Source organism: Coffea arabica, chromosome 8e, assembly GCF_036785885.1.
Source record: "Coffea arabica cultivar ET-39 chromosome 8e, Coffea Arabica ET-39 HiFi, whole genome shotgun sequence".
Classification (NCBI taxonomy): domain Eukaryota; kingdom Viridiplantae; phylum Streptophyta; class Magnoliopsida; order Gentianales; family Rubiaceae; genus Coffea; species Coffea arabica.
Genome location: NC_092324.1, coordinates 52,748,378 through 53,028,793, shown reverse-complemented (window position 1 = coordinate 53,028,793; position 280,416 = coordinate 52,748,378). Strand labels below are relative to the sequence as shown.

The following is a 280,416-nucleotide window of genomic DNA, read 5'->3' as shown; positions in this document are numbered from 1 at the left end:
TTGGCCATTATTAGTATCAATGATTGTCTAGAATTGTAAAAGAAGCACCCGTATATTGGATTTGTATAACACAACGTAATTTGATTGATTGAAATGACTATGTTGCAGCAGACCTCAGACTCTTTTAGAAAGTTTTGGCCTTGCAATCCAAACCACATCTTAATGCAATCCAAACCATTGTTGCGATAGGTTAATATTATAAATGACGCCTTATATTAGTATCCTTTCGGCATAAGTTTTTTTGCAACATTTTTGTTTTGGTTGCATTCCTTCCAGGCATTAACATAGCCTCTGATCTATGCTGCATCTATTTCAATCACGGTCACACCGTTTGATGTCTTCGAGTCCCCATAAATTAAAAGGTGAATTACTTACGTTTGCCTTGTATTCATGGGTCTATACTAATTTTGTCGAAACGTATATATGTCATATTTGGGTTGCATTTAGACGTACTACACCTTATTTTGCCTAACATTAGCCATATCGATTAGGAAACTCCCCTACGCCGTGTTCTAGTACCAGCAACTGTTGTCAATCAGAGAGTGGCTCAAACGACCTTGAGGTGTGCTTGAAGTATTACCATAATCGTACTTCAGCGCAGGTTTTTCAAAGACTGCCCTATTTGTTGTGTGATTTTTAATGTCTTGAAATAGTACCGTTAATGGTCGACTGATAATACTTTTTTTGTTGGACCTCTTAGATGGCTCGAGGCAAGACTAACGACTGTGAGGGTTCTAGTGTCATAGCCAAGTGAAAATACGAAATAAAGTGCTATTATGTTCAGCTGTTGCAGGGACACAATAAAGTGGGCAACTTGTCAAAAAATAACATTAATGCTTGTGTGTTTGAGGATGTGTGGAATAGGCTCAACATGAGGTTTAGCCATAAGTCATACGATTATGATCAAGTCAAAATGAAGTACTACAGTTTCATAAGGGTTGCCCGCCTGTTTAAGAAAATTGGGGGCCAAATAGACGTAGGATGGAATGAAACATTAAAGTGTTTTGCTGCACTAGATTATGTTTGGAGATACTACGGTCAGGTTAGGGATTTCCTTTTTATGAATCCAATTATCTAATACTCCTTAGGATTTTATTTTTGATATAATGTTTTTAACTATCAATTCTGCCGTTGCCTATTTCGTGTAGGACAAAGACATAAGTATTATTAAGAACCGGCCCAGCGACCATTACCGGAATTTGATTGAACTTTTTGAAGATATTAGCCCCTAGAAACTTACGGCTAGTCTTCTAATGACCCACCTCTAACTGGGGAAGAGGCCCGATCAAGGCAAATGAAATTTGGTAGAAATGGGGGTAATTGTACAATAGGTACAGAGGGGTCTGCGCTAGTACAGAAAATGGCAGTTGATGTAGATGCTGAGAACTGTGAAGTTGTCTCTGATGAGGAGCCACAAGTTCGTGGTGCCCAGAAAGGGAAGCGTAAAAATAGTCGAGCTAGCTCTTCTTTACAAAAAGGTTCAAGGTCTTTGTCTGAGAAGAAAAAACGTGATGAAATATATGATCGTACTTATGAGGAGTTCGGCTTTGCAGCTAAGACAAAGCGTGAATACTACTTCAATAAGTCTGGATCATATAATTCACCTGACCCCAATTCTCAGTACTCCGCCACCAACTGTCTATAAGAAGTGGACAAATTGGAGACATTCCTCCTTCCCGGTCAAGCCAATAAGGCATACGCTTTTTCTAAGGAAAATGTTTGGAGGCAGATGTTTATAATAATGTCCACAGCCCAGAGGATTTCATGGATTAATAGCCTGTAACTTAATAGGTTGTTGATGTATTGTCATGTTATTTTCCTTAGGCCCGTTAAACTTGTATTGGAGAGCACTTGATTTTTTTTCTTCACTGTTGTACCTTTTCAATTCAACATTTTCAGTTATATCAGGGATTAGTTCGTACTTAGCTGTTGTCCCAACTTGTACTTCATAGTTTATTGCATCAAAACGCGACTTGGGTATATTTTCAATCCAATATTATGAACACCTGATTGTATTTCATTGATTAAGCCGTGAGATATGAACTTGATTTTCATTTGCTCCTTCTCATTAACCAAAATATATCTTCTGTCTCTCTCTCGGTTGTATGTCTTTCAATTCTTGAAACTTGTAACTTGCTGCTACGGTATTTTTTTATCTGTAATTGGAAACCATATCGTTTTATTTGTAGTGGACATAATGCATAATGTAAGTGAAGGAAAAAATTCAGCTTCATTGTTCGATGATGATGAATTTGAGTTTTTAGATTTATTTGGTGTGAAATCCACGCTACACATTAACTGGTGTGATTGGCCAAAAGCAGCGTTGTCATGACTCTAAACAAATTGGGACATCATGATAGAATGCTGCAGAACATGCGGATGGATGTTCCTTCTTTCTTAAAGTTCTGTGAAATCTTACAAATAGGCAATTACATTAAACAAAATTATCGCAAAAGGGTTCAAACTGAAGAGGCTATAGACATGGCTTTACATTGTGTTGGCCATGATGAACGGCACCGAAATCTTGCCGAGAGATTTCAGCACTCCACTGAAACGATTCACAGGAATATTATGAAGGCATTGCAAGCTATTGTGCGGTTAGCCCCAATTGTCATAAGACCGATGAACGAGACTACTGTGCTTCCCAAAATATACAATAGCAACAAACTTCGATCCATGGTTTAAGGTATACTCTTCTATTTGTTCCAGCATTCCAACCTCTTGTCATGTCTGCAATTTCTGTAGAAAGAGATGCGATTGGTGTTTGATATCTAGCTTTTAGTACTAACATATACTTAAAACTGCCTACATAATAGGACTGTGTTGGTGTCCTAGATGGCACTCTGATTTCAGCTTCTGCGCCACTGAAACAACAACGTGTTTTTCGTAGTAGAAAGGGTGAAATTTCACAGAATATACTAGTTGCTTGTGACCACGACATGTGTTTCACTTATATTTATACTGGGATTGAAGGTAGTGCACATGACGCTAGAGTTTTTCAACATGCTGTCCTGTCCCTTGATTCTTCATTTTCAATGCCGCATGCAGGTTAAGTTAGCCTTCACCAATATGTTTATATTACCTTTCTCAAATTTGGATGATTCTACTCTATCATATCGTGCTATTAATTAACATTGTATGCTTTGATCTGTGTTAATTTCTAGATAAATACTATCTTGTCGACTCGACGTATAAGAATATGCCTGATTTTTTGGCCCCACATAAGGGCCACAGATACCAAAGATATCAGTTTGATGGCGGAGCAGGAGGACCAAGAGGTAAGTATGAGCTATTCAATCATCGGCACTTCGCAATGTCATTGAGCGGAGCTTCGGAGTGCTAAAGGCGATATTCCCGATCTTGAAAGAGCCAATGCCAAACTATATGATGAATAAACAAGTAGAATTGGTAATTACCTGTTGTGCATTACATAACTTCATTAGAGATGAGCATCCATAGGATGATTTGTTTGCAAGGGAGTCAGGCGAATATAAAAACATAAATATGGATCCCGATGCACAACCTCAACAAATAGACTTATCTACTACGGCACAACGGGATTAAAATGCTTCAGGATCGCCATAACTGATCATATGTACGACCACTGGAATGGGAGACTATAGTTAGGACTCAACATTTGAATGGTGGTGTGCCTACAATGTAGTCCCACTTTGTTATTTTTGTTGTTATATATAACAAATTTTGGCCATTTTTATGTGTTTAACGGGGAATAGATCTCCTGCTTTTCTGCTAGAATATGCCTAGTCCTTTTTTGGACAGAAATTACGATGTAAATTTGGTTCAAAAAATACTGTTGATGTATGAAAGTTTCTGATACATCATGTTTTTGCAAGATATATATGTATTGTACTCTAATGCTCGAACGGTGTGAATAGTTAAACGATCTTTGTTGTGTTGGCCATTTTGCTCGACCAGTGCTCAATTGCTGATATATATGTATCATGTTGGTCGTAACTGATTTGTTTAAAAAAGTCACAGATGTTTGTGTATAGAACATTATCGTAGCCAACTATTCAAATTAGCTTGTACCAACCCCGACACCAGTAATGGCGGGTGGATTTGCGCCGGTCTTTTTCTAGTTCGTAAAGGCTACCAACTATATAGAAGAACACCGGCGCCGATTTTGAACAACTTGCTTTACGCCGGTGTTCGTCTGCTGAGTAAAGACTGACAGTACTGGAATACGAGCCCCGGCGCCGATTTTGGGAGTGGTCATATGTTGATGAACTGTTATCCGCAAGTTCTCGGTACTTACCCCACACCTGTTTGTCACCACGACAGTAGTTGAGACGCTAAACTAATTTATGATGAATAAAGGCCCACAATTGTAACGTCTAATCCATGTTAATTTTTCATTTACCATTGCAATAAAAAAAATTAACAATAAAAAATTATTAAAAATTGTTATATTAGTTGCACCACATTTTTAGATACAAGCGTTAGGGACCGCCAAGGGTAGCTACAATTATGAAACAACCATGGATGAATAGCCAATTGTGAAAGTAAAAAAATCTTTTAATGCTAGAATCAACATTTCAAATCGAAAAGAGTCCAATATTTTAAAATTGTTGAGAATAGAAAAATTGAGAACTGTACTAGGGGGATAAAGAGCTGGTATTATATAGGGCCACTGCAGATCAAAAAACTGTGTTGCGTTGCTACTTCACCAATATTTTGCAACAGAGGGACATCGGTGATAACATCGACTTTAAAATTGGCGCCGGAGATTGACTGAAACCGGATATATGCATTTTTCACCATTTTATACCTCGACTCCCATTTGAAACTAGGCCGGCGTCTCTGCCACTACTCTATACTGCAGAACTCCATCGCTTAAGTACCACTTCACCATTCAATTCTTACCTCAACTGCATGGTCAAAATATAGCGTATCTTGATTGACAGAAAAGTTGTGATCAATTGATAGAGTGCCAATACTGCAGAACTGCGTACCTACCGAGCCCTAAGATTGCATTCCTTCGAACCAGACTGAATAAATTGGCGAGGCGATTTAGGAGAATTCGACGCTGACCAAGCAAACCCTAAACCCTAAACCCTAAACCCTAAACCCTAAACCCTAAACCCTAAACCCTAAACCCTAAACCCTAAACCCTAAACCCTAAACCCTAAACCCTAAACCCTAAACCCTAAACCCTAAACCCTAAACCCTAAACCCTAAACCCTAAACCCTAAACCCTAAACCCTAAACCCTAAACCCTAAACCCTAAACCCTAAACCCTAAACCCTAAACCCTAAACCCTAAACCCTAAACCCTAAACCCTAAACCCTAAACCCTAAACCCTAAACCCTAAACCCTAAACCCTAAACCCTAAACCCTAAACCCTAAACCCTAAACCCTAAACCCTAAACCCTAAACCCTAAACCCTAAACCCTAAACCCTAAACCCTAAACCCTAAACCCTAAACCCTAAACCCTAAACCCTAAACCCTAAACCCTAAACCCTAAACCCTAAACCCTAAACCCTAAACCCTAAACCCTAAACCCTAAACCCTAAACCCTAAACCCTAAACCCTAAACCCTAAACCCTAAACCCTAAACCCTAAACCCTAAACCCTAAACCCTAAACCCTAAACCCTAAACCCTAAACCCTAAACCCTAAACCCTAAACCCTAAACCCTAAACCCTAAACCCTAAACCCTAAACCCTAAACCCTAAACCCTAAACCCTAAACCCTAAACCCTAAACCCTAAACCCTAAACCCTAAACCCTAAACCCTAAACCCTAAACCCTAAACCCTAAACCCTAAACCCTAAACCCTAAACCCTAAACCCTAAACCCTAAACCCTAAACCCTAAACCCTAAACCCTAAACCCTAAACCCTAAACCCTAAACCCTAAACCCTAAACCCTAAACCCTAAACCCTAAACCCTAAACCCTAAACCCTAAACCCTAAACCCTAAACCCTAAACCCTAAACCCTAAACCCTAAACCCTAAACCCTAAACCCTAAACCCTAAACCCTAAACCCTAAACCCTAAACCCTAAACCCTAAACCCTAAACCCTAAACCCTAAACCCTAAACCCTAAACCCTAAACCCTAAACCCTAAACCCTAAACCCTAAACCCTAAACCCTAAACCCTAAACCCTAAACCCTAAACCCTAAACCCTAAACCCTAAACCCTAAACCCTAAACCCTAAACCCTAAACCCTAAACCCTAAACCCTAAACCCTAAACCCTAAACCCTAAACCCTAAACCCTAAACCCTAAACCCTAAACCCTAAACCCTAAACCCTAAACCCTAAACCCTAAACCCTAAACCCTAAACCCTAAACCCTAAACCCTAAACCCTAAACCCTAAACCCTAAACCCTAAACCCTAAACCCTAAACCCTAAACCCTAAACCCTAAACCCTAAACCCTAAACCCTAAACCCTAAACCCTAAACCCTAAACCCTAAACCCTAAACCCTAAACCCTAAACCCTAAACCCTAAACCCTAAACCCTAAACCCTAAACCCTAAACCCTAAACCCTAAACCCTAAACCCTAAACCCTAAACCCTAAACCCTAAACCCTAAACCCTAAACCCTAAACCCTAAACCCTAAACCCTAAACCCTAAACCCTAAACCCTAAACCCTAAACCCTAAACCCTAAACCCTAAACCCTAAACCCTAAACCCTAAACCCTAAACCCTAAACCCTAAACCCTAAACCCTAAACCCTAAACCCTAAACCCTAAACCCTAAACCCTAAACCCTAAACCCTAAACCCTAAACCCTAAACCCTAAACCCTAAACCCTAAACCCTAAACCCTAAACCCTAAACCCTAAACCCTAAACCCTAAACCCTAAACCCTAAACCCTAAACCCTAAACCCTAAACCCTAAACCCTAAACCCTAAACCCTAAACCCTAAACCCTAAACCCTAAACCCTAAACCCTAAACCCTAAACCCTAAACCCTAAACCCTAAACCCTAAACCCTAAACCCTAAACCCTAAACCCTAAACCCTAAACCCTAAACCCTAAACCCTAAACCCTAAACCCTAAACCCTAAACCCTAAACCCTAAACCCTAAACCCTAAACCCTAAACCCTAAACCCTAAACCCTAAACCCTAAACCCTAAACCCTAAACCCTAAACCCTAAACCCTAAACCCTAAACCCTAAACCCTAAACCCTAAACCCTAAACCCTAAACCCTAAACCCTAAACCCTAAACCCTAAACCCTAAACCCTAAACCCTAAACCCTAAACCCTAAACCCTAAACCCTAAACCCTAAACCCTAAACCCTAAACCCTAAACCCTAAACCCTAAACCCTAAACCCTAAACCCTAAACCCTAAACCCTAAACCCTAAACCCTAAACCCTAAACCCTAAACCCTAAACCCTAAACCCTAAACCCTAAACCCTAAACCCTAAACCCTAAACCCTAAACCCTAAACCCTAAACCCTAAACCCTAAACCCTAAACCCTAAACCCTAAACCCTAAACCCTAAACCCTAAACCCTAAACCCTAAACCCTAAACCCTAAACCCTAAACCCTAAACCCTAAACCCTAAACCCTAAACCCTAAACCCTAAACCCTAAACCCTAAACCCTAAACCCTAAACCCTAAACCCTAAACCCTAAACCCTAAACCCTAAACCCTAAACCCTAAACCCTAAACCCTAAACCCTAAACCCTAAACCCTAAACCCTAAACCCTAAACCCTAAACCCTAAACCCTAAACCCTAAACCCTAAACCCTAAACCCTAAACCCTAAACCCTAAACCCTAAACCCTAAACCCTAAACCCTAAACCCTAAACCCTAAACCCTAAACCCTAAACCCTAAACCCTAAACCCTAAACCCTAAACCCTAAACCCTAAACCCTAAACCCTAAACCCTAAACCCTAAACCCTAAACCCTAAACCCTAAACCCTAAACCCTAAACCCTAAACCCTAAACCCTAAACCCTAAACCCTAAACCCTAAACCCTAAACCCTAAACCCTAAACCCTAAACCCTAAACCCTAAACCCTAAACCCTAAACCCTAAACCCTAAACCCTAAACCCTAAACCCTAAACCCTAAACCCTAAACCCTAAACCCTAAACCCTAAACCCTAAACCCTAAACCCTAAACCCTAAACCCTAAACCCTAAACCCTAAACCCTAAACCCTAAACCCTAAACCCTAAACCCTAAACCCTAAACCCTAAACCCTAAACCCTAAACCCTAAACCCTAAACCCTAAACCCTAAACCCTAAACCCTAAACCCTAAACCCTAAACCCTAAACCCTAAACCCTAAACCCTAAACCCTAAACCCTAAACCCTAAACCCTAAACCCTAAACCCTAAACCCTAAACCCTAAACCCTAAACCCTAAACCCTAAACCCTAAACCCTAAACCCTAAACCCTAAACCCTAAACCCTAAACCCTAAACCCTAAACCCTAAACCCTAAACCCTAAACCCTAAACCCTAAACCCTAAACCCTAAACCCTAAACCCTAAACCCTAAACCCTAAACCCTAAACCCTAAACCCTAAACCCTAAACCCTAAACCCTAAACCCTAAACCCTAAACCCTAAACCCTAAACCCTAAACCCTAAACCCTAAACCCTAAACCCTAAACCCTAAACCCTAAACCCTAAACCCTAAACCCTAAACCCTAAACCCTAAACCCTAAACCCTAAACCCTAAACCCTAAACCCTAAACCCTAAACCCTAAACCCTAAACCCTAAACCCTAAACCCTAAACCCTAAACCCTAAACCCTAAACCCTAAACCCTAAACCCTAAACCCTAAACCCTAAACCCTAAACCCTAAACCCTAAACCCTAAACCCTAAACCCTAAACCCTAAACCCTAAACCCTAAACCCTAAACCCTAAACCCTAAACCCTAAACCCTAAACCCTAAACCCTAAACCCTAAACCCTAAACCCTAAACCCTAAACCCTAAACCCTAAACCCTAAACCCTAAACCCTAAACCCTAAACCCTAAACCCTAAACCCTAAACCCTAAACCCTAAACCCTAAACCCTAAACCCTAAACCCTAAACCCTAAACCCTAAACCCTAAACCCTAAACCCTAAACCCTAAACCCTAAACCCTAAACCCTAAACCCTAAACCCTAAACCCTAAACCCTAAACCCTAAACCCTAAACCCTAAACCCTAAACCCTAAACCCTAAACCCTAAACCCTAAACCCTAAACCCTAAACCCTAAACCCTAAACCCTAAACCCTAAACCCTAAACCCTAAACCCTAAACCCTAAACCCTAAACCCTAAACCCTAAACCCTAAACCCTAAACCCTAAACCCTAAACCCTAAACCCTAAACCCTAAACCCTAAACCCTAAACCCTAAACCCTAAACCCTAAACCCTAAACCCTAAACCCTAAACCCTAAACCCTAAACCCTAAACCCTAAACCCTAAACCCTAAACCCTAAACCCTAAACCCTAAACCCTAAACCCTAAACCCTAAACCCTAAACCCTAAACCCTAAACCCTAAACCCTAAACCCTAAACCCTAAACCCTAAACCCTAAACCCTAAACCCTAAACCCTAAACCCTAAACCCTAAACCCTAAACCCTAAACCCTAAACCCTAAACCCTAAACCCTAAACCCTAACCCCTAAACCCTAACCCCTAACCCCTAACCCCTAAACCCTAAACCCCTAAATTTTCATAAATTTTATTTAACCCCAATATTTTCATAAAATTATACTTTGACCCTTATACTTTAACAAAATTATAAATCAACCCCAAAATGTTTTGAAATTATATAGTTTTCCCTAAACGTTTTCTAAATTATAAATTGACCCATTTACTTTTTAAAAAATTCTATTTTACCCCAATATTTTTTGAATTTCTAAATTAACCCATAAACTTGTATGAATTTACAATTTAACTCCTATTCTTTGCTAACTCAATAATTTTGATATTTCATTACATCTTGTCTATATATCATAGCACACGAAGCTTATAGTTATTTTTTTGTATGGCATTCTTTGTAATATTTTTTTCTCCTTCATAATATTAATCGAAATGTTAGATTATTTGAAATGAATACCTTCAACATAATGTTAGTTCTAATAGAAATGTTAATTTTACCATATTGTTAGTTTCATCAAAAATGTTGCTCAAACTATCTCATATCACTAACTTGATTGACTTTATGTTGTGCAAAGTTGCTCAAATCATTCAATAACACCATGTATCGACCATCTCCCTTCAGCTGTTAGAAATATGGCGGAATATACAAGATTAATAGATAGTCTGAGACTGTGGTACCTAATCATCAGTGAGTATGTTGAAATCTTACTCAGAATATCTCCTATCATTAACTTGATGGCCTTGACATTGTGCAAAGTTGCTCAAATCATTCAATTATACAATGTATTCACTATCTCCCTTCAATTGTGGGAAATATGACGAAACAACATACAAATATTGATAAGCATTTTGAGTCTGTGGTAGTTAATGTTGAGGATTGTGTCAAGGAAGGATACAAGATTGATAGACTAGTATATCAAACTAAACAGATAGTTTGAAACAATGGTAGTTAATCATAGGTAGATTGAAGATTGTATCAAGATTGATGGACAGTCTGAAACTGTGGTAGTTAATCATCGGTGGGTTGATGATTGTATCAAGATTGACAGAAGTATGTATTACTAGTAATTTGATTATTTAAAAAAATATTAACAAACTAGAACTTTAAAATACTTAATATACAAAGGTATATCCTAAAAAATAAAATAACTAGTATTTTTATTTACTTTTCATATGTACAATTGATTAATCATTATGTTATTTTGTTTTGAATTTGTTACTGTTGTTATTAAAAATTAATATATTCTAAATTCTAGACGCATTGATAAAAGTAATATATGAAATAATAGGTGTGCATAGATAAATTATACTTTGTTATAGCATAAGCTTTATGATAATTATTACTTTCAATAACAAAAAAGTTGAAAGAAAGAATGAAGTAAGGAATAAGTTTAAGAAGATTTAAATTAATATATGGGTAATAAAAGCAAAGAGAAGAAAAGTAATTAATCACATGGGAGAAGGAACAAAAATTTTTAAAAATAAAAATAAGGGTAAAAAAAACACAATAGTAATTAATTTCAATCCCAAAGCAAGTTATTTCTTCTCTTTTCACAAAAGTAAAGACCCAACAAAAAAAAAAAACAAAGATAAGGTAAACAACAATTCCACTTCATTAAGAAAGAATCAGCCAAGAATGAAGCCAGAATCTTGCAATCGTTAAAGTGGAACAAGTGTTTGTGCCCATAAGTTGGAGTATTGTATTACAAATAAATGTGTACAAGTTAAATTTGTATGGAAAAAAACCGAACTCAAGAGTCCTACCTACAGACTACAGTAAGCACCAACCTTGCCCAACCCAGCGGAAGGCAACACTGACGCACAAATATTGAGAAGTCATGGAATGTATGCAGTAGCATAGTTCCTTTCCTGTTTTCCCCTCTTCTGTGCGCTTGTGTCTTTGTTTAAAGAAAGTTTTGCACTGGACTTCCAGTCACCGAAATAAGGTTGCTTGATCCAAATTTCATGTGAGCATCAATCCCCAAATCACCTCAAACGACTTTCAGCAACCTGACACTAAAGCTGTTAGTCTTTCCCCTTCACTCTTTAGCTTCAGCTGTCCAATAGTTTTTTACAGCAACAAGAATTTTCTGGGGGTTAAAGGGTCCACTCTCGTGATCCAAGATGCGACTCTCCCACCTCATTCCATCACTTATACTTTTGATTTTCACCAGGACTTCCACAGCATCCCTGAATATGACAGTCCCTTCTGGCCTTAGGATTCTGTCCATCTCAAGGAGAATGTCGGTAATGTCACACCTATAAAGACATTCCCAAAAAAATACACACTTATATCAGCTACACTCAAAAATCAACAAAATCACTTCCCTGAAAACACTGCAAAAGGATTACGAGGTTACCGGTCCTGATATATGCTGAAAACACCGTCAGCATGAATGAGGTCATATGTTCGTGGATAGGTTGAGAATGCTTCACACCAGTCATGATATGTGCCAATGAATCCTCGTTCATATATGATTCCCAGAGTATCAGGATCTAATTTGGCAGGGACAACATTCATCACCCATACTGGATACTTTGCCAATGCTGCTGCAAAACCTCCCAGGAAAGCATTCATGTCCATTACGTTTCGGTATTGCCCTTGGCCCAAGGGAGCAACAACTTGTCTGTAGTTTGCCACCCGCACCTTCCACACTTCATTATCTTCTCTGAATTTCTCCGAGGTGATTCCTGGAACTGAGCCAACACTGATTCTAGGGGGAGTAGCAAACGCACGCTCTGGCCACTTTTCCAAGGCACCACCTGCGACTTCGTCTTTGTTGCTTACCTCTGGTAACGGGCTGATGCAAGCTTCCATGTCTTTGTACCTTAAACAGATGAACATAACGGTCATAAAAAGATGCAAATTACTTAGGGTGTTTTGAGTGATATTTTAGTCCACAGTTTTCATAAGAAATTGAGAAGATACCAAGCAGCCTCAGCATTGTCAGATTTGCACATGGGGGGTGTATGGTAAATCGCCCTGCTCTTGATGCACTCAACGTGGTTGATAGGCTTTTGCCACACAGCAAGATCTTCCTTCTCGATCACTTTCTTCCAGCATAGGTGCTTTGCAACATCCTCGATGGAATCCTGCTCCTGCTTCAAATCCTCTTGGGATCTTTCCCAACCCCTCCAGTACTTCTTCCAGCGAATAGGAGGGCCAGAGAGTATCCAATAACCGCCAGGCCTCAGAACTCTGTCAACTTCAATTAGATAGAGTCCGCCTACAAACAATTATAGAAAGGATCAGGGGGTTAAATGTTGCTCAAAAAAGGCATATTATTACGCGTTCAAGACCTATAAGCCTCCCGTTCAATAGAAAGAATCTCTACTTACAATGCTCAAATACATTTTGGGAGCGTGTGCAGAGACCTTACCATAGTCGTACCAAGGGATCAGACAACGCGAGCAATGTGCCATATCAAATGCCCTTGCAGGATAGGGTAGTCGTTGTGAACCCATGACACCGATCATAGCTGGAACACCACGCTCCAGTGCAAACCATACCTGTGCTTCATGTGTATCTCTTGGAGCAAAAGACATTGCAATGATGTTCCTTTTCAATAGGTAAGCACCCCAACTCGCAACCTTTTTTTAAAGACACAACTAAAGTCAGCCATATATATATATACACACACACACACGAAGAGGGCTAGGAAAAAAGTGAAAAGTTGTTATTTTTTTTTTTCTTCTGGCCATTCATACCTAAAAGAAATGCAGGAAGGTGCAAATAGCCATTAAGAAAGAGGATTAATCGAACTAACATACAGTTCCAATTATAAGCATTAAGCAAGGAAGAGGTATGAGTTCATGATGAGCCCACTCTACGTACCCCACAGCCTGTATCAAGTGCAGTCCGGATGTCGCCGTTACTGAGAGGGATGAGCTCATTGATGTCGTCTATATAAGCGTCAGCCCCGTTCGGAAACATGGTGCCCCCTCCGGGAAATTTAAAGCGATCACCTTCAAGCTGGATCCAGTTTTGATTTGCCTTCTCAACACTCAAATGTTTGTGGGGGATGTTGGCATACCAAGCATAATCTCTGCTTTGAGGCCATTTGAAAGGTGTCTTGTAGTTTGGGGGAGCAGGAATGAGGCAGCGAAGGAGCTCTTCCTTGTCAGGGCAGTGCCTCTCTCTGTACTTCAAAAACTTGCGGTCAAATTTCCTTCCCCTGCTGGGGTCCTGGCAAGGAGTGTATTCGGTGTAGGACTTATCGCAGGGCGGAAATGTTTGCGACTCCTCAGAACTATTAACCTCCAGTTGGTGGTGGCTCTCAAAGTCCAGTGGGGTACTGGACATTACTGAAGACGTAGCTGATGAGGGTGAGGATGAGGAGAGGTCGGGATTTTCCTCCTCTTTCCGATGATCATGATCAGGAGATCCATCCTGACAGCCAACTCTTTCCCAGACCCCCGATTGGGTGGATGGGGCGGAATTTGTACTTTGCCAAGCACCTAGAACATAAAACAAAATGCAGAGACCACTCACAGCCAGGATCCAAATGAGACGTTTTCGTTTCGTTTCCAAATGGTGAGGTTTAGGGGATCCATTGTAGTCTTTAGCCATTTAAACCTGAGAAACTTTCCTCCTCCTTCTGGTGTCTTGTCTGGCTGAGGGAGGATATATCTATCTATCATGTACTAGTACTAGTAGTAGTAGTATATATAATTACACTACGCTTGTACGCAAGATTACTCCCAACGAGGAAGGGTAGTGTTGCACTGGACACATTAAAGATTTTGAATGCTTCACCAATGAGGCAATACGAGGTAGTAGTATAAACTGCACGTGAGATGAGATGAGATGAAGGGAAGAAAGTTAGAAAAGGTAATTCAGGAGCGAGTAATTATTGCTTATTAGAGAGGACGACACAACAGTAATACCTAAAGGCGTTCCCTTCGTCTGTCTTGCTCCATTGAAGAAATTATTGTGGATGAAGATCCCAATCCCACCATTACTCGAAATAAATAAACAAATGGGCCGGGCAGCTGAGATGGGAAAAAAAGGGATAAAGAAAAGATGAGAAAAGCCAACCAAAGCGCAGAAAAAGGAAAGGCTAGCAAAAGATTCTTTTCTTTTTGATTCTGACTATATATCTCAATACCGAAGAGAAAAAAAAAATGAAGAAAGTGATGGGTAAAATATTACTTCTAGTACTAGTAGTATCTGTGTTAGTGGTAAGAAAAAGTCATCGACAGCAAATTAAGCAGGAACAAAACAAAGCCGCTCGAGTAAATGGTGCGCTGTCTTACACCACCACTACTGCTACTATTCGATCTTATTATCTTTTGTGTTTTGACTTTCATAACACTGGAAAACCACTCAAAAGCAAAGGAAAAAACTGTCCCGCTATACTGGTAGTACCTTTAATTTTTTATCCCGGACATTTAAAAAAAAAAAAAAGAAAAAAAAGAAAGTAGTAGCTGCTTTAATCTTTTGTGACACTAATAGCCGCAAACGGAGGAGAAAATTTGGGAAAGCAAGTTGGCCATAATGCGTCCTCAATTTTGAGCCATCGAGGAGGAGAGACTGTTTCCATCCACAGACTTTTGTTTAGCAACCCCCCCCCCCTCCCTCAACAACCCATCCCCGACAGGCCAGCCTCTGTTGCCTCCCTGCCTCTTACCGTTCTCCCTCTCTCTCGTTCAACGCTCATTTTATGCGTAAACAACCATTAACGTAGTGTCGCAGTTAGGGGGATCCCGGGGGCACTTTTGGTTGCTTGCTAGTCCAAATCAATCAATATTCCTGGCTTTACATGAAGTTTAGGTGTCAACTTTAAATTGTACGACTAGAGCTGGTTTTAAACTCTGCAAACTGGAATCCTTCAGGGGAATCGGATGATGGGATAATTTCATAAACCTCCCCTCAGCTTTCTACTAGTTTCACTGTCATCCCCTGAGGTTTTAAAACCTAACACTTAAACCCAATTCAACCAAAAAAAAATTTTGATTTTAGGTGTGAGAAGATCATTCGATTTCAAAAGTGCCCCTCACCTATAAGAATAGTTAATTTAACTATTCGGTCTAACTTACTATTATTTAACTTATGCAGTCATTATTACACATGATTAATAAAGAAATTTTTCATCATTTACGACCAAAAAGTAACAATTTTCAAAATTTAGCAAAACAAAATTTTTTTTCTTACCTTAACATTCTTATTATCACCACAGTAATAAGATGAAACAACGGAATCAAAGTCTCCTCACATCCAACTTCTTGTAATTGTCAAGTACATGAAAAAAGCTAGCCTAGTACTGGAGTATTTTTCAATTATTTTTTCATGCTTGAATCTTTTTGTTTATCAGGTACATCATGTATAACTCTTCTTATCTGTCGAGCACATTAATAGAAAAAGTACACCTAGTATCAGTTCCCTTTTTATGTAGCAAATTAGTTGTTTTTTAAATTCCATATTATGGTTAATTTAATTAGTAAATGTTTTCATTGTTTCTCTCCACAAATATGTATAAAATGTCTTAAAGTTGTAAGGGTAGTAGAGCCATTTCGCCACTAATGATGTGAGCATTGGGCCTCAAATTGATGTTAGGGAAAGTAAGTGATATGTTCAAAAGAGGCAATGAAATTAACAGAAGCCTCTCTTGAGGTTTATCGCTAGGAAGATCAACTCGTGTTGATTGTTGAAATATTTGACTTTAGTAGAAACAAAAATTTAGAGGAAGTGACTTTTGAAAAAGTCAGAGTTCAAACTTGGATTTTAAAAATTCAAGGGAAAATGACCAATTTCATCTCTAATTTTTTTTTTATTAGTGTCAATTTAGTTCCTAACTTTTATTTCTAACCAATTTGATACTTGAACATATTTTGTAGTTCTAATTAAGGACATTCGAGGTGGAACCACTACCTAAAACCAATATGACTCCCAATTGATTAACTAAATAGGGGTATTATGGACACATCACTCATGGACTGTAATAAAACAAATAAATCTGATAAAAATTTATCAAATAAAACTTTTAAATCGTATAAAACATCACTAGATGAAACTATTTAAAAGTTTAATCTTGTGATTTTTTTTTACATGATTTACTTGATTTATTACAATGTCATGAACGACGTTTCCAAAATATCCCTATCTAGTTGGCCAATTAAGAGCCAAATCATCTTTAGGTGGTGGAGCTATCACGGAAGTTTTTAATTGGACCTGCAAAAAATAAATTCACATATCAAATTGGCTAGAAATAAAAAATAGATACTAAATTGACACTAATAAAAAAATTTTGCAATGAAATTGACCATTTTCCCAAAATTCAGCTCAAATCTGATTATTTGAAGGATCTCTTCAAGCCGGGCAAAATGGGCTTGTCAGTGAGTGGAACACTTAAGTGGCCACTCTGTGCTGAAAACAAGGCTTGGGCTCCCTGGAGTTTGGATTGTGAGTTTTTCAAGAAAAATTTTGAAATATCTCTTTAACATATTCTAAATACCTTTTTACTTCACACGCAAGAAATGGTGGAGATGGCCCAATCTCCACCGAGAAAAAGGCTTAGCATGTGAGGATTGAAAGAGAGGGTACGGGCGGTTGGCTATGTAGTAGTTAACGGAAAGGAATTGACAAGTGGGGTTGCCTCGCCATACAGGAAAAAAAGAAGAAAGAAGAGGTTTTGGAAGAGGAATGGATGAGGAAGACGCGAGCCGTGAGCCAAAAGCATGGTATGAGGTAGACAAAAAATATTTAATTAAATCTCCTCCGGAATTAAACATAAAATTCACAAAACCACCCAATTTGATTAGGATTGGAGTTACACAAATTTTAAGAAATCGTTCCCAGATTTTAAACCCCATACCTATCATCCAAACATGAAGAATGGACCTTCCGAATCTTCAATCTAATACCCTTGAACCAAACCAAATGTCCCCTATTATGCGCAAGGCATGAGTTTGACGTCAAAATTTTTTGGCATCTTGTCTTATTTCAATTTTACTCTTACACTAAGGAAAACTACTAAAGTTAAATCATTTCCAATAATTTCCACTATTTTAAATTCAAATAACGACTCTATTTTTTTACAAAAAAGAAAAAAATCACGTTCTTTTTTTTTTTTTGCTTGCAATCCCAAAAAAAGTTTTAATAACTTCCATGAGTTTTAATAATAAAAAAAAACTTAATTTTTTTCTGGATTTACACACCGATAGGGTGTGCTTTTCCCGCTAATAAGAATTATCAGGCAATCCTACTAAAAAGTGATTAATCATAAAACCCACAGGGTGGCCCTCCTATTCCCATTAACGTACTCTGCTTATGCATGACTATCATTGAATTTGAAACCCGCTCATCAGAAACCCCTTAGCACTCCCAGTTCTTGTTCCTTGCCTATGTATTATCTTCAGGTAAAGCCTTCCCGCGGAAGGACAACTTCCAGTATCTACAGCAGAGCCAAATCAAATACAGCTGCCAAATTAGCATACTCCCTCCTGGACTGCTTAAATCTTGAACGATGGGGACAAATATGGGAAAGTACATGGCGATTGGTAGGAAGGCTAAGATGCACTGCATCCTCATTAACAGCTGATGAAATCTTCCTGGAGTTGCATTATGGAGGAGGTAATTGGAAAGACGTGCTTCCTTGTTAGCAAGGGAAACAATTATCGAAAATACATGGCGATTTGTGAGAAGGATAACATTCACTGCATCCTTATTAAGAGCTGGTGAAACCTTCCAGCAAGTGCATGATGTTTACCAACTTCGAAAACCTTGACTAATGACCGAAGAGCTCTGAGTATTACATCTTTCTTTCCCTTGACATGTGCATCACGTTCACTCTGAAGCACAATACTTCCTTCATCCAGAGATGAGCAGAGTGCTCTAAGCCACTCCTCCAGAAAAAGTGTTTTCTAACCAGAAACAAATGAATAATGAACCTTGTGTTGAGGTAATATCCAATAAAATACGCTTCAAATGAAAGACATCCAAGTGAGATGACGGAATGAGTGCATGGTACCCAATAAGAATGAAAACTAAGATCAAAACAAGCAGCTGTCAAGTATCGGAGGGAGGTATAAAAATGAAAAATAGAAGCATGCAACTATATTCCACCAGTAGCGAAAAAGATAACGAGAGAGAGAGAGAGAGAGAGAATTCAATTAGTGCTTACTTTGACAAGGAACTCTTCAATAGGCCCGCAGTCAGTTCCTGAAGCAAGACCAATCACATGCAACATAGTTGAAGTAAGCTGTAAGAAAGAATACTTTGGTTACCATGATTGTACTACGACAATCATAAACAGGATGGAGATAAGAAAGGTATATGAAGAAGGAAATCTGTAATTTCAGTTACATCGTAAAATGGTTGTCAGATTCCTGTTGAATCTACTAAACTCCACTTGAAATTCAGTAGGCCAAAAAGTTTAACGTCACACTTGGTTATGCACTCTCACTGTTTAGATAACTTCTTTGTCCATTTCACAATCAGAAAATATAGCAGAAAGAAAAACTACATGAGGAACGACTATGAAAATTGCACATCCTTGCTTTCGTATAGCACTAAGCTGGCAGAGTAAAATAGTACTGTGCAGCATCCATTTTCAGCACAAGACTTTGCTTGCAAATAGCATCTACCAGATCACTAAGCATCTAATCAATGTTGAAACTTCCATATTATTTGTTTCATAACCTCCTTATAGTTAATTAGCATACGAAGGAATCTGATATGCCAAACCTTTCAGATCATTTATTTCAAAACCCCCTTTCAGTATTACCTGATTAATCAGCATACAAAGGAATCTTACAGTATATATCAAAAGAACAAAGTATCCAACAAGCCCAAGCCATAAATAGTAACTCTTATCAGATCAAACTTTAAATTAATCAATTGATGGAGATCCAAAAACTGAAATTGTTTGGGTAGATTGACCTGATTTTCCAGTGCAACTTTATACTTAAAATTAGATGGTGATGATATTTTGTCGGAATTTAGATTCTCTGATACATTCACCACACCTTGAAGGACATCATAGAAGGATCTGCCATAATCTGCATCAAACAAATCACACATGAAAACAACACGGGAAGCAGAATGAACATAAGTACACTGAAAAAAAGAGAGAGGTCAAATCTCATGCTCTGAGACTACTTGAGATGTCGAACTATCAAAAAACATAAACTTTCTCCTTTTGGATAACAAAAGGACAAAATCATGACATCCAATATTTATTTCTCTGATAATGACAAGATGGAGATTTACAATAACAAGAAGATCCACTTAAAAAGAAGTACAAGTACATCCTGAAGCTTGATGCGATACCAATAACTTCAACAATGAAACCTTTGGAACAAATTTCCCAAACAATGCAACTGATGAATAACTAAATAAATAACAGAAAGGACTTGCTAAGAAGCAGTATAAAGCCTGAATTTAGGTCTGGAGAATACATGCACGGTACAGCTAGCAGAGGATGATATCAGCTTGAGAGTATGTTAAAACTTTGGTTCTCTTAAGATAATGAAAAACTGCATGCAGCAATCACACTTAAATACAACCAAGTTAATTGATACTGCCTCTTTCCCAATGGTTGTGGCCATGCTTTTTTACCAACAGTATAAAACTGATATTGAAATCTGTTTTGTTTTCCACTTTTGACCTGCTGACTAAGGTTTAAACAAATATGTTTCTACCAAGTCTTCTGCTTTGTCCATAAAAGAGTGCCCACAAAAGTATAGTGTGCCTTCACACACCGAGCTCCAACCTAATTGTCAAGCTAGTGCCCCTCAGTGTGCCCATTGTCTGTATGCATGTGAGGTGAGGAGTTGGTGGGTCAGAGTCAAATGGAGGGTGTGATTGGAGAAGATCAGTTGCCATTTCAGAAGGTAACATGTATTCTGCAACAGCCAAAGATAGAGTATGACAATATCAATGTATGCAGCTTAGTATTATTTACCATCTACTGTACTTGGAACAGCCAAAGCAGTGACAGCTTGTATCCTGATCTTAAAATTCGCAGAATCACGCACAAGCAGTAAAAGAATACTAAAAACAGCTGGAGCCCTGCAAAAATATTTGAAGGAGAGAGGAATTCAGGAAGCGCAAATATATGATGTACTTTCACTTGATGCATGAGGAAGAGCAAAAAAATACATTCTAGACAATTTCGCACAGAATTTTAGAGAGATAATTGCACAATCAGAGGGACTCTTGGGTGAAAACAGCTATGCTAAATTTCATAATTATTGCTTCTTTGGGATTACTAAATTAATGGTATCTTCAGTTTTTTGTCAATACTGGATTGCTTCAAATAACTTGTCTCTATAGGTTAATGCAGTCTGAACAGTACCACAATCATGATCCATTACCAGCTAAAAGAGCAAGGTTCATATTGAAAAGGGAAGAGAGAAAAAATACTGAAGCTGAAGTAGGAAAATTAGGTGTCGAAATAAAAGGATAACATGAAGGCTGAAAATTCAAAGAAAGACAAAACACAAGGCATACAACTAGGCTGAAATTTTCAATGAGTGAACTGCTGCACAAGACAACTTACTCAAAAGTCCATCCCATTTCCTATTGGCTTTCCAGCAAAATTGACACATTTCAGACAAATGGGCGAGACACATTACAAACTTCTGCTTACTAATAGCCATAGGTTTGTCCATGGATGCATAATGTTCCGTGTAACATCAGATGTTTGAGATGCAAATGGGCAGAAAGTCGTCTGACTTTTAATTAGCATAGAGTACATACTCAGATTCTGGGATAAATCAGGAATCACTAAGATATAAAACAAAGGCTACAGAGAAATACTCAACATGAGAAACATATGAACCTCCCAAATCTGAACTGAGAAATAATCAGTACGAGGTAGGGTGCAAATGAGTCGAGCTCAATCCAGCTACTCATGACCTTGCTCAGTCAAAGCTCAACCTCAAGCCTTCTTTGACCGAGTTTGAGCAGCCTGAACAGCTTGACGAGCTCAAGCCTAACATGTGAGGCTTGAAAGCTCATCGAGCTTAATTGTACCTTCAGGTTAATTGTATCTTCAGTTTTTGCGTCGATACTGGATTTTGTCTGTACAGGTAAAAGTTTTCGACATACTTCGAAAAACCACACCATCGAAACGGCCCCATAGGTGATATGAAGAACTCTAGTCTTAGAATAAAGCTAGATAGAGAGAAACAGGTAAACATGAAGACAAATAAGCCCAAGGGTTGAACATATAACCATTATCCTAAAACTTGTTCATCATTTGATTGCCATCCTCAATCTTCGCACGTGAAGTCAAGGCGCTGCAAGCAAACAAAGAACTAAGGAATCAAGGTCCTATAGTCAATGCATCCAAAGTCAGCCTGCAATCAAGTTCGAAAATAAAGTAATATATTTAGTCAGTATATTTACAACCTAGCTATCATTAGCTAACCTTACAATGTCCAGGGTCTAGCTACCTTCACGTTGCTTGATTTATAGGTCCAGAAGTTCATAAGCAACATAATACAGCAAAACTACTTCTATTTAACATAATTTATCAAAAAATGTAGCTTAGCACTTCACAAAGGGGGTACTTCAATACACCTTCGTCAAAAAAAAAGAGCACACTAGATCCGGCCAGGGTTTTCAATACTGCAAAAAATTTTCAAGGGTGATATGAAGTGTGAATTCACTCTCTAGTGACGCGAGTCTCTGTCTGACTTGATTAATAAAATACCATTTGGAATGCAGAACTGGTAGCAAACATAGCCATAGGAGGAATAATTGAATACAAAGATGACATAATAGAAGCATTATGCAGCCCTTCTTAAGCCTTCAGAAGAATCCCTAAATGAGCTCATTAAACCTACGCAATTGAGCCAAGAAGAACAGCTTGTGCTTTGACTAAAATGGCCAATACCAATTCCAGGTTAGAATAAGGCGATCAAATCTTGAATCTGCTTACTTTCTTGCAGATCACAATCCATCCCCTAGAATAGTTTTAACAGAACGCCTTACAATGGAAAAGTACTGTATTCCCATCTCCAAGGGGCAAAACGGTACCTAATTCATGTTCAGCTTTGGTTCCATACCTTTGGATTCACATAGTTTAGGTTTTTGAGAGCAAAAATTCAAATAAAAAGATGTTGCATTTTCAACACTGGCTACCCTGAACACTAAAAATGCTGGTTAGTGCATAGTACAGTATCCATCTCTACCTACAAACAAGCTCAGTGCAAAGATCTTTGATAAATTGACATTGATTGCTTCTCACTTTTGACACACCCAATGCAATAAGGTCCTTCAGCAAGTGAATTAGCAACCCTTTTCCCTAGAATGGGGGTTGCTGTGGCTGTTCAGAGACCTTCAAATCTGAAACTCTTTGCCAGATAGCAGCTGTAAACAGGAACTCTTGAGTCAACTTTGCGCCTCAACTAGATGGCGTTCAAAACCACCAATGGTGAAAAACTTGGACAAAAATAACGGCTGCAATTTCTTTGTTTATAATGGTGAAAAAAGAATTCATCCACCAAAGAGGGGTGATTTTGGAGCATATCCAGCACCTACCTGTCATATTCGGGGAATGCGACCACTCCAAGTTTTGCCATGACAAAAGAATAGAAACCCCACCCGAACCCCCAAAAAAAGGAGAAAGAAAAGGAAGTGGTAGGCAGTCGCATTTGAGGAATGCGACCCCGAACTAATAAAAAGATATAAAAAGCTTATAACATCCAGTTACGCTGAACTTCTAATCTAGTAAGTACTAGAAGTTTTATTGCTTTCACTTCTGCAAAACAAACCATAGATTCACTACAGGTGCAAATGTTTGTGTGTGTATCTACAATTACATGTAATTTTAGGGCTACTAATAAACAGGGAAAAAAAGAAAGCGCTCAATCTTTACCTAGATGGAGCTGGAATTGGCACTGGTGATCTCACCAGAGCAGTCGCTGTGGGTAGGTGGCTGGTCAGGGTGGAAGAGAAGAAGGGGGGCTGGGACAACTATGATATGGCGCTAAAGACTTCCCTCGTTTCTAAAAGGTTTTAGAAGCTGAAGTGCAACCGCCCTCAAACCACCAACCCCCCCCCCCCCCCTCCAAAACAAAAAGTGTAAACTCATTCCATCATTTTTGGTATATTAAATCAGTCCACAACGACCTTTTTTATATATACTTATAAAGTTGGCAGTCACATTTTTCGTTGTGAAATGTGACTACCCAACAAATTTTAGTATTTGCTTTTCTACACGGGAAAACTGGGTGGTTGCATTCTAGGAATGCGCCAGGGCAGTAGCATTTCTCAAATGCGACTTTCCCCTTTGGCCAATGATTTTTTTTTCCATTTCCAAAAAGAAAAAAAAATTGTCCATTAGAACAGAATAGCCAAGATGTTGCTGGCTTGATGCCAGCACACGTGCTATACAGATATAGGTTTCTAGCTGCATGGTAAATGAAAGAACAGAACAAGAAAAATTTGAAAGAAAAGCAAAAAGAAACAGACTTCAACTCGAGCACAATTACCAAATTAATTAGAAAAGTCATAAAACTACTGTGACTTGGGGATCTTTGTACCCAAATTGAACCCAAATCAGTTCAATTCCCACTTTTCAGAACAGTGCTAGGAGAGAACTTGATACAGAGCATGACCAAAATGGTGGGCTAACTTTTTAGAAGTAATTGTCTATTCTATTGCATGTGAACCAGTATCAAGTTGCAGTCATGGCTCCACTATCAAGAAAATAAGTAGATATCAACTACAACCAAAATTAAAATTTTAATACCATCATTCATTCAGTTTTAGAAATGACAATACCAGTGACCAAATAAGTAGATGATCACAGAGAGTCATCCTAGTCAACAAGCAAACAACATCAGGTAAATAAAACCAATCATGTAATTACTTACCAATCCTTGTCATGCAATTCCAATGTTTTATTGACAAACAAATTGCTCAATGCATGGCAAACGTTCCACTGAACCTGAAATGAAATGCCAGATTTCATCAATATAACTGAACAAATAAATTAGAACAAAGATAGAAAAGAAAAAAAATCCCTCCATTACGTGGACATCTTCATGCATTAGTCAATTACAAGTTGCTTGTTACTAGTTATCCTAAGCCCTAATGATAGTCCATCATCATTTAATATTCTTCTATGGTCTTGGTTAGATGTTATCTTCAAACATCTATGGTATCAGCTTGCTTACCAGTGGTGAACAAAGAAATCAACGACCAATTACAATTCAAGACCAATCAAACTTCAAAAATTCTGTAAATTGTACTCTAGCTAGTCTGAAAATAATAAAGTTTACCTTTCGGAAAAAAAAAAGTTTGGGAAGATGAGGTCAGTGTAAAGAGGGAAGATCAAATGTTACTTACCTTTCCGCTCATAACAATTATCTTACCTTTCATCTCTTTTTTTTACCGATAGGAAATTAGGAATTACCTTTACATTTCCAGTTGTAACACAAGAAACAAATGCTTGCACCATTTTTTCTAGCCAATCTGAAGATGTAGAAGTGCCTGGTTGGAATGACTTTGAATTCTGATAAAGATTCTCTCGCTTGGATAAATGCTTGACACTTGAATTGATTAGAGGTTTGGATTTAGGACCCAATCCCTCATTACAATTAACTAAATCACCAGAAAATGGGACAAATCCTGCAAGGTTCCCCAAAGCTCTGACAGCATTTGCTTTAATCTAAAAATGTAAAAACAGAATTAAAACCTAAGACAAGCCATAAAAGAGAACAATGGTCATGAGTAATTATTCAGCAGAAAGACCTTTACTTTGCATTGGCTTACCAATTGTATCTAGGAAGAAATAGTCGAGCACTTTGCCCTATGATCAATATATAAACGTGTTACAAGTAATTAAACTTACCTGCTTTTCTATGATAATTTTCATGGTCCTGCCAAAGACATGCTAAAGAGAGATAGAACAAAAATATGGAGAAGAGCAATCATAATCCAATTCTACCACATGTTGCAGCAGCATGGACTATCTGACACTAAATAAATCATTACTGAACAAAATAAAACCATGATCTTTCTATCTTCCATTCTTATAGATATAGAGTTTTGCTTTGCAATTGCTCCTACATGTTATATGTGCACGGTATGAATGGTTCAATAAATTATTTTGGAAGCTGGAGATGAATCATTGGCAACAACAGGATTAGTTGTTTTGATTGAACTACTTATGATAATACAATACTTATTGTATAAATAACTGGCTATTTTCAAATTCGGTAGCTGCCTCATACCACCAAGGTTTTGTTTTTGAATACCCAGTCCCTCCAACTATCACCAAGGTAGTTGATTCTAAACGTAACCCCTCCAATGCTCAAAAGTAGATGGTTGCCCTCCATGACCTCGGATCTTGGCACCGCCACTACTTGAAGGGATAGTATTGCAAATGATAATTTAATGAGCAATTGAATAAGAGAGGTTGAACTTAATCAGCATTGCTGCAGATACAAATTACAGCAACAAGACACAAATAGGGCAACTAAGACGCAGTCTAATACAACTTCAATCCCTTTATCTTACAATGATTACAATATCTGCAGTATACTCCAAAAGGTGGATACCAGTTGAAAGAAATAATTTATAGAATAAACTACAAAGTACAAAGACATGGCAAAGACGCTTCCAGAGCCTAGCACTGATTTCGCATGCCTCAAGTAATAGGGAGCTAGACAATTAATTTCCAAATAAATATTTCTTTAACCTTTTTGTGTTTTTATCATGAAGTTTATCTCAGTGATATGGTCACTTGCTAGCAGTAAATGTCCTGAAAGTGTCATTATAAATCAAGTTAGGATGTTAGAAGTTAGATCTAAAATCATTGTACATAGAGTGCAATAAAATCATAAAGTATTTTGCTAGAAAAGATGTTGAGGCAGTTGAAGCTGAAGGCAATAAGGCTATCAAAACAGGCTGCTAACCGGATGCGTGCAGACCAGGTATAAAGTGCTACATCAAGCATGTTAAACTCAACTTTTAGACGGTCAAACATTGCTCTTTCTAACCATAAACCACAGAAAACTTCCTCATTTTCTGTGTATTAATTTCCTTCAAATTCCATTCAATTGCAGCCTAATCCACAAGTGCAGAAAGTGACACAGGCCCATAGAGGTTCACTAGATGCCATTAACTGAATGTAGGGGAACAGGGCCAGAAAGATATATTCCAATTAAAGTTCAATCACAGTTGGCTTCTGATAGCATCCCTAAGAGTACTTTCTCCGAATTACTCCTTCGCAATGCTTTCAGGCTGAAGCTTACAGCCCAAAAAAAAAGGAAAGAGCTACTGTCTCTTAGTACCATGCCAGAGCATAAGACATGCAAGAGAAGAAGAAAGTTCACAAGAAGACTAAACGCAGTCATCCATGTTCACCTTGTCATTGTCTTTCGATAGATGCAAAGCACTATTAATAAGGATAGAAATCAATTCAGAGCTCCCCTTTGAATCTAACACATCAAAAAAAGATATGATTAGTAGTGAAGAAAATTCTCAAGATACAGATTTCAAGACCTCTAGATGGAGCCATTGACCACACCTCCTGAACCACTTGTAAAACTAGGCAAATCAACACAGTGGCGGAGAGAATCACATATGTTTGCTAAAGCCCATGAGGCTGTAATGCGCACCTGAAAATTATAAAACAAAAAAGCCTACTTAAAAACAAACCTATATCGTTAACTTGCAGGGATGAATTGAGCTATTTACGATTGAAATACTTACTGAGACAAGCGAATCATTCGTGTTATGCACCACAGCATAGACAAGCTTGTCAAGGATCTCTTCACTGTATAGAGGAAATTACTCAAAGCGTTCTCCACCAATTTATCTATTCATCAACAATTATCGAAAAAATACTACCTCTGGATTACTTGCGGAAAACAAGCAATAACACCAATAGCACGACAAGCAGCCGACCTTACTGAAGGAACCTCATCACTCAGGGCAGCATCTACCTGCAACAATTTCAGTAGCATATAATGTCTGATTGATGAAAACGTAAGTAAGACTTTTGATCAGGTATTAGTGAACCATTGAGGTTGTCCTGAACTTACAGAAGAACTAAGAATAAAGTCCTGTTCAGCTTGGTGAAGTGACATGAAAACAGGTGAAGTCAATCCAGCAAAACAAGTTACTGATGCAGCCCTTACCTTAAAAGAATCAGAAAATTGTTAAAATTAAAAAAAAAAAATGTAAAACAGAAACCGCAACGAATACTTTTTCATAGGCAAGTATGTGGGGGGTATTTATTTTTTACCAACATACACATACATACCTAAGTATCCATACAATAAAAATCTAGGAAAGATTACCAAATAAATCCACCACAAAAATACCAATACTGAAAAGTGTCAGAAATTGTTATTGCCATGAGTAGACAATGGTCACAGTAATGGAATAAATTCACTGATTGAACAACAAAAGCTAAGTATCAAGGAACTGCTGAAGCTATATAACAATTCAATTTGACAGAGGGAAACATGCAAACATCATTTTTTCATGGTTTGCAACCTTTAATATATAAAAATGCCCCTTTATCGAAAGTAGACATTATTTGGGAGGACAAGAAAAGGAAGACATTTAAATTGGGACTGCGAGTACAATGTGCAGGTGTGTCAGGATTACATTGAGGTACTTGTGCAAAAACTCGCCATGGTCAAGGTGGTAGTGATATTGATAGATAAATGAGAAAGTTGTTGCACAAATGTGGTGAAAAGTAAAGGTGGTAATAGGCAGCCGTAAGGCTATTGCGGGAATTGGATGAATAATGTTCCATAGAAGTAAACGGTCAATAGCTTCAAAGACCTCGGAAATTTTCACACAGTTGAGTTCAAAATGATGAAATATGACCAAAAAAATGGTACGTAGTAGGACCTAAAATTGACCAATGGAAAGCTAATGCTATGTAAGCAAGCAATTAGGAAAAATATGACAACTGTTAAAGAAAGGCCAACCAAAAGAGATACTGTGATGATATTCAGTGAGAGTAATTCTCATGGAAGTAACATAAAGAGTCAAGCACAGAGGTTACTCATCCGTAGAACTCGCGAGGACACAAAAATACATTAGCAATAAGATGAGTAAGAAGAATGTTCTTGCTTAACCAACCACAGCAGAAGAATGTCTAAGAATAAGAGGCATATGCTTGGCTATTGCTTCAGACCACTGCTCACACCCCCGAGGGAATAAATTAACTTCATAAGTAGGGGAAGCCGGGCTCTCAGATCCATAAAATGGAGCAGATGAAATTGTCTTTATTTTCATATAATCAGATGTAAATGGGTCATCAAGAAGTCTATCATCTGAAAGATCCTCAGTGCCTTTAAATCCAGAAATTGCACGAAGGCATTCATCAAAAACCTGTTAAAAAAGTCCATGTCAAAAGCCTTAGATGCCTATTATTAGACTTTAAACTAAGATAGATGGCTTTATCAAAACAAAAACCATGTCCGTCCAAACTCATAAATACTCATAAAATGAGCCAAAGAATGCAAAAGCCCTAATCTCTTGCATAGCATCCTGTCAACCAATATCTGACAAAGTGCCAGGTAAATTCTGAAGAAGAGAACAGATTCTAAAGAAGCAACACAAAGGAGAAACATGTTTATATGGAGCAAATGTCAAGCCCTCATCTCTTTTTCCATAGCAGCCCACCAACTGACATCAGACAAATCGTCAGGCGAACTCTCATTACGCATGCCAGCACAAACATAGAGAGAATATACAATAGAATATGTAGGGCAACCAAAATGTGGTAAAAGAGAAAAGATGTATCAAAATTGGACTCAGATACAACTTAGAAAAGTTAAAGGTACATGAAAATGAAATCAGAAATGTGAAGGGTTCTAGTCTTAGAAGAAAGCAGGATAGAGAAAAACAGGGGTACTACAGGGAAAAAAATCTTAAGAATTACATGTATAAGAACTTTCCTCTAAATTAGTCATCATTCAACCACTATCCTCAATCTTTGCATCTGAACTCAACATGCTAGCAGTAAACAGAGAACTAAAGAAATCGCTTTCCATAACAATTAAAAGAAGAAAACAGTTGTTGCCAGATCAAGTGCAAGTATTGTGCCATTTAGCTCATAAATCATGTTCCACTAGCTTCTCCAACATCACTACCATCCAAATTCCACATTTAATATTTAGCACAATGTACAACTCTTATCCACCAAATGCCACCTTGCAAACAGTGTTGATACTATTTCACCTGAAAGATAATTGCAAACATTCATAACTTTCCCATAATACCCATTTTCTTTCTGAAAGAAAGGAACACACTTTCTTGCTGCAGAAGCTAGTTCCTATAATTAAATTGTCCTTGATGTTTCTTTAGGTTCGTTGATAAGTAACTTGACATCTTAGAATATGTAAAGGTAGAGAGTCACTATGTGGTGTAAACACACAGTGTCACTTTCTAAAGCTCCTAATCTACCCTTAACAACAAGGGCAAATTCGTCCAAATCCATTCCAAACACCCCTCCCCCCAAAAAAAAAAATCAGCAGAAAATCCACACACATTAAGAACTTCCTCACACCAACTCCTACATATTCCTCTCAACTTCCATCATCTTTTCATACAATTATCTAGATTAGAAGGGAATCTGACCAATAGAAAACCTTTATAAAGCAAAATAATTTTGATAAATATATTTTTAGTTAACTGCACACACATTAGGGTGTCCCTTCAGCACTAGGAGCATACAGTATCAGTGCGCTTGTGACTCTTCAATAGCAAGGCAGCTATTATTCGTAAGGGATTATCAATTCAATCACAACACCTACATAATTCTCAAGCAAAAAGAAATCACATATGCACATATGCAATTAAATGTTGCCAAAGAAAAGAAACTGGAACAGGAAAAAATTAGACCAGAACACAACAAATAGATTAGGACAATCACACCTTGACTGCAGCTGTAATTACTTTCTCCCAGCTAGGCCCACCAGTGCATCCAGCATTAATCTTCTGCAATCTTGCTTGTACATCGGGGGTATATCTCAAAAATGCATACACAATAGAGGACACCTCTTTCCAACATGAAAACATTGCACTCGGATAATTATGTGCCACAGCTCTAAGGGCCTGGACAAAAATACATAGAGATTAAAATATGCATTTGGATACCAGTATTTACATGTGCATTTCATTCTTGTATACCCAAGAAAAGCTAGTGTTAGAGAGAAGTAGAGGGTTGTTAATTAGTGCAAATTCGCTTGGCTTTCATAGGGTTTTTCAATGAATTTGATTCCCACAAAACAGAATAATATGTCATTGTTTAGGGATAGGATCCACATCATATTTAAAACAAAAAAGTTTAATATGATGTAGTGAATCTCGACCATATCTAAATCGCCAAAAACCTCAACGGCCATTAAACTATTGTCTGTGTTGACTTTTGACCATGAAACTATTTTTCATCAAAAATCAGTCACTAACCTAACTAATCAATACAACCGTCGCCATTTAGTCAATTTTGGCTCTTAATCTACAAAATGATCAGTATAAGTGTCAAAAAGCAAGGGTATTTTGGTCCACCACTAACTCGACATCTCTCCCCATTATTTCTTTCCTCGACATCCTACACGCTCATACAGTACTAGTACCACTACTCCAATTCATCACTGGGGGATTCTGGATAGAAAAGCTGAAAAAGACGACAACCCGCGCTTTCACATCCATCCATCATTCATCTGTTTGGGGAAGAATCATCCACAACCCAATTTCAGCCATCATCTAAAAACCATAACCATGGATTTCTTCCAAAAGCTCCCCTTTTCTTTCTCTTAAAATAGATTTAGAAACTGTCTTTTGAGCTTTCACTAATGAAAATCCAAGAAAAACAGAGAAAAAAGAAGCAACAGCTGACGGGAAAGGAGCAGCAGCTGTCGCTGCCACTGCCTTTCACTGGAATCAACCATCACCACCACCATGAGTCTTCATCGGAAAAGAATTGTGAAGGTTCTCTCTTCCCTATTTATGTGTTAATATTTGTGAAAATGGTGATTTATTGTTTATTTAGTTTAGTTTCTACCTTTTGTGATTGGGTTCGAATTAGTTTAGCTTTCTGCAAAATTTTGGCCTGGTTATTTCTGATTTTCTTACAAAATATTCAATCTTTTTTATGCCGAAATCTGTTTGATGAAATGCATTTGTAAAATGTTGTGAAAAAGGAGTTTGGGTTCTTTTAATCTGTATGAGCAAAAGGGAGGAAATCCGGCCAGTCCAAAGCTGGTCAAAGCCCACGTGTTCACTGGTGAGCAGACCCAAGCCAGAAATCAAGAGATTTTTTAATCTAATTTTCGTTTTATTTTTGTTGTTTTCCTTCCCTTTTCTTGGTTGTTCCAACGAAATTTATTGTATGTACTATGTTTTGATGATTGGGAGAGAGGAGGCAATGGTCCAGTGTTGCCAGAAGCTGACAAGCTTTGCCGGAGAAGAAGAAGATAACGCAACAATTGTCCTCTGTTCCGTTGGAATGGAGAAGATGTTTCGGTTTTTTGGGAAATTTCTGCTTTAGCCAAGTGGATGGGGAGAGATGTCGAGTTAGTGGTGGACAAAAATATCCTTGTGTTTTGACACGTGTTCTAATTATTTTTCTAGATTAAGAGCCAAAATCTACGAAATGGCCACAGTTGTGCTGATTAGTTAGTTTAGTAGCTAATTTGTGATGAAAAATTGTTTGATGATCAAAAGTCGTTGTGGGCAATAGTTTAATGGCCGCTGAGGTTTTTTACCCTATCTAAAATATGTAGAACTCGGGCAAGAAAGCATAAAATCCACAGACAATACTACAGCACGCTATCCCCTATGTATTCTTAAATAGCACTTCCTATCTCAATCAATTGGATGCAGAAAGAAGCTATTACAACTGTAGATATACTTAGATATTGCACAATATGGATGCAATACCATATTGTGCACAAAAGCAGTCAAGGGGGGTATGACACATCATGATCTGGCATGTATAGACCATAGAAAAAAGAAAGACAATGTGACATTTGTAGTGCATAAAGCTTGAAATATTAAGCGCGTTAGCAGAAAACTTCATAACTTATAATGGAATATCCACAAAGTTATTGTTCTCCCTCATTTGCTTAAGCTTCATAAACTAAGATCATCACAGTGACACATTTGGAAGAAATGGTAGGCAACAAATTGCACACAAGATTCTAGGCGGTTTTCACTACTGCTACAAGTACCAGAAACATAATATCTTAATAGTTCTATCAAAACAAGAATATCAGAAATTAGGTGCCTATGCTGTCAAAGAAATTGGCAAAACTAAAACACAGAAAAATAATGCAACCAAAACAAAAAGGAGAATTTAACAACGAAAGAGGCAGGGAAGAAGAGGAGAGAAGAGGACTTTCAAGTTCACAACCATCTACGTACTCAAAGTGTCGCAGATCAGTTATCAATGCAGAAATAAACCAAGATTTGCAACCCCACGCTTAATATCAAAATTAGTTAAGCCAACCAGGTAAAATATTAATTATCATATATCATTCAAAAACCAGGGTGTGTATAGATGAATTTCTATTATCAGACAAAACATAGTTTCTCAATAACTGATCTAAGCGTTAGATTTAGAGGTGTGAATCCTTAAATGTTTGAACAGAATCATAATTCTCTTTAAAGACCATAGAACAAACCAAAGAATTCACACCATAAAACATCCAACATGTGCTACTCGTTCAATGATTGTAACATTATATGCATATCCATCTAAATCAGAAAAAATTCATCATGCACCTGGAACAGAATTATTATTTTCCCACAAAAGTAACTAAAATACAAAGATCAAAGAATTCCTCTGAGAATTATAAAATATTACCTGTAGTGATTCAAAGCTTATAGATGGGCTCCTGAATGGTTCAGAATACGAAAATAATGCATATAACAGTCCAGGCTTCTTTTGCACCTCAAGAAAACCTGAATAACCATTAGAGTAACTTTATCATCTCCAAAGTAAACAATATATGGAAACATATATAGAAATCGATTCAGGCTTCAGATGCGATTTAATAGGAAACTAGAACCATAGTAAAAATTCCTCCAAAGGAGTACAAATAACTTTTTGTCCATGACAAATTAAGTTTTACTTTTGATTTTCCTGATCCTCAAGATTTTATTAACTTGTTCCTTTTTCGATTTCTTGGAGTTTTCATTCAAAAGGTACCTTATCTCCATTATCTTGGTTGTTCCTTAACCACTGAAACAGGCTAAGATATCAACACATCTTTATCAACCAAAAGAAACCAAATAACCCATCAAAGCCTTAACCACAGACTCAGTGACTAAGTTCTTTGATAAGTTCATTCACGGTCACAAGGCACCCCTGAAGTTCTAATACAAGGACAAAAGGTGGCTCAGACTATCATACCAGAGCATAACAAGCCATATATCTCTGTAGTTTCCAGTTTTCTCAGCATAAATTCAATGAAAGTAGTGGATTTAAAGGGAAATAATGGGGTGCAATATGCATAAAAGGTTCTGGGTCTCAAAATTTCAAATAAAAAGGATTGAGGAGCTGTTCATGGGGCCGAAGAGCTTCAATGTGTACAGGCTTGAGGAGAAAGAGCTATGTAAGTTGCCCAGAGAAGCAATGGGGAGTGTTAAAATCACCCATCCGGTAACATAAGCATCACAACCAAGGTTAGAATTCTGTCCCAAATTTGACATAGACATAAATGCTTGAGAAATTCTCAATATCTCCAAGCTAAATAGACAAAAAAACAACTTAAGAACTTGAACAGACTTAAAAAACCTATATGCAGTAATTCAGAAGTTGTAAAAACACCATAAATAAAATAAATAAACAGCTGACTGAAACTGAAAAAAAAAAAAAAAAAAAAGCTGAAAAGCATGTAATTTATAGTAGGTCCAAAATATCTTATGCCAGCTCAGTAAGGGCTCACTTAAGTCCTACAGATCCAAATTAACACTTGATTTTCTAAGCTGATGTTCCCCATTCTCGCTCATTTCCCAGTTCCAATGGTTGCCATACTTAGAAAATATTCCACCAAAAACACTTAAAAGAGTATATACAACTTTAAGATCTGAAATTAAGATAAATTTTTATCATAAGATTGTTAAAATATCCTAAAAGGGAGATAGTACACCATGATTTGGATACTTGCTTATGTGTTTTACTTGTTTGTTTTTTCTTTTATCAAAATATGCTAAACTCAGATGAGGTGGAAGGGGGTTGAGACTTGAGGAAAATGGGCATGTTGCAAAGTAAAATTAGCGCTGCATGAATGCTCTGTCATGCTTACACAAATAACATAACCCTATAAAATCATTAACATAAAAAGCAAAGCAAGAACTTATTAAAGCAGCTTACCTCTTCCAACTTCCTCTAAAAGCATATGTTTGACTTGAACTGAGGGGGGTGAGACAGACAAAGCTACCGTTAAGCAATCAAAAGCTGCAGCCTACAAATGAAGAATGGCAGCGAGCATAATTTACCTTGTGTAATTTGGCATGTATGTCAATGTACAGGAGGAAGACGTGTAGGACAGAAGTTACAACTCATAAAGAATGTGTCTAGAAAACTATGCAAGCCCGATTATCTTCCTTAATCTATAGCAGTCAGCAAAAAGCAACATCTCTCCACTGCAAAATGCAACATGTCTCCTCTGTGAAAATCTCGACAGTATGGATACAATTGATAGTAGTTAATTCAACAATTAACTACTTGCCGAACATCTTTGTATTTTTTTTTAATCGTTTTTTGATAATTTAATGAAGGTTCTGTAACACCCCTACATTCCACACCAGTTAGATTGAGAGATTTGATTGATTAACGATATCCAAGGCAGTGGAATACTAATAACTTGGCTTAAGCATTTTCATCAAGTGATTTAGGTTCAAAAGTCATTGGTTCAGCCTCTTTCTCATGGGTACTATGGTTTCAAATTAAGGAAAATCAAAATTCGAATTAAAAAGATTAAATAAATATATTCTGTCCTTTCATCAAACATGATCCCTATAGATCTTGGAATGGAAAAGCTTGAAAACAAAATGTGCAGGTTTATTTGCTCAGATTAAAAACATAAGAAAAATGAGCTCTAGAACTTATCTTTGATGTAAGAGGCCATCATGCATTAATAAGTAATACTAACTAAACAAATATTTATGTAGCCTCCCAATGCCCCTGATGCTATCTCGCCTAGATTTTCATATAGTAGCATTGAGGAAGTAAAAGCAGTAACCCTAAGCATACGCTATATGCCAAATATACAGAATAACCTTCTATGCAGCTACTTGTACAAGCCTGTTGTAAAGATCTTGGAACCGGAAATGTTTTCTGATAGCCCAAAATCATTTACAGCTGCAGAGAAGACTAGGTAACAAACATCTCGAGAAGATATTCAAAATTAACACAAGCTAGTTACAGCCACTGCCACAAAAAAGGACTGGCATTACATGTTACGTAAAGTTCCAATATCTGACACGTGCCCTTAAATATCTACAACTTGAACAACTTGAAAAGCTAGAAAAGTAAGAAGTTATCAGCAAGTTGGACAAGGTCTTCCACCAAAAGACTTTGTCATGGAATGGCCAATAGCCTGTAGCCTAAGGTAATAAATTTACTTAAACCATCTAAAGTCCATCAATATTTTGTGCTGAATACATGTTGCACAAGACCAATAGATAGGTTAACATATTTTCAAGATAGTAGCTAGATTATTCAATTGGCAAACACGAGCCGACTCCCTTGCATCATATAAGTTAGTGGAAAAGCATCTCAATCACCATTAACCAAACTTTCAAATACGCATCCGTCTTGTAAGTGGCATGATATGGAGTTAGCAACTTCAACCCACACATCACACAAAAGCATGCCCTTCAGAATCCCCAGTCAGTAAGAGATATGATTGAAAACCTAACAAATCAAAATACTATAAGAACAAAAAAAATGGTTATAGGATTTTAATAAGCTTCTACCTCCCAGTAAGAGCAATTCAGGAAATCTATAACTGTTTTGATAATTATGTATGTGGCACTATAACACTCACCAGTAGGCTTGTCTGGTCAATTCGAACTAAGAAGCCATCTTCGATCCTTTCTCGAACCGAAGAGATAACTGTCAGCAGCAACCCTGGGGGCATTCTTGAATATCTGTAACATACAAATTAATTGACCATCTATAAATTAGTTGCTAAAAATCAAGTATTCATGCAAAAGAATCTTTTCTGTAGAGTGATCTAACCGGTACTAGATGTAAACAGAGATACACTTATAATTTGGAAGGCTGTATTCCATGTACAAATTCTGTTTACACAGTATTTGCAAAAAATATAGTTGCATCCCTCAATAGATACACTAGATTTGGTTATATGATTCTAGCTTCTAATTTTCACCATATATTCAACAATCAAATCTGAGTCAATCTGTGCATCAGATCTAAAATCACCTTAAAGAACCATAAACCAAATAAAAAACAAATACTCTGCTAAAAAAGAAAGAACACGGGGAACACAGACACACAGACCACAGATATTCCATGCAAGATGTATAAACTTGAGTGCAAAGTAAAGAAAATAAGAAATAATTAGCAGAACGGCTGGCACAAATCACACAGAAGACAGATAATTACACAATGAGAAACAAACAGCACTAGGCATGCAGAAAAAATCACCAGCAAGCACTTTGGACAGTCATTATTACTTGTACAAAAAATGACTGGAGACAGAACACATGTATATTCTACACATAGTGAAAACAGCCACATAAAGAAACATCGCACACAAATCATCAAACAAACAAGAACAGATACGCAGTTGGATGCTAGTTGGTGGTGAGTGGCTGTTTGGTAGGGAGATAGAGGGGGAAAGATATGGGCCTAGGTATGGTGGGCAGAGAAAAAGAAAGATGCAGTTGAATGGGTCTGCTTTGGAGTTGGAGCAAAGAAGAGAGGGAAGGACGAATTAGGAATAGGGTGATGAGATGCATGAGGGCATAGGGAAAATCTTTTTTTTTCTTCTTGGGGACGCGCCACCCAGGGGGGGGGGAGGGGGAGGAGGAAGTAGAAAGGATAGGAGTGGATGGCATTTGGTGGGTGAAGTACAGCTGCAGGCAGTAAGGAGAGTCTATAGGTAGTTTTCATTTTCCTCCCGAAGACTTGCTCAACACATTAGCTAAATTAGGTAATTTTCATCTTCCTTCCAACATAATCTTCAACAAATAGCTGACAAGGGTTCTAAATGTGGCTTTCCAAAGTTCAGGGGGTCTGCGGTAGTTCAGCTAAAGGACAAGGTAGCTGAAGTCAAAGAATAATTAAATTTTTCAAGTAGGCTCCTACATGATTCATTTTTCTTGCCACAACAACAATAAACCATCAAAGAAAGCATGCCAAGGGCATGTTATCAAGAATGACAATAAACAGCAGTTAAACCAAAATAAAGTAGTTGTAGAGCAATTTACAGCAATGACAAGAATCGACAAGAGCAAAGGACTCTTACGGAGTAGATGATATCAAAGGTGTCAGAATTTTGAACAGGGACGCCAGTAATCCCCCATGCTTTTCATGTTTCACTAAGTACAGAGTGCCTATCAATGGAAATCAAAGATTCAGAATTAACACAGCCTTCATGTAGGGTTCAGACAACAAAGCATTAACAATGGACAAAAAAGTGCCAAGGATATTTTAAGGGAACACGGTTGTCAGATAGCAAATCCAGCAACCAAAAATACATTACATATCCATTATCCTAACCTGAATGAAGCTGCATTAAGATCTGACCAAGGGAGCTGGAAAGCGCTGTAAATGATCCACGCTTTGTGGTATCTTTAAATTCTGCAACCTGTAGGAAAACCGATGCAGGTCCATCAAGCATCGCAGTAATAGTAGAGGCAGACGCAAGCCGTGCCTGGCCATCAAAGCATATTTCAGTCACAAAATTTTCCAATACAAGGGAGAGCATCTTATCTGCAATCACAGGGCAATCCTACTAGATTCATGCAAAATATATCAGAGGGAGCTATCAACCTTTATGTAAGGATCAAACAGCAGGCAACTGATCAAAGTTGCTTCATGCTTCCTATCAATGATCAATAAAACATAAACGGGCATAAGAGAATTTGAGAAACATAGACAAAAAGCATTAACTCATTAGCACAGTGGTCTAACCTTGGCTGTAGAACATCACTTTGGGGCAAAAGCATTGTCCATTGGGTAGCAAATGATTTAGGATCAGCTCTACAAAGATCCTTCCAATCAAATTCAGTAACAAACCGTGTCAGGACTAATATATTGTAAAATTGCTTAAATACTCATCTCAAAAACACTGCCCAAAATTCAACAGCTAACAAGCATGATATCTTCATAGTATAGCAGTCAATAATTGCCTGACAAGCAGGGAGGAGCCAAATTCAAGTGCCCCCTTCAACTTTAAAAGTTCCTAAAATTGGCATGACAATTTTTACAAATTTTCTGTCCTACATTTAGACCCTCTGAAATTTCTCAAATTTCCTTTCTTTCTTTATATTGCCTCCTAAGTTTGTAAAGTACTTACATTTAACACCTGCTTTGAGCATGAACACATTCAAAAGGAAAATTGATTATTGCCCGAATAAAAAAGAAGAATCTTAAAAAAATTTTGTACATAAAAATGAAGGAATGATGTTCACTTGAATTTTTGTTTAAAGAACTATAATTGCCACAACTGTCTCAATATTATTATTGTACTCAAAACTGTTTACAATTTTGAAATCATTGGCATAACCATTGTACACTAAAGCAGTTGCCACCCCCTAACCTTGGGGGTCCTGGCTCCACCACTGCTAACAAGTACTGGTTCATCAAGGCGAACATTTGCGTAGAGATTACGTGTTAGACAAGACTAATATTTAAAACACCATGACAGTTTAAGCTAAGACATGATATATGTGTATCCATAATAATCATGTCTATTTGACAACTTAAAAGGTGGAAAACATGCAGATTGGGAGCAATATGTATTTGAAGTGGTCACATGACAATTATGTGAATTTGGAAGCTTCATTTAGGCAATTCTCTTTTGCTCTTGGTTAGTACATAAGGGTAATATTAAGGAATTTCAAGAAACCTTCCTTTTCAAGGTCATTCCTTCAGACATCTCTATTTTAACTCGAGTCCAATGTATGTATCCACTTCAAAATTCTCAAGGGAGTTACATATTATCCGGATGATAACCTTATTCATCAGTAATGCAGAAGAGTAAACAAGATAAAGTTTGAAGAAAAAAAAGGATGAGGAATTAGACGAGGATAAATGACCTAGATTTAGAGATAAAACAGAGTTCTTGTGTTAACATTGGATGTGCTGGGGACTAGTGGGGGTTATACAATAGGGTTTTTTGATCCATTTTGTTTGTCTTTAGGAGGAAGGAGATAGATAGGCCTAAAGGGAATTAGAGATGAAAATTCTTTTTTATTCGTTCTTGAGTTAGTGAATGGATGTCTCTGTGAAAGTCCTCTACTCTAATGGCTTGTTCTCTTCCCCTGCAAATGGTGATACAACTTCAGCAAGCTTTAACTTTGATCCGATAATATGTTATTGGGTGAACCATACATCAGATATGTTATTGACCTACCATCTACTGAATCTTCAATTGCACTTGATTTCACACATCTTGTAGTAATTTACAGTTAATCCTGCTGAGATTCAAAATCAATTTTTAAGATTTGAAAACCATAGTTTTCCAACCAACGTGCAACAACTCCTGGAGCATGGGAGACAATTCAACTATGAGAGATGTAAAAAAGTGAATAGACCTGTAAGCAAATAATGGCAGCTAGTCTTGTCTTGTCACAACGAACAATGCTAAGATCCCGTGCTGATCCATCACCATCACTGTAATCTGAATCAGAGGATACATGATATCCTGTTGAAGATTCAAGTCCTGCAGAAGAAAGAGATTCCTCATCTTTCCGCTGCAAATTCTTCAATTCCCTCTTCCTCAAGTGTGGTGGTCTATAAGGGACAGAGCCTGATTTACTTAATTCTGCCATTTCTAGGTTTTTTGAGGAAGAAATAAGTTCCTTCCCTTGACCAGCCTCTGGTGATACAAAACGGTTTCTATTGGCAACACCATAGCTTAAAAACAACCTCAATGCTGCTACAAAACCAGCCACCTGCCAAAAGTTTTACCACCTACGAACTAAGCAATATAGCATGAGATGTACATAACATGTAGGAAGACATAAAAATTTTCACCTCATGAACTAAACCTAAATCATATCCTTACATGGGCTGACAGAGATCCTTTAGAATCTACAAGAACCATGTGTAAGCAATGCAGAGCTGAGTTGTAAAACCTGCAAAGTACAGGAACCAGTGTTTTACTGATTGCAGATTCATGAAGCAGTTATGGGAGGGGTAGAAATTCATACGTGGCCATCACACTGTCTTCTGCAAGAGGGCCATTAGAAGCTAAGAAATCCATCACGTGTCTAAGAACCTAAAAAGTACAGAAAAAGACTGCTTACACTTTAATGTAGCCATTGCATGTATCACTAATTTTAATCTAAGAATTTTCAAAACTGTAACTAGAACATGCACCTTAATTGTTGATTCCCAAATGTCAATATGTAATGACTTGCCAACCTTCAAGTATACTTCACCAATTATGGAGAAAGCAGTATTCTGGACTTCCCAAACACATTGATTTTTAGATACTTTCCTGTTGCCACTTGAGCAAGATGAGTAAAGTGACTCCATTTGAAAGCAAGCAATAACAACGTGAAGGAACTCTAGCAGTTCTTTATTTCCTGATGACAAGTTTGTTCTCTGACAAACACCAAAAAGTAACCTGAGAAAAATATGAAAGCCGTGCAAGCCTCAACATCTTGTAATAAGTGAACCTAGTTTTCGCATATTAGGTACAACAGAAAGATCTGTATAATGCCAAAGATGCTTAACCAGGAAAAAAAAAGTAATGATCAGAAACCGAATCAACATTAGCAGAGAACTTAAGAGTTCATGTACCTAGAAGACTGTAGACAGTGTTTTATTGCGCTGATGACAGAAGCATTTTCTATAAAAGCAGCATTCATTTTAGCTTTTCCAAGAAAAGCCTTCACTACTCTCCTGAAGCAGTCAAGTGATAAAACCCAAGATGCTGCATCCAATTTGAAAGAAACACGAGAGATGGTGCCATGTATCTGATAAACAGTGATATAGAAAATTAAGCAAACATCAGAAGATGACTATAAATGTGCTTATAGCATTTTGAGTAGAACTTTGTATGCAGTGAAATTAACCAACAGAACTAAAACATAATCAGAGGAGGTATACAAATCAATTAAACCTGTCTGAATTGCAGAAGCAAGGAGAGGGTAGTGAAGGACAAATCTAAATCCTTATACAAATGTTTAACTTACCACCTCTGACTTCCTTCACATATAATCTATTAAAAATTATAGAAGTTCTAGGAAACATAAATAATGCATCTTCCCACACTAAGGAACTGCCCATCCAGAGACATACAAGAGAAAAAGGAAACTCATTCCAGATTTAATTAACTCCACTCTATCACCTTTAACTACACAGATAATTAATATTAAGTCAAGCCAAGCTGAATTATCTGTAACATCCCTATAAAACTCAAGAACTTAAAATCTTTAGTAGGGAAAGTGTTTGGTACATACATCAAAGATAAATCTTTCAATTTTCTTGTACTCCTAATTCCCTCTGGATAACAAAAGAGAATAATTATCTGCTCTACAAACAAGTGTATGCAGGAACCAAGCTCAGATCGTCCGAAGTCTGGAGTATTTGCTAAGAGATGAAACTGAAAATTCATGACACAAGTTATCCTGACACAATGGTTCCAAGTTCAAATCCCTGCATATGCTGATAAAGGCAACCAATTGACAGGGAGGAATCATATGCTCAGCTTTAGACAGGATAGATCAGGCAAAAAGTTGACTCTTTTGCTCCTTCATATGAAAATAACCTTGATTCCTGAATTTTCCAAATTATTTTGCACATTTTCCATTGCACCTGGCATCAATGCAGTGTCCTGCTCCTATCTCCACTATTCATTTCTTCACCATCTTTCCTTAATAACTAAAAGCACATTTTGCAATTGAAAGAGCAAATTTCAGGCTTGTCAACGTGCTAAAGTGCATTGAAAATTGCAGCATATTCAAATTTTTTGCCAAGAAAGTAGGATTCTTCAACAGCAGATAATAAGTTGTGCTAAGGTAAAGAGTGGCAACGGTATCAAATATATACTGATTCTCATTTGGACTTACCAGCAAACCACTGGGGCCTCGAAAATGGATTTACAGGAATAAACTAACAAACTAAAAAAAAGGCGACCAAAGAATAAATTTTTTATAATACTCTATAAAATCAATTTTTCACATGTGCACTGCTTTTGAGAGAGAGAGAAAGAGAATAAACTGTTGTCCTCGATTCAATCCAGTTTGTTGCCTAATTCAACATCGTGTTGTTCTGCTTTACACTAAACATGTTTGCTTTTAAAACTTCAGATGCCAATGTGCAGACATGAAGGATAATTTTATTATAATCTGCTAAACTAGAGACTTTAAATGCAATATTCTTAATCTATTGCTGATCAAAGTGACATACAAAAAGGGGGAAATGCATTTATTTGTACTTGAGGAGGCAGCAGTCAAGTTATAATTAGCTTAACTATGCTTCTTTTCACATATGGACTTAGTAGTTGCATACTTTTATGCCCTCAGTCACAAGCTGCAGCTTTAGCTAAATTTATGCTATCCCCTAACATAGCATATGCGACATTCTCAATCATCCACCGACTTCAACTAATCTTTCTAGCAAATGTCTAACTGCAAAGTTACACTTGGGGGTTCACGTGAAACATTTGCAACAATATTTGCTTCTATTCCAGCAGATAGAAAAGTAGGAGTTGAACACCCTTAAGAAAGGCTGAAAAAGTTTTAGAAACTTCCCATCCTGGATATAATAAATCAAGAAGTAGCCTGAGATTTGTAATGGACATTAACTACAAGTGCATAATTACATGATTCTTGGAAAATGCAATGTTGTGTGCTGGAGTTAATTTGGATGCGCAATTATGACCATATAGTTAGATCAGACAAGTACACATCTGTCACCATTGGATTCCTCCCGATCCTTTTCCCAATCCATTACATGAAAAGCCCTAAAATATTTGCAAAAGATGTTATGAAAATACTTTTTCACTAAGTCTCACTATAAACACCAAAAGAAGCATGTTAAAGACCAAACTAACCACTGAAAAGGGCAAGGTTGAATCTTGAGAAATGAACGTTTTAAAATATCAGGAAGCCCAGTTTGCTTCACTTTATCCAATGTACGCCTATCCAATTGTATGTCAGAGTTCAACTGTTGTCAACTGATATACTAGAGACAGTTTACTGTTCTTTCAAATGATGGGTTCTTTAACTAATCGAGGTAGGTGAAATCTACAAGATGAATGGCAAAATGCATAGCAAAAAAGAAGAATAGCAAGAATGCTTTTGTACATCTGCACAGATGGTTGTGAATAAAGTCATCACCTTTCACACTCTTTCTTTCTTCTTTTTTTTTTTTTCCTTTTTTCAATTTTTGGGATTGGGCCTTGGGAAGCAAGATGGGCAGGGGTAAGTACATTAATCTCTTTTTAGTATGGACGTTCGTGTAATCACGTCAAATTTCAGATCGATATTTCCCTCCAATGTGAACACGCTAGCTGCCATGTATCTTCCTGTGTTCACTTAAAATGAAGCAAATAGACTAGGTTCGAGATATTTGAATTTGTAATTTCAGCAAGCACACGCATAAGATGCAACTTGACGTAAAAAGAAGTCCAAGTTCTCAAAATTATCAGGCTCTTTATAACGTGTTGTAATATTGCTACTACTCACAAAATTGGATAATTGAATGAAGGATTGAGTGACATCGTCAAAATCTGCAGCAGCATCATCAGAAATATTCCGAGCCAATTCCATCAAAAGCATAATATCCGCTCCAACCTAAAACCGACCACAACAAAATTGAATCTCTCGAGATTTGACGGAATCAAAACAAGAGCAAGAGAGAAGTATTATGGAAATTGAAGTAATGCGTTACCTCGTCAGGGGGCAGGAGGGAAGCAACATGAATTAAATTATCGGCTTGGGAGAAAATGAAACGGTTGAGGAGTTGAAGGATGGTTTGGATATGAGATTGTCGGAGGGAAGGTAGGGACTGGGTTTCGTCCCTCAGGGATAGAAATGCCGTTCTCCATGACCCAGTAATTGGTGAAGAAGAACAAGAAGCAGATAGAGAAGTTGCTGCTGCCAATTCCATGTAGGAGTACCCTCCCTCTTCTAATGTTGCATAATCACCTCATTCCGAGGATTGCACGCTGAGCAGTTATTCAAGTGAAGGGAAGGTTACAGGCGATTGAGCTGGCAGTTGAATTATTTTGAGCAATTAATTCCTGAAGTTTTTTTACACCAAAAAAAAAGGGGTCCTGAAGTTGATGGAAGCTTTTTTCTTTCATTTTCGGATTTAGGGTTTAGGCTTTAGGCTTTAGGATCCGTGGTTTTATAACTTGGAGCAAAAATGTTTTTTTGAATTGTAAAGCAGCAAAATTTAGAAAACAAAACTATAAGTGTCAAAATGGGTTATTTGAACGGGCTTTGATTGAGTAAAATGAGTAATTGGTAGAAGTGAGTCAACCCATTTATACTCAAAATGAATTGAGTAACCAAATTATTCATTTATTTTAAATTTTTGTAAATTTATTTAAATTTATTTTTGTAAACTAAGTAATCAATTATAGTTTTATACCATCCTTTGCACCCATCATTAATTTTAAATATTTATTTATAATACTCAATAATCTTAATTATCAATTTTTTTTCCATCTGTACTCTATGTCGCAAAATTACATACTATTTAATAATTAAACAATAAGAATATAAAAATTTGAACTAAATACTAATGTGGAAATTTAAAATTTCATTTTGAAAAAATAAGAAAAAAAGCTAAAACTTGTCATAAATTGGTAATGCTGAAAAATGAGCAAGTTAACAAATTAAGAAAAAATAAAATGATAAGATGAAACCAACAAATAATAATAATAACGAAACAAAAGTAGTTAACATTATGACAAAACGAAAAATTTGAAGAAAAAAAAAGGGTGAGGAAAGAGATGAGGTCTAGAGGAAGACAATTTTAAATGGGTTAATTGGATTTAATGGGTTACCCAATAATACTCATTTATTATTAAATGAGTATTATTGGATAACTCATTTATACCCATATGTAAAAATTTAAAATACTCATACTTATCTATTCATGGGTGGTTTAATCAACCTTCCAGGAATATATATGTATATATATATTAATTTACAAGGATGCGTTGCTCTTTTAATTTAACATCCTACTTTCTCTTTCTCTTTAATTCATTTCTCCTGCATTTACCATTTGATAAGTAAAACAACTTTACGAGTGCCAAAGCCAAAATACTTAAAAGCAATAAACAATAAACAATAATCAATTACCATTATGTCAATTACCATTAATCAATAAACATTTACCATTATGTCATCAATTGTCTTCTTCGTTTTGGGCTCAATAAACAATAATGTAACTAGTAATTGAACCCTATTTCTTTTTTCTTAATAATTTTATACGAAAAAAAAATTATTAAGAAAAAAGAAATAGGGTTCAATTACTACTTACATTATTGTTTATGACAATTGATGACACTGCTTTAAAGGATTTTGGTTTTGGCATGCTTAAGTTGTTTTGCTTATCAAGTAACCTATGTAAATACAGGAGAAATGAATTTAAAAAAAAAACAAAGAGAAAGTAGGACGTTAAATTAAAAAAGCAATACATCCTTGTAATTTAATATATATATATATATATATATATATATATATATATATATATCAAAACATCCTGCTAGATTGATTAAGCAAGGCAAGGTGTTAATTTTTTTTAAAAAAATCTGCTGTTATCATATTTACTCAGCACAATAGCATTATATAATTTAAAAAAATATTTTTGTCTATTGAATTAAGGGTGTGTTTGGTAAAACTAAAATTTAAAAATTGAAGTTTGAAATTTGAAATTTGAAATTTGAATCTATTGAATTGTCAAGTATTAACGATGCATTTGATAAAACTGAAGTCTGAAAATTAAAATCTGAACTTTGAAATTTGAAATTTGAATCCATTAAATTATTGAATTGTTAAGTACTAAATTTGATACATTTGAGTATATATATTACATTCAGTGATAAGTGAATAACTTATCGCTTAATTTTGGAGGCAAATTTTGCCTAGAAAATTTTATATTATTTAATTAATTCAAATGTTCTATTTTTTGTTATCAAATCTATCTGAACATATTAAAATTTAAATTCATTAAATTTAAGTTTAGAAAATTCAGTGCTTAGGTCTTATGACAATGTATATTGAGATATATTTAGTATTTAAAATTTGTTTGATTAATTTTTTTTACAAAAATTGAAAACCACCATACGCTGCCGTTGCCACCACCATTTCCCCCTTCCCTCCTCCTTTTTCTCTTTTCTTCTTCCTTCTCCTGCAACTACTTAATCATATAGAGTTACTCATTTACAGCATGCTTTCTATGGTTGCTGTTGAGACTTCTATCGAGCACCCTACTATGCATGAATTGTATTTTCTGCAACTAGTCGACTGAGAAGGTTTTATCAAACAGTTGGAGAATAATTCTTTTGTTTTTGGTGATTTAAAAAGTGCACGAGTGGATTTTATGTTAACTATGTCTGATAAGCATCATATATAGGCACATAATTCCATTTGTCATATTATTTCCCCTTATATCAGCCTCGATAAACCTCATAAATTGATAAGGAATCCTATCTGTTGCAGTATTTTTTTCTGATCAAATCCACTACTCTAGATTTCTTCTCTATCACAAACATTCAACTATGTCAAAACACATATAAGTGCTATCTTGAATTTCTGATTTCTATGTTTCACAACCCAACCACTCAAGTAGATGTTTGATTTCTTCTTGCTTCCATATCGTGGATCGTCTTTGGCTCTGATTTTGACTCAGGGAATCGTAAGAATAAAATACCAAAACTTTGGTTTTTCTAGGGACAAGTGGCAGAAAAACTTGATTGATGGTTAATTTTGCAACCTAATAGAATAGTAAGAATTCATGGTGCAAGGTCGCAATTTTTGTTTTTGTTAAACATTGAGCATGGATGACAATGTCATCAGTGGACAAAATATCTGTAAGTCCAGTTCTTGTATCATAATCCAATGAAATGTTTATATTCCTTGCAATTAAACAAACATTGAAATCCTTAATCAAGTAGGAAAGAAATTAATACAAATTAACACTAAAATGAGCAAACCACTTGGTGCCTTGAAAGGAAACTGCTGCCATGTACTTGTTTAAATAGTTATATTTTCTCTTTTTTCCTATCTGCATCATTAGGTTTGACTTTTCTACTAGTAACATGTTAAAAAGGACTTGATAACACCAAAACCCTGGTTTTATGATCGTTGCTGATTTCATAGACAGACCAGTTCTCTTATGCTATATCAAGAGTAATGGAGAACAAGGTCAGCAGTCTACTATACAAGTTGAGAGGGATCGTATACCTTTAGAACCGATTACAAGAGCTCGAATTAAGAAGTTTCGTGATCCACTTCAAGTGTTAGTTCGTACTATCCAAGATCAAGAGATTGTTCTAAGGGATATTGAAGACCTTGAGGGTAACACTTTATTATTTGTTCACCTAATTCAACTCATGAAAAGTTCAAATAGTTCAAGTGAAGCACGATTGGATTGATAAGCCTAGGTGGTTCGAATTGATGGTTCGATTTGTTTAGTGGTTAGATAGGTTAAGTTAGGCATCATTTGCCTATTAGTCGTTAGTAGTATTTAGTCTAACTAATTGATCAAGTTAAGACTAATGTGAGACCGATTAAGGCCTTGTTAGGAGTACGAGCAAGTGTCGTTAGTTGTTTCCAAGTATTGGTAGGACTTATGCGAGTTGTAAAAGCTATTTAAAAGCCTAACTCTTTTTACGTGTGATAATAAGAAATTTTCAAAAAAGTACGAGTGCCTAGGAGTGTACAAAATCAAAAAATTCTGATCTACCGACCGAATTCAAATCGGTCGAATTGAATTCGGAATTTCGAATTCGGTAATTCGGAGTGGAAATTGGAATATCCGATTTCGAATTAGACGAAATCGGGTCAAATTCGGTAATGAAAATTTTCAAATCGGAAATTCCGATTTCGATTTCAAATCCATTTTTCATATATATATATAATATTTATATATAATATATCATTTATATTATAATAATAATTTTTATATTTTTGAATTTGGTGATTCGGAATTCCTATTTTGATTTTAATTTCGTTTTCATATATATATATAATATTTTTTTATAAATATGTAATATAACATTTATATAATAATAATAATAATTTTTATATTCATGAATTCGGTGAAATTTGAATTTACTGAATTTCGAATTGAATTCGAAGCGAATTCGAATTCGGAGTTAGTGAATTCGAAATTGAAATCGGTCAAAAATTCTGATATCAAAATTCCAAAAAATTTCAATTTTAATATTCCGAATTACCGATTTCGATTCCGATTCACACCCCCTACGAGTGCCTCTTTTGGGTTTTACGAAAGCATTTTGAACAATTTAGAGAATTTCTTTGAGTGTTCACGACTTATCGATTGAAGAACACGTTCGATTGTGGCGTCTTCTACCATACCAAAGTTCTTTGACCATGTCATCAAGAGATTAAGGTCTTCCGCTCCAAACTTTGATACAAACTTCTAGATTCTTGGATTTATGTGTTGCGGGTTGCGTGTAAGACAGAACGCAGTTCGTCTCAAAGAAGTTTCTCAATTTAATTACAGGAATGGATTCAGAACTTGCTCTGTTTTGCAGGAACATCAAATTATGCCAATCTCTGCTTCTTTATAGTTTTTAGTCTCTATTCACATTAGTTCAGAGGATCAGTTGCATGTACAATTTGTTGTAGGTGTGTTGGGTGGTTGGGCTTCTTGTTTATTTATTTTTTCCACATATATGTTGGTGGAAAACGTATCATAAGAAGCTCAAGTCTGGTGAAAGTATTCTCCTGAGAGCTATAGTTGTAGGCTATGTACATATATACTCACGAAGAATAGGAAACATAAGGGTATTCCATTTGGATTAGTTATTTTTCATAGTACTTTTGGAATATTTTACTGTAGTATTATATATGAAAAACTTTACTGTAGATTTTGTTGGTGATGTTTTTGGAGAAATTTTTGAAATATATTTTGGCGTACCTTTCAAAATTAAAATATTTTTAAAATACTTTTTAAAAATTAATACTACCATTCACAACCATCACTAACACCACCCCACCCCACCCCCTCTCTCCTCCTTTCTCCTCCCCCTCTCTTTTCCTCCTCCTCCTTCTTTCTCTGCCTTTTCCCTCTCCTTCCTTTCCTTATCTTCCCTCTGCCTCTCGGCTTTTCCTTTCACCCTCGATCTAGTCGCGGCTAGGTCGTGACTAAAAAATTGTAACCTTCTAGTCACGATTTGATCGTGACTAGATCGTGGCCTTTGGTCATGACCAGAGGCCTCGAGACCAGATCGAGAGGGGGGAGGGGAGAGCCAGGGGGTGGTGGAAAAGAGGAGGGGAGGAGGAAGAAGGAAGGAGAAAGGGGGAAAAGGAAGGGAGTGGTAGCGGAGGTGGGTGGCAGTGATGGTGGTAGTGGTGATAAGTGGAAAAAATTGTAAAATTTATTTTTTTACTTTTTTGTGTATATTTGTAAATTGTTTTTGATATATTATATGGTTGAGATTTTTTAAATTTATTTTTATTTGTTTATTATTGTAATATTGTATTTAAAAATTTTATTTTTAAAAAATAGGCCAATCCAAATGGAGCTCCATGATTGAGTGATAAGAGATTAGACACAGTCTCTAGATTTTCTGCTTATGGAATCGGCTTTGACATTTGGTGGTAAACGGACTCATCAGCCCAAATGGCAAAACTGTAAGACTTGCCATTTGGTGTTATGACTAGAAAATATGTTAGTAAGACTCATCAAAACTTACCTCTAATTAGGTTTGACAATCGGGCCTAATGAGTCGGGTTTTGATAAATTCAAATTCAACTCATTTAATTTGAAATATTTTCGGGATTCAGGCTATGAGTTTCGGGTTCATAAATGTGAAATTCATACTCAACTCACATAATATTCGGGTTGTGAGCCTTAATCGGGTTTAACCCAAACTCACTTATTACTCCTTAATTTTCTTAGTATAATTACTAAAATTATTAAGTTGTAAGACTAATTTAACATTTGCAAGATTATAATATTAAAACTAAATATGAACAACTAATAGTTCTTAAAAAGTATATAAACCAAAAATTTTTCAACAATATTTATATTTAATTCGTTCAAAATGCATGAAAAATAGTAATAAAACATGCGGTCATAAGCCAAAATATCTTTAAAAGTTGAAACTTTTTTTATAATCTTGTGATTTAAATCCAAATATGCTTGATGATTTGTGTTTGTAGATCAAAAAGAAATCAACCAATATTATGCCAATACAAAAATTTACTCAACCAATAAAAAAAAGTTAGAAATTTAGTTATGCATTACTAATATTTGGTTCTCAAGAAAACTCATGGAAGAGTCTTTAGATGTATTTTTGTACTTTGTAATTTATATATATATTTAGTATTTAGTAATAATATATTTGGATATATAATTATACATAATATCAAAATATAAATATTATATATATAGGTAATTAAAGAGTTGGGCCTATATCAGATTTGAGCCTAATAAGACCCAAACTCGACTCATATTTAATTCAGATCTAATTTTTAGCCTCAAACTTAGATCGGCTCACTCAATAGTGGGGTTCATCGGACTTTTTGTTAGGTCGAACCAGCCGAGCTCGGGCTGGCCAAACTCTATTGACAGTCCTACCTCTAATGGGAGTGATCCCAGTCTTTCAGTATGCAATATATCTCCTCAAAACTGTAAGACTCATCAGCCCACGTTGGTGCTATGTACTAACTATGGACATATTTTCTATAGTTAGTTTTGGCTCGAGTGATCCCCGTCTTTCGTACATGTGCTTGCACTTTTAAATTTTTTATTCTATCTCTTCATCTATCATTTCACATAATAGCCCTTCTTTTTATGCAATAAAGATAAATTACAAGTGACAAGTGTACAATAATCTGAACCACTCATTGTATTCTCTCCCGTTGGTGCTATATACTAACTATGGACATATTTTCTAGGGTTAAATGCAGAAAACACCCACGAACTTTCATGGAAGTTGCACAAAACACCCAGAAATATGTTTATAGGCATTTTGCACCCTGAAAAAATGACCGTTCACACATTTCACGGTAAAACAAAACGCGTGGAAGCCACTTTCTGTCCGTTGAATTTGCTGACAGAATTGCCCTCTTTCCAGTGAATATAAATGAGAACAACCTCCCATCCCTTCTCATTTTCCCCACTTGTATTTCCTCTTCTTCACAGATACACAATTTCTACTCATATGGAACACAGTCCAAATAGTTGCAGCTCAAGCAATGCACACCATGTAACAAACTTCAACTCAAGATGCAGGTGTGGAAAAAAAGCACCCGTACGCACTTCATGGACCATTCAAAATCCAGGAAGAAAATTCATAGGATGTTCCAATTATTCGGTAAGTCTAAATCTCACATACAATTTCAGTGAACCAAAGTCAATAACAGCCACTTATTTTGGAATTTTGTTTTAAACAGAATAGTAATGCATGCGGGTATTTTAAATGGGTGGAACCTGAAACATGCAAAAAAGAAATGGAAATTGGGGAATATTTTCATGGCCGAATGGAAGAAATGCAAGCAAGGATTAACCATCTGCAGCAACAGAATGAGCAATTACAAAGAGCATCTGAAAGAGTGAATGATGCAAGAGTTGCTACTATGCTTCAAAATGACCAGCTAGTGACCAAATGTGAAGAATTCAAAACTATAATCCGGTCATTGCAAGAAAAAATGGCCAAGTATAAAGGGGCTCTTAAAGAAAGGAGGAGGACTGACTCCAAAGGGAGGAAGCTGATATATGTAATTGTAGTGGTGCTTGTTGTAGTAGTAATTGCTATAATTAAAGAAAAGAAAAAGGAACAAATGTATTTTCTGCCATGAACACCATGTAACATGAATCATTCAAGTTAGTATAAAATTATGGTTTGTCATATAAGCTGGTTATATGAGAGAGAAAAAAAAAAAGCAATGTGGAAAACATAATCAGCATAACAATGGAAACAGCAAAGGTAGTAACTTCATAAACTAGTCCATAGTTCATTGCATAAACTACCAGGAAGATCATCTTCCACTTTACTAATACAAAGTATGAAAATAGCATATCCTAGTGTTCAACCAAACAAAAAAAGACAATATCTGTTTTCTAAACCCTTCAAAAGCATGTTTCCATTACAAAAGAGGAACATATCCTTTACGGGCTATATTATCATCCTAACAGTTAGATGAACCTTCATTAGGTGGTATCTGAGAGTCTTGATGCACACGAGTCCTAGTGCTGGAAGATTGACTGGAGAACAATACATCACCAAATCTTGTTGAATGCCTTTGGATCTGGTACAAATAAAACAAGTTATTGGTGATGTATATTTACTTTATCTTGCCTATGAATTGTATATGAATTGCAGAACAATATATACCTGAGTAGTGGGTATACTACCCTCATTAGCATTGGTATTAGTGCTCAATTGTGAGCCTCCGGTCAGGGGGTCATTTGTCCACTAGTTACACATGACATTAGTTAGTTCAAATGCAGCTGAAATTAAGCAAATGTAAAAATACAGTTGAAATACTTACCATTTGAACTGTCCGGGTTTCAGAAGTGTTATGAGATTGCATGGCCATCCTTGCCACCTGTCATTAATGAGAAAGACATTAATACAAGTTAAAAATGAACCAGTTTGGAAATATATACATAATGCCTAAGATAATATTGAATCACCGTATCAGATGGGATGAAATTTCTGCCATCAGACATGCCAACACCATTCCAATTTCCAAATCCAGAAAGTGGTGGAGGACATCCTGAAAATTCACCTCTCCCTCTTTTCCCTCTTGCCCCACCTCTAATTGAGGATTCCACTCCCCTACCATTACCTCTGCCCCTTCTATTACCCCTTCCATTGCCACCAGTCATATTGACATTAACATTCTGTGTGTCCACATTAACCGTTCTCGGTCTTCCACCAACATTTTTTGGAGGGGCTGTACCTCCTCCCCTTCTTGTTTGAGTGGCACTTTCATCCTACAAAAGTAACTAAATTAATAAATAAACTAAGGAAGGAAATTATTAAACACAATTTAAGGCATCATACACAACCTGTCTTGGTTGCTTGCATGTCTTCTTATTATGACCAGGCATATTACAGTTGCTGCAGTGGGCTATAGTACCCTTTCTGGTTACCACATCATTATTCACAAGCTCATCTGCACTTTTTCTTCATAGCTTTCTTGGTCTACCAGGTCTTCTCCTTAGTTTTGGTGGTTGAATAGGCAAGCCACTTGTTTGAACCCATAGAGCCTCTTCTGGAATAGGAACTACCATACCCTTATAAGCTCTACAATAGTACTCTATACTATAATATGGATGGATAAGGTCTGCTGGTTCTTGATCAGAATCTATAATTGCTGCACATGCATGTACACAAGGAACACCAGTTATATCCCATTCTCTACAAGTACAAGTTCTTGCATTCAGATTAACAACTTTGTGCCCTGCATAGCCTGTGATCTCCCATATGCCTTGACCAGCTTGAACAGCTTCATATTCCATTGCTCGTGCCTTAATTTCCTCCACTTTATCATGGATTCTTGGACAAATTTTTCCTTTGACCTTAGATATGAACTCTCTCTTTTTTTGGTATCTACACATAATCAGTCTTCTAATTGCTTCAAACATAGATAAAATTGGCTCCTCCCTTGCCTCTTTAATATACTGGTTGAAGGATTCACTAACGTTGTTACTCAAAAGATCACATTTTGATCTTGGATTGAACATGCACCTTGACCAAAGATTAGCTGGAATAGCACTCAACCAGTCATAAGCTTCCCTATTAGCAACCTGGAGTTCTCTCATCTTTTGTGACCATCCATCTGTCTCATATGCTCGTGCAGCAGCCCATATGATATCCCTAAGTGCCTTGTCCTTAAACCTCAGTTTGAAATTGGCATACATATGCCTAACACAGAACCTATGTTCCACCCCAGGAAACAGCACATCAAATGTCTCAACCAGACCCTACAAAATAGCAACATCATCAATCAGATTTGGTTTAATTATAGCAGTAATAAACTCATATATGAATGTTGGAAAATTTTAATGGCAAGTTTACCTTTTGTCTGTCAGAAATGAACACCCAATTCATGTCAACTGGTGATCCAATATGAGTAGTCAGAAGTTCTAGAAACCAATGCCAGCTTTCCTTACATTCAGATTCCACGCATGCCATTGCTATAGGATACATCTGATTATTTCCATCCCTCCCAACAGCATGCATTAGATGTCCCCCAAGTCTTCCTTTGAGATGGCAAGCATCTAAACCTATAACTGGTCTGCAACCACTTATAAAACCATCCTTTTGTGCCCCAAACATAACAAACATTCTCTGAAATATGGGATTGACAGATGCTGGAACAACTTCTGTCATAACATAGGCTGCAGAACCAGGATTTTTCAGCATAATAGTTGCACAATAATCTCTTAGTCTGGCATATTGTTTCTTATGATCCCCAAACATTTCAGATTGTGCATGTTTCTTGGCCCTATACACCTTCCATCTAGAAACTCTTAATTTGAACTTTCTTTTAATTGTCTTTCGAAATCCCTTAAGTTTCCAGTCAGGATCATCAGCCAATTCCTTTTTGAAGTGTTCAGCCAACCATCTTGAATTTGCACTAACATTCTTATAAGACCAAGGACATCTATGAGGGGTACCTTTCAAGCTCTTCAACTGCATTGCTTTAGTTTTTCTATAATAACTCGCATATATTCTCCAACCACATTCTCTATTGCATATTGCAATGATTTTGTTACTATCATTCTTTTGGAACTTCAACTCAAAACCTTTAAGGATGGAATACATTCGAATTGCCTTTCTAAACACATGTGTGGTTGGGAAAATGAGGCCTACCACAATTTTAGGATCAACCATGTCTCTTTCCTCATTAAATTCAGGAAATTGTTCTCTATTTTCATCATCAGAGGACTGAATGGCAGTTTCAAGTACTTCAGCATCAACAATATTTTCATGCTCAACAAACTTACCCTCTTTCCTAGCCTCAACAAAGGCTCTATAATCACCACTAATTAATTCAGCATATTGTTGGTACTGTCCTAAGTTAATATTGCTATCCAGCCCACTAGTTACCTCAGTAGTATCATCACCAATATCACAGTTATCACTTAATGTGTCCCCATCTAAGAAATAATCAAAATCTGAGTCATATTCAGAAGATTGCTCACTTTCAGGTGTGTATGAGTCATCAGATTCTGTTTCTGATTCATTCACATCATGATCAACCTCTGGTTCAACATTATCATTCACCCCACCAACCCCTAAACCATCATTACCAGTCCCAACTCCCTGATTAGCATTTATATTGCTATTACCTACAGCTTCAACACCATCTTGCTGATTCCCATTATTATTTTCTACATCCCCATTATCATTTACCTCTCCAACATAGATATGAATGTATGGTTCATCCCTAAACATCCCAAACATATACATGACTGCTGCTTCACTATTAAGTAAGGCAAATTCATCATCCGGCATTTTAAAGCAAATTTGAGTGTTTATGGGCACGTTCAGTCCTTTTAGCAGCCCCCAGATCTCAAATCTTGACATATAATCTGGGTCAATATCATTGAAATGTTTTATATCCCCACCCACATATGTTAGTCCTGGATTTTTTACAAAATGGCCCCCATAATGGACTTCGAATGAGAACATACTTTCCAACGGTGATGACCACACTGGTACGCGACAAAAAAACAATAAATCTGAGTGAGGGACCACAAAACCACCTTTATTGAACTTAATTAACATACTGTAATTAGCAATAATAAACTTAAAAGACACTACCAACACCGACCCATGCTCAACAGACTAGAATCTTGTAAAGAAACCTATAAACAACACAATTATTGCATGAAAATGACAGATAAGAAAATTTGGTCGCAATCAGCCCGACATGGAACGAACATAACGACCACATGCAATATATATATTCCATCACAACCATACAAATACCCATTCTAAAACTAAAGCCCACTGCTTTGGGCATCCAGATCCATACAAAAAAGGGTAAAAAGTCCATTAAATACAGAAAAAATTAGGGCTTTGCATATTACCTGATTTGCTGAGATACTCTAAATATTCTACTTGTTTTTGGATTCTTCAGACCGTCTTTTGCTTTTGCCCACTTCTAGTTACCCTCTGTAGTCATTCGGCTTTGGTTCTTCCTCGATCGCAAGAAAAAGGCAAAAAATTTGGCAAACTCAAGATCAGCTTTGCCTTGTACTTTCTGCCCGACACAATGGGTTTGGAGGAGAAGAAGGGTGATTTTGTCCGTTCAGTTATTATTTGAGGATAAAGTTGTCATTTGAGTCCTAAAATAAACGGTGTGTAAATATCTGTCACTTTTCAGTGGACCTTGGGTGCATTCTGCCTATAAACATATTTAGGGGTGTATTGTGCAACTCATATGAGAGTTCAGGTGATTTTCTGCATTTAACCCTATTTTCTATAGTTAGTTTTGGCTCGAGTGATCCCCGTCTTTCGTACCTGTGCTTGCACTTTTAAATTTTTTATTCTATCTCTTCATCTATCATTTCACATAATAGCCCTTCTTTTTATGCAATAAAGATAAATTACAAGTGACAAGTGTACAATAATCTGAACCACTCATATTGTATTCTCTCCAGCTCATACTGTTTGATTCTGCAATTTCATTGTCCAGTGTGGTGTATTAAAGAATCCAAGATTCCCCAAAGCTAGTGAACAGTTGCTGGAGCCACTTGTGAAAGATCTTGTTTAGCAACAACAGTTGTCAATTTACCTTGGGTGCTTTTGTCTATCAGTCGGGGCATAGGTTTTTTTCTTATGTTTGGAATATTAGGCGAATGGGCAAAGTTTGAGATTTGCAATTGAGACCTGCTGTGAGAAGACGACTATAAAATAGCATGCTACTCAAGCAGATTGTGAGCTTCAACTCAAACCACGAGTTCTAGACCCTATTTGAGTTTGGTTACTCTACTCTACCTCTTGACTAGAACCAGAATAGGTGTGATACTACTTGCAATGTTATAGCTGTTATTTAGGCTTCCCTATATATACTTTTCAGATCTGTTGTAGGAAATAAGCACTTGCTGCAAATTTTTTGAAGTTATCGTTTCACCTAGCTGACTAATCTTGTCTAACAATTCCATCTCTAATTGAGCAGGACAAGGCTGCACTTCTTTTCCTCCTCTTTCCCTTAAGATTGCTTATTCTAAGATGATGGATATGGGATGGATGCTTGCCAGCATTTCCAGTTCAGCTCTAACAGGTATCTGCTGGCGTTGCATTTCATTCTGCATAGAGTTTTCAAGTTATGTGTTAATGTAATTTCATCATACGTTCCTCTAGTCCTGGATGCTGTTCTTATAAACAGGATTGGCTCTACGAGAGAATATCTTAAGGAAAAATGGAAGTGATATTCGTCAATGGTAAGTACTTTCCATTATTTTTCTTTTCCCTTCTCTCATTTCTAACTTTTGCACTATAAGATTGAATCTTACTTATTTTACGTGGAAGAAATTTTCTCATGGCTTTCACGCTTGAATGATCAAAATCTTGTTACTTCTACTGGAATCACTAGATCAAAGGTTGATTTATGGCTACAATTTGCCAATGAGCTATTTGATTGAAAGATCATATGCAAGTTTTTGCAACATACAGCTAGCCTGATAGGAAATAGAAGATTCAGAATACTTTTATGTGAGTTATCTTCCATTGCTAAGAGAAGAGAACTGCTTCTAGTTTGATTTTTTTTGAAAATTTACTTTCTTAACGTAACATGATTGAGATGGTTTAATAAAGAGATGGTTTAATGGTTCAGAGAATAACTTTGGAAATTCATAAATTTTGTGATCTTTGCTGTTGATTTATATGGAAGAATAGGTGCTAGGTTGGATCTTAAAACTTTAAAAGCACCCTTAGTGACATACTAACCATCTTATGTCCTCTTTACCGTTGCTGAATTCTGATTATGAAGGAAGGTAGAACTCATTAGCTTGGTGAAGTAAAACTTTTATGACCTAAACTTTGTGTATGTGAGCTACATGTTAGATGTTATTGCCATCCGCCATGTTCCCTTGTGTGTATGTGTGTGTTTTTTGTGCATGTCCTTGCATACGTTTGGGCATGTGCATGTCTATTTGTCAATTTAAGAAACATATCATACTCTGATTTCAGCAACTTGTCAACTTAAGAAACATATTTTACTTTCCTTTCAGCAACTAGTAATTTCTTGCACTGTTATTATCAAATCTTGATGCCTAGAATGGAGTTGGTTATGTATGACTATACTGTTGTCATGTCATTATCTTGACTCATTTAAGTAGTTTGACCTTGATCACAGTATATGTTAATGAAATATATATTTTCCTTTGCCTTTTGAAAATATCATCTTCTGCAACTGATTTTGAGTGGTACTAAATCTTCTTTCTTCCTTAGGAGACTTCTTCTTTTCTGAGATTTATGTCTCTCGTCTTATGGTAGCTGAAGTAAATCATGCTTTGGCCTACATCATCTTGACAAGTACAACATAAAAAAAGGACACTCTGTGGATCCTTCCCTCTGCTCTCATATCCTAGCTCTGCTGTTGGAGCTAGGACTACAACTGCTAATCAGAAACCGAATTTTTGCTTTTCAGAAACTGGTATTAGTTTACAAACATTTCCAAAGTTTGTAATTGGACAACAAACAGCAAACCTACTTCTACCTTTAGCAATTGTGAACATGTTATATTGAAGAAATCATAGTAAGATTCAAACCATACTGAGAACAATAAATAACTACATTATTAAGCAACAATGAAATCTTGAACTTATAGCATCATAATAATGGAGCGGAAACAAATAGAGGCATTTCAAAAGGTTATTCTTTTCTGGAGTTGATTCTTTCTTGAACTTCATTTTGATTGCATCATGATTATTTGAAAATTTATAGCAGATAAACCTGTTTTCATGATTTTAAGTATACTTTAAAAGGTGGATGTAACATCGTTACACAGCCATGGTTATAGCTCTTGTAAGTCTGGGAGATAAAATGGCACCCAAGCTGCAGTAAGAAGCAAGTATAGTTCATTTTTATGATATTTGCTTTTCCAAATAAGTCTCAATTGTTCAGTTCCTTTATATTTTTTCATTGTCCTAATGGAAGGGCAATTAATTAACTTTGAATCTTGAGATTGTTGGCATTGACTTTGAACTTTGAAATGTCCATATTTTCCCTGTTTCTGAAGCTATTGAATATATCGATGAGCTCGCCAACACTGGCTGTTTGGGTCACACAGAAACTATCTTTCTGTCACAACAGAGTCTTCCATGTCTAGCGAGAGGAGAACTTAGAGTAGATAGGTTAGGTTTTCCATTGATCCATAAATGAAAATCTTAAGCTTTTTGCTACGAATTTATCATGCATTGCGGAGGTAAGATTTATGTCCCCTCCTTGTATTATTTTATTTTATTAATAAAATAACAGGTCGGCATCCCACATGTTCGAAGTTTGCCAATAAAAAAAAGAATATATCAGGTATTATATGGAAGTATTCCTTTTAATAATCTTCAAGCAAGCTAGAGGTCCTCTTTTGAGCCAGAAGCATTTAACAAAGGTTTAAATTTTAAAAACTGTCATGTTTTTGTATAGTTTTGTTAACAGTTACTTATAAAAAAGTGATACAAAAAATGCACTTTAGAATATTGTAAGATTGTTTTAACCTAAAAGTTTTGAAAAATAAAGGTGCTTAGAAGAGCAGAGATGGGTGCACTTCTCAGAAACTACTTCAGTATTTTTGCCAAACTATGATAAGCCAAATGTAAAGGTAAAAAGCACAAGAAAATACTTAAAAATGGCTCAAAGTTTTAGGAAGTAAAAACATTAAAATGCGTTTTGATATTGCACAGGAATACCATGAAAAGGTGTTGAAGGATGGTTGAATAATAGGGAGACATGCCTACTAACAAAAGGGGGAGAACTTGACAGAAAAGAAGGAAATAATCCAGATTTTTTTTAGTCTCTTTAGCAATTCACTTCTATTTAAAGTGACTATCAGTTTATCTTAATTTCCTTCTTAAGGAAAATGTGCTTCACGTTGGGAAGGGGCCTAACTGGCTGAATCTCCAATTGAAGCAGAAAAGAAGGAAGAATGAATCAAACTTTAAGTCAATCTTCATCTGAAGCTCCAATAGCCTAAACCGTTCAAATCCAGCAGACTGGATATGGAACATTAAGCTCAAGCTCAAGATAAATAAATTCGCTTATGCTTAAATTAGCTTTTACAAGGAAATACACTATGCTAGCCTTTCACTGACAGCAACTGTTAAAAGTTTAGTTGAAAGAGTTATATAGAAATCATATTTTGAAGATTCTACAAGGTTCTGTCATTAAGAGGGATGTGCAGCTCTATGCCTACAAAGTAAAATATTATATCCATGTACTCGTAAATTAGGAGAGAGGGTATGGTTGTCTCATTGACATAAGCTTCATATGAGTCAATTAGCAAGATAGGTTGAGCTGAAACAGAGAAAGCCAAGCTGCATATATTAAGAACTCAATGTCCATACGGCACATTGTCCAAACATAAGGAGGTGCAAACAGAAATGTCTCTAGGATTATAGTTATCCATTTTGAATGCACACATGCCTTCTGATTGTCTTGTGTGTTCCCGCTGCTTTGAAAAAAATGAATAAGAGGGAATGGGGAGAAACAAAAGCAATGATGTAATATTTATCTTTTGCAGAGAGGGGTGCTACTTTTTTACAGTGGGCTATTATGCAAGGAGTTGCAATGATCTTGCAGAACAGATACCAACGGCAAAGACTCTATACTCGCATTGCTTTGGGAAAGGTGTCATTTCCTATCCAACCTTTCCTAATAGCTCTTCCATGCATGCTATTTCTCAACATCATTTTCCCCCTCTACCCTTGAAAGAGGAAAACTCATTTCTTCTATGTTCTCATATATCTTGGCATTTGATGTGCTTTTCAATTTTACCAGGCTAAAAGAATGGATGTTGTCTGGGGAGAAACAGCTGGTGTGGATGGACAGTTATGGCCTTTTTACCCAATACTTTTTGCTACGAAGGTGAATCAGGACCGACTCGACAAAGCAAATATGAACAAAGCTTCGTACTTAAAAGTAGAATTTAAATGTTGTTCTGTTTTGTACAATGACATTCCTATTTTGGTTCACATTATCCAAAAAACAAACTGGACCATTTTATATGCTAAGCAAATAACATAATTTTTTGCTGTTATCATTCATTCTAAAACAAAAGATACTAAAATATAGATGATGTGCCATGCATCTAACCGTGATAGTGTATATACTGTCAGTGTATATAAGATTAACTCATAAACTTGTACCGATACTGGACTTGAGATTCCATGGATCTTATTCTTGTTCTCTCTCTCTCTCTCTCTCTCTCTCTCTCTCTTTTGGTGTTATGGTGTCCCGTATGTTTGAGGCATATGTTGGAGTGTCACTTCTAAAAACTGCTATGCTTGGAGTTGTACCCACCTTGATATCTGTCATTGTTGTTTCTAGTTTCCATGGATTAGTTGCTGTAACTGTACCTGCATTGTTACACGTCTTTCTATTCAAGGAAACTTCTTTTGGCAGGTAGTATTTTGGTTCTCATTGAGATTTTTTTTTTTGGTTCTCATTGTTACAAAACTTTTTTTTTTTTGGGGTTCTCATTGAGATTTTAGTCTTCTTATCTATTGCATATCTCCACCTTGATGTCTGTCATTGTTGTTTCTAGTTTCCATGGATTAGTTGCTGTAACTGTACCTGCATTGTTACACGTCTTTCTATTCAAGGAGACTTATTTTGGCAGGTAGTATTTTGCCGGATCCTTTGGTTCTCATGGCGATTTGCAATTTCACAAACACCATCCACACTTTGATGGCAAAGTCACAGTTCAAAGCAACAATGAAAAGAAGTACAAGCCCGTGTTAGATCAGTGCATCCTGATAGCAAAGGAGAATGTCCTAGGTACATTGAAGTTCTATTCAAGACCTGCTTTTCAAAGTGATCTTGTTTCTTAGAGACCATCAATTTCTTAGCTCTGGCCCAAAATTCTCAATTCCGTTTAATGACTTCATTTTAGAGGCCCAAAATTCAGGTTTAATGACTTCCATTTCTGTCTATGCCTATTTATGGTTTTTACAGTTGTAATTGTAGTGTATTGTGACAATGTAAGCCTGAATGTTCTTGTTTCCTTGATGATGTCAAACTCGGTTTCAAGCCTGACCATAGAATAGGGATGGCAATGGGGTTGGGTTGGAAGGGGGCAGGTCAACGGGGCAGAGGAATATGTGGGGTGGAGGGAATCTTTATCCACCTCCCACTTCCCCCGGAACGCATTACATGGATATCTATACATCTTCACTGTACACTCGGATTAACGTGATTATTAGTTATTTACGTTGTTTCCCTAACTATTATACGGTAACGCATAAACTGGTTGCAGGTTCTCGTATCTGTGTTAGTTATGACAGAAGGGGTGGATTACTATCCTTTAGTTTGGGTCCAAAAAGTATTCAACTCTCCGCTGATCTGTCGTCTTCCTTTGTCAGAAGTAACGTCTCCGTCCTCCTCCTTGGTGTGAGCCATTCTGTCGGCCGTATTTTCCTGATTGTCCTTATTGAGCGGGATGGGCGCCATCCCCCTTGTGAATCGTTGACAAGCTTCTCGACATCCTTCATTGATAGACTTCTGTGGACGTGGTTTGTAATAATATGGCAATGCAGAAAAAAGTTGATAGAGCTGCCTCCACTGGAAAAGATTTCGAGTATTTGGAGGAAGAAAAGAGTTTCTTTTCTGGTGGAGTTTATCATAGTATGGATCCTGGATTATTTTCCACTCAACGTATCATATAAAGAAAGTTTTCTTTGCGATCATTGTGATGACTTTTTTTTTTTTTGGATACTTTTACTAACACTCCAAAAGAAACAACGGTGCTAATTCTCCGCGGGCTAAAGCAAAAGTATCACTAAAGTAACACTCCAAAAGAACCAATGGTGCTAATTCTCCGCGGGCTAAAGTAAAAGTATCACTAAAGTAACACAATATTAGCTCGCGGAGAATTAGCATCATTGGTTCTTTTGGAGTGTAGCTATTATGCGGCGGACAAGCAGAATATTTGGGAACAAACTTTTATGCGCGGACGCTATTCAATCGTTTTTTTTTTTTTTTTTTTCCATTTTAAGGGGCTGGGGAATGTCCTACTTTGTCAGTGTAGTGGTGACGGTAACGAATGTACCTAAAAGTTCATGAGATTCGTCCCGTCCAGTGAATTTAGTCCAATCCCAGGAAAATTTTGATGAGAGCCTAAACAGGGGCTAATAGCAGTGGTGAAGGCTATACTGCGATGGCTTAAAGAACGAATATAACATTGGGAATTTTTTTTTCCCGACAATGAAGTAATACATTTTTTTTTCCTTTTCTTGGAAAGTAAGAATAGAAGAACTTCTCAAGTTGAGAAATGTTTAGGATAAATTAGTTCAAATACATGCTGTATTTATTTTGATGATCTATTTATGTAAAGTTTCGAATTCACATCTCCTGTCCTCAACTAATCAACAAAGTGTTATAGAAAAGGGAACACCAATTTGTTGGTGGAATGATATATTTTTACTTTAGGGATTAATTCCACTTTACACCCTTTAATTATATCTGAATTTTTACTTTGGTCCTTAAACTTTAAAATAGGATACTTTAATTCCTAAAGGATAAAATATGTCCCGCTTTAATCCTTAAGATTATAATATCTATGTGACTTTAATCCTTAAAATATAAAATATTTCCTACTTTAATCCCTAAAATATAAAATTATGATAAAATTTGTTCGCCAATAATTTTACTTGGGTAAGATAAATTTTATACTTTAGAAACTAAATTATCCCATGTTAAAATTTAGGGACCAAAGTGAAAATCTATATATAGTTGAAAGGAGCAACATAAAATTAACAACCGTTCTTTAAGAAAATGATGAAAGCACTGCACGACTTTGTCTTTATCGTCATTCTCCATAAGTGCTGCAAAGAAGCAACCGCGAAGTCCGCTCAGACATGGCAATGGTAAAGAGCGAGCATTATTATTCCTCTTCCCTGTCGTGACCTAATCGTATAATTGCAATGGGGGTTCCAGTGCAGCAATATAAAATAAAACATCATACGGATGAGGGTCGGTATAGGACTTGGTTTCGGTTCTAAAACCAAAAACGTGATGATGCGTGGTCTTTAAAAATGGAATATATAATTAGGGAGACATGCTGTCGTAGTGGATGCACCAGTCTGATCTTGAAAGCAACGCCCTTACGACCAAGGATAAGGAAGAGTTGTTGCTTCATGCTTGTGGAACGTGCGAGATTAAAATTTGCAGTTGATCTTTCATCCTTAAATTCATCCCTCCTGTTTATCTCAAGGCCAGTGCAGATCATGTTGATTAAACTCTCCAATTTAGCTCTGCTTATTACTCCAACTTATTATTCCCAAGATACAGTAATAACCTAGCCACATTTATTGCCATCCTCATTAATCTGCACAGCTAAGATAAGATACTGAATTTTTCTTATCAAGTTATGAGATAGATTTATAGATAAAATAGGTTATCTTTCTTTTACTATTACTCGTCGCTCTCAAAGCATAAGTTGCAATAGCATTAGCAGCCTACTAGTCTTTTTATCTCAAGGTCCACACACATATAGGTGATAAAAGTTAAAAAAAAAAAAGTCAACAATGTAGGAATTATTAGCTATTCAAATTATATTTAAATTAGAATTGTACGTTACAAAAATTATTATAACTGAAAGTCTTAATTTCATATAATAATCATTTAGTCAAAGAATATCATTCGCACTCCAATAAATCCAAACAAAAGTTATAAAATTGTTCTCCTTGTAACATGCATATTTTTATTAAAATACTATGCCAACGGTCAAGGTAAACTCGACGCTATGCTGTTATGGCGTGCTTGCCACTGCTAAATGCTGAAAATCCCTTTTTAGTTAACCTTTCGGAAGAGTCAGAATCACAAGCAATGCTTGTGCGAAACTCCGAATTTGCAGCTACATGCTTCTCAGGGCCGATACCAATATTAATTAGCTAATAGGGCAAGCCCTCCAATACACAGAACATCAAGTTCTTCAGCAACAGCAGTGAAATAAATTCTGCGACTTTGTTGTTTGAAACATAATCTGCGCAAGATGCTTTATGGTACCTTATTTACGTATTTTTTCCTTCATAAATATACCTGTATACACTTCGATCTCAACTCCTTGCCTGATAAAGATCAGCTGTTGACTCCTTGCCATCAAGACCGAAATTTTTTGGACTCCAATTACTGACAATTTGATTTAGTTACTTGAAATTGAATATCATTCAAAGTCAATAACCCAAATCTAGCTAAATGTGAAAGAAGTGTCTTTTGTTGATGAATAAAAACTGGCAAGTGAAAAAAGTGACAGAAAGAAAAATGCTACAGCACATTCTGATGACCAATGAGTGATAACCCACGTGGAATTGGAGTTTCAACACAACAAAAAAAATTTGTAATTTTTGGATAGGCATTTATGGTACTACAAGAAATAAGGGTTCAGTTGTCACTAAAAGTAAAAAAAATTTGTCACTGTATGCTCTCAGTGACAAAAAAAAAGGCCTTGTCACTAAAAATATTGTATATTATTGCCTTTTTTAATGTTTTTCTAAGTTCAAAAGATGGGACTTAAAAGCCGAAAAGGAGCCGAAAGTAGAAAGGAGGCAGAGGGATTTGGACTCAAAACTTTTAACCATCAAACAAATTTTCCCAACAAATACGCTATTGTGATTAAACAAGATAAAGTTATCGCACAAAACCTTTATAGTGACGATTTTCAAGAGTTAAAAATAGTAATAATAACACAATTATCAGTCACTATAATAATCCATTCAATACCATTCGTGCTATTCTTAATTCTTTCAAAAATTCACTTCTGCTCAACATATTAAAATGAAATTGATTAACAAACTATCTAACCATACAACTCAATTTTAAATATATTATAAAAATACTGGCACTAATTAGGTTACAAAATAAATGCTTCATTACAAAGCATAAATGTTGCAATAGAGCCTCAGATGGTAAGCATGTCATCAATGTTATGTATAACAATTTACAAAGACAAAATCCCTACTTCAATAAGCAACAACCATATCACCAACGTATTCTCCTTGGAAACGCTTTGATAATTCCAAAAGCACTAGCCAAAAATCATCCTCTTGCTTATTCAACCAATTGAGCAAAAGAACTCCAGATCAAGACTACTATTGTAGGGCTCGCTAGCATTTACAAGAATTGAAGCAACTCATTTCTTAAGAGCTACAGGTCATAGTGGAGCTTTCTTTTAACATGGTTGCAATTTTTTTTTTGATTTGACATCACAGTCACAGCACTTATTAGATATAAAATTCAGAGCTTAAATGTGCATATGATGAGAACAATATTTATCAACTGTCAAGGAAAGACATTTTGAAGTAATATAAATAAACATAGTTAGCTAGGAGATTGTAGACTAAAGCCTTAACATCCAAAGCTTCAAACTTATCCACTCGCTTCAGGATTCAACTTTTGCAAGTACTATAGAAATGACTCTCCGATTGTGTCTGATAAGTGAAAAAATTGATTTACTCAAATAGATTTAGGTGCTTAGAAGTGATAAAGAGATTGATCATTCTAAACTGACTAATTGAAATGAAGTCAATAGTAGTAATTCGCACTGGATATATATTAAGTTTTTCCTTTTTTAGAAGTGATAAATAGATTGATCATTTTAAAAGATTGAAGAACAAACAAGTACCATATATTTGGATCCCGGGCTTCACATTTAATAAACAGAAACAACACTTTTATTTAGTTGCAATGCACTTGTACCTCTGAAAGGGCAACAAGGCCCTTCACCTCTTACTATGCTCTGTATGCAACGAAATCTACTTTTATACTGGATTGCCGATCCCTGTAGAGCAAGAAGATTAATGTACCATACCACTTAACGTAACAAAAGTGATAAATGCAGGAAATAAAAGTTAAAACCCGTATGCGAGAGTAAGATAAATAAAAAATGCGACCTAAAACTAGTGGGTTTGTTTGGATATCAAATTTTTTAAAATAATATTTTGCTTATATTATAAATACATTTTCCAACTCATCTTTTTGTATTTCTAACCACCTTCTTATCACACATTCATCATATCATAAAATGTACTACAGTAATTATTTCAAAAAATATTTTAAATAATAATAGTATTGTCAAATCTTGAAGCTGCTAAGAAGTGTAACCAATACTTATCTATGTAAAGTACCAAATCAAGGTTTAGCCATCTTCTAGATATAGAAAAACTTCATTAATCATCAGGAGGAGAGACACCTTACCAACAAAAGAAATAGAAAATCAAGGGCGGAGTACTATTTGAAAATTAGAGCAATATGACCCATAAGTGGCAAGAAGGAAAATTGCCACTAGGATGATACGTGTCAGCGACAAGCCCACGGGGAGTTGTCACTGATGCCAACTCACTATGATGACAAACACAGTGTTTTCACTATTTACATCGGTAAAGTGACAAAGTTCCCCTTGTCATAACAATCTTGTCACTAATCGGCTAGTTTCTTGTAGTGGATCCGTTTGGGAGAGGAATTTTCACAATTGTGATGAATTGATGGAGCACATATATTGAGGTTTAAGAATATTGCAGAATTAGCAAACGCCTTGTAGGTGGTTAACATGGTGGTGGTGGAGTGCAGAAATGTTGGTTATTTGCACATAGGTTGGGTAAAAAAGAAATGTACCTTTCGGTCATTTTAGTTAACAAATGGTAAACATCGGCATCCTTTTGAAATTGTACAGAAAGCTCAGTTAGAGTGGATGGAGTTCATAGAAACTCAAGTAAAGGACAAACGACTAAGCATTCAGGAAACAGTAACGGTGGAGGAGGAAGTTCAGAACAGCAATGAAGATGGGAATTGTATGAATATAAAAGTTGAGGTGAGTAATAAAAAAGAAGCAAGGCACTAGGAATTTGGTACAATAGCATCAAAGGCTAACAATACACATGTTGTCTGGGCTTCAAGGGAAAGAAGCAGAGAAGATATTATGTTAGACTATACCGAAGCTCTAAAACTGGCACTGAGTAAGAGGTGGGAGCAACATTGGCTGGAGGTGATAGTAGAAGTTTCATCATCTAATCTAACCTGCTACATCTTTTTAAGACAGAGAAAGTTAAAGACATCCAAAACTAAAGATTATTGTTTTTGAAATGCTAGTTTAATTTGTCTTCGCATGAAAATAGCAATAGAAGTAGAATGATTAGTGTTTATGTTGCTAGCTCAATATACGACGAGGAATGTTGGAATCCTCCGTGTCTTAGTACATTATTGTAAAGCTCAAAATGAGCATTTGCTCAAGAATTGTATAGTTTATTTTTTTTATTAATAATAATTCTAACGTTTTCATAAAAAAAAAATTGTAATAAACTTTTTCCGATTTACAAACGGTACAAAAGTTATGCGCATTTTATGAATTTCCTCAATTAATTTTCCCCAAAAAATATATAATTCATATTGTTTAGTTAAATTCTACTTGTGTTCTTGGATGAGAATGAGGTACGATGCCCTGAAATTATTATCACATAAAAGCAAATGAGTTTTTAAAGCTAAAATGTCTTTGAGAGTAGATCTTAGAACCAAAATAAATGCTTCTTAATCATGTTGGTAAACGAAGAATTAACATTCTTTTGAGAGTGAGAAATAAGAGAAACAAACGTAAAACGTGAAAAACTAAAGACTAAGGGTCTGTTTGATAACATAAAAAAGTGCTGAATCTGAACTTTTTCAGACATTCAGATGTTTTGAGTGTTTGATAAATAAAAATCTATTTTCTGAATTTGTTAAGTAGTGTTGAACTTGTGTGTATTTTTTTCAGCACAAGAATCCTAACTGAATGCTTAATTCTGATAAGAATCAATAGAATTACTTCAACTATCTTATCTTATCTACCAAATCTACCATTGTTTATTAATTATATTCAAAATTCTTATCTAATTAAACAATTTAATATTCTCTATCTAATAATTTTCTATTTCTCTTTTCTGCCTTTTTAATGACTTTCACATATTCTCCATACTCATCATATAATATATTTCATCTTTTATATTAATTTGATTTAAAAATAAATATTGTCATTTCATACCTAAAAATTTTAAGCTAATTAAATCCTAGGTTCTATTTCTTTTTTGGATGAAAAGATATAAGGGCAAAATTGTTAAATTTAACTTATTAAGTATTCAGTTATAAATGTTTATCAAACAGTATAAATAGGTTCAGTATTAAAATTCAGACATTCATATATTTCTTTTCAGTGTTTAAAATTCAATAAATTAATTATTTCAGTATTTAGATTTCAGAATTCAGACTTCAGAATTCAGATTCAACTTTATCAAACGGAACCTTAGATGCACGCTACTATTTTAACCATCCTCTCCCCGTCTAGTTGCCGTTCAATATTGTTGTAATTAACAAATTACAACGCATTAAAAGATGTCCATCGATGTAGTTGTATTATCGTCAGTGTATAAACTATTGGTTGTACACCGTCCAATGGCACTGCGTATGCAGGTACAGATCTCCACGGGGGAAGTGTACAATGTACTACATGTTAATGATGCTGAGAAAAGTTTTTTTGTTCCTTTGTTTGTTTAGTCAACAAACCCGTATGCTTTGTCTAAGTGCATTATTGGGAGGGAGCGAGGTGGAAGGAGCAGAAATATGGGAGAGTGAGGAGGCCGTTACAGGGCTGGGATTGGTTGCTGTATCAAAGTCCCATGTTTACAAAGTCGTCAACTGGTGGCAATTGAATGATTCCTGAATCCTGACGTTTGGATACCAATAATGTATTCAACTTAGTAGCAATTGGATCCGCGTCGTCGGTGGTGTTGGCTGCCATGATAGACAAATATAAATATTAGGCGTCTGTGACTTTAACAAACATGAATGGAAGCAGTAATTATGCGTTCCTTCAAAAAAAAAAAAAAAGCAATTACGCACGCAAGATGATTGGGGGCGGGTAACGTATAACATAAGCTTGGCTCAATTAATGGAGATTTGAGTCCAATCTAGTTAGGGTCATGCTTGGATTGCTTGTTTTGGTCGGAAAATATTGTCATTTTCCATGATCACATTTTTCTATCACATTTTTTCCTCGCATATATCAAATCGCTACAGTAATTTTTCCATGAAAAATGACGAAAAATGCAATCCAAACACAACCTAAATTTTTATTACAAAAAAAAAACGAGGGCTTGTGTTCTTACTCACCGTACGAGGACGTATGCAATTATGGCGTGTATTGGTGATCGGAAGCGAACCAGTTTAAATATTTTATTATAGAAAAAAAAAGAAAGAAAGAGAGCTTGTGCGATTTATGGCTGGTAGTGGTGATAGAAGTTAAATTTATCCAAATTTTTTACTAAAACAAAAAAAAAAGAATTGGGGAGTGGGGGGAGATGTTGAGAGTTGACTTTTAATTTCTTGCTCATTGGCTCATAGGCTAGACGGCCCCTCTCTTTTTAGTATTTATTTAACTTTATATGTATACCTTTAAATAGATGCATGTTTGCTGATTCCACCGTCAACTTGTTTCCAACCAATCCCTTCCTCAGTTCCTCCCCCAACCTTAATCAGTTGCAGTTCTTTCCTTTTTTTTTTTTTTTTTTTCATTTAGTCATTTTCATGTTTGCGTCTGCGGCATCCTGATCCGGGAGGTGGTAAATTAAAGCTCGAGGCTCAGACGAACCAACTGCTCCTCTAGTCTTCCATCTTCTTGTGTTCTTTTTTATCTCCGCCATCAAAATTCTCTCCCTGATCTTTTCGTAATCAAAAGCTGGATCTCCTCTCCAATTTCTCTTTTCCACTCCACCGTATTACATAATACATACAGTTTCTAGCTTGTAAACTGGACCACTTCATTCTTTATATTCCGTAGCCGCAAATTTATAAAAAGCTGCTAAGCATGTAATTCTGATCGACTCCGTCTTTTCCTCTTCCCCAAAAAAAAAAAAAAAATCAAAAAGATATATACCAGTACGTATATGTTTTTTCATTTGCGTACCTTGTTTGCCCAGTAATCATAGCGTTATAGAGCTGGCCCTAGCTCAGAAGCTCGTGTAGCAAGATCTTTATAAAAATCCACAAATCATGTAATATCAGTCTTTCAAGTTCTTTCTCTAGAACCAAATCTTTATAAAAAAAAAAAGAAAAAAAAAGAGGTTGTTCTAGCCGATTCAAGTTCTGAAGGCGGAAAATGGCAGAATCGGATGGTGGAACTCCACGAGCATCGGCGCCTCCAACGCCGGGGACTCCAACGCCATTGTTTTCGTCGGTTCGAGTTGATTCAATGTCCGGCGATCGGAAGTCAATGCCCCGGTGCAAGTGCTTGCCTGTGGAGGTGCCAACATGGGGTGCAGCTCACACGTGTCTCACCGACTTTCCCGCCCCAGATGTCTCCCTTACCCGCAAGGTACCCTACAACTTGGCCCCCTTTTTTTGATATTTTTCAAATCTTTCTGCCGCCGATTAACTCTCTCTGCCTTTGCATCACTTTTGCCTGTTTTTCTATGCTTCTCCTTGTAGGTGTCATGCGCTGTAACATATATTCTCATTCCATTGTACAAAGTTCAGCGGACACTATTATATTCTCGTATCATAGAGTTTGTTTTATAGACATCCCATATACTATGCTAGTTTGTCGACAAAATACAGAAACCATTGAGGAAGGCTCATCATTGTCCCTGGTTGATTTTCCCTTTTCCTTTTTCTATATATACACAATGAATTCACAATAGTTAGATCAATATTAACAAGTCACCGATCTTAAACTTACTATCAACTCATAACTTGTGGTATAAAAATTTACCACATAATAAGACTAAATTAAACAGTTAAAATCTCTATTTCCCACTGCCTTGACCTTGGTCATTTCATGACCGCCATTTATACATGAATCATAAATTTGTAACAGTCTTATAGTACTCAATTTAATTTTTTAGCCATTATACGAACGACCTCAAAATATAGGACTTTCAATGGGCTGGGCTAACTCGAGTTCGGCCCTTTTGGCCCAAAAAGGCTCATTGAGTTTTAAACTTTAATTGGGCAGGGCAGAATTTGGTTCTAAATATTATATTTAAATTAAATGTGAGCCAAGACTAAGTTTACATCTAATTAAAGTCCGACCCATATATGAGTATAAGTATATATGTAAAATATATATAGTAATGTATAATTTATGATTATACATATTATGACATAAAATATTAATAATTTATATATAAATTTGTATTAATTCATAATTATAAAATATATGACATATATAATTATGTATTTAATCATGAATTTGGTCAAGTTCAATTTCAGCCTAAAACTCATATAATAGTGTGGATTAAGTTTTGAACCTTTAATATGAGTTCGAAACTCGAAAACCGAAATCCAAAAATTCATGTAATTTGTGAACCAAGTTTAGGTTTACTGAAACTAAGGTCCTATTTGGCACTTGAGTTTTTTTTGAAGTTTGTTTGCTACAAGTTTTTTAAAAACTTCTGTTTGGATGGGAGTGTTTTTCAAATACAATAAAAATTTGTAAAAAGTATTCTAAAAGATAATCTAAAAATTAGTTTAAAATTTTTTAAAATTTTAAAAAATATCTCAAAATATATTCTAGAAATTCTTCTACTCTTAAATATCGCAAAATATTTTCTAAAAATATCTCAAAATATATTCGAAAAACTCTGCTACAGCAAAATTTTTCAAAAACACTCCCAAAAACAGTAAACTATACATTTCAAAATATTTAAAAATTTAGACACTTCAAAAATTTTTTAAAAAATTTCTACAGTAAGTTACAGTAAAATTTTAGACAAACACTCAAAAAACTCACTTGCCAAATGAGGCATAAGATTCAAAAATCCAATTGACACGGGTTTGTTTGAATTGTAAATTATTTGAGATATTTTTACTGTAGCACTTTTTGTAATGTGATGTATGTGAGATAAAAAGGTAATTGGGAAGATAAAAAGGTGTATTGAAAATTGTAATGATGATGTAAACAAATATATTTGATTAAATAATTTGCTGTCCAAACAAACCTATGGTACATATGGAGACAAAACTTACACTATTTAATTAATGTCATTGCACATGCTTCCCACGGATTGATGACGCGTCAACTGATATTTTAACCTCCTGCATGACTCAACGGGTTCCCTAGAGAAGTCCATTGTAATCGTTGGATGTACTCCCTCGGTCTCAATATTAAAGTTGTTTTTTTGATAATTCAAATTTTTATGATAGCGTAGTAATTATTATGTTAAATGATGTGACATTGGTAAATTTATGCATGTATCTTTTGAATTTAAAATATTTCATTTTGAAATGCGCACCAAAATTTTAAAATGATACCTTCTCAAGTGATAAGATTAGAAAGTATTTGTTAAATTTGGAACATCAATAACGTGAAAATATAATGTTAACAATGAGATGGAGGGGACGTGTAATATGTCAATTTTGGTTAAATTGCTCAAATCCATAGCCAGCACTGACGCCTATTGTGGAATTAAATAGCAGCATTTAGCGTGCAACAGATTCTATGTCCCACTTCTTGTGTTACTTTCTGTTTCACTTTTTATTATATTGTCATTTCTCCTTCGTAAACATCATATTTTAATTCTTTTTTATTTTATTGAGATTCCAATAACTAATAATTGAGTAATACATAAAATTTAACAAATTCAAAAAAATCAAAATGCATAAAAATGTGATTTTTTAATGAATTTTCTGCTGTATTTTTTAATTTTTTATTATATATTATTTTTTTGAAACTGTTGTATTTATTTTTTACTCAATTAATAGTTATTGAATATTAAGAAAATTAAAAAATTAAAATAAAATATTTATAAAAAAGGAATGACAATATAATAAAAAGTAAGATAGAAATGACACAAGAACTAGGAAGAAGATCCGATCTAGTAATGTATGCCGCCCACGTGCTATCGTACGGACCTTAGCTCACCCCTAATATTTGTATCCTGCCATAAAATAAAATAAGTCGTTGCAAAAGAAGCTTTCTTTTAGTGGACTCATGGTATCTAAAAATTGACCCTTTACCACCTCTGCTCTTGCTCACACAAAAAATTGAAAACAGTGACGGTACGTATGAACACTGATTAAAGCCTCCATTATGTTAATTGCGTTTGGAATTTTTTTTTTCCTCCCCCTTGACTTCAAGAAAAACTCGGCCTTAATTATTACTAGGAAAGGGGATAAATCTCACAATTCTCCTATCATTGTAGCTCTAGTCCCCTCTGGATCCTCCGAGGCCTCGCAAGTTTTATTTTACTCAAGTTTAGAGTAAAGTAGTTATTTTAACTTTTGTTACATCTTAATCTAATTAAGTCACTTCGCATCTAAATTTTTATTACACCTTTTTTTAACTTAATTATACTCTTAAGACAAATTTGTCTTAAATGGAACTTTTGAGGCCTTGTCCATTGCCCACTTTCCACCTTTCTTGGGTTTCGAATCTTCTGTCCCCAAATTAGTCTCTATCCTCTCTATCTCTTCTTTATACAGTTGCCACGTGTCTTTAACTTTTTGATAACCCAAACTCAAACAAATCGATAATAATCCATTGACAAATTTATTTAAAACCAAAACTTGCAATCTTCTTCTTTATGTAAACTAGAGTTGAAGAAATTCTGATTAGGGAACCACCGCTTGATTTATCCAAAGAAAAAAAATAGTTTTGAGTTATTGAAATTGCTTGATTTATCCAAAGGCCTAAAAGTTTTGAGTTATCTGTTTAATTGGTTTTGAGTAAACTTGTCAATGGATTATTATTGGTTTGTTTGACTTTGGATTATCAAAAAATTAGAGACACGTGACAGCTGTATAAAGAAAGGAGAGAGGAAATAGAGACTAATTTGGAGATCGAAGATTCGAAACCCCTTTCTTGTACCATCTCCGCTTCGCTTCGGAATACCCAAAAGGTTTTGGATACTCTTCTCTTATCCGACAATGGTTATTCCCTGATAAATTCACCATAAAAATCGTACTTAAAAGTTCATGGAATAGTAATTCTGCAACAGAAGTAAAACCTCGAGGAAGAAAATGGAGGGAACAAATCGTGATGAACTTGTTAATCTACTAAGACAGAAATATATATATATATATATATATATGTATGAATGATGTAAAAGATTAAAGAAGTGAAGTCATCAAGAATTGGCACCTTTTGTTTTTGTTTTTTTTTTTTGGGGGGTTTTAATAATGAATGAAATTTGAATTATACTGAACATAGCTGGGAGCAGAATTCGTGGGCACATTCATCCTGATATTTGGTGCCGCAGCTGGACCCATTGTAAACCAAAAGTACGACGGAGCAGAAACGCTGATAGGAAACGCAGCGTGTGCGGGGCTAGCAGTGATGATAGTGATATTGGCAACAGGGCATATATCGGGAGCTCATCTCAATCCCTCCCTCACCATTGCATTTGCGGCGCTCCGCCACTTCCCTTGGGTTCAGGTGCCGGCTTACATCGCAGCTCAAGTTTCGGGATCCATCTGTGCTTCTTTTGCTCTCAAAGGTGTTTTCCACCCCTTTATGTCAGGAGGCGTCACGATTCCATCTGTAGGCAACGGCCAAGCCTTCGCCCTCGAGTTCCTCATCACATTCGTTCTCCTATTTGTTGTTACTGCAGTTGCCACCGACACTCGAGCAGTAAGCACCAAGCACCATCACAATATAATTAATTAATTACTGCCCTTCCCACCTAGACTTCATCATTTCATTTCAATTAATTCACGTACGTGTGCCACTGCATTTTATAGGTTGGAGAATTGGCAGGTATAGCAGTCGGAGCTACAGTCATGCTCAACATTCTCGTCGCCGGGTGAGTTTCAATCAATATGCAGCATATATGATGACTGACGTCTGGCGAGTGCTAATATGTGCATACACATCATTTATTCGTGCTTCTTTCAAATTGAGTAAAGCATGCATGCATGCATGGCTCCGCGTCATATGAATATATCACCGCAATTTCCTAAATTATTGCTGGCTAATTGTACATGTTTAGGGTCCTGAGAAGAAACATTAATTATCACACCCCACCAGTTTGATTTTCTTGCTGTTTTCCTCCTCCATTTCTAAAATCTTGCTTTTTGACGTCTCTCACAAAATTGAAACGTACGTGCCAATATATATGATCGATCTTCTCAAACTCTAATCCCAATATTCCCCCCTCCTGCCTCCTCCTTACTATCTATCATCCAACCTATGACAAAATTATTAGGAACAAAGAAAAATCATTCCGCCAAGTGTGCCGTACATTTGGTTGATTTTTTGCCGCGAGAAAATTCTATTAGGAGGACATCTTTAATTTGTTGATTGACTCGCACGTACGCTACAAGAGAATGAAAATGTTTTAGCATGCATAAGCGCTTATGTTATTCTGAACACAAAGTAGAAAGTTGCATCCAGCGTATTGTGTCTACTTTTTGAACTTCTTATAGGTTTCGCTGTTTTGGTCAACAAGATTTTTTTCCAAAATCTTTAAAAAATGAGGATTTTTTGGGTTAAATCTCATTTGAGAAACTATGTTCGAAGTTTCACCCATATGCGCTAGAAAAAATGCTTTTGGTCTCCATGTAAAGTGCAAATCCACGTAAGTTATCTGAGCCAGTCTCCTTTATAGGGGCAAACTAATTTATCATCTCTATTTAAAAAGGGCTAGCTGCAATATTGTGACGTTCACTTGAGGATATAGATCGAGTAAGAAACAGGAGCAATTTGAATGCTTGAGATAATGAGAGGCTATGGCACGATTGGAAACAGGAGCATCTTTATAAGAACAGATAACCTTCATGATCCCCTTGTGTTTGCATATTTAAGAACAGATGAGGTTTTTAGTTAAAAATTAGTATATTACTAGCATGGGTCTTCAGGTCGAGTGCAAGCAATAACAGAATGACAAACACCGACAACATTGCCATTACCTTTGGCAGGCCATCCAGCGGTGGTTCAATGAATCCTGTCCGAACCCTGGGGCCAGCCGTTGCTGCTGGAAATTACAAGTCAATCTGGGTATACTTGCTGGCTCCCACGCTCGGGGCCCTGGCCGGAGCAGCTGTCTATACATTTGTCAAGCTCCAGGGAGACGAGACTGAGACTCCAAGGCCGGTCCGGAGTTTCCGTCGCTAAAACTTTTCTGAAAGAACCGACCGGCCTAGCCAGCTAGGCCTCCTAATTTCTACCATGTTGAATTATTATCATCGTATAAAGTATTCCTGTTGATGACATTAAAAGTCAACTGCTTTTACGTAAGAATAAAGGCGTAGGATAAGGAAGCTGTGGACTTCGACGACTCTTGCGCCCCTTGGTCTGTTGTGGTGTGTAAAATTGTAGACTTAAAATCTCTGTACTGTTATGCTTTGCTGGTTTGTCCTATATGTGATCGATGTGGTGGTTGAATTAGAGACGCGAGCTAATGCCTCTGCTTTTAAGCTTGCCGTCACTTCAACGAAACAATAATCTTGTTCTTCTTTTTTTTATTTTGTTTGTGAGATGATGAATAAAACTGTTGCGTTTTGTGCATATCTTATCCCCACTAGCCGCAGTAGAGCACTATTTAAGATAATTCCAGAAGTTCCTTGTTCGGTTGCATCGAATCCCCTCACTTGTTGTTGGTTAATTCCAAAGCCTTCTGGCCTAAAGGTAATTAAATCCCCTCTAGATTTTCCAATGATCCCTTTGAGTCTATCCCTTCCCCAGTGAATATAGAAGGAGTAAAAATTAATAAGAAATTGATTTGTGAGAGAAAAATACCCAATTAAAAAAAAAAAGTAAAACTCATGAGGCTCTTGTAAGGATATTAAGAATGAGGTATCCCTTTGTGATGCAAGACATTGTCTACCCCCGGCCTCCAAGTTTGCTGCTGTAAGACATCATCAGATAAACAGGACTCCGGGTAGTATTACTGATGGACTGGAAATCCAGCAAGGCTAATGTAGATATGCTGTTTGCTTCTGCGGATCAGCTGATGTAACTGCGGCCACCTTGGGACCACTGGCCGTTCCTAGCGAGTTTGTGCATTTTGCACATCGCGTAACTTTGTTTACATACGGCGTAACTTTGTTTGCACAACGTGTAACTTTAGAATAAATTTTTGTGGACCTCACACACGTTAAAAAACGAGGTACAAAAAGTGATCTGGATCGTACAATTTTTTTGGACCAAATCTTGGCCGTGAATAGCTCAAGAGCGGTCCTTCTGATGATCGCTCCTGCCCCTCGTCTGGGCACCTTGTCATCATTACAGCCCTTTCTGCTTTTGTATGGTTCTTCCACTTCCACTTCCACTTCAATAGAATCTAGAAAACTGTCTTTGCTTTTTCCCCGAAGTACCCAGCATAAGCCAATAAGGATTATAAGCATGGTCCAAAGACTCGGCCAAGTTATCACCGGAACGAAGCTCTTCGTTCTGATACCAAGATGAGATGACTCCGAGATACATGGATCGCCAAGATCTCGGTCGAGATGTCTCCGACACGAATAGAAACGACCGAGTCGCTTTGAGTCAACTCGAATCCAACCAAAAACCAACAAAAAAAAGCAAAAAAAAAAAAAAAGGTATGCCGAAACAAGTTATAGAGTATTAACTATTTCAAAATTTACATCTAACCGAAACCATGATTGAATACCGAAACCGATATGAAACGATCTGAGTAGCGACCACAACTTTGAACCATGATTATAAGTGCACCAATCAAGCTAGCTAGGCAGGAGAAACCATAAAATTAGTGCAGGAGATTTAAGGATTGACACAGAAAATAACTTTTTATTTGATAGATAATCATAGTAAAGCAGATGAAATTATAGTGCCACCTCCCGTGAAGCACATACTATAATAAGAGGTATAATTACTTGACAATTGAGAGCTTGATGATTTGTTTTGCAAGCCATGCACACTTCTGCTCGGCTAATCAAAATGTTGTATGTTCGGAAGAATAGAAACGGTTGATTCGCTCTGAGTCAACTCGAATCCAACCAAAAACCAACAGAAAAAAAGAAAAAAAAAAGAGTATGCCGAGACAAGTTATAGAATATTAAAGGGTTCCAGCGACACAAGCTATTGTACCCAACACCTTTGCTTTCCTACTAGCAGTTGAAAAGTTCACTCTCTCAATTCTGCAGAATGGCAACTAGACGGAGTAGGATCATTAATTTGCATATGTTTGTTTCATCACTTGACTGAACAACATCATACGATTACATAGCAGTACGCACGTACTTACTGGCTCTGGCTGGTAGTGATTTATCAACACTATTACTAGCTAGTAGTAATGTAATGTAATGTTACGGTATCTCATAAGCACAGAGATGACGAACGTCAAACCGGGGATGACATTACTCAAAGTACTGGCAACAGTTGGTGAAGTGTACCCCAAACTCACATAGTAAATGTCAAGATGGATGGTTGTTCCGATTGAAGAGAGCATGAACATCTTCATCACCGCCACAAAAGAGAGGGATGGTCTTGGTCGCTTTTTCCTGTCTTCCAGCAGCAGCTACAATTAATGTCGGGCTCTGTCGGTCATCTTACCAAATACACCAACATAATTACAAATACACATATATATCACCTGCCTTACCATTCTAGCATATAAGCAAAAGGTCCCAAAATAAGCATCGCAATTACATGCCGTCACACACAAAAAGCATGTTGGTTAAGCCCCTTGTCCACTCCGTCAGGAAAAAAAAAAAAAAAAAAAAAGCCCCTTGTCCAGGGCGATGTTCATCAAGATATTTAATCCACCATAAGCATGCTGAACAACTACCATGGCCACATAAGAGGCACTGGTTTTTGGAATAAATTCTTAAATTATTATGAAAAAAAAAGTGTTTCTACAAGAGAGGCTATTTGTGGAGTTGTTTCTAAAATCAGGTTGACTAAGCATTAGACAAATGCGAGCTTGAAACTTTTTTTCTTGAAAGTGTACCTCGCATTTGAGGTGCTTAGTCTTTCAGTCAAAAAGAAAAAACAGAGCTTGGTTAAGAAACAGAGCCGATTTATTCAGAAACCCTTAAGAAACCAGCAGAATTGGGCACTGCAAATTGAACCCAAATTCCATCCCAAATCCGTCATTCAAATCTATGGAGCAGCAGCATCCATCAAGAGGAGATACAAATTGGAGGGAAGGACTGCAATTTTGTTTCATCTTACACCCACGGAAGCTGTCGTCAGACAGCTAAGTCGCCGGAAAGCTGGCAAACAGAGCCGAGAGTGTTGAGCAAAAGCTGCAAAACAGAGGCCAAAAGCTACCGGCATCATTTGGCGAAAGAGGCAAGTTTTCATCATGGTTTTACAGCAAAAGAAACAGACATAATAGTCTTAGAATACTCCAAGATATGGATAAAATCAGAAGGGGACAGCTTTTGGGTTAATATATTAGCCAAAGTGAATAATGTGTGGGTAGTCCTTTTTTTAACACGTGAGCTCGCATTCATGACCTCGCATTTTCTGAATGCAAAGACCTGATCGGAATTCCATTCCAAATTCATCCCTTTTGCAGAATTTTTTTGAAATCCATCACAAAGTTAGAAATTTGTCTTAGTTTTTGGGGCCATGATATGCTCAATATCCTTCCTGACCATAATAACAATTGAGTATCCACATATAGAGTTCGATGGAGATTTTGGGTTTTATTTATGATTGTGTGTCTGAACTTTTAATTCCGTCCACTTGTTCCGTATATACAACTATACAAGTGGTTTTCTGGCTGAAACACTTCGCATAACTTTTTTTTTTTTTTTTTTGTCAACACAGGGGAATCGCATAACTTAATACTTGTATTTGGCTACTGGAACTGTTCGTCAGTGGAGCAATATGAATTTGTCCTTGTTGGAGCACATTATCAACCCGATCCTAAACCTGACCAATCTGATTCGATTCGATTTTTTTTAGCGGGGCAGATATTCGCAAAAAAGGATACGGATACGAATCAGGAAAATAAAAACTTGCGAGTATCCGACCGCAGGGTATATTAGATAAATATTAAAAAATTAGGAGTCATTTTATAATTTTCTAATTTTTAATCCTAAGTGTGATTGAAGTGGCTCACATACTCATATTCTAATTCCATATGATCTGCCTCTCCTCATCTTGTTTGAAGAAAACGAATATTCTTGATGAAACCTAAACCAAATGAACAAAGCAAAGCAAAATTTGTGAAACTCTATCATAAAAATTGGAGCGAATTGCGCGAAATGTCACTAAACTATTTCAAAGTGCCGGTTCTGGTCATTAAACTTTTTTATTAGCGCGAAATGTCACTGAACTAGTAAATCTATACCGTTTTGGTCACTCCGTGTATTTGTGCCGTTAGGAGAGACGGAAATCAACTTTTTGAGGGGTAATTTCGTCTACACAATAGTTAAAAAATTTATGCCCTCATTCTTCTTCACCTACAACCATAGTGCTATACCATATTTACATTCCCAGCCTTCCCGTACGCATCAATCATCACAGAATAGGTAACCTCATCCGGTTCACACCCAAAAGACGGCATTTTTTCGAACCACTGGACGGCTTTCTCAGGTAAAGAAGACAGCCTGGCGCAGCTAATTATGGTGGAAAAGGTGACATTATCGGGCTTAACTCCTCTCTCAATCATATCCGTAAACAATTTCTCGGCTCTGTCCAAGTCTCTACATTTTCTAAACACCTTGAAGGTAACATTATACAAAATCACTTCTTTCTTCAACTTAAGCCTTTCCAGAAAGTAACTCAGCACCAAAGGCGCAGTTTCAGAGTTGGACATGTTATTGAGCACAACGGCAGCATCTTGCTCTACAACTTTGCCACCCAAATTAGCCAAAATACTAATAACGTCAGCTTCTACAGGGTCACACGAGTCCAATTGTTGGGAAGCTTGGACTAAAGAAGCATACCTGAAATCGTAGGAATTGCGCCTGAGCTTTGATGCCCTGGAGCTGTTGGGGTTGACCCAGATATAGCTTTTTGAGGAAGAGGAGATGGTTTTAGCATCTGGGCGGTGAGGAATTTGGGAAATTGAGGGGGATTGTTGTTGGGAAGCCGGTATAGAGAGGGAAGGTTTTGGATGGGGCTTGAGAGGAGGAAAAGCGAGGGCGTTATAGGGGATGATTCTGAGTTGGTGGAGGTGAGTGGGATAAAGAGAGTTACAGAAGAGGTGTGGGTCGCGAGAGAGATGAGACGGCGAATAGGCGGCGGCCACCATTCTTCTCTCTACTCTCCTTCCTTCCTTCTCAGTCGTCACTCACTCAGCAGAGCAGTCAGCAGCATTTGAGTTTTCTTCTTTTTTACAACTATGAAAAATTTCGCCTGCATTTTTTGGTTGAAGTTTGATGGTGCCGCCATTCAGATCAGCCATCTCCTTTATGTCTTTGCCGGATACGGAACCATTGATTATGTAAAAGCTTCAAGGAAAAGGCTGTGCAGACAAATTTGCCCCTCAAAAAGTTGATTTCCGTCTCTCCTAACGGCACAAATACACGGAGTGACCAAAACGGTATAGATTTACTAGTTCAGTGACATTTCGCGCTAATAAAAAAGTTTAGTGACCAGAACCGGCACTTTGAAATAGTTTAGTGACATTTCGCGCAATTCGCTCTAAAAATTGTTTATCCCTTTCATTATTTTTATTTTTATTCTACCTCCATGGATCTTTCCTACAAATCTTTCATCAATTCAATCAAAGATTTGTGTTTGGATCTCAAATTTTCTATTAGCTAGATAATTAAAACATTTGTGTCTTTCATTTATTTATTTATTTGATTTATTTTATTGCAATTATGTCTCTTAAATTTGTCTCTTTTATTTTAGTAAAAGAAATTTATTTTTCTTTTTCATCACCTTTAATGCCATAAGGTCTATTCCAAAGATGTAAGAGAATTGGGGAAGATTTTTCAAGCTTATTTTGATTATACTTTCTCCAAAAATTATCAACTCTATTCAATTCTTTTCCGAACTTGATTCCACAGTCAACTCATTTGTGATGCAGTCTTGTACCATAATATCCTTAAGGAAGTTGGGAAAGTTGCCAAATACTTATTATCTTTATGTTTGTTATGTTGTAAAAGGATGAAATGTGTGAGAATGGTGATATACTCAAAATTATCATGAAATTTCATTTTGTCTATTAGATATTATAATTCTTATATGTACTAAATTTATGAAATCAGTTTGATTATTAGATGAAATGTGTGAGAATGGTGATGTATGCACTTTGACTATAATATCTCTACCAATATTAATTGGAAAACAGGTTTTTGTTATTGGAAAACACGTTGATATTAAGTGGAAAGTAATTTTTTTTAATTGAAAAATAGTTTTTTTTTTAGGGGTGGGTACCCTATGATCCGCCCCTTTTTTTTCGAGTACCCGAAGACATTAGGAGCGGATTAGGGTCGCAAAATGGCTGATCCGATATATTAGGGTCAGGTCAGTCAAATCATGTTAGGGACGAGTACTTGACCCGTGCCCACTCCTACGTTTCTATCCGTCTTGAAGACGTCTCAACCGAGATTTCGGCGATCTATTATCTTAGAATCATCTTGTCCCGATATCATATTGGATAACTCCGTTTCGGTGACGACTTGGCCGAGTTTTTGAACCATGGCTGATCTGGTTGCGAATCATATTGGATACTAAGAGGGACATTTGGGATCTACAAGCATATCCTTTTAGTGGCAGATAGATGTCATTGTAGCAGTTTCCCTCTTTATTTTTGTTTCCTTTTCTATTTAGTTGTTTTAAGAGTTTTTTTATTAGTCAAGTAGTTTTTTAATCTAATCATTTCCTATTCCTTATTATTTTCTTGTGTGCCTATAAATAGACTTAGTTAGGGCTATTGTAAATCAACCATTCTCTTGGACAAATAAATTAAATTAACTCTTTGAGTTGTTGGCTTTGCCATGTCTTTGGGGTGTAGTCTAAAATTTAGATTCTTGTTTAATCTTGCTTAGATTTTGATTTCAATCTTGTTATTTTGGAGGTTTGATCGAGTATCAATCCTTGGTTCTTTCTTATGAAATTAGTTTATGAAACATTGAAGCTGTTCCTTTTAAATTGCTTCCGCTACCGCGTCAATTGGTATTACCGCTGATACACATCACAATAGCTTTGATCACATGAATGCTACCTTAGATTGCATCGACATTCCTAGATCGCATCGATGTTCCCAACGATCATCAGCCGTTTTCCATAGCATGATATAGAAAGCTAAGATGATCTTGCAACACTTGGATTCGCTAAAAGTAGGTCCTGTGTTCAAGATACATATGCAGTGGCTAGACGCAGCTATAGACGACAAGTACGGGATATGTATGTGGTTAGGAAATTCGCTCCTGACAAGCCTATTGTTCGTGCCGTCCCTTGATGCTCTTATAGTATGAAAGTAGCATGCAAAACAACCAAAGTAGCCATCAAATCCGTGAGACTATAACACCAAGTGTTGTAGCAAAATCTGAGCCTTTCCTACGAAAATCAATAAAGTTGAATTTTGTATCACCCGGTGTGCATAGTTAAATTTGTTGTAACTATGTTGGATGGTGAAGTAGTTCAATTTGAGATTTTCCCAAGATCATATACAACTTCATGTGTTCGTAACTAGATGCGGAGGTTCATATGCAAGCATGGGCCCTATAAAATTCCAGGGAGGATTGTTCATGATCAAGTAAAAAGGCTCGTGCACAAGTATGACTCTTTAAATTTCGTGGAAGAATTATTGCCCTGTATAGTTGTTTGTGGTATGCAAATTTTCTTTCGAACTCAAGGTCAAGTTCTTTCAAAGTTGAGGGGATTGATGTGAGACAAGATTTTTACATCTCGTAGAAAATAATTCACGCACAGATCAAAATTGCCACACCCATAGATCTGGTCGCAAATCGGGTATTGAAAGGTACATTTTGGATCCGCTCCGTGGATCTACACAATTCCTCTTTATTTTCATTCCCTTTCTATTTAGATATTTTGAAAATTTCTTATTAGTTAAGTAGCTTTTCAGTCTAAGTATTTCTTGTTGCTTATGTATTTGTAGTAGTGCTTGTGTGCCTATAAATAGACGTAGTTAGAATTGTAAATCAATCAATCTCTTTTAACCAATAAATCAAAATAACTATTTGAGTTGTTGGATTTGCTATGTCCTTTGGGTGTGCCCTCGATTTTAGATTCTTGTAAAATCTTCCTTAGATTGAGATTTGAATCTTGTTATTTTAAATATTTGATTGCGCATCGACCCTTGAATTTTTCTTATGGAATTAGTTTCTGAAATTGTTCTTTTTAAATCGCTTCTTCTGTCGCGTTAAAACTATAGTGCATGAATGAAAGTTGTTTTTGCTTCCAGCAGCAATCACAAATGTATGGATAAATAATTGGAAGATGTCAAAATCATGTAAGGTTAGAAGAAATTTCCTATAAAATCCTGCTGGACAGAGTAGGAACATTGTTTTCTGCAGGAAACTCAACCATCAAGTTTCATGCAAACCAAAGATGAATATAGGAGATCAGTACTTTTCCTTTCCTTGCATACATGTTATTCAAAGACTTCATTGTCACCTTATTCAAACACCAGGCGACAATAGCTCTGATGCGCAGTCCAATGTAACGCTGCGGTTATCTTGAATGGGACATAAATGTCAACAGCTATGTGACGATCACTTCTCAATGAGTACGGAACTCATAACACGAACTGCAGCCGCACTTGCATTAAATGATGACCGTCTGCAAAGTTCCAATGGGAAGAAAAAGTCCAGTTGGGCAAGGAAAAAGGAATGAGATTTGTTTCATGCATGCAAAGAGAACGTAGAGCGCACAGCAGCATATTTCTAGAATTTAAAATGAATGAAAGTAAAATGGAAATAGAACATCCTTTCTTTCACAGGAAAAAGCTAGGCCCTCTAGAAAGATCACATTTAACCTGGAGTTGTTTCACCCTTTCATACTGTTCAAAACCAATAGACCAAAACAGGATATGAACCACTGTAGCCTGTAGGCCAAATCCCAGATTGTAAACATACCACATCCCCCAAGGAGGGAAAAACAACAAAAAGAGCCCACAACAACAAAGCGAGAGGGTAACGACAATCTGCAATGCAGCAGCAGTATATCTAATAAGGTGCCATAAAATTGGTATAAATTCCTATATACATGCACAAAAACCCCAAAAAAAAAAAAAAAATCTAAGACAGCATTACAATTACTCCCATTCATGTTTCATCCAGACTTCAGCATCTTGTAGAAAGATATGAAGACTCATCAACATCTTCCCTGAGGCTGTATCCACTGAAATGCTTGACTCTGAACTTCCATTCTCCTTTTACTGGGTCATAAGAAACAAATTCAGCACCTTGATCCTCTGCCTTCCTTTTAAGCATCTCCTTATACTTCTCAATTCTTGGACCCTCTGTATAATGCTGTCCAGTCTTCTTGTCAAAGCATTTTATATTCAGGAGTGTCACTTCTGCAGGCTTATTAAGACCTTGTCCAACAGGAGGTTTCTTGCTCTCATCCATGTATACTATCACCTCTCGGTTATTAAATTGGACCAAAGATTCTAGGTCAAGTCGGCGAACATCTGTCTCCCCAATGAACTTGATGCTGCCATAGCCGTGTCTTCCAACCACAAAATTCTCCACCCGCCGGCAGTATCCTGCTTCAACCCTTTCTTTGGCTGCCAGCTCCTGGATTTTGGGCTCTGTATAATAATCAGCATGACGAAGTTTTGGCATCAGCGCCTCAATTTCAGCACCGTACTCGTAAGCAACAGCTGCTTCACCAGCTCGGTGGCCAGTAAGAGTGATACTGTACAAATCTCCCTTTTGCGTCGAATGCTCATCAGAAACCCCATTAGGCTTCTGGTTCTGTTTGACAGGATGAACTTGATCCTTGAAGCCATTTTCAACTAAAAATTCTGCATTGTCCCACCCCCAAACCGGGGTTTTTGGGGGAGGGGGGGTGTTACAGTAAGACCACAGCAAGCAAATATTACACATGAAAGACTAAGATTGAAGTTTTACTTTCTTCCGGAAATAACATAAACGTCTAAATATCTATGGTGTCAACTCAACAGATTCAAACACTAATATTAGTACATATGCTAAATTATTTGGAGACTGAAGTCCAAAGTGATTTGCATTGATTCAATGAGTTGAGGCACTAACATAACTACAAAGTGATAAAACGGGCAATAATCCCTGTAAACACGCCAGTGAATTAAGATTAAAAGGACCATTCCTTGTTAACCTTCCAACAATAAAGTCCTCAAGAATGTTAAGTTGGTTGAGACTGTATTCAACCAAAGGTAACCCAGACATAAGCTGTGAAAAAAAGTTTAATTTATAAATGACACAATTAGAAATCTTTCAAATTTCGAAGGGGCAAAAACAAAAATTTCAGAGACTTGGGACCCCCTATTTCCGTCCTTTGCTAATTAGTATCTGCTATCTACTCAGAAAAACCAAACAGTTAAGCATGATATAATCTTGAAATCAGTAGTTTGATCTTTATTTTGGTTTAGTTTGCTCTACGTCTTGAACAAGAATATCTCTATAAAACTTTTTCTCAAGAAATAACCTACGAAGAAATACACATGCACCAAATGCAAAACTGATAAATATTCATATTCAGTAACACATACCAGAAAGTTTACAAATAACATTTTATTGTATAGAAGTAACAAAAGGTCATGCCAACAGTTAAAACATCAACTACTTACTATCTGTATCCTCAGCACTAAACCCATTTACAGGAGGAGCAGAACCAAATTCTGGAGGTTTACCTGGAGACATAAAACCGGACAAATTCAGTTACCAGAAAATGAACCCAAATCTGAAACATACGTGTGCATGTTGCAGAAAGGCCTGTTGCTTTAATCATAATCAAACAACACTTAGTTTAAATTTTCAAGACATCTAGTAGCTACAAGAAATCCAGATTCTATTTAGAACAGATATGGTTGGAAACAATATCCTAAATCACAATCAACAATCTAAACCAAAAAGAAAGGCTCTAAACTTTGTCATGGCATTGAATCAGATATACACTTGATCATGGCATTGAATCACATATATGTAACTTTTGGTAGTAAAAGATGGAAACCACTACTATCAAAACAATTAATGAAAGGATAAAACCAAATAAAACTTGATTAAGCAAGCCAAACTGAGAAAGGGAAATCATTTCTTCTGTATTTATTCTCTCTCATACCTAACCATACTTTAAGGTCATCATCTAATACTGGAATTTTTGGGGATAATCAAAATCTTTGTCATTACAAATATTCATAACAAATTCATTATATAGCAAACATAAATAGAATCTGAATTAATTCTAGAGCAAATTATTGTTATGTCAACCTATAAAGTCTTGAATAAGTTAGCAAGGATCGCATTACACTCACATCCCCAAAAAAAAATACAATTAGCCCCTAAATTTATAAACCTTGTGTTAGCTGCATCCATTGTACCGTCAATTGTATCAAATTCACCTTGAACTATTTGACTGGATCCAATAACTCGAGCCTTAAATTTATCATCTGGAATACAACAAAATCAGGTACACCAACCAAGAACACTTCCCCATATCCCGTTTATGCATTCATGTTTCTTTCAACAATCAAGTCTATGCATACAAGACTCAAAACACACATGAAAGGATGACTCCAGATACAACAATGTTAATTGGGAGGAAACAAGAGATGTACACGTGTGCTTTATATGGGGAAAAATTATGCCGAACAAACACAATTCAATAGGAATACAAATGCAATTAACAACCAAGTTTACCATTCTCATGAGTGGCACTAGATGTGTACTGGGTGTTTTTCTCAACACTCATCCTAGGTTGCCGCTGTTCCACTGGACGAATCACCAAAGCTCTAGGGTTTTCCCTGGGAATGAAAAGGGCATCTGCTTTTGGTGTACTGGGTGTTTCTTCATCATCATTGAAGAAAGGAACCTGTTTATAACAGCATAAGCAACAAAATACTCATTTTTGTTGTCAGGGATTTTGCCTCAAAATGAAAGGAGATCATACATAGGAAAACTAACAACACCAGTTAATGCAACAAAAATCTCCTCACTTTAGGACCATCAGGTTTCGGATGGTATTTCCTAGCAGGCAACCTGATCCGTCTTTGGGAAAGATGTCTAGAAGTCAAAATTGATGATATCCTGACAGGAGCAGGTTTGTCAACGACCTGTTCAAAAAGCACATCATTAACTCTGTTCATAGTTCTTGCAGATTGTTCTTTAGACACTCCCAACAGTAATAAGAGATCCTAATAAGCATATATACAAGTATATTATGCTAAAAAAAGGAAAAGAAACAAATCATTCAAAGAATAGCCTTAACAAAAGCATTTAAAGAATGAAAAGTTTGTAAAATATTCTTTACTTGGTTCGTACAGGACAAGCACACTTACAGGTAGGCTAGAAATCCCATACTGAATTGAAGGAGAAGTGCCAGTGCGACCAATTGACATCTGTGGCATTGCTGGTAAAGTTCCAAACGGATTTGTTGGAACAGATTGTCCAACCATAGAGCTCTGAATAGCTGACCTGTATGCATGCATCAGATGCATGGGTACTAGGGTAGGGCAGATTTCAAAAATGAAAAGACAGCGATCATTTTAATTAGAATGCCTACCCTACGCCTACACCCCAATTTTCTTTGGTTAAACCCTAACTGAAGTCAAGCTACCAACTTTTACATGTTACTGAATCTCAGAAAGTAGATCACCAACTAAAAGTTGGAGAAATTTCAGCAGAATAAATTTCAGCAAGTATTTCTGAAGGTGTAAATCGCCAGAACAGCTCATAGGATAAGGACTAGGAAATGAAGATTACATTAAAAAGTGCTTAATATCAACAATGGTAAGTATTCATAATAAGATTTTGAATGGGTGTATTTAACTTCTTGATCCCATCCATCATGTGGCTTATGCATACATAGCAATATTATCAGGCAACGAAAAACTAAGACTGGTTTTATACATACGATTGCCCAAAAGCAGTCTGACCAAATATGTTTGACGTGACACCCAAGGCACTTGTACCAGCTGTTACCCAAAAGGAAATGTATGTTAGGCAATAAAACTAGAAAAAGTTTTAAAAAAAAATTGATACTCGAGGAATCTGATGATGTTAGAAAGTCATAATAAGAAAAAATATATATATATATATGATATTCAACTAACCTGATGGTGTCTGACCAAAGTTTCCAAAGCCAAATGCACCAGTACTCTGAGCAGGCTGCACCACTTGAAATGGTGTAGAAATGGAAGGCTTCAAAGGAAAATCAGAAGTACAACTACAACCAATCAGTCCACTTATGCACATACATACACAGAGAAATAGATAAAATGAAAAATTCAATCAATTTAGACAAGGAACCTAGAGTTCATGAAATAATATGCTGAAGCAAATCAGACAAGTAGTTGGTAAGCTGCTTTCTCAAAAAGACAACTGGAAGTCTGCCATATCACTAAAGGATAAACAACCACCACCTATTCAATCATGAAAGTATACAATTTCCAGCTAATATTATCCTCAATTTTGCATCATAAACTTTACCAAATCGTATTCCAAGATTTTCTCACACATCAATCCAAAGACATGTGGTTGCTGGGTTCCAAGCACCAAATTTCAAAAAAATTTCAAAAAAGTAAGGAGAAAGTAGTGGATTGCAACCACAAGTCCAAACAACCACCATCTATTACTTTCAGCATGACTTGCACCAAATTTAAAAAAAAAAATTAAAAAAAGTAGTGGATTGCAACCACAAGTCTAAACAACCACCATCTATTACTTTCAACATGACTTGCAACAAATTTCAAAAAAAAAAGTAGGAAAAAAGGCTATAAAAGTAGAATATTCCACCAGTAATTCATCTCTAGTTCCAGAAGTACACTATATCATAGCAAGATGAAGTATGGTGGATTGCAACTTCGGTCTTCTAACTTATGGCATACATTCCGTATTTTTACCAAAAGACTTGAAAATGATATCCATTCATTCACACAATGATAATAAATAACTTTCAAAAGTCATCAATCCCAATGACACTATATTATAGCAAGATGAAGTATGACATATTGCAACTCCATCCTACTACCTTCTAGCATACAGTCTGTACTTCCACTAGAACAATGCTTCACTTGAAAATGATATCCCTTCATTCACATGATAATAGTAAATAACTTTCTAAAGTCACCAATCCAGATGGACTGATCCAGAGAGAGATAGAGCTACAGGGAAAACACTTTATGTTGACAAGACAAGTTGCTACTTTATCAAACTTGACAGAAACGGACAAGACATGTTGCTACTTTACCAAGCTTGACAGAAACGGCCTTCTAAAAACTACCTCTAACTCATATGAAATAAACTTTACCCAATATGCTTGAAGAAGAGAGAATACTCAATGAATAACTCTTCTCAACCAAATAGAAAAGGAGCAGCAGTTAATTGACTCACAGTGGTCTGACCAAACCCAATGGGATTGCTTGTAGTTAACAATGATGAAGTGCTTGAAAACAAGTTGCCACCAAAACCAGAAGATGGTGAAGTAAATATGCTTGATTGGCCAAAAGGTGGTGCACTTTGTCCAAAGGATGACGTGGCCTGTCCAAAAGGAGAACTGGTCTGTCCAAGTGAAGGCGTAGTTGATTGGAACAACGGGGATGACTGAGTGTTGCCAAAGCTTAAGCCAGAACCAAATGGAGGATTTGTTGCTTGTGCAGATGACGAACCAAAAATAGAAGTTGATGTTCCAAAAGAAGCAGCATTTGAAGAGCCAAAAAGTGAAGGGGAGGTACTGGCTCCAAAAGGGGGGTTTGAATTAAACAGGGTAGGGGTGGATGATGTTGTCGAGCCAAAGGGGTTCGATGGGGTTGCAGCTCCAAAAGGTGAAGAACCAAACGCAGAGGAAGATGAAGATCCAAAACCTGGACTAGTGAAAGATGAAGTTTTTGGTGCAAAAGGGTTGGAAGAAGTGGAAGATGAAAAGGGGCTAGCAGACGACTGGCCAAAAGCAGGGGTCGAAGAGGATCCGAATCCTGAAGCACCAAAACCACCAATTGCAGCAGTTGACTGCCCAGCAGGCGCAGGTCCTCCTGGTAGCACAAAAATATAATAGTTCAAGTAAGAAGGTGCTTCATGAGATATACAGACTAACATCCTATGGATTAGTACATTTACCTTTATCTCCAAGCTGATAGTCCTCCCATCGAAGTTCTTCATGGCTCTTATCCTTGTAAACAGGCATGGCTGATATTGATTCAAGTTTTCCAGCTGGTTGTGTACCAGTGTCTACCTCAGCTGTTGGCACATAAGGGGTGACCCTACTTCCCCCACGCTGGGTTCCAAAAGCAGATTGTCCAAAACCAGAGCTGCCAAATGTTGGAGTAGTAGCCTGAGCTCCTACATGAGAGTTGCAAGGAGATCAAAAACAGTAACAAAAGAAAATAGTCATGGTGATAAAACTGAGACCCCAGAAAGCTTACCAAATGGTGAACTCTGAGCTCCAAAAGGTGTTGTAGTAGTGCCAAATGGACTACTACCAAAAGTAGAAGCCGACTGGCCAAAAGCTGGAGAGGAACCAAAACTAAAAGAGGGACTACTTGCAGCACCAAAAGCAGGCGCACTTGCAGCACCAAATGCAGGCGCACTTGCAGCACCAAATGCTGGAACACTTGCAGCACCAAATGCACTGCCTGTAGCACCAAATGCCGGCGAGCTTGCAGCACCAAATGCCGGCGAGCTTGCAGCACCAAATGCTGGCGAGCTTGCAGCACCAAATGCCGGCGTGCTTGGAGCACCAAATGCAGGTTGTTGACTTGATGCGCCAAAAGGTGTCGAGGAACCAAATAGATTACTACCAAAAGCGGGCTGTGACTGTTGAAAAGAGCCTCCGAATGGACTAGTTTGGGTGGTACCAGCACCAAAGGCTCCAAAAGCAGGCTTCTGTCCAAAAACAGATGTACCTGTTCATTTGCAACAATTACAAATATCACCATAAGTTACATGTCTGAAGGTGAAATAACACACAAAGCAAAGACAAAACCTCGTACATCAAAGATCGAAACACTGAAATCACCAAAGGCTACAGGGAAAAAACTACAGGCAATACCCAGATTTAGAGTGTGAAATAAATTTAAAAAAAAAAAAAGCAAAACAAGGATGGAATATTATCCCTCTGGTATAAAAGAAAGAAATTACAATTTATTGTGAACCCCCATAAGAATTTAAGTCTACCATGGAACTAAGACTCTCCAAAGCAAATGTGTAGGAAGTTAGATAAATCAAGTTATATCTGAACTTGATAAGATAATTGCACAGCCACATACAAGGAAAACATATAGGTTTAGTCCTCTAGCTCCTTTTTGCTTGAGGCTCACTTTTCAAGTGAAGCAAGGCATACCATCAAGAATTCTCCTCAAAATACCTATTTGGTAGAATATCCTTATCCTCTATCAGTCCAAAGGTTCTGCTTTTAAAATTAAATATCCAGTAATTCAGGCCTTAACAAAATGGTAAAGTTGTTCCAATTTGACCTGCTGCAACAGAATTTTAACACAAGGATACATGCATTCTTTCCGAGGATAAGACTAACACACAACATACCCTATAAAACCTGCATAGAATAATCATTAAGACTTGATGTGAAAGATTTGCCTGTCCAATCAGGGGTCAGAAGATTTGACGGAGAGTATGTACAATAAATTAAGGGACTGCCCCATACTGTTATGTTTTTCTGCCAGGGATGTGGTTAACTAGAAAGATGTCCTACAACATGACTGTTCCACCAACATTAAGGCCACATAAAAAGAAAAACAGTTTCAACTGATTTACATTTTTGTTTTCTTCTTTTACTGGCACTATTAGGCAATCCTCTCAAAAGAAGGCACCAAACTGAATCTCATTAAAACCAATCAATTCATGAACAAAACCAATAACTCAAGCAACAACTTCAACGTAATCAGTTCAAAACACAGCAAAGAATCCCCAAAGTCAACAGTAGCAGCCCATTACTGACAACATAAGCCACAGAACACAACAAAACAACCATTTAAAGCAACAAACTTTTGTGACAAAAGCCCACCCGATTCACTGAAAACTCTATGGGTTCAAAACCTAGACATAAATCCCCCAAAAAGTTGCAGCATTTGTCTCCAAAACCAAAAAAAAAAAAAAAAAAACTCAGCCCTGACATATTGTTTCTGCACTTATCAATTTTCTTTTTGTCTTTTTCTGCTTGACAGGGGCAACTAAGGAAGTGGGATAAGAGAAGGTGGTACCACAAGAGTTAAAAAGAGAAGTTGAAGGGATGTGGAGGCAAACCGAGGAACAGGAGAGCTGGAAAGAGGGTTGACAAGGTGAAAAGGAGAAAAAAGCAAACTAAAACCCAAGAGTTAAAGGTAAAAGAAGCAAAAAAAGCCCACATCTTTGCAGAATATTCAAGCCATACTTCCACCAATTTCAGTAACATCTTGCAAGAATTGTCATCACATGAGTAGTGGCAAATGCAATGATAAATTGGAACACATTCTTTACCTTGTTCACTTCTAAAGCTATCCCACACAACTGAATCAATTATCCTCAGAAGCAACAAATGTGAAATTGAGTCATCTCAACATAAGATTGTGAAGTGACTTTTAGACCCAAAGAGGTACAATAATTAGAAACCCCATAACCAAGATTATCAAATCAATAATCAAGCTCACATCAAGCTTTGGCACACTCGAAGTGGAAAAGAAAAGGAGGAAACAAGAAGCATATAAGTTATAAAACTTTATGCACGTACTTCCAAATGATGACGAACTACCAAAGGCAGGAGCTGATGACACTCCAAAGGCAGGCGTTGAAGTTCCAAAAGCAGGAGATGATGAAGAACCAAAAACTGATGTGGAACCCAAAGGTGAAGAATTTTGGTTCCCAAACACACCAGTAGAAGTGCTGCCAAATAAAGAACTCCCGGTTTGAGCGCCAAAAGGAGTCGTACTCCCAAAGGCTTTGGGAGCAAAAGGATTGCTGGCTGCATTGGTGGTCGGCCCAAACACTGACTGTGACCCAAACGGGCTATTAGATGCCTGCCCAAAAGCTGATAAAGGAATAGCACAATTAGTGCACAATTAAAAGAATGGTATAACTGTTATCAGTGGATCTATGAATCAAAGGAATCTTTGTAGATAAAAAAGGGCAAAAGGCCATATGATATCAACAACAGTCCTTATTAACAATGCAAAATGCAAAGAAAAGTTCAAGGAGAAGGAAACAGAAATGAAAAGACTAAAGATGACCAGTAAGGGCCTTAAGATTCACAAATTCTAAGTCCGTACCACATTAAGTAGTATAGAGACACACTTACAACGTAAAACAAATAAGAAAACATAAATATAACTCCTAACAAAAAATGTACCTTCGGTAAGGGCCTTAAGATTCACAAATTCTAAGTCCGTACCACATTAAGTAGCATAGAGACACACTTACAACGTAAAACAAATAAGAAAACATAAATATAACTCCTAACAAAAAATGTACCTTCAGGCCCTCCCCTCCTAGGGAAAATTAGCAAATAGCGAGGAGCAAAAGGGGAAAAAAGGGGGAAAGAAAGGAGCAGTGGCAGATTGCCAGACAGGTAATGGAGAAATGTAAGAGGGAACACTTACGGCTTGAGCCAAACATCTTTCGTTCCAGAGACAAAGCCTGAATGCAACTCAATCAAGTTTAATCCAGCAAGGGAAAGACCGCAGCTCCTGAGAAAGCTGCAGAAACGCGAATGCAGCACAAAACATGAAATTGGTAAGGACTAATCAGAGAACATTGTCCAGCCTAATTGTATCGATTGTCTACATGCAACCAACTTGATGCTGGTAATTAAGAATGAAGACCAATAAGACTAGTTCAATTATACCAAGAAAATCAACTCAATTACCAGTAACTGCTCTCTCAAGTCAGTGAATTAAACCTAAGTAGATATCCACAAAATGAGTGAATGGACCACTTCAATTCCCAAAAATAAATAAATAAATAAATAAAACTAGCGGAAAAACCACGGCTAGGGGGCTGGTGGTACACTACATAAACAGAATACAAACAATAAAAAATGTAAAAAACGAAAAGAAAAACAATTTGAAAAAGGGCCGAAGCGAACGAAGTAGCTAGGGTTACGACTTACGATGGTACCTGAGATAGGAAGAAGAAAGATAATAAATACGCCGACGACCGTCGATCTGCCACCACTTGGACTTGACCATAAACGGTGGAGTAGAGGCACCCCCCCCCCAACCTTCCTACTCCGCTCAGCCTCAGCTGGTTGTGCAATCTAGACGCTCCGCAGATTACTTTGCTTTTTTTGCCTTTTTATTTCTGCACGTATTCATACATACATGTACATTTTTCCTTGTTTTCCGAACGTCTCTATGCCCTATTATGAGACTAGAAAGACGGAAGAGAGAGAAAGAGAGAGAAAAGGCTGTTTGCTGTAGGAAAAGAAAACCAAAAGATACCGACTTGTAAGTGGTACTTAGAAGACTTAGAGTATTTGTTATACTCCTGATTAGGGCTTTATGAGCAAAAGGCCGTGTTCATAATTCCCGAACCTTTTTTGGTTGGTTCAAGCCCGAACGCCACTATTGATATGTGTAGTGTATACGGCTCTTGATTCGGTGAAATGATTTTTCTTTTTTTTTATAATCGGTGAAATCATAATTACGACTTTGCCCATCGATCAATATATGATTGGGAAAAGAGTCCCAATGGCCCTCCAACTTTTTCTCAAGTAAAGTTTTAGCCCTCAAATAATTAATACTAAAGTTTTGGCCCTCGATCTAATAAAATAATATTTTCGTGGCCCTTCTGTCAAATCCAGCAATTAAGCATCATCTCGTGAGATGCACGACGAAATATCAAGGACATTATACTCTCTAAGAAAATAAATGATTTTTCCCTGCAACAATTTCCATCCCTTTTGCTCCAAAACCCTAGCACCAGCTAAAGAAACAGGACACAATGATAGCATCCCAGTTGAAGATGATGTAGATGAGCCTGGAGACTGCTGGGGTTGGGCCTGCTGCTGTTGATCAGGGCGCCTTCTCTGTACATAGTATCCTCCACTAGAAGCAGATGCAACTGAATTGGTACCAGCAGAAATTGGGGACTGAGACTGCATATAAGGATTTGAGAAAAAGAGTTGAGCTTGCTGCAAGTTCTTTGTTAGTGGTGAGGGCAGTAGGACTATAGCAGCACCTTTTTAAGTTTTAACATATCCCAACGAAGTAGGAAGGGCGGGAAATGCAGAGCACTCATGTAATGTAATGGTAAATCGTTGATATATAGGGTGGATTGATGGGTCAGTGAATTGAGAAATTGGCAGCAGCAATAAACTGCGACCCTACTGTTGTGTCCTTGTCTCTGTCAACTCTAATGCTGACTTCTCTATCGACGCCTTTTTCCGTTGAGTCCCCTTCACCGGATCCTCCCTTTTAATTCCCATTCCCATCCCCCCAATATTCCCTTTGTTATAAAAACCCTTTCGAGCAGAACACAGTGAGTAAAGGGTCAAACAACAATGGGATTGTCAAGCCCCCTCCCTCCTCCAAAATCCATTATCGTCAGACATCCATCCAGTAGAATCTCCTCCGAAAACCCAAGATTTTTCTTGGAAGCTGCAAAATTTGGTGATGAATATTTCGTGCTCTTGTCCATTATTCCCTAGAAATTGTTGGAGAAAAAATCAGATGAAAGTGTTTTTACTTTTTTTTTACTTAGAGACTATAATGCCCTTGATATTTGGTCGTGCGTCTCACGAGATGATGTTTCTCGTCAATTTTAATTGATGAATTTGACAGAAGGGCCACGAATATACTATTTTATTAGATCGAATGCCAAAACTTTAACATTAATTGTTGGAGGGCTAAAACTTTATTTGGGAAAGAGTTGAAGGGCCATTGGGACTCTTTTCCCTATATGATTTGTTTTCGCAAAGCCCCTTAAAACACAAGTTCATGATTCGTAACAAACACAGTCCTATAAAACAGCACACTTATTGCTGTTACACCCATGTTGATTTATTGGGTTTCAAATGCATGTCTATCAATTCTACTGAGCTTATGTTTTTCTTGAGTTTTTCATTTACTTAGATGCTTCCTCTGTGTTTCCTACTGTACTTGCTAGAGATAATGCTTTCCTTTTCTTCCTTGGGTGTCATTTTTTTTTTATGAGTTTTAGTTCTGTTGCAATAATTTCATTTCTTAAATTCATTTTTTTATGAGTTTCAGTTCTTAGCTTGCGATGGTCCGATTGTGATTGATTAATGAGTCTATTGATATGTTAGCTGTTTGAATCATCACTTAATAATATGTGAGTAAACTCTTACCAAAAATAATAATAATAATAATATGTAAGTAAACTGAACAGTGTTATGATTGGTTCATGTCGTGAAGGAAATTAAAGCAAATTATTTTAGTACTAGTTCCCTAATTCTTTTTGGTGTTTTGTTTGTCTAGTTTTCATATTAGACTAGAAAATTTCAAGTCAGTTTCTAAATAAGTTTTGATTTATAATTGTATTTGTTTTAAGAAACTTTACAGTTTATAAATACTACTAGTCTAGTACATTATTATTTGAAAAGTTGAGTTGAGTCTTGAAATTAGGTTTGAGAGAAAGTGTTATAATTGAGATTTGTGAATTGTAAAGACTACGACTTGATATTTGTTATTTGAGTTTTGGATTAATAAAATTATTGAGGATTTGTTGAGTATTTGTTCTGCTTCTCTTCCTACATATTTTTATGTGTTAAAAATTGTTGCAGCTGTGCATGCGCTATTTTTTGTGTGCTAACAAGTGATATCAGAATTTTAGATTTTGACCCTGGGGCTTGTTTGTAAAATTGGAGCACAAGATCAGAAGATTTATTTTTGACAATTTGGACACATAATTGGTCCTAATTGGGTGGAGATTAAATAATTAAAATACGGATCTGCATTATTTACAACATTGTCCTATTTTTATCTTTGATGATAAAAATAGTTTTGAGACTTGGAGATCGATGATGAAGAATTTTTTCAAAAAATTAGAATTTGGAATATTATTCAAAAGGGGTTCACAGAATCTATAGCAGATACAGAATTATCAAGTGATGCAGTTAAACAATTACGGAAGAACAGACAGTTGAATTGCAAGACATTCTACTATTTCAGTACCCAAATCCAATTACACGTAGTAAAAAAATTCATACATGTAAATACATTAAAGCAGACTTGAAATTTTTTAATTAATTTTCATGATCATGATGGAGAAAAAATTTGTGACGAAGAAGAAGAAATAAAATTTTTTGATGAGACAAAGAAATAAAAAATTGTAGAAGTTGTGGGTACACATGAAGATGAAAATTTTGTGATGCAAGAAAAACTTTCATATGTGGTCGAGAAAAAATGTGAAGTCATTGATGAAATTAAAAATGTACCTGAAGATCATAGCAGCGTAGAAATTGTTTATTTTGTCAAGATTGATGAAATTTTTAAAAAGAAAAATCAAATGATAGACTTAGTTGAAATCAATTATCAGGTGGACAAATTAATTGAAAGTTGTGGTACTGCTAAAGTTGATGCAGCTGTTAGTGTTAAAAAATTGAAAGAAAAATATGGCGATGTTGAAAATCTCATTGATAAAAATTATGATTTTCTGGTTTTTGAAAATTTTATTAGTGATATGGATGAATTAAATTATGGAGTATTGGATGAAGAATTGGTGGGTATATTTAAATTTTTTGACAAGAGTAATCAAACCAAGAAATTGTTCGAAAAATACAAGTTTCGTCCAATACTGTGAGTGAAAATGAAATTAGAAATCAATTATAAGTTAGAATTCCACATCATCTATACAGCGACGGAGTTTTTTTATGGAGATTCAAGTTTGTGATGGTATTGGAGATGACAGTATCAAAAGTTTGGTTTAAGGGAGGCAATAAAGAAAATTAAACTAAGTTATTTTAGTGTTAGTTTTCTAATTATTTTTGGTGTCTTGTTTGTCTAGTTTTCATATCAGTTTCTAAATAAGTTTTGGTTTATAATTTTATTTATTTTAGGAAACTTTGCAGTTTATAAATACTACTAGTCTAGTAGATTATTATTTGAATAGTTGAATAAAAGAATTGAGTTGAGTCAAGTCTTGAGATTAGGTTTGAGAGAAAGTTTCATAATTGATATTTGTAAGTTATCATGAGCGAAAGATTACGATTTAATATTTGTTATTTGAGTTTTGGATTAATAAAATTATTGAGAACTTGTTGAGTATTTATTATCTTTTTTCTTCCTATATATTTTTTATATATGTTAAAATTGCGTCCGCTCTGCTAAGATGTCAACAGGTTGGATTCGAGTCGAAATTAAAAATTTCGGACCTGGACCTGTTTTTATGTAGTAGATCTGAACCCGACCCGTATATTTGACGAGTCCTAATTTTAGAGTCTCGAAATTGGGCCCGGGTCTAAAAGGTCCAAATTTAAATATTTCAAAATTAAATTCAAAATCAATCACAAATTCAATTTTCAAACTCACACAAATCAAATTACAAAGTTAAATCACAAATAACTCACAGTAGTCAAACTAAAACTAACCACAAATCAATCTACAAAGTCATTACTAAATTAATAATTTAGTAAAAGACTATATTTAGAAATATTTATATTTTATAATAATTAATATATTATTTGGATCAGAGTCGAATACGGGACAGAATCCTATATTCCGTATCCGACTCGTTTTTGTTAGAGTAAAAGGGTTCGGATTCAGGTTCGAGTATTAGAATTATTTTTCAATCCAAATTCAAAAAAAAATTTAGCAAATTTGGGTTAGATCCAAACCCGTTGACACCTCTACGCTGTGTGTGCGCAATTTTTTGTGTGCTAGCATTAAGCTTTTCAAGTGAACTTTAATGTTCTATCTATTCGTGGCTACTTCACGTTGAACTTTACTTGTTTGTGGATTTTGCTCATACATTAACTCGGTAAAAGGGATTGGATTTTCTTCAGTGGATGACATCTTAATTCAATAATGACTTCTTTACCAATCATATAGGTAGAGACTTTGCTACAACCATTGTGTCACTTTATCAGCCGTCGTTTGCTACTACCATTGTGTCCGATTAAAAGGTACTAATACCTCAAGGGCTATTCAATGATATTGGAATGTTCTTCTGCAATGAATATATGATACCTTAGAATGTGTTGCATTTTGTTGCATAGCTACTGTCCAATGGATGTTTCATGCTATATCAGGTATTTTGTTTGGTTCCCTTTGCATATAGTTTAGATTGACCGAGGGAAATATATGAATGTAAAACCTCTACAGTGACGAGGCTTGCATGCGACCTAGGAGTGGGCACGGGTCGGGTACCCGCCCCTAACAAGATTTGGCTGACCCGACCCTAAAATATCGGGTCAGCCATTTTGTGACCCTAACCCGCCCCTAATATTTTCGGGTACCGAAAAAAAGGGGCGGGTCATAGGGTACCCGCCCCTAAAAAAAATTATTTTTTAATAAAAAAATATTTTTCACTTAATATCAACATATTTTTCAATAAAAAAAAGTATGCTTTCCAATTAACATTGGTAGAGATATTATAATCGAAATCCATACATCACCATTCTCACATATTTCATCCAATAATCAAACCTATTTCATAAATTTAGTACATATTTGAATTATAATATCTAATAGATAAAACGAAGTTTTATGATAATTTTGAGTACATCACCATTCTCACGCATTTCATCCTTCTACAATATAACAAACACAAGGATAATAAGTATATGGCAACTTTTTCAATTTCCTTAAGGATGTTATGGTACAAGATTGCATCTAAACTAAGTCGATTATGGAATCAAGTTCGAAAAAGAATTGAACATAGCTAATAATTTTTGAAGAAAGTATAACTAAAATAATCTTGAAAAATTTTCCCCAACTTTCTTACATCGTTGGAATAGACCTTGTTGCATTAAAGGTGATGAAAAAGAAAAATAAATTTCTTGCACTAAAATAAAAGGAGACAAATTTAAGAGACACAATTGCAATAAAATAAATAAATAAATGAAAGACACAATTGTTTTAATTATCTAGCTAACAAAAAATTGGAGCTCCAAACACAAATTTTTGATTGAATTGATGAAAAATTTGTAGGAAAGATCGATGGAAGTAGAATAAAAATAAAAAAGGATGAAAGGGACGAACAATTTTTATGATAGAGTTTCACAAATTTTTCTTTGTTTTATTCATTTGGTTCAGATTTCACCAAGAATATTCATTTTTTTTAGACAAAATGAGGAGATGCAGATCATACGAGATTAAAATATGAGGTTGTGAACCACTTTACTTACACTTAGGATTAAAAATTATAAAATTATATAATGAACCCTTATTTTTTTAATATTTAGATAATATATCCTGCGGGTCGGGTACCCGCGGGTTTTTATTTTGCTGATCCGTATCCGTATCCGTTTTTGCGGGTACCCGACCCGCGTCTGGCCCGCTAAGAAAAATAGGATCGGATATCCTATTTTTTGGATCGGATCGGATCGGGTTAGTCGGGTTTCGGATCGGACCGGGTTTTTTGCCCACCCCTAATGCGACCTACATTCACAATTTACACGAGTCCAATTGAAAACAACCAACGTACCTTGTATCGTAAGGAAGTAATTCAAGATTTTAATACAAGATCTTTTTGTAAGTAGGGAAATAATTCATCAATACCAATTGAACCAATTTGTATTAGCGTTTCCATGCTTGTGAAACTAAGTAAGATGCTCCCAATCCAATCCCAAGCAGTAGGCTATCAGTATTAGATGCTAACAATTGTGCTGATAAAGAAAGAAGAACCAAATCTTCTCACCAGTAATTAAGACAAAAGTAAAAAAGATGCCCATTTGCAAAACTCAGGTAGATCATTAAGAGACAAAAATAAAATAAAATAAAAAATTCGGCTTGACTTGCGTGATAATAAAAATAAATGGAATATAATTTCGGCTAAACGGAACCCCCTGACAAGAAGAACTCTATGCTACAAAAGATGCAATTGCTGTGTCAGAAGCATATACGCAAAACGAACTCTCCAATTGATATCAGAAGCATAAAAACCTTTCCAGTTAATTTCAATTTGGTGGTAGTGGTATTACTACTAATTGATTTGTGAGGAGAAAGAATAATTCAAAGAAAAGCAGAAAGTGGGGAATAACTAGTAACTTCATTCACGTGTATATGTATATTAGACCTGTGATGCATGTCCTATTAATACTTGGTCCTACTGTTTTCGCATGGCCATTATTATGTTCTTAACCTGTAAAGCCATCATAATAAAACGCAAAAACTGCTTCTAAGGATCGATCCTTTTTTTTTTTTTTCTTCGAAAAAAGCATCGATCCTTGTGGCAAGCAAGCAGTGCCTTCAAATAAAAATCGGGATGACAGAATAACAACCACCCACCCATAGCCATATAATAGCTCTTAGCCATTTAGCCATAGGAGACGATGATGCTGATGAAGATGAGCCGCGCAAAATCATATCCTTTTGTTGTAAAGACAGCCATTCACTATTAGTAATATACTTCTCGGGCAATTAGTTAGCGGTGCCATCGTGACTGTGACTCACCTCTTGCATCCAAAACAATATGGGCTGTCGACACCTATGGTTAGCAAGCTAAGCTCATCGTTATCGTCCCCAGCTAAAAGAAGAGAAGGATGGACCATTGGTTGTGTAGCCCTGTTTGTAGGAACAATGATGTGGTCTTCGCGGTTCTTCCTTCAATCAGATATTATTGGCTTTAAGTTGACCCAAATTTCAGAACTTTTGATTCATGTCACTTGGAGTTTCCAGTGTCTCGCATTAATCTTGCCCCTCATTCAGCTTAATCGGATCACTTTAAGTTGTTCCGAACCTACCAAGTATAGTATGCCGCACTAACCATTGAAAGAAACAAATCTGCTACCTATTTCCCGTCTAAACGATCCATTCCCTTAATTCTATAGCTGCTGCTGAACCTAAAATTTGGCCCTGTTGGGATGACTGAAGCACTTGCCTCACACGCTACTAATACGCTCACAAAATGAAGTCATTATTGTGCAAAGAGAAATATAGTTGAAATTATTATTTCAATACGAGGTTTTTTTTGTGGTTGTAAATGTTATAAAGTCATTTCTCATTCAAATAATACTTAGCTTTGCGTTTTAATAGCTTTAGAATAATTGTACTACAGGGAAACGTATAAAAAAAATTTGTTGTTTAGGTAGATCATCTGAAAGAGCATAAGACTTTCTAAATATCAAAGGAAAAACGTATTTTTTTTTTTTCAAAAATTGAGGAAGAAAATATTAAAAATAACTTAAGAATTAGTCTTAAATTCGACAAGGTTGAGCGCGGCACAGTGGGATGAGGGGATAGAGTTTTTTTGAATTGACTATATATTTGACATAAATTGCGTCTCTACCCTTACATATGGCTCACACACGGTATAGAATAGATGTTTGGATTGAAATAATTATTTTGGACAATTATTTTAGAATAATATTGTAACATGGCGTGATGCATTTGAGATAAGAAAAAAGATAGTTAAAAAAAGAAGGAAAAAGTGCTTATAATGTAATAAAAACATTTTCTCCCCGAAAATGAGTTGTTCAAACACACTAAGGGTCTTCTTTAAGGGTTATTTTTCCAAATGCCAACCAATAAAATTATTCCTATCCATAGCCCTTGTCCTTTTGCCATTGGTAAGACATTATCCATAAATTTTGGCTTAAGTGCAAAGACCAGCAATGAGATAAAATTATCGGGCAAGAATTTGTATAGTATTAAGCTGTTAAAGCGAAGGAAAAAAGAGTAATAAGAATGTCAATATCAATTGCCATTGCTTAGTTAAAGAAAAATGTTTTTGGGTGAATAAAAAAATAGTTTAAATTTAGTGGTAATAAAGTGGTACTATTACTTATTACTAGTAATAATATAGGATAGGGTACATTTTATATACATAATATATGTATGCATTGTTATCGTTAAATTTATAATATTTAATTATATATATATATAAATTAAATTTTAAATTTAAATTTTGCATGACCTGAAGTGTATATGATGCTGCAAATATTGATGCAAGTAAATGAAATAGGTCGACGGGCGAGGGTCGCGTGACTCGCGTCTCACTGTCTCGTCTTTCTTTAGTTTCTTGCTGGATTCAACTAACTCTCATCAAACCTTTTTGGTTGTTCGTTTTCTTTTCTTCCTTTAACCAAAGGGACCAAACCAGTCGGTTGGATCTATCTTGTTCCTCCTTGCCATTTTCATATTTGTTTTATTTATCGTAATCGCAAATTCGAAATCGTACTTAAGATTTTGTTGACTCCGATGTGTTTGCAGATGAGCTGCTGAACGTTAAATTTTGGAGGAAGAGATTAGTAGTAAGTAGTAACTGTTCTCTTCGTTGGTTGTTCAAGATTTAATTTTGTGTTTTGGGGTTTCTTCACCTCCCTCCTAAGTCTAAGTAGTACTTTACCACTCGTAAACTTTTACCTGTTTTTTTGTTTTCTTGGGTTTGTATTTGGTAACTTTTGTTTCTTCATAGAGTCGACAATTTGTTTTTGGGCCTTTTTTTTTTTTTGGGTTTCTTGGGAGGCGGGGTGGAGGAGTGGGGAGAGGGGATTGCAAAGGATTTGCTCACTGCCGATTGTAAAATTATAATCCTATTCCTAGTGACAGAGAGGAAACAACTTGAATGGTTTAATAATCCTTCATTACTGTATTCGATACCCCCGCGGAGAAGTGAAAATTAGCTGCTACAGTTGAGGGATAAATGAAAGAAAATGTTGTTCCAAACCCAGAGGCAGGATCACAAGAAACTAGTGTGGCCCTAGGAGCTGACGCTGCCGGTAATTCATGTCATGTTGAAAAGCAGAGCTTGGATGAAAAAAGAAACCATGCCTCATCGGAGCATTTAGCCGTCCCAGAAGAAACCCCGCTTACCATTTTGGTTTCTCATCATCCTGAGTCGTTGCATCAGCACGGTGATCGGATTGCAAATCCAGCCCCTGAGACTGAGCTCAACCAGAACGCCTATCTGGGTAAGGACTCTCCTAAGAAGCCTGACTTATCCAGGGATCCTAGTTCTCATGAACAATGCAGGTAAAAGTTGACTAAAAAATCAACTCAATCACCTATAAGTGCAATTGCCTGCACCTCAATGTATTCTTTTATTGCTGTTTCATAACTTATGCTTGAATCTTTTGATTTCATTGATATTGAAGTTTATATTGAATTGATATATGTAAAGAAGCCAATTATTCTATCAGCTTATTGTCAAAAGTCTCGAGACTGATGCTTCCAGCACAATGTTTCTATTGCTTCATCGCAGTCGATTCAGAATTGTTTGACCTTATGCATTTGCTTTTATACAAGTACAGCGTATACCTATTTGGTTGCCCTGTATTCTGGATTGAGTAGTGCATATAATTATGTGTATCTAGAGTGCATAGGTATATCGCATGCAAAAGCAGAAGAGACACATTAATTATATGCTTACAAGTTGTTTTTATGAGATCTACTGTCATGTCCTTGGTCCAAGCAATGGAAATATCAATTGCCAGATTATTGATACAAACTCCTCAAAAATGCTAGCTGAAGTGTGATTAGCCATTTGGTGACTTAATATTGCAAATGCTTTCAGTGGAGTGACTTCCATTGACTCTTTATTAATCTGGAAATCAGATTTGTTCTGAGAACACTATCTCCGTGTTCCAAGCAATGGAAGCAGTGGAAATATCGATTGCCCAATTATTCTCACAAACTCCTCAAAATTGAAGAGTAGTGATATGTTATCGTATATGCATCCAAAGAAAAAGACGTTCCGAGTAATCTGATTTTCAAATCAATAAAGAGTCAATGGTAGTGACTCCAGTGAAGGTAATTGCAACAATAAGTCACCAAATGGCTAATCACACTTCAGCAAGCACTTTTAAGGAGTTTGTGCAGATAATCTGACAGCCGATATTTCCATTGCTAGGAAGAACGATGTAGCGTACTCTGAACAGTAGATCTCATTATAACAGTACATCTCTGAACGATCTGGTTTCAAATTAATAAAGAGTCACTGGAAGTGACTCCACCAAGGTAATTGCAAACATTAAATCACCAAGTGGCTAATCACACTTGATATACTTGAAGCAAGCATGCATAGATAACTGTAACATCATGTCATACAGGCATCGTGATAAGACTCAGTTTTTTTTTTTTTTTTTTTTTTGGGGTAAGTGGGAGGTCTTCCACCCTGGACCTCCTACTTACAATCACTCCTAGTTAGTTTCTAGTTTTCCGAAGTAGCATTGAAATATATTTGTTCTTATTTCAGATAGCATTTAAGTGTGGTATAATTTTGATCCATTAAGGTATATTTCTGTTGGAGTTATGGTTAGTCAGTGAACATGCTCTAGCAGAAGTTGATCTCAAGCCCTGATATACATGCTTATTTGCTCTCAAACCCTGATATGCATGCGTAACTACTACTTTCAGGGCAATTTATTACCGCCTATATTAACATTCTGTTTTGGACATACTCAATGTCCCATCTGCTTTCTCGAGATGACTATTCTCTTCCCATATCCAGTGTGATATTCCAGGCATCTGGGTGATCATTTTAGATTAGTACCTTTGTCACAAAAATTTTCTGATTCTTCCCTCACCTGACAACATAACAGGACTTGAAGATACTCGCCAGTTGTGAAATTATGTTTAACCTAATGGAGACTCCTTTCATGTTTGTTTGTTTCATTTTGTGTTCCTCCTCGTCCACCTTATACTTAGCTTTGGGTTAAGGATGGTGTGGGAACTGCTGGTAACTCTGTTGGGTAGACATCAGATAATCTGCAATGTAGGTTGGTGGGAATAACTCACGTTAAATGAACTGTGCCTAATTGCATTACAAAAATGCTTTACTTCAAAAGATTTGGAAGGGAATCAATAGCATGGCTGGTAGCCTAGTGGTTGAGCTTTGAGGGTCCAGTTATGAAGTTGTCCACTATTTAAAAGTGTTTACTTCTGTCTATATCAGAATTATGCATGGCATAATTTCTAGAATTACCTGGGATGAATTTCTTTTCTATATAATTTGTAAGCTTTATGGAAGAATTATAGCAAGTATTAAAAAGGTATTTAAACTCTGGAACCTTGTTGACTTTTTGGCTATATGCAGAGTATGTCAGCAGGAGAAGGACGACACTTTGATAGACTTAGGATGCCACTGTCGAGGTGGACTTGCAAAAGCACATGAATCCTGCATAAACACCTGGTTTAGCAGTAGAGGATCAAACAGATGCGAGATTTGCCAGTAAGCTGTTGCATACAACTTCCATTCCGTAGCTTTTGATGTATATTAGCCTAATGTGTTCTGGCATTTTAATCTGTAGGCAAGTAGCTGGAAATGTTGCAGTTCCAGAATCCCAGGCAAGTGTAGGTGCCTTTTATATTTTATTAAAATGCAAAAAGCAGATTCCCTTTTGACTGTTTGTATACTTAATAACACGCTTCATTCTGGTCCTGTGATGTGGTTCTTCTCTATGAGTGTGTTGAGTAGTGCATTCAAGGAAACTGGGATTGAAAATGATTTGGTTATGGCCAGGCAGTTGTCGTATAAGACTGATGCCTTCTGCCTTTGAACTCAATGTCTTATAAATTATAAGTTATGGTGATTTGAATCAGACCATGCAGAGTGGGCATAGATTATGTAGGAGAGAAGAAATTGCTGTTCAACATTGTTGTGAGCTTTAACTTCTAGTCTCTTTAGGATGTCTAGGTTGTAAACCTTTGAGATGGAAAAAACAACTTAAATACCTTCCAGAGTCAATTTCTTGTAGCTCAAATCGTGTTTTACTTCCAAAAAATGTAGAGGATCCATCTTTCCCCAACCCCCCCCCCCCCCAACACACACCCCCCCTCCCCCCCAAAAAAAAAAAAAAACTTCAACTTCCAAAGTTCCCATCTTGGCTATTTTGCTCAACAATTTTGATTAAAGAAGGCAACAAAAAGAGAGGAAAATAATTGATAGAATAGATGTTCATTGAACCAACTTAAAAGACTCGTGAAAATTGAGATCTATGCAGCTGGAATGATTTCAATAGTTGCTGAAATATTTAAAGCAAGAGTTCCATACCTTGTTGGTTTTTTTTGAAAAGCTTAAAGAAACTGACAAATTGAAAGTGTTATTTAACTCAGCCTGCAGAGGTGCAAATGGTTTGCTGAACTTTTTTAACACCTCGACTGTCTCTCCATAGTCAGGAGAGCTGAAGGTGGATTATTGTAACTTGAATAAAGCATCACTGGCAAAAGTAATTGAAGAGTTTAAATATTTGAGGGAAAATGACACGTATTTGTGTTAGATTATTCTAACTTTTGTGGTTTATGTATTTAAAATTCTATTTCCGAACAGTTAACTACTATTGTAACAACTCAATAGTTGTCTTGAAAGGCTTTATATTAGTTAAATAGCTTGTGTTTGTGACAGGCAAGTTATTGGGTATGGAGAGTAGGCCCTGCTCATAGAGGAAGAAGTATTGGACAAGGACGTGAAAGGGTGAGGCTAAAGTAGACAAAATTTCTACAGAATGGAAGTCATCACATACACATGTTTAATGTTTTCGATGCCCTGGAATTGCTATATTTTAGGGTTGTTTTGGTCCTCTTTGGGTGGCTTTCTCAATTCTGATTGGCGGTCTTCTGTTGGATGTGCTTATATCAATCACCCTCGGTGTCTCAGCACTCCCTGTAAATATTATTATTGGTATGGTTCCTTTATAGATAATAATGGATTTTATGAATTTCTGCGAATAGGACTTGTACAATCATCACCTTGTAAACTGAACAAAAGCTTGAAAGCAAAATTTGCAGGAGTAATCGTTGTTTTGGGGCTAGGAACTGCTCTTCGGCTTGCATTCGAGTTCTGCAACGAATGGAGTTTAAGAAGAGTAGTGCACAGGGTGGAAGCAAATGCCAGTATGGGGTATCATCCTGCATTGTAGACTAACTTGTACATAAATAGATGCCAGCGGCAAATGTTTGCTGTCAGCAGAAGATATTCAAGAATTGGCACTCTGTTGGATCTCTCTTCCTGCTCTACATGGCCCGTTGAACCCTTTGGGAGAGAGATGGAGAGCATGTGGATTAGGTTCTAAGTTGCTCCTCTTCTTCTTCTTCTTCCTTCCTCTTTATTTTTTTTTTTTTTACCCTTTGCTTCATTTGATGGTACACTACATGTTGTCCTTGGACGGGTGAATTGAGCTGGATTTTGGGTAATGTTCAAGTTTTGCTTTAAACTTGGGATGTGCATTTCCCTTTCCTGTGTATGGGCTTTAAGTCGCAAATGGAATTCGATTACCTGCGTCATTATTGAATTATTAGTATAGTACTGGCGAAATTTTGTCAAATTTGTGATATAGCATGGAAGATGGGAGGAAGCCGTCACCCCTCACCTTGGGTGTCGATCGAGTAGTAGCCTTAATACCATTGGCTCCATTTGGATTGGTTATTTTTCAGGGTGTTTTTAAAAAATTTTGTTGTAGCATTTTTTCAAATACTGCTGCATAGGCATGACAGCCAATAATGGGGTGTAATCTTTTATCCTTTGCCTCTAACACGTGTGATATGGTACCAAAATTAGAACAAATGACATGGAACTAGAATTGGTAAATTTTTCTTTTTAGGGGATAAGTTTGAATTGGTAATTTTACTAGTAAATGAACCAAAAAAGTAATTGTCACAAGAAATAATGAAGAAAACGAGAAAAGAAAGACAAAGCTGGGCAAAGAATCCTAAGGATGGGATGAACTATGAAGGAAGGAGGAATGAGTTGAGTGGTACGAGTATGTCATGAGATGAAGAAGAGAAGGATGAATCGAGCGATTCGGTGCAGAAAGTGAGTGAAAGGTTCCTGTTAAAATCCTTGCACTTGCATTCAAAAATAAAACGGGGGATGAAGCGTGAAATTGTGAAGTTAACCAAAAAGAGAAAAGTTAAGGTTTGATAATTTCCGTCGGCAAAAATGCAATTGGCCCAAATAATGCTCGCCATAGAAGATGAAGTTTAAGAAGCTAGCGACGGTAATAGTGGCTTACTGCTCCTCAGTTGTTGCAAGTGTCTGGTGGGAGCAGCAGTCCACTCCCTAAAGAGCGTTTTCGGACTACGGACCAGTGAGGGAGCAGCTGAGCGAGTCCACAAACACCCAAACACAACACATAAAAAAGAGTAAAGTAGGGGAGAGGAGTAGATTGAATTGATAGATAATTTTCACATTAAGAGTGGTAAGTAGTAGGATTTTAGACCGGAATGAATGAAGAATGAAGGAGGACTCAAAAAAGCTATAGCTCAACAGCAATCCCAATTCCCCCACCCACTTCTCTTTGCCATTTCTAAATTCTTCTATTAAGTACTACATTATTAAGTATTATAGACTCCTTGTGCTTACTGGGTCCTTTTCTTACTTCTTCTTCTTCTTCTTCTTCTTCTTTTGGGGCGGGGAAGGGAGGGAATTGGCATTAATACAGGTAATCAGAGAGCGTTCGTTCGTTGTGTTTTCTGAATTATGGGTGTTGTGTCGACGGAATCTTTACCGCTTGGGTTTAGATTTAGACCCACCGACGAGGAGCTCATCAACCATTACCTGAGGCTCAAAATCAACGGCCGCCATGACGAGGTTCAGGTCATCCCCGAAGTTGACGTCTGCAAGTGGGAGCCCTGGGATTTGCCTCGTATGTCCTCCTAACTCAATAACTACTCCTACTTTCTTTCCCTCCTCCTCCTTTGATTCTATTACTACCCTAGCAGCTTTACCTTATCCTTCAATCTATATGTATATATACACTCATATCTTTCTCTGTTTGTTGGTTCGCTGCTCTCCCTTTCCTAGAAGATTTATGACTTTGATGATGTGCTTTTCTTTTTTTAAAGTACAAAAGTTCGATTCCTTGCTACTTCTCCTTCGTCCCCCTCTTTACCTCCTTTCTTTAACCCCAATTTCCCCATTTTTCATTATTGTCAGGGCATCTTCTTTCTTTGCTTTATGTTTTTCAACTTCCCCACCTCGAAAATTAACCCATACAACTACTACTTAATCCTACAAATATGCAGCCCCATCTTTATCCATCCATCTCTCGGGGGGTAGGGGAAATAAATTCCAAATTTATAGCTCCCGAATTTGTTCTATTATTCCTTCTTTTGTTCCTATTCCTCATGGAATTTGTCTTTCCACGCGTCGCTGGCTCTTTCTCATCGAGATGCATTTTTTCTCGATGCAACATCATATTCCCCACTCGTTGAATGATAATTAATACGAGCTCTATCTCAGTATGCTCTTCCCTTGTTTTAGGTTCTCACTAACCTTTCCATGCTCTGCTGTTTGTTGCTAGTTTCTTCTAAACCATACTAGTGCTATTATTCTGAGGGACTCTTCTCTCTTCCTCTTCCATGCTTGATTAATTAGTCGTCCCCTGTCTGGCTTTTACAACTTTTTCTCTGAAGGTTCATTTCTTCTCCTTTTTTTCCTTGTTATACTAGTTTGTGTCTTTCCTGGTTCGAGTCAACTCGTTCCTTTCCCATGTTGCTATGTTGAAAGACAGGATTGTGTATGGGTGCTCAGTTTCTGTTCACCAAACTTTTCTTCCATTTCTAAAATCATTTTACACGTCTGCATTTGATTACTTCCCGCGATCACTACCGACTAGCAAAATTTTGGCAATTTTTATGTACTACAAGAAATTTCATCCATTTGAATCATGTCTGTAGTGTCATTGTCTATTCATGTCCTTGCAAGTCAAAACGTTTTTTCTTTGTTACAGAGCTTTCAGTCATAAAGACAGATGATCCAGAATGGTTCTTCTTTTGTCCACGCGATAGGAAGTATCCAAATGGGCATCGCTCCAACAGGGCCACTGATGCTGGTTACTGGAAAGCAACTGGCAAGGACCGTACCATTAAGTCTCACAGATCGTCTCCCTCTAGTAACTCCAGCACCCACTTAATTGGCATGAAGAAGACTCTTGTTTTTCACAGGGGTCGTGCTCCTAAGGGTGAGCGTACCAATTGGATCATGCATGAATATCGTGCCACTGAACCGGATCTTGACGGAACTGCCTCTGGCCAGGTTTGAAGTTTCCTCTTTTTTCTTGCACACGCTCCTTCCTGTATCAGTGTATTTGTACAATTTTTTTTTTTTACTTAATTAGCTCAGAAAGTTTGGTTGTTACTATGTTGTCGTAATTGTTACTTATTTCTTTTGAGAATAAAAGTCTACTTGCTGAATAAAGCTACTATACCGTCATTCATCACCTTAGCTAATGCTAACTATTTTAACCTGTGGACCTTGTTAATGAAAGAGATACTCCATTGTGCTTCGGTTTGATGCACCAATCAGTAATCAATAGGAGTTAATACTTTTTCCTTTTTAACTTGCACCATTCACATTAATTTCTTTTTTCTATTTCTTTGAATATTGTTTTAAGTTTTTAATATGGAATGTCCAGAAGGTATAATGGGACTTCAAATGATATTTTCCTAAGGAGATATAGGATTACCGGGTCTATCTTTATTTATGCTAATTTTGCGTAGGGTTGTTGGGTCATTCTTCTTTGCATAGGGTCTATCATTATATTTATTCTAATTTTTAAAATTTTGTTTTAAGTTCTTCTTCATGCTGTTTTTATTATTCTTCTTTATTGTGCTAAGTTACCTTCCCAGTGCTTCAGTGACTTCCTTTTGAGATTTTATCTAAGCATGTTGTACACTGGGTGTTGTTCAGCAAAAGATTTTAATCATGATGAGATATTAATTTGAATGAGAGGATAGTTGAGGCATGGATGTGTGGTTTGTGTAGGAAGCACCATATAAGCTTAATTTTATATGGTGTAGAGACTGTTGGCAATTAAGGGTAGACAACTAAACCCTAGGTAGAAAATCAGAATTGGGAGCACACTACAAAGGACATGAAGGGGGAGTATCTTTCTTGGAAGAATAATGTACATTGACACCCAGCTACAGGTCCATGCCGTACTTTGAGTTCACTAACTGATCATTTGAACAAACTTTATGACAATAGTAACCCGGATGAATTCTGTAGCTGATTGGCAAAAGTGAGGACTTATATGGATGTTCACTCTCTTTACTAGATAAGCCAGCTGTGCTTGTGAGGTTTAGGTGTGCTTTTATAAGCATTTGCTTCTAGTTTTGAGCCGCAACAACCTAAATTTCCAGCTAAAGGATATTCTTCTTTGGGTTGGCTCTTAATGTTCCAAGAGTCATTATGTTGTGACCTTGGAGTGGTCCTCCATGAGAGGCATGTTAGGCAGCTGTACCATTTCTGTTTTCTGTATGAAGTTTCTCAGCTGCACTTTATTCTGAAGGATCTGATTGGAACATTCTGATCTAGACTGTTTTTTTGAAGTGCTGGGGTAATAGAGGACTTCTTTATCAGTTACATCCCATGCTTGGTTAAAGCAGTCGCATTGAGAGCTGTGCCCCTGTTCAGTAAATTTTAGTAGAGCAGCCAATTCATCTGAAAGCAACAATTCTTGGTGTCCATGATGTGGATCGTAGCAGTAATAGCTTTCTCTAGGGATTAGTAGTTATACGTCTGTCTGTTTATTGCTTTTGCATATTTGAGTGTCATGATCTGACCCCAAGGACAATTAGCTTTGCCATTTTCACTACCTTAAAAGTGCTTGGTTCTTCTATGTTATTCGAACATAATCCGATATACCTTTCAAGATAGAATATAGCCTTTTGAAATGTTTATGCCACTAATCATCATTCCCACCCTGCCACTATGAGTACCACTATTACCACCAAGTCCTTTTCCTTTTATGGATAGCACAATTGATGGTGGAGAAAAATTTAGGGCAATTGATAGCTGTGGCATAAATACTCTAATTCAGTGAAGCTTTATGTATGACGTTCTTTGACCTTTTAAGGTTAAATTGCACTTGTGGTCCTACTTGATTTGAGTATTAACTAACTAGGTTTTTAAGTTTAAGCAAATAGACCTTTTGTTCCTTAACTTCTCATTTTGGATCACTGAAGGACTACTCATCAAATATGCGTAATTACTATGAAAAGGAAACTTATACTAAGTTCTGCCCTTCCCCTCCTTCATCCTCCTTCCCCTCCTCCTCGTCATCACTGCAATTGACATCGAGAAATAAGAATTATGATGTTGACTGGAAAGTAGATGGTGTCTTCTGTTTATATCCATTAAACATTAGCAGTTGATGTCTATAGTACAATTCTCCTTCTAGCGATTCCCTTGCCATGTTGGCAACAGGATGAATGACATTCTGTGCAAAACTTTAGGGACCAAATATTAGAGACAATAGTGAATTTTACTCATCTTCTTTTCAATTAGATATCTTTGATGGAAAGCGTCCTCCCATGAAAGAATAGAGGGTAGAAAAACTAAACTAAGAAAATGCCTAGAAAAAAAGGTACAGCAAATGAATTTTCATATTTGTGTAGAAAAAAACATGCCTTTCTTTTTACGGAATTGACAAAGAAACAGAATTGACTTCTGTTTTTTGACCTGTGTCCCTTCTTTTATCCCCTTTTGTTGTTGGAGGGTTAATTTTGGATCTTTACTGATTTTGTATTGGTTTCTTAACCCTTTGGGCTGCTGTTATTGTGTCTCTCTTAGCTATTTGTTAGTCTGTATTGTTCATACATTTTTCCTTCATTAACATGATGCAGGCTGCCTATGTCCTCTGTCGGTTATTTCATAAGCCTGATGAGAAGGCTGACAGTTCTAAATATGATGAAGTTGAACCAAGTGGTTCTTCCCCAAACACAGTCAAGTCATCACCCGATGATGCATCATCAGATCTGTTTCAAGAACGATTAATCCTTGATATGCAGGTTCGCAAGCAACCAGCAGGTATTGAGAGGTGGCTGACAGATAAATCAGATGATGTGACCTCTAATAGTCTTCTGCATGTTGAAAGCTGCACGTCAGATGTTGAAGATCACTTAATAGAAGCAGCCATTACAGAGGTAAGGGAAACCTGTTTTATTAGCTGAAATCTCTTGAGAAAGTTTTCATCTGGATGTCCAAGAAACTTCAAGTCCGGGGGTTTTTTGTTCCTGCTGTTTACTTCAGGTATATCCAACTACTGGAGGACATCCAATGTGTCATGAATCCAGAGATGGTCTCGATTGCAAGGTCTTCTCCCCATTAGTGTCTCAGAATCACACAGAGATAGGATGTCCTGATTCACCTTTTGCTGATGACTTTGGCTGCAATCAGAAGGGGATGCACTTTCAGGATGGCACCTCGGAACAGGATGTTTCTCTGACAGAACTATTGGATGTCCTTCAGAATTATGATGCATATCCTTGTAAGGAGTCAACAAGTGAGAAGTTTCTATATGTTGGTAGCAGAAGCATGTTACCTGACCAGCTACATGAAGGGCCGGCTGGAAACTGCAATCCCAGGGATTGGGGTGCATTTGGGAAGGCAGGCGAAGATATGGTCATAGAACAGGTAAAACATAATCATCTTCTTTTTGGCGGATCCTTCAGTTGCTAATTTCAATTTTTGTTTTGGACCATGCTATTGGTTTGGGTAAGCTTGAGCATTTATTTTGGTTATGGACAACGAGAAGAGAGATTAGACACTGCTGATTATTTGATTGGGGTTGATGAACTTCAATGCAACTTTTGCTTGTCCCAGATTATGTTTTGATGATAACTACCTGTGTGGTTCTTATCATCCAATGCTTGAGTTTGTTTGTTGGCATATCTGTAGACTCGAACATGTCCAAGATCCTTCCAGTCTCAAGCACCAATTCGTGATGCAGACTCCAGACTGAGTAACGATGGTGCATCTCATGATCATTATGCCGGTAAGACAAGTTATCTGCCTGTTGTATTGTGGATGCTTTTGGTAATGTTGAACAATCTCATCAATCTCGTAACCATGCAGATCCTGTCAGTCTTGGTGGCGATCATCAGGAAGGAACTGGAATCAAGATTCATAGACGTCAGGCAAGCAATCGACCAGGTTGTGAAAACCTGGCCAAACAAGGCACAGCAGCAAGGAGATTCCGCCTACAGGTGGATTCTGCTCCAATCCCTATTCATGATGGGAAATACAGCAGGGCCAAGAGCTTTAGCAATGAAGAACAAGACGAACGCTCGGTTACAACTGAGGTGAGATTTAATTATTGATTCTGGAAGTATTAGTGATGAGTGAAACAGATCCTTATAATCAGCTGAATTTCTTGGAATAATTCTAGCACCCTTAAAACCATGCTGCTGCGAGGGTTGACTCCAGAGTGACCATTGACTAGGAAGACATTTGCTAATTAGTTAGTCTTCGTTTTACATTCAGGGAAAAGAACTTTGGCTATTTGCAAAATGTGTTGGGTTGGAGAAGGCATGGAAAGAGAGAATTTGTCTATTTATTGTTTCCATTTGTCTTTGCAGGATGACGAGTATTCCGAATCTTCATGCACATCTAATGAGCCAGAGGGGGGAAGCAGTAGCAGTGAGAGTGGAACAAGTGCGCGAAAATTCAAAGCTGGACTTGCGTTGACAAATAAAGAAGCTGATGAGAAAGACAAAGTGAAATGGAAGAAATTTCTTCTGAGGCCACCGGGTGATAGCAGCGGAACCGGTTCTTTGACAGTTTATGGCGTGAGCATGTATCTTGTGATGGTCCTGTTTATATTGTTTGTTTTCCTATGGAAATGCCCTAATTTCTTTGCATTGCACATCTGAAATTGTTCATGTACATCCAGTAGGCATTATGTTTTTTCCTTTTTAGAAATAATTTCTGGAGGCTGGTTGTTGAGCCATTTAGATTGGGTTGTAATTTGTAAGGTCTGCACCTTTATATAATTACTAGGAGGCATGGGCCGCGCTCTGCGCGGCAACAACTTATGGTGGATGCCCAGAAAAAAATATGAAGTAGATATATCCCTTGGAAAGTAAAAAGTTGAGGGTATTGGTTGTAATAAAGAACGTAATAAGAGACAATAAAAGAACCAACAACCAAAGTAAAAGCTAAACGTTATAACAGGAAGCGAAAATTTAAAATATACCGTTCTGGAGCCACACGTTCCAGCGGAAAAATTGCAAAGGAAGCTTTTACAGTTAAAGCAATAAATAAACTAAATGTGGAACCGATGATGCCACGGATACATGATTTCGAGTCCATTTGTTCCGAAGATCAAAACAGCTAGTGAAGTGCGTGACTGCGGCATGAAGAAAAGGATTTCTCCCTCTCGAAGGTCATGATCAATAACGAAAGTGTTCCAGTTTTGATGAAATCTATTTTGTGTCACTCCAATGTTGTAAATCTTGATTCCACTTGTCAAGACTATAGATGGTGTTCTGGATTCATGTAATCTGGAAGTTACATAGCGGGGAATCTTCTGTCAAAACAAATAAGCTATAAAAATTAATAACTTATAATTGTAACAAGTATGGAACAAATAGAAAGTGTATACTGAGAAACATTTGAGTAAATATGCATATATATACCATGGAGTACTTGAACTCGGAGGAAAAAATTTGATAGAAGGTATCTAACGCCATTAAATTGTGTGCAAAAAAGCGATTGATTGATGATGTGATTAATTTCAAATCTGATTGATTATTAGCAAAACCTGTAATAGAAAAAAGAGCATGTGAGAATGTATATTTTTCTGAAAGGAAAAGACGTATTAGGGGACTGAATAAGTTTCCTTCTGAAGTGGATAATTTAGAAGGGATCATTGGAAGGTGTAATGTCCAGCGGGTGTAAACAAGCCTCTGATCAAACCCAAAAGTAAATATGTCATATGTAAAACTCCCTCTATTTCTTAAAAATATCATATCATTCTCGGCAATATAGTTATCTGAGCAAAAAGTCATCCATTCTCCTTCAAAACAACGGTTTCTGATTTCTAAGTTCCACCGAGCCAAGCCATGCTGAACAACTATAGTCTGTCCATGTTGAAAACGGTTGGATTCAAACATATCATCGGGTATTTCCTGGAGAAAGCAAAAAAACATATTGGATAAACTGAAACATAAAAGAAAAGCAGTGAATAATTAAACAAGCTACCTGTTTTTCAATGTTTGTGCAAAATAGTACATAACACCATTGCTGTCCATTGGAAATTCTACAGCTCTTAGCTGGTTCTAGAAGCAAAATATAAAGATTAAGTATATTAGATTACGTAGGAGCGGATAAAGGGTCTAACAAAAATACCATTTCAAAGGGAAATCGTACCTGTTTTTACAAATGCTGATGAAGAGATGTGGGTGATAGTTTGTAACCACTGTTGAATCGATTCAACCGAATACAAATATGGTTCACCTAGCGCACGAAGAATCATAGGATAAGCTTCAAGGAAGGCATTTTTTGGATAGCATACCATGTTTCCCAAGCCTTTCTGTGCAGCAGTGGCTACATGAATCTTTCTGTGATCAAATGTTAAGAGGTAAAATCGTATTTTCGTCTTCAGCTGAACTGATTCCCATTTTTTGAAAGGATTTTTTGGTCGATTCATTTGTAGTGATGGAAAAAGATGATAGGTTGGAGCAAAGGAAAAAAGAAATGTTTTTCGGCAAGAGTATGAATGAAGAGTTGTTCCAGAGCACGTATAAAAAGACGGTGAAATATTAGGTAACCCAATTAAATGCAAAGGTAAGAGAGCCGCTGGGAACATTAAAGATGAAAGAGGTGAAATACAGGCTTCTTCGAAACACAGATATACATTAAGCAATAGAGTTGCTCTGCCTATAATAAATGGGCTGAAATTATATAGGTAGAGAAATAACTGTTAGCCATCATGGTATCATGCTGAGTTGTTACATATTTGCAACGGGAGACAAGAAAAAATAATAATTGGAAGGCGTGTAAATGTGTAAGAAATCCCCAAAGATTAAAATGTGGCCTCCTTTGCAGCAATTAAGAACGATTGCAGACTTATTAGTAAATATCGCATTCACTGCCTGACTCTGTTTCAAGGCTCACCTTCCTCTTTTTATATGGAAGTCTTCTGCTGAGCCGGAGAGGACTTGGCATTATATACAGAAGACAGTGCATATGGTTTAATAGAAAGAATAGTTAAGGGAAACAAAGCCAAGGGACTATAAATAAGAAAATAAAGGTTCAGAGATTTCTGGCAAGACGATGTTCTGCAATAAACAAAAGTACAGACGCTACTATTTCGCCATCTGAATGCACTGTCCCAAAACAAAAGAGTAGACATAGTTTACTCAGAACAAAAGCATGCATAAAGGCACATGACCAGCTAGGTGCATTGTTTTAGAAGAAAGAGTAAAATAGCATGATCAGACAAGTTTTGCTTTTTTTGCGTCGCGTGGCTTATCATGAGTTTCTTCAACTTGTGGTTCTTCAACCTGAGAGAATTTTGTATCAAGGCGAACTCTGACCTTTGATGTAGAACCAGGCTCATCTGAATGACAAATAACTCTAAACCATCAGTAAATGTATTTAATAAAGATCTCGTATGAGACAAGCCGTAACAATAATGAATAGACCTGGCGTCAAAGCTTGCACTGTTGAATTAGGCAGGGCTCCCACTTCTCCGGATTGTTGGAGGGGCAATGCGTTGCGATCACTTTCGAAACAGTAGACAATTGTATAGCGTTGGTGAGATGACCCATCTCTATTATTTACTGGCTTTAACTGGACAATGAACATCTTTGACTGAAGACTATCATGAACCTTTTCCAGCGGCAACTCTATATTCTATAGGAAAAGAAAACAGAATAATAATAAAGTATCTTGATTTCTTATAGCAGTGCATGAACCATTCAACTGATAAATTGTATGGTTGTTATCATCTCGATGCAAGCTAACGAAAGGTACGTGATAGTTTTTCATATATGTATGACCTTCCTCTGATGCTCCATAGCTTCAATTGCAGTGAATGTGAGCAAACTTTCAGCCAACTCGCCAAAGATCGACGCAGTCAGTGTATCTGTGTCGTCTGTGAGATCGACATCAAAGCGGCATCTACATTAGATAAGAATAAAAGCATCGTTAGTATGGTAATTCATATAGAGATTAAGGAATTTCTGAAAAAATAAATAGCTGAAAGGTAAGATTAGTTTCCTGGGTGAAGCTTTCTGCTTTTCATCACAGTGGTTGCAGGTGTAAGTAGTAGCAAAATTTGCCGATGTCATGCGATGGCATTTGGTACAAGCCATGTAATAGTACTTCTGGAAAATGTGTTGAAAGGATAACTTTGCTTTTACCCACGAGAGCTGAGATATTTTTTTTAAAAAATACATTCAAATTTTTGAAAGAGAATGGTTAATAAATAATCTGTATAATACACCAAACAATCAGAACAAAAGAGAGCTATAAAAAAAGATATAACCTTTTGAGTGGGAACAACATCAATAAGCGAAGTAATTTTTTGCTGCGACTGATAAAACATCTGAGGGCTACGATTCGAAGTCATTTTATCCTGAACAAGATCAGCTAAGTATTTTTCATGCCTAACAGCCCTACAAAAACTCAGAAAAAAGAGCATACGGGTGTTCAATATAGCAGTGATTAGTTATAAGATGTAAGAAAAAGAAGTTTAATAGTGAAGCTACCAGTGTTTGAGTTGGTTGGCATCTCTCACTGGTGGATTAACAAGAATGGCTGTGTCTTTTTTAGTTGACAAAGCGATCCCTATTTTGTTGATATTATCAAGTTAAAGAATAACATAGTTACAAAGTTCGAAAGAAAAGCTAATAAGCATACTTAGCAACAGTGCCACTAACCATCATATGTGACGACCTTAACCCTGCGACATACGACAACAGGAAACTTATCCTTCTGCTGAAGAATTGCCTTTCCTTCGTTTTCGATGAATTCGTTCCAGAGAGATAGTACAACAGGATTCATTCTATGCATAAGGAGAGTAAAAAAGATAACAGTTATTACTGCAGTAAAAGCTGATGCTGCAACAGGAACAGATATATAATTCATGACAAACAGATTCATTGAAGAAGCCAATGCTTAACTCTTCATTGACAAGCACAAATCTCTGCACCGACGAGTCACCAGAATCCTTATGGACTGGAATGATAGAGGATGCATTAACAACAACGCCAATGACATCTACATTAAGGGAAAGAATTTGTTAAACAGCGCCGCCAATGACATCTGCATTGAGGTATTTCGAGTTTTACATAAATATAATATAAAGAAAAATGAGCATTGCACTGACCAACAGTTTCATTCGTAGAGTCTGCATAATGGCCAAGATCTTTATATTCTGTAAAAGTGAATCGAAACGGCAACACACCAGAATCATCTTCATCAATTTCTTCAACAACTGTGTCTGTTCCTATAACCCATTGAAGTTTAAGATCATCAATTCGAAACTTTTCAGCAGTATGCCTAACATCTGCATTAGAGATGCGATATTTTTTGTATAGCCTCAGCTTTGGACCCATCTTTTCTATGGCATAATTAAAAAGTATCCCCTGAACTCTAGCTCCCTGCAAAAGAGAGATCAGTGTGAAGGATTTAACAAGAAAAAAAGAGGAAAGTAAATAAGGAAGAGTTAGGAAAAAAAAGCATAAAGTATATAATATATATTAAACACTGGAAAATTTCTATAGCAGCTGTCGTTAGTATAATAAGGTTACCTTTGAGTCAGCAAGTATGAACTTTTGGTACTTGGTTGGAGTAGAGAACGAAGACCCAATATTCATTTTTTCTTGCACCGTTACTATAGCTGTCCATGATTTCATTCCAGGCTTTATATCATCAATAAACAGAACATCACCCATACTGCATTAAAGATGAAGCAAATCTATATAAAGGTTAAGCCTAAACAAATAACAATAGAAAGTAAATAATAAACGCAGTGAGTGGAATGCAGGCAATATAAAGAATCTTTGTAGGTGAAGCTACAAGTGTGCAAATACCTCAATGCATGTAGTCATCTTTTAGCTAATTCTAGAATTTCCCGGTAAACAACGTTTCGGGTTTTAACCTCAACGACAGTATCATGAAAAGTTGGTGGCATTATCAAAACTTTAACAGCAGTTGCCATCTTAGCGCGAGATAAAGCAACGTATAGTTGGCCATGCGAAAAAACAGGCTCGCGGAGATAGATGCCTACACGATCCAATGTTTGACCTTGCGACTTATTGATGGTCATGGCAAAGCAAAGCTTTATTGGAAACTGAATACGTTTAAAAGGAATTCCAATCTTCTCAGCATCAGATGTTTGCAGTGGAATTCTAGGCAAAACAATTTGTTTGCCTCGATGCTCACCGACTGCAATCTCAGCACAGAGCACATGCTGTTTTAAGCTTCTGCAAATGAGCCTTGTCCCATTACATAATCCTTCTGTAGGATTTAAGTTCCTTAGAAGAATGATAGGACAGTTTTCTTTCAGGACTAATTTATGGGGAGGCAAACCTTTGGGATTTAAAGAATTCAGAAAGTCTTGGTAGTCCCCTTGATCTCTTTCATTTAGAGTTCTATCAGTGCTCATATAAACATAGGCCTGTCCAGGGAATCGATCAATCATCATCTCATTAATATCATCGACACAGGAGTTCTTTGGCGTAAGAACGCATCTGTTGATCATGCTGTATGGATCTAATGAATAAAGGCAGAGATCGGAGAATACAAAATCCACTAACCTGAGTAGGTAAGAATATGATTAGAAGCGTGTGAGTGTGTATATATATATATGTATACACAAAATGCACCTATAAGAGCAGTATGCCTTAAGGATAAATTTTTTTTCCTAACCTGTTCAGTGATTCATTCTTGTTATTGTACCGAATTAATAAATGCTCACATAAAGATATTTTCCCTTCAAGATCTTCAGGTTCACGGCCTTCACCAACTCTAAGAAGGAAATCTGAGTATGGAAGGTCTAAAAGGGCTCGCATATTTTCTGATAAAGAAAGCTTTGTCAGAGTATTCCATAAAAGAGAATTAACAAAGCTAGCTTCGATCTGCTGGTCCCTAGATGCATTTGGTATAACAGGTAGAGTCTGACGAAAATCACCACCAAAAACTACTATTTTACCACCAAAAGGCATATCAGAATCCATCACATCTTTCAGCAATAGATCAAATGCTTCCACAGTATCCTTTTTAGCCATCGAAGCCTCATCCCAGAGAATTAGTTTGGCTAGCGAAATCAGCTTAGCTATAGAGCTCTGCTTGCTGATTTGGCAGGTTCTGCTCGCTGACACATCCAACGGAATCTTGAATCTTGAATGAGCAGTCCTTCCTCCAGGAAGAATAGAAGCAGCAACGCCGGACGATGCAACTGCTATCGCAATATAGCCCTGAGATCTAAGCGTTGCAAGAAGTGAACGATATAAAAACGTTTTGCCAGTCCCCCCAGGACCATCAACAAAAAAGCTCTTACTCCCAGAAGAATAAACCTCAGTTAGAATAACATCGTAAGCATGTTTCTGGGCTTCGTTCAATTTCGAAGATAAGAGCAAGTCTTCTTCCGTGAATGGAATGTTTCTCTCACTCTCTATCTCCTTTGTGAGCCGATCATCACATACAAGAGAAAATCCTTCAGGAACAAGATGGTAGTCACTCACATTCCTTCCCATCTGTTCTAAGATTCTGTTTATCTCTTGGAGAGTACGCATTCTTATTTGATCAGAATCGCAATCAGTCAAATGAGAGTTCCTTTTTAAATCCTGGGAAAGCTCACCCTCGAATCTTTCCCAAAGAAGCCTTGGATTGCTGGGGGAGCAATAGACTAAGAGAACTGCAAACAGAGTTCTGAGCGAGAATGGCATTTGAAATGTTGCTGCATCCGTAAGAGCATCCTCTAAGTACGTATCAGATTGGAGCAAACCCATTTCGAAGGCAGCCTCTCTATATGATAGAGCAAGCTTACCATTGACAGTGAGTAGATCCTCAAATGACGTTGGAGCATGAACATGAGATAGAAGTAATCGAAGATAATAACGTTCTCCCTCAGTTGGGCTAACAGTTACCAATCTGCCAATGACCGACCTCCGCTTCCTGGGAGTCCAGTTTCTTGTTTTGGGAGTCCAGACAAAAAACTCAGGAAAGTCACGGTAAAGGCAATTGAGGTTTTGAGCTATTTTATCGGTCTTATTCATGTGAAAAAATTGTGTAAGCATTGTCTTGCTAAAATCAGCACGGTTCACAACATCAGCAAGGTCAGAATGTTTATGAAATGAAATCATCTGGTGGCCTGGAAGATGTACCTGAAGAGCGTAAACAGAAGGAGTCATTTCATTTAAAGAAAACCTATATATGCGCCAAAAGGCCTCTGCAGCTGCGACCCATCGTCCGGATTGGAAGTCATTGATTTCATCGATGTTTTCAGCAGCAGAACCAGTATTTATATGAAAGCTAATACGGTCGTGCCCCTTGTAGACGTATTTGTATAAATATTTGACTAACCTGACCGTTGAACAAATCTCAACATTCATATGGCAGTCAAATAATGCAAGAAGGTAAGGATTGTACGGAACAACCCAACGGTTGCCAAGTGTTTTATTCCGTACTCTTACAACTCGACCATTTCTCCTCCTTCTATAATGCGGATAGCTATCTTCTGTATGGATAGTGTATTCACTGAAATCCTTGGGATAATGATTTCTGCACGTTCCATTTTTCATGCAAACATTATCTTTGTTCAATTGTCCACAAGGACCATGCATCATGTGTTTGATGACAAGTGAATACAGGTATCTCTGCTTATCAGGATCCGGAATCTCAGCAGAAACAATTTGATCGTAAGCCTCAGGATTCAACGGCTTATATTCATGCTTAAGAATCAGGAGCAAGTGAGCATGAGGTAGACCTCTCTTCTGAAACTCAATAACATAAACAAGAGCCTGGACCTCTCCAAAGATCTTTTTCTTTAGTATCTCAGATTTAAGCATTTCGAATTTTGCTCTAAAAACTCTGGACACCAAATCAGGCCTATCCTGTGCATCTTCTCCATACTTTAGATTTTCCTGAATCTCCTTCCAGTTAGTATTACAAGTCATAGTAATAAAAATATCTGGTCTGCCATACTTTTGAACCAAAGCCATAGCGTCTATGTAACGCCGTCGCATGTCCCTTGGACCTCCAATAAACGAAGCTGGAAGGTACACTCTCCGACCAACCTGGCTTCCTTGCCGCTGACCCACAGATATACTATCTATAACACCCTGTAGAATTTCTGTCCTAACGTCATTCTGTTTTTTCCTATGGAAATCAAGCCTAGATGTTTCAATTTTTACATAGACATCAACAACAAACTGTTGTAAGAGCCTCCTTGCATGCAATAACATGGAACGATCGTTTTCTCTCATCTGGAGTAAGTAACAATAATACTCTCGGGCAGAAACAGTGCGGCGTTCTTTTCTGCCGTTTTCAGAAGCTACACAAAACACGAACATATAACATATATATATATTATCTATAGCTTTATAAAGAATTCACTAAAAGGACAAACCACAGGGCAAGCATATCAGATTAGATAAAACTACCTTCCTGTTCCATGCGAATCAAATCTGAGGCAGTCCGTATTGAAGAAGCATCAATTACATTGGCATCATCAGAAGCATCACGTTTTCGTTTACTTGAGTCACAATTTCTTAGTATCCCATGACGCCAACCACACTCACCGTGAGGAAATAGGAGAGGATACTGCAAAGGATCATAGCAGGAAAAATAGTGATGTATTCGATGGCTGGTGTTTGAGTGTGAATAAACCTGAATTTGTGGACCTTTTTCAAGCGACTCGCCCTCAGATTCTGTCCAGATTGCAGCAACTTGGGATGAGGTTGGTAGATTATAGACCCTTTGATCTAAGCTAGGATTGGAGTTAAGAACAATCTTGTGATTTTCCAGATCTGCCACATCCCGCAAGCTCTTAAAGAATCTAGTGTAAGGATTAGACTCAAGAATACGCATTAAGAGCTTCATAGTACTCTCACGAAGCCTAGGGGAATTACGAAGCCTCGTAGATAGCTCTTCCTCCTCATCAAAAAAATATAACTGTATGCCTGTAGGTTGCTTGCCGGAGGAGATTAAGCTATCTAACAAATGATAAACCTGACCTTGAACGCGAAAGGTATAAACTCCTTTGGTGTTCTTTGTAAGATCATGGTCATACTTTGCACCAAAAGTAGTGAAGGCGACATTATTGTTATAAGTACGGATGTGTTTGCGAAACTCAACACACTCTTCATCTGTACCAGAAAAAAGACGATAAAGACTATAAGGCATGACGGGCACAACAACAGAAACGTCACCACCCGCGCAACAGAATTTTGGAGGTTCCAAGTGAAATCTCTTTGCTCCACAATGTTGACAGTTTGGAGCATTTGGCAAAGCAATAGAATGTTCAGGGATCTTTTCCAAGCGAGAGTACGCGGTGCGCCTAGTTTTTCTTTTTCTCCCTAGCGTGACGGTTAAGCAAAGATTATTTAATAGAGGAGTAAGGAACGAGGTTCGATAGTAAAGACAGTCGCTATAAGCAGACAGAGCAATATTAAGGACGTTCACAAACCTTCTTTAAGAGCATGTGTACTAACAAGGATTTGTGCATTGTTTGCAACACCAGATGATTCCGCTCTACCTAAGTCAATAACACAGGTGCCTTCTTCTATAGGAGGAACAGAAAGAGCTGGCAGAAAAGGATGATGAATGCGATATTGTCACAAGGGTAAGGAAAAAGAGCTGAAAAGAGCAGCAGCCTCCAAAAGTAACGAGGATTGCACCTCGAAAGAGCAACAGAACCAAGCAAAAAGAATAAGCAAACATAGTGAATAAACAGGAACACTGTCAAAGGAATATACCTTGTGACAGTGAAGACACAGCCTGAAGAATCATAGAAGGAGATGGTTCAACAGACGATGATTGCGGGTTAAGCTTAGAAGCCAGTTTGTTTGCGGTAGCATCAAGCATGTCAGCTAACGCATCATCACTGTTGACAAGTACATGGTTATCAGGGGGGAGAGTTCCTGCGGCAGACGGGAAAGCACCTGATTCCTGCAAACCTTTTGAGGCACCGGGCATGCGTTTGCTTTGCCTACTTTTATATACCTTTTTTTGACGAACGGTAGGAGGAGTAGTATGAGAAGGTAGTCGGATATCTTGAGCAAAAGAATCAGAGACGGAAACAAATGAATCCACTTGTTGTGAAGTAGACAAAGGATCTTTTTTATAGTGCACACATTGCTCTAACTGAGATGCACCGAGAGCGTCAGTAGCAGAAGAATGGCCAGTACATTTTTTTTCCGCGTAGGCATCTCGCCTACGCTGCAACAAGGCATCCTTTTTCCCCTTGTCCATCTTAGCATAACGCATACGGCGAACAGAGTTGCGGTCCATGGAGTTAGGAATCAAGATCTAGCTTATAATAATGTAATAACACAGAACAAGTTTTAGATAAACAAATATAGAATTATCAGCATATAAGGGCGGTTTGCGCAATCATAAAGATCATAATAATCACTATACCTGAGATAAAGACACAAACTGAAAGTAAGGACAAGAGCCGGAAGCAGTCAAAAGAAGCTACACTGCAAAAGAGCAAAGAAGTGAGGAAAAAGGATCACCACAACCGCTAGCACTAAGTCAAAACAATGGTAAAAGAACGGGGGAAAAAGGAAAAAGGATGAATACACAGAGCAAAGCATAAGAGCAGTATACCCGAGGAAAGAGAATAGCAGGATTAAGAACAATGGATTCTGAATAGACAAAGGCTCAGCAACAAAGTAAACGGTGATATACCCTAGAGAAACATGTTATCGAAAGAAACAGAGCAGAGCAAGCGAGAGCTTTTGTATAAAGTCAAAAAGAAAGGCCGTGCTGGAAGAAAATTTACCAAATAGTAGATCGAAGAGTTTTTTTTCTCGTAGGCGGCTATCAATATTGCACGAAAACAGAAGCGAACTACAGCTTCTGCATACGTAGGAATGGGAAAAAAACCACAGGGCAAACGAGTCTCATGAACAAACTAAACGGTCATATACGCTGCAGGTACCCGGCAGCAAAAGAAACAGAGCACAGAAAACGAAAGTTTTTTGTATAAAGGTAAAAAAAGAAAGGTGAGCTGAGACAAAGCTAAAAAGGCAGCTGAGTGCTGAGTTTTTTTTTTTTTACCTTACACGGCTATCAATATTGCATGAAAACAGAAAGGAATTGACAGCGGATACAGTGAAAATGGTATAACAAGGCACAAGAGCTCAGCAATGTGGCGGGAAAAAAGGCTGGCCCGGTAGAACAGGAGAGTATACAAAAGCAAAGTCAACACAACAAAGAAATGATATTAACAAAGAAACGAGATCTTATAGGGATAGTCGTGTATCAATTCGGGACAACAGCTTTTTTTTTTTTCGAGGGGAAAAAAAAAATTAGGTCACTGCATGAATCGTCCAAGTAGCAAATTGCATGAATCGTCCAATAAACAACCCAGTTAACAACGGCATTATTGCATTTTGAAGGAAAGCACACTGCCCAAAGAGCAAGAAGGCGCCAGAATCAAGAGTCGCGAACAAAAGCGAAAGTAAGGGAAGCGCACAGGAAAGATCAAAAAAAATGAAGACCTGTTAAATCTTTCTTTCCTTACACACGTACCTACGTTGCATGAAAAGAGCAATGCGGTGCATGGAAAGAGCAATGCACGGACAGTGCATGGAGGGATATCAATCTAATAAGGTCCTAAGAGCTACGTTTGGAGAAAAGACAGCTGGTCAGATACAATTGCAAAGTAGTCCAAAGGGAAATTACCCAAAGCGATAATTTTTTTTGGGAAAAAAGATAAATCGGCGCAGAAAAGTTCTTTTCCTCCAACGCAAATAGGCAATTAGAATTCAAGCTTAATGCGCAAAGGATAATATGGTATTTTGAAGGGCAGGAAAACTTTCTTTAAAGACCAAAGTAAAGACCATTGAATACCGATCTTGGGCCACGAAATTCAAGACTAATGCGCAGAGGATAATATGCTATCTTGAAGGGCAGTACTATTTTTTTTAAAGGCAAAACAAAGACCATTGATTACCAATTAGCTTGATATAAAATGTTGCCTAGCATCCAAGGGGGAAAAATGCATTTACAAATATAACACTTCGTAAGGCCAAGAACAAGAGCAAGGCTTCCCATGTTCATAAAAAATAAAAAGAGGGAATGGTTAATACACGCGGCCCAATCGAATATAAACAAACAGAAACTTTCAATAGCCATACATATAGAGGAAAAGACAGATACAAAAAATAGAACAACATTTCCTGGCTAAGAACAAGATCAGAGGCAATTTCCTGTAGGAAGAACAATTTCCTGTTGGCCACATAGGTAGTTAATTACAAGAGGCAAGCATAACTAATTGAATAGTACATAAAACCTAAGAGCTATTACAAAATATGAGTTTATAGACGCTCGAGAGACAAAAAATAGCTCGACTAAGCTGGGTAGCAGGCAACAACAGTGTATCTAGTTGTGGTCTCTGTTCTGATCACATCAGTAGAACGCTTAATGTAGAGCAAGAGCTTTGAGCGTTTAATTTGCCGAGACACACGGCAGTACAACGCAAAATTCTGTAAGAAACTGAAAACCTCATCAATAACAATGGAAATGAACGACAAGCAACATAAAGGAGCGACCATCAAATTAAAGTATGCATACACAAGAAAAGAGCAGCACACTACCTCATCATCAGTAGACGCATACATGTAAACGGCACTAACACCAATTAGCCTCTCAGCTTCAGCGCCCAGCGCAATAACATTCACATACCCAGTATCATCATGAACAGTAAGCCTAATCCATGCTCTGCTCTTAAAAACAGCACCATGAAAAACCAAAACAAGGAAGACAGAAATCCTGTGATAACTAATGAAAAAACAGAACGCACCTAGGGAAAGCATATATTCCCAGGCCACAAGAAAGACATAGAGTTCCAAGGGTTGTAGCATAATCATAGAGTTCATAACAATGGGGACATGCCATATGCCAAGAGCGAGCACAAGGCCAAGCAACCTCAACATGGCCCTTAATCCACGCATTTCCCCAATCCTGACATCCAACGACTGAAAATGAAGGAAGGGAACAACAGGATAAAGAAAAGACACCAAAGCAACAAGAAACAATAAAAGCACTAACGAAGGGGTCACAGGACAGAACATCGGCAATGGTAGTAACAGTGAGATCACGAACAGGGGGGAGCAAGACAGTAGGGTCCAAGTAAGCGCGCTCGTCAAAAACCAAACGAACCAACTCAGAAATGTTATCAGTACACCTAAATGCAAAAACAAAACAAGAGGGTACACAGCTTAGGAAAAGACCCATCCTATACACCAGAGAAACAAACAAAAGAAGCAACACTTACCAAGCATCAAGCAACTTTGCCTCCAAAACATCAGGACAAACAAGAACAATAGATGAGGGATGAATCGACAAAGACAAACCTAAGGAAAAAAGAGACAAACCAAACCAGCAAACACCCAACAGTAAAGAACAGTAGATCCGCATAAAAGAGACCAAAAAAGATAAAAAGAAAACCAACAAAGAAAGGGAAAAGCATACATTTTTTTGTAGTCACCCTAACCCTGATAGCAATGATAATAGGCATAGCATGCATTAAATTTTCGATAGCTCGCCCCTCAATAGATTCATAGTCACCAAATAGGGTCAAGATGATGGGACGCTTCCTACATCAGCGACACAAATAAAAGAAGAAGATCATAAGAGCAACAAAACAAAGAGCAAGGAAAAAAAAAATGTAGACAGAGTAACATGATTACCCCTGGTCAACTATAATAATATCTCTCTCACGGCGAAGGATTCCTTCCACATAAACGTCCCGTGCAGGCAAAGAATTAACCACCACCCCCATGATATCTAGGTTCATGCAAGACAAAAAACAGAGTGAATGAAGCGAAAACAAACAACGAATAAAAAAAAAGCAAGAAAAGGGAAGAGAGAACCTACTTATGAGGTTATTAGTGTCAGCAACAAAGTGCAAAGAATCGTAAGAGCGCAGGCCAAAATAAAAAGGCAGAACAGGAAGCCCAACATCAGTAGCCTCTCTAATAGAAGTATCAGAATTAATCACCCAGTAAAAGGGATAAAAACAATCTGGGGGGAGCTCGGCAAGCCGGCGGATCTCAGCATTCGATATATAATACTTCCTAAATGGAAGAAGAAGCCCATCCACACAAGGAACGTTGTCATCATAAACAATGGCAGACACTTTAATACCCTAATTGGAAAATTATATTAGACAGCGAAGCAAGCACAAAAATGACAGCATCAAATAAGCATGCATCAAGAAACAAATCAAAGGCACCTGCGAATCGCCAAACCGAAATAAACGGAACGACTTCGAAATCGATCCATGGCTAGCAACCTTGACACGATCAGCCTCAACAACATGAACCAAGGTCATCCAACCACGTGTAGATTCAGAGACATTTGATATGCGAAGAAGCTTAGGCGCAGCAGCAACGGCTGAAGCAATAGCAGCAATAAGATAAATATATAGGACAAGCATACCCAAAGGCAACTAAGACAGAACCTATAAAACATAAAAACCTGAAGATGCGTCAAAAGGCTCACATGGAATGGCACCAAGCTCGGGTACAAAACTAACAGTGGAAGCAGCAGCAGTTGCCATTCCTGCAAAACAAAAAGGCACAGATAAGACCGTACGAAAAGACGATGACCAAAAAAAATAAGCGGGAAAAAACAGTACCTTTACGCAAAAAAATTACAAAATAACAAAATAACGCAAAAAAATTAAAAGACAAGAACAACAATCGTAAAATAGGCAAAGAGGGGAAAAATGGAAAAGGCACAGAAGAAAATTCCGACAAAAGATCAACCTTTGCAGGAACGCAAACAGCTAGAAGAGGAAGCCTAGAAAATAAAATTAAAAAAAAACACCTGTAAAACTTAGCATGCAAGCGAAAATACAACAAAAAAAGGAAAAAAGCACAGAAGAAATTTCCTACAAAAAAGTAAGGTTGAAGAACGCAAAAAGTTGGGAGAGGAACCCTAGAAAAATATCATAATCATTAAAAGGAAGAGCCAAAAAACTGAGATAGGAAGGAGAAAAAGGAATCGTACCTCCAATTGCTGGGTAGAAAAGAAAAAATCTCAGGTAAAGCACGTGGGAAAAACGAGGGTGCATTAATGAGATACCTCCAATTGCTGGGCAGAAGAGAAGAAATCCCAGGTAAAGGACGGAGGCCATAAATCCAAAGGATAAAATCCATCGTGTAATACGCCTTACTCCAATTAATAAGAAAAAGATTCTCAACACACTCATTCATAACCACAGCAGACGGAGAAGGAAAAAATGGAAAAGCATGCGGGTGTATCGATGAGGTGAGATGAAAAGAGGTGAAAGGGAAGAGCCAAAAAACTGAGATAGGAAGGAGAAAAAGGAATCGTACCTCCAATTGCTGGGTAGAAAAGAAAAAATCTCAGGTAAAGCACGTGGGAAAAACGAGGGTGCATTAATGAGATACCTCCAATTGCTGGGCAGAAGAGAAGAAATCCCAGGAAAAGGACATAAAATCCATCGTGTAATACGCCTTACTCCAATTAATAAGAAAAAGATTCTCAACACACTCATTCATAACCACAGCAGACGGAGATTCATAACCACAGCAGACGGAGAAGGAAAAAATGGAAAAGCATGCGGGTGTATCGATGAGGTGAGATGAAAAGAGGTGAAAGGGAAGATATTAAGAAAGAACCAGAGCAGTGCATTAATGAGATACCTCCAATTGCTGGGTAGAAGAGAAGAAATCTCAGGTAAAAGACGGAGGCCATAAATCCAAAGGATAAAATCCATCGTCTAATAAAAAAATGGAAAAGCATGCGAGTGCATCGATGAGATGAGATGAAAAGAGGTGAAAGGGAAGATATGAAAAGAGGTGAAAGGGAAGATATTAAGAAAAAGAACCAGAGGAGACGGAAAAGCAGGTGGGTGCATTAATGAGATGAGACGAGACGGAAAGGGAAGATAAAGAAAAAAAAAAAGAACCACGTGAGGACCTTCCTTCGGCACGTGAGGACGACGAAAAGCTTATGAACAGTAACCATCCTTCGGCTGTTAGTCTTATATGTTGATAAACATGTAGCTTCATTTTGTGTTGTACTTCTTGTCTGTGAAAAATTTGGCCTTGCTTGGATTGAAGGTTTTCGTCGGAAAATATTATCGTTTTCCGTGATCACATTTCCCTATCACCTTTTTCCCTCACATATATCAAATCGCTACAGTAATTTTTCCATGAAAAATGACGGAAAATGCAATCCAAACACAACCTTATATATCCCCTTTCCCCCCGCTTCAGAAAAAAAAAAAAAAAAACTCTCCTCCATTTGTACACTCATGGAGGGTGCTATTTAATATTTGTAATGGTGTGAATGCAAGTTAACCAAGTCGAACACTTTATAGGAGTTTTTTTTAAAAGAATGTATTGCAGTGATTTGATGTATGTAAAATAAAAAAGTAATTGAAAAATTATAATTCAAACATAGCCTCAGTGTTCAAGTTTGCTTGGTTAATTTAATGAGTTTGAAATTGTATTAAAGATTGGTTATTTATCTATCGAATCAAATGAGCTTTTATCGAGCTTAACTTGAATCAAACTATTCTAACAGGAAATTTTTATATATAAATTTTAATTTATACTAATCAAACTGAGCAGAGAGAGAGAGAGAGGCAAGAGGAAATGCTTGCATTAGATAGCTTCAATCCATGCAGATTTCACCAACTTCAATTGAAGTGAGATTACAATAACTGAAGTGAATTGAACAGAATTTCACTGGAGAGGGCGAGGGAGGGGGACGGGTGCAGCATTCATGGATGGACGTAGAATTTTTTGTGTTTTATACTCCGTATGCGATGGAAGTACTTGTTGTCAAGAGATAGGACGAACTACGAAGCACGTGGACTCCAACGAGAAGAAGGCCAAAAAAGAGGGATGAGTGAAAAAGGAAGTCAGAAATTTGGGGTCCGCTTCGCTTTCTTAGCGGATAGGGATTGATTACTACCGCTGAGTGCTGATTAGCAACTGCAGCCCGTTGGATAGGCATTGCATAATAAATGATGATAATTACTAATACAATATAGTCAGCAGTCACGGATGCACTACTAATTACGTAGTAATCTAATTATGATCCATTCATATTCTACCAATAATAAATAAATAAATTATACATTTTTCGCTGCCCCCACCCCCCGACCTAGAAAATTCCAGAGTGACTGCTGCTGCTTACTAGTTGCTCCAGCGGACAGATAGTTAGAAGCCCACCATCCCCAATTGAAAAAAAGAAGCAGGACATGGATTTGAATACCACCACCACCACCACTTCCATCTCCGGCTGCCCTGCCCAGCCCATGGATTTAGCCGTAGCTGCTACTGCTACACCATGGCACGTTTCCTGAATATATACTCCTACTGATATAAAATCCCAGGCAGGCTTTGGAAGTTGACTGAGATTTATACATTGTAATTTTCTTTTATATTTATTAGTATTAGCAGTCCCCCAATCCACACCCCAATATAGTACTAGTAGTAGTAGTTCGGTGGAGCCGCAGACGGAATTTCCCAGAACGGTCGCAATTCTCAATTGGAATTAAGCTGCTTCTACTTCCTACTTCTACATCCAACTCCACCTCATAATCCACACGACTCCTGTCCTCGGATCTTTGGCTAATTATATAATATTCTACTCTAGTTGTTTCGCAATTCGGTACACAAAACAACTGCTGATACTAGTATGATACTGGTGGCCATAGTGGCGGAGCTGTTGGAGGAGTACACGGTGTTGGTGGCTAGGGTGCTGGAGCATATGTTCAACCAGGCTCCCCTCCCCTTCCCTCCGCGGGTTCGTTTTCTCATTCTCCGTAATCTTCCCTTTGCTTCTTCTTCTCCTTCTCTTCCTCCGCCTCCGCCTCCCCCTCCTCCTCGTGCTTCTCGCGACATCACATGCCCTCTTCCTCAGTCCTGATCCATGCACACTTTTCGTACTAGAATCCATCCGTCAACTAATAAGATCCTGCAAGCCCAATGTTAGCCCCCGGCCTCCCTCGGTCGGACTGGATTCAACTTATCACTAAATACTTTGATAAAATTGAAATTTGAAAATTTAAAATTTAAAATTTAAATTTGTTAAGTAATTTAATTGTTAAAATATTAAATTTAATATATTTGAGCATAACTTTACAAAATTTTGAGATTAATGGTCCAAGTTGGCCCGAGCCAAGCTCGCCCAATCTGGGCCTTCTATCGCACTTTGCTGTTGCCGGTGAAACTGCAAAGACGCTGGATGCCGGATAGATGGTCATGTCCTGAATTGTTTTTCGATTGTTAACAAAAACCAATGGCTCTATTTGGATTATCATTTGTTTTTACAAACTATTTTTATGTGTAGAATCTACAATAATAAATTTTAAATATAATTCAAAAACACACATCTCAAGTATAACTTACAAAAAATACTAAAAAAATGCAAACATAGGGGAGCGGGTGGTGGGGAAGGGAGAGGAGGGTGGAGGAGGAGGAACAAGGGGAGGAGAGAAAGAAGAAGAGGGAGGAGGAAAGAGGAGGGTGACAGTGGAGGTGGAGGAGGGAGGAGAGAAGGGGTGATGGGTGGTGAATTTTTTTTAATTTTTTTAAAAATACTTCAATAAGATTTTACATTTCAAAAACACCTCAACAAATAACTATAATAAAAGTTTTTCATATATAATATTATAGTATAGTATCTCCAAAACACCTTTTTAAGTTTGGATATGGTTTAAGTTGAGATCATTAGTTCAACTCTCATATCCTCCCTATTCGGGGTGGATCTGATCCAAGTAGCTAGACTCGAGATCGGGAGCTACTCGATTAGCAGTTTGGCTCGAGCTTGCTCTGATCGAGCTCGAGGAGCAATAGAAATAGCGAGTCAAGCTCAAGTCTAGTTATGAGATACTCAAGAACTCGACGAACTTTATCGAGTATCTCATAAAAAAATAAAAAAAAATATATATATATAATATAGCTCTATCGAGTATCTCATAATAAAATAAAAAAAATTATATATAATATATAGAAAATTACTAATACAGATAAGCAACTTATTAAATTTACAATGAACCATTCTAACACCTTTATTTATTTGTTTGGACAAAGCAGGGATTTCATAAAATCATACTTCTTATTTCTTGTTTTTTAGAGAACTTAATTTGAAAACATTAAGAAGGAAAAGATCTAATTTAACAAAGGTTTTCAAGCTCATTTTTTGAGATTAAATCGAGTAATCGAGCTCAGATCTTATACGAGTACGAGCTCGAATTTGAGCTCGAGGTTTTTTCAACTACATCGAGTCGAGTTCGAGTTTGGAGTCAGGGGTTTATTCGAGCTCGAGTAGTTCCCATAACCTTCGAGCTCCAACTCAAGTATGGTACTACTCGAGTTTGGCTTGACTCGATAGCATTTCTACTTCCTATCTCTCATTTTGAAGTTTGGATTAAAAAAAAAAAAGAGCATTTCCAAAATATTAAATTGGTGAAAAGGTCCATAAGTTTTCTGGGTTCCTTTTTTTTTTTTTTTTGGTTTGTCGTTTTATTGTGTTGGTCGATAGAGAACTGAATTGAAGAAAGAGCGTATGGCTATTGGAAAAGGAAAAAGATTTGATTCATATTCAAACAAAGTGAAATAAGAAATCAGAAAACACGGAATTGAACTTTTGGTGATTAATCTACATGCGGAATGTAGATATTAGAGCCGAAATAGGAAACAAAGACAAAATGAAGACGTGAAATGATACCTCATCCCCATCCACAATGGGGTGCAATAGCTCCCATACTGAAAGTGTAACGGTCATGATTTGATAATTTTAGAAGCTTTAAATTTTACGGGACATGTATTGTGTGAATTATTAAAATAAATATATAATTTGATTGTGGATCCACGCTATTATACTCTACAGAGTGTAATGTATGGCAGAGATGGTGTAATGGAAGAGGGGATAACAAAGTGATGTTGTGACAATCCCGGATAATCAAAGATAGGAACAGTCTACAAAGCAGCAAGTACTTTTGCGTCACCAAATGACGAACCAGAACCTAATTCTCTTTGCTTCAATAATATAACTTTATTAAGACTAGGAACAAGTCTTGTTATCCACAGTTCTTCGGCAGACCGGATGTTCTTTTATCGTTCGTTGCCCACAGACCCGAACAATTGTTTGTATTTAATATAACTCGTTCGTGTCATGTGATGATACTCAGAGTCAGATTTGGAGCGAGTATATAGAACAATAATAATGGTAGGCATGAACCAAAAGCATCAGATCCTCTTAGCTCGTACAACGTACCACATCGATCGCAATTATCTGTCAAACCTAATATACTTTATACATAAGAAGAAGAATCCCATGTATGTCCAGATGTTTACACACTCAACCCTCCTAGTACGTAGTTAATGTCATACATTACATAACAAAAAAGACAGAGAGAAGGAAAGAAAGCGATCATAAATCGGCCGGGGAAAGACCAGTACACGGGCGATGAAGCGAGTACTGTTAAGGAATTTATTCGAATTCTCTGTTATTTCGTAAAGGGATCAACTATATGTATATATATACATACATCCGAGGCATGGCTCGGTTTACTTGTGCAAGATATTGAAGCAAAACAGAAAAAATACAAAGAAAAGAAGAGGAGATTTTGAAGAAATATTTGATTCCTTCGCATCAAAGCCCGTCTGTTACTTCCTTAAGCCCATCCATCTCCCACCAGGCTTGATATTCTTTTTCCAATGTCAGCAGCCATATTAGCTTTAGCTAACCCCACACAATTCCAGGCATTAAAAAAATAAAATAAAAAATTCCAGGTTTTGGATTCCACTCCCCCTGCTTTTTAGAACTGGCTTCGGTATTTAGAACAAAAGAATAAACCTGTCGATTCGATTGGAAGTATTCTGCATGCACTGAGTATGTACACAACGCTCACGTGCCTATTCATTCTCAAATATGCTTCGTAGGTCTGGCGACTAATAATCTGTTAATTAAACACTCACCATTCCCGTGGAGGCAAGAAACTGGTAACAAAAGGGAAAGTGGTACTGTCATATCATGATCAGCTTGATTACTTAGCTTTGTTGAATTGGAGAAGGGAATATGTTACCAAGAGGAAGAAGAAAAAAAAAAAAAAACTACTCCGTAAGAGAATATTAGGACTGAAGGAAGAGGCGCCTTAGGATTGGAGGAATATTTTTAATAGAGCATTTGCCAGCCTCATCAATGATGCCTTCTACTACTTATGGGTTCTTCCCTTTCCCATGCGTCTCTCCTTTCTTCTTTCCTAATTAATGTAACTCTACATAACGTTACTTACATAGTAGGTGTAGTATATATATCTAGAGAAGGAACCTGTTGGCAATGGTTAACCTACCGGAAAGGCTATTTGGCTTTGTCGTCTCAGCTCTTGCCTACTGTTTCTTTCAATATCATCGTCATCAAGACTCCAACCACTATCGCCCCAAAAGCTCCAACAACGACAATATCAGCTACAAAATGCCCAAGACCAAGGCTCGACCGCTTTCTTTGCAGGTTTCACTTCCATCCATCCATCCATCCTTCATGTTTTACATATACTCCATCTTATCCACATGCATACATACATACGTACTCAGGTTTATCCTTTAGAACCGGTTGTTGTTCGGAAATAAACTTTGTATCAAACTTCTATTATATATTTAGTTATTGTTATTATTATTTGGGACAATTTCAACCAACTCAACAGAAGAGATAAAAATAAAATAAAAACTCAATAGAAGAGGATGAGGGTCAGTATCCCTGACTCCGTATACCTAGTTCATCTTTGTTTGCTACTGGTGGTCGCTTGTATATTAAGGACTACATTAGATTTGTAACTAATACAGCTAAACTGAAATAAGTATGTCATGGCCCCAAATCTGACTTTTTCAGAGATTGAAATTTTACATCTTTTGTTGTCGTTTATTTATTTATGGAAGAAGAGAAAACGACTCTGTTGTTGTGGCGAGCAGATACCTCCCATGCATGCCCTCTTCAAAAAGACGAAAAAAGGGTAACAAAACCTAGGAAATACCAGCCCGTGTCGCTCAAAATCTGACATACAAACTTGGTGAAATCATCCTTGGTGAAATCTCCTTAATTATTATTGGCTGCTTCAGTTAATGAACAAAGCTAGCTTGCAAAAAAGAACGAAGGAAAGAGAAAAAAAAAAAGGGAAGAAAGAAGAAGAAGAAAGGTAGTCAGTCGTCCTACAAAAGCAGATGGGATCCCAGTTCCACATATTTTGGAAGGAAAATAAAACTTGAGTTAAACAACTGAAACCTAAAGGCCCTAAACCAAGTAGACAGAGACACAGGTTTAATTGACGAAAACGCTTTAGTAAGTAACCGCGATCAAAAGGAACAAATTAAGGTGTATATACTTTTGTGATCAAAAGAAAGAGCCCTGCATATATAGTTAATGCTTTTGTGGAAAGGGGAATCTGCGAAGCGCGTATCATTTAATCTGGGGAATATTAAAGAACCCGTACTAGTGTTGGTTGGATGAGTTTGCAGACAGTGGAGCTGAAAGTGAGGATGTGCTGCAGTGGCTGCGAGAGAGTTGTCAAGGACGCCATCCACAAACTCAGAGGTATAATTAGTTTCATTAATTTTAACAAACTCAGAGGTAGTTCATGAGTCACTGATTTAATTTTATTTTAACCACAGGAGTATTATACTAGCTACAATATACAAGCATCGAATTTAATTTCCACATATACTACTAATTCTTAGTATAGACGCACACAGTTGACTAATTAAGTGAGTAATCAATCTCTGGTCAGACACTACTACGTGCATGATCCCTCCCTCAAGTTCAACAACAGAAGAAATAGCAGTAGTAGCTAGGTAATCGGCTTTTTTTTTTTTTTGAGGTTGTGTACGTATGTGTATGTACAGGGGTGGATTCAGTCGACGTAGAGCTGGAGATGGATAAGGTGACAGTAATTGGGTACGTGGATCGAAACAAGGTGCTGACGGCGGTGAGAAGGGCGGGAAAGAGGGCAGAGTTTTGGCCCTATCCAAATCCCCCGCTCTACTTCACTTCCACCACCAACTACTTCAAGGACACCACCAGCGATTTCAAAGAGAGCTACAACTACTGGAGGCACGGCTACAATGCTGCCGACAGGCACGGCAGTCTTCCGGTCACTCAACGGGGAGACGACAAGGTCAGCAACATGTTTAACGACGATAATGTAAATGCCTGCTGTCTCATGTAATCTCTTATGTTGCCGCCAAAAATAAGAAATAAAAAATCAGGGAATGTGCGTTTTTTTTCCCCATCCCATCTGAAGCTAGTGCTAGTGAAGGCCCATTCAATTCTCGTTATAAGATAAGTTTAGTGCGGGATTGTGCGTCTCTCGTCCAGAGAATAGTAGTACTGCCTTTTATGAGGCCGTCTGTTGCCTTGCAACGTTGTATTTAGATGCCCCCAGGTAACAAACACAGTCAAGATAAATGGGCCGGGCCACTACCTTTAGGCGACCAGGCCGGCCTCACAGTAAGCTAGGAGGGTTGTCTCGATCCATAGCTAAACAACAATTGGCGACGTATTTGTTTTCTTTCAAATCAAATCGAGAATCGAAGAGAGTAGCAGCACATATTCATTGTTGCCTGGTCTCCCTCAAAAGTTTTGAATCGCAGAATGCTCAAAATCAAGTTGAGGTGCAGTCAGATTTATTAATTTATGTATGCTTCATCCAATCCAAAGGACACAAATTGGAAATTATATATCACCCTACCTACATCTACATGAGATCAATTACTATATGTTATGGTGATGGCTTAAAAAGATGCAAATACCCGTACAGTTGGCAGCCCATGATAGATTCAGGCATTCAATTACTACTACAGACACAAATTATCTGGGCAAGTCTTAAGCCGTGGGGACCCTTCCCGAAATGACTTTTTATTACGGCAATGAATTAAACCGGTCCCCCCATACCCATTCATTAGTATTATTCATTCATATAAATAAATGACGCAGCTAATTATTATTAATTCACGGTCCCATTGGTCGTCAATCATCATACATAAGGAATGAAATTTGCACTATTTTATTACGTTAATTACGTCGTCAATCATCTCCATTTGATCAATTTTTATTTACTTATATCATCAACCTAAGATTAAAGAAAATAAAATATAAGAGAAGAAAACGAATTTATATATTTATACGCACGTTCTTCACACCTCACCTCAAGTTTCCAATTTCCACTTACCTCCCTTATTTTGAACTAACTAATTGATGAGTAGTACATTTGCAAGGTGTACGTACGACGTAGTCTTAAATCCATGAAGATTACTCGAATGAATGAGTTAACTTGAGATTACTCGAATGAATGAACGAACTTTTGTGTATCCATTTGTTTCGTAGCTGAATAATTCTGCGGCCCGTGTCTACTCAAAACTCAAAAGCCAAGGAGGAAAATGTGCTGAACTATTTAATCACTCATCGTTGAAAAGGCTACACTGCTATAGCTAGCTTAACCAAAACTTCATCCTAGCTATATACTTGATTCAGATGCACGTACGTGTTAAAAAAAGGGAAAAAAAAAAATCATTCTTCATTACAAATTATGAATATGATAATAATGATATTGAAGCCAAAAGGTCAACAAAAAAAAAAAGAAAGAGCAGATACACAAAAGAGAGAGATTGGAAGAAATAATTAATAATGAGAAAGAGATTGGAGGAAGCTGAAGCAGAGAGGATGATGATGATGGTAGGGGTAGGTGAAGACAAAAGTAGGGCTAAGAAGGAGACGAAAAAGGAACGGGTGAGAGGAGTGGTGACGGTTAAGGATGGATGAGTAATGATCAGATCAGCGGGTGGCTGGCAACAGGAGAAAGTGCATGGAGGGTTCAGTTTGGGATACCTTAGCACAATCAATCATCAGGGGGTACTCGGCAATGAATGAGGGAGAGAAAGCTGTATCCTTTCGGACAGTGGGGAAAGGCATGGAGCGGGCGTGCATGTTGCCATGTTTGCTTTGCCAGACCCATCCATCCAGGTGGGGGTACCTGGATCGTTTTCGTTCTGGACGGGATGAGATGGGCCTGAAAGAAAAAGTTCTGCAGGTCTGTACAATTCATGAATCTTCCTCCTGGACACTTTTTCTTTTTTTCGCTTAAATTTTCTTTTTTTTTTCCTTTCCAGGCTTTCTTTTTTTTTTTTCCCCCCTTTTGGGGTTTTTTGGGTTGCTGTGTTTTGTGTTGTGCTGGGGGGGTGGTGAGGAAAGTGCATCATGCAAACTTTACGGCTGGTTATGGAAGCTTGTGCTGCTCAGCATGATCAGTTGCTGTCGCAGTTTACCGCGGCCTAGAATCTATACATACATGTCGTTATAATTGCGAAGTTGTTTTCTGGGATCTGCTGCCATCCTCTTTCCCACACCCCCCCCCCTCGGGGCCCCAAGCCCCACGCCCCCGCCCCCCAAAAAAAAAAAAAAAAATAAACTTGCTCTTTCTCTGTCAATGCCTGCACAGACGCTAGCTAGCCACACCTCCCCGGTTCCCTTCTGATCAATTCGTGATTTCTGGGCATTCAGGTTGGGTTGGATTTCTTGGGGGAAGAATGGGGGGTTTGTCCGGCGGCTCTCCCCTTTTGCTCCTGATCCCCTGCCATAAACACTCATTTGTTGTCTTTTTTTTTTTTTTATAACACAAATTTCAATTATTACACTACTTGCTGCTAAGATTGCACGAAACCGAGGATATTGGCCAGTGTTTACTTTTTTAGCATCACTTTTTGTTTCGCCAAGCCTGCATCTCCTTTTTCCCTTCCTTACCGGTTTCCAAAGACGTACGTTTATGTATCTAGTCCTCCTTTTCTCTCTCTCTCTCTCTCTTTATTTATGCATATGTCTGTGTGCTGCGTGTTTTTCAAGGGAAGAAGAAGATTTTTTTTTTTTTTTTTAAAAAAAAAAGAAGAAGAAGAAATCATGATCAGTACGACGTAGTCGGAGTAAAGGAGGGAACAGAGGAGTTAGCTGAGGAGGGACGAATTGGAGAAGCAAGTATACTTTGAAAAGTGGGTAGCAATGTGCTGATTCAGGAAAGAAAGGGGGGAGATCAGAGATGGCCAAAGAGAAGATGGACGGAAAGGAGAAAAAGAATCATCAATTCACGGGTCATCATCTGTTACTGTTGCATTGAAATACCAACGTGGTCCGTCCATACTCAAAAATTCACCATCTCACTTCACTGTAATTTGCACTTGCTCTTTCTGCAATAATTTGCACTTGCCAGTGTTGCCGTCTTCTCTCGAGTAGAATGCACGCTTCTGTGTTCCATCTGGGGTGATCGCCACGACCAACTTGTACTTTTAATTTTAAAAGCGCGCTCCACGTATTGCCCTTCTTTTCTTACTCGTTTTTTTTTTAAATAGCTTTTCTTTCTTTACTGTGGTCATTAATTGATGAAGCCTACGTCTCCTACGTCCTAGCTCATGCCCTCTATTCTACAGCTAGACCAACAGGCTAAACTACAATTATTTTTAGTATAAAGCCTACATTTATAGCCTACATATACGGGGAGGGACTAGGGAGGTGATTTCTTTACACGTCTAGGGAGGGGACTACTTCCTCTCTGGTTTCCAATTCCAATATTAGCATCAGTATTGTGGCATACTCCACTTATCGTCTCTGGTTTCTATTTTTATTTTTTGTGCAGGGGAGCCAGGCACACCAAAAGGACGAAGAGTGGTTGATAATGGACCAAGATTTCAAGATAGCCACGTACCCCCACAAACAAACCCAAAACAAAACAAAAAACAGAGTGATCCATCCATATAATCAATGAAGACTCACAAGAGAGTTTTTACATCATAATAATAATAATAATCAATTGTGAGACTGATCCATCCATATAATGAACAATGCAGGTAGCATCCTCAGTCTTTGTACATATTGCTTGTTCGACTTTTTTTTTTGGTGCATTCTGATCATGGTAGGTAACAAATTAAGAAACGGTTACATTGCATATCCAAATTTGCATTCAAATCCTTCTCATGATCTGTTATACAGATATCATTTAACAATTAAAAATAACAACCATGTTAAAACAAAATTACCAACATCTGCTAAGTTTGGCAGTAGGAATGCAATAAACTGGACCGAATAAATTGCAAAAAGAATGAATAGAGTCTAGTTGTTGGAATTGAAATTAATTAAAATGATGTTTAAAAGGATCATGTAAGACACAACTTAACGGTGAAATGTCAGCTGCCCAAAATTTGTATTCAAAAGTAAATAAAACGTTATTTAAATTAGAGGCAAATGGCCGAAGTAACTGCAAAACAAAATCCATGGACAAAAGAAATAGCAAATAAGCAATGCAAGGAAAGACAAACCAGAGGAAGAAACTTTCATTCAATTTTTTGCACTCATGAACCATATCATATGCACAACAAGTTTTGGGTAAATTATCTTTTACCCTCCTATCATTTAATTACCTATACATAACCCTTTCATGCTATGTTTTCAGACTCGGACCGGGTATCGACTCGGCCAAACTCAGGGGTCAGGGGTCAATGGATTTGATCCGGGTTGAACCGGATGATGTCATAAATAAAAATTATTCAAAAATTAAAATATTGTATATAAAATATCTAAAAGTATGTTAATATTAATAAAGGTATATTCATATATATTTGATGTTTCAAATATATTTAACAAGAAAATACAAAGAAACTAGAATAATCAAGTAGCAATTTAAATTATTTAATGAACATTAACAACTTTAGAATTAAAATTATGGATTTGATTGAAAAATAACATCAAATTTTAGGACAACATTTATAAAGTATGAAATATGTGAGATTTTTCATGTTTTTTCCCAGTTTTTCCGGTTTTTGACCGGGTTTTTAGTCTTCCGGTTTTGAAGAACAACTCGGACCGAACACTTGGCCGGTTCTCGGTTCGACCGGCCAGTCCGATCCGAGTTTAAAAACACAGCTTTCATGGTATGGGTTAAATTGTCACCATTAGTTTTGCCATTACAACTAACTGTTAATATCAAAAAGCCAAAGTCAAACTAGTAAATTGACAAATTTATCCTTTCACTGATTTGTTTTTCTTTTTTCCTTTTTTTTTGTTCCCTTTGGAAAGAGATTAGAGATGATTTTAGAAAACTATACTTTGGCCTAGTAAATTGTAACAAATATTAACTATCCATAAATACAACAAAGAATAGATAAATAAGATATACAAGATACTGTTAAAGATTTGCAGTCACTAAAGATTTGGTATAAATTAAAACCTATAATAATATTTGCAATCATTAGAGAAGAGGTATTGATCTAGTGACTAAAATTAAAATTTCAGGATTTAGAGGTCTTGTGTTCAAATCCCCCTACTCCCTCCCCACTTCTTAAATCCTACTCTTCCCCCCATTAGAAAAGAATAAATAAAAAAGATATTTCAATCATTAAAGATTTGGTATTTTCTATTTCTCACTTGTCCACTTGTTATTTTTTTTTATTTTTTGTATTTGGAGAAAAAAATAATGAAAGGGTGAATTTGTCAATCTACTAATTTGACTTTGACTTTTAATACTGACAGTCAATTTTAACAAAAAGATCTAGCGATGAAACTTTAGTTGAAACTATGAAAAGATTATGTATAGATTTTTAAACTATAGAGAATCATATGGTAAAGTATCAAACCACACAATGGTTAAAGGTAATTTACCCTATATTCTATCATAGATTGCATAAAGCTGACTAACCTATCAAATATATGCTCCAATCCGGTAATTGCGCAGGTTCAGCAGTTAAGTCTTTGATATTAAACTAGGGCTAGCAAAACAAAAAGGAAAAATATAAGCCAAGCTAGCAATTACATTGTCAATCATACGTAGTCATTATATTGTCCCGCTTCTGATAATGTTCAAGAATTTGAAAAGATAGAAAAAATTCTGTTAGTCAACAAAATTAAATGATCGGCATGTATTCTTTTCATTATAATATGACATAAACCCTCGAGACAAATTTTCCAAATTAATTTTTAAAAATTACAACTAAGCCAAACAAAATATTCAAGGGCATAGCTTAGATTATACATTTGCTTTCTTATACCAGTGAGATTAATGAATGAATTTTAAAAGAATTACTTTTATATTCATATATATATACTATCAGCATTGAATACATGACAACCAATCCAAACTTGTATTTAAAATCCAAATTTAGCTTATGAATCATTAATTTAATCATGATAGTGTATACACTGATAATACACATAAAATTTACTTATTTTAAAAACAAACAAATTTATTACTCAGATCAAAATTATATGCATCAAAGTGTTTGAATTATGCATGTGAGATCAATATCACAAATTATTTTAGCTGAACGCCTCATTCCATCCGTAGAGCAATTAGCAACTAATGATCATAAGTTTTTTTTTATCTTCTTTAAAATGCAATTACAATTTTCTTGGTAATGCATTGATTGGTAATCCAAAATAGGAAAAAAAAATGATAATAATCAGGGATTATTAACAAAATAGAAACTTAATTAATTCTTTCCAGTAAATATATACTTTTTAATTTCTTATATTATAATATGATGACTAAATATTTTACGCAAGTAATTAACAATATAACTTAAGGATGAAAAGAAGGAAGAAAGGACAGAGGAAAATTAAATGAAATATTTTACTGAATATGCTATCTCTCTCAATTGCTCTACACTGTTCCTTCTTATCCTCCTCCTCATTTTCCCGAAATTATGCACAACCCCATGCTTCCTCTCCTAGTTCTTTGTTTTCGTCCGTTGATGAATTTTTGTATATATAGTCATGAGATTGAAATGAAGGTAGTATTTTGGATGGGTTTTTGTTGGATATTTTTGCTTAAAAAAATTTGACAACATTGAACGTATTGTTTTATATGAAATGTACTACATTGATGTGTGCTATTTACCAAACCTATGTACATAAGTTACCACTAATTGGTATGTATCTAAATATTTTCTTATATTGTAGAATTTTTTTTTTTAAAAAAATGGTGGCATGCTATTTTAGTTATTTAACTACAACATATTAAGGAAAAAGTATGCTTTAAAAACAAATCTTTGAAAAGGTAGAGGAAAAAATAGTGTATACACAATATGTGCATATGTTTTTTAAAAAAAATTAAAATTGCATCACAATTTGGTAAAATAATCATTCCCTCGTCCAGAATTCACATAATATTTAGGTTTTAGGGGAAAAAAAGTTAAGGAAAAATAGACTTAAAGCGTCTCGTAGAAAAATTGTTAAATATAAAGCCTTTATTTAGAAAAAAAAAAAAAAAAAAGTGTTCTACCCATTGATAACGATGTCAAGGTTTTATACGGTATATTGACAACAGTTTGCGACCACAAATCGTCAGCTAAGGTTGATGCCTACACTGCTGGCTCAAGAACAAGAAGATGTCTTTGTTTTGAGGTGCAAAGTGTAGGCACAATACTGACGAATAAAAATGAAGGGATGTGGTAGTACTTCGGGCGGCATCAGATCAGAGTAAGTAGCGAAACACTACTGAAATGCGGAACCAGGTTAGAGCGCTAAGAGTACGTGGAAAAGCTCTGGTTCCGTTAGCTTTGTCCCCAGCGACAAATGCAGACAACTTACTATACTATATGGTACTATAGAAGAAGAGGAGAGTGTACAAGTACAACGCAGCGGGAATCAGAGCGGGCAGTGGCTGACTTTTTTGCAGAGACCTGGGTCTGGGTCTGGTTTGCTGCTGACTGCTTTGCTAGTTTGCTTTGCCAAAAGATGACCTACTACGTATACACAAGCTTTAGCCTTTAGCTAGCTACTGGCCTAAATAACTTTCCACGTCTTTCAAGATTCAGTACTGAATTAAATGTACAAGCATTTCATACATACATATATCACGCCTCCTCCTCATGTATATAGGCTAGGGTCCCCTACTACGTACCGGTACTGCCCCCAATTAAACTCCTTCAAAAAAGGAAAGAAGAAAAAAAAGCCCTCGTCTAATCTAAGGTCTACCACCGGACTATAGGATGATACACATGCAGAGAGTGGTGACTGGCGAGTAAGATGAGCAGTGGTACATCGAAATTAGCTAGAAAGTGGAAATGATGATGGGATATGGTTTGCACTTTCACTCAGCGGCCAGTTGAGCAACTAAGCATGGCATGCAATTATAGGCACGAGGAAACCCCTCCAGGCCTTCCGCACCCAGCTTTTAATTAAGCCTTTTCCGTACGTACTATTTTTGCTCCTATTAATTCAATTGTGGTGTGGTAGTAGTAACTAGTACAGAATATATACAACCTCTTTTCGACCCCAGCAGCATCTTCCGTCAACGATAACTGCAATGATATGTCACCTAGCTAATTCGCAGAGCAAGAAATACACATGTACTTGCATATGTGTAGTCATCTTTTATTTGGATAAAATGAAAGAAATCGAACAAGTTAACTATACCATAGTACTTATATATCCTCTCGATCTGGGCGGGTAATAGTAGAGTACTAGTAATAACTTAACAAGAATACGGTCGTATATATGAACTAATAAGGCTGCAGTGACTGTCGATCGATCTCACTGACCACCCTGGTGGTGGTGCAAGTTAATCCGAGCAAACGTCCCTCCTATTCAAAATCTAATAATAGGTGTGGAATGGAATCAACAGATGATGATTACAATCGGTTGTCATTTCATGGAGTGTCTTCGTTCAGCGTTTATGATACGTACAACACTACCTACAACACTGCGCGCCTTTCTTCTTCTTCTTCTTCTTCTTCTTTTTTGGGATCATATATATATGTATGTATGTATCCCCGGCCCCGCATGGCATCAGTCTGTGAAGAACATCAGCTAGCAGCACTGATATCGGGGTTCTGTTTCAGCATGTAAATGACATCGATCAGTGATCAACGCCAAAGGGCTACGTTTGCGATCAAATTAAAGGTCCTGCATCCACACAGCCTGCAGTTATCAATCAAGTTAATTAATTTGGCTTGTTAAACAAAATGACGATATATCTGGAGATACCCTCCTTGGCTGCCTACCTAATTAGAATTAGAGAAAGAATAATATCTCCAAGCCATTCGATTTAGTGCTCAGCAAGGAACCAGTGATTCACATCATCGATCTTCCCAAAAGTAACACAAATAAGCTGATGCTTAAACCTTCCAACAGCAACAACAATATTTATTTCGAAATAAAGTTCAAGTTATATAATAGCAAGGACTAAATTTGATAAGCTTTCACGCAAACGTGTAATATTCATCTTTACAGACAAAATTAAACCCCTAATATATACCTTTACTAACACAACAACACTGCCTGTCATCTATATAAACAAGAGTATTAACTGCCTCAGTTTAGACCACAGCAATAAACAAAAAGGCATGCATCCATTATTTATCTTTCTTTTCTTTTTTTTCCCTTTGCAATTTGAATGACTCTTTAAGCTTTAAACATATTATTTTGCATCAGTTTGACAATAGACTAATGGCGGAATATTTGGTTGCCAAACTAATATAATAATTAGCTAAAAAATGATGTCAAGGGTGAATGTGCAAAATCAGTTTTCCAAAATTAAACAACTTTAAAAAAAAAAAAATTTCCAAATTAAGTGTTCGTTCATGTTTCTTCGCAACAATTGTTATGAAGAATATATCTTAGACATGACTGTAGCTTGAGCATTGTTCTCCCTGATTCCACCCAACTCCCAAGAAATGGAAACTATTTCCTTAAAACTTCGAAAACAGAAGATAGCATTTCAATTATAGGATTGAAGACTTGCGCATCCAACCTAATAGAATCTGGAAAAAGAATCAACCAAAGCAGCAAAAACTCTTCCATTTTACCTATAAGTAGAAGCTAAAGATGATGGAGCTGATTTGATGAAAAGCACGACGCTCAGCTAACTATTGCATTTTTAAGAAACTAATTGAATATTTTTAAATAAATAAAAAAAAAACCTTTTAGCTAGCTAGGGTTGCTTTTATAACAACAGTGCTTTCTATGTTGCACTAACATATTTTTTCAGAACAATTATGATGATCCGAGCATGGTTTCACAGCTTGTTTTTCTCTAACTGTCTTTACAAAATAGTTGTTAATGTATGGGAAATGCTCAAGTTATCTTATTAGAGTAGTCTTGTATCATTCAGTAGTAAATAGAACACTGAACACATAATTGACCATGAGAAGCCAAAAAAAAAAAAAAAAAAAGGCTTCAAACAAATTATCATTGCTTAAAGAAAGATAAACTCTTGATTCTTTTGCTCCTCATCTCTAATCAAATAAATATGTGGACATGAATCCATCTACGGCCATGTAGCTAGGATCATATACCGAACCAATTCAACAAGGACAAGGAGGAAAGTAAAACTTCATTATTACTAAACTACAGTCAGAGAGATCTTTGCTGTGAATGCTTGTGCAGGTTGATTCTGTTAAGAAGAATTCATTTTCCTGGCAAGGGGGGTGTGGGCGACTAAGAAAACTGAAAGCTCATATACTACAATGCTTAGTGACATCGCACAAATGTAAGTTTAGAAGATTGGGAAACTCAAAACAACATGAAATATATATGCACTTACTGTCTGACTACATATTCTTCTGAATTTTACTAAATGGACTAAAGCGGCAACTTTGAAGTGGAAATAAAGACTCAAAGATGTGTGAGCTTTTAGCCCAGCAGCTCGTATCCTATGGTTAACTTTGTATGACGTTAAACTCTCATAAGTAACAAGGTCCTGTTTCTTCAGCAAATTAAGTTAATTTATTGACCTCCATTGCTTCTTGCAAAACCAAAAGAATGAAAGCACAAGAGTTACAGAAGAAAAGTTCAGGAGCTAAAAGGGTGTCTGGACGACATGAATGACTTCAATGAGAATAGAGGTGAAGGAACATAAGACTTTAGATTTTTGACACCATGGTTATGTAACATACAGTCTCACAGCAAGGCATTATGATATCTGGACCATTATATATAGTAATGAGATGGCTCGTTTTAGTTAGAAGAAATATTTAACAATCACGAAAGAGGTGTCCAACGGGTAAAGGCAAAAATCCAGCATATTGCAGAGCCAATATATATATATATATATATATATAGAGTAGGGTACACGAGAAATTAGGGTACACGACAGAACTAGGCTTAGTAGAAAAAGAAAAAGAGGAATAAAATGTTGGAAGTTGGTAAAGATATTTTAAAAGCCATGAATGGTGAAATTTAATAGACATTGTTCTGATTTCTGAGGTGACACCCCGAACACAGTTATCAAAACGAGCAACGACCTCCCCGGGGTTGACGTGAAAACCTTTTTTTCTACGGTTGGAATTTCTCAAAACGTTATCTGAACCGAAAATAATTAAAGACACGTTGCGGATGGATGAAAAGGATCGATTTGCAGCATTGATCAGTGCCATGAGAGTTAGAAAAGATGAGGATGAGGCAGGAGACAGAAGGAAACAATCGACCTAAAATTTTGGGGAAAAACCTGAATTTGAAGCAAAGCTACAATTCTAGAAATGGAGTAGCTAGCCAGCCTAGCAGGACTGAATGATGATGGACGTGTAAAAATTGAGATAGATAGATGGCGTACCTTTTCAAAGCTCTGGCAAATGATCTGCGCAGAAGGCGTGCCCAACGAAGCAGCGACAAGAATAACAAACCTACCAGAGCTAATTATTCAAATGAAACAAAACAAAACAAAACAAAAATTGCAAAAAGAAGCTTCAATTCCATCACATTGTACCCGGAGAACGCCTGGAGCAAGGATGTTAGCTTGACAAGAACAGCACTAAAGAGAAAGGTAATAATGTAGTAAAAGATTAACATAATAGTAAGTTGTCCCGAGGGAAAGAAACAGGCTGAAGAAGTGACATGAAAGATTTTCTGGAAGCAGTACTCCACGGGAAAAAAGCCTATATATAGCGACGATACACGTTGGGCAATCAAAGCCCTACAAAAGGAGGTGGCAGCGCATTCAAGGCAAAGATAAGAAATAAAAATTATGGTTAGTAGACAAAAGGCATGAAGGATCTGTAATGCAACCTATCCGTGTTGAATGAAATCTAATTTAAGTTGAAATTAACGGGAGTACTAGCAGCAGTAGTCCGTATGTAAGTATTGCAGATAACAATAAATTGAAAAAACTACTACTGTTTTAACAATACTAGTATTGAATTTTTTTCTTTTGTTTTCCACCTTTCAGAGGGCTTCTCATGATGATCACATCAGCCATAATTCCTTTTTCTTTTCTTCTTTGAGGACGTCTCCGCACAGCCAGCATGAATTTGGAGCAAATGAAAGAGCTCATCCTTCCTTCCCTCCTTTCTTGATCATATATAGCACTAGCATTTGTGGCTTTGGACGCAAGGCCGCATTCACGCAAGTCGTATATGTCCCAGCTTAGAAGATTTTTAGTCACTCCCGAGTCCCCGGTGCCACTCCATCTAACTATATATCCAAATCCAAGGACATAGATGCCTTGCCCTTGCTGTCGCTGCTACTGCTTTTGTTGTTGGAGGGCATTGTGTGGAGCGGTGGACGGCTGGCATAATTGTATGGCCTCAACTGCAGAGGACAAGTTGAAGAAGAAGAAGAAGAAGAAGAGGAAGAAGAAGAAGCAGGCGGAGGTGGAGGTGGAGATGAACACAAGTGGGGAAATTGTGATGGCATTGTAGGATGAGCGACTGCGGTGGAAGGTAATACAAGTATGTCACAATTATCATCCTCCTGATCCTCCGACGACGACTCCGAGATGGGGCAATCCATGTTAACTCCAAACAGCCGCAGCCGCTTTGCTGCGGCCTTCCCTTGGACCAGTGGCACCGACTCAAACACCATTGGCTCCTCCCCCTCCCCACCCTCCTCTACCATCACCTCCTCCGGGTTCAGCCCAACGCTGCCTCCTCCTCCTTTCTGCACCATTTGCACAGTTCCGATTCCCAAATTGACGGGATGTGGCCTTGCAGCCGCAGCGGATCTGAGATAAATGAATGGGCCGGAACAAGGGTTTCCCGTCATTACATTGCCGTAGGCGTAGTTGTTGCTTAGATGATGAGGATGAGATGGATTTGGATTGTTGTTAATACCGACACCAGTAGCAGCATTATTTAGTTGTAGCAACTGGTAATGGTCCCTGGGGTTTTGCTGCTGCTGATGATGCTGCAAGTAGAAAGGATGGTTCCAAGGATGGCGGAAAGAATATTGATGATGTGGAAGCAGCTGCGAAAAACTAGCAGTGGACATGGAAGGAGGCAACTGAGGGTGATCGGGAGCGTCGGGTCGGCGCCTCCAATCAATGAACAATCGATCCTTGCCCAGCTCACCCACTCCGCGCTGAAAGGAGACGATGTCCCCGGCATCGAGCTTCTTTTCCTTGACGAAGCGGCTCCAGCCTTTGGTCATCACGTAACTCTGGCTGCTGTTCCAGTAGGAGTACCTGAATCGCCACGGCTTCCCATTTCTGTCTTCGAAATTCAAGAGGAGTCCCTTCTCGTTGGTGGAGGAGTCGAGAGGGAAATACTTCTCCGCGTGCTGCTTGGGGATGACTAATCTGTTGAGCTTGCCGACGTCGCTCGGTGTCACCACTTTATCAAACATGTGCTCTCTCTCTATTATCAACGACGCACTGGTAGTGTTCCCTCCTCCCACGCGAGGCTCATCGGCATCCTCAACGATGTTGCTGCAGCTGCTGCCGTTTGTAGTAGGCGATGAAGAAGAATCCATCGCCATGAGATCAAGCTGGGAAGCTCCACCACAGCTGTAGCCTCGGAAAGAGACTCTCCTATCATCCCACGGTCCCCGTGGTTGGTGGTGGTTGTAGGATGGAGGGACAAGGAGGTCTCTCTGCTGCAGGTACTGATGATGATGATGTTGAGGAGTAGCAGCAGCAGCAGAAGACGGCTGAGAAAAAGGGCGGGTTGCTCTTGATGAATCTTCCTCGTAATATCCTCCTCCTCCTCCTGGTTGTCTAGGGGCCATGAAATTCATGATATTCAGTAATTATATATGGCGCCTGCAGATATTGCAGCCCCCCAAATCCTGCTGGCTTCTCTAATTATATCCGGGATGGATCAATCTATTCTTCATACGATCCCACAGAGAAAAGGTACCAATTAAAAAGCAAGATGAGAAACAAGGAGGATATGTTACTAGCAAAAACGTAAACCACCAAAGTATCTTCTTTTTTTTTTGGGGAGAAAAAAAAGAGGGGGGGGGGGGGGGGGATGATATTTGGTTTGGGTTAAAAATGAACACCGCAAGGCCTCAAAAGCTGCAAGACTGGACTAGAACTTCGAAATCTGGAAACTTTTCTTTTTCTTTTTTGGGTGCTGGGGTATACAAATACAAATTAAACCAGTGTATTTGGCTTTTGTTTCGTACTAATTTAGTTGGCGTGCTTTGGTCTCTCTCTCTCTCTTTTTTTTTTGTTTTGGAGGGGGGGGTGGGGGGGTGTTGGTTTACAATCACTCAGTCTATCAATTCTAGTGTTGAGAGGAAGGGATAAATTAGCTGAGAAATTCCTCAGTAGGAGGACCAATAAGTCGTCTCTTGACACAAAGCCAAAGCAGCTTTCAGTTTCACTAAAACGAGGGTCGGTTGCATTCTTATTTGACCAATGGACACCAAATTAAGACTCCTCCCACCAAATTAAAACCAAATGATAGTACTGTTACTCTTTAGTACACCTCCTAGTGGCGGTGGAGTGCAAAAAAAATGAAGAGCTTCTTCTTCTTCGGCACGATCGACTTACTTCTTCAGCTTCTTCTTCTTCAGTTCTTCTTCTTGTCGACTACTACTGCATCATTAGAGCACCTAGTTTGGAGAGGAAGAGCAGCCACACCATGAACTACGAGAAGAGCAATCCACGAAATGGATCAAAATATCACTCCTGTCGTCGCTAGTAATGCATCCCATCCCGTTCGCTGCCGCAAATGGGATATGTTCCTATCCTTTTCCCTTGGTCGCGAAGAGAGTGCCCTTTTACTGTGCGTGTTTGTGCGTGTGAGAGAGAGAGCAAATGAATCCCCAGTCCCACCCTGGAAGCTTCTTAAGTTAGGCGATTTTCCCTTTGTAATTTATTCTCTCATTCATTAAGAGTTTCACAGAGAAAGCTAGAGAGAAAGAGAGAGAGAGAGAGAAAGATGGCAGAGCAGAGAAGAAAGACTATACGCGGGGATAGAATGGGATGGGTAGGGGTGATGCTGGGCAATGGGCCCCCCACAGATCAAATAATAACAATCGACTATCTATCTGGTTGGCTTCGGCTCATGTGAGCTCGTCCTTGTCATCGGCCTGCCCGCCTGGCTGGTGTCTCAATCAATATTCGACTTTTATTTTTCAGTAAGGACTCTTCTTCTATTTCTCAAGTCTAGAGTCTAGACGTAGGGGTTCTCATTTTTTGCTAGTATTATTAGTATTGTAATTAACGGAATTCAGAGTTATAAGTGTTATAATAATAATAATTTTATTACTATTATTAGGTGGTCCAAAAAGAAAAAAAAAATGATCAGAACGCATCGGGCGGGGGTGGCTAAAACCAAGGAGTATCACTAATGTGATTCTAGCTAGCGTGGAGCTATATGACTTAGGTAAAAACCTCCCCCTTTGATTCGAGAGAGGGCAGCGTAGTTTCATATGTATTTTTTTTAAATTGGGAATGGTGTAATTATAGTTTACTTTATAATTGTGGAGGAAGATTATTTTATATAAGTTTTTTTTTATTTTTTATTGAAAAGATTTTTTTTTTTTTTTGTACAGCCAACTCTATTTGTCAGAACAGTTTCCGTTGAATCTCAATATCTATTTTTTTAAAAAATGTAATAGCTCTTGGAGTATTATAATGTATGGTAGATAAGGGGTAAAAACAAAAAAAAGAAAAGAAAAAGAATGGCCGTCAGCACATTTCTTCAAATAATAATAGGTTATTCAAATATTCCGAATTATTTATTATCTTGTAATTTAATTATCTGAAAGTACCAAAATAGGACCTCAAAGCTAAGGAATTTTTGCTGTCACCAAGACCTTTGTTCCCATAGCTAGTATGCACTAGTTTCAGCTTTTGTAGAAGTGATTAATTTGAATACTACTTAATACGCCATCCCACATGCCAATAATATACCTAAGCCAGTAGCCAGTAGCCAGTAGCCAGTAGCCACTGCACAAGGAAGATGTTGGATTCAATAAAACTACACGCGGTCGGTTACTCATATAAATTGACTTTGCTGTCGCAGTTAGTCAGTCGTACACTCACTCTCTTAAGTTTAATTTACAGGGAGGTATTAATTAGATTAGATTAGATTATGTAATAGTAGTATTAATTAGAGTACCCGAACATGAACATATTAAATGGTCTTCTTTCCATGATTTTCCCATCTGCACATGCTACTTGTGCTCCGACCCCGGCGCAATTTTTTTTTTTTTTTTTAAATATTTTTAACTCAAGAAGACTATTAATCTATTGGCTCCATTCCACCGGTCTGCTTTTAAGTTTTAACCAGAGAGAGAGCGAGAGATTTTTTTTTTTTTAAGTTGATGATTAAAATCATTAATTGACTTTGAAGAATACGAAAAGGATGCACAATATAATACTCCTCAAACTAGTGGCCATATCATAAGAAGCTATATATATATATTTATAGAACTCGTAAAAATTACTTACTCAAAATATGGAGACTTAGCTCATTTCATAATTACGCATTAACTTGAACGTAACAGCTATATTCAGATTCATCACTATCCGAAATGGATACATACATATTTCGGTTAGGAGGAAAGAAAAGAAATCTCGTTTTCGTACTCGCCAAGGAGTGGCCATCTCCTGGACATTTTTTGAAATAATTGTGAAAAAGTAAAGAGAAAATTATTATATATTCTGGTGGATATTTTTCAGTACTGCCCACTTCTAGCTAGAGTGGTTGAATTGAGGTGGATGGTCTATGAAATGGTAGTGATTCAGGACCACCTAGGCTGCTTAGAGCCAAAGGAGCCATGCCGGTGAGGGATGGACCATTTGGGATTGAAAATGGCTTCATGCACTATGCATTAGAGGTGGCAAAGTTCGTGTTTGACACCTCTTTGGATGCTGTTGGAAATTATGCTCCGAACGCCTTTTGCAGTCAATCTCTTTCCCACCTCATTTACTCGGCTTTAAACGGGTTAATTATAGGCACTAAAACCCCTTCCAGTTTTTGTGTTTTTTTAGTATAATTTCCAAAACCCAATCTTGCCACTTTAATTCCTCGTGCAGGTCAACTAAGCATTTTCAAAACCCAATCTTGCCCTGTTGGAATTTCTTTCCGACTGAAATATCTTTTTCCACTCAAGCAATTATTGTGCATCATCCCGTTTTCAATTCTATTTCTCATCAAATGCTCCAGATCTCATCTCTCTCCTCCTAATTTCAGCAATTATTGCGATTTTTGCTCTTTGTTTTTTCAATGAATAAAAAAATACACAAATCAACTGAAGCTAGATGTAACCAACTCCCTCTAGAGGATTTGGCCACCACATTAATTGTGGGATCGAAGATCAAGGGTTCAAACCTTACCTCCCATCAATATGCCTCTATATGAGACTTGTTCTAAATCCATACGGGTGCATAGTGCACCCGTTTGGTTAATGGTAGTTCAATCCTTATTAGGATTTCTCGACTCAGTTGGACCACCCCTTAGAGTAGATTAGGATAGATGTGTAGTTACGTAAAAAAAAATTAATCATGTGAGAGAGTGGCTATGACCTGAATTAATCATTTTTATTGAACCAAAATCCAATTGTATGTAGTTTTTTATTTTTATTTTTTACTTTTGTTTCGGGTCATGTGAGAGAGTGCACACATTTTTCCACCATTTTCTCTTCTTTTTTGACAAAATTCATACATCCATTCCTTGTTTATTTTTGTCTAATTAAGGATAATAGTTTGTTTGGATACACAAAATCATTTGAAAAAATTTCTAGAACAACGGGTTTGTTTGGATAGAGTATTATTTGGAATAATTACCGTAGCACTTTTTGTGATTTGATATATGTGAAATAAAAATATTGTTGGAAATATAAAAAGGTGAGTTGGAAAATGTGTTTATAATGCAAACGAAATATTATTTGAAATAATTTGCTATCCAAATATTGTGACACTTTTTTTTATATGAAATGTATAGACGCACGCATGTACACACGTATATATATATATATATATCATTACTATTAGAACCAACAGCCACTAGTGCTCATGGCCAGGGACTTGATGCCTGCCTAGCAAACCAGGGTTCAAACTTGACTATTGGGTTTCGGGGTAGGGAGGGATTAGGGGAGAGGGGGGGGGGACAGAATGTTGAAAGGAAAAAAAACTACCACCATTAGTCATTAGTTTAGGGACTAAGGTTATACAAAATAACATTAGGGACTATATCCCAAAAAACACTAATGGAAGAAACTAAACTGCAAAATACATCAGACTGACCAACAACATCGTAATTATTGTGAACGGATAGTTTCGAATGTTAGTCCAGGAACCAGAATGACACAAAAATAATGCTACTGTATCACTGAACACACTATATATTATTGTTTATTGCCTAGGGTTTAATGCATTTAATCCCATGTATAATTCCAGCCATTTGCGTACATCAAGTCGTGCCCATAATTGCGTGAGAGAAGCCTCCAAAGTTATCTTTGCATTCAATTACCAGCCCACACCCAACTTTCTAGTATTTCACTTTAATCGAACGTGTCATAGGTTGCATGTTAATTTGACCGATGCGTAAGCGAAGTAGGCCATAGGTAGAACTGTTAATCGAACCGGATCGCTAGTAAGTCAAGCTCGAGTCGGCTCATTAAGGGCTCGACTCGGTTTGTTTTTCTTAGTAAACAAGTTGAATTCAAGTTATATATGTACTCGTTTATGAATTGAGCCAAACCGAGCTTGGCTCCCAAACTATTAGACAGGCTCGAAATATAAGGGCATTAGTGTCATTTCATTACATGTCTGATAATTATATCTTAAATTCCAATTCCCAAACGAGGATTCCTGTGACTGCCCTAATTTTTCTTTCCTCTTCCCTTTTCCACAGCCCACGACCGCACCTTCCTTCATACCAAATCACCAATCCATCCATCACCCTACCGCCATCACTCGAGTTCATTAAGCTTGGCTCGATTTTCAAATTCAAGTTCGAGTTCGAAATCGAGTTTGACGAGTTGATATCAAACGGCTTTTGAATCTCAAACTACTAATCGAGCGAGGTCAAGTTAGCTCAATAAATGTTCCAGTCGAGTTCAATTATCAGGTGTTCGAGTTCGACACGACTCGATGAACAGCAATAGTTATAGGCTAACCAAACTTCTTTTGAAGTTCAGTTGAAATTAAATCCAGGAGTTAAATAAGTGCTATTTACAAGTATTTCGACCACGGCATTCATAGGCAAGTCTACGTAATTTTCCATTATGTGCTACATTTAACAATTATCTAATAATCTGTAAAGGGTCGGCCTACGAGCGATCTTTTAGTTTGAGAAGCAATTATATAGTAGATTTTTCGTCATCACATCGGTTCTTCCAAGAAAAACTGTTCGACCAATCCTCGAATTGGCGGGTGATTTGGAAGAAGAAAATACATGGGGCAATGAAATAATGAGTTCTCCCATGGCCAGCCATAAACCGTGTCCTCCAGTGTTGGATTGTTTGTAGGGCAAGAGAGATGCAGAATGTGACATGAATCGCTATATCCACAAGACGAGTGGTCTGCCGCGTAAAAAACAAAATAAAATTTTGTACGTATGAGGTTAAAAATGAAGATAACAAAAAAAAAAATTTTTCCTTTTTTTCTTTTTGGAGAGGGGAGGGGCCCAAAAAGAAAAAGAAAAAAAAAAAAAAAAGCGAGGCCACTGCTAAACATTCAATTTAGTAGCATTCCATTCAGAGGACACGTGTCACTAAATTCATTCATCTTTGATAAGTGAGCCTGCTCTGTAGATTCGGCTAACTAACTTCTGACCTAATCATTATCAATCTTGAAAATAATTAAGCATATTGTGGGAGAAGGTGATCAGCTGAATTTAGACCCTGAAGCTCACACCAGCCCGATCACATGGCATTTAACAATGGCTGGCTGTAAAAATATGGATGTTAAGGTAGTAAACTCCAACACTCTTCTTTGCCACCCCTTTTTACCTTTCCTTCTTAGTTGAGTCCCCAACTTAGAAACTGCAGTAATAAAAATACGCTGGTCGCCTCCTGAGTTTTTTCATCATTATAATTGCCTTGAGTTCTTTAAAACCAATTGACTTGCTCTCCATTTCCATGACATACCGCACACAACTCGCCATGTGTTTATAAACTTTCTTATGTTGATGCCATGAAAATTTTTATCAAAGGTTCCGTGGTTAGAGACTGGAGATTTAAACCAACATGCAAAAATTTTTCTCGGATAGTTCATAGGCAGCAAGCGTGATATTATTCTCCCAGGAAGATCTTGACCAGATTCCGTAGGTCATGGTATTTATATGGATCTCTACTGTGCTGCGATTGGCGTGTTCTTAATTGTACTCTTTTTTTTTTTTTTTTTGGGCGCTACTAGCAACTCTTATGATTTCTTACTAGTACATGAAAAGTGATGCACGAGGGGGTACGTCTATTGACCTTTCCTCAGTAAATTGCGCGCTCCTTTAATCAGCAGTGAAACTACTGGCAAAATAAACCAAACCTCAAAGTTTTTATTTGTTCATTTACTAACTTTATTGAAGGTAGGTTTTTAGTAGTTAGTGTTACTTAGAAGTATGTGTGTTTTCTTTGATATTATTGTTTTTTAAGAGCATGCAGAGTTCCATTGTTGGAGAATCGTATAAAAGATTCTCAATCACCTTAATAATTTTGATCATATCTCTTCTATATTTTGACAAAGTTTGGATATAAATCTAATCATGAGTCAAAATTTAGATTGACATGAGAGGTTGATTTAGAAAAAGATGTATTTATTGATGATAGAGAAATATATGAAATTTGTGATATATATGGATGAAAATTTTGATTTGCATATGTTATTTGGGATGATTGATGAAGAAAAATATGCCAGTAAAAGTTATGATTTGCATACCTTTTTGGAGAAATTGGGAGTGATGAGGAAAAATAATGTATTGATTTGGTTTAAAATTTTTTTTTTTGATTTGATAAATCAAGAAAAAGAATGAGTTTATCTATTTGGGTTCTACAGAAACTCAAATTCTATCTCCGTCAGACATTATTACTTTCCGGAAACTAACTATCATTAATTGAGCAGGGCTACCAAATTAACTGCACTTCTTGCAAGATGTAATAATACGTTACAAAGACCAGCTTTTTATTTTAGTATGGAAAGTTTTTAATTTCAGTCAAAATAGGTTAAGTGATATTATTCAATTTCAAAAAAAAAAAAAAAAAAGTTAAGCTTAGGAAACTATCAATGTCCGTAATCGTACACACACTTGTCCACGTAACCATTAACCAGTTTACATATAGAAAGAGTTTATCTATTCATTCCCAGAGAAGAGAAATTGACAGGTAAAATTCCACATAGGCTGGATGCGGTAAAATTCTCGATATGAATACAAAAAGAAGATAGAAATATTACAAATGAGATGAGATGCCGTAATTGTGAAAATTACAAATAACACTTATCCATTTTATCCTTATATTTTAGATACTTTCGGGCATCTTTTAAAAATCTCAATCGGTAATAAGTTTATAACATCCAAAGTCAGATTAATGTTTCGGCTGCATTAATTTTAAGGAGGTACCCTCATGCCTCTGCTTCTGCTTCTGCACACATATGTAAAATTGTAAATAAATAAATTTAAAAAAAAAAGCCATTATTTATAGAAATGTGATTTATCATTTATGAATTTCGAGCCCAAGTGTCCAATCATTTTCTCAGGCCGGAATGGAAACATGATGGAGGAATTGGACAGCTTTGGAGCACATCATTCGTAGGATAGCTGCTAGTGGAGAACGCAGCCTTCGGGATATATATCCACCCAATCCCTTGATGAAGCTTACCTACCCCGCCCCAGGTTGTGTAGATAGGGATACCTTTTACAAGATCCACATGTGGGAATATCCCACTTTTGGCTTTTGACTTTAATATCATATGCAACTTTAGGTCAGCCCACCCCCCAAAGCAAACGTCCACCACAAATTTATATCAGGGTCATTAATTAAACTCTTGCCCGTTACTGTATAGCATAGTAGGAGTTTAAATCAGCCTAATCAAGTTGTAATTTTGTCTATTTTTTACTGAATTTGAAATTGTTTAATTATTAAAAAAAAACTAAAATAAGCTTTTATGATGTTGAGTTCAAGTAGTTTGAATGTATTATATCTAAACTTTAAATTTAATGTCAATTGAATTACAAATTTGAAAGTTTAATGAATGTGAAATTGTATTGATGCAGTCTGACTTGATTACTTGAAAAAACCAAACGTAAACAAGCTCTTAGAAAATCGAACTGAGTCAGATTCGTCACTTATGGAATAATTTAAGTTATGTCAACCATCATACTATGTATTAAACCTCCTCAAGCAACTTTGATGTCCCGTTTCTTGGCCAAATTAATTAATTGAGGCTGCAAGTCACTAATGTGTTTTCCAATTCTCACTCAACCAAGCTATATATATATATATATATATATATATATATATATATATATATATATATATATATATATACATACACACACGTATATATATATATACACACACTTAGTAGTGGACATCTATTAGTATTAAACATTTTTTTGTTTATTTATGTGCATGTCTCATTAATTACCGCGCGGTACGTACAATAGTATGTGGCTAATAAATGCAATATTTGGAAACGTGCCTTTAGAATAATTGATTGAGAAATTTATCGTCATTGCAAACATTTGTGTACTTGTCCTGGGTAGTAGAATGAATCACATCTAACTAGGAGGCGAGACGCAGATGCGAGTTAGGGAAAAGGCAGCAGCTATCTGAATCTGGCCAAGATTTAATCTGTTTATTTTTCCGAGTTCACGGCATTAGAATATTTTCTTCTGGTTTACAGAGCTATATATGAAATAAAAGTAATAATCTGCACCTGTATCTGCTGTATGGGATTTGCGAATCATGTTACCGAGGATGGCTTTTGCCAGAATGAATGCCAGTATCTAGAGTAGGCACACAAAGGATGGATGGATGATTATGGGGTGAAGAAGTCTCCTAGTCCTAGGTACGTAGTTTTTGAGGATTGTGAGGGATGACATCCATCCGCTCAATCTTAATTACCTGCTCAAGTGAAGTGAAGTGTATACTTACTGGGTTAATTTGTGAGAATTGTAAATCAATCATCAAAGAGTACGGAACTCGTACAAGCTAAGGGCTGAGAAGAGGGGAGAAATGACGTCGACGTTATTCCCTGAGGCTGAAATTCAAATTAATTGGATAGCTAAGCTAAGCTAAGCTAGGCAGCCCATGTTCTGCCTTCACATGCATAGCTTTGCTCTCAAATTCCTCACAAAAAGCAATTAGCATTTGCATTGTCGCCAATATTTCCCCATAGAGCTGCTGCTGTCCATTTGCTGTATATTATTATTACCCAATATGTCCAATGAGGAGGAGGAGGAGGAGGAGGATGATGATCGGATAACTACTGTGACGAAAGGAAATCCTGGTTAGCTACTCCACAGCCGACATTAACATTAAATAGTTACTTGAGTACAAAAATAATAATTGCAATTTGTTGGTAGTAATTAATAGAGTCACTACACTACAGCAGTAGTAGTACTACTAGTGCGAGGTAAGTAGACGTGGGGGGAAGGTGGTGGTTTGCGTCATTAATCCTGATCAGAGTGACGACGTTTGCCTGATTTGAACTAATCAACAACCTTCAATTAGCAAAAGGAATTTTATCAAAATACTACTCGATCCACTAATCTCTGACTCTTAATTTGACATGACACACAAGGCCGATTGCATTATACTATTAATTATTGCGTAATTTGAATCGAGTTGAAGGAAGCTCTTCTTCGCATCCCTAAGCTGCAGCTTATACCCATAGCCATCCCACTTGTTCTTCTATTAATTACGACGTACAGTTGATACGCGAGACTGATATTAATTATGACCATTAATTCTGTTTTAAAACAGCTATATATCCAATTTAATTTGGAGCTGCATACGAGGGGAAAAAATGGAAAAAAACCAACAGATATGAGTTGTACCCTTCCCCTTCCCCTTCCTTCTTTTGCCGCCTCCTATCCATGCGCGGCCTCACTTAGCTTGCCTCTGTTGAACTACTACTACTGCTACAACTACATATTCTAATTATGGACTACCATTTTGTGCTACCAAAAATTGGAAAAACATCTCATTCATGAAAAACTAAACCCTCCCATCACTGCCCAGCCCACCACCTCTGCCCGGCATATCTTACATATATACACACACATATATGATAGTAGCTGACTGACCGGCCGACAGCCGTAAGTTCTCTGCTACACGTGTAGAAATGGAAAAATAATGGGAAAAATAAAATGTTTTTGATCATTAGAAGTGTGCGATAGAGTAGCAGCTGCTCGGTTGGTCGCAATCGGGGGATCGAGTGTGCTAGCGCGTCTCTGTGTGTATGTACATACAGACATACAGGTTATGTATTTTATTTATTTTTTTTGGGTGGCCATCATAGACGAGGTTTAAGTTTGACGAGGCTGTATGGTAAACCGCACACATGGGTGGGAGTGGGATTAAAGTAGAATTAGGAGAAGGGGGTGGTGCTTTGTTTAATTATGATGATGATCAGATAGGAGTAATTAATGTGGTACGTAGCAAATGATTCTACAATATCCCAGGCTAGGCTACAGCGGTACAACAGCCTACAAGAGAGAGAGAGAGAGAGGGAGAGAGATATATATATATACACATGATATATACACACATATAGAGAGAGAGAGAGAGAGATCTGACGCTCTCTTCTCTTCTCTCCGGAACATATACGTACCATAAGAAAAAAAGCTCTACTGCATAGGCTACTTCTTCTGAGGAGTAAGTATTATTATAGGTACAGTTGGTTTGCAAGTTGGTTTTTGTAGGGCGGGGTATAGGCATATTATAGTAGGCGGAGGACCACTTAGCCGAAGTTCACACATGACAGCCCTTAAAAACAAAACCAAACTTCGCCATGGGTTCCAGTTCCAGCTCCTCTTCCTCCTCACCTCTCTAACCTTATCCCGCTAGCTCTTTTGACTTTCTTCCAGTCCCGTCGGAATTGGACGAGCTGTTTAACTAACTACAACGTGCATGCAACGATATAGGAGTAATACCCAAAGCATATGCTTGCCAATGCCAGCCCTACTTTTGCTGCATAAGTATTATTTGTGTAGAAAAGACAATAGGGGGTGGAGTCAGAATATGTGGATCCAATTCCAGGGACACAAAAAACCCTAATAAATCTGTAGGTTATTGTGGTCCACCGACTTGATTAAAGCTTCAATCGGGACTTGCGCACTTGAGTTGAATTCAGCTGTCAAGTTTGTTTTGGATAGCGCATTGTACAAATTTATTTGCCTACATTTTATCAAATCACTTTTTCATGATATCATAAAAGTGTTACCGTAGTATTGTTTTTAAAAAAATTATTTCAAATAATCTATTATCCAAATATTAAACACTAGCCTGGTGTCAACAAGTTCTGCAGCACCTTCAACCTCCATTTTTCCTCTAGCCAAACATCCGGGATATCCAAGTAAAAACAATCGATCCATGAAAACATTTGTGATGTGTCTTCATGTTAATAGATTTAATAAGACATAAGTTTTGTTGCTAAATGATAACCAACAACCGTTGTTGGAAGTGTCGGCTGGGGGCTTCCTGGCAGATTAGGCTCGAATCTGGCTGTCATGTTTGCAGGAGATTTTATATTTTAAAATATATATATATATATTTGAGAAATGAAATTTTCTCCCTCAATTCACATTCAATTCGACGACACAGCTTACCGGTTACAGTCGAACATAGACCTCTGTTGCACAAGCCCACTGTATAGGCCCATAAGCTAATTTTTCGGCTGCTTTTCATCCAGATCCAGTGTAGGAGAAAAGAAAACGAATGAAAAATAAATAAAGTAGTTGCTTTGGCAACATTGAGCAGCTAAAGGATCCTCAAAATTGGATCCAAGCAACACTCTGCAATATATCAAATAGGAGGGAAATCAAAAATTGGCCAACAAAAAAGAGAGCTTGGACAAAATAGTAGTTGCTTAAGTTATAGTCCAAGCCTAGCCCAATCTCACTTTGCGAACTATACTCTGGAGTAAAGCCCGGACCAGCACCTCCAATTGCCCAAAGAGGGTATGTTTGTTTGAAGGACCAAAGAGGGTATTAATTTGTTGTTTGACTTGCAGAGTAGTCCGTAAATTTTGGTGTCGGGAAGGGTTTAAGGGAGTTTGGAGGCGAAGAAAGAATCGAATATCAACAAAAGCCAAAGAAAAAAAAAAAAAAGAGAAAAAACCCTCGGATCTTCTCTTCTCCGTATAATGGATCCATACTCTTCGTCGTCGTCGTCGTCGTCGTCAAGTGGGGCGTCGCCGCAGGTTTCGACGGAGGACATCATGGACCAGGTCAAACTCCAGCTTGCCCAGGCCTATGCCGAAGAGTTCCTCGAGGTATATTATGTATATGCTCTTCCGTCTTCTGATTTTATTTTTTGCCACCACTAAGGGGAATTTTCTGCACTATCTATCCGCTTCTAATATTATTAGTGATTGTCTTCTCGGTTAGGGTTTCTGTTATTCAAATTTTATTTTAAACTTAAAACATTGTGCTATCTGATTTCTTTGCCAGTGCTACTACTATCATGTGCTCTATTGTTCAATGTACTTCTCGTTGGGTGTTGATTTTGCTCTGTCCTTATTTTTGGATACCCCCACCCCTCTATTTATGGTTTCTGTGATGCCTGTGTGCGGATGAAAAGTATTGCCCCAAATACTGTAGATTCATTTCAACCAACCGCATGGGAGTTGAACTTGGCATTGATTTCTCCTCCTTCATTTCCTCATGTATCTATTTTATTTTGAAAATCATAACGATCAAGTGGATTATCCCCAACTCCTTCCCCCCCAAAACACTTAAAAGCACCCCCACCACCTATGGAGGTACATCATCAGTACATGTATAGAATTAGTTTAGTATTTACTTTTTGGTCTTAAAATATGCTTATTGGTTTTACTGTTCTACTGTCGGTCGCTTACTGACAACGATTGCAACTCTAATTAGGACTGTATTGCCAAATCTATTCTGCTGTTGAAACCCTACAGAGCTCTAGGGTAATTATTAGTGACAAATTTTCTGCTGTTGCACAGGGGAAATATATGTTTTTGGGCTCTCATTTGATTTATTTATTTATTTATTTTTATCAATTTCAACACTTGAACACTCAGCACAAGCGGGCTATCAATACTAGGTTCATGCGTTTCATTTATGTTCTTTTTAGCTAGATGGCAACCATGAAATATGGTAAATACTAGATGGGAACAAAAGGATTTGACAGTCCAGAATATCTTTCCCATCAAGTTTAATCTTATTGCTAAGAAATTCACTATTTGTTTCCTACGTTTCCATTGCATTGATATTATCCTAAAAGATTCTTGCGTAGAATGAAGTACGTAGTTTGCTGGTTGACGATGTAGCCTGTCTATGTTATTTGTAACCCAATTTCAGATTCTTTTCTCCTTTTTCTTGACATTGTGTCTTCTAGAGATTTTGAAGAAGAATACTATTCTAGAGTCCTTGTACTTTTTTAACTACAAGAAATTGGATGCCTTGGGCATGTGTGATCGGTTTGACTTTCTTTAATGTGATAATCTTAGGAAACTTTTAATCCGTGCATGTTACATCATCACCTAGTCTATATTTGTTCCGGTAAATATTCACTTGACTACAGAATATATTTTGTTGCCTGGATGAATAATTGACTACATGCAAACTCGGCTGCCCTTTTTTTTTGGCGGCTTTCAATTTTCCTTTTATTAAGCTGGTTTTTCAATGTATGAAATTGAGGTTGAGCATTCCATTTCTGCTAAACATTAACCTATTGATCATGTAAATGGTTTTGTCGATTCATCATTGTGAAAGCTTTGCTTTGTTTTTGCAACCATGATCTAGACTTTGAGGGGAAAGTGCTTTGAGAAGTGTATCACCAAACCTGGGAGCAGCCTGAGTGGTAGTGAGAGTAGTTGTGTCTCAAGGTGTGTGGATCGCTACATTGAAGCCACCGGTATCATCAGCAGAGCTCTTTTTCGAACATCAAGCTGAAGTTTGTGATCTGACAATTTTTAAAACTTTCTTCTGGAAGTTGTTGGTGGGCAGTTAGGAGGTTGTCGTTTTCTATTTCTGATTATCATTGATAACATAGAAATTTGATATTCTGATGGGGTCTGTAATCCCACCTGGTTCATTCCAGAATACGTCAAACTTTTTTGCTTCTTGTTGGTAAATTGCACTTAATAGCTAAGTGGACGTGTCGATCGTTATATGGCAACGCTCGTTAAATTGATAAATTGCACATGTCGATCGTTAAATTGCACTTAATTGTTAGGAGGTTGCCGTTTTCTATTTCTGATTATCATTGATAACATAGAAATTTGATATTCTGATGGGGTCTGTAATCCCACCTGGTTCATTCCAGAATACGTCAAACTTTTTTGCTTCTTGTTGGTAAATTGCACTTAATAGCTAAGTGGACATGTCGATCGTTATATGGCAACGCTCGCTGTCGACAGATTGGGGTCTCAGTGCCAAAATTATGTTTTTATCATCCTGCTGTTCGACGTTTTATATAAACATCATGTGGAAGTAACAGTTAGTACATAGTTTTCACGGAGAGGCAATCCCATTCGGGACGTTTTAGTGTCCTCCATCAAGAACACTGCAAAAGGGCTACTTAAGCATAGTAGAGAACTATTTCATACCGCTATGTTGGACATTTCGTCCAAAGCTCCTTGCCTCGTATCAATTTCAAAATAAAGCACTACTCTCTCACTTGAATATGAAACTCAATTCGAGTACCAAAGTCGGCCTGTAAACGGTGTAAAACTCAGCTCCTCGTTTAACAATCGCAAACTTTAAACTTCAAAATAACATTCAGAGTTCAAACAAAATAAACCAACCCGAATATTATGTTCAGTTCGTCTAACATTGAAACAAATCAAATGTCTACATAGTTGAAAATCAAATATCCTATATCCTCTCAAATTGAGGATACCATGCCTTTTGCTTCAGGCATTAGCAGTACGGAGAAGTAGTGAAGAACGCCATGCTATTTCATCTACTTCCTCAATGTTTGCAGTATGTACTCAGCATAGAGGTCCCTGCACCAAAAGCAGCTCATAAAGTCCCTCTTGAGAAATGCATCGTCATTAAGGCCCATTTATCATGTTCAAAATATGCATTTCCATCCTACTGCTAAATCCAGGCGTCAAATGGGCACTTACATGGAGTATTGCATGGCATCAACAGCTGTAGCAGCAGGCAGAAACTCATTCACTGCAACCTCCTTGTTCTCATTCTTCTTGTCTAAACAACATACCAACAAAAACATCATGTTTACCATAAAAAGCCATGCAGTATAGCTGACAGATCCTAAAACAATTTTATGCAAAATAATATGTTGGTAGCGAGCATACAGTCCTCAAAAAATCGACGGATTTCAGCAAGACGATGGGGGGGAAGCTGATTGATATCTGTGTAGTGCCGATACTCTGGATCATCAGCACATACTGCAATAATCTTATCATCCTTCTCTCCCTGGTTTAAGAAGAAGTCATCTTATGAAAATCCACTGATGACAGCACTGAAATTATGTTCACTAGGAGGGAAGGAGTTTGTATTGTACCTGATCAATCATGGGCATCAGGCCCACGGCCCTTGCTCGAAGAAAGCAACCAGGGAGAACAGGTTCCTGTTACAGACGTCAATTTGTGTTTCATCAACCATCTTTCAAAAAACTAGTAAGGATGCATTAAGAGCATTGTTTTACAAAACATAAATTCATGTAAAGAAAATCTAATTAGTAGTTCATATTGCAACTCTCCTTGCCTGCATTAGAACTAACACATCCATTGGATCATTATCTTCACACAGCGTTCTCGGAATGAAGCCATAGTTGTGAGGATAGACCACTGATGAATACAAGATACGATCCACCTAAGGTGCCATTGTAAGACAGAGTGAGCAAAGTGCATCTAAACAAATCACCAAACAAATCCAAAGGCCAAATGTAATTTTGGAACTAATACTTTTGTGCTTCTTGATTAAGTTGCATCCTGATCTGCAGAACCTTATAGTATGTATGTGAAAGAAAGTAGCTTCATATTGAAAATAATCTCAAACTCTGCACATGCTAAAGGAACTTCATCATACCTTGATCAGACCAGTTTTCTTGTCAAGTTCGTACTTGACTTTGCTTCCCTTTGTTATCTCAATAACCTGTAGCAGTAAAATAAAAGAAGATGATGAAGCCACAGAGTCAGTAGACAAGTACACTACATTTCAAGGTTCAAGCAAAAAAGCTTCTACAATAAGATTTTTTTTTTCCCAAATTCTATATGTGCTAGACAAATAAGATGGGTGTTAGGGGCCATACAGCAACTAAAACTGTGGCTGCAGAAACTATGTGGCAAACTGCATTTTGATTCAATTAGAAACGAAATATAGCAGTAGCAACATGTAAAGATGAGCAAATTCATTCATGGAGTCAGATGAATGACTTCTTTCTAGAAACACATTCAAAGGAAATCTTTTGGACATTATCCTCCTAGGTGGATTTGTGATTTTCAGGAGGTGACGGGGTCTTAATGATCTGGAGGAAGTAGTGGTATAAATCAAGATCATCAAAAAGTTGTAGCATTGTGTTTACATTTATTAGAATGTCAGTCCCCAGATAAGAGTGTTGCAATTACTAAAGCGTAAGTTTAAGATATCATTTAGTAGAACATATTTGGAACAGCAAAGGGATCCTTGAAGAAATATGCTTCTAGGAGTAAGGAGAGTGATACATACAACGTTGAAAATTTGAGGAGCCCCGGGCCCTGGTTTAACAGAAAAGCAGTAAAAGTATCAGGTGATTGTGACTTCATAAAGGAATCGGATAACATGCAGTGAAATCAGGAAATAATAATTACAGAATCATATTTCAAATTTACCGATCTCAAGATCATGCCAAGGATGAGCAGCCACCGATCTCCTTGACAAAGATGAGAGTATTCGCTCATTCAGACGTGGAGCTCGCCTTTGTGGAGATGTTTCAGCTCCATTTTCATTTCCGTCACTGCTCATTTTTCCTAATCAGAGTAAGAGGGAAATTGAATGAGTCATGGCTTAAAGAATAGAAGATTGGAAATGTGGATAGTATTTTAGCGTCCGGGAAATAGAATAGAATCCCTCAGAAACCAAAATCGTGTAGGACTGGGGATTTAAAGATTCTGTACAACATTTTCTTGCAAAAGTCTCTGCTTGTGGGCAAGGGTACCAGTCAATGCAACAAGCACGAAGCAGAAATGTTACAAAGGATCGGCAAATGCTACTTGGATTGTTAAGAACATTAGCGCAGATCTAAATTACTAAATGTTGCGACAGTACTTTCAAAGGAGTAAATATCCAAGTCCAATCCCACCCACCATGGTCAAACGTTAAAAAGCAATAGCAATGGAATAATTACCGGTACAAAACCACCCCGTGAGGCGGGGACGCTGTTTGGGGAAGAGTTAAAATTACCAGAGCCAGCTTTCTCCATGTTAGTATTAATTTTACAGGCCTAAACCCAGGGGGCAGGCGGGGGAAGTCGGAGAGAAGAGACAAGACAACCAACAATGATCGGAGCAGAAAAAGGCCAGATCTTTTGTTTTTCATGTTTTTTTTTTTTTGCCTTTACCAAGTCGGTCTATGAAACGGAGGAATAGCAAAAATATAATATAGTAATCATTTAGGCTGCTGCAATTACAAGTCAATAAAGATCATATGCCCAACAAACAACAAATTGTATAATTAGAGGCTCCGCCCAAGACATTGAACGTACGCATGCAAATTTCATTACCGAATAACAGGAAGTGCCGTAAACCAAATCATTGTGGAAAATGAAGAAGATAGAAGGGCAGCAGGCGTATGGAGTAAAATACCTCAGACTGGGTTGGTTTTGAGAAAAGCTGATGATGGGGTTGTCGGGACGTCGCTTCAAGAAAGAAATGAACAGAAAAAAGCCGGCCTGCGGATGCAGAGAAAAGGGAATTGGGGACAGTGATTCGAGGACTGGGGTGCAAAAATTAGAGCAGTATATATATATATATATATATGGAGGGGACGGGAGGGATCATATCCCCAGTACAAAATACAGAAGCAGAAACAAGAACCACGTGGTTGAACCCGAGCACAAGTAGCTCACAACCATACCAAGACCAGGTCAAACGCCCATAGTTGTTATTGTTGTTGGCCCTCCGCCACTTTTCCTTCCGTTAATTCCCATTGCAAGATTCTCGACTCCTCCCTCCTCGCATGCCTCTCACGTAAGAGGGAGGGCTGGGATTATTATTATCATTATTTGTATACTCAAAATGCAAGACACGTCTTTAGAAATATTTTCTCAATAGGACCTATTCCTCCTCTTTCGTTTTTGAGACGGGGAAAAAAAAGAAAAGAAAATTGGTTCCGATAGTGAATGGGTCTGGACTCTGGACTACGGTACATTGCAGCTTGGATCCATCCCCAACCCAAGACTGTTGCAGAACCAATTGGTTCCGATATCATTATTTTGTTTGGATAAAAGTTTATTTGGATGATTTATTTGAGATATTTACTGTAGCACTTTTTGTGATGTGATGTATGTGAGATAAAAAGGTGATTGGGAAGATAAAAAAGTGATTGGAATTTGTGAAAACAAATTTTGCAAACCAAATTATCTTTGTCCAAACAAACATGTCTTCTCAAACAATCTTCAACTGGCTCCATTTACATGTCTGCCTCTGGGGAACTTCTAATGAAGCTAGCAACCATGCGCGATGCGATCCAGATAAATTGCACACATAAATGTTTGCCATTCAAAAGAAGAGTACAGATGCTATTTGTCTAAAAGATTTAACAAATCAAATGAACATTTTCATAGGAAATCAGGATTTTCCCTCACTTCTAACATGTCCTTAAGTTCTGAGACGCTGCAAGATATAGAGTTACTACAATTAGCTAACACTCGCAAAAACATCCTCAAAAAGTTCAGGTGCACCAGAAAGTGGTGGTACAGGATCACCTACCAAGAAGGGGAGATGGGAAAGGTTTCGTGCTTGATAAGATCAAATGGATCTAAATATGCTTCAGTCGTCCTGCATGGCTATAACTTTGCTGCAGCACTGCAAATTGGAGGCTTTTTCCATCTTCCAGCATTCAGTCTACTTGATAACCATCCAATAAACATCTCCTGTAACTCCAAATACAGAGTCCAAGGGCCAAAACTGCAGACAAAGACAATTCCCCATAAAGTAATTTGTCTTTCTTCCAAACGCCTCTAAAAATGTTCAAACTTAATATAGAGGTCTAACAGGTTGAAATTTTGAAATGATCGACAAAGCAAACAGTATACCGACCTGGCACAAATATGAAACAAAGGAAACTATAAGGAAATGCACCAAGTAACCAACACTACACTAATTCTTTCTTTTTTGGCTCAAGAACTGGAGGGTCAACATCAATTCCCATATTAGCAGCAGTGCCTGCTATAATTCTCATTGCTGATTCAATAGTTGAACAATTCAGGTCTGGCAATTTCTCTTGAGCAATGCTCCTCAATTGATCAATAGTAACCTTCCCCACTTTCTCTCGCTTTGGGTCTTTGGAACCTTTATCCGCTCCTACATAATCAGTTTACAATAATAATAATAATCAAACTTTGGTAGCTCATACCTCTTGTATGTCAGAAAACAGATTGAAAAGGTCAAAAGCATACTATACAACCAAAACATATAGTCACAGCGTTAACTAAAAGTGTCAGATCCAGTTAAAAAATCACCATTTACCAGCTTCCCCCCCCCCCTTTTCCTTCTTTTTCTTGTTGTCAGACGCACAGCATAACATCCAATCTGAGAAACAGCACCCAAGCCAAGAAGGAATGGAGAAAACAATTTAATGAACGTCTCAAACTCATCTAGAAAGTTTCACCAAGTATATAGATATTAAATTGAAAGATTTTAATGAGTCACTGCCGTTATTGTACATCCCAATTTACGTTCATCCAATCCATTATACCCTTGTAAAATCTGTCAATGATGCATGATTCTGTCAATAATGCATGAAAACTTAAAGAGTACTCTTTTTATATGATGCATGATTCTGTCATACCCTTGTGCCGTTTATGATTCTTTAGCTGTAGGAACAATGCCGATGTAAGCTTGAGACTAACAAATAACGCACAGACAAAAACTCTTGGTATTTTTTTGTCATGTACGACAAACCTATTTCAGACTGCTTCCATTTTATTTTATTTTATTTTTAGGTTCAATACCATTTATTTCACTGCATGAGGATGGTCATGTGATCATTCAATAAGGCTCAGCTGACAAACATCTACAAGCCTTTTTTGTAAGCGCACAGAAATCATCCTTACAAAGCCTGTCAGCTCCATTTATTACACTCAGCAACCTAGAAAATTGAACTAAATCAACATCATACTTGTCTTGACAGTTTCTCAATCTACTAACTCTTATTGAGCTCAGGAAGTGAACCACAATACAAGCACATTTTAAGGATTATTCTCTCAGAGAGAGAACTGAAAGTTACCAAAGGCATAGTAAAATTGATGGGAATAATCATAATCTATACTTTCTCCACCTTAGAACAGCCTACTAGTAGCAGTCAGGAAAGTTCAGAATAATGAGGCAGATATGGTCCATCCATTGACATTCGTATCCTAAAATGCCAGATAATTTTACAACATATCATTCTTATGTTTCTTTTCCTCAGCTTAAATATATCCTCCTTTTGCCTTTTTCTGTTTCCCATGCCCTTAATTCCTTAGGCTGAGACTCGCATATAAAACATCTTCAGAAGGGGAGAAAACAAGAAAGGCTAAAGATCCTTGCTGAGAACATGAGTTCTCATTCAAGACTAAATTATCCCTTACCACAAATGCTTCCAGTAAACCATGCAGACAGCTAAGAAGGAATAAAAGTCATCATTGGTTAGTTCCTAAGCTCTAAAGTAGAGATGAGTAAAGTTGAATCTGTCTCCCAAAAAGGAAAGCATTGTAATGCGTTTATCATCTCAAAAGGAGATAATTACACAAATTAGAAGCCAGTAACAGCTAAAATACATAAAATAGAAGCCAATAATAGCTAAATCTGTAAGGTTCCTTATGCAAAGCTTGAAGCCAAATTTCAGCCAGCGAGACAGGAAAATGCCAGAGGCGCAGCAATTTGTCTTTCAGAAGTGTGTGGTCTCTTCACAAAAATAGTAGCAATATACATTCAAGGAAAAGAAAAAATTATTCATTAAGAAAAAAAGGGACCCAGGGACGGTAATTATCCTAGCGAATGTGCGAGTGGACATGAAAGCAGGAAAAAGTGAAATACCAGCAGCCTTCAATAGCAAAACTGAAGCAGGAGGAGTCTTCAAGATGAAAGTGAAGCTTTTATCCTGCAAAGGATCATAAAATTAAGCAAAGAGGACCTTATGGTACTACTTCGAAAATGAAACAGAAAGCAGTTGGATTTAGATAGAAGGAGGGGACTGACATCATAGACGGTTATCTCAACTGGGATAACAAAACCAGCTTTATCGGCAGTCCTGGCATTGTAATCCTTGCAGAAGGCCATGATGTTGACACCCTTAGAACCAAGAGCAGGCCCCACTGGAGGAGATGGGGTGGCCTTCCCTGCCTCCAGAGCCAGCTTAATAACCCCAGTCACTGCAGCAAGCACCCCAATGTGATTGTAGCCATTATAAAAACAAAAAACAAACCCAAAAAAGTTGAGAAATTTGGAGAAGTAAAATGAAAAGAGAGGAAAATTAAGCAAATAGTGGAGTAATAGAATCAAAAGGGAATACCTTTCTTGGGTTTACCGCCTGGCTTAGGCGGAGCCATGGAAATTACTCTGAGAGGCCTAGTAGCAGTTGAAGAAGATCGCTTGGTAAAGGGTTGTCCCTTGGCATGAAATTGGAGAGGGAAATTAGAGATGTTATGGTTTGAGGACAAACTGAGAGAAGATGGGAACGATGAGAGGTTTCTTGGCTTATTCTGTGAAGCAAGACTACTCAGAGGACTAGAATAAGTTGTACTAGCGCGTGACACAATAGCAGAAGAGGCCATTTTCTCGGATTTCCTGGTCGTATTATTTCCAAACAGAAGTAGAAGCAAGCAGGAGACAGGAAAAGATCTCGTTACAACTTCAACGGCAACAGGAGAGGAAGAGGGATGCCTGGAAGGAGAAAGCTATGATGGCTGATTTGATTGGGCAAACTCCCTCGAACTGCAACTGAGAGAGAGACGGAGACAGAGAGTTGTGGATAACATTCGTTACATAGGCTGATGCTCCGCCATCGGCCGACGTCGTTTACAGCCCTTGGTGGTTTGACTAAGGTCATGATACTGTTGGTCAAAAGCAAACTTTGGGTAGACCCGATTTAAGGGCGCTTTGGGAGTTGAGGATTTGAACGGAAGAGAAAGGGAAAGAAGAGAAAGCTTGATTCTCTTTTGTTTGGTAGTTTTAAATAGGAAAGAAAAGAAAGGAAATGGGAGGATGAATAGTGACCAAAATGTTTCCTCCCAAATTGGAAGGAAATGGAGAGAAAGTTTGGAGAAAGCTTGTTAATTTTTCTAAAATGCGAATTTTGTCCTTAAAAATGCATTGAACAACTATTTAATGACTTCCATATCCAAAATCATTCCACTAATTCTCAAACTCCCAAACAACATAATAATCTCTTCTCTTCTCTTCTCTTCTCTCATAACAAGCTTTCCATTCTTTTCTATCCTAAACTCCCAAACTAAGCCTAAAGATCCAATTATCCGGATTGTGTCATACCATTCGAAAAAATGATGTGACACAATTTAAATTATTAAATCTTTGCAAATCAGGTTTATTTAAGTGTGAGTTTTGTTTAAAAATATCCAAAACAATCTCCTTGTGCTTTGGATTAATGTGGGATGCAAACGTAATTCATTTAAATTGATGGAGAGTAAAATGGATGCAGATGAAATTCATTTAAATTGATGAAAAATATAAGGGTAAAAAGTGATTTATAAGGGTAAAAACGAAAATAAAAAGAAGAAGGGGAAAAGAAAAAAAGAAGGTCCTTTAGGAATATTTAAAGAATATGAAGGTAATTAGGAGGGAGTATTTTATATTTTACCCTAACTAGTAAGATCTTAGGAGGTGTTTGGTCATTGTTTGGGTATCAGCCATAAGCAACTTCGCCATGAATATATGTATTCATCATTCCCTTTTACGTGTTTGGTTTGGAATTAAAATGTGTTCCATTAAACCGATGAAATAATCACTTTGAAACACAAATCATAGGTTGAGAACGATAGGGAATAAATCCTTATCATTGCCATTAAACGATTTCCATATTTAGGATTGTTAGCAAATTGGATTTTGCGTATGACTTCACCTTAAAAAAAAAAATTTGAAAATCAAGAGATGCTTAAAAGATAAACACAAATATGTTGCGTACAGTAGCATTTTCCTTTCCAAGTTTGGAGCTACATAAACATGTTTACCTAAAGATCCATTAAGGTATCTTAAAAATAGGCCAGATATGGATCCATGAGTTCCAATCTATTTTGAATCCAATTTGAATAATATAAATGTCTACATGAGTAAATAATTCATATGGAGTAATTTATACCAAATCCACAAAATTTTCCTAAAATAAAAGAAAGGTCATACGACTTGAGTTTCTTTTCAATTCTATTGTTAATGTTTTACTAATTAAATTTGAGTGCATCTCAAAGATTAAATATCTGAAATGGAAACCTCTACTGTTCCATGATTTTAATGGAGCTTGAGAAACAAGCGCAGGGTCCTTTTGTTTCTCCTTTTGCTCTGAATTTTGCTCTTAGGCCCCAAGACCAGTAAGTTGGAGACAATGAGGGGGTATGTCATACCGTATCCGTATGTATGCGAAGTGCAAAGGGTAGTCATAAAAAATCGCCTTGACTTTGGTTGAGACTAAAGCTCAAAAAAAAAAGAAAAAAGAGTTTGGTTGAGACGACCACCAAGACGGCGGCTAAGGACTTCCATCCGTCAACGAATTTGATTCCATATCCCCGCGCGACAAAGGATTCCCTCCCTCGAGGCATTTTATTAGAGTGCTCGCAACAATCTGTCTTTTGAAACAGATAGTATATAGTAGTAGGAGTAATTGGGAAGGATTGTGTGCTGAAATATATTGAAAAGGTCCTTTCATTGGGATGAGAGAAAGGATAAGGTAGCGTAGCGCGAATGACAAGAGGTTTGCAAGTCCGGCCTCCCGCCGGGGGTGCGGTGAAGTGATGACTGATGAGTTCAGCAGCCGTAAAAGACAAACGAAAATGTGCAGAGGCATGGAAGTGTTTCATACCACTACAAACATGGGAATTACAAAAAAAATACTCCATTCAAAGGGCGTGGAGGTGGGGCTCAGGCTTGCCTTGTTTTTTTTGATTGTATCAAGTGGGAAGCGTGGGACGCCGTAACTCGTAAGCTATAGAATAGATCATAGATGATGGGTGGTGGGACTCTAGTTCTAGAAGACGGGAGAGGAATCCCCCAGGATTCTTGGATTGGGTGTCCCTTTCAGCTTGCGGCTCTCGATATGGCAAGCAAGCTCAACGCATGGGTAGATCTGATCATATAAGGTAATTATGTGGTATAAATTTTATCACATCACACAGTTAATTCTTAAAAGATGGTTGGTGTGATAAAATTTGGACGGACTGTTTGTCTTATTGAAATATATATTGCTAGTAGTATTAATCACTCCCTAATTTGGCGAAAAAACCATTATTATTAATTAGTGACGTGAATCAATTTGTTTGTTTTGGAAAGGGACGAAGATGAATCTACAAAATGAGTTCATTTCCATTAGGCAAAACGACCTCAGTACACCGGGATAGATGGCCCACAGCACTCACTTCAACCAAATAATCTACATATATACTCCCCCTTTTTTTATAACTGCCATCTAAGAAATTTGCTCTAATGTACTTTTATCTGTCGTTTTATTATTTCCATACAGTATTAATTATTTTTTCACAATTTTACCCTTTTATCTCTCTTTTCCAATACAGGGTTCTTAATTACTACTCCTAGTAATTATTGCATTGCTTTTAGCCTAATAAAACAGCACCATTTAGTACTCTAGTGAGAGAAAATATGGGTGAATTGGACAATTAATGAGGGTACAAAAGGAAAGTAGTGTACAAATTTAAGCAATGAAAAACTTTTCTTAATTGGTGTGCAAAACCTAAAACTTCAGTTATAAAAAAAGGGATGGAATATATACTAGTGGAAATACCCGTGACATTATTAAAAAAAATAAAAATAAAATGATGAACAAATAAAGGTGAAAAAATTGTACTAACACACACACACACACACACACAAATAACTAATTAATTGTCTTCCCCGCCCATCTCCTTATCGCTACTGCTATTACTTGCTTGCTGCATTTAGTGGAGCTTGGAATAATAATAACTCACACACACTCACGGTGGCAATTGTTTTGCTCTCGACGCTCTTCTCAGTTCGCCCCCAAGGCCCTAACCCAGAAATGATAAAAGGAAACCCCATTTTTTCCAGCTTCCCACCTCAAACGTAACTCCACTGGATTACGAGTGGTATAATTCCCTTCCCCCCCCCCCCCCCCCTGTCGTTACTCGTTAGCCATGGGTTTCCTCTTCCACGTCATCAGATTACCGACAGCCCTGACTGGAGCATTCATTCTAAACCTTTGGAGCCATCTCAAGTTGCTGGCCATGGGAGCACTCGCCCATCTGGGAATCTACAAACCACCCCCTGACCACCAACACCATTCCGCCGACGATTCCAACAATTACATCTTCATTTTCGATGAGGGCACCTGCCCATCCCTCGTCCCCATTCCCGTTCATGTCGTCGCCGCTGCCATCAAGACTAAAGTCCCTGTACTCCAATTTCAAGATTTTCTGCTTTTACAAGAAGTGCGAGAGCCAGAAGCAGAGGAAGAAGCGGAATCGTCAACCTCAGAAGATTTTGTTCCGCAGAAGATGTGCACCATCTGCCTAGACCCCGTAGATTTGAAGCACCAGGTGAGGCAGCTTTCCAGGTGCACCCATGTCTTCCACAGAGATTGCCTGGATACATGGGTCGATTCCGGTCAGGTTACTTGCCCGCTCTGTAGATCTCTATTGCTGCCGCCCAAGACCAATCTCACCAGATGCGCACTTGCCGCCCCCGCCCCCGCCGGAGATCCACCTCCATCCCCGCTCCAGGACAATGCTCCCTTAATCACCAGTTGACTTGTCTTTATTTCCTTTATATTCTTCTTGGCAATTTTAAATCTCTCTATTTCTTAGGCATCGTCCGCAGATGGGATGATGAGGTGGTTTGAGATCTGTAATTAATTGTTAGTGATGCCCCTTTTCCTTTTTCTATGCAAATACGTGCTCCGTTACTGCCTGCACCACCCATTTCAAAATGCTCTTGACAGCTAAGCTCCGGCGAAAAGATTTCTTCCCTTCACCCTCCGGGCCGCGGGAACTATTTTATGGGGTAGTTAAACTTTAGTTCCTATAATTTTGGCCGGTTCAATTAGTATAAACGAGTTATTTTTTTTAACAAAAATTTGGTGTTCAAATTTCTATTACTGATACGATCTGTAAAAATTCTCAGAAAAAGGTTTTAAAAAATAATGCATATGTATACTTACTTGGTGCATCTATTATGGCTTTTCAGTTTAATGTGACTAGTGGAAGACAAATAAGAATTTTTTGTCAGAGCCCAAAAAAAAAAAAAAAGAGATTTTTGTTGATCATAGCCGATGACGATTACACTCAAGGGAATGCCCTAATTCCATAGGAAGTAAAACAACTAATCTGGAGTAGTTTACTTGTTGCGTACCGGTTGCGTTCGTCTGTATTACCTTTCCCTACCATCTATTTTTTATTTTATTTTTTCAGTGGGAGAGTTGAGATTTGAAAAAACAAGGAACGAGAAAGGGGATCGAGATGGCAGTAGATCGCGTACGCTGAAAAATCCCTCCTACCAATTATTGACCCCCCTATACTTAAATTTTTTTTCCCATACTATTAGCTATCAGGTAACATTTTTAATTCTTGTTACTAAATCCTCTTATTTCGGATTTGAATTACCCATTAGGTATCCTTTACCCGCTATGTAAATAGTTCATGAAAAGATAATTTACTTTTATCAAACTAAAATTAATACATACATCATGTTAACTCAACACAACACATTAAATTTTAAATTTGGGTAGAACCATAAAACTTGCACGAGAGAAATTCAATATTTTGTGAAGTATAAAATTAACATTCTTCCAAAAAAAAAAAAGAGTCAAACAACTTTTTTCACATTTTCCAGTAAGGAATTATACATAAAACATGATAAATAACAGGATACAAAATAAATATATGTGCCAACTGAATAAAAACTACAGAGAATAAGCAAGCTCTATAGAATATATATGTATGTATGTGTGTGTGTACGTATATATGTATGTATGTAATAGGTATTGAATTTTAGAATTCTATCAGCAAATGCTATCGATTTATCCGTAGATAGCCATTCACCACTACTAAGTCCTAATGGATTATTCATTAATCTTCTAATTGTATTAACCATCAAGTCGCGTATATTTAGGGATCGAAATTTAATTTTAATGAATTATACATCGATTGTCTAATTGTATTAATCGTTGGGTCAAATACTTCTCATCAACAGTCTAATCATATTAATCATGGGGTCAAGTACTTCTGGGAATCAAATTTTACCCTCCTATTCGCTAGCATCTTTAAATGTGAATTAGAAACTAGAACTTCTAAGACTTAGGATCGCATGCCATATATTGGCATGATTAGACATTTCAAACTTTATCAGATTACGTCAATATTTTTGTTCAGTGAGCTCATCAACATACTAATGAAAAATTCAAATCGGCATATCAATGCTTTCTTCCTCAAATTGTTACGAGATATGTCAATAGTGAAAAAAATAGGTCAAAATCACGATAAAAATGAGAACGATTAACCAAATGACAAATTTAGTTCATTTAGTTTCAACTTTCGTGTATAAACTAACCGATAAATTCTATCCAATTCAATGAAGACATGTTCTGCAGTTAAGTTGCTAGTGCTGCACCTTCGCTTTCAATAGTGAGTTGTCACAAACATTGGGCCTTTTTTTAAGGAGCGACAAATGGACTTGGGTGGCCTGTGGGGTTTTATAATTTGGTCTGACTAATTTATGACTCCATGTGTATATGAAAAATTTTCATTGCAATTATTTGTTGAGGTGTTTTTAAAATTTAAAATTTTATTGAGATAGTTTTTAAGGATAAAAAAAAAAATATATATATATATATATATATATCACAGCACACCACCAACCATCATCCTTCCCCTTCTCCCACCTCCACTTCTTTTTTATCGTGACCTTTTGGTTATAGCCAAAAGTAGGAAAGGGAAGACGAGTCTAGCAGGAGCGTTGGCGTGAAAGGGAAGGAAGCAGGGTGATGGGTGAGGGGAGCGGAGGAGGGAGAAGGAGTTACAGAGAGGAGGAGCTAGAGGGAAGGGTAGGAGGGAGAGACAGGAAGAGGGAGGAGAGAAGAGAGGGGATGAATGGTGACGGTGGTGGGAAGAAGAAGAAAAAAGTGATAGAATTTATTTTTTATTTTTACTACTATATTTGAGATTGTGTATATTTTTTATGATATTTTTTAAATTTATTACTATAGACTTCATAAACAAAAATTGTTTGCAGAAAAAAAATCAAATTCAAGCAAAGCCAACGATTTGCCGTTTTCTTTTCCCTTTTATAGTCTATCCATACTCCACAGCTACAACCATAATCATGCAAAATACCCAAAAAAAAAAAAAAAAGTGTGTTGAAGAGTCATGGCAAACGATGATGCTTTCAAACGAATCGACCCTCGAAAGTGTCATGTCAGTTTGCTAAAGCCAAGGCACGAGTGACAGCATCGATCGTTTATGGTACTTTACCCATCTTTTTTCCAAAGTTATAAACCCGGTTTGGATTGAGAAAGGCGGACTGGAGACGAACGGCAACAGAGGAGAAGGTATATTGCGTAGTTACTAACTATCTATCACGTCATTTTTGACGTGAAGATTAATTAATAACTAATGCTGGAGAGCCAGGCGTCTGTTTTTTCTTGACTCATATATTTTGTCTTTGTTTTTTGGCAAGCAAAGACAAACTGAGGCCCCGTTTGAATTGCGATTTTTCTCAAACAAATTGTTACGTTTTTCTGTAAATGCATTTTTTTATTACCTTTATACCTTACATATATCAAATCGCTATAATAATTTTTCTACAAAAAATTCAGAAAAATACAATCCAAACAGGGACATTGCTGGCTAACAGCCTCACCATCCACCCTTCCAATATTCAAGCATATACATAGTTACAAGAATTTAACTAAAACAATTAAGTATTTTGCAATGCAGATGTCTCTCATAGATCTCGATTCATAGGTCCTAATTAATATCCAGCATATTGATGATCGAAGTCTCTACCGTGGGATACCTTCTGATAATTACGCTATATTACATCTGTTTTCAGTCTCCTCCTAGTTTCTCTTGTATCGTTATTGTCGATTGCACGACATGATGCAATGGATGCCTATCTCGTGGGCGAAGAAAGCTGCCAATACTCTTTGCAATTATTTGTTAATGGCATAAGTGGTCCGTATCTCTAAAATTGGTTGGTTTTTCTATATGTCACTGGCTAGATTAGATTATCTAGAGGCCCAATTTGAAGTTCTCCATAAAACAGAGGAGTAAGTTGATGAATAGTGCTTTGCATTTGTTTGGAAGGGCCAAAGCAGGTAATGCTAGCGCTGCATCATTTGACTGGAAACGTAGCCTGCAGTGGTATAAGCAAATCAGCGATAAGGATACAAGAGATTCACCGACGCTGTGGACGGAGAGGGTGATGGAGCCATTTGGCATGCAAGCTTTTGAACAGACGCTTGCGTCAGCAAGGTAAATTAATTGGTTGTAATACTAGTTGTTATGCATTATGCACGTAGTCATGCAAAGAATTATCAATTATGGTCAGGAAAAAAAAAAAAAAACCAGGCTTCTTGAATTTGGGATATAATGAAGTTGTTGCGGATGGCTGCAGTGACATGGAGAAGTAGGCAACTGGAATTTTGCTAGGTCGTTGGCATGGACTTTCGTCCAGAATTTTCGTCCTGGCGTGTAGTCGTACAGACATCTTATGAGAATTTTGATATAGTGAAAAAAATTAATTAATAAAAAAGTTCAAAAAGCATTGAGAAATGTAAACGGTTGCATGCTTGGTGATTGGTATTCGCATTATGAAGTTGAATGGGGCGGCCCTTTTTTTTTTTTTTTTTTTTTTTCAATATCATTGATCGTGAGAAGATTTTTTGTGTCGTAAGTAGTTCCGGTGCAGGGCAAGGGTTGGGCGGTGACTCGTCTATATAGATTCTCCAAAATTCTTGGTGATAGAATAGCTTCGGGAGAGAAGAAAGGGGTTGGAACTTTGGGAAAGTGAAGAGGAGTTGCCATGTACTACTACATTTGTTTGGGCTTTAATACTTGCATTATGTAAAGTGAAAATTTGATGGAAACAGCCATGCAACGTTATTAGTTTAAATACTAATAGTATCCATACTCAAATGCATCTGAATTAATCGACGGTTTAATTATTTTATATAAAAAAAAGCGTAGAGAGATTATATGGAGAAATATAAAAAAAAAAAGAAGAAAAATCACAAGACAGTACAGTAGATATTTATATAAATCATGAGAGAGTTACGTGATATTAAAATTTTATCACATATATTTAGTATAGATGCCATAATTAATTGTGCATTCAATTTATTTTTCACACTACATAAAACCAACAAGGGAGAAATATGATACCGTTCTTGGACGGCTGGGAAAGTCTTGGGTCGGTTGGGTGCAATGGAACGGAATTGATCAATGATGCGCGCGCGCGCTAAGTCATTTGCGATACATGTTATTCAGACGGGGTATAAAAATGAGGAAAACGTTTTTAGTGGAAATTTGCGCCGCTATCCTTGCCATCCCCAAAGGTCACAGCCACAGGAGTGGGAAACAAACAGCTGGTAATTCTAACTCAGAGACGAAAAAAGTTGGGGGATGGAAGTCATGGAAGAGAGGAGGGTTCATGTTTTGACTTTTTAGAGCAAGGTCGCTTTGTTTGATTAAACACATAGAGGAAAAGTACAAGATGAAAAAGAAAGATAAAAAGGCTGAGCAGTAATTCAATTTACCCACCTAAGCGAGTTTTTCTTCTCTTTTTTTTTTTAAACAAAAATTTCTACTGTCTTTGGGGTTGGTTGATTGCTTTGCCTTAGAAACAAAAAGCATAACAGGAGTTTGTATTCAAAGCTGCCTCCTGCTATATATATATATATATATATATATATATATATATAATAGAAAATAATTCAAAGAAGAGAAGAAGGACTGACAGAACAGAAAGTGTGGCGCGTTGAAGGGGAAAACTTTTGGATGTGAAGAATTCCAAATACTCGGTTCTAACTAATACAACTAACTCGTAGTGGTAAGCTTCTAATCTTCAAGTAGTACGCGCCAGACCGGACGTCTGTATTGAATTACTCCATACGGCAATTGCACACGTGGTCCACGACGAGACGACCACAGCATTCCAGGGCTGACCCAGTTATTTTATTAATTGAACGTGCTTCGGAACGTTTCTGTTCATTTTATTTAAATTTGATGCGTTTTTACGCATAGTACTTTCTATCAAGAAATTTTTTCTTTTGTTCTACTTTTGCCCTCAATCACGTGATGGTCAAAATAAAAAGTAAGAAAGTAATTCTATTATATTCGTGTTTATACATCATTAATAAAGAGCATTGGAAAACTTTAACTCTCTTTATCTTGAAATCAATTGAAATCCTTGTTACCACTATGTTAGTGACAATTCGGTGTCACTCCTATAATTTTATCAATTGTTCAATTAATTTTTAAATTATCACGTAATATTTTATTTTAAATTAAATTAACTGGACACTTGATATTATACGATGACGACGGAGGAGTGGCATTGAATTGTTAAAATCTGATTTTATCTTGAAATGCGTCCTGCTCCTACCGTCTCGTCACATCACAAGGATGTGAAACACATCATAGTATCTATATTTATATGTATATTCATCACGTTGTTGGCTTTTACTTAGGCCATGCTTGGATTGCTTGTTTTCGTCGAAAAATATTGTCATTTTTCGTGATCATATTTTTCTATTACCTTTTTCCCTCACATATATCAAATCGCTGCAATATTTTTTTCATGAAAAATGATGGAAAATGCAATCCAAACACAATTACATTTTTTTTTTCTTTCAGTTGTCACCACCGGCCTTGACGAATGAATCATTCAGGGCAGCAGCCAAGCAAAGCAAAGAGGTCCCAAAGTGAAAGCGAACTCCCACCCAAACCCAACCAAACCAATTAGTAGTAGTACCATTTACCAAATACCAAAGAATTTGTATGCGTGTTTGGTCCCAGTGACGTTACTCCGAAAAAGGCCTAATCAAAATCCAGAAATTGAACGTGAAACATGAGGGCGCAGCACCTGCCGCCCATCCAACAATCATCATCAAACACTACAGTAGTGTATGTACTCCGCGGCTCCAATTCCCTCGCCGTCCACTCAAAACACCAACAAAGCTGCTCTATATATCTATATATATTTGTGTCAATTTCTCTTTTTTACAAAGCTGCTACTAAGAACACAATCCCCTCCCCAACACCAACACATCTTTAATAAAATTCCGCAAATACTACTGCTGCTACCACACTCCTTACAAACTGCTTCCCCATAATAATAATAATAATAATAATAATCCCACCAGGCACCACCCCCACAAACATATACACTTTATATTTTATTAATTTATTTGTTATCCTTAACCTGCGTCCTGGAATATTTCCTCCTCCACAGCCCCAACCCTTTCAAATCCAAACACAAAAACAAAACTATTTCGCTGCTTCAGCAAAACAACAAGCTCACAGTGTAGTTTTTACTCTTGCAGTTAAGTTAGTAGTATTTTTTTTTTTAATTTTATTATTACTACTACTTATCTACCAATAGCGAAAGAAAAGAACACCAACACAATACATGTGAAGTAGGAACAAAAATCCGCGGGTGGGGCATGGGGAATCCCGACTACGCGTCTCCCTACCTCTAAAGTCTAATCCCTGACATCCTTATCCTCCCTAGACCTTCTTCGACGCCACACCCCCATAGATGATAGAACGACCCCCAGCTCCTTGTCTCCTTTTGCGGTAGTATTCATTTTCCCCCCCTTTCTTCGTCTTTTCCTTTTATCCCCGATTATTACTACTGTTTGCTCAAAATCCCATATATCTCTTCATTCATTTCTTCGCGCTCTCTCCCCCAGCTCACTCCTCCTCTTTCTACATCCTTTTTTGCTTCCCCTGTTCTGTCTGTAAATTTTTCATTCTCTGTGTACCTTTTATCTTCTTCATTTTTTTTTGGTCTCTCTCTTTTTGACAAACCCTCGACTCATCGCTGTGCTTCAAGGCTGCACCTTCTGCGATTGAATCGAGGGGGTTTTTTTTTTCCTTTTTTTTTCAAGCTTTTAATTTAGACGTTTATAGAAGAATTCCTCAGTTCCTGATTCAAGAGAGAGAGTGAGTTGTTTATAGTATCATTAAATCCATTATAGAATGGTTTTGGTATCGGCTTTATTGGAGATATTTCAAGGGCCCTCCTTCTCCATCTTGGATGTCATAACGCAGCTGATGATGTTTGCGGCTCCTCTTTGGATTGCGGTTTTGGTTGGGGTTTTAGTGGGCTGGACATGGAAGCCCACGTGGGCTAATTTCAACGGCGACTTTTCTGTTTCTGCGAGTGTGTCCTCCAGCTCCTCTACTTCCTTTTCTTCTATACGTGGGATGGTCGTGCAACACTTGTCAGGTTTCGTTCCGAGCTTCAATTCGTTCAAAATACTTCAACTGCACAGCTGCATTCCTGGCGTCTCTGCTGATGATGGGTTTGACAAACACAATCCCCCCGCTTTGCCTTCTTCTTCAAGCTCACCTCCTAGGTTGGTTGGTTGGTCGAAATATCTTGTTGCTGTTATACAAGTGTATTTCTTTGAATTTCTAAATTGTTCTACGTTGCTGTGGCCCTGCTTGTCAAACGCGAGCAAACAAATTAAGTGTGATCATCTAGTCTTTATTTTGCATAAAGTCTCCAATTACAATAGTCGCAATTCCATTTGTTCAGTTCATCAAATGTAGAAAAGTCCAGTCTTGTGAATGAGGATGACCTTAAGCACATTTGCCTGCTCACTAAGGAGAAAGACGGTGGCCCTTCTTGGGTTCAGATGATGAATCGGTCTAATGATAATATGAGCTACGAAGCTTGGCGGAGGGATCCTGAGGTAGTTATTTCTTTAAAGTTTTCAGCTTTGAGAATTCAATCCTGTTTCTGGAAGTTGATTTGTGATTGTACTTTCCTGAATGTATCCAATTGACTGCATCTGTCTTTTCTAGACTGGACCACCGCAGTACCGCACTAGAACTGTGTATGAGAATGCTACTCCCGAACTGGTGAGGGATTTTTTTTGGGACGATGAGTTTAGGCTCAAATGGGATGACATGCTCTCACACGCTGAAACTTTGGAAGATTGTCCTACCACTGGAACCATGGTGGTCCAGTGGGTTCGTAAGGTAAGGAGGTGTATTTAACTATTTATAGTCTTCTTCCTTCGTGTTTTTTGGTCGCGGCGGTATTTTGGCCACTTATATAACCCCATTCTTCTTTTCTTGTGCAGTTTCCTTTCTTTTGTAGTGACAGAGAGTACATCATGGGCCGGCGGATTTGGAGATCGGGAAATACATACTATTGCGTGACAAAGGTAGGGGGAGAAATGTTCATCTTTGAAATTAAAGAATAAATGACTTCTCATGCATCTAGTTTGGCTGAATCTACGTGTGTGGTACTGCCTGATAGTTTGTCGTATGTGCAGGAATATTTGGATGTCTGTTGTTATTGTATAGGGAAGAAATTTGATTAATCTGTTTGTGGGATGGGAAACATCAATTGTATTCAAGCAACACAAAACTAGATATTAATCCTTTGGCCTTTCTCTTCTCCTTTTCTGCGCTCCACTTTTACCCCCTTATTCTTATCAATTGTGAGATAAGACTAGCGGAATGTCTTCTACTAGAAGTGGGGATTTTGAATTTTACAGCAGCATTACCAATAGAGCTTTCAAGTTTATTCCATGCAATAGTCAAGGAACAGGTAGAGGTTTAGAAAATTGACTAAAACAGGTTAATGAATTGACTTGTCTATCAGATGACTAGGATTCTGGTTGAAAAAAGGGATATTGAGCTCTGGAGCTGCTTTAAACTATTCTGGGGGTCAAAAGCATTGTATGACTTTTGCTCCTAAAATCTGCTGGTGACAAAGAGCAGACTAATGAATAGGCATGGATCAATCTCCAATTTTCATGGTTAATGTCTTGACTGTCTCTGGTTTTAGATGGCTTGCTTCACTGAGTATTTTGATTGTGTATTCTTTGGTTCTTGTTATGGTTCCTTGTTCCCTACTACCGTGCACCTTTAGATCCTTCTTTCTCTGAATGACACTCTCAAGGTTGAGTTTTTAGTGCGTTACACGGTTTGAATGAAGTGATTGGGAGGAAAGAGAGAAGAGCACAAAGGATTTGGACTTTCAACTTGAATTGATTCAGACGAAAGAAATCTGAGAATTATAGGGTAAAGCCAAAGATAGGTCAAAGCCACTAAAGCTTGAATCTTTGTTACGGTCCACAATTTGGTGTAAATGGTAGGACATGAAAATCATTCATTGAGACTATATTTTGTTCATAAAAACCTTTTGTCTTCTCATCTCTTCTCCTTTTTTCCCAAGAGCATCGGACACATTTCATTTCCCCTTAACATAAATATAGAATACTGTTGTGTGGTTATAGACCAGACATACTATTTAGGTTACATCTCTGTTGTTGCCTTCGGCCATGTGAAAGCCAGCATTTGGTATATAGGGGTATTATTTTTGTATTTCTACTTGTATATTGCTGATAGAGATTTTCGTTCTGTCTATATGGAACTGTTTGAGGCTAAAGAAGGGGACTGAAGATAGAAATGTTGGTATCTTTCATCTCTATTTTGTTTCTTGATTTGGCCTTTGGGTTCTTCACTTATCATGTTTCTGTGTATTCTATTCTTGTGATCTGGTGGAAAAAACACATGTATTATTAGAAACCAGTGGTATCGATGCCTGCACACATGCATACAGAGTGTTACTCTTAGTAGGCAAGCTACAATAGTGTGCTGCAAGTTGTTCTTATTTCAATGGTAAAAGTGAACTCTTTGCAGTGCTGGACTTTTCCTATCAGTAATTCGAGTCCCATAAATTGACCCTTGTGACTGCTTTCTCCGAAGGTGTCCTTGGACCTATATCGTTGGGGTTGTTGCATTCATACACTGATTTTTTTATGTTAATATGTGTCTTCTATACATCATTTTAGGACATGTTCATGCTTATATCTGTCACTGGAATAATTGGAGTATGTCTCTCTACATTTCAGGGTGTGCCAAACTCCACTATTCCACGCCGTCAAAAACCAAGACGTGTTGATTTATACTATTCCAGTTGGTGCATCCGTGCAGGTAGTCAGTTTGACTTGTTGGTTTTAGAAACTGATTCGATGGTATTGGCAGGATGCCAGTAATGTAATATTGTAGAAGTGTAACAGCTTTACATTTGTCTGCTAAAATTAATCACAAATTCTTTTCCATCTACAATTCCAAAATTGAATTGTTTGTTTGAAGATCTTTAGCAAGTGAGTTTGCCATAGATGTGGAAGATTGTTTAACCCCTTTGGAACTTAGAGGCTTGTTTTTGAATTCATAACAACTAATTCACGTTTTGAAACTTGAATTTGTAACAGTTGAATCCAGGAGAGGTGACCAGCTGACTGCGTGCGAGGTGTTGCTTTTTCATCATGAGGACATGGGTATCCCTTGGGAGATTGCAAAACTTGGCGTGCGACAAGGCATGTGGGGTGCTGTCAAAAAAATTGACCCCGCTTTACGTGCATATCAGAAGCAAAGAGCATCTGGAGTGCCACTTTCGCGCTGTGCGTTCTTGGCTCAGATCAATTCAAAAGTTAGCGTGGACTACCTGAGGTGGTTGGAGAGCACGAGCAGTTTGTCTGAGGTTGAAACTCTGGCATCACCAGAGAAGCCATCTGGGAGGAACCTGCCCAAGTACTTAGTTGTTGGTGGGGCGATTGCCCTTGCCTGCACTCTAGACCGTGGGCTTTTGACAAAAGCAGTCATATTTGGAGTTGCTAGAAGGTTTGTAAAGATGGGTAAGCAGTTGTGATGTCGAGCCGGTGCACGTGGAAGATTGTTTTCTGAGGGCGTTACTGCTGCTCCTCAACGGAGGGTATCGGATTGCGAGGGTTGTGGGGAAGGTGTTAAACATTCCCTGTCTGTAACAGAGCCAGAAGAACAGGTCGGGAGAAGAGAGACAGAGAATAGGTTGCATGGTTAATGTTCTTTGAAATGTCAATACATGCATGGTTGAAGTATCTGCTGATTGCACCGGAAGTTTCACCTTCCTCCATTGATCCTTTCGCTTAACCTCAGCCATTTGTTTCTACTTTTATTTATGTACTACTAGACACTGTATTTTTTGTCTCCCAAGAACATTGCAGAAATAATAATAATAATAAATCTAATTGGCCCGCAATTGTTTTAGGTTTTTTCTCCTCATCGTCTCTCTTCCCACTTCTCGTCACCACCGAAGAAAAGCTAGCAATTGCTGCAAGTTAACTTTTACCTCGTTTCTGTTTTAGAGCTTTTCCTTTGTCGGAGCTTTTCCTCCATTCTCCCCTCTTTTGATGGGAAAATTGGTTGGTATTGAAATAATGAGCCATTTGCAAATTATTCTCATAGTACTTACTGTGATATGATTTAAATTCGAGAGATCCGTGTGGGCCCAATTGGGGATGGATGGAGGATGACAAAAACAATCAATAGCACTAGCAGCAGTGAGGGAAGGGGCGGTTTTGGGTATTTTATGGCTTTTTCTGAAAAACCTGAGGAAGTGGTGGTATTATCATATGTCAAACTGATTCACCATGCGCGTCTGCATAAAAAAACACGAGAGAGCCTTCCAAGTTCAAGGATCTTAAGCTGAGACTCAATCCAGAGTTGAAGAAGAAGGAGCGTGTCACACGTGACCGGAGTTCATTGAATGCATCATCCGGAGTTCATACGAAATCATTTCAGGTTTGATTATATATAGCTAGTTTGGCTTTTTTGCAGGAAGATTAGGTGTTCAAACGGTACAAGGTAGAGCTGTCTGTCTTTAAACAACAAACTATTCCTCAAATCTAAATTACCCCAATACTGGATGTGGGCATTAATTAATAATAAATATAGGATTCATGCATATGGGCCGGGGCGGAGCAGAACCAATATTAGGTGATTACTCAAGTTACAAATAGGAAAGCGTGGGATTTGTACCCAACCAGCGAGTCATCCAACCAGCGGTCAAAAGCCACCCGATTTTTTTTTTTTTTTTTTTTTTTTAAATGTTTGAAGAAAAAAGTTGCCCACAGAAAAATTAGAATAATTTTTGTATGTTGTATGCATCTTAAAAATCAATTTTTGCATTGATGCCATACATTAATAACTGCTAATTTAAAAAAGTTTTATACTGACACTATATAAAAATTTAATCCAAAAATTTATAGTAGTACATTTATCCCGCGGAAAATATTCTCCAGCAGCGGCAGGCCAGTGCGAGATCCGGTGGGGGAGTTCGTCGGATTCTTCCAATCCGGTCAAATTAAATTTCGCATTGGGGATTTGAAAGTCCCATAAAAATCAGACGGCTGGGAGAGATGAAAGGCTCATCATGCGCTCTCGTTGTGTGCGTTCTCTCCGCTTCCACGGTGGCCCTCTCCTCCTCCTCAGGTGACCGCCACCTCACCTTTGCCACCCCTTGTCCCAATCAGGTATTGATATATATTTGTCTATGTTATTATTGTTGAATTTGTTGGTTAATTGATTTTCACTTTGAATCTTTGCGCCCTAAGAGATCCTCTGTGATTATTTAACGAAAACAAAATTAAGAAATGGATATCTTCTGGAGCAGGAATTTTCACAATCCTCTGCCTCTTCTCCGGCGGGGAATGAGAGGGGAAAGAATTGGGGGCCGAAGGCAAGTCGAGAAAAGGAGGATTTTGCTCCAAGATTCGATGGGTTGAGGTTCATTGAGACTTTGGTCACGGCCCACAGGTGAAAGCTGCCGAAATGGTGAGGCATTTGTGTCAAGGAAATGGTGGTATCAGTTCTTTAAGATTTCATTGTTTTAAAATTCATACATAAAAGAGAAACCCATAATTTACCTTTGATTTTGAATTTTTTTTCTATATTGTGATTCGGGATTGATGAGTGACACTTTTTTTTTTTTGTCTCTTTTGTCTGAGATGTGATGTAATCTCTTTTTATGTGATTTTAGCTAGAAGTTTTTTTCCCTTTTTTTGGTCAACCGCAACTTTCTATTCTAACTTATATTAAGGAAGGGTCCGACTGTACTAAGGAGGGGTTAGAGGGAGAGGATTCCACTTCTAGATCAACGATGTGCATTATTGCATACTCTTTGAATTTTACTATAGATGCAAATATTTGAACCCCTAGATCTGCATGTTATGTTATGTTTCACCACGTGGCCAACTCACATAATAAAAATTGAATTATTTCATTTTTCACGTATGCCACATGAAAAGGATATCTTAATCTTATTACTGTACTAGTACTAATTGATTGGATACAGTAGTGTTTAATTTTTACCTTTGGTAAAGGATCAGTTTTCGGTAGGAAGAGGCCATCAGCTATATGCTTTGTATGCAGTTTGTTAAGGATCAATTATTCAAATGAACTGTTTCCTTTGTACGAGTTGGAGACACTGAGCAGGCAGGAGGGGCTGCTATCTAAGCATCCACTCATGTATCTACCAGTTTCTCAAATTTATCCAAGCTTGTCCTTCCAAGGGCCACTGCTTGTTTTTGTCATTCTTTTCTTGGCTCTTGCATTAGCACAGAGGAGGAAACCTGTTTATTGATTTACTACTACTTTTTTCCGTTGGGGGTGGGGTACAGACGGTGGGAGGTATATGATATCTAGCTGTTTGCCATTCCTTTCTGCAACCAATGATTTTACTGCTGAATCAACTTTCAACATATTAATGACCACGAACACGAACGAAAAATGGACGAAGACAATCGCCCCCTAACTTGAAGGTTTAGGAGCAAAGGGAAATTTGGAAGGAAATCAAAGGTGAAAGTGCGGTTCACCCATTGTATTAGACACGAGAAGGTATTGATGGGTCGATGGTACTACTTGTACTGATCATGCTCTCTCAAGTCAAGTAAAATTTTGGATTGTGGTTTTTTTTTTTTTTTTTTTTCTCATCTCTGCTTATATATAGCAGTTTTTTTTTATGTGATTGCTAAGTGCAAAATATGGATTGAATAGTAAAATATGGCAGATCCGGTGCAGTTGGCTTATCAAATTTTCAAAACCTGTTTTCCCAGTGAAACCGTTGGTTCCCAAAACAAGCAGATATCGATCAGAGTCTGGAGCTTTTGTGATTCGAACCGCATATCATAATCTATAATGGTACTGAATCTTTAATTCAAGCACCGTATAACCGGTTACTGGTTGCCATTCAAATACATTTTGATTGCAAAAGCAAATCTCTTTTTTATTGTTAGTAATGTAGTAGTAAAATAAATCTGTTTCTAAATGAAGACCACTTGTTCATGCGTGTGTCAATAACGATAATGTATAGGGACAACTAGCGGAGCCAGAATTGATTGCCTTTACTAGGCCCTCACTTTTGACCGTTACGGAGAAATGTTGCAAATTGATATGCTGCCATTCCAGTGGAAGTTTTTGGAAAAAACTTTTGATTCATCAACTTGTACGATGCAACAGGTTGTGTAAACGATACCACAAATCTCAAAGGCGCAATGTTTTGCCACAATCAGGAGGCCGTGTATTGGCCGCTGACGGTTACTCGTGTGAAAGATGCATTTGAGATTGGTTTCCACAAAATCTAGCAAGTGGCCATGTAGTAGGCAAATAAAATAATACGTCTCAATCGATCGCTGCAAGTTTCTCTTATGTTTTTTGTTGGCCTTTCTTTCTCATACCATCATCACGTAGCTGTTGTATGGTGAGATTTGAGAATGGGGGATGCCAGCCAAGCCATGGCACCGCTGTGGTGATAAAGGAACCGTGCTAGTGGCATAAAGAAAATTCACGTGGTTTGATGAATGATGACCTTCTAATTCTTCTTCTTCAAATTGGTCAAATGTTCATGATCAGCACCTACTTGAGTTTTGGTTTAGTGTGCCAACCTGACTTGTTGGTGGCGGGAGCAAAAAGAGCTGACAATTAATGACACCAGACGCGGTTGTGCTTCCCCTCCCCATCACCTCTACTGCAGGCTGCAGCTGCTAATTTGTACTGCTCCAATATACCACAGTATTATTATTACTAGCTTATTTGGATATCAAATTTTTTTAAATAATATTTCATTTATATTATAAACATATTTTTTAATTAATCCGTTTGTATGTTTAATTATTTTTTTTATTTTATATATATCACATCATAAAAAACGTCACAGTAATTATTTCAAATAATATTTTAAATAATAATACTCTATCCAAACAAATCCAGAGTAGTACTTTAGCATGTTTACCAAAACTTTCAGAGTAGTATGGATTAGGTATTTTTAAATTTTAATGATGTTTTTGAAACAATTATACTACTACAACATTATTTGTGTATTTCAAAAACTTTTCATTATACATTGAGTGCTTTTTGTTTTGTAATATATTTTAAAGTAATTTTAAAATTTATTAATTACTTTTATCACTATCCACCGTAGCCCCTCCGTGCTCTCTCCTCCTCATTCCTCCTCCCTTGCCCCCTTCCTTCCCAACCCCCTTTCTTCCTGCTCTGGTGGTGGCCAGTGTGATCAGAGAGGGGGAGCAGTTGAATTGACGGTGTCTTTTTTTTTTTTATTTTTATTATTATAAATAAATAAATAATATGGGCAGGTGTCAAAGGACTCAAAACTGAGCCATAGGATATGCATGGTGGCAGTTCTAGAGTGGGTAGGGTCACTGGCATGAAACGGGAACCGTGAACAATTATGGTCGTAAGTAGTATTAGAAGAATGTGGGGAGTTAGAACAATTTTGGAGTTACTGTGGGGAGTTAGGTTTATTTGCCAAAAATTCTTACTTTCGTAAGAAAATGTCAGAAAAAAAAAAAGTAGTATTAGAAGAAATCGGACAAAACAAAAAAGAAGAAAGGAGGAGGTGTGGTTAACCCGTCTGGCGTTGGACCGGAACGGTGGCGGGCCCAGTGTAGACCACAGCCGTGAATTTCTGGAGTTGTACTGTACGCCCATTCCCATCACCAGCTAGTGCTTCGTGTCGTTGTCAATTGTCATTGTCAAGTCCGACGACAAAATATCTGAAAAGGATGACGGACTCGCATCTCAATGGACCTCTTGGGTAAACAAATTTTTAATAATTTTAATTACAGTAAAATCAAAAAATTTTTTAAAAATTTTAAATTATATATTTCAAAATATTTAAAAATTTATAAACATTAAAATTTTTTCTACATCTTTCCTAGTAAAATACAGTAAATTTTTAAACAAACATTTAAAAATTTTATTTACCAAACGGTGCCAAAATGTTTAAAACGAGGGAGACCTCAAATTTTGTGGGCATATATTCTCCCAGGCAACTTGGCAAAACTCATTTTTACTGTGTAATTTTTCATGAATGATTAAACTTAGAGACTATTTGTTTTGATATTTTTTTTTAAAGTTTTTATAAAAAAATGCACTATAATAATGTGATTTAATGTGTGTATAATAAAAATATTTTTATTAAACTTTTTTGTACTTTGTACATATAGCAATTGCAGGGACACTCCATGCAGGTCTGTTTGGGTAGAACATTATTTAGAAAAATTTTTTTGAAGAAATTTTTTTTGGAATGGCGATGACCGATGTTTCAACTTTCAATTGCCGTGAAACAGATTTTGAGGTCCCCAAACAAACAAAAGGCATAAAACCAATTTCAAACGGGTACTAATTTTATTTTATTTTTTTAAATGAAGAGGGGCCACGTGGCAAGCGGCATTGCCGTTGCTACAAATAAATGGGAGCAGGAGGAGGAGCACTAAACAATTTGCAGAATTCAGGCTTTGTCAATCAACCCACCAAAGGAGTAGTAGTGAGTCTCTGCAACTCTGCTCTACGGGTTCTCTCATTTCATATCATAGTTGTTACTACTTACTTCCTGCTTTCCTCCCTCGCTGCTCCTACTTAACTCAGGTAAACTTCCCGCTTCCTGCTTTTCTCTTTCTCTCTGTCTCTCTTTTTTTTTTTTAAAAAAAACATGAAACATCAATATGAATTTGGGTTGTCTATCTTTCCATGACTATCAGAAGACAAGATTGTTGTTACTCCATCTTCTTTCTTTGTTTGTTGGTTTCTTTATTTGTTTGTTATTCATCACTGCTAGTACTACCACTGGTAATTGAGTAGCAGTAGTATCATGAAATGTAGAGATTTTGTGATCAACAAAAAGGAAAAGGTCCTGATTTTCCGCAGGGATGATCCGGAAATAATATAAATATCTACTACCCAAGCAACGTACGTAACTGCTTCCCATTCCAATTCCAATATCTCCACCGTCATCACTAACCCTGCTTTAACATCAATCTGCTTCTGCTGCCTTCCCTCTCTTCGTTCTCAACATAAATTCTTCCACCACCTGTATGTGTGTGTGTGACTGAATGCATCCTCTGATTGCTTACTCTTTTGGTATTTTAATTTGGGGTATTAACCAAATAATAATAATAATAATGCCTCTTTTCTTCCCCCCTCTGTCTGTCTCTGTTCCAGGCTCAACAGGCATATCAGTTATGGCCACCGTGACTACTTCTCGCTTCGTCTCAAGATCCTCAAATGTGCACCACCACCCTCCGCCGCCTCCTGCAGACTCCTCCGCCTATTTGGCGCATCTGGGTCTCCGACCTCAAACTGTAACCCATCATGGCTTGAGAGCAGTGAGCAGACTCAACCTCCACCATACCAGAGCCACTGCCAAACCAACCGAACTCCACAAATCCGCTCACGGGCCTTCCGGAACCATCGTCTGCGGAACAGGAGCCTGTTTCATCTTTGTGGCCGCTGAAGTCGCTCCTTGGAGCAAAACTGGTGGCCTCGGGGATGTTTTGGGAGGATTGCCACCTGCTTTGGCTGTATGTCATCTTCTTCCTCTCTTACCTCTCCTCTTCCATTTCCCAATCTGTGGTTTATCCCAAACCAACCTAACTCCTCTACTCATTTCAAATAGCAGTCTAGTAGAACTACTTATATACCCGCTTCATATTGTGTGAAGATTACAGTACAGGTCAGAAGGTATATTGACTTTATCCCAATGCCAGCCAGCACTTTGGTGGGGGACTTTTCAATTTTACTTGTGAACAGGGATGAATTGCATACTTGTTTGTTATTATTATTATTTATTTTCATTCCTTTCTTTTTTTTTTTGGGTATCTAAAAATTTTCTTCTCTATTTTGGCCTCAATATGTGCTTGTTGTGCAGGGCTTGGGTCACCGAGTGATGACTGTTGCACCTCGTTATGATCAGTACAAAGATGGTTGGGATACAAGTGTGCTTGTCCAGGTAAATTGCAACGATCATTGTGTTCGAGTTTTGCATGGGTGTTTTAACTGACCAAATTCCACTTCACAGATCAAGGTCGGAGATAGAATTGAGGTTGTTCGTTTTTTCCACTGCTACAAGCGTGGAGTAGATCGTGTTTTTGTGGATCATCCAATCTTTCTCGAGAAGGTTAGCAATATCTGTATAAACCCCTCTTTGTTGTTCTAGAATGGGGTACTGTATCACAGCTGTTATGTAGGAGACGTGGGAACATGCTAGGTGTGAGTCTAATGCTTGAGACTTTGAACTCTTTTAAAGGTTTGGGGCAAAACTGGATCAAAGATCTATGGTCCTAGGGCTGGAGATGATTACCAGGACAACCAGCTGCGGTTCAGCTTGTTGTGCCAAGTAAACACCGCTCAGTTGCTGTCTTTTGTTTTTCATGATTGATTTACAACACTTAGCATCTGTACACGAGCTGCTTTTAGGCACTTAGCATGTCTTTTGGTCACCGACTCTGTTCTGAGTCACTTCCATTTTACTGTTCCCAGGCAGCTTTGGAGGCACCACGAATTTTGAGTTTAAACAACAGCAAATACTTCTCTGGAACATATGGTACTTACTCTTGCATTTGGGATTGAGGAATTCCACTGCACTGTGGAAACAGCTTCATAATTGCAAATAATTGCTTCCTGTTGCAGGAGAGGATGTTATCTTCATTGCCAATGATTGGCATTGTGCTCTTCTACCATGCTACCTGAAGACTATGTACCAGTCTAGAGGAATCTACATGAATGCTAAAGTAAGAATTCATCTAGGTTCTCATTGAAGGTAATCTCGCTGCTACAAAATTAAGGAATCAATGTTGTAGTCTGAATCTATGACTGATCATTGGTGCCAGGTTGCTTTCTGCATTCACAACATTGCCTACCAGGGAAGATTTCCTTTTGCAGACTTCTCTCTTCTCAATCTCCCTGATCAATATAAGAGTTCCTTTGACTTCATTGATGGGTATGAATGCTAAAATTTTAGATGAAATGAAACTTAGAAGATTCTTCTGAACTTTGATTAGAGTTCTCTGTACAGCACTATACTATGTCTTCTTGGGTAAAGCTATTATGTCCATGTTGCAGATATGACAAACCAGTGAAAGGAAGGAAAATTAACTGGATGAAGGCTGGAATTTTGGAGTCAAACAGGGTCTTAACTGTGAGCCCGTACTATGCCCTGGAGCTTGTTTCTGGCATTGATAAGGGTGTGGAATTGGACAATATTCTCCGCATGAAATGCGTAACAGGAATTGTGAATGGAATGGATACCAACGAGTGGAATCCGGCGACTGATAAATATATTTCTGCCAATTATGACATCACAACGGTAAGATTTCTGTTCCTGCGTTCATTTCTATAGCACTCGTGAAGCTTTTAGCGTTCTTTCCTGATCCTCCTGCGGCAATTAGAGTTTTTTTTTTTTTTTTTTTTAACTGACTTTCATCTTTGTTTAACTGACTTTCATCTTTGTTTTAGGTTATGTATGCAAAGGCCCTACTAAAAGAAGCTCTCCAAGCTGCTGTTGGATTACCAGTTGACAGGAATATTCCGCTGATTGGCTTCATTGGCAGGCTCGAAGAGCAGAAAGGATCAGACATCCTTGCTGCCGCCATTCCCAAGCTCATTCACATGAATGTTCAGATAGTAATCCTTGTAAGTGGTACTGGATTTTGAGCTACTGTCTGCTGTTACAGTACGGGGATTGCATTATAAAGTCTACTGTTCTTTTTCATCAGGGGACTGGCAAAAGGAAATTTGAGGAGCAGATTGAACAGCTTGAGGTGATGTACCCTGACAAAGCAAGAGGAGTGGCAAAATTCAATGTCCCATTAGCCCACATGATTATTGCTGGAGCTGACTTTATGCTGCTTCCAAGTAGATTTGAACCTTGTGGTCTAATTCAACTGCACGCCATGCGCTATGGAACAGTATGAATCTCTCACTAATTTTTATTTTTAATTTTTTCTGTTGAACTGTGTAAGCTGCATTATAACACTTCATGGATGTGTGCGCTCGCCTCTTTGGATCTTTGTCAAAGTTCTAGCATCCATTTCTGATGAGATTCCTTGCTTTCGAGTCAGGTGCCTATATGTGCTTCGACTGGTGGACTTGTTGACACAGTCAAAGAAGGCTACACAGGGTTCCATATGGGAGCCTTCAGCGTTGAAGTAAGTAACAGTATTCACTTTTTACTGGGCTGCCTACATTCATTCCTTGGTCGCTTAAATTCCCTCAGAATGCATCCATGTGTTAGTTGCATAGTGAGATAATGAGAAGTGGTCTTGGGTTGTGAACAGTGCGATGCGGTTGATCCAGCTGACATCCTCAAGATCGTAGTGACTGTAGCCAGAGCTCTCGCTAGCTATGGAACTCTTGCCCTAAAAGAGATGATTAGAAATTGCATGTCACAGGAGCTCTCCTGGAAGGTAGTAAAGATTGGATAAATAGCGTCTCCAGGAGATAAATAAGGAAAGAGCTGAAAAGTTAATACTAATGTTTATTGCTTGCAGGGGCCTGCCAAGAAGTGGGAAACAGTGTTGCTGAGCTTAGGTGTTGCTGGGAGTGAAGCTGGTGTTGATGGAGACGAAATTGCCCCACTCGCCAAGGAAAACGTTGCCACTCCTTGAGCGTCATTCAAATCATCCATCTTAGCTATAGTTAGCCTATTGCCTCTCACCTTTTAACCTTTTTAGTAAAAGCGAAGTAACGGGTCAGGTGAAGCTTTATCTAATACTCTTGTAAAAATCGCCAGCATATTGTTGTTGGGGGGTATTTTTGTGTTTCATCCAGTTTTCTGGTGGTTAGGATAAAGAGAGAGATTATGCCTGCAGATTATGCTTTTGTTGAGCTGTTGCTGGAAAGAGGTGGATGTGGAGGAGAAGAAAAAGGGGATGAATGTAGTATAATAGATAAATAAGACGTAACAAACTGTAGTGTGGCTCAATCGACGACCGGAGAGCTTGTTCTCGAGCACCATGTAAAATAAATAAATCAATAGAAAATTCTTACCATCGTAAAGCTCCTTGCTTGACTCGGGAGGCGCATTTCTATGTTATTAATGGGCGCCGGGGCGGGACTGTGTTCTGGAAGCTCTTATTAAGACGCTGAGAGGTTTGTTTGGGGTTGTGGGTGCTGTACCGAACTCGTCTGTCTTGTTTCCCCGCCGGAACCGGAACTCAGTCATACGAGCTGAGCGGAGTAAATCGTCTAAAATGAATGGTGCTACCATGAATGATTAGCGTAGGTAGCGTCGTGGGGGTGGGCTATTGGGAAAGATTAGTCGTCCATGTCTATGTCTATGACGACTCCATGTGACTTCTGTCGATCCAAAAAATAAAGGTGTTATTAGCTCCAGTCCAGAGGAGCCTGACCTGGGAATCTTCTTCTTCCCTTTTTTATGTTTTTGAGTTTCGACACTTGAAGAAAGGATCACAGCCCCTCTGGGACCTTAAAATATCATCTGAGTTTGCTCATCTTCCACGAAACCGATACCCGTTCAGAAAAGGGGAAGAAGCGAAGGAATTATCCCAAATATAAAAATAAAAAAAATAAAAAAAAATGGTAAAGCAGCCAGTAGTTAGAAAACGAGACAAAACACTACAAGACTTTTCGGCTAAAGCGCTTAGGCTGATTCATTCTTGTCTCCTGCTGATGATTTTGCTGTTCATGCATCCACTCAGCGTCCACCGCCCGTTGGGGTACAAAAAGGCCAATGGACCAGAGAGAGAACCCGCTTTTACATTAACAACAGCCCCAGCGACCTTCATATAACATGAGATGTAATGCCAATTACTATATAATACTGTACAGTACTCTGGTGTGTATTCCGATGAAAAATTAATGCTATCCATCTATCTATTACTGTATCAGGGATGGATTGGCGTTGAAAGAATAGAATAGCAGTTGGTTGGTATTACTCCTTTACTTGTAGTCTTGTAGTAAAACTTTTTTACTGTATTTGACAAAGCAGTGGATTGGTGAGAAGCGAGAACGGAACAGACATCCCAGCCTACTAAACCAGACCAGACGCGCTCTGTTAAAGTCCTCCCAATAATAAAAAGTAGCTCTCTCACTCTCACTCTCACTCTCGCTCTCGAGAGAAGGAGGGGCATCTCTGCTCTGATTTGCTAAATACTACTCTACTAACCACTCTGGTCACTGGCCATCCCTCTCCACTCACTCTCTCTCTCTCTTTTCCACTGTCCATAGCCTTAGCGTGTTGTGTTGTCCTCCATTTTAGTGTGGAGGATTGGAATCTAAACCCATAAAGGAAAAGCTTTTCGTTTTCTTTACTACACTCCCTCCGTAGAGTAGATCAAGAATAGTAGATCAGTCAAGAAGATCTACGATGATGATAGACAGGCACTTCATGAAACAAAAGATGGAAACAAAAGAAGAAGGCTGCTGCTGCTGCTGCTTCTTCACCCTTCTTCGCCTCCACAACCACCGCATTTCTTCACTACTCTTGATTCTCTTTGTCGTCGTCGTCGTCTCACCAGGTACGCTCTCAATTGAATCGACAAACTCCTCCTCCTCCTCCTATCTAATAATACGCTTGGGGTCCTTTTTTTTCTTCCACACTGCCCATTTCAAAGAAAACATTATCATACGTGTAACAAACAGAATTCATCACTTGCGCGGCTCCCATTGCCATTAACTACGGCCAGATCGCCAACAACCTCCCTTCCCCAGAATATGTCGTCCCTCTCGTCAAATCCATCGGCGCCACCCGCCTCAAGCTCTACGACGCCGACCCCACCGTCCTCAAGGCCTTCGCCAACACCGGTGTCGAGTTCATCGTCAGCCTCGGCAACCAGTACCTTTCCAAGACCAGGGACCCCAAGCAAGCTCTCGCCTGGGTCAAGGCCAACGTCCAACCCTTCCTCCCCGCCACTAGAATCACCTGCATCGCCGTCGGCAACGAGGTCCTCACCTTCAACGACACCTCCCTCTCCTCCAACCTCCTCCCCGCTATGCAGAGCGTCTACTCCGCCCTCTGCTCCCTCAACCTCCAGGACAAGGTCTCCGTCACCACCGCCCACTCCCTCGCCGTCCTCCAGACCTCCTACCCCCCCTCCGCCGGCAGGTTCCGCCCGGACCTCGCCCCCTGCTTGACCGCCATCCTCAACTTCCACCTCAAGACCGGCTCCCCTTTCCTCATCAATGCCTACCCCTACTTCGCCTACAAGGCCAACCCCAAGCAGGTCCCTCTCGAGTTCGTCCTTTTCCAGCCCAACCCCGGGATCCTCGATCCCGCCACCAATCTCCACTACGACAACATGCTTTTCGCCCAGATCGACGCCGTCCATTCCGCCGTCGAGTCCCTGGGGTTCAAGGACGATGCGGTGTGCGTCCAGATCTCCGAGACCGGCTGGCCCTCCAAGGGAGACGCCGACGAGGCCGGAGCCACCCCGGAGAATGCCAAGAAGTACAACGGCAACCTCATCAACAAGCTGGTGTGCGGGAAGAAGGGGACGCCCATGAGGCCCAACGCCGACTTGAACATCTACGTCTTCGCCCTTTTCAACGAGAACATGAAGTCCGGCCCAACCTCCGAGAGGAACTACGGCCTCTTCAAGCCGGATGGCTCCCCGGCCTACTACATTGGCTTCAACGGGACCGGCCTCCTTTCCACTTCCTCCAATACCTCCACTACTCCTAGCAGTACTGGTAGTAGCAGCACCAGTACTAGTAGTGTTCCTCCTGGCTCCTCCTCCTCCTCCGGTGGTCCCACTTCTTCCACTGGCTATTTATCCATCACCTCCGATGCGGTGAGTTTTGCAGTTGCTCCTCCTCAAGTCCTTAACCTCCTCAGTGGAGGAGGGTGCTACTTGCTCACTAGTGTTGTGGTACTAATACGTAGTAATTTTTGATTTATTCCCCATTATCAGTGGGTTTGCTTGGACAGTAGATTATTTGGCTAGATATACCGTTACAATTTTTTTAAATAATACTCTGTCCAAACAAACCCTAGTTTTAGTAAATTATTATTCGAGCGGAAAAGTGCCTGCCCCAACTCGAACAACATCCAGGATTTTTTTGTTTTATTTCTTAGTACTACCATACTACAAAAAATAAAAAAAAAATCTTGCCACATTTATAATTATTCCAAGTGCAATCTTCATACACATCTAACCTTTGTCATATCTATTGCTTGAATGAACTGTACATGGGTTTTCATAGTCATGGCTCATTAGATACAATTCCCTGCTTCAAAATGTTTTTGCGCAACTCTTCATTACTCAAATTGCACTTTTGGTACATGTGTTGCTTCTTGCATTGCTCAAATTGTTGTTTGAAATACATATATCTATTATATATATATATATATACACTACTAATTTAGATTCCAAGGAGGGTTTTGTTTCATCTTTGATGATGATGATGCCAATAGCGGCCATGGTACTAGCTAGTAGTATCAGAGTAACCGAGTTGCTTTAATCAGCATCGATGGATACGACATTCATCAATCAGTAGGGAATGAATTCTGAACCTAATTGAAGTTTGTCTTTGTGCTACTTTCAGGGATTACATGCTTTGCCCAGTGCAGTGCCGCACTTGTTACTGATGATTTGTTGGCTCGTATTGTTGCTGGCCTTCCAACTTCCAAGAGAACATTAGACGAATCACAATTGAGTATTATTGCCCCCACTGGAGAGAGGGGGGGGGGGTAGCGTCTTCATTATATAGGCTTTGAGGGTTGGGGAAAAGAATTGAGATTCTCCTTTGATCGAGTCTTTGAGGGCTTTGGCTGACTTTTATGTATCAGAAGAGTAGTGCTACTGGTAGTGTAGTGGAGTGGCATCAGCAGAACTAAGCACAGTAGTAGCCTCCTCTTATGTTGTCTGTGGACCATCAAAGTTTGCTGTGGACGACGGTAGCTGAGTCAGAGTGGCGCATAATCCTGAACACGGTTGTTGCCCACCATCGTCTACTCTTCCTTCCTGTATTCTTTCATTTATTTATTTGCACTTATTGTTGGTATTTTACCCATTACCCCATCAGTTATTATTGGTTATTTCTATTGTCAGACGGTCAGAAGAACTACTACTACGAGGGAGGGGAGGATCCGAGTTATGCGTAGCACTTTGCTGCTTTTTTTTTTTTTTTTTGGTTACGTAGGCATCTATTTGTATTTGGCCACTATTCACTACAAGGAGCAACAATTACAATTTGCTATCCATCCAAATCGACAAAGCGCATGTAGCAATGCGCAATTAGCGTATTTACAGAAGGGAAAAGCTGCTAACATAACGCAGAACAGAATGACCATTTAGCGGAAAAGTGGGATTTCATCTTAGTACTACGTTTTCATGATATTCGGGCGTCCTGCGTGATCGATCTTTTACAGGAACGCGCTACCAAAAGAATCATTATATCCTTGGCAACTGAAACTGGAAAGATACCTAAAAACCGAAACCTCGCAAATGTTCTGTAGCCAACAAAAAAAGCTCATTTGGAATTCATGCCATCATATTGCAGCGTTAAAGCTTGAACACTCACATTCATTAGTTATTACATTGAAATTGTTAGAACATGGATCTCACTACGCTGAAATGTTAGAACATGAAGAATGGATGACAATGTCCCAGAGTGGGGGTTTACATTTATAAAATCTACAAAAAAAAAAAAGAAAAGAAACAGAAAAGAAAAAACCAGCTACCCAGTTACCGCCGATCGAAAAAGGCCTCACTTGATAACCTGATCAACCGTCCAAAATTTTCCTCAAAAATAATACACGTCCTTCACCTAAAGCAAATGTGCTGGTCTCTGCCAACTTTTACTTATCAGTTCTCCGTCCTAAATTTCCCCACTATTATAAGTACAACAGCTTACAACTTAGACTTCACTATTCCATCTGGCTGCATAATGTTTTCCTTCTATCCAACATGCAAAAGCATCTGTTCCCCCCAACTCCGCATAAGCAAAGCATGGTTTACCACAAGTATAGAACCACATTCATATAATGCATAAAGAATACTACTCTATTACCCAAAAGAATTTTAGCACCACAACTGCCTTCAAAAAGCTCTATAACCATGCGATGGCTCACCCACTGCTCCATTTGGTTTACCTCTTACTCTTCGGTAGAACAACACATAAGCAGCTGACGTCTTGATCTCATCTTCACTGACTGGTGAAACATGAGCATCATCAAAATGATACCATCTGTTGTCATCTATTAACTGCACATATAAACACATCCCCAAAACTTTTAATAAGACCAACAATATATATATATATATATATATAATTTTGCACGTGTCATATATCTAATGGTGATAGTGTATACATTGGCAGTGTATATAAAATTAATCCGCACACACACACACACGTATATATAGAGACACACACACACACACAGTTTCAAAAATTTCAACTCCATCCAAGAATATCAGCTACTGCAACATAAGAATTGCTTTCCAGTACCACAATGCGCAACTATTATGTGGCATGAGGTTGCTAGAAGCAATTAAAACAATGAAACAGATTAATACGGGAGAAACATTTGGATTTTCCTTGTTTGTATTGCCATGTAATGCAAAGGGAAAGTACCTTGCAGTATGCAGAATAATGCCCCCCGCCTAGGCCACCGTAATGGTTACTAATGGCATATAGCTCGTAGACATGAGATCCTTCAGATGCTTCATTGCTTTTTACATAATTGCTCAAATCAAGATTGCAGGTGGGAAAATTCACAAAGGTGTCAAGTTTGTTCTTCAGCCACCTGCTGTATGAAAACCTTTTTAAATGAAAAACCAATATATCGGGCAACCTCCACAAATCCAACTTCTTACTGGCTTGTCTATGCTCCTTGCAGCGTGGACAATACCTGCAGCATAAAAAATATAAGAAACTTTTTCACCAGACTGCACTGATGACAGGATTCTGTTGTATAACTGAGCAGTCTACCGTACCACATATCGTCAGGCCCCAAAGGTTCCTCTTTTAAGAAGGCATCAAGGCACGAAAACAAAGAAATAGCTTCCTGTTTTGTCTTTTTCACAGTAAGTCCAGTCTTGTGAACCTCAGGCAGGTCTTTGAGGTAGCTGGCATCATACAAATCAAATTCTCTCTCTGTCCAATCGAGCATAACTTTTACAACTCGACCAAATTTGATTACAGTCTCCTTTGAAATACGTCTGCGACTTAAACCACTGTCCTCCATTATACAAAGATGAAATGACAAAGAATTGATAGACATTTCTTCTGATTCACAGTTCTCTGCAGACTGTGTCCCGGGTCCTAACTGGCTACTGCAGCCATTGGTTGATTCCCTGCCATTACGAATTGAAATAGATGATGAATATCCTTTCTTTCGTAGAGGAGACAGTATTCGGTGTACAGCGAGATCAATATCTGCTCCAGACTGAGGGTCTTCCAAGAAAGTAATAAGTGGTGTCAAGAAAAGCTTCCTCTCACTAGCCCTCAGATTATCGCTGGAAAAATGCAAACTAATCAACAAAAATATCAATGAAGGAAAAAAAATTAATAAACAAAACAGACTCATTGAAGGGATGTCCATTGTCGTGATATAAGGCATGGAAAAAATCAGAAGAATGAAATCACATAAACAAATGTATTACTGCAAACTGTAGATGCTATTTTCATATCTAGACATGTTAACTAATCACTCTACAAGCAGATAAGATTCACATGCACACATATTTCCTAATCACTCTCGACAAGCTCTATTTTTATTTCTTTTCTGCAATCGATTTATGTTATGCAATGCTCCAGCCAAAAGATATCATTAAAGTGACTGAGGGAAAAAAAGAAAACAAAAACAGAATAGGGTCCCATTTGGAATTTCATGGCTTATCTGAGAAAAAAAAGGGTGCTTGCTTAGATTGTCTGGTCGGATACTTGCCGAAGTACTTTTGGTGTTCATAACCATTTGGGTTTTAATCTTTCTAAACACATATCATATCATACTAGTCAAACTTCATCTTAATATATATATTTTTTAAACTTGAAAAGCCTGCAAAAGCACCAATTTCTAGCTTGTATTAAAAGCGCTTTGCTACCAAAAGCTCTTCCTAGATTCAAGGAGAGGATAACCAAACAAACACCTTTAAAATGCTTTTGTTCTCCAAAAGTACTTTTTCCAAAAAACAACTGCAACTCCAAATGTGATCTAAATAACTTGAACTACACGCACTTTGTATTGCAAAACAAGGACTTACTTCTCTCCGATTCGGTGAGCTATCTCCAGTCTTGTTAATTCAGCACCATTCTTGGGGAGTCTGAATGCAACAATATGTTCATCGTCCTTAATTGTACCCAGCACTTCAGAAGGATTTTCCAAGTATCTATATATTCGATGCTCATAGACCTGGAGTTCGAAAGTTTTCTGGTTCAACTAACAGATACGATATATGGCATAAAATTAGCACAAAATCAAACAAAAATTTGTCACCTCTGCAAGCAACAGATATTCATCAGTCCTTAAGCAGCAAGCCGCACCTAAAGCTTGAATCAGATCTTTACAGCAGCCATGTTTTAGCACAGTGACTGTATAGGGTATTGGAAGGCCAATCCCATCGCCATAAAAAACTGTAACTGTCATTGTTCTTGTAGCTGTTGAAGGAAGAGGCAATGACAAGTACATGAAGGGGTCAAATGTTATTGATATCTTGTTGCAAACCGGGCAAACCAATGTTGACTTATATTGACCCTGGCAGTTGAACACCAAATAAAAGCATTATCAAACACATGGCACATTAGAAAATATTGAGAACACTTAAGATTAGTCAAAACATTCTTCAAATTGAAGAAAAGATAGTGCTCAGATAGCTAAGCTCCTGTTTACCACTGTATACGAGAATACACAACTATGCTTCCGTTCACTGTTTGCTGCCGTCAGAAAACCATAATCTTAAACAAGTAATCATCAATACCAGGGGAAAGTGTAGCTTGATGTATTGAGCAGACATATGCTCAATTAATTTCTGGACTCATGGATTTCTCTAACTTAAACAAACCATTTGACAAGAAGATTCACTTAAATACTAATCACTATGGAGACAAGTCAACGTAATGAATATGAGAAGCCACCTGGCAAACATCAACTATGATGGAGTCATTTCTAGCCTTGTGATATCTCCAATATTCATCGGCTACCTCCTCATCTGGACGACCATCAGAATCCTTCGTCTCAATGTATGGCTTTTGCTTTACACGATTCAAATCTTCATGCAGCCCATCAAGGAGAAAGGCAAGGAGTTCCTAGACAAAAAGATGCATCAACATTCTTCCACATCTATTGCTTTTAAATACATGACCATAGAACAAAAACAACCAACTAAATTGCCACTGGAAAAGGGAACAACAAAAAATTACACACATACAAACCACCATAACAACTAAAACTGACACAACAATTTAACTGCTAACCATCATTTTTTGAATAACCTGACCTTATTAATTATAAAGCATAGGGGGGTATAACATATGAACTCATTAAAGCATAAAAAATTTGAAAAAACCCCATTTCTGTGACAATCTTCAAGGCACAGTAGTCACAAGATATTAAAGAATTTGAAAGATATTGTACCCATAACAGATGAATGAACAATAACCTAACAAGAATAAAAAATTCAAAATCAGAAACATAGCAGCAAAAATCTTACACAAGTTATCTACCTGTGAATCATGCTGGTTATAACCACTAAACTGCGGAGCAAAACGAGCAAGTTTTGTCTTGAAAGCTCGGGGTGCAACTGGTGTCCGCCCAGAAGACCATAGTTTCCTCAAGAGTTCACCAAAAGCAAGTGCAAGCTCACCCTGCAGAACTACAACAAATATTAGAAACTTAATCCGACTGCTTCTACTTTGCAAATTGCAAAGTAGACAAAGAAGAAGTACGTACATGCATTCCTAAAGGATTTTGTCTGTTGATCTCGCTGCTGTAGTCTTCCAAGAAGTACTCAAAAATGGGTGGTGTATGAACCAAACATTGAATAGCACTGTTCATAAAGCATGTATTCCCTAAATTTTGCAATCCTGCCAATCCACCTCTATCCACTCTGGTCATAGGTCTTGAACTCTCATATCCATCCTCCATATCCCCATTTGTGGAGCTCAAATTAATCACTCCGTATATATTGGAGCTATAACTACTGGAATAACCATTAGATAAAGTTGGACCTCCTGCAATTGTAACAGATGACCTTAATGGTTCAACTGGAACCAGAGCCAAGTCATTTCCTGTTGAATCCATGCCAAATCCTGAAGGCCAAAATCCATCAATCTGCACCTCAAGCAGAATCTGAAAAGCCAGGAACCCAGTGGAACCAAACAATCACTTAAAGGGCATCCGAAACTGCTGAATGTACTATGTATCACACTATAAGAAAATTGATGAAGATATGATATTCTACTCTTAAACAGCATCAAGTCCAAGTTGAGACATTGCATGAAAAAACTCACATGTTGATCCATCTGCAAGCTAGATTCCTCCAAGGTTTGGTTTGAAACGACCAAAACTGTCTGCTTCTGTTTATTAAAGTAGTCCCAGATTCGTGCCTATCAAAATTAGGTGAAAGCCATGAAGGACATATTATTTACTCTTTTCCGATTTACAAGTTGGTAAAGGGAAATAACAGTAGCAAAGGCATGCACTATCATCCAACAAACCTTTTCTGACTCTACCCCTTTAAGGCGGCATACTGTCTTATAAAGTTCATGCAAAGAAGCCTGATACAAATCAAAAGAGGAAGAACGAGCCAGTTAATAGCAGACAAAAGCAAAACTTTAACCAAAGATAGCCACTGAAGCTGTTCTACTAAGGACGGACACCCTCCCATGACACACACACACACACACATAGAGAGAGAGGGGGGGAGAGAGAGCAAAAACCTCCCTGAAACAGACCACAAGCAAACAAATGCAATATCATACCATAAGAAAGACAAGTTGAAGGAACAAATATATAAGGAAACACAAGGAAATACCTTTTTACTTAACCTTACAACAGATTGACTATTGTCTCTAGCATCAACCAAGGTAAGACAGAGAGGAAAAACCTCCACATGGAACTGCTTACTATCTCCAGCGGAAATCATCTTCCTGGCTAGTACTGGTCCCCCTTTGTACCTTAAGAGAAGAGGAATGTGATAAACTAAGAAAGTTGGCAAAAACAAAGTCCTTGGAGTTAATGCATTTTGAAAAAAAAAATCAGATAATCACATAAAGCACCAAAAATCATTCCACATCCTCGCTCATATGTCTAACACCACTTAACACTCAAGCATCATATAACTCTAGAGGTCAAGCTACCCCTAATACAAATTTACCAGGAGGAACACATGCTTAACACCAGTCCATTTAAATACATTGCCTATATATTCTTGAACATTGTGCAAAACAAAGACGTATGCATAATTATTCAAGATAGAGTATCAAAGAATAAGACAGGACAATTACCATGCATAAAGCCTTTCCCACACATCTTTTGGAACTAATACATAGTGACGTCCTTCTTCCACTGTTCGAAGAAGCTGAGGGTCAGCACCGTCACTGCCATTGAACACTAAATCACTATTATCTATTGGTCCAGGCCTGTCTGCGGCACTGGATGTTGGAGCTTCAGTAGGAGGTTCATCAAAAGTAAAAACTCCAACAGGTTGCCCGGTGTACTTTTGCCAGCCCTTGTACCACCTGTACAAAAGAGGCCAGAGTTAACATTCATAACTTACAAAGTTCTTCCTACATCCTCTTTACTAAGAGTTTTTAAAGTCTAACCCCATAGAAACCCAGCAGAAACAATCCCAAATTCAAAGCCTCTGCCATTATTTTCCGGTTATATCATATGAAAACATCTAAATACAAGGAACAGCTGTTTTTCTTTTCTTTTTCATTTGATTAAGGTCTAAAGTACTTGGTAGAATTCCACAATTTGCAATTTACTTCGGGATGAAGGTCTAAAATCCAAGCTATTTTTTTTTTTTTTTGACAAATGGTTGGCAAAATTACAAAACAAGCAACCGACCAGAAAAATAGACAGATGTCAGGTCTCCTAGGATGGATCATAAACCAGCCAGACCAAGGCAAGGCATTCAGACAGACTTTGCGGTAAAAACCGAAACTTTAGAAGCAAACACGACAAACAGGAGATGAATGGAGTTGAACAAAGGATGTTTTTTTTTTAAAAAAAAAAAAAGAAGAAGAAGAAGAAGAAATAAATACCTAGCGGAGACAACGTAATAAACATTGCCTTCACGGAGATTGGATTCAGCTCGTCGGGATAATTCGAGAACAATCCTCTTTTCCTCTTCAGGGGTGCACGGCAATTCAATGGATCCGTTCTCCATCATATACCCAGAATCCGGAATCGTCATGATCCAATTCAGAAGAACCCCTTCCCCCCGCCTTTTACCAATTACCCACCCGACAAAATTCAAATTAATCCCCAATACAAAAGCAGAAAATCGGAATCGTTCTCCAGCAACGCAAATTCTTTGTAAGAAAAAAAAAAAAGAAAAAGGAAAAGTGTGGGAGAAAATTGAAAAAAGCGTAGATCAAGGAATAGAAGATTAGATTAGAATACAAGTTTAGTCGCAGTAGAGGGGGGGCAAAATGTTAGGGATACGGACGGTTATTTATGGCGTATGGTTTTATTATGGTAATAGTAATAATTATTTTGTCTGTACAGAGGAGAAATTGTACTAGAAATCTTGCCAGTGTGGGATTTCTTCTTCTTCTTTTTTTTTTTTTTCAATTCAAAAGAGAAATCTTCCCAGGTTGCAGGCGGTAATATAACAAATTTGGAAACTTCTTTCCGAGAAAGAAAAAAGAAGTTTTTTTTTTTTTTTTAAAATATTGATCTACTAAATTCGAGAGAAATGATTTTGAGGAGGAGTTTTGTGTTGGGTGTTGATTGGTGTTTTCTGTTTGGTTTTGAAGTGTCAGTCACCTAATAATAATAATATTAAGTAGTAGCCTTTTAATCCAACCTCAAAGCTACGTATCTATCCATGCCCTCAAAAAGTTGGAGCCACCCACCCTTTCCCCTATTCTTACTCCTTCCTTCCTTCCTTCCTTCCTTCCACCTACAAAAAGTAGGGAAAATCGCCAATTTAGTTCTCAAACTATTTTACTAAAGCCGATTTGGTCCCTCAATATTTTATCGCATGAATTAAGTTCCTCAACTAAAATTCTTTTGCCAATTGAGGACCTATACGGTGTCGCCACCCAAAACATATGTTTCTGTACAGAAACCAACGACGAGGCAGGGACTTTTTTGGAAGTACATAGTAAATTTTCTACGGGAAGCAAGACAGAACTCATTTTGCATCCAAATTGGGGAAACCTTTGAGTAGCGAGAAAATAGAGGAAGAAATTAGGGGTTTTTTCCCGGATGCGTTCAGCTCATTGGGACATCGCAGCCGCTGTGAGATCCATCGAAGCTGCTTCTTTCTCCAGCAATGCCTCCCCGACTACACCTACCCCCACTACCTTTCCGGACTCCATAGTAGGAGCCAACCACGCTAAGTACGCTTTAGAATCCTATGTTAACCGGAAAATGTTTCAGGGGTTCGACCGCGAGACCTTTTACATGGACGGCAACCTCTCCTCATTGATCCATCCCGATCAGCACCGTCGCGATTGCTTCACTCAGTACCGCGACATGAAAGCCATGGACCCAATTGAACTGTTAGGGATACTTCCAACTTGCAGCTTCGGGAACTTCTGTTTCAAGAAGTATTTGGCAATTGTTCATCCCAAAATGGAGGAGTCGTTATTCGGGGACTTGGAGCAGCACCGCCTAGTTTTGGCCGGAAACCACCTCAGGGGTCAATTTTATGGGGAGTTTTTGGGCCTTGCTAAGGCAGTTTGGCTGCTACATTTGCTGGCATTTTCGATGGACCCACCGTCTAGTCATTTTGAGGCGACTAAGGGAGCTGATTTCCATCCGCAGTATATGGACAGTGTGGTGAGGGTTCCTGGTGGTGGACGAACGGGTGGTGGCGTGCCTCAGGTGGTGGGCTTTCCGGTGAGTCTTGGGTTTAAGCTTGGAAGTGGGTCGCTAATTAAAGCCGGGGTATACCTTGTTCCCAAGAACAGGTATTGAATTTCTACTACTATTTAACCTAGTTAAAACTTCGAAGACATGGACGAGGTCGAGCTCTGAGGTGCTTCGGTTATGGAAGTTTTCTCGGCTATAGTAGATTCAAGTCTTCGGTCAGTAGATTTGTTTAAGGATGCATAATTCCTCTGTATCTTAAGAGAATTAACCACTCTGTTGTAAGATTGATAAAGCTGTAGCATTTAGCACTTGAATGTTTTTTATCTGTTCGCTCGATACTCATATTGCAAAGATCATTCCCGATAGAATTGGAAGAGCCTCTAGAGCTCTCTCAGTTTTTGGGCATGGAACCTGGAAAGCTCATATAGGTATCCTGCATGAAAAATTATCTCATAAGATCAGAATAATCTGAATATACAAATCCTCCACTATTAAGTACAGTATATTGGTATATGAATTTCTTCCTCTATTTTCTCGTTACTCAAAGGTTTCCCCCCAATTTGGATGCAAAATGGGTGCTGGCTTGCTTGTCGTAGAAATTCTATTGTGTACTTTCAAAAAAGCCCCTACCTCGCCGTTGGTTTCTATACAGAAACACGTGTTTTGGGTGGCAACACCGTATAGGTCCTCAATTGGCACAAGAATTTTAGTTAAGGGACTTAATTCATGCGATAAAATGTTAAGGGATCAAATCAGCTTTAGTAAAATAGTTTGAGGACTAAATTGGTGATTTTCCCCAAAAAGTATTCCACCAAACCAAAAAATCAGACTGTAATGAGTAAATCGTTGGGAGTGCTAAACGCAGAACAACTCATAATTAGCAATTATTTGTGATTCGTCAACTTTAATGAACACAGCCACAGTCCCAACCCAATTGTGTGTGTCAAACTTTATTATTGATCAAAATTGTTACTACGACTTGATCAAGCATGATGACTGCTACTACAGACGAGACTACTAGAAAGGGGAGAGACCAAATGCAACAACCGTACGTATCATCAGAAAAAGTTTTCCGCAAGAGGAAAGAAAGATCTAGATACACTCTAGCGTCTATCTATTTACATACACGTACTCTACTAGTGTTTTCATTATAGCGTCACTTACGAGGATGCATATAGGAAATTAGTCCCAGAAGACCAAATGCTTGCGGTTAAAACTTCAACCTTGTGAGGCGAGCCAAACTTTTTGAGTTACAGCCACCGCCCTCTGCTGCCTACCACCCGTGCCGACGGCTTCATGCCCTCTTTTAACCTTATATCAGGTTAGCCACATGATAATAAGAGTACGGCCATTTTAACTTTTCAGGCAATCACACCCTGACACGACATAATAAACTCTACTTCTTTTGCAGCTTGTAGCATCATATCAACATAATAATAGTTTTGCTAAGAAAGATCCTTCAACTCGGCGTATCCGGCAAAAATAGTTGTCCTCCCAACTTCAAACGATTCCATTTTTTGATGCCAAGGCTTCCAAGAAAACATCCCCAGCCATTCAACACTAGCTCCCCTTGCCCTGCTGGAATGCTGTAAAGATTCCAAACCTTCTGCCTACGCGTCAAGATTCATAAAGATCGATCGCCCGCTTGGCAAATGTTAGACAATGGAATTTATAAACCTTACAAACTACTCTTATCAACCTAACAATCATAGCCATGCCCCCATCTGCCGGCAAGGGACATCAAGAGACCACACTACAGCACTCACCCAAAAGGTACTTAAAAGTTGTTGAATACGCTTGATACTCTTTAAGAACACACTGAATGCAACTAAAGAGCCAACCACTTAAAAAGGATTTACATATTTACACAGAGGGCAAAAAAAAAATAATTTCACAGCACTTGGCCTAACAGCAAGGGTCGTCCCTCTCGTTTCTCAACATCATCAGATGGAAGCATTCCCTTAAACGCATGGCACAATAGCACAAGACAGAAACATGAGTTTAAGTGTTGCCTGTCCCGTCCGAGCCAGTAGGCACCTCATTACCAGATGCAGACATCCGACATCCTTGCATCTCATCTTCACTGCACATGGTTTCCTCACTCGACTCGGAAAGTGAACCAACTTCATCATCACTGAGTTCATCTGTCCTCCTCCGCCGCCTAACATCCTTGATACCTCTCCCTTGCAGAGCTAACCGCCTGCGCTTTCGTGCTTTCCGCTTGCCCTTTGGGAATTCCTCATGATGCGACTCAACAGTTTTACTTCTGGTATCTTTTGCAGTCTGCTCCCTGCTATCATCGTTATCCTCTGAATCAACATCAGCATGATCAGCACCAAGCTTGCGTTTTCTCCTGCCTCCACTTGTCTGGTTAAAGATCATTCAACCGCACAATTAGAAGTATCTTAAGAAACAGAAACAAATCTGAAAATGCTATTACAACTATGAGCAAGTGACAAAGTTTTAACAGTTTCAGGTCATTTACCCCAAAGTCCAAATCAGAAACTATATTTAACTTGCATTTGTGAGCGTATGGAGTGCATGCACAGATGTGCAAGTCTCCAACCCTGCCCACAGATATGTGCGGTTCAGCTGTCAAAATATTGAGAGAGAGAGAGAGAGAGAGAGAGGAGGGACCAAGAACAATTCCATCTCTGGATATCAAGTCCCCTTCCCAACCATTTTGCAAGTGGTTTTACATTTTCAGCCCTGCACAACGCATGGTGGGGAAAGGATGGAAGTCAGATGTACTACTCTCAGACATGAGAAACTTCCATTTCCTGTACAATATTTCCATTTTATATAGTCATCCACCAACTGCGTCAACATTATTGCCATTGAAAAAAGTATTAAGTAGCTACAGTTTTCCTCCTTACCCCCCCCCCCCAACTTTTTTCTTTTTCTTAAACTGAAAAAACTACATGTTTCTTAGTTTCTCAACTAGAACATGAAAGGAGATGCAAATTAGTAAAGAGATTCTCATCAAAGAAGATTAACCAGCCTCAGTCAGAACTTAGTATATTACACCAACAATAAGATTAATTACATGGTCAATAGCACACATGTAGGATAAACAAGAATCATCTCTCTAGGCAATTTAGTATAATTACAGCGCCTGTATGGATTTGCACATAGAAGGAACCAAATCCTCACATACAAGCCACTTAACACTTGCGAGTCAGTCTAGAAGCATACCTTGGGACCACGATCAACTAAGCGAGCCCATTCATTTCGGTTTCTAAGGCAATCAAGAACAGCTTGTGAGTGACTTGAGTATGCATATCGCTCTCCATTGTGCTTCCGCAGGTTAGGCCAATGCTGTAGAGGTGTAAAATAAAAAGAAACAAAAATCAGTACTACCAAGAATCTGCTTGGAGGGAGAAGACAATCATCTTATCGAAATAAAGTGCCCCTACCGGTAGAACTGCATTGCAAAGTTCTTCATATGTCATGCGTTGACCTTTGCTCATAATCTCAGCAAGCAAACCTGTGACAGAAAAATAACGACTCGATGAGGAAGTGTGGAAAGAACTTGCAAATCAATAAAAACAAATTTTTAAAAAAAAAAAAAAAAGGAGTAAAAAATCTTCACAGAAAAGGTGTGTACCAGGCAAAGTGCGGTGGGTATGGTGTCCAACAACTCCTTTCTCATCATCAATGGGAGTTCTAGAAGAATGCCGAGTGGACAACAAATTATGTTCATTTCCTTCAGCAGGAGAAGATAAATCACCAGCTGCAGTAGCTCCAGATGGTGCATTACTCTTCTTTGTAGAGTACACACCATTGGCTGATTCTCTCTCTGCTTCTTTCTTGCCAACAGGATCAGAGGCAAATGCTGAATCTTGCCTACCATGATCAAGTGAAGAAGAGACTCTCTCCATCTTCTTAGCTTCGTCATCCATCTCCCGAGAACCATGGGAACCATCTTTAGCTAGATCTTTGGTTTTTCTTCTAGAAGTCTACAAACACAAATATTATTGTTCACCACCACTACTAGCTCTATTAAGAATATTCTGCAAAATCCTTATAAATACAAGAGTCAGCTTACCAAAACATGATCTTTTCCTCCGGTACTAGATGTTCGCTTCATTAGTGTGCTTGTAGCAGTTGGCGATGTCAACTGAGGTAAACTACCAGCATGACGCATGCGCGGTACCCGAGGAACTCTAGGAGAACTGTTAAGTTCTTGATGCAACAACAGAGCCAGCTGCAAATAACACGGAAAAGAAAATGTAAGCTTCCCTTGGAAAAAGAAACAATAAATGCTTGTTCAGCTCCTACCTCTTCGTCACTTAGTGTTGCAGGAGAGTTTGAAGATGTAGCTGCATGTGTTAGAGTTGTGTTCACTTTTGATAAAGATTGGGCCATAGAAGGGCTAATCTTTTCAACCTTCTGCGAAGAAACAGAACCTGGAACTTTCTTTTGCATGCTTGAAGCAGTCTCAGTTTGTAGCATACTAGACATCTTTTCTGTGTCTGAAGCGTTCTCAATGTGCACCACATTAGTCAGCTCCGATCCAGTGTTCGAAGCAATATGATGCAATGGCGATGGTTGGGCAGAAGAATGAAGCATTGAATCCTTTATATCAGGCGATGTCCTTTTTGAAACTGAGGGATGTGAAAACTTTTTCAACTGTGATGATTTTGACACAGAACCAAGAGCGGATTTTGGTAGCTCTTTCACTAATTTCCTTGTCCTTTCATGCCCCCCTTTATCCTTAACTACCTCAATTGTAGCACCACCATTGCCCTGGTTGCCAGCAAGATTGCTCTCAGGAATCCCCTTCTGCTTACTATCCGTATTGTGATTTTGGTTACTTGCACTGATGCAATTCTCAGAAGCAAAGGATTTTGGCATTGCAAATGTTGATGAAGCTGGAGACAAGTTCCCTACAGATGCTATGGTTTTACCCTCGCTAGCATTAACTCTAGGACTTACAACTGTGAGACCAGGTTTAGAAAGCTCAACACCAGAATTCGAACTGAATCCTTCCAAGATTTTCTTTGATTCAAAAGAACTATCCAAGCCTGCATAATCATGATTAGATGGACAAGAGTTAAGCGGTGATTCACCATCAACCCTATCTACTCTATCTTTTCGAATATCAACATCATCTGATCTTTTGACAACATCCTCCATCTTTCTTTTGCTGACCTCAGAATCAGTAATCGTAACATCACTAACTACAACATTTTCAGATGAACAATCAGCAGATACCACTTTAGATTTGACTAAGGTTCCTGATGCACCCAAGTTAGCATCATATAGAGGTGGTGGCTGAATGTTTCTATGAGTATCAGCTAGTTCGCTTTTGACTTTAGCATGTACCTCTGAACAACTAGAGACTGTATTAAGGCTTGAATCCGGAGCATTTTCATTAACCTCAGTTTTGGGCTGGGCAGTTGCCAAGTCTGCAGGATGTGGGCTTGACATCTGCAAGTCCATCACAACCTTAGTTGTTAACTCCCCTCCAAATTCATTTGGACTGACAGCAGTACGAATGGAAACCTAACGTAACCATTAAAAAAAAAAAAAGGTCAGTCAAGGCACGCAAGGTGCCGCATCGTGCAACATGAAGAAGGAAACAACTGTGCTAAAGACTTTCTGGAGATTGTTATTGCTTGAAAGCACAAACTTTGATAGATGCATTGCTGCAACACTCAGTAACCGGTGGCATTTAAAAGCGAGCCCAGAGTGGTGTTGGCTAGAAATTGCAATTATAACTAAGCTAGACTGAAAAACTAACTCCATAGGTTACATCTAATTGTTGATAACAGCAATTCTCAGATAAATACTCTCAATCACTGGTTAACTTGCTACCTCTACGAACATCACAAGCACCCCAACAGTTTAGTCAGAAGACCATGTTACAAATTCATGCATTATAGGCAGCAGAACTAAGAGCTGCTTACTTATCCTACCATGCAAAGGGCAAAAAAATTATTGGAATCAGAGTAATAGAACACATTAAGAAGTACCTCTTGTTTTACAGGGACTCCCCCAGAATCGTTGTTTCCTGAAAGTGAGGCTGCACTACCCATAGTTTTTGAAGAACCCTCCAACTTCACAGTAAGTTGCTGTCCACCATTTGCATCCTTGGGCATTGGTATACTTGAGGAACTATGTCGAGGTGCATCAAAAGATAATTTTGCTGAACCACTCTCACTTGAACCCAAATTAGATTTGTGAGCATCAACAACATAGTCTACTATCCCGAATTCATGTGATAATTGGAGGCCAGGGGGCGAGTGACTTGAGTTTCCACTATTACCACTTTGAGGATCCGCTTGAATGTTCTTAGGGCCTCTTTCTTCAGATATTTGTGATTGTTTTGCATCACTTGCGTTTGTCGAAGCTATCAGTATAGATAAACAAAGCTCAAGGGTCAAGAAACACAAGCCACATTTAAAAAAAAAAAAAAAAAAAAACTGCATGTGACAGTGTCTATAGGATGGAGATTCAAATTCAAAAAAAAAATATAGCATCATTAAATAACAATCTCAAAATCAAAATTTATGCTGAGAGAAAAAAAAATGAAGTAATAAATGCATCTGAAAACCTTGAAAGTGGTTATTACCAATACCTGTTCCAGGAGTGTGTAAACATTTCTTCTTAAAGTCTCCATCTTTTTCCATAATCCGAGCCTTCTTCTTCCCGCTTTTATCCTTTGGATTAGTGACATCGTCCTTCTTGCGCTTGGAAAAGTGTATCACAGGAGCCTGTAGCAAGCTTCTATCCTTCTTAGGCTCATTCTCTGGTGTGGAAACATCCAAGTTTATATGACCCTCCAACATAGTGATTTGTTTAGGGGACATCACCAGCTTATCAGCCTCACCATCTTCAGCCTGGCCGTCTAGACCAACTGACTCAACCTTTGGAACAGGCAAAAGGTGCTCTCTCGACAAGGAGAACAAATCAGCCATGCCGTTATCAGCAATAATACGAGGCTCTCCTCCATCATCAATGTTAGCGTTAACGTCTTTCTCCACATCCTCCTCCTCCTCCTCCTCATCCCAAGACGGAAACTCTCTGTACCTAAAATTGAACTTCTTGGGAACATAACCAGTACATTTCCACAAATGGGGCCCAAAGACAGAGGACAAGCCAGAAAACAGAGTAGGATCCCCACCGGGGATCCCTTGGACATGAACCCTGTCTTGCATAGGAATGTCAGTCCAGAGCCTAAAGGGCCTGCGGGGAGGGGGGAAAGGGGAAGGCTTATAGGAGGAGGGGAGAGGGGGCGGACAATGATTATCCATCCTCAAAGTCTTAGTGGGCAACTCAACAAGGAGTTGGGCGACCTCAGTCTCCTCGCTATCATTCCTAAAACTATTATTGTAGTAATCATTATCAGTACTAGTAGCATGGTGGTGGGGGTGATTGTTCTTGCTCTTCTTACACTTGTCACAGACAAATGATTTTTCAGTCTTGACGTAGCGGGAGCAGCGGGTGTGTACCCAGACTCCGCACTCGTCGCAATTAACCATCTCTTCCCCATCATCAAAATTGACGCCGCAGACGCAGTCCACCGTCCACGACTCCTCCTCCTCCACCCACTCATGTCGTGGATCGACCGGTAGCCTATGTGATCGGCTCTTCATTGCAACCTTAGCAGTAATTGATTCTAAAATCCCTAAAATTACAATAAAAAGAGATATCCCTCGATTAATTTCCCCAAACTACTCTAATACTAGATGTTATCTCTCTTTTGTTTTGTATATATACATAAAAGAAATTAGCCTAAGCTCCTTGAATTTCCCTAAACTTCTTCAAGTGGCATCGGGATTTCTTGTAAGAATCACTGGATAAAAGCTTCATGTTACGAAAATGAAAAATTGCTGACAGTACTAGTAGGTACCCAGTAGTATAAAAAGAAGAAAAAGACTTTTTGTACCTGGGAATTGGGATGCCGCTGCTCCAAACTCTTGTTAGAGCAGAAGATTAGAGGTGTTTCGGAGGACACCGCCGAATTTAACCATCCATCCATCCATCCATCATCTCTCCCAAAAAAAAGAAAAAAATGGTATCAAAATGTGGTTGAATGGGAATTGAATAGAGGCGAATCCTTCTATTATTATTATTAGTTAGAGAAAGAAAAAAGAAGAAAGAAGGGAAGGGAGCAGCAGTTCAATTACATAATCGACCAACCCCATTTTCTGACCCCCCCAAAAAAAAGAAAAAACCCAATCCCAGTCGCAAGACTCGCAACCCAAACTGGCCGGCCGGGTTATTATTATTATTATCATTATGATTTATTTATGAGTAAATTATATATATATTAATAATGTATATATTTTTATTATTAAATATATGATATATAATTTAAATTTAAGTTCAAAATTCAAAATTTACATATATATATATATATATATCGTATATTCAACCAATCGTAATAATATATATTGTTAGTGTATATAGAAGATTAATTCTTTATTTATTAGTATAAAAGAATTAGATAGATTTGGACTCCGTCAACCTTTTCCATTTTCTTTTTAACAAAGACGAAAAAAAAAAAACACAACTACTATTTTTTTTTTTCTTTCGAAATCCAAAGAGCTTACGTCAATTTGACCGCCTACTATTTTTTTTTTTCTTTCGAAATCCAAAGAGCTTACGTCAATTTGACCGCCTACTAGAGGAGGCCCAATCTCAATACAGGCTGGACGCAACATCAACCCACTACCAAATCCCATCTCCCAAACCCTTATACTAAATAATAATAAGAAATTTTCAAGAAGATTATTGCTTTAGGATTCCGCTCATTGATTTTTCTCCTTTTTTTAGGTATTTACTACGACGTACTAGGCATTTGGGCCAAGACAGCTAGGGCATCGAACCATCATCAGAATATTATTGGATTCAAATGTGTATAAACATATTCTTGGAAAACATGATCCTTGATGCAAATTGAAGAAGAAGAAGATGTATCTGTGAGGTATAATATATGAGAGAGTTAAGTGGATCAAATTCAATGCATGGTTGTCGCTTTAATCTTTCGACTGAAGAGGCTGGGCTGATTTGCTATGGATGTCGGACGTGTGGGCTTGCGAGTTGCGAGTAATTGAAGACCAATCTTACACGACATTATTTTGTTTTTCTGTAAATCTCGAATAAAAATAAAATATTTTTTTTTACTAAGCTAAAGCTGATTTTTTTGCTTAAATGAAACATAAATATGAATCCTGTATGTTGCAAACTCCGAAAAAGATGTAATTAACATAGTAAGTACAGCAATATGTGTGTGCTGTAATCCTCTGAAGATGATCAAGGTTTAGTTGAGTTGAGGTGAGGAGATGACAGATGAAGAAGGCATCGCAAGGATTTTCCTCGAACCAGCAGCTGGAAAGCTTCATTGATCTTTTCGAAAGGTAGTTGATGAGTAATGAACTCATCCAACTTCGCCACCTGATTGGTTGATTTTGTCAATTAGAGTCCAAATGATATGTGATTCAATCGATAATCGAATGTATGCATACAGCTATTAATATTATGGTGGTTGCTGTATAACTTGGTATAATAATAATAAGTAATCAATGTGTAATATTATGGGGTCAGTGCTCACTCACCCCGCGCATGCAGTCTTGAGCAAGACGGGGCAATTGAGACTTGCCTTTGAAATCACCAAAAACTGAGCCTACGATCCTTCGCCCATCAAACAGCTCCATGGGATGGAGAGGCAGCATTGCGGGCGTCGCGTGCACCCCCAGAACAACTGTCAAACCCCAACCCTGCAATCCTTAAGGTAGTTTCTTTGTAAATTAAGCTGATCAAGGCCTGAATGAAATGGAAAGTAGAAATAGAAATAAGCAAGCATTAGGACGGCTTACGTCGTGGGTAGATAGAAAAGCCTCCCTGACAACATCCAAGTTACCCGCACATTCAAAACTGTACTCCACCCCTCCTCCCGTCATTTCTCTAATTACCTTCAATCATTCAAAACACTTGTTTTCGTGGTGTATATATGTCCAAGTCTGTTAAACGCTACTAGCTAGCTAGTATATGTTTTTTATTATATATATCTTTAGTGTTTTATATATTTCGTTAATTCATAAAATTAAGCATGTCGATCGTATATTATGAATTAAAAAATGAAAGAAAGTGGCCGGGTGCTCTTTTTTTTCCCCCCTATGTATAGTAGTGTATACATGCATTACCTCATGCACGGGCTTTTCCAGTTCCTTGGGATTTACGAAATGGGTAACTCCCATCGTTTGACCTTCATTAAACATGCGGGAATGCATGGGACCAAGAGTACAACACAAGTAGTTAGCCCGTGCATTTCCAAAAAACAATAAAAACTTTTTTAACCAAGTAGTAGTAGTATTTTTTTTTTCTTTTCAATAGATCGATATACTTCCTATTTTTAGTGCGACATATATAAGTTTGCAATTTAAAATTTTTTTTTTGGTTTAGTGTAATTAATTGTGATACCTTTCGTTAGTTTGTCGGGGTTAACATCGACCCCTATGATTTTGGATGCTCCTCGTGCTCGCGCTCCTTCCACAACCTGCAAGTAGTACATTTCCCACTTCATCTTCATGTACGTAATTAATAAATAATCATCATCGGTTGTGTTGTGAGGACACAGCTGAAAATATCGATACTTAATTATTAATTACCGCCAATCCAACTGCACCCAAACCAAAAACCGCCACAGTTGAGCCAGGTTGCACTCTGGCAGTATTACATACAGCTCCCACACCTTGAATCGCAGTTGGCATGCAGTATTATAAGCAGGAAATGGAAATGATGATGCAGATGCAACGTATCCATCATTCATGAATGCATGCATAAAATATATGCATAAGACAAAAATTATGCATGCTTGAATTAGCCGAGTTTTGCAAATTAAAGATGCATGATACTATATGGTTACGCGCGCACCGGTAGCTATGCAACAGCTGAGCAAGGCCATTTGGTGAAGGGGAGCCATGGGGTCAATCTTGACGACGCAGGCAGAATCAAGGACGGTGTACTCGCTGAAAGTGGATGTGTTGAGGAAATGGAAAATGGGTTTCCCGTCTTCTTTACTCCTAAACCTGCACTTGCCATCGTTCACCATTACGCTTTTCAATGGATTTACCCGATATTTTTCGCACAGATTTGTTTTGTCGGATTTGCAGTAATCGCAGCTCCCGCACTCCCCGTTGAATATCGGAACCACGTGATCTCCGGCTTTCAGCTCCGTCACTCCTTCTCCCACGCTCTCTACCACTCTTGGAATGGCAGCAGGCAGCATTAATTCATTTCGTTGCATGCCAGTAGTTAAGTTTAGTTAGTTCCAGCACCCCAACCCAAAAACCAAATTCAACAAATAATTAATTGCTAATCAAATCCAATACTGATCGCTGCTATAATTAACAGTTCGAGAGAGAGTTAGTATTTGAACGCGTACGAACAACGAGAGAAAAATCGTGTAGCTGTGTGTATTATTAATTTTTACCTTGGCTTGGAGGACGACCAGCAATATTTACAGTAGTAGCAGGAAGAAGGACAAAAAGAGCAAAGTAATTTAACAGGGGAAATTTTGACCTTACCCTGAAGCTTCATGTCCCAGAATTCGAGGATACGCCCTTTGAGCTTCATTCTTTTTTTATTCCCAGGATTGACGATGGAAACGCACGCGTCAGATCAGATGGCAGCCAATCCACAAGAGTCAATTCAATTTACCATTTAAGCAATCACAAATCTATCTGTGAATCAATTCACTGAAGCGAAGTTGTCGTTATAGGATGGTTTGTCTCATACCGTGCCTAGCCAAGCGCCAAGATCGGTGTGGCAAATTGAAGTGTAGAGGATCTGGATACGGACCTCCATTTTCTTTGGGGGATCCACTAAAACATCTTGTATCACCAAAGGTTGCCCCGGACCGTAGACCACCGCAGCTTCAAAACAAAAAAACCACATCACTATTACTACCCGTATTGCTCGCTTCCAGCTTAGCTCATAAATATCTCGAGGTACATAAATATCCCCACGGATTGAGGAGGCGATTCTGATGGGGGGAAAATACAAAGGGAACAAAAGTCATTAAACACGCAATAAAACTTACCTTTGCAAGTTATGGTATTTGCTGCGGAATGCGTGTCACCTAAAAGGAGATGAGGATTAGCGCCATTTAGAGGTGTTAATCACAATCCAATTATGTTAATCTGTCCAAATCCGTCCACTAATAACCCGCCCACTAATAAACTGCCCATTAACTTTGAATCGTTCTAAATGGGTATTCAATTAAATCCATTTAATTGATGGATAGCGAGTTGATTCGACCCACCCATTTATACAAATTTATAAATAATCATATATTTAAACTTGATTTTTAGTGGGGGTTGGGCAGATAAATTTGAATTTCTTACAAATCTAAGTGAAAAAAAAATGCCATTATTTCTTGTTAAACAACATGCAAAAAAATTTTTTTTTTTTAAAAAGTAGAATTTTAAACGAGTCATAAATGGATAATTGGATATATTCGTATCCTATGTGTCTCCATTTATATCCATTTATTTAAATGGATATAAATGGATTGACTTAATTACACGCGTTACCCAATTATGATCCGTTCCGTTCAAATCCACCCGAGTCATCCGTTTTGACACGTTTAGTGCCACTACAATTAGAGAAGGTAGTGTTTGGCATGTAATTCTGCAGAGGAGTATCCAAGTCAACATTACTAATTAATGTTCTAATCGGGGGCCGCTTGCTTGGGCTAAAGAAGAGCACGACAGGAATGAATAGAAATCAAATTGTTTGTTAGAGGGGTTTAATCGACATAATACTGCGATTGAAAGTTCAAATCAGATCAAGAACCTTGGTCCTAAGGGCTCAATTGATTCTTCGCAGACTAAGGGAATTTAAACTAAACTAACCAATACTGAGAAATGGAGAACCTTTTCCGGGTAGCTTAATCGATGGAGGCCTGTTGTTTTTCCCCGCTTTCCCCTTCTCTCTCTTTTCTGGATAAGAAATCTGTTAATCTACATTCATTTACTTTCGTGGTATGTATAATGTATGTGTTTTAGATACAAGTATAGCAGTAACACTAAATTTTATAGTAGAAAATTGTTACACTAAATAAATCCAAGTGAGCTTAAAGCAGATAACAATTTCTTATCCATAGGGTTAGTGGAAAGCACGATAGAATTGAACCTTCCTCCATCGATGGATGATGAGAACTTGAACACTTCTGGATACAGCTTTTTGGAAACTCTTCCTTCTCGCTTGTTCCCACTTCAACCTTCCTCTCTCTCTTGCAGATGATTCACGGTAGTTGTTATCTAAGAAAAAGAACACAGCCCACCTACATATAGCGAACAATAAAGGATTTGATTCTCGTCATCGTTTTCTTAATAAGATTTACACAAGAATACGTGTAAAGTTGCGTGTTATTTACCATAGCCAGCTAAGGTTTCCTACTATTCCGATTAATTATTGATTATTTGCCAATTATTTTCTAAGGTACATTAAGGTGTGCTAAAATCCCGCTTAATGACATATATACTTGTCTTTTACTCTCTCAAATACAGTTTTCCTATTTAGAAGACGGATCTGTGTGCCCATTGGACGCTCTCATTAACATGCAATTCAAGTGTAATATTTTTTTTAAAAAACGAGTAAAATTACTTAGAAAATTATGTAAATATAAAAAATGATAATAATAATTATTAATATGTGTATTCACATGATAAGTAGAGTGTGATTTATGCGTACTAAAGAGTAAAAAAACCCTTAAAGCACGTGATGTGGCTCGAATAAAGAGTTTGTCCAATAGAATATTTTAAATGAAAATAAAACTAAATCGAAAAGTGGCGAGCAATAAATTTGAGTTAAATAGTAGATTATGTCCGCTAATCAGTAATCTGATGGAGCACCTATTAAGATTGGTCATCAAATAAAACATAATTGCACAATAAAAAGAAATCCTAACAACAAGTCCGCTCCATGTTTAGAGCAACGTTAATCTGATCAGGCCAAGAAAGAATTACAAGATTCATGATTTGAACAAATATGAATGATCACTAGCTCAATTTTTGGCTATATATAAAGTATGGGCTTTTTCTAATGGCTGCCTAATTAGTACTTGTTAAAACACCTAAATCAGATGGAATTTAATAATTTATTACCTTACTTTGCATTTATATGTTTTTTTATTTCACTTTACATTTTAAATATATTAACACTTAAATTATATTTTAATAAATATTCAAGTCGGCACTCGCTAGATAGACCCATGAAACGTATAAGAATACGTCGATTTAATTTAACTACTTGTTGATAATACAATAAGCATTTGGCTTCTTGTTGAAAATTTAAACTTTTGCATTTTGTAGTTACATATTTGATATTTTATTTGTATATTTTAGAATAATTATTTTATTTTTTAAAGTTAGTTGTTCCTCACTAACTTATAAGTAACATGATTCATGAAAATAAGAATTAGAGTTTTTTTTTTTTTTTCTGTGTATAGGTGCCGATATTGTTTGCTTTTTGCGTTTAACTTGTTTCCCTATTGGAACGACGAAAGAAAGCAAAGATGAGTTACACATTCCAACTTTTTTGTACACTCACATAAAACGGAAATAACAGATCCATAGTACAAGGAAACATGACATTTTTCATACTATTCATATATTCAGAAAAACTCGAAGGGTTTGTAAAATCATTAGAAATGAAATAAGATATCAACTGTGTGTTGAATCGATTAAGGGCATACATGCCCCAAAAAAAAAAAAAAAAAAAACCTGTATTATCTTTTCATGTTTGTGTATATATTGATGGAATCTTCAAGGGAGTGAAGTGTGAAGCAATTTGACTGCGACAGGTTCAAGGCACTAAAGTGTAATTAACCCTACAGATTACACGAAGATTTGCTACACATGAATGTGACAAGGGAACGATAATAGCATTAAAAGAAGAAGAAGAAGAAGAAGTAGATGATTTGCATGATCGAGCTCTGAATTTGGTAACTAGCAGATATGCGCAAAAATGGGGAGAAGATTTGTTACAAGGTATGCGGAATGAATTTGCGGTCAATGCGGTAATACCAAAAAAAGAAAAAAAAAATCTGGATTTTAACCAAATCTCTCTGTTATTATGCTAAAAGTACATGTTGTGGATGCAAGATCCAGAGATAGAGTAGAACGTCACATCAAAATTTCTTGCACAAGTAAAATTCGGAAGATAAGTTGTTTCCTCATGTTTTCCACCAATAAAGAGTGCTGTGGAAAGTGAGTCCACAGCAAAGTGACTGAACAACAACACGCATGCAGGATTCATAAGTGAAGAAGGCATCTTAAAGACTTGCCATCAATAAGCAGCTGGAATGCTTCATTGATATTGTTGAAGGGCAGCTCGTGCGTAATAAACTCATCCAACTTCACCTCCTGCATACACGGTCTTCGATGAGGACGACCAAAAGGAATAGAAAAAACAAACAAATTTTTATAACAACAAGGTGGGAAGATTTTTTGCCGCGTTTGTCAAATTGGATTTTGGGGGGTAATTACTAATTACAACGAACTCACCCCAGACATGCATTGTTTGGCGAAAGCTGGCAATTGGGTCTTTCCTTTGAAATCACCGAAAACTGATCCCACGATTCTTCGGCCATCAAACAACTCCATGGGATGCAGAGGAAGCAACCTTGGACTCGGATGGATCCCCAAAACAACGGTCAAACCCCATCCCTGCAAACATTTTATTTAACAAATTTGCGATTAGTATGTATGTCGGTTCACTTAAGCTTGTCACTTGTTTTCTTTCTCATCGCCGGATTACTTGGAAGCCAACACTAGAATTCTGCTCCGATGTGACAAGTATAAGAATTTTAGGTAGTGTTAGCAAAAGTAAACGTTGGTCATCATATTTCTGGTCCGCTCCGCAATAAAAGATTTCCCATTATTCCATATCCATGCACAACATTACGAATTTCCACACAGGCAATCATCTTTCCATTCTTGGATGGAGAAAAGTGGAGTTGGAATAGGATTGTAAGCTAGTAGTGGACAAAATCAATGCAAGGGAGGAGGAAGTCAGCATAGCCATAATTCAGTTGGATATTTGGAGGCTGATGAAAGATTTTGATAAATGTTGTTGTTCCTATACTAGAAGGAGCAACAACTATGCAAGTCACTATTTAGCAAAGTTTGCTATAACACTGGTTGATGTAGCTGAATGGAAGCTTAGCTTCCCAGCGTGGCTGCTTGAGTTAGCTCAGGCTGATTTACAGGAGCAGTTGCTCTGACTTTGTACCCGTTTATGCTTAATGCAATGTTATCGTTTGGAAAAAAAAAAAAAAAATCATCTTTCCATTCTTCGCCATCAAAAATGACATAAAAATGATTTTAAAAAGTCTGAAATATTTTCATTCTTCGTCTTTAATAACTTCATGTTCGATAACAGAAAAATGAACTAGAGAAGACATTTATTATACCAGTATAGAGTTCCTTTTGCAGACGCGCAAGTCCTCCTTGCCACATTCAAATTCAATTCACATCTCTATCGGTTATTATGGACTGGATGACATTATTCGTATCTTACCTCTTAGCTCTTGATAGCAATATTAACTTCCTATCAGTTCACACAATTGATGGCTAAAAACGGTAGTCTCCAACTGTGTACATAAATCAGTTTTCTGACACAACGTAAACAGTAAGTGTGAGTTGAAATCTATACACTAGCTCACCTTAAAAAAATAGACAGATCATATCTAAACGATAGATAAAAATATGAAAAATTTTAATATCAAGAAAGTGACTCATCATCTAGTAAATGTGGAAATCTTCAAAATTTGAGAGGGTGGCGTGTACAAGTCATTTAGGCCCTGTTTGGTTCTAGGAAACAACTAAGGAAAGGAAAGTAGATTCCTAGGAAAACCCTAATCTTCTCTCCTGTTTGGTTAACAAAGGAAAGTACAAGGGAAATGGAAAAGGAAAACAAATAAAGTAAATCCTTTGTTTGGATTATGAATTTTGTAGAAGGAAATAGAAATGTGCTAAGAAAATAAAATTAAGGACAAAGAAAAAGGAGTGAAGACAACAAATATGTGAAGTAAGTTAGAAAATACCGGTTAACGGTTCAACTGCTACATGGTTCCTTTTATCTTTTTCTCTTCATAATTGCTTTAGATAAAATTTCTTTGTTTCCACTTTCCATTTAGCGAGTAAACCAATCATGGTGTGCCCATTTGGCTGCCAATACGAAATACCCCCTGTCCCTTGCTAATGCACAAAAGTCAACAACCTTTGACGAGGGAATGGAAATTAAGACGCTAAAAGTAGTAGAAGCAGGGCATTGAAATTTGAAGGTAAGATCGAGAGCGGATTCTTACGTCGTGGGTGGAGAGAAAGGCCTCCCGGAGAACTTCCAAGTTGCCTGCACTCTCAAAGCTATAATGTACGCCTCCTCCCGTCATCTCCCTTATTTCCTGCACACCCCAAAGATTCACTCTTTTTATTGCTTTATTTATCATTCGCCCTTTGGGCTCGTGATAGTGACTAGTGAGGATCTCTATAATGAAATGAATGTGTTTTTATGGCAGAATATATTATCTAAAAATAATTATTGTAACACATTTTCTGATGTAATCTATATTAGATAAAAAAAATAAAGAGATAATTGTAAAACGTGCCATTCCGAGCCTGAAAAGAAAATGGGATAAAAGAAACTAAAATGCATCAATGAATGCATCTGCATAGGAACTGACCTGGTGGACAGGTTTATCAAGATCATTGGGGTTTATGAAGTCGGTAATTCCAATCGCTTGACCTTATCCGCGTACAAAGAGGGGAAAAAAAAGAGATTAGTCGTACAATAATTTGAAGAGATGTTCTAAAGCAAGGTTCTGAAAAATCAGACCATTCATTGACCCAGAAAAATGCATGGGTCAAGGGTCAAGGTAATTGGTTTAATTGTTGAGCTGACTTGAGCTAACTGTCATTAACCCATGATGTCATAAATTCGTCATAGATATTATTAATAAATATTAAACATCTAGAAAACAAACAAATAAATATAGAAACTTAAGTCATACTATTGTTAAATATAATCACTTCAATTCTCATTCTATTCTTCTAACGAATATTATTTGTTTGAAACTCAAAAATAGCTTTTATAAGTTAAACGTTTTTAAATAGTATTATTTATCAGTTGATCAATTCAAAATTGTCGGCTTAATTCATGTTAAATATTGAACCAATCGATTCTCACAAAATCGCTCCGGTTCAACAATTCAGTGATTGAATTGGACAATTCAGCTGCTTTAATGTAAATTGTTCAACTGGTTTAAAGCTGGCCGGTCAATAGTTCAACCGGCTCAACCAAGCAATCCGAGTTGGAAAAATGAATCACGGAAACTGAAAAGCGAAAGGAGCGAGTAAAAGTACGACTCCAACAGTTTGGGCTTCCGTTTGCGATGTTGACGGCTTCAACTTGCATGTATAGGTTCGATTAGATTACGGTGCTTTTAATAAAAATAAACAATTTCAAGTACTAGTAATGCTTTTGAAACATTTGGTAAACATTATCCCACAATATTAGGAGTTAAACTTCTAGTATTAAAAGCATTTTTAGAAAAAGTTCAAATTTGGAGATTTCACGATAGTTTTTATGTTTTAAAAAATAAAACATTAAACTTGATCATTTTGTCCCATATCATGAAATAAATAAAGAGATAAATACATTTTAAAAAAATTCAGTCTACACATTATTCAATATAATAAATACTTATTAAACTATATACCCAATAATATATTTAAAAACGCTTAAACACTTAATAAAAGCTACTGCAACCCCAAACAGACTCATAAAATCACAAAATTCCAAGCGGAACGGGCTGCACAATTTTGGATTTTCTGTCTTTAGTTTGCTTATTCCTTTTTGTAAGTGTTCCTAATTTTGGCAAAACTTGCTAGTATAACAATTGAGCAACAATTGATTAAATATTATATATGTAGTCTTCATTTATAATAGTATAATTCTTCCTTTAATATGTCATTCTTATAATCTTAATTACTTATGTCATTATTAAAACAAATAAACCTTTTGTCCTATTATTTATTCGGTTATAAGATTCACTTATTTTGCAGGGCTCAGACTAAAACGCAAAGCTGCGGCTTGGATGGTAATGGTAGTAGCCAAGTGTATGGGGGGCAAATATTAACAACTAGTATTTACCTTTAGTGCGTTTGTCGGGGTTAATATCAACTCCTATAATTTTAGACGCTCCACGAGCTCGTGCGCCTTCTACGACCTGCAGCAAACATTTAGTGTGTTTGAATAGCTACTATTTGATTAAAAATTATTTGTTTACATCACAAGCATAATTTTTAACATGCATTTTTATATTTTCAATCATTTTTTTTTGTTATCCCACATGCATCATGTCACAGGAAATACTATAATAATTATTTTAATTAATATTTTAAATAATCTCCATCCAAACACATTAATTAATTTTACTAGATGAAAAATAAATGTGCTAAATGAAATTGCCTGCGGAATCCATGAATATGTATTATAGGCAAAAATATCAATTCTCCAATTGATGCACCGAGCTATAATGTATAATTCCTTGAACTATGTCGAAAAATTGTGCAAAATGAACTTTTTTGAGGATCCACCTAGGAATTTCCTTGTGATCGGGTGTGGTACCAATCGATTTTCATGTTCTGATGGTGTTCCCCCACAACAGCTAAAAGATTTGACTAGTGAAATATCAACAATAGACCAAAGTTGAAAGCAATGTTTTGAAAATAGATTGGATCGAACACTTTGATCAATTGAACTGGGAACCGATCATGCTTCAAATCCAATTCAATAAATAACTCAAAGGAATCAATTGAACTGGTTAAATTTGATCAAAAATTAACTGAACCGATAAAAAAGGATAAAAATTGGGAGGTTCAACCGCTTTTTATTAAATTTTTATTCAAAAATTTTAATACTAAAATAAATAAAAAATTATTAAACCTTTGAATCGACATTGAACCGATTGAACCGATCAAACCGTAAAGTGAAAGATTTTTCGGTTCACTCTCTAATATGCCCTTAAAAACATTCATTTGTTTGCTACAGGTGACCCTTTCAAAAATATCTTCGCAATCACGGCATTTATCCTAGTTCTGCATTGCTCAAAAACTTAAAAAAAATTCTTTTGCATTAATCTGTAAATAATTCATTTTGTTACAATTGAACTTGAGCACAAAAACAATATAAAAAAAACGTGTTTTTCCAACTACGTTTTGTAAATTTTTTATTTCAAAAAAGAAAGAAAAGCTAACTGAAATGAATTGCTTAAAAATATGTTTTTTCAACCAAAATTAGGCATAATAAATACTCATTTAAGTTGTGCAAAAAGTCTCAGTTGATCAACGTAGAGTAGACCATATTTAATTAATGTTTGAAATGTGTCTGGATATGGCAAAGGTCTTAGGCTCGAAAAATCCCACCCATTCTTAAGTTGTTTGTAGGAGTTTAAAGGCCGCCCCCCGCCCCGTGGGGAGGGGGGGGGGGGTGGGTGGGGGATGGTGGTGTTGGGGAAGGGAATGGGGGGTTGAAACTTACAGCGAGTCCCACCGCTCCAAGGCCAAAGACTGCAACAGTAGATTCAGCTTGGACGTTAGCAGTATTCCACACGGCTCCAAGACCTTCAAATGAAAATGCCGTTGTAACACTTTAGATCATGTACTTAGTTGTTTATTTGGAGTGGTCAAAGAAACGTAAAGGTTGCAATTTGGAAGACGCCGGCCGGATAGGGATGCATGATATGATACGTTGTTGTTAGTAGCAGCCAAGTGACGGCAGCTGCCGGTCCCATCAGCCAGCTGAGGATGGCGGATGGGGCTAACTAGCCCATGGCTGCATTCATAAAGCATTCCTCTGTTTTTTTTTTTTTCCGGGTGAAAGTGAAAGAAAGGAATAAAAGAAAAAGGAACAAAAAAACAAAAAAAAGAGAGAGATATATAAAAAGCGGGACCCGTGGAAACGCCACAGCTGAGCAAGGACATTTTCTTAAGGGGAGCTTGAGAGTCAACGGCGACGACGCAGGCAGAATCCAGAACAGTGTATTCGGTGAAAGTGGAAGTGTTGAGGAAATGGTACACTGGTTTGCCGTCTTGGGTAGAAAACCGAGTGGTTCCGTCGCCGGTCATCCCACTCTTGAATGGATCCACCCGGAATCTCTGGCAAAGGTTGGTCTTCTCAGATTTGCAATAGGCGCACTTGCCGCATTCCCCGTTGAATATGGGCACCACATGGTCCCCCGATTTCAACTCAGTAACCCCTTCTCCCACGCTTTCTATCAATCTTTTTTTCCAAAAGATATATAAATTAGGGGGAAAAAAGCGAATTGAATCAAAAGATAATTAAGACAATGAAGGATGTGATCAATATATACAACTTGGTTCTTACCCAGATGCTTCGTGTCCAAAAATACGTGGGTACACCCGCTGGGCTTCGTTCTAATGTAGGGGAAAAAAAAAAATCAACTCATGCATGATAAATGATAAAGCAATTAATCAAAGCATGACGATTGCGTCAAAACATCAACTGCTAGTACCACAAATATGCGTGTGTGTGTCTATATATATATATATATATACATAGCCCGGCCGGTGAAGAAGGAATCAAATATATTACCATTAAGGAGTAATTCTTTACCTCGCCTCGCCAAGCACTAAGATCGGAGTGGCAAATAGAAGTGTAGAGAATCTTGACCCGGACCTCCATTGCCTTGGGGGGATCAACCAGGATGTCTTCCACCACCATGGGCTGCCCTGGGCCATATGCAACCGCAGCTTTGCATCTGATCACCTTCCCAGCCGTCGTCGTGGCCTGTGAGTGCATCTTGTTACCCGCACCCTCACATTCGTTTCCGTTCTCCATCTTCTCTTAATTACCCTCTCTACTTGACAAAGTTTCTTCTGGCTGTCTGTCTGTCTGTCTGTCTGCCTCTGTGTGTGTGTGTATACTATACATACACATATATAGCTTCTGTCGGGGGTAACTTCAACTGAACCGACCGACCGTTGCGATATGTGCCAGGTATTAGTAATACTATGAGCCAGTCAACTGGTCAAACCTGGATGGCACCATTCACATTTCCACATACTTTCATTTCAAGTCTTTTCTTCTTCTTTTTTTTTTTTCTCTCTCTCTCTCTCTGTTGTTTTTTTTTCCCCCCATATTCTTAAATTTCTACTCAACAATCAATATCAATTGTGGTCTAATCAATATCATTACTGACAGGAAGCAACGTGTGCATATTCCATTTCCAGAACATACGATTGGCTGGACATCTAACAGCTTCCTTCGCGATTCCATTCCAAGCCAAGGGTTCCTAGCTGCCGATGGGTTAGTCATGAGTCAGAACGAAAAAGATTAATTGAAAGTAACAAAGGGCTTCCCCCTTCACCTTTCTTAACGCTAGTACTGTCTGAAGAAATTTTCTAGCCTTCTACAACAACTTCTATTCTTGTGTCTTTGTTCCTCTTTTGAGGACAAGATTACATATATAAAAGACGAATTTATCAAAATTAGTATTAACACGTGAATATCATTTCCATGATATAATTCAATTCCAACTTTCAATTTGCGTCTGTACACTTGGAGCCAGCAACGTGTGTGTGTGTCTATATATATACATATATTTTTTTTTTACATGAAGTATAGAGTAGCCACCTAGTTTGAAATGAAGAAGCATCCAGGTGATTCACAATTCCAGAAGTCCAGCAGTAGATTGATTAAAGGAGGTCAGGTCTGATTTCGTGGTCTACCCGCTACATTAAAGGGAACTGGACTTTTTTTTTTTTTTTTTGGTCAACGCAGGGGTGTCCAGGTCAATCTTTACGGGGCCCGATTAATTTCCTGCGGTCCGGGAGAGGAGGCCCCACTCCACACCGAGCACGTTAACAGCGGGACTCGAACTCTGGACAAGCCAGAAAGATCGCCATACTCTAAGGAGGGGGAGCGGACCGTTCGAGCTATCCCGTGGGGGCAGAAAACCAGCCACGTAAAATGACAAGTTTGTAGGAGGTCAGGGGTTCAGCATCACCAAAGAGGGTGATGACCACTGGACCAAATGGCCAGTGGCTGGGGACTGGACTTTGAGACCAAGACCAAAATGTCAAGTCGTCGACAATTTCCATTACACTTGATGCACGTACTTATATACGCCACAAAATTGTTTTTAATTGAATGGCTGCCCGCATCAAAGGTCAAATCACAAGCTTCTAGAAAACGAGCGATTGAGCTAGCAAAATTTGTAATATGAACATTGTCACGCTTTGCAAAGATATGAGGTGCCATTTTAGGATTCTATTTCCCAGTACAATGGCCGAAATGAACCCTCTATCTCCATCATCTCTTCCAAGTTAGTGTGCCGGCATCTTCCTGTAAGTTATTTCTCCCCATTCCCCCTTTCTCAAAACAAGGGGGGAAGAGCCTTAAATTGAAATATAAAATTGTTTCTATGAAACCTTCTGCCCTATCATAGATTGGATGTATATGCATGACCCAAGTCACTATTCTTTTGTGTTTATTATTTTTTTATTACTAAATAAAATGGCTGAACAAAACCAAAATAAAATAAGTAATATGTTACAAAAACAACTTGCATAAATTGACACGAAACCATGAGATTACTATTTTGAACTCTGTTCTAGAGATATCGCTCTGCTCCACTCACGTGAATTGCTATTTTTTAGAATTTTTATAGAAAAATATATTGTTACGATTTGATGTATATGAGTTATTAGAATATGATATTTTAGATTTTTTATGAAATAAATGTATATATTATAATGAATAATTTATTTAATTTATATAAAATATAAAGATGATTGAGAAATATATTTACGAAAATCATAAAAACTTTTTTGAGGCGAAATTACAATTCAAGCAAGGCAAATTTAGCCCGGATCATACCTTGCCACGTTCCACCAAACTATCATCCATGGTATGCTGATAAAGCAGAGTCACGTGTGAAGAAACCCAGCTGCTTCCGTTGTTTGTTTTACCCTAGTTGTTGAACTTTCAACTCTAGTTGGATGTCATGTCAGCCCCAAAAAAAAATAAAAATTACAAGCATAATTGGATGAGGCTCGTTTGCATCTCTACTACTAACACTTGTTGTCAGTTTCGCAACGCCACGCTATATTGCTTTTCTCTTTAATATTATCCATTAACCCAAAGAAAAAAAAAAAGGCAACGCCAACAAATCAATACACCATACAATTATAATGATGGAGACCCTTTATGTTTGTAGAATTAATTCAAGGTGGACTTCTCAACAATAATATGTGTATTATCACATCAATAATTGATGGAAAGACCTTCAAATTGTCGTAAAGTTGGGCCACATTGATTGGAGCATCACGAATAAGGAATTTTGCATTCTTGATCTTTTTGAGAAACAAAAATTCTGTGATCCAAAATCCTGCAAGAATGCTTAATTCTATGATTCAAAATCCTGGTACAAATGTTTGTTTAGTCGTGTCAACTTATTAAAACAAGTTTTCACTAAAATTGATCTACTGTAAGCTATTTTCAACTTCAACCAATGGAGTTCGGGATTTTTTTTAGGAAACTCTCTTTAGTGTTTTTTTTAAAAAAAAAAAAAACTAATTTATTGTGTAAAATGTTTGTTGAAAATAAAATTGCAAAAATTTATAGCAATAGTTCTTTTTTTTTTCTTTTTAAAATGAGGAATAGAAGCTGATCGAATTGAAGTATAACTACCCACATAACTATTTTTTTAAGGAATAAGAGTTTTTTTTTTTGGGAGAGTCCGGGGCCGGGGAGGGGGGGGGGGGGGGGGGGAAAGGGGCATTGCCTAGTCTCTTGTAGATTTTTGCACTTTGTGTGTGCAATCACTTCTGGGGAAGCGAGGCAGGGATGGTTGTAAGATAGTGTAACATTTTTTGAATATTTTATAATTCTAAATGAACTGCTTATATATCGTTATAATAGAAGTGTGATGTTTTGTTACTGTTCATGTAGGTCTCATGCATAATAATTGCATATTTGTTGTAAAGTTTTGAGAGTAGTTCAAGTAGAGTTACGCTTCATTAAAAAACTGTTACACCATTTAGGACGATTATCAATGACAACCGTCTGTGCCCTTGATCTCCATATATATATATGTGTGTATATATATATATATATATATATATATATATATATATATATGATCCAAGCGCCAGATGATTATTTAGCCCTGGATTCATATTCATAAAATCTGAACTGGAGCCGGTGACCGCAATTTAAACAACAACAACAACAACAAAAAAAAAAAAAGAAGGATTATGATGGACTTGACTGCTCTTCATTGGATACTCTCTCCATTTGCACATTTAGATATATGATACGTGTCTTCATTTATTAATAAGGGTTAGGAATAGTCAAATTTAAAATGATCATGTCTTTTTCTAATAAATAAAAATACATGTCGTGCATCCAATATGCATTGTGAGAAATAGAAAAAAAATCAATATGCATTGTGAGAAATGAAAAGAGAATCTACTGAGGATGAATCAAATGTGGATTATTATGATCTAAAGGTAACAATTAGATGAATAAGCACATACCTTCGCACTTGACACATTTGGTCTCTTTCACAACACTTTTTTTTTTTTCTTTTTGGTGTTTTAAATTTTGTCAGCAGGAAACATCAAGGATGATCATCGATGAACCAAGCAAACTTTGCCGTGCTAATATTTTCTAGCTATTCTTTTGCAAATAGATTTTTAGTAGATAATTAAATTTGATACATGCATGCAATTGCATTTTATTCAGATAGTTGTGCATGCAGCAAATACAGCAGGAATTCATCGCTTATTACTTTCGGCAAAACTAAAGGTGGCGTAGTGAACCAAAACTGACATAATTAGTAGTAGTTAATTTAAAGTTTTACTTCAGCTGATTGTACGCGGGCGGTTCTAAACGCATCGTGTGTTACTACTTCTTTATTTTATACATGATCAGCTCCATTGCAGTAGTTATGATTCAGTTTGATTCATGGATGTACGTACAAATATACTTAATTATAAAAGCGAACATAGGAGCCATTCCCAACTAGGGCTGCAAACGAATCGAGCCGCTCGCTCGAGTCGATCAATATCGAGCTCGGCTCGACTCGAACTCGAGCTCGAAATCGATATCAAAATATTAAGCTCGTTAACTCGTGAGCCGGCTCGCGAGCTCGAGTATATATATATATATATATATATATTTTTTTTTTATTTTAAGTATATATATATTTTATATTTTTTTAATTTTACTAGTAAAATTACATATATATCCTTAATATTTTATTATTTATTAAGGAAAAAATATTATTTTATTTATTTTTTAAAAAATAAAATAATTATTTTTATTTTTTCGAGCTCAAGCTTGAAATTGTCAACTCGTCGAGCTTGAGATCGAGTTCGAGTTCAATGAAATTATGTCGAGACTCGGCTCGATTAGGCCAAAACTCGACTCGACTCGGCTCGTTTGCAGTCCTATTCCCAACTCAACTCGGTTAATTTACTACAACTACGGATGTATGATAATCTTCCTCTTGTTGTGAATTCGTAAGTTGTGGAATAACTCGATTCACATTTCTTAGTTTTAAGCTGTTACGTTTAAGCTAATAAATGTCTGCAATTTCATTAAAAATAAGAAATGCATAGAAGAGGCGTGAGAGGATAGGTTTTCCGTGACTTCTTGTTCTGCACATCTCATCCATCAGTTATTTGATCGGATATTATTACCTAGGTTCAATATTATTAAACTCAGATCGAATAGCAATTCGGCTAAACTATTAGATCAAAAATCAACTGATCAGATTGATCGGACCGTTCTAAAAATTCACTGATGTCAACACGATGTCATAATTTTATAAGTTTTAGAAATATTGAAATTAAGTTCTTGGTTATATTTTGGTCAACCATACAAAATATTCCAAAAATATTAGGCTTGCAATCAAATATCCACCTAAAAATTATATATAAAAATGTGAATTCATGTCTACAACATGTTCGTTCTCCAAAACTACTTGAAAAACTAAATTAAAACAAATCATATCTAATTTGAGATATTTTTGTCGGGAATATGGCGTTCTAATGCAAGTCAAAATCACTCATGATAAATTGATAAGATGATAGGAATGAAAACTTTTTAATTTAGAGATTATTTAGGATGTGAGTGATTTTGTTGTTTACACCGAGTGGTGTTTTTTTTATTCTTATTAGTAAATAAAAGTTTTACAATTTAGGTAATTCAAATTATATTTGAGAAAAATAAAAAAGAAAAATTTAAGGATCGAATCAAATAGTCGAATCGGGTCATTGGTTTGGTTGATTTTTTATGATTTTGACTGATTTTTTTACCAAAATAATTTTGTACTACTAACCAATTTGGAAAGAAGGCTGGTTCATGGTTTAATCAATCTGGTCTGGATCTAACAACATTGCCTAGGCTCCTAAACTTTGGAATGCATGACGGATCATGAGTGCAAAAGAGCTTGAATGAGAACAGATGCTTCGTAAACAATTCATTCAGAGTTTGGAGTAGGAGTGAATCGAAGACTCCCCTCTTAGAGTTTCACTCTCTAAGAATTTCACCACTAATGAATGTGAGGAGGAGCAGAGAAGCCCTTGAGAGATGAGCATTTTCCTTGGAGTGAAGCTAGGAGAGGGGTTGACCTGCATTTGACTCCAACTCTAGTTGAAAGGGATTTGAAATGTTCCAATCTCATCATTAATATCATTAATACGAGAATTGTGTTGTTAGTCGATGTATAAAAATTCTTATAATGAACCTACATATGGTTTCGAAGGGTATCTTCTGACCTGTGATGGATCAAAATCGAACTCAATCAAAAAAAAAATTTTGTCAAAAAAAATCCAGGGCAGTTCACGGATCTGTGAAAACCAAACTATACGTCAAAGTACGATAGGTAAGCGATGCAAAAACCTTGTGAGACTTCAAAAAAGTGGTAACCAGAGGACAAATTAAATTGATGAGATGCGAGTGTCTACCACAACAGACTTGTCATTATGGAAGTGACCATTTTCTCTTTCGGAATGATTAATTCCACCCAGGTTTAGTAGTAGCCTAGTTTTATTATAGGTTAATCATAAATTTCCTCGTACTAATTCCACACCACGGATAAGGCATGCGAGTGTGCGGGGTAGTAATCTATCAGTTATCTTTCATTAGTATAATTCTCATTATCGATTTCCCTTGATGCTTTGAGTTTCCACTCTTAAAAATCAATTTATCTTAGGTAAGTTGGGCACCAAAAGAGATTTAAAATCCCTCTTAGGGCTATAAGTTTGGGTTCAAATCGCTGCACCCTACCGTTAGAAAAATACAATTAGTGTATAAAAGTATCTATTTAGTCTAGATAGGCCTGTTTTCCCTCTAACCACTTATATAACCCAATTGGGTTCTCCCTTTACTATAGAATAGGATAGTATAGATGTTGCGGATTGATTAAAAAAAAAAGTTTTCATTCTTAAAGAACCTTCCCCTGTAAAATAGGATAACATATATGCTGTCAATTGATTATAAAAAAGGGCAAATTATCTTTTTACCTCCATGTGATTTGGTACCTTACCACATGTCTCCATATGGTTTAAAAACTTACACATAACCCCCTTTTGGTTTAAGTTAAAGTATCACTGTTAGTTTTTCGATTAAAACTAACAGTCAGTAGTAAAAAATCAAAGTCAAACTAATAAATTGACAAATTCACCTTTTCATACTTTTTTCTTTTGTTCTTTTTTCCTTTTCTTTCTCTGTCTCTCTTTTTTTTTGGGGAAAAGAAGAGTGATTTTGAAAACCTATATTTTGGTCTACAAAATCTTAATTTTCTCTAAATACAAAAGAGATGGAAGGAAAATAAAAAAAATAAATAAGAAACAAAAATATGGAAGGGAAATATAAAAAGAAATAAATAAGAAATAAAAAATACCAAATATTTTTATACTACAAATATCATTATAGGTTTTTAAACCAAATTGTTAATGGTATTGTCTATTTCTTATTTATCTTTTTTTATTTCAATTTCTTCTTTTTTATGTTTGGAGGAAAAAAAGAAGTAACGAAAGGGTAAATTTATCAATTTACTAGTTTGACTCTGACTTTTTACTATTGACTGTTAGTTTTAATAGAAAAACTAACTGTGATATTTTAATCCAAATTGTAAGAGGGTTATATATAGGTTTTTAAATCATAAAGGAGTTATGTGATAAAATACTAAATTATAGGGGGTAAAATGTAATCTATCCAAAGAAGAAAAGGACTTTCCATTCTAAAAGGGGGAGGTGGGGTTGGCAAGGCAAAAAAGATTCATGTAAACTAGCAAGATAATTGGGCCAGCAACAAAGAAAAAATTGCTAAAGGCGCCTCTCCCTATGCTAAACTATAATCTCATTGTTCTTTAAGCATTTTCCATTTGACTAGAGCAATATGACTCTGAAATCACGAGGCAGCAAATTTTCTTTTTGGAAATCTATAAGTGTCGAATGGATCCCACAGAACTGGTAAGTTGGGGTGTTGGTCTATGTATGGTTTGTTTTCTTTTCGTTGTTGGCTTTAGTTTTGCCATGTAAAGAAATGGTAACGGAGATGATTGTCACTAAACGCAATAGTTGTGGCGGGCAACGCTAATACGAATTTCTTTATACTAGTATTGAATACTACGTCTTTTTAAACTTTTGGCTGGAGCATCAAGAAAAGCAAAACAATTTCTATCGTTTCGGACCAAAAAAAATCAAGAAAAGCAAAGCTGTAAATATAAAGAGTAAAGAACTCGTTCCACCGACGACGACCAAGTGTTCTTTTAAGCTGCAAAGGTCAGGCAAAGCGACCCTGTCAATCGAGTACAAGTTCTTTCTACTAGTACTTTGACTGTAGTAGCTAGCTGGGAATTGCTAGCCAGGAAATGGGGAATTGCTTGTTTGGAGGAGGTATAGGTATAGGCGTAGGAGAGGCGAATGAAGTGCTCATCAAAGTGGTAAACGGGAATGGTGGCATCATGGAGTTTGGTGCTCCTATCACGGTGGAATTCATCACCGATGAGTTCCCGGGACACGGCATTTTCCGAAGCCATGATCTCTTCTGGAAGCCGTTGGCTCACCACGAAGTCTTGGAAGCAGGTGAGTACTACCTGCTACCGCTGGACGACGAGGACGACAAGAAGAAGATGATGAAGAAAGGTAGCATGAACAAGAGTAGAATTGGGCAGGTTGCTCAGATAGGGCATGTAAGGTCGAACAGCGTTCCCCAATCCACGCCTGCAGTGCCATATAGGATGTCGTTTGATAGCCAAGGAATTCTGAAGAGGTCACATACCGAGGTATTTTCGCGAAGCAGCAGTAATGATCAGCTTGGTGGTTTTTGGAAAGTTAAGCTGGTGATCAGCCCTCAACAGTTGTTGGAGATTTTGGCACAAGAGGCTCGAACCCAAGAGTTGATCGAGAGTGTCAGAACTGTGGCTAAATGCAGGAATGGGTTCTGCTCCTCTTCCATGGGTTTTTCGGATCAGTGGAGCCTTTCCAGCAGCGGCAGCAGCAGAAACGCCTCCTCCTCAAAGAAAGATGCCTTACTGTTAGACTTGTGAAGTCGTACGTACTCACTAACTGATCCGTCCGTTAGCAAGTTTCTTCTTCCACGACCCTGTTGTTTTGGGTTAAATCAAATCCGATATTCCCTATTTTTAAAATTCTGTTAATTTTAAGTTTCTTGGCCACTTCTAAAAGAGTCGTCCCGTAGTATTTTCTTTCTTCCGAGTAATAGACGAGTATTATCATCTGAGCCCTGTCGATTGTCCTGAATCGTGTATGTTCTGGTGCGATTAGCGCGTCTGCCATTTAAAACTGTTCGTTAATTAATGGGCGAATTGAACATTACTAAAGAAAAAATTTGTGAAATTGGAGCTCGCGGTACATGTTGTTCTTAATTCATTTATAGACCTGGATAGAGATTAGCTGGAATTGGTCAAGACCTGAGGGTCAAAACAAAGGCAAATGCCGGACGAATCCAATCCCAGTTTTGGTAAAGGTAAAAACGACTTCAATTGACACATCCTCACTGTCTGCCAAAGATTTGAGGCTTTCAAGTGCAGCCATTTCAAGATGCCTTTTAGGTAAAGAAGAAGGCAAATTACGAGAAAGTAAGGACCAAAATGGTTTGTTAGTACAATGGTTTTGAAATACACTACCAGTTATAGTTCAGCTTTAAACAACTTTCTTCGCAATGAACAAAAGCTATACTACATGTAGATGTATAATAGTTCAGGTGGTATCAATCTCAAAGGGAGGGAACCTTGACAATAACCGAAACATGACCTCCAACTTCAACCCCCGTTCTTTGTCCCATTTTTCCAGAGGAAATAAATACTCACCATATTAATGGACGCCGCAGAGACATCTTGAATGAATCTTGATGCTGTGCAGTGCAGGAAAGGCAACGACTCTGAGCTCCATATTATATACAGGTCAATTGGCATGATCGGACCAATTATCAGTTTCTGTGCGGCTAAAGTTTAGATGGGTTCCGACAAACAATTGTCCACCGAGAATTAGCAAATTACCAGTTAACTCGAAAATAGCTCTCACAATTGGGCCCAACGAAGGTGACAGACTATGGGCTGTTATCTTCGGCAGATTCAAAAGTCCAATCTGGAGGGGTCGCACCTAAGATTTACCGACCTATAAATTTGCAGCAATTCTTCAAGTCCCAAAGTGCAGTTGGGCTTGACTTTTTTCCTGTCCAGGAGTAGGCCCAACTCCCGGTTGAACCTGTCTGTCTACAGATTCACTGGAAATGGGGGATAGAGCTGTAAACGAATCGAATCGAACCGAGTATCTCATGTTTGAGCTCTGTTCGTTAAGTGATTCGAACAACGTTCGCGTTCGTTCTTTAATTTTCGAACTCCAAACATGTGTTCGTGTTCAGCTCATTAAGCAAAATTCGTGTTCAAGTTCGAGTTCGAGTTCGGCTCGTTTAACATAAACGAGCCGTTCGCGAACATGCTCGAAATGCTCAAATCCAAATTATTTTAAACCTTAAATATGCCATGCAAATCATTAATTATTCTAAAAAACAATTAAAGCACTAAGTGACTAAATTCTATTATTCATTAACTGTATAACTAATATTAACATAAAAACAACAAATAAAACAAAGCAATTTGCCCTCCAAATATAAAAGTCCAGCTATAAAATTAACCTTAAAATTTGTCAAATGATAATTATGTTCATGTTCGCAAACGTTCGTCAAAACTCGCGAACATGCTCGTGTTCGCTCGATTATTAATCGAACAAAAAAATTCATTCGAACTCAATTCGTTTAAAATTTCGAACGAGCCTTTCACGAATACGAACGAGTCGAAACGAACAGTTGGGTTCGTTTAACAGGTACAGGGACAGAGCACAAAAAATGGAAAAGGTGATGAGCATGCACTGCGGCAGGATTTGTCGTTCATGACGAATGTGAACTGAAAAAATTGCAGCTTTAGGCTTTCCTTTTCTTTTTTCTTTGGGGTAAGTTAGAGCCTTCAATAATTTCTCATGCTTACTATTTGTTTAACTTTTTGCGTGTGTCCCGGCAGGCATCAAAAGTCTGCAGTGTCCAGTGTCATGAAAGGTTTATTCATGAATGTGTGATGTTCCAAAAATTCTTAACAATAAAATACAAATATGAATAACCAATGAGCAATTCATACAACCAAATGCACACTTTTTACAAGTTTAGAATTAAACTCAGGGGTTTATGTGCAAATAAAACTAAAACTTGGGATAATATTTCCAGATGAATTAATAGTTTTGTAAAACTCTAGGAGTCATAACGTAGAATTGAAAAAATTTTGAACCCTAAAAACTAATTTCTCATGTTTCTTATTCATTTCGTCTACTCCCTTACCGCTAGCAATGTTAAAAAGGAACCGAAAAGAGGGGTAATCCAAAAAACTGAATTGGTTCAAATTCAAAAATAGGGTAACCAATTTGTAATTTTTAAAATGGTTAGGTTACTCGAACCTATTTGAAAAATTAGGTTAAGGTATGATTTTCAATTTTCAAAAATCGCGATTAGCTGAACCTACTCGTATATATCCAAAGTTGGTTAAGATAACTAGTATCCAAACTTCAACCCATAATTCTTTAGTCCATTACTAATAATTTAAGTTATGAACCCCATGACATTATATATTTTATTTTTCACAACTTATTACTTTGTCAATTTCCTATCTTCGTTGCCACTAATTTCATTTACTCTACTATTCTATTTTTTCTCTTTCTTTTCTCATGAATTCTATCCACTTCACCACTCTATTGATTTTGTTCTTAATTTTTAGAGCTTACATTTTTTGTTGTAAAATAATCTATCATCTTCAATAAAAAATGAATTAATAGATTTCAAGAAATAGAAAAAAATGAAAATAAATATTTGAAATATTTTTTGTTTTAATTATCTATTGTGTTTTGATTTTCAATTTTGTTAGTGATTTTTTTTAGAGATGTAGGATTGAACATTTTTATTAATTTGGACAACTATTGTATTGTTTTCTTTGTTAATCTAATTCTGTTTTTCTCTTTTTCTACAAGTACATGAGAGTCGAGTTACCTTGTATATCCGACCATATCCTACGGGTTAGCTGATTAGTGGGTGGTAACCAATTGACTAGGGTTAGGGTATGGAATATAATTTTGTTGAACCGCTACTTGTTGTTAGGGTCAGCGAAATTGCTTCTCCGCTGCTACTCTTCTTTTATTAATTGAATTTTTGTCTTTTCGAGCTTTATACAAGTTAGTTTTTTTTTTCAAACTCAAATTTTTTTTTTTTAAAAAATTTATCTCTTCTCCTTTATCCTTCTCGCTATTTTCTTTGTCCTTTAGATCTATGATTAGATATTGTTTAACAAATGAATTTAAGGTTCGTTTTGATTAATGGAGTCGAACCCACAGGATAATTAATCCAATCATGTATCATCCCATGAACATGAACGAAGCGGACCCATAGAGGAAGAAATGGGATGAGGAATAAACGGATTTAGCTGAGAAAAAAAAAATCAACAAAGCAATTTGAAAAAAATCCAAGGTCTTGCCAATTTTTGACCGGATTTAACCGTGACCTTGCAAGAAAGCTTGGAGGAACATTCGGATCGGACAGATGTCCGGTTCTTGGTTTGTGGGATCGGACCACTCGATTCGGTACGAGTTTAAAGGACAAAAATCAAAAGCAAGCAAGCATGCATGCACGAGCTGGGCGAAAAGAAAAAAATATAAACAAATAAGAATACAACACATTTGTGCATACACCCCGCCCAAGCCCAAGCTTCTTCATTCTCAATATATATTTTTTGAAAGTTAAAAAAGTCTACCTTCAGTTGCAGTTGTACTACAGCTCAATGCCGGTTGAGCCTTTGAATTAGATTCTTGTCGCTTAGAACCAGTTCGATTCGGGCGAGCAAAACCAATTAGCCAGCACGGGTATTTTTATTAGATCATGCACGTAATTAATGAACTAAATGCATATACAGCACAGACAACAAATCGTCTAGTATATGCATCAAAACACAAGGAGTCTAAGAAAGACAAGTAAAACGTACTGCGCCAAACATAAATCCATTCATCTAATAAAGATGGTAGCTCCTCCATCTCCCCTTCTTTTCTTAATCTATTCAAACCAACGAGAGTCCAATTGTTTGGTTCTTCCTCCTTCCAAATTCAAGTAGCAGATTCAAGTAGGTACCTTGGTATTTTTCACCTAGCTTGCTTTAACTAAGTAGAGCTAGTCAGCCTCCCGAGTTTCTGCAACATATATGATGACTGTGGCTGGGTCTTCGCCTCGTTTCCATTTGCCCTTATGATCCTTGGTTAATTTTCTTATCATAACTATATCTTCTTTCTCGTGTGCTCATTGATGGCTTGGTTTCCCGCTCCCACTTAATCTCCGACCCCCACCCCCACTCCCACTTATTATTTTTTTTTTTTGGGTTAGAAAAAAACACTCTGCTCTTCCACACGGACATGCTTGTCGTATTATCAATTAAGGATTCCATCTCTCCCATCTCACCAACCTCCTTTGATGCTTCACCAACAAAGATTCCTCTTCTCATTTAGTCATATTTGTGGGTCACTGAGCATAAAATTTTATTCGTATCAGTTTGTGCATGTTTTTCCCATGATTCTAGTTAATTTAAATGTGTTTAAATGTTTGTCAGCTACTATACTTGCTAATGTGAAATTAAAAAGCTTCTTCTATGCTTGGTACAAATCTCGCCAGCTAGATATATATATATATATATATATATATATATATATATATTCATTGTTTGTCCTTTGTCTTCTTCTTCTTCTTTAATTGTTTTTCTCTTTTCTTCTGTTTCTTGTCAACAAGCCTGAGCGTATCTTCTCGTTTCATCTTCAGTACAATGACAGCAAATCATTCACTAATAATTGCTTACTTTTTTTCCAAACCCTTCTGGCTAAATAAAGCTGCTTTATTAGAGTTGTCTCGATTTCAAGTACACCTCTCAAGAATTTTGGGAGATAAAAGTGCTTTTGATTGCTGCTAATCGTCAAAGATTGTACATCTCCATTCGTTTAATTTTCATGCTTTCCGACACAACTCACAACCGTGATAGATATATATATATATATACACACACACAGTATATATAGATAATTTTTCCCTTTTGCTGTCGACGCGCGGAGGAAAATTTTGTGTTTTAATTCACATTGCTGCTTGTATTTAATCATCATGTAGTTTGTTGATAGCTTTGCTGTCATATATGTTACGTGTTGTGATGCATATTATGTAAGCAAGATTGCTTATTTTAGCTCTCCATGCACACGTGAGGTAATATTAGGGCTTTAGTTTGCTGCAAAATTAATTGGAAGAGGGATATATATGGTATCGAATGGGTAACAGAGACGTTGGCGTTTTTCAACTCAGATCGACCAACAGTTTTGCGCCTTAAATAAACTCTTCTTAAAATTAGGAACAGTTTGGGTTCTTAATTTGCACCAAAAGTTTCCTATATATCCTGTTTATTCTAATTTTGCTTGTGCTAAATTACATATAGTACCTGCAAGATTTTCAGGCATGATTGAGGAATCCAAAGACATAAGCCATACTATAATTCATGAAGATTCCTAGATTACAACCTTATGCAAGTAGCAAGATTCACTATACTATTTATCACTATTTTCTTATAGCAGTTACAAACTGCGCGCTGTACTTAATTAATTGGCATGATCTGAAATACATACATCATTCATCGCACGATATTCTAATTAAGACTTGTGACATCAAAAGACACAGGTGTCATTTATCAAAAGTACCATGCTTATGCCAATTATTCTGTTTTTGACTGAGATAACGTTGTACCTATAAATAACTAGATCGAACGGGCCATAAAATAAAATAATCGAATCTGTCGCACTCCCCCTACCCACAAATGAAGGACTCGTTAAGGGAAAATCAGAAAACAACAAAACTAACTAGCCTATATATATATATACAAACATGAACTAGAGGCACATAGAACTAGGAGGATTCAATTCGGCGCTTCAGAGTCCCGGAAGTCGTCTTACACCTCCTCCAGCCAACAACAATGCCACGAAAATCCTTCATGATCTGCTCAACTATTAACTACATCAGGAGGGGAAAGACCCTGCCTAAATACCCTTGAATTCCTGTAATACCAAATCTTTATGGAAAATTGCAGCAGAGGCTACTCGATCGTTTAACAACATTCGTGCACACCTTCCCAAACAACAGGGGCAACAGAAAATATAATTGTGATATATAGGGATTCAGGAATATCAGTATAACACAATTGACACACGTCTGAGGATCCGCTGCCATCCCGGCAGGCCCAAGCAATCAGTCTATCCTTAGTTGCCAAAGGTTTCCTACAAGCCAACCATAACAAAAGAGAATATCTGAACGCGCAGTGGTTACCCCGCACAACCTTAAACCAGGGAACTCAAGAACCACCGCTCCATTGCAGACTTTGAAGTACGCGCACCATGCATGAACTCCAGGGATCCTTTATGCATGTTATGTTGGGGTAATGCACGATGACGATTAGTTGAGTTGTAAAATAAAATTAACGTATCAACGCATTAGTTTTTTTTTTTTTTTTTTGGCAAACTATAAAATCTTTGCGTATGATAGAATTTTAGCGTTTGTACAAGGATAGAGATGGTAGAATAAGTCTCCATTTTAATTTAAACTTCTGAAATAGATCAGCTTCTTTTTCTTTTATCAATTTGCCTAGTAGAAAATCATCTTTTTGATCGATCGATTATGTCTTTTAAGTGAATGCCAAGAATTGTATGATTTTGAACGGCAGGCAGTCTTTTTGATGGACGGACTGAGCACTAATTTATTGTATCTTTTAACTTTTTACCCAGTTTTAGCTTTGATGAGCAAGCGGGATTACTTTGCGATTAATTATTGGTCTCACGGCAGTCTATGAGTAACGTCCCTGATCAGCCTCAACCAACATTCTGTAAATTAAGAAATTTAGCGCCGTCGGTCGATCTTAATTTTGTTTTTTCTTCAAGTACCAGCTGAGAGAATATGAGGTGCGTGCAATATTATGGAAGTGAGAGTAAGAACCCTAGGTTTTAATTTTCTACAACTTGCATGCGTCCAATTCAATTCGCAGTGTCGTAGATGAAGACATGTATATTACTAGGAACTTGATCCGGTACTGATCAGTATTAGGAGAGGAATGATAAGTGGACATATAATAATGCTAGCTAGGTCACAATTTTTGCCAATCAGAAACAAAAGTTTTATTGAGAGGAATAATAAGTGGATATATAATAATGCTAGCTAGGTCACAATTTTTACCAACCAGAGAGAAGAGAAGAGCAAGAAGGAAAAAACGCACTAGTTTTAGTTTGATGTGATGGTATGGTAGCATTATGTACATTAGCAGGGCCTTTTGCCAATGTACGTAAGGCAGGCAGCAGGAAGCGGAAGAACTTTAAAGATTTGATGATTTTTCTTCTGTTTGCGCCTTTTTTAAATTAGTGCTCCTTCCCACCAGAGTACTGAGTAGAGTAGCAGTAGAGGACTGGAGTATTTGGTTTGCCAGCGCTCCTAAAATCATGATTAGTCGCCTGCACCAACACCGTGGGAAAGGCAAAAAGGAGAAAAGTAGTCCGTAAAAAGGTCCCCTACGTACTCTGCTCCAAAGTCTGAGACTGAGATATGTATGTATGTATGTATATGTATATTCTATACAGAGGCGGGCGGTTGTGTCGTCATAGGACGTCACTTGACAATGGAGCCTACTACAAAAAAGAAGAGCCACTAAAAGGAAATAAAAATGAAATAAGTGAAAGGTATAGGGCATGAATCGATGAATGATAGGTGAGTTGATAAAAATGGAACTCAACCAACTGGAATGGACTCAAATTTCGGGGTGAAAGTGAAAGTGGTGTGGGAGTCTATAACGAAGTTGACTATATATCGGCCCAGTGCTGGTCAGTAAACTCAAAGGTGGTTGCTTTGTCAATTAGTTGGATGAAATCATGATGATTACCATTAGAAATTTGGAAGATGATCAGTAACACACACACACACACACACACCCCCCAACAAAACCCCAATTATTAGGCTTAAGACTCAACCACCTCTCATAACGGAATTTTGTGTTAGCCTTTGCTATGATTGTTATTGTCTTCTGTCGACACTCTCCCAGTCCCGGCAGGCTGCTGCTGCTGTATCTTCTCTCTCCGTGGCTATTACGTGAATTTAATTAAGGATATCTGGAGAAAGATTCAATTATTCTAATCTAACTATTGTATAATTCCATGTTTCTTCCCAGTAGTGTTATGTTATGTATTGTATTGCCCCCCGTGCAGGGCTGCATAATACCGCTCATGTTTTACTACGTACTATACATATAAATCAACAGTTTTGAGCAGTAGTACGTACGTACTTATTCCATCATGTTTAATGGAGTAGTTACATGCATGTTTGGGCAGACCATGCAAAATCAACGTACAAGAATGAGCACGTAGTATGTATTTTTTTTTTTTTATATAATGAATATTGAGCACGTACGTGCGTGAGCTGCACTGCATTCTTCTTCTTTATCTGTTGCGTTGCGGAAATCCAAATACTAGTGCTCTATATATATATATATATATCCACGTCATTGGTTATATATATATACTATATAAAGACTAGTGCTACTCTTTAATTTGCCGACTTATTTCAATGGCAAAACATCAGCTGCAATGCATTGCATGCCTCTTTGGAGCGGAAATTATGCAGTCACTCTGATCTACTAATCTCCAAACTCTGCCGCAACCTTTGGATAGCTTTTGTCACAGCCAGCTGCTTATTATTTCCGGACATCATGCTTACTATAACACGTAAACTACAGCTAGCTCTTATTATTTTTGATCACCCGGCAGTCTTGTACATAACCCCTTTTACCAAAAACCTAAACAAAAAAGGTGCGTGCATGGAGTATCTACGTCGTCCAGCATCTGCCAGCAGCAGATTATGGTATATACATACATATATATATAAATAAATAATGGGATGAGTTTTAGTTTTATACTGTTGAGAAAGGGGAAGGTAACACGCATGAAGAAGAGGGGGGGCGGGGGGAGGGAACTATATATGATATGATAGGGAGAAAGGGGATTTATTTCTTTCTCTTCCCCCTAATGAAAGCGCCATACCTCCCGACCCCAAAATAAACTCTCTCTCTCTCTCTCTCTCATAGCCATTCTTGTCGTTGGGGTTGTTGGCTGCACCCCCACACACACAAGTAAAACGAGAAATGGAGGGAGAGATAAATAGTGGTGGTTTGGCGGGTTCTTTTCCTAGAGATTTTAAGGTCGACTGTCACCGTTTTGAGATGGAGGCATGCCCCCTGCTTGGACTATGAAACCTTGCGGGGGACCCCTCTATATATTCCACCGGTACTACCCTATTTGTGGGCTCCACCAACTCCCTCCTTCTTCCATCTTTTTAGGTGGTTGGTTCTTCTCGAAGCTAAAGGCCCCACCCCAAAAGTACACCCAAAAAAATATCGGCCATGATGCCTCCGGCTTTTTCAGGCATTTTTTGGGGACTTTCATCCTCCCCCGCCACACCACCTGTCTCTCGTAACTATAAATTATAATCCTCCTTTGCCTGTTATTTCCTCCCTCACATCACTTCCGACTTCACTTCTCCTTTACTACTACTATTTCCTATCGTTGTTTCTTTGCCCCCTTCCCTTCCCTTCCCTTTTTCATCAATCTCTTTCACTACTCCACTCGCACCTTGGACCTTCCATCGATCGTCTCTCCGATTATAAACTTTTAACTAACTCCACCAAAAAAAAAAAAAAAAAAAAACTGAGTTTTGGAAGTGTATCTTCATAAACATACACATATATATATTTTTCCAATCGTACGTGATGCCCGCTGAAGAAATGAATCTCTCAGTGAATGGTCAGTCTCAAGTGCCTCCAGGATTCCGTTTTCATCCCACGGAGGAGGAGCTGCTGCATTACTACTTGAGGAAGAAAGTGGCCTCCAAGAAGATTGATCTTGATGTTATCCGCGACGTGGATCTTAACAAGCTTGAGCCCTGGGACATTCAAGGTGCGTACTTGTGCCAGGATACATACCTTCTTTTTTTTTTTCCTATTTTTGATGGACGAAATTGAATAAACTAATTTTTCACGTTCGTCGGAATGAATCCCTCAGTTATATTTAGCTTGCCCCTAATTGATTAACTAATTAATTTCATATATATGGGACCAGAGAGGTGCAGAATAGGATCCACCCCGCAAAATGACTGGTACTTCTTCAGTCACAAGGACAAAAAGTACCCCACGGGGACTCGTACAAATCGCGCAACTGCGGCTGGATTCTGGAAGGCAACCGGTCGGGATAAAGTCATTTACAGCAACTCCAAACGAATCGGAATGAGGAAGACTCTTGTCTTCTATAAAGGACGAGCCCCCCACGGACAGAAATCAGATTGGATCATGCATGAATATCGACTAGATGACAACGCCGCCACCAACGCCCATGATATTGTTGTTCCTACCCATGTACATGCCGTATCCTTCCTTTTCATGTGCTGTCATCATGCTTCTATTTAAAAGTCAAATGGAAATGCTCGACGTGAAAGCGGCGTATAAGATTGATTTCATGCTAACAATGATCTTTTTAGTTAGTTTCATGCTGCATAAACTTCCAGATTTGCTATTGATCGGGACAATATTGGAGTACTCATTTCATTTTCTTTTTGGACCCCCTCCCCCCTCAAAAAAAAAAATTGTGCACAGGCCTCCAGTTTAGTAGGAGATCCAACAAGTGCAGAAGAAGGGTGGGTCGTCTGCCGTGTTTTCAAGAAGAAAAATTACCATAAGGCTGTGGAAAGTTGCCAACATTCAGCCGCCTCCATGGATTCGAGAAGTTTTGGGTACGATAGTTCAGCTTCAGGTAACGATGGCATTCTCGACCGCATCCTTGTATACATGGGCAGAACCTGTAAGCAGGAAAATGGAGCAATAAGTAGTGCTACTACTAGTCATATGTTCGACAGCAATGATGACAGTGATAGCATGCTACCCATGATCACTAATGACCCAACGAACGCTAGTAGTAGTGCTAGCGCCCTCATCAGCGAGGGACTTCTTCGTGCAAAGTTCATGCATCTTCCCGGGCTAGCAGACAATAATAATAATAATAACAATTCCTCATCCTTGAGCCAACAAGAGGACTGCAGCTTTGGAGCTTGCGAGCAGTCTATGTCTATGAATGATATCATAGTATCAAGAGAAACAGAGCCTTCAGTTAGCTGCACCATGATCAATGGTCAGGATGCCAACTGCAGCAGCATAAACACCCCTGCCACTGCCGACGATCAAGATCCGAAAGTGGGTGGCGGGCTCAGTGACTGGGTTGCACTTGATCGACTGGTGGCTTCGCAGCTCAACGGGGGGCAAGCAGCCGGGGATGATGAGGTCTTCTGCTTTCCTCTGGAGCAGGAGCATCGGGGCGCATATTCAACGTCCAACCTCCGATCATCTGGCACCAGCAGTAGAAGTAGTAGTAGTAGACCAAATCATCAAGAAACCTCTCAAGTACTACTCTACGGGATGGGCAACGAGGTCGACTTTTGGAGCTTTGCTCGATCCTCCTCATCATCGTCTTCTGACCCTTTGTGCCACCTGTCTGTATAACTAATTTAGTAACTTTACTACTAGTCAATTAGATTAGTAGCCAGCAGTATGCATCCATATATGAGCAACACACTACGCTCCTCCTAAGTCCGATCTGCCATAATTCATGTGCATGGCTTTCTACGTACGTACGTTGCATCCACAGACTAGTGAGTCAAACAGGGTTTGATACGTACAACATAGATGATACCATAAAAGCAGTACTCTGTTGTAGTTTGATGATACATATATGATGGAGTGGAGTGGAGTGGAGTGGAGTGGGCTATAGGTGTGGTGTATACATCAATGATGGTATATATTGGTAGTTTTTTGTATTGATACACAAAAAGGATGGAAATTGGAAAGGAAGGGAAGGAATATCTCGGATAGGTGGCATGCATTGTCAACCACAATATCTTTGTCTAATAACGATGTCTTCCATTTCCCGGAAAGCTTGCATGACACATGCAGTCGTGACATTTTGCACCTGAAAAACGCGCCGTATCACCCAATAAATCTTCGATCGCCCACCGCTACAGAGGGATCTGGGATAACTTTTCCATCACTTAGTTGGCTTGGTCCCATGTCGGGGATACCGATCTGATCCGTGTCTTTCATGGATGGGGTCATGGATTCAAGGCATAATACGACATGCATACATCTGCAAACGGCATAAATACTTTTTGTTTTGCGAGAGATAAAAAAGTTTGCTTCCTTTTAAGAAAGATAGGATGGGAAAGGTCAGCTACCTTCCTTCCTCAATTCGACATGATAAAAGTATATGCATCGTACGTAGAATAGATTAAACATGTGGCCGAGACGACCAAGCCATAGCTATTTTAATCATTGTCTCCTTGGATGGGAACGAACTACTGTGCTCCTACGTACCTAGGATACGTCTTCTTTCATAGTACTAGTAACCTAATTACGAGAGTTACAATTACAGCGAGCGTATTACAATTAAACCAAAGAGTCTTAAGATACTACTATCACAAATGAAATAGTGAGAGTTACAAACATTTTAATTAAATGGGTGGACGAGAAACAACTGATTGTCTGTGGAGGCATGCATACGCAGATGAATGATCAAAGCCAGCGAGGACTAATGGGGATTTGAATGGTGGCCTTTCTTGTTGGAAGTAATTATAAGAGATTGAAATTGTAGCTTTTACTTCGAGAGGAGATTATTAACTTAGCTCAGCGATAGCGTCAGTTTTTTTGACTTGACACACACATTGTCGCTCGTGGCTACTTCGTACCGCGCGTTACCCCCATTGGCTGCTGGAAATCCATACTCAAACAAAACTAATTGAAGCAACTGAGCTACTTAAAAACTAATTCGTGTATCTTTCATTCGAAAAATACAGAAAAAGCTTCCTTAGTTGTTAATTTGTATAAAGGATACTCCCAAAAAAAAAAACAGCATCTGTGTTGCATAATTTCCTTAATATATATATATATCAACTTGCAATTTTGATCAATATCATTATATAAAAGGAACATAATGAGCAAAATGTATACCGAACAAAATTGAACAAGTGTTTTATTAATGAATGCGGATCTGAGAGATGCACGCAACCAAACCTTAAAGCACACTTTTCTCCCTTGATTTGATGCTTTTAGTAACCAAACCTTAAACTAATTAAGGTAAAAAAATAATAATAATAATTTGTGGAGTTTTGAATCGGGTTATTATCACTTTACCCCCTTCAACTATATTACTACTATCAGTTAACGTTATCTTTTAGTCACTTCACTTCCATAAGTAATTCAACTCAACACGTTAAGAAATTTTAGACAAAAATGCCCTTTTATTCTATAACATTACTACGTTGTTATTATTACTTTATTCCTTTAAATTATAGCGATATAATCGCTTTAATTCCTAACATTATTTTCTAGGCAATTAATCTAACTAGTATGGTAAAAAATTTTAAATATATTTACCCTTATATATCTAATTAAAAATAAAAAAGTTGGAATGATTATTCTTTTTTTTTCACTTTAAGAGATCCAAAAATATAAAAATAAAAAGATTTTCTCAAATTTCTTTTTTCACACTTATTAATACTAGGAAAAGAAAAAAGAGATAGGAAAAGAGGAGACAGAAAATTAGATTTTGCAAAAAAAAAATAAAGAAAAGTCTAATATTATTGTATTAATTTAAGGTTGTTGGGATTAGAATTGAAATCTGGTGGTAAATAGTAAAGTAAAATAATTAAAGTATTTAATTCTTTCTTATTTGTATTTTTTAAAAAAAGAATTGAGCGCTCTCTCTCCCTTTCTCTCTCTCTCTCTTCCCCTCTCCCGATCTTTCTATTTTTTTAATATTAATAAGATTGCCAAGAAGAAAGATATTAATACTTTGACTCTTTTTCTTGATACTAAAAAGGAGAAGAGCTACTCTAAATTTTTTATTATTTTTATTATACAAAGAGGAGTGTACTTTCTTCTAAAGTTTTTTAACTTACTAAATTGGTTTAATGGTAGGAGAAATTGCCTAAAAAATAACTATATGGGGTAAATTGATAATGAGGCTATAGTTTATCGGGGTAAAGTGATAATAACTTTAAAGGCTAAACTTGTCTTTTTATTTTAATTAACAAACTCCGTTAAATTTGACCGTTAGTTTTGGGGGTAAAGTGACTAAAAAATAATGTTAAGGAGGAAATTAATAGTGACAACCAACGTTAAGGGAATAAAGTGATAATAACCCTTTTGAATCTGCTGATATTTTGCCCGGACCCCCGCGGAACATTTGTATAATGTGTAAAAGTTGAAGAGTAGTAGTAATAAGGTGATCGGATGGTGGGGAAGATAATGTCGTTAAAAAACAAAGGTTGGCAGAGACACATGCATATGTTTATAATTGATATAAACAGTTTGGTGGGGTGGGGTTATTATTTATCATCAAGCTTTGTGGAAAACGCAAACCTAGAGAGAATTGGCAAAGTCTTTTTTTAAATAGCTTTGAGAGTAGAAATTCGCGGCCTATACATTATTAGAAAGACGTGATCCATTTTCTAGTATTGTTGTTTCACAGCAACAATTCAGGGCTGAGTGGTTTTTTTTTTTTTTTTGTAGTGTTGAGTGGTTAGCGTGAGTGTGTTTGTTACTCATGGTCAGGGCGATGGATTACAGTATCCTGCTTGTTTCTTGAGAGAATTATTCTGCCGTTGAAAATGAGAATGAAAATTGCAGGCATTAAGCTGAGGGGAATCATTCATCATATTCCTATGCTGTCCACTGCTTCTTTTCGAGTGAATGGGAATTGGAAGTTATGGGCACGTAATTATAATAATTGGAGTATTTGATTTCATGGTGAGTGGGGGCATTTTCAACATTATCTAATCCAACGGACGTCACTTCAACCAAACCAAATTCTTCACTTCTCTGTTCTAATCGAATCAATCATTTCGCTCGCTCCAAGCAAATTGCCTCGTCGTCTACCGGCACAGTTGTTTAGGCCATGTACGTGTGCAAAAACATAGTAAGTACTTAATTTTATCCTACGAGCCTAGCTACACCATCCTATATAACCCTACTCTCTATGTCTTAACGTTAATTCTATTCTACCCGCCATTATTATCAAGAGACTAAAACTTATTAGTTTGACATTAGAAGATTGGAGAATATTTATTGCAGGCGAACAGTGAAGAGCCCTTGATATGATTCTTGCTGCTACTAGGTTACATAGAGTATATATATATATAGTAGATGAACCTCCGGGACGAGCTATGCCTGTTTGAAGCTGGATTTACCGACAAGGGTCCCCAGAAAGCTAGATCGGAATGAAAAAAGGCAATAATGTGCTGTTTCTTCATTATTTAAATATAAAAGTCATCATGTTTGTGAAACAAAAAACAGTAACTGAAAAACGTGTTTGAAAATTTTAAAAATATGTTTCTGAATACAAGCACCAACATTGGGCTTGTAAACTACCGCTGGAGACAGCTGCATCATTTCCAGCTGCGTGCTATTTGTGCTCAAAGTTTGCTTTGTCAAAGTCCGATTCAAGCGGTTATTGAGTAACCTTGGACAGGCAAGACCATGACCCTTGACTCGGATCACATGACAAGATTATAAATCTATGGTTCTATCAGAAGACTGGCAAGATTATAAATCTATGGTTCTCTCCTGCGAAAGTATAGAAAGAAAGCTTCCTGCTCAGCCCATCAAAGTTTATGGAGTACAATCAATGGGATGACTCGAAAATAGATTAGTAAAAGAATTTATTTAAAAGAATTAACCAACGAAAGGTCATCTTCACCTGAGATTTTGAATGAGAAATGTTGAGCCTTGGATAACATCTTATCACTTGCTAGCATACTTTCTCCAAACAAATAGATACCAAGATTTGAAAAGCAGTCGCATTTCATCTGAAATCACTCTAAGTGGCACAAAGAAGATAATGCAGAAGGACAGCAAACCAAACTTCTAACTGCAGAATTCATGATCATGAATTGGTACTCGAGATATGCTCAAGACAAGAGGTGGATAGCATTTACAGATATCTCTCTCATTGGTCGAGCATAATGCCATGAACTTCAAAATACAATAGGATACAAGTTAATGACTACAAAATTGCTAAAACAAATAAAGAATTTAATACTAGAAAAAAAAAATCTCCTCCTTCCTAAATGTTTGTTTCTGTCGTGCCCTTCCCACAAGTAATGTCTTCTTTTCTGTACAAAAAGTACTTTAATCATAAAGGATTACTAGTTTCCGAGAATTATAAGCACCGAATCCGTAATTGGACCTGCTATCTGCATATTGCTATATCTTTCAGCTTTAAATTCACCACAATGTAAACCTATCATGCTTGCTACTTTCCCTTTAGGATTATACACATTACAGTAGTGTTTCCAAGATTATGCCCTGTGCAATCGAGACCTTCAATATCAGTACAATAGCAGCCATTGTGACAATAGATTATATGAAATGTCCTCTAGTCCTGTAACAACAATGAATTTGTTAATGGCTCAGAACAAGAAGGCTGACAATAGGAAATAAAACACTAGATCAAATAACCATAGCCAAATCAGCAACAATACGTTGTTGACTAAGACTGTGAAATTTCCCAATGTATTAACATGCCACTTACAGTTTACATCTTGATCTACGTTATTGGCTAGCTTGTTGGGCTACTTCCGAAGTTAAAATATGAACATAAAACTCAAAAAATGATGGTATGGAGATATTCTTTAGCTCACCTCATGGATGATCCTAGGTTGCAAAAAATTTCAAACTTTTTAAGTGATGAGCACGAAGTTGGGAGCTGTATGCCAAATGGATTTCGGCTCCTGTGGTTTTGTTGTACCAGTTATCCCCCTCAGATGTTATATAGACTCTGTCTGAAACTCAGGTGGATCTATAAGAACAACCAGGAAAACCAAAAAGAGTAAAGGCCTTTTGTCCATCATACCAGCCACAATCTACCAGAATTATCCAGTTTAATCCTACTAAACTTCAGCATGACTTGTAAATTGTCAAAACTGATTCAGCACTGTGCTTATGTTTCAGAAAGTAGCATCAGAATGGGCAAATAACCCATCATATTCAGACGATTTTTGCCCAGTGATATTCTGCAAGCTGGTTGGGGACCAATTTATCTTAATTATTTCATTCATTTATCAACAGATGTTGCGCCAAAGCAATATTTTCAAGACCGAGTTTCACAGCAGCAGATAGCCCTGTGTTACTCATTTAAAAAGCAAGTATCTACATCAGGGAGATTCAATGATGAGGTACTAATTAAGTTATTTGGATTAACTGGGGAATTTGACATATTTCACCATACTTTAGCCTATCTCATTATCAAAAATCCATCTGGCAGCAATTATGATAAGCATATAACCAATCTCGCAGGCTTAATTTTCTTCTTCTGACAGAATAGAACCCATGGATATACCAAGAATCAACATTTACCCAAAGCCTCGCCTACGGCTTAATTGAGGATAACCTCAATCCTGAATGTGGATTACATTGCAAGCGGTGCACCAAGAACAGACCTCAATGTTATTAAGTTCCTAGTCTCTTTCTCCAGCAAAGAATGTAAGTGATCAGGCAAACTTATAATTCCAAACAATCGAGAGAGTAATTTCCAAATGCAATCACAAGGTATAAAAGCGAGACAAAAAAGAAAGGCGCGCACCCCCGGGGGGGGGGGGTGGGGGTGTGTAAGGTTGGAGGGGAGAAAAGAGAAAATGGTACGTACTAAAAGGAACGCAGAAAATTCAAACAGGGCACTAGCAGATGTCATATCAAAGAATGAGCGACATGGTGAGGCAACCGGATAAAAGAAATCCATGGTCATGTTAACTGGAGCATAGTTATAGTAGTAGCAGTAATTTTGAGGTACAATGAGACTAGCTAGGTACAAATGGGACAGAGAACCAAGCCATTCTCATTACAATGAGAGCACCTGACCACCACAGTCCGCTCCAGGGAATTGTGGGATTGATCCATCTCATCCTCCATTGGAGACACCATCTTACAACTGCCGTTACACTGAAAGCAAGGCAAGAACCTGGCACCCCCACAGCCATCGCAAACATTATTATGCCCGAGTCTCAATTTGGGCAACCCCGCAAGCAAACCCCCCAAAGCCCCATCTTCAGCTATTCTCATGACCTCCTCCACCCCGCCAATGTATCTCCCTTTTATGAATACCCTGGGAGGTATCATCAAACTAGAGTTACCACTGTGACAGGGTCTAGGCTTGATCATCAGCATTAGTTCTCTGAGCTCATCCCTAAACCCTCTATCCATGGAAACGTCTCTTTCGCAAATCAGAACTCCATACCCCTGAATAGCAGACCTCACGGCATTGCAAGCTTCGAAGGTCTTGCGGATGCCCCTCAGCGTGGTGGTGTATATCACCACTTTAGATTCCCCATTAGGAGGGCAGAGCTTTTCAAATTCATCCAGGGAAAGGGATGAGGAGGAGCAACTCCTTGCGGGAGCTAAAACGGCGTCGCGGGGGTCGTGTGAGGTGGGGATTTGGTTGGATTGAGTGAAGCAGGAGGGTAGATTCGGGTTCGAGTTTTCTTTGGTGGTGGAGGTGGAAATGGAAGGAGTAGGGGAGAATCGGAAGCTAGGGTGGTGAGGAGGTGGAGTGGAGTCGAGGCCAGCCATGAGCTCCCAAGAGTTGATGATGTCGTCGTCGGGTTTGAGGGGTGGCCTGAGATCGGAGGACAGTGAGGTGAGACTGAGAGTGAAGCCAGGAGGCGGGGTGGGGGGAACAATGGTGCCGGCGGGAGAGGCGAGGTCGGAGGAAGGTGGTGGCGGGGGGTCAAGAGTCAAGAGACCGTAAGTGGTGGAGGTGAGCTTGACAATGTGGTGGGCAAAGGCGGAGGAGGAGCCGCCGATTTGGGAGAAGTCAGGGTCGTCATGGGTCAGGAGGGTGGAGGAAATGCAGCCCATTTTTTTTTTTTTTTTTTTTTATAATTTTGAATTCTCAAGGAAGACGAGAAGAAAGGACAGAAAAGAGTGGGAAAGGCAGCGACGGGAGTGAACTCAAACCGAAGCGGTTAAAAATGAAAAAGGGTAAGGCAGCAGCGTAATGGCACTCGGCTAGTAAACGCCAGTACTGACTTGGACCACAAGAAGAAAGTTTTTTTTTTTTTTTTTTTGATTGACGGGTATCATAATCTCTCGGGCAGACTAATTTTCTAAGATTGTATGAAATCTTGTTTCAAAAATATACAATAAAATAATATACAAAAATCGATTATGAAATCTGCTAATAACTATTAAGCTATAAAATCAATCGGACTACCCGCAAGGGCTAAGAAAGTTGTAGTTGTTGTTGGTTCTTTAATTTCAAACTTCAGGTCCGAATGAGACTTTTAAGTTCAAAACGTAATAAAAAATGAGATTTCGTTTTCTGGCTCAAAGATTAATGCAAAGTCCCCTTTTTTTTTACTATTTTTTTTGGGAGTTCCATCATTCATCATTATTGATGAATCTTAAATGAAAAGGAAAGTCTCCATTTTGAGTTAATAGTAGTATTAATTACTATTATGTTCTTGTTAATTGAAGGCCGGGATTGTTTGGATTGCTTCATATTTTTCCAATTTTATTTGCTTACATCATCTTTACAATTTCCAATACACTTTTTTATCTTTCCGATATCTTTTTATCTCACATACATCACATCATAAAAAGTGCTACAGTAAAAATATCTCAAATAATTCCAAATAACTTACAATCCAAACAGACTGTTACAGTCTTCTTCGCGCCACATCAACTAATATTTGTTTTGTGTTGTCACCGCAAAAATATGTGCTCCTACTTGTGAAGAAGAGGCCAAGTTTCACATCCTGCAATGAAAATGAGCGGGGAGGGGATCATGACACCTTCCTTTCTTCGCACTAGTATATATTTTGTGAAAATTAGTAAAAAGTTCATCAAGGGTAGAGTGCTAGTATGTGTTTTTTTTTCCGGGAACCATAGGTGATTGTATTAATATAAAGTTTATTGCATTTGAGCAATGGTTCAAAAAACTATATAACGTATATCTCGACAGTTAAAGAGTAGCGAAAGTTCTCGACTCATCTCTAAAAATATCTAAAGCATATAGGTTAAAACTATTACAATAATTCATATTATCGATTTTTTTTACGCAAAAGGATCACAATTGAAACAAGTTAGCTAAAAGCCTTGATGTCTGAATGCATGTATGTCTGCCCCTGTGCCACCTAATAAGAAATTGTAATGATCAACAATCCTTTTAAACTTTAGATGGAACGTTTAAGCCAATAACCTTTGCGTTTTAGACCAAATTTAAAGCACTCTACTTGTTTGTTACTCCAAATTGGTCGAGACAAATAAGGAGGTGGAGAATGGAGATAACCTCCCAAGATGCTATTGTTTTTTTTTTCCTTCTTAATTCTTTTTAAAGCAAAGAGAGGAGAGATGGATTTAAAATTTAAGTAAGAGAAAAAGGAAATTTTGAATTTTATTTTATTTTTATCCCGGTAACATTGGAAATAAACGGGGTGATGCAATAGGCATAACATTTGAAGCAAACAAAGGCTTTAGTTACTCTCCTTCCGTGAGAAAAATTTGAATTCAGAACTTATAATTTTAATTCTTAAAATTTTAATCTTAATTTCTACATTTTCACCTACTATTAGTTATTTCTAAGGCTTTGTTTGGTTTGGTTTGTGATTTTTCACACACTATTTTGATCCCCTTTTTTCTCTTACAAATACTATTAAAATCAATTAAATACAAATTATTTCATCAGTAAATCAAACAAAACCGAAAAGTATATTTGGATATTGGGTATTTTTCTCCCACAAATACACAAATATGAGAAGCACTCTGGCTAGGAAACCCTGTCGGTAATTACTTACAAGAAATTCACCCCAAAAATTTTTTTTTTTTTTAAAAAGGAAAGACTTGAAAGCAATTTAACCACAAAAACAAAACACAGATTGGAGAACACAAGCCAGCCCGCGGCCCGCCCCGATAATCAAATCAAATCCAAATTTGAAAGCCCCCATCGTCAGTAAGCGAAACAACAGAGCAGCAATGGCTCCACATGATCTCCGGCGCCCATTCAAACGCCCGGCGATCTCCGACCAACAAAGACGGCGAGACCTCTCTCTGTTGCGGCAGAAACAGAACCGCCTCGACGCTCAGCGTAGAGCCCGTTGTTTAGCCTCCTCCGTCCTTTCCTTTCAGAGCGAGCCCAAATCCCCTTCCCAAGAGCAATCCCATTTCGAACTCGAGCTCGAACTCGAAATCGAGCCCGACGCAGAAGAACACCAGGGCCCCGCTACAACCTATGATGTCCGACAGGCATCCAAACTTAGAGGAACTGAAGCTCGTCGCTGGTTCGCCAAGCAGCTCATGCTCCCTGAATGGATGATTGATGTCCCTCCTAACCTAAATACTGATTGGTTAGTTCTTTTTAGTGGTACTTACTAACAAGACGCTTTTTTAACGTCCCGATTACTGAATAAAAATGTGAATTCCAATTTGATCGTACGTGTATTCGTTCAAACTATATATTTGTTCTTAACTTTTAAATCATGCTTTTGTTGCCCTTCCTAGTTATTGATTGAGCTAATATTAGTAAATTCTAACCTTTTTTTCCTTAAAATTTTATTTATTTGATTTAATTGAATCTTTGGAGGTATGTATTCGCAGAATCCCATTACTGAATGAAATGATCAATCTTTTTGATGCTTCTCAAAATCCCAGTTTGATTACAGTTCTTGCATGATGAATTGAATTAGTCGCTTTTGTTGATTGCGTCACATATTAATTTGAGCTAATATTAGCTACTTCTTACGTACAAAAATGGTTTTTTTTTTCTTTTTTAAAAGGTATGTATTTGCGAGACCAGCAGGGAAACGATGTTTTGTAGTTTCGTCTAATGGGACAACAGTTAGTAGGTTACGCAATGGCATCCTTTTGCATCGCTTTCCGTCTGCACTACCCAACGGTGCCAGGATCAATAATGTCTCTAGGTCCGGTCAATCATACTGTATACTTGACTGTATATTTCATGAGGTACATTCTCCGTGTGAACGTTACTCCTCAAGATTTCTTTTTCCCTTTTTCTTTCCCTGCATGTATTTACTGTCTGGGATTTTGTGTGTGCTCTAAGGGTATTTGATATTCCGTATTAACAGTGATGTAATGGGGTGAATTATTTTCATGTGATTTTGCAGCCAGACCAAACATACTATGTTATTGACATGGTTTGTTGGGCAGGATTCTCACTGTATGAGTGCACTGCTGAATTTAGATTTTTCTGGTTAAACAGCAAGCTTGTTGAGGTAGGGGCTTGTGATACTCCCTCGACTTTCCACAAATACAGATTTGCTACTGTTCCCGTCTACAACTGTGATCAGGAAGGTCTGCAAACTGCTTACATTGGACCAGTGCCTTACGTCAAAGATGGACTACTATTTTACAACAAGTCAGCTATTCTACATCTTGTTTCCTTTTCCGTGTCTGTGTATTTCTTGTTTCTGATTCTTAGTTTTTTAAGGTGTTGGATTCATGTTTAGCTCTACTGGTCAGATCATGAAGCTGATACTTGATAGACTAGGCTATTGCTCTGGAAAGCCAATTACTTTCTTTTTTTTTTGGATTGATAGCAACCAGATGAACTTCTGTTGCTTCAAACCTCATTCTGATTGGTGTTTACTGGGGATGTTTCAATTATCTGTTTGAACCATCTGTAGTTTTCATTAGCACAAATGTGTTTCATTATCTGGAATCTTGTGTGCTTTTCTTCGGATTGCTATGGACTTCCCTCTTGTACTTTTCTGTCGGAAGTATGCAGCTCGTCTTTTGCTTAAGCATTTTTCAGTTAATTTTTCACCAAGATGCATTGTTCCGTTTGTTGCTTGTTTGGTCCTTTGTAGGCATGCCCATTATCAGACAGGAAATACACCATTAGCTTTGGTCTGGAAGGATGAAAATTGTAGTGAGTACGTTATTGATACGGATAGTAAGGGACAAGTTCCGAACCAGCAACAGGTGAAACTTGATATTCTTCTTTTCACCAGGCTTTTTATAATATGACTTGTCATTTGACAAACAAGAATCCTTATGCTTTGCCCATTCAGTCATGATCATTTCCGGCCAATCTTCTTATTGGCATACATTGTATCATAAACCACCTAGAAAATTATTTGTGTACCTTCTATATCAGAGTGTCGCTTAATCAGCAACCTGGGTTCTGGAATTTGATGGGATATGTTGTTGGCGCATGAGGTGTATGATTGAAATTGCTTAATTGCTTGCTTACATTTGGTTTTGCATTAGTATCTTGTCGCAGCCCTAAGTAGTTTTGACACACCCATTGTTTCGCCATGCATCTAAATTTTCCTACCACCCATTTGGTTGGTGCTCCAGAAGCCCTCAATTATAATGGGCTTTGGTCATCCCTTTTCACGTGTTTGGTAGTTGTGGTGCAATGGGAATCTATTGAATTTTCTTATTATTTTTTAATATGTAAAATTAATTTCTGTGTTTTTCTTCACCAAATTTTGTTAGTTGTGGTGCAATGGGAATCTATTGAATTTTCTTATTATTTTTTAATATGTAAAATTAATTTCTGTGTTTTTCTTCACCAAATTTTGTTCTTTCTTCTTAACGAAATTCTACAGCTGCACAGCCTCCAGTCAGCCATTGCTAACAACAACAACAGCCACCAACATCAATAATCTATTCTTGCCAAACTTGGAATATTTCCCATCTTCAAATCATCCCTACCAATTTCAGTGAAAGCAAACTATTTGTCAAAATTTTCATAAGCTGGAAAAACCACCACCATCATCACCAACTACTACCCATAATTTGATCCACCATGAATAGCAAGATTGCTCTTTCTACTGTCAATTAAATGTTTTAAAATCAATTACCTCCATCACCATTAGAAAAACATGCCTTAACTATATCTCCTTAGCTTGGCTTGCATTGTTTCCCGTTGAAGAGAGGATTAGGAAAGAGGGTGGGCTAAGAGGTAAAAACAATGGGAATTGGGTAATCAATGATGAGGCAGAGAAGCATGGGTAGAGAAAATCGAACGAATATTACACAGGAGATAGGGATAGAAAGAGGGACAGGTGAGTGAGTAGGGATGAAGATAAGAGAGAGGAAGAGAGGGAAAGGGAGTGCATCTTTTTGTTGCTTTTTTTTTGGGATAATGGATAATCAGCATCAAAAGTGCCCAATTTGCTCAGGAATGATGATTGAAGAGTTTGTCTTTCATTACCATAGTAGAGTACCAAACACCACCATCAGTGAATATCATTAATAGTTATTCCCATTGACTACCCTCAGAATCCATGAACCAAACGGCTGGTTAGTGTTTCAAAAAATTGATAATGTTGGGACTTCATAACCTTGTCATTCTGGGTTTACCTTTTCATCATTTAGTTCTACTTTTCTATCAGTTTGGACACAAACTGCTTTGGTGCATAATTTTTCTTTGGTGATTTCTACCAGTTGGTCTTGGAGTTACAGGATGATGGGAGGCTTGCCACATCTGATGATCCTTCTGTTATATTTGGCTGGTTGAATGAGGATTTCATCCAAAAGGTTTGGATATATCTGTGCAGCTTAATTTCTAGAGTATAAAATGTGAAGAATTAAGTTTCATTAGAGTGTTTTAAATATCAAAGAAGTTTCTGTGTTTGTTGAAAGAAAATAAAGCTTCCATAATGATCTGGATCCCCTTCTGAAATTCTTATCTAGAAGTTGCAGATGGCAACATATTGAGCTTTACCGAGCCATATAGGTTTTGTACTGCTTAAAGTTAGGGAAGAACGCAATTTCTGCACTGATTTAATGCTATTCTTGGTGCAAGCTCTAGAATTCAGTCCTAAGTCCACTTGAACTTTTACCATATACTGCAATATACTACAATTTGTTACTCCAAATTTTTTTTAAAAGTATTTTTGTTGTTGAGGTGCTGATAATTCTTTTGATCTTCAGACTGGACTGCATGCTGGAAATCTTTTACGCTTTGCTGTTAATGATGGCGGGTTAAGTTTTGTAGATGGAAAGTTAGAGAAGGCAGATTTGCAATACCTTGGCCAATCCAATCGTGCGCGTGCATTTGCGGATAGTTACTCCAAGGTGGGTCACAATATTTAGATTTTTTTTTTTTTTTATCTTGCTTTGGCCTCTCTTTGACTGATTTTCAATTTTTGATGTTCCTCTCTGCAAGAAGATACCTTGTGTTTGTCACTTAAGCATTTGGTTGTGGAAGGCACATTGATAACAAACATTGGTTTTCATGTTGCAGGTAATGTTCCAGTACATTGTCCGGCACTCTCCCTTGAAAATTGAACATCTTTTTGCATCAATTGGCCCTTTAGGTGATGGTGATATTGCCAGCCATGATGTGGAAATGGCGGCCTAAACACGTTATATGCAGAAGAAACCCTATGATGCCTCGCTAGGAGAATTTAATAGTTTGTGGCTAGGAGAACTTATTTGTTTTTGAAATTAATAGTTGTCACTAGGAGATCATTGCTTGCCTCGCGATGATTGTTTAAAATACCGGTGCTAGTGTGTTCCAACGATGGTTGTACCACAAGCTGCTCCCATAATAACTTGTTTGCTATATTCTGTTTAGATTCCTTGTGGCTTCTTGGTTATCATGAGTTCTGCTAGAATACAAGCGTGCTATAAGGAAAAAGAGAATGTAATTGGATTATTCTGTAAAACATTTGGCAGCAACATGCCTTAAAAGAGGCTTATTTTGTAAATCAATCTACAAAATGACCCCTTCCGTAAACCTGTTTTATTCAATATGCCGAAGTGGTTGCGTCACAACCATCATGAACACACGCCAAGACATCCGTGTAGTCCCTTGATATCGTAAAGGAATCATAAACCTTTCCATCTCTGCTCTTCTTGTACTCGAAGAGAAGAGAGGAGTGGTTAGATGAGGTGAGCTTGATGAATCCCCAGTCGTAATCCTTATAGAGGCTCCAACTGGTGTTAACTGTGGTAAACTCAGACAAATGTGCTCCTCCGCCTCCAACCACCACATGGATCGTGCCATTCACAACTCCAGAGTAGTGCGACCTCCCGGATTTCACGCACTGATTCTGCATCATCAGGAAACTCCACGGTAACAGGAGATCAAGGATTGGTGATTCAATTAACTATGACAAGTCACCTCAAACTGAAAAAGTTGGGTACAGATGTACAAATTAAGAGACCTATAGTTTCCAATTTTACGCATGCTTACTGTGATTACAGGCAATTCATCTAATGTTCTGGTCTTATTTTGAAAGCAGTAGCTCACGTGCTGATTGCTTTACATGAATTAAACCTATAAACAGCTCCATACAACATAGTACAGGCTTGTAGTCGCACTATGACTTATTTTTAATGTTATACATTAAGGAGATTAGCTATGTTCTTTTTTCTTTCAACAGAACAATCAGGAGTCCAAACAAACCCATTGAAGTTGATGAATGAAGACAATTAGTCCTCAGCATGTATCTAGAAATCATTTCCGCACTTTCGTTTAGGGGCCTCCGAGAGAAAATTGTTGTTGCAATTCTAATTTTTTCAAGTTCGGAGCAAAACTTTACCTGGTAAACTGGGCAGGTCCTTTCATAGTTATGAACATGGCCATAGAAGGCAATATCCACCTTATACTTCTGCCAGAGCTTCTGCAAGCTTTCCCGTCCCATGGGTTCTTCAAATGAGCCTTCGATGCCATAATATTTGTCTGAAGAATAACCAAGGACCCGATGAGCAGCAAATATTAGCCAAGGTTGCTTTTGCCTGTCCACTGATGCCAGGCATTTCTCAATGAACCTATACTGTTCAGATCCCTCCCTCCAGTCATGCTCACTATCTGCTATGCAAAAGTGAAACATGCCAAAATCTGTTGAATACCTGTACATGCATGCAAATGTCACTTCACAGTCTTCAACAAATGACCAAACAGAAAACCTACTTCACTGAGACCACAAAACATTGCAAAGCATAGCTACTAATGGTAGGATCCAATCATTTTTTGTAGAAGAAGTTCAACTAAAGACTGCCTTTTTTTGGCTTAAAATCTTCTATTGTAAAGCCATTGTACACGTCTGCAAAACCACGGGAAATAGAACATACTTTATTGTCAAATCAAACATGGTCTGACTACTTTCCAAAATAGATTAAAACTCGTAATCATAATTCCAAAACTTCAAATGGTTAGATTATCATTTAGATTGTTTGCAATCCACTTTAGAAGAACTACAGTATTGGGAAAAGTTCATCTACAACAATACTTAATAGTTCAATTGAAACTTTGACCAGATGTCATGAGTTGGTCTGGCTCTTTGCGATGAATTTTACTAACTTTCAATCATCCAAGTTGTTACACCACAGATATCTTCCAAACAAAACATACAATGGATACGACCATTTTTCAAATCCTTGTGCTACAGGTTGCATTAAATTTCTGCTATGATATCTAGTACGGAAAAACAGTTGAAGCTTACCAAAACTTTTCTCTATTTTCGGCAGGGACAAAGAACATGTTCTGAGCAAGCACACCGCATTCTCCTCCAGAGTCCATGCCATTATAAAAGGATCCTGTACCTGGCCAATCACGCTCATGATTGCCACTGTTACAAGAAACTAAATATGTATTAACAGGTTTCTGACAAATTTATAGATAGAAATAAACTGACAAGAATTGTACTGTAAAAGGATCAAACCTCGCGATCATATAGGGCACTCTAGATCCTATGGGTTCAATCTGTGAGGTAAATTGGTCCCACTGTGATATATAGCCATTCGCATATGAAATATCTCCAATATGGAAAACTATATCAATGTTATTGAGATCCTTAATCAGTTGGTCAGTGGTATTAAGTGAGCCTGGCTGATAATTGTTGTACTCATTGGAGCCATCTCTCTCTCCCTGAAAGCCACAGAATTTCTTCTTACTATCTGAATGGATTGTATAGAGAAAACACAATGTGATCATTTTCAATGAAGTGTATCTCATACAATCACTCTGAACTTTTTTGGGATTTTTTAATAGATGTCAACTTTTTTAGCTCGAAGCAGTTAACTAAGTCAACATGTGCACCAAAACAATATCAAATGCATAAAAGAGCAAACTCTAATAGGAGTTGCAACAAAACATTTCAAGTTACAAGTGATGATGCTAGCATCTCTGCATTTTCCAGTTTGCAGGAGTTCATGGAGATCAGGATCATACATATCTGAATAGGTAAGCATCCATATGTGGATGATATTCTTACGAATTGAAATCCAGGGATAATTTACCAAAAGGAATCAATGTGAAAGAAAAAAGGGTTTGGGATAAGGCTTCCTACAATAAACAGGATTGCACAATGGAAACCTTTTACACTTCATACAAATAATTGTTTACTAATGAATCAAGTTCTTCAGGCCTCCATTGATACTAAAAGTTGAAGTAGATGCCCTAATGTTATCCTTAATAATTGATTTTGTAAAAGATCCAATTTATTAATTAATTTCATTCTCTAAATTTATCTTCCCGTTCCATGCCTTTGCACTGGAGGACAGTATATAGCAAGAGATCATATAGCTAAAGCAAGTCTTTTACCTTTCCCATGTCTCCAAATATTATTACGCGCTGTAATGAGTTCTGTCCTGGATAAGGTGATGATCTAAACGAGTATACCTTGCTCCAAACATATGAACCATTGGGTAATAGGTGACCCATTTTGTAGGAATACCTGAAAAATATTTATCACATGTCAATGTTGATATGTACATGTCACTGAACTTAGACCGAAAGAAACAGACTTTGGGGAAAAAACTCACAGAGTGTTTGGCCACAGGTCCTTTAAGAAGCTTGTGTGTATGAAACCAGGATCACGCCAGCCAACTGTCCTAGCAGGTGAACCTACACATCATTTTAGAGTACTTTATAAGCTATGCATTGACTCTCTCAGTTAATCTGGCATTTGATGTTAGGACAAATGGATGCGCATGGTTGAGACAAAATGAAAAACCCAGATAGTTGACATGATTATTAAGTATTATTAACTCCTACTTTGAAATCATCTAGGTTGAAAACTCAGAAGCCAAAGGCCTCCAACATAACAAATCAATCTGGGAATTTTCCAAACCAACAATAAGTTGCATTACAGAGGTTGATAACTTTATGGTGTTATGATAACTCCATTAGTTCTTATATCATCATGAATTACTGTCTCATCTTATGCATCTCACTTTCAATTTCTACAAGTAATGTGCTGATGCTCTGGTCACAAAACCAAGAATAGTTCCCAATCAATTTCCATTAGACCATCTGTCAATCTTGATTCAAGTTTCAAAGAAGGTTTAAGAAAGATCACAATTTTCCACATAAAGAACTGATACCAGCAAGCACATCAAAACTGATTTCATACCACACATGCTATTTTGTTGGAATGTCAGTGTCCCTGCTGGTGACCGCCTTTGGTTCTGACCCTTCAATCCCCACTCAACAAATGGAATGGCTTCATCTATATTATAGCCACTTGTCCAGGTGACTGTCATCTGCACATGTAGAGAAAGGGTGGGGGTGGCTGTAGGAATGGTTAAACTCCAGTTCTTGAAATCCCATTAAGCAAAATGTGACAAAAATCATTATGCATGCCAATTTGGGTATTTTAAATGAGCAGTTTCTTATCAAGCAACATAAATAGTTCTATGTATCACGCCAAAAAGAAAAAGAAAAAACCCCCAATATCTCAAGGAAAGAAAGTAAATTCACTTAAGTTGCACATTCTACGCTACAAGATTGCATAATTAACAGATAAATAAGCTCAACCAGAAATATTTAAACAGAGAACATAAACAAAAAAGAAGCAGTTTTCCAAAACCACTAGTAGCCATGAACTTACTTCATTCCAAGACTTTCCTTGAGCAAGGCGGGGATAGACAGGTGCTTTAGGATTTGCAAAAGTTATGTGGTTTGAAACTGCTAGTAAGCTTGGCTGCATGAAATGAACAATACATTATTTGACAGAAAATTATTAACAGTAACTTAATGTGATCTTCAAAGTGGGAAGTCAGCTTACTGAAGAACAAAAATTTTGAGAAACTGAAAGACAACAATGCAACAAAGAACCAATAAACAAAGACATAAGGGCTTCAAGTCGCAGTTGGACTCTCACGCTGTGTTAAGAAGGTTTGGATTTAAGCTGATTTCTGACACTATTTTTGAAGTCATTTGGAGCAACTTTTGTGCAGTTAAATACCATGGATGTTAAATCATTGCAGGAAACTCTGTTATCAACCAGTTGATTTTATGGATATTATGAGACCTGTCAATAAATAACGTAATACATCTATTAAGAACCTTTAGTACAGATCATTCTGAACACTGATCTCTCCACATCCCTTCCCCTTACCCTGAGATCCTAAGGCCTGTTGGAAATGTTGGAAACGAAGCAAGAGTCTCTGCAGCTAAATATAAAAGTCAAATGAAACTTAAGGGAGACAGAAAATTCACAGACGTTTGACAAACCGCCTGAAAACAATGCGAAGGAGAAATCGGCTCGCTGATTGATCAACTGGAACTTGATTGAAGCTTCACCCGTCTTTATATAAGAGGAACTGGAGAAGTTTGCAAATTGGTACTGCAACAGTGGAAATTCACATCAGGTGATATTGGTCAGAGAAAAATCAAGTAGACAACTACCTCTTGTTCCAATTTAGATTATCATATGGCATCACGAGCAGTCTCACCTTTATGGGGGACGTGCATAGATATGGCGTCGCTTCTTTTGGATTTTCCGAGGAACAAATGGATCCACTGAAAAAAGCAAATATTCCATTTAAAACAGTGACTACCACATAATGACTAACAGCTTAGAAGTTAAAATTAGTAGAAAGCTGGAAATTACTTGAAGTTTGCTGGGGAGAATACTCCGATCCAATCATACCGAGAGGGTGCAGAGTTTTTAAAACGAACAGTTACCCATTCAGAGTCCTCACCCTGCAATAACACTACCCAAAAATGCATCACAGACTTCAAATTGGGACTCTGACATTATTCAAAAGTCTACATTATCTGGTCAATTCTATGTTCCTACCATATCCATACGGGTAGGGGTATGAAAACTCATAGGAACAACCTGCACAAATTCACTTCAAAGAAAACCTATGGCTTTCACAGTAAGAAATGAAATTGGTGAGGATACTGAGAAATTTGCTGTTTTCAGTGTCGCTTTCACATAGCCAGTGGTAAAAGCAACTAGACACTGTCCATATATGGCGATCACCATAACATCAAAAAACAGAGCAAAGCAAACAACTTCGTAATTTATGATACTGCTTTTCTAAAGTAGGGAACTCAGCATTTAATACCATGTGCTCATGGGATTCAACTAATACTACAAACATATTCGAAAGGAGCATTGTGATATTTGATTACCTTCAAGCCAAGAACAATAGGAGAGGCTTTAATCGCTGCAGAGTCAGTAAGAGCAAGAGTGGTTTTTTGAATTGCTATTTTGGATAAAGGCTGAATCCCAATATGAGCGGAAGCAACATTCGAGCCCAATAAAGAACCTAGCAGCATCAGCAAAAACAACATCGCTACGTATCTAGTAGGACTATTCATCTTGATCCTTGGATTGTCCAACCACTTTTATCCAAAAGCTTGGAGCTTTCTGATGTAAATGGGGCTTCTTCGTATTGTTTATTGACGAGGATCGGATCACTGACTTCCAAAGAGTGTCGGTGTGAAAAGGATAGCCAAAAAATCAGAAAGAAAGAATATTAAAACCAAGATAAGTGGAGATTGCAAGAGATATGCGATAGTTTATTCGATAGTTTTAGCAGTTTGACTTTGAATTGGAGCCTTAGTACCGTTTGGTCTGCAGATAGCCCCAACTTGTAGAGGGTCACGTCAGCAACTCATCAGCTGCAGCCTGCAATTCGAGATTTTTTTTGCTACTCAACACGGAGTTGAAGGTTCTCTCTCTACCCTTCTTCTGTTTTAACTCTTCAGTGTCTTTTTTTTTTTTTCTTTTGCTCGTGCATTTTCCTTGGGGACGGTAAAATCTGTAGGAGTTTTTCCAGTAAACAGATAATCAACTCAGCAACAGCAGAAATGTACTTGCATGACCTAAGGGGCGAATCAAAGGTCGTCAAGAACAACAGAAAAAGAGAAAGCCATCATAAATAGCCAAGTGTAATTTAATACCTGGAGTCCAATAAATAAATAAGAACTAGAAAATACCATTAAAATTTTGATTTAAGAGTCTACAATGATGTTTGTAATTAATTAAAAAAAGATTTGGTATTTATTGTTTCTTAATTAATTAATTTTTTTGTTTTATATATTTATTTTACGTATTTGGAGAAAATTAAGATTTTATTGGCCAAAGTGTAGAATTTCAAAATCATCTCTTCAGTTCCCAAAAAGAGAGAGAAAGAAAAGACCAAAAAAAAAAAGAAAAAAAGTAATGAAAAAATGAATTTGCCAATTTATTAGTTTGGTTTGGACTTTTTTACCGTTGACCCTTAGTTTTAATTAAAAAAAACTAAGGCCCTATTTAATAATCCAATTCAACCCTTAACATATTCAAACCGTTGATAACCAAAAATTGAACATTTGAATTAAT

The 280,416-nt window shown here is 37.6% G+C and overlaps 29 protein-coding genes and 3 long non-coding RNA genes across 66 annotated transcripts; 15 read left to right on the top strand and 17 right to left on the bottom strand.

Annotated features, from left to right (window-relative positions):
• Positions 1-11,167: 11,167 nt before the first annotated feature.
• LOC140013054 (probable methyltransferase PMT18) lies at positions 11,168-14,613 on the bottom strand. The gene is made up of 6 exons (XM_072062068.1): positions 14,460-14,613; positions 13,408-14,358; positions 12,953-13,163; positions 12,502-12,799; positions 11,933-12,400; positions 11,168-11,831 (listed from the first exon to the last, which is right to left on the bottom strand). The coding sequence occupies exons 2-6, from the start codon at positions 14,140-14,142 to the stop codon at positions 11,612-11,614; spliced, it is 1,932 nt and encodes a 643-aa protein (XP_071918169.1). The 5' UTR covers positions 14,143-14,358; positions 14,460-14,613; the 3' UTR covers positions 11,168-11,611.
• A 3,455-nt stretch (positions 14,614-18,068) lies between these two features.
• On the bottom strand, positions 18,069-45,044 carry LOC113704039 (uncharacterized). 8 transcript variants are annotated; one of them, XM_072061829.1, is made up of 27 exons: positions 44,600-45,043; positions 44,395-44,502; positions 41,504-41,679; positions 41,078-41,327; positions 40,909-40,976; positions 40,764-40,833; positions 40,291-40,650; positions 38,666-38,745; positions 38,525-38,576; positions 38,252-38,405; positions 37,998-38,085; positions 36,552-36,654; positions 34,874-34,964; positions 33,362-33,459; positions 30,430-30,609; positions 28,630-28,881; positions 27,576-27,671; positions 27,382-27,476; positions 27,244-27,307; positions 27,059-27,149; positions 26,896-26,969; positions 24,941-25,195; positions 24,399-24,472; positions 20,477-20,583; positions 19,453-19,571; positions 18,695-18,772; positions 18,069-18,434 (listed from the first exon to the last, which is right to left on the bottom strand). In XM_072061829.1, exons 1-27 carry the CDS (start codon positions 44,816-44,818, stop codon positions 18,225-18,227), a joined length of 3,612 nt encoding a protein of 1,203 aa, XP_071917930.1. In that variant the 5' UTR covers positions 44,819-45,043; the 3' UTR covers positions 18,069-18,224. The 8 variants fall into 8 exon arrangements, 7 of the variants coding, with proteins under 7 accessions (XP_071917930.1, XP_071917931.1, XP_071917933.1 ...); XM_072061830.1 differs by having other exon boundaries at positions 38,252-38,339; XM_072061831.1 differs by having other exon boundaries at positions 18,330-18,557.
• Positions 45,045-52,871: 7,827 nt separating this feature from the next.
• LOC113705034 (uncharacterized) lies at positions 52,872-57,151 on the bottom strand. The gene is made up of 7 exons (XM_072061908.1): positions 56,966-57,151; positions 54,945-56,587; positions 53,933-54,850; positions 53,555-53,857; positions 53,410-53,466; positions 53,253-53,333; positions 52,872-53,166 (listed from the first exon to the last, which is right to left on the bottom strand). Exons 2-3 carry the CDS (start codon positions 56,562-56,564, stop codon positions 54,053-54,055), a joined length of 2,418 nt encoding a protein of 805 aa, XP_071918009.1. The 5' UTR covers positions 56,565-56,587; positions 56,966-57,151; the 3' UTR covers positions 52,872-53,166; positions 53,253-53,333; positions 53,410-53,466; positions 53,555-53,857; positions 53,933-54,052.
• Positions 57,152-57,155: 4 nt separating this feature from the next.
• On the top strand, positions 57,156-63,781 carry LOC113704290 (uncharacterized). 7 transcript variants are annotated; one of them, XR_011820081.1, is made up of 7 exons: positions 57,370-57,897; positions 58,057-58,161; positions 58,242-58,321; positions 61,618-61,724; positions 61,875-62,015; positions 62,716-62,873; positions 63,458-63,781. XR_011820081.1 is itself a non-coding variant. In XM_072061910.1 (6 exons), the coding sequence occupies exons 3-6, from the start codon at positions 58,300-58,302 to the stop codon at positions 62,577-62,579; spliced, it is 372 nt and encodes a 123-aa protein (XP_071918011.1). In that variant the 5' UTR covers positions 57,156-57,897; positions 58,057-58,161; positions 58,267-58,299; the 3' UTR covers positions 62,580-63,305. The 7 variants fall into 7 exon arrangements, 4 of the variants coding, with proteins under 4 accessions (XP_071918011.1, XP_071918010.1, XP_071918012.1 ...); XR_003451678.2 differs by having other exon boundaries at positions 57,373-57,897; positions 63,352-63,781; XR_003451677.2 differs by having other exon boundaries at positions 57,387-57,897; positions 61,875-61,961; positions 63,352-63,781.
• A 7,770-nt stretch (positions 63,782-71,551) lies between these two features.
• On the top strand, positions 71,552-78,558 carry LOC113703694 (probable aquaporin NIP5-1). Of its 2 annotated transcripts, none has more exons than XM_072061973.1 (4): positions 71,552-72,429; positions 76,264-76,683; positions 76,794-76,855; positions 77,910-78,558. In XM_072061973.1, the coding sequence occupies exons 1-4, from the start codon at positions 72,214-72,216 to the stop codon at positions 78,163-78,165; spliced, it is 954 nt and encodes a 317-aa protein (XP_071918074.1). In that variant the 5' UTR covers positions 71,552-72,213; the 3' UTR covers positions 78,166-78,558. The 2 variants fall into 2 exon arrangements, with proteins under 2 accessions (XP_071918074.1, XP_027080946.1); XM_027225145.2 differs by having other exon boundaries at positions 71,556-72,429; positions 77,970-78,558.
• An 8,349-nt stretch (positions 78,559-86,907) lies between these two features.
• On the bottom strand, positions 86,908-97,529 carry LOC113703159 (nuclear pore complex protein NUP98A). Of its 2 annotated transcripts, none has more exons than XM_027224436.2 (13): positions 97,180-97,529; positions 96,671-96,766; positions 95,806-96,102; positions 93,506-93,985; positions 93,201-93,422; positions 92,478-93,115; positions 91,199-91,286; positions 91,000-91,060; positions 90,425-90,560; positions 90,083-90,199; positions 89,787-89,958; positions 88,718-88,780; positions 86,908-87,913 (listed from the first exon to the last, which is right to left on the bottom strand). In XM_027224436.2, the coding sequence occupies exons 2-13, from the start codon at positions 96,684-96,686 to the stop codon at positions 87,228-87,230; spliced, it is 2,976 nt and encodes a 991-aa protein (XP_027080237.1). In that variant the 5' UTR covers positions 96,687-96,766; positions 97,180-97,529; the 3' UTR covers positions 86,908-87,227. The 2 variants fall into 2 exon arrangements, with proteins under 2 accessions (XP_027080237.1, XP_027080236.1); XM_027224435.2 differs by having other exon boundaries at positions 97,188-97,487.
• Positions 97,530-106,133: 8,604 nt separating this feature from the next.
• On the top strand, positions 106,134-111,412 carry LOC113704153 (uncharacterized). 2 transcript variants are annotated; one of them, XM_027225862.2, is made up of 7 exons: positions 106,136-106,295; positions 106,403-107,164; positions 109,227-109,361; positions 109,441-109,483; positions 110,535-110,603; positions 110,696-110,810; positions 110,918-111,412. In XM_027225862.2, exons 2-7 carry the CDS (start codon positions 106,836-106,838, stop codon positions 111,046-111,048), a joined length of 822 nt encoding a protein of 273 aa, XP_027081663.1. In that variant the 5' UTR covers positions 106,136-106,295; positions 106,403-106,835; the 3' UTR covers positions 111,049-111,412. The 2 variants fall into 2 exon arrangements, with proteins under 2 accessions (XP_027081665.1, XP_027081663.1); XM_027225864.2 differs by having other exon boundaries at positions 106,134-107,164; positions 109,441-109,477.
• Positions 111,413-112,018: 606 nt separating this feature from the next.
• LOC113704150 (protein NTM1-like 9) lies at positions 112,019-118,945 on the top strand. Of its 2 annotated transcripts, XM_027225853.2 has the most exons (8): positions 112,019-112,326; positions 112,547-112,773; positions 113,860-114,164; positions 116,756-117,055; positions 117,162-117,545; positions 117,810-117,906; positions 117,987-118,213; positions 118,490-118,945. In XM_027225853.2, the coding sequence occupies exons 2-8, from the start codon at positions 112,608-112,610 to the stop codon at positions 118,781-118,783; spliced, it is 1,773 nt and encodes a 590-aa protein (XP_027081654.1). In that variant the 5' UTR covers positions 112,019-112,326; positions 112,547-112,607; the 3' UTR covers positions 118,784-118,945. The 2 variants fall into 2 exon arrangements, with proteins under 2 accessions (XP_027081654.1, XP_027081655.1); XM_027225854.2 differs by lacking the exons at positions 112,019-112,326; positions 112,547-112,773 and adding an exon at positions 113,381-113,542.
• A 117-nt stretch (positions 118,946-119,062) lies between these two features.
• LOC113704152 (uncharacterized) lies at positions 119,063-120,638 on the bottom strand. 3 transcript variants are annotated; one of them, XM_027225855.2, is made up of 4 exons: positions 120,282-120,638; positions 120,114-120,190; positions 119,549-120,040; positions 119,063-119,439 (listed from the first exon to the last, which is right to left on the bottom strand). In XM_027225855.2, exons 1-4 carry the CDS (start codon positions 120,559-120,561, stop codon positions 119,176-119,178), a joined length of 1,113 nt encoding a protein of 370 aa, XP_027081656.1. In that variant the 5' UTR covers positions 120,562-120,638; the 3' UTR covers positions 119,063-119,175. The 3 variants fall into 3 exon arrangements, with proteins under 3 accessions (XP_027081656.1, XP_027081657.1, XP_027081659.1); XM_027225856.2 differs by having other exon boundaries at positions 119,063-119,436; XM_027225858.2 differs by having other exon boundaries at positions 120,114-120,184.
• A 3,328-nt stretch (positions 120,639-123,966) lies between these two features.
• On the bottom strand, positions 123,967-129,374 carry LOC113705032 (uncharacterized). Its single transcript, XM_027226896.1, has 6 exons — positions 128,840-129,374; positions 128,551-128,667; positions 127,752-128,440; positions 127,526-127,685; positions 124,791-127,416; positions 123,967-124,678 (listed from the first exon to the last, which is right to left on the bottom strand). Exons 1-6 carry the CDS (start codon positions 129,372-129,374, stop codon positions 123,967-123,969), a joined length of 4,839 nt encoding a protein of 1,612 aa, XP_027082697.1.
• Positions 129,375-131,200: 1,826 nt separating this feature from the next.
• On the bottom strand, positions 131,201-135,097 carry LOC140012515 (replication protein A 70 kDa DNA-binding subunit B-like). 9 transcript variants are annotated; one of them, XM_072060623.1, is made up of 13 exons: positions 134,768-135,097; positions 134,438-134,582; positions 134,109-134,269; positions 133,575-133,658; positions 133,330-133,490; positions 132,972-133,242; positions 132,785-132,881; positions 132,567-132,691; positions 132,370-132,448; positions 132,144-132,279; positions 131,896-132,056; positions 131,690-131,813; positions 131,201-131,588 (listed from the first exon to the last, which is right to left on the bottom strand). In XM_072060623.1, exons 1-13 carry the CDS (start codon positions 134,865-134,867, stop codon positions 131,541-131,543), a joined length of 1,692 nt encoding a protein of 563 aa, XP_071916724.1. In that variant the 5' UTR covers positions 134,868-135,097; the 3' UTR covers positions 131,201-131,540. The 9 variants fall into 9 exon arrangements, with proteins under 9 accessions (XP_071916724.1, XP_071916720.1, XP_071916721.1 ...); XM_072060619.1 differs by having other exon boundaries at positions 131,201-131,578; positions 134,768-135,095; XM_072060620.1 differs by having other exon boundaries at positions 131,201-131,578; positions 133,599-133,658; positions 134,768-135,094.
• Positions 135,098-140,206: 5,109 nt separating this feature from the next.
• On the top strand, positions 140,207-142,365 carry LOC113703177 (heavy metal-associated isoprenylated plant protein 30-like). 2 transcript variants are annotated; one of them, XM_027224456.2, is made up of 3 exons: positions 140,207-140,594; positions 141,574-141,671; positions 141,980-142,365. In XM_027224456.2, the coding sequence occupies exons 1-3, from the start codon at positions 140,305-140,307 to the stop codon at positions 142,300-142,302; spliced, it is 711 nt and encodes a 236-aa protein (XP_027080257.1). In that variant the 5' UTR covers positions 140,207-140,304; the 3' UTR covers positions 142,303-142,365. The 2 variants fall into 2 exon arrangements, with proteins under 2 accessions (XP_027080257.1, XP_027080258.1); XM_027224457.2 differs by having other exon boundaries at positions 140,322-140,594; positions 141,596-141,671.
• An 8,220-nt stretch (positions 142,366-150,585) lies between these two features.
• LOC113704373 (uncharacterized) lies at positions 150,586-157,219 on the bottom strand. 3 transcript variants are annotated; one of them, XR_011819981.1, is made up of 3 exons: positions 154,269-157,219; positions 151,115-154,023; positions 150,586-151,016 (listed from the first exon to the last, which is right to left on the bottom strand). XR_011819981.1 is itself a non-coding variant. In XM_027226248.2 (2 exons), the coding sequence occupies exon 2, from the start codon at positions 156,057-156,059 to the stop codon at positions 154,521-154,523; it is 1,539 nt and encodes a 512-aa protein (XP_027082049.1). In that variant the 5' UTR covers positions 156,060-156,147; positions 156,758-157,219; the 3' UTR covers positions 153,941-154,520. The 3 variants fall into 3 exon arrangements, 2 of the variants coding, with proteins under 2 accessions (XP_027082049.1, XP_027082051.1); XM_027226248.2 differs by lacking the exon at positions 150,586-151,016 and having other exon boundaries at positions 153,941-156,147; positions 156,758-157,219; XM_027226250.2 differs by lacking the exon at positions 150,586-151,016 and having other exon boundaries at positions 153,941-156,147; positions 156,823-157,219.
• Positions 157,220-168,461: 11,242 nt separating this feature from the next.
• Positions 168,462-170,610, top strand: LOC113703087 (mitochondrial import inner membrane translocase subunit Tim13). Its single transcript, XM_027224313.2, has 2 exons — positions 168,462-168,717; positions 170,216-170,610. The coding sequence occupies exons 1-2, from the start codon at positions 168,589-168,591 to the stop codon at positions 170,363-170,365; spliced, it is 279 nt and encodes a 92-aa protein (XP_027080114.1). The 5' UTR covers positions 168,462-168,588; the 3' UTR covers positions 170,366-170,610.
• A 521-nt stretch (positions 170,611-171,131) lies between these two features.
• LOC113703821 (soluble inorganic pyrophosphatase PPA1) lies at positions 171,132-174,633 on the bottom strand. 2 transcript variants are annotated; one of them, XM_072060720.1, is made up of 10 exons: positions 174,497-174,633; positions 174,226-174,311; positions 173,254-173,391; positions 173,111-173,139; positions 172,472-172,537; positions 172,148-172,255; positions 171,945-172,010; positions 171,736-171,856; positions 171,544-171,625; positions 171,132-171,420 (listed from the first exon to the last, which is right to left on the bottom strand). In XM_072060720.1, exons 3-10 carry the CDS (start codon positions 173,384-173,386, stop codon positions 171,378-171,380), a joined length of 648 nt encoding a protein of 215 aa, XP_071916821.1. In that variant the 5' UTR covers positions 173,387-173,391; positions 174,226-174,311; positions 174,497-174,633; the 3' UTR covers positions 171,132-171,377. The 2 variants fall into 2 exon arrangements, with proteins under 2 accessions (XP_071916821.1, XP_027081103.1); XM_027225302.2 differs by lacking the exon at positions 174,497-174,633 and having other exon boundaries at positions 174,226-174,363.
• Positions 174,634-175,113: 480 nt separating this feature from the next.
• LOC113703820 (large ribosomal subunit protein uL11c-like) lies at positions 175,114-178,580 on the bottom strand. Its single transcript, XM_072060719.1, has 5 exons — positions 178,136-178,580; positions 177,823-177,995; positions 177,661-177,724; positions 175,681-175,944; positions 175,114-175,548 (listed from the first exon to the last, which is right to left on the bottom strand). Exons 1-4 carry the CDS (start codon positions 178,395-178,397, stop codon positions 175,736-175,738), a joined length of 708 nt encoding a protein of 235 aa, XP_071916820.1. The 5' UTR covers positions 178,398-178,580; the 3' UTR covers positions 175,114-175,548; positions 175,681-175,735.
• An 11,003-nt stretch (positions 178,581-189,583) lies between these two features.
• LOC113705037 (uncharacterized) lies at positions 189,584-194,082 on the top strand. The gene is made up of 6 exons (XM_027226901.2): positions 189,584-190,399; positions 190,582-190,738; positions 190,851-191,027; positions 191,132-191,215; positions 192,914-192,995; positions 193,277-194,082. The coding sequence occupies exons 1-6, from the start codon at positions 190,020-190,022 to the stop codon at positions 193,711-193,713; spliced, it is 1,317 nt and encodes a 438-aa protein (XP_027082702.1). The 5' UTR covers positions 189,584-190,019; the 3' UTR covers positions 193,714-194,082.
• Positions 194,083-194,453: 371 nt separating this feature from the next.
• Positions 194,454-195,877, top strand: LOC113704343 (uncharacterized). The gene is made up of 3 exons (XR_003451691.2): positions 194,454-194,624; positions 195,125-195,355; positions 195,496-195,877. It is a non-coding gene; the product is annotated as an uncharacterized lncRNA (long non-coding RNA).
• A 3,748-nt stretch (positions 195,878-199,625) lies between these two features.
• Positions 199,626-204,173, top strand: LOC113702883 (granule-bound starch synthase 1, chloroplastic/amyloplastic). The gene is made up of 14 exons (XM_027224039.2): positions 199,626-199,766; positions 200,340-200,698; positions 201,046-201,126; positions 201,196-201,294; positions 201,424-201,513; positions 201,657-201,720; positions 201,807-201,907; positions 202,007-202,116; positions 202,239-202,482; positions 202,632-202,808; positions 202,892-203,083; positions 203,237-203,323; positions 203,453-203,581; positions 203,666-204,173. Exons 2-14 carry the CDS (start codon positions 200,360-200,362, stop codon positions 203,780-203,782), a joined length of 1,830 nt encoding a protein of 609 aa, XP_027079840.1. The 5' UTR covers positions 199,626-199,766; positions 200,340-200,359; the 3' UTR covers positions 203,783-204,173.
• A 1,185-nt stretch (positions 204,174-205,358) lies between these two features.
• LOC113702885 (glucan endo-1,3-beta-glucosidase 11-like) lies at positions 205,359-208,015 on the top strand. Its single transcript, XM_027224041.2, has 3 exons — positions 205,359-205,654; positions 205,779-206,926; positions 207,681-208,015. Exons 1-3 carry the CDS (start codon positions 205,504-205,506, stop codon positions 207,774-207,776), a joined length of 1,395 nt encoding a protein of 464 aa, XP_027079842.2. The 5' UTR covers positions 205,359-205,503; the 3' UTR covers positions 207,777-208,015.
• A 592-nt stretch (positions 208,016-208,607) lies between these two features.
• On the bottom strand, positions 208,608-215,704 carry LOC113702882 (ubiquitin carboxyl-terminal hydrolase 9). 2 transcript variants are annotated; one of them, XM_027224038.2, is made up of 13 exons: positions 215,346-215,704; positions 214,584-214,817; positions 214,112-214,253; positions 213,795-213,854; positions 213,588-213,683; positions 213,028-213,426; positions 212,802-212,942; positions 212,214-212,384; positions 211,576-211,833; positions 211,343-211,491; positions 210,074-210,595; positions 209,712-209,988; positions 208,608-209,341 (listed from the first exon to the last, which is right to left on the bottom strand). In XM_027224038.2, exons 1-13 carry the CDS (start codon positions 215,495-215,497, stop codon positions 209,177-209,179), a joined length of 2,766 nt encoding a protein of 921 aa, XP_027079839.1. In that variant the 5' UTR covers positions 215,498-215,704; the 3' UTR covers positions 208,608-209,176. The 2 variants fall into 2 exon arrangements, with proteins under 2 accessions (XP_027079839.1, XP_027079838.1); XM_027224037.2 differs by having other exon boundaries at positions 210,074-210,610; positions 215,346-215,671.
• Positions 215,705-216,388: 684 nt separating this feature from the next.
• Positions 216,389-217,461, top strand: LOC113702738 (protein GRAVITROPIC IN THE LIGHT 1-like). The gene has a single exon (XM_027223865.2). It carries the CDS (start codon positions 216,517-216,519, stop codon positions 217,228-217,230), a length of 714 nt encoding a protein of 237 aa, XP_027079666.1. The 5' UTR covers positions 216,389-216,516; the 3' UTR covers positions 217,231-217,461.
• A 1,309-nt stretch (positions 217,462-218,770) lies between these two features.
• On the bottom strand, positions 218,771-225,336 carry LOC113703565 (uncharacterized). 3 transcript variants are annotated; one of them, XR_003451481.2, is made up of 10 exons: positions 225,020-225,336; positions 223,709-224,926; positions 223,104-223,480; positions 221,407-222,633; positions 221,174-221,332; positions 220,733-221,084; positions 220,542-220,612; positions 220,321-220,443; positions 219,611-219,834; positions 218,771-219,492 (listed from the first exon to the last, which is right to left on the bottom strand). XR_003451481.2 is itself a non-coding variant. In XM_027224966.2 (9 exons), exons 2-9 carry the CDS (start codon positions 224,724-224,726, stop codon positions 219,127-219,129), a joined length of 3,693 nt encoding a protein of 1,230 aa, XP_027080767.1. In that variant the 5' UTR covers positions 224,727-224,758; positions 225,020-225,323; the 3' UTR covers positions 218,771-219,126. The 3 variants fall into 3 exon arrangements, 2 of the variants coding, with proteins under 2 accessions (XP_027080767.1, XP_027080766.1); XM_027224966.2 differs by lacking the exon at positions 219,611-219,834 and having other exon boundaries at positions 223,709-224,758; positions 225,020-225,323; XM_027224965.2 differs by lacking the exon at positions 219,611-219,834 and having other exon boundaries at positions 225,020-225,322.
• A 1,004-nt stretch (positions 225,337-226,340) lies between these two features.
• LOC113703022 (alcohol dehydrogenase-like 3) lies at positions 226,341-228,364 on the bottom strand. Its single transcript, XM_027224231.2, has 7 exons — positions 228,010-228,364; positions 227,745-227,827; positions 227,557-227,632; positions 227,280-227,341; positions 226,953-227,048; positions 226,692-226,853; positions 226,341-226,530 (listed from the first exon to the last, which is right to left on the bottom strand). Exons 1-7 carry the CDS (start codon positions 228,362-228,364, stop codon positions 226,390-226,392), a joined length of 975 nt encoding a protein of 324 aa, XP_027080032.2. The 3' UTR covers positions 226,341-226,389.
• A 565-nt stretch (positions 228,365-228,929) lies between these two features.
• On the bottom strand, positions 228,930-230,390 carry LOC140013033 (uncharacterized). Its single transcript, XR_011820098.1, has 3 exons — positions 230,272-230,390; positions 229,178-229,216; positions 228,930-229,010 (listed from the first exon to the last, which is right to left on the bottom strand). It is a non-coding gene; the product is annotated as an uncharacterized lncRNA (long non-coding RNA).
• A 1,801-nt stretch (positions 230,391-232,191) lies between these two features.
• Positions 232,192-239,126, bottom strand: LOC113703021 (alcohol dehydrogenase-like 4). Its single transcript, XM_027224230.2, has 9 exons — positions 238,780-239,126; positions 238,531-238,580; positions 238,097-238,425; positions 237,685-237,767; positions 236,296-236,371; positions 234,827-234,888; positions 234,452-234,547; positions 232,647-232,808; positions 232,192-232,505 (listed from the first exon to the last, which is right to left on the bottom strand). Exons 1-9 carry the CDS (start codon positions 239,002-239,004, stop codon positions 232,395-232,397), a joined length of 1,194 nt encoding a protein of 397 aa, XP_027080031.1. The 5' UTR covers positions 239,005-239,126; the 3' UTR covers positions 232,192-232,394.
• LOC113703023 (uncharacterized) lies at positions 239,037-240,595 on the top strand. The gene is made up of 2 exons (XR_003451331.2): positions 239,037-239,163; positions 239,368-240,595. It is a non-coding gene; the product is annotated as an uncharacterized lncRNA (long non-coding RNA).
• A 6,456-nt stretch (positions 240,596-247,051) lies between these two features.
• LOC113705031 (uncharacterized) lies at positions 247,052-247,729 on the top strand. Its single transcript, XM_027226895.1, has one exon. The coding sequence runs from the start codon at positions 247,052-247,054 to the stop codon at positions 247,727-247,729; it is 678 nt and encodes a 225-aa protein (XP_027082696.1).
• A 9,564-nt stretch (positions 247,730-257,293) lies between these two features.
• LOC113703423 (NAC domain-containing protein 12) lies at positions 257,294-259,725 on the top strand. The gene is made up of 3 exons (XM_027224778.2): positions 257,294-257,741; positions 257,904-258,196; positions 258,434-259,725. The coding sequence occupies exons 1-3, from the start codon at positions 257,555-257,557 to the stop codon at positions 259,331-259,333; spliced, it is 1,380 nt and encodes a 459-aa protein (XP_027080579.1). The 5' UTR covers positions 257,294-257,554; the 3' UTR covers positions 259,334-259,725.
• Positions 259,726-265,608: 5,883 nt separating this feature from the next.
• LOC113704378 (uncharacterized protein At3g28850-like) lies at positions 265,609-266,842 on the bottom strand. Its single transcript, XM_027226260.2, has one exon. It carries the CDS (start codon positions 266,735-266,737, stop codon positions 265,685-265,687), a length of 1,053 nt encoding a protein of 350 aa, XP_027082061.1. The 5' UTR covers positions 266,738-266,842; the 3' UTR covers positions 265,609-265,684.
• A 1,898-nt stretch (positions 266,843-268,740) lies between these two features.
• On the top strand, positions 268,741-273,424 carry LOC113703322 (uncharacterized). Its single transcript, XM_027224648.2, has 7 exons — positions 268,741-269,223; positions 269,653-269,839; positions 270,001-270,251; positions 270,703-270,817; positions 272,291-272,383; positions 272,780-272,923; positions 273,093-273,424. The coding sequence occupies exons 1-7, from the start codon at positions 268,853-268,855 to the stop codon at positions 273,207-273,209; spliced, it is 1,278 nt and encodes a 425-aa protein (XP_027080449.1). The 5' UTR covers positions 268,741-268,852; the 3' UTR covers positions 273,210-273,424.
• A 54-nt stretch (positions 273,425-273,478) lies between these two features.
• Positions 273,479-279,800, bottom strand: LOC113703320 (probable inactive purple acid phosphatase 27). Its single transcript, XM_027224645.2, has 13 exons — positions 279,659-279,800; positions 279,222-279,509; positions 278,692-278,783; positions 278,534-278,600; positions 278,302-278,424; positions 277,687-277,779; positions 277,210-277,339; positions 276,620-276,701; positions 276,399-276,531; positions 275,518-275,723; positions 275,299-275,424; positions 274,396-274,705; positions 273,479-273,903 (listed from the first exon to the last, which is right to left on the bottom strand). The coding sequence occupies exons 2-13, from the start codon at positions 279,408-279,410 to the stop codon at positions 273,598-273,600; spliced, it is 1,857 nt and encodes a 618-aa protein (XP_027080446.1). The 5' UTR covers positions 279,411-279,509; positions 279,659-279,800; the 3' UTR covers positions 273,479-273,597.
• Between the last annotated feature and the right edge of the window lie 616 nt (positions 279,801-280,416).

Bases quoted from the DNA above. Each gene is read 5' to 3' on its own strand.
- LOC140013054 (XM_072062068.1), bottom strand. From the start codon at position 14,142: ATGGCTAAAGACTACAATGGATCCCCTAAACCTCACCATTTGGAAACG. The intron at 13,164-13,407 runs GTACGTAGAGTG...CTTTAAAAAAAG, and splicing joins CACTTGATACAGGCTGTGGG to GTTGCGAGTTGGGGTGCTTA. The intron at 12,800-12,952 runs GTAAGGTCTCTG...AATTGTTTGTAG, and splicing joins GATCCCTTGGTACGACTATG to GCGGACTCTATCTAATTGAA.
- LOC113704039 (XM_072061829.1), bottom strand. From the start codon at position 44,818: ATGGAATTGGCAGCAGCAACTTCTCTATCTGCTTCTTGTTCTTCTTCA. The intron at 36,655-37,997 runs GTAAGAGTCCTT...TGTATGTTACAG, and splicing joins CCTTTGATATCATCTACTCC to ATATTCAAGAATGCCCCCAG. The intron at 24,473-24,940 runs GTAATTCCTAAT...ATTTCATTTCAG, and splicing joins TTACAACTGGAAATGTAAAG to GTTCAGTGGAACGTTTGCCA.
- LOC113705034 (XM_072061908.1), bottom strand. From the start codon at position 56,564: ATGTTCTCATTCGAAGTCCATTATGGGGGCCATTTTGTAAAAAATCCA. The intron at 54,851-54,944 runs GTAAACTTGCCA...GCTATTTTGTAG, and splicing joins TCATTTCTGACAGACAAAAG to GGTCTGGTTGAGACATTTGA.
- LOC113704290 (XM_072061910.1), top strand. From the start codon at position 58,300: ATGGAAGTGATATTCGTCAATG. The intron at 61,725-61,874 runs GTGTCATTTCCT...CAATTTTACCAG, and splicing joins CTCGCATTGCTTTGGGAAAG to GCTAAAAGAATGGATGTTGT. The intron at 61,962-62,423 runs GTGAATCAGGAC...TGTTGTTTCTAG, and splicing joins CAATACTTTTTGCTACGAAG to TTTCCATGGATTAGTTGCTG.
- LOC113703694 (XM_072061973.1), top strand. From the start codon at position 72,214: ATGGCAGAATCGGATGGTGGAACTCCACGAGCATCGGCGCCTCCAACG. The intron at 72,430-76,263 runs GTACCCTACAAC...TACTGAACATAG, and splicing joins ATGTCTCCCTTACCCGCAAG to CTGGGAGCAGAATTCGTGGG. The intron at 76,856-77,909 runs GTGAGTTTCAAT...ATGGGTCTTCAG, and splicing joins CTCAACATTCTCGTCGCCGG to GTCGAGTGCAAGCAATAACA.
- LOC113703159 (XM_027224436.2), bottom strand. The intron at 93,423-93,505 runs GTAAGCTTTCTG...ACTCTCATGTAG, and splicing joins AGCTCAGAGTTCACCATTTG to GAGCTCAGGCTACTACTCCA. The intron at 90,200-90,424 runs GTAAGTGTGCTT...CTTTTTGAACAG, and splicing joins ATGGGATTTCTAGCCTACCT to GTCGTTGACAAACCTGCTCC.
- LOC113704153 (XM_027225862.2), top strand. From the start codon at position 106,836: ATGAAAGAAAATGTTGTTCCAAACCCAGAGGCAGGATCACAAGAAACT. The intron at 110,604-110,695 runs GTGAGGCTAAAG...GCTATATTTTAG, and splicing joins TTGGACAAGGACGTGAAAGG to GGTTGTTTTGGTCCTCTTTG. The intron at 110,811-110,917 runs GTATGGTTCCTT...CAAAATTTGCAG, and splicing joins CCCTGTAAATATTATTATTG to GAGTAATCGTTGTTTTGGGG.
- LOC113704150 (XM_027225853.2), top strand. From the start codon at position 112,608: ATGGGTGTTGTGTCGACGGAATCTTTACCGCTTGGGTTTAGATTTAGA. The intron at 117,907-117,986 runs GTAAGACAAGTT...GTAACCATGCAG, and splicing joins ATCTCATGATCATTATGCCG to ATCCTGTCAGTCTTGGTGGC. The intron at 118,214-118,489 runs GTGAGATTTAAT...TTGTCTTTGCAG, and splicing joins AACGCTCGGTTACAACTGAG to GATGACGAGTATTCCGAATC.
- LOC113704152 (XM_027225855.2), bottom strand. From the start codon at position 120,561: ATGAATCGACCAAAAAATCCTTTCAAAAAATGGGAATCAGTTCAGCTG. The intron at 120,191-120,281 runs GTACGATTTCCC...TTTTGCTTCTAG, and splicing joins ATCAGCATTTGTAAAAACAG to AACCAGCTAAGAGCTGTAGA. The intron at 120,041-120,113 runs GTAGCTTGTTTA...TGCTTTCTCCAG, and splicing joins GCACAAACATTGAAAAACAG to GAAATACCCGATGATATGTT.
- LOC113705032 (XM_027226896.1), bottom strand. From the start codon at position 129,374: ATGGACCGCAACTCTGTTCGCCGTATGCGTTATGCTAAGATGGACAAG. The intron at 128,668-128,839 runs GTATATTCCTTT...CTTTTCTGCCAG, and splicing joins TGTGTCTTCACTGTCACAAG to CTCTTTCTGTTCCTCCTATA. The intron at 127,417-127,525 runs GTAGTTTTATCT...TGTTTTGTGTAG, and splicing joins GATTCGCATGGAACAGGAAG to CTTCTGAAAACGGCAGAAAA.
- LOC140012515 (XM_072060619.1), bottom strand. From the start codon at position 134,867: ATGCTTTTCCATTTTTTTATTAGACGATGGATTTTATCCTTTGGATTT. The intron at 133,491-133,574 runs GTTTTTATGTTT...CTATTGCTTCAG, and splicing joins GCCTTTTGACGCATCTTCAG to CCGTTGCTGCTGCGCCTAAG. The intron at 133,243-133,329 runs GTGCCTTTGATT...TTTTCCAATTAG, and splicing joins TTCGGTTTGGCGATTCGCAG to GGTATTAAAGTGTCTGCCAT.
- LOC113703177 (XM_027224456.2), top strand. From the start codon at position 140,305: ATGGGTTCTTCCCTTTCCCATGCGTCTCTCCTTTCTTCTTTCCTAATT. The intron at 140,595-141,573 runs GTTTCACTTCCA...AACCCGTACTAG, and splicing joins CTCGACCGCTTTCTTTGCAG to TGTTGGTTGGATGAGTTTGC. The intron at 141,672-141,979 runs GTATAATTAGTT...GTGTATGTACAG, and splicing joins CGCCATCCACAAACTCAGAG to GGGTGGATTCAGTCGACGTA.
- LOC113704373 (XM_027226248.2), bottom strand. From the start codon at position 156,059: ATGAATTTCATGGCCCCTAGACAACCAGGAGGAGGAGGAGGATATTAC.
- LOC113703087 (XM_027224313.2), top strand. From the start codon at position 168,589: ATGGATCCATACTCTTCGTCGTCGTCGTCGTCGTCGTCAAGTGGGGCG. The intron at 168,718-170,215 runs GTATATTATGTA...ACCATGATCTAG, and splicing joins ATGCCGAAGAGTTCCTCGAG to ACTTTGAGGGGAAAGTGCTT.
- LOC113703821 (XM_072060720.1), bottom strand. From the start codon at position 173,386: ATGAGCAGTGACGGAAATGAAAATGGAGCTGAAACATCTCCACAAAGG. The intron at 171,626-171,735 runs GTATGCTCGCTA...TATGTTGTTTAG, and splicing joins CCGTCGATTTTTTGAGGACT to ACAAGAAGAATGAGAACAAG. The intron at 171,421-171,543 runs GTAAGTGCCCAT...CTTTTGGTGCAG, and splicing joins GATGCCATGCAATACTCCAT to GGACCTCTATGCTGAGTACA.
- LOC113703820 (XM_072060719.1), bottom strand. From the start codon at position 178,397: ATGGCCTCTTCTGCTATTGTGTCACGCGCTAGTACAACTTATTCTAGT. The intron at 177,996-178,135 runs GTATTCCCTTTT...TGCTTGCTGCAG, and splicing joins AGGCGGTAAACCCAAGAAAG to TGACTGGGGTTATTAAGCTG. The intron at 177,725-177,822 runs GTCAGTCCCCTC...GATCCTTTGCAG, and splicing joins TTGAGATAACCGTCTATGAT to GATAAAAGCTTCACTTTCAT.
- LOC113705037 (XM_027226901.2), top strand. From the start codon at position 190,020: ATGGTTTTGGTATCGGCTTTATTGGAGATATTTCAAGGGCCCTCCTTC. The intron at 191,216-192,913 runs GTAGGGGGAGAA...TCTACATTTCAG, and splicing joins CATACTATTGCGTGACAAAG to GGTGTGCCAAACTCCACTAT. The intron at 192,996-193,276 runs GTAGTCAGTTTG...AATTTGTAACAG, and splicing joins CAGTTGGTGCATCCGTGCAG to TTGAATCCAGGAGAGGTGAC.
- LOC113702883 (XM_027224039.2), top strand. From the start codon at position 200,360: ATGGCCACCGTGACTACTTCTCGCTTCGTCTCAAGATCCTCAAATGTG. The intron at 201,514-201,656 runs GTAAACACCGCT...TACTGTTCCCAG, and splicing joins GGTTCAGCTTGTTGTGCCAA to GCAGCTTTGGAGGCACCACG. The intron at 202,809-202,891 runs GTAAGTGGTACT...CTTTTTCATCAG, and splicing joins ATGTTCAGATAGTAATCCTT to GGGACTGGCAAAAGGAAATT.
- LOC113702885 (XM_027224041.2), top strand. From the start codon at position 205,504: ATGATGATAGACAGGCACTTCATGAAACAAAAGATGGAAACAAAAGAA. The intron at 205,655-205,778 runs GTACGCTCTCAA...TGTAACAAACAG, and splicing joins CGTCGTCGTCGTCTCACCAG to AATTCATCACTTGCGCGGCT. The intron at 206,927-207,680 runs GTGAGTTTTGCA...TGCTACTTTCAG, and splicing joins TATCCATCACCTCCGATGCG to GGATTACATGCTTTGCCCAG.
- LOC113702882 (XM_027224037.2), bottom strand. From the start codon at position 215,497: ATGACGATTCCGGATTCTGGGTATATGATGGAGAACGGATCCATTGAA. The intron at 213,427-213,587 runs GTGAGTTTTTTC...CTGGCTTTTCAG, and splicing joins GCTTGCAGATGGATCAACAT to ATTCTGCTTGAGGTGCAGAT. The intron at 209,342-209,711 runs GTACTTTCCCTT...TTATATGTGCAG, and splicing joins ATTATTCTGCATACTGCAAG to TTAATAGATGACAACAGATG.
- LOC113702738 (XM_027223865.2), top strand. From the start codon at position 216,517: ATGCGTTCAGCTCATTGGGACATCGCAGCCGCTGTGAGATCCATCGAA.
- LOC113703565 (XM_027224966.2), bottom strand. From the start codon at position 224,726: ATGAAGAGCCGATCACATAGGCTACCGGTCGATCCACGACATGAGTGG. The intron at 222,634-223,103 runs GTACTTCTTAAT...TGGTTACGTTAG, and splicing joins GAGTCCCTGTAAAACAAGAG to GTTTCCATTCGTACTGCTGT. The intron at 220,444-220,541 runs GTAGGGGCACTT...ACACCTCTACAG, and splicing joins TTTGCAATGCAGTTCTACCG to CATTGGCCTAACCTGCGGAA.
- LOC113703022 (XM_027224231.2), bottom strand. From the start codon at position 228,364: ATGCTGCCTGCTGCCATTCCAAGAGTGGTAGAGAGCGTGGGAGAAGGA. The intron at 227,342-227,556 runs GTATCACAATTA...TGTTTAATGAAG, and splicing joins CCCCGACAAACTAACGAAAG to GTCAAACGATGGGAGTTACC. The intron at 226,531-226,691 runs GTGAGTGAGCAC...TCAACCAATCAG, and splicing joins CTCAAGACTGCATGCGCGGG to GTGGCGAAGTTGGATGAGTT.
- LOC113703021 (XM_027224230.2), bottom strand. From the start codon at position 239,004: ATGGAGAACGGAAACGAATGTGAGGGTGCGGGTAACAAGATGCACTCA. The intron at 236,372-237,684 runs GTAAGTTTCAAC...TGTTTGCTGCAG, and splicing joins TTGGAGCGGTGGGACTCGCT to GTCGTAGAAGGCGCACGAGC. The intron at 232,506-232,646 runs GTGAGTTCGTTG...CCGTGTATGCAG, and splicing joins CCAAACAATGCATGTCTGGG to GAGGTGAAGTTGGATGAGTT.
- LOC113705031 (XM_027226895.1), top strand. From the start codon at position 247,052: ATGGGGAATTGCTTGTTTGGAGGAGGTATAGGTATAGGCGTAGGAGAG.
- LOC113703423 (XM_027224778.2), top strand. From the start codon at position 257,555: ATGCCCGCTGAAGAAATGAATCTCTCAGTGAATGGTCAGTCTCAAGTG. The intron at 257,742-257,903 runs GTGCGTACTTGT...ATATGGGACCAG, and splicing joins TGAGCCCTGGGACATTCAAG to AGAGGTGCAGAATAGGATCC. The intron at 258,197-258,433 runs GTACATGCCGTA...AATTGTGCACAG, and splicing joins ATATTGTTGTTCCTACCCAT to GCCTCCAGTTTAGTAGGAGA.
- LOC113704378 (XM_027226260.2), bottom strand. From the start codon at position 266,737: ATGGGCTGCATTTCCTCCACCCTCCTGACCCATGACGACCCTGACTTC.
- LOC113703322 (XM_027224648.2), top strand. From the start codon at position 268,853: ATGGCTCCACATGATCTCCGGCGCCCATTCAAACGCCCGGCGATCTCC. The intron at 269,224-269,652 runs GTTAGTTCTTTT...CTTTTTTAAAAG, and splicing joins CCTAACCTAAATACTGATTG to GTATGTATTTGCGAGACCAG. The intron at 272,924-273,092 runs GTGGGTCACAAT...TTCATGTTGCAG, and splicing joins TTGCGGATAGTTACTCCAAG to GTAATGTTCCAGTACATTGT.
- LOC113703320 (XM_027224645.2), bottom strand. From the start codon at position 279,410: ATGAATAGTCCTACTAGATACGTAGCGATGTTGTTTTTGCTGATGCTG. The intron at 278,784-279,221 runs GTAATCAAATAT...GTGTTATTGCAG, and splicing joins CTATTGTTCTTGGCTTGAAG to GGTGAGGACTCTGAATGGGT. The intron at 277,780-278,301 runs GTCTGTGAATTT...CATTTCATGCAG, and splicing joins TTTCAGGCGGTTTGTCAAAC to CCAAGCTTACTAGCAGTTTC.